Source organism: Cupressus sempervirens, chromosome 11, assembly GCF_028749045.1.
Source record: "Cupressus sempervirens isolate cs-2001-9-10 chromosome 11, ASM2874904v1, whole genome shotgun sequence".
NCBI classification, from domain to species: Eukaryota; Viridiplantae; Streptophyta; class Pinopsida; order Cupressales; family Cupressaceae; genus Cupressus; species Cupressus sempervirens.
The window spans coordinates 15,104,029-15,392,386 of NC_143128.1; positions in this window are offsets into that span (position 1 = coordinate 15,104,029).

Here is a 288,358-nt window from a genome sequence, read left to right on the forward strand (position 1 = left end):
TGGATGGATTTTCTGGGTATAATCAAATCAAGATTGCAGTAGAGGATTAGTATAAGACAACATTCACTACCCCTTGGGGAACCTTTTGCTACAACGTGATGCCTTTTGGCCTAAAGAATGCTGGGGCTACCTATCAAAGAGCTATGACAACCATTTTTCATGATCTCATCCATAGCATTTTGGAGGATTATGTGGATGATACCTTGGTCAAGTCTCATACCTTCATGGATCATCTTGCTGACCTAGAGAAAGTCTTTGATAGGTTAGCCAAATATCATCTCATGCTAAATCCCAAGAAATGTGTCTTTGGGGTCACATCTGGCAAGCTTCTAGGCTTTATAGTTTCTAAATGAGGTATAGAGATCGACCCCAAGAAGGTCAAGGCTATCTTAGACATGCCTCCTCCCTAGACACTATGACAACTTTGTTCTCTTCAGGGAAAGATTCAATCTATTTGATACTTCACCTCCCAGCTTGCAGATAAGTGTACACCATTTTCTCATTTATTGAAGAAGGATGAGAACTTCAAGTGGGATCCTTTATGTTAGTGCAGCTTCGACCATCTCAAGTAGTATCTCATCAATCCCCCTATTTTGGTTCCACCAGTTCCTGGTCATCCCCTAATTTTGTACATATCAGCAACACCTACTGCTCTAGGGGCACTTCTAGCATAGCTCGATGACTACAACACTACTACATCAGTAGAACCCTAGTTGGTTATGAACTCAATTAAACTCCTATGGAAAAAGCTATTTTGGTAGTTGTTTTCTCAACTCAAAAGCTTCGCCATTACATGCTAAGTCATACCATCCAACTAGTCTCTAAGATTGACCCTCTCAAGTATATGCTCTCCAGAACAACACTTACAGGCCGTTTGGCCAAATGGGTTATGCTCCTTAGCAAATTTGACATCCAGTATGTGGACAGAAAGGCAATCAAAGGGCAAGCTATAGCAGATCACCTAGCTGATGCACCTCTAATAGATGCTTATCCGTTGATCATAGAATTTCTAGATGAGCATATCTGTCTAATTGAAGAACAACCCCCATGGAAACTTTATTTTGATGGCTCATACACATCTCATGGATCAGGGGTAGGAATATTGTTGGTCACACCTCAAGGAGATTACATTCCAAAAGCCTTCAAGCTACAATTCCCTAGCACCAACAATATAGCTGAATATGAGGCCCTCATAGTAGGATTAAAGATAGCTATAGAATGGAACATTTCTGATCTACAAATCTTTGGCGATTCTTAGCTCATCATCAAGAAAGCCCTAAATGAATATCAAACCAAAGATGAAAAACTATTACCCTACAAACAGCTAGTTGATCAGCTAACCCAACATTTTACAAGGCTTCAGTTTACACAAGTGCCTCAAATACAAAACAAAGCACCAGATACTATGGCTACTATAGGCTCGCTCTTGGAAATTCCCCAAGTAGCTACACAGTATGAGTTTTTAGTGGAGCATCTCCTCACACCCGCCTATGTGAATGAGGATTCAAACCGTGTTTGTATCTTGGTTGGTCCCCAATCCTCTTGGTACCATGAGATTCATGCTTACCTTAATGATGGTATCATATCCCCTCACCTCAGACATACCCAACGCCAGAACCTCATCCAAAAATCATCTCGCTATGTTATCATAGCCAATACCCTATATCATTGAGGTTATCATGATACTCTCTCTTGATGTTTAGACCAAAATGAGGCCACGATGGTGTTAAAGGAAGTACACTCTGGACTTTGCGGTGCCCACATGAGTGGTATTGTCCTAGTGCAATAAATCCTTAGAGCGGGCTACTATTGGCCTACCATTGAAGAAGACTCCTGTGACTTTGTCAGAAAGTGTCTCCCATGTCAGCTGCATGCAAATCTTGTGCACGCTCCAGCAGAGGATCTACAGCCTATTGCACCACCTTGGCCTTTCGCTTGTTGGGGCCTTGATCTAGTTGGAACTATCACACCCCTCTCATCTGATGGACATAAATGGATAATAACAGCTACAGAATATTTCACTAAATGGGTGGAAGCAGTTCCCCTAGTCTCAGCTACAGGAGTTCAGGTCTACAAGTTCATCTTGTACCACATTGTTTTTCGCTTTGGCATCCCATCCACCATCTTCACCGACCACGGAGGTAACTTTGAAAATCTCAAAATGATAGAATTATGCACTTCCCTCCGCATCCATCACCACTTTTCTAGCCCATATTTTCCACAAGGTAACGGCCAGGCAGAGGCAACTAACAAAACCCTCCTTCAATATCCTAAAGAAAGTTGGCAATGATTCTGGCTGTGATTGGCACCTACAAATAAATCCAGCCCTATGGGCCTATCGAACTTCCTTTCGTACATCCACAGGCACAACTCCATACTCCCTAGTATATGGTGCCAAAGCGGTACTACCTATAGAGGTTGAACTTCCCTCCTTGCGCATATCTTTGCAAGGACAAATATCAGATGAAGAATACAGAGTAGCTTGGCTCACCCAACTAGATCTCTTAGACAAGAAGCGACAACAAGCCTATGATCATCTCATAGTCTATCAAGCTCATCTCAAAAGGAATTTCAACAAGAAGATGCTTCCATGACACTTTCAGCCAGGTGACATAGTCCTTAAAGAAAACATGAAAGTCCAAGCAGATCGAGAAAAGAAAGGCAAGTTTGAACCTACATGGCTTGGTCCTTATGTTGTCACTGCTTCCTTTGGCTCTGGAGCCTATTAGCTATCTACACCAAAAGGAGAACTCTTGAATGATCCTACTAACATTATTCATCTCAAGAAGTTCTATGCTTGAAGATCCTTGGTATACCCAACTTTTGAAAAATACAAAAAAAAAATAGTAAAGATAAATAAGCATCCCATGGTGAAAACTTGGCAATTCAAGCGCCTTGGATAGGTACCTTGGTGAAAACCTTGTAATTTAGGCACCTTGTGTACTAAGAATAATCCATTATCTATCGCTATCCTATCCCTCATCCATTCACCCACCATCCCATAAAACACCTGCTTGTTCCCTTGGTGTTCCAACCAAATATCCAAAATCTAATGGAGCTTGTAAATACCTCCTGTACAGATTGTTAAATCTTGTACCTCAGCTTGTAAAATCTTGTACCGAAGCTTGTATTATACCTTGTAAATATTGTACCATACCTTGTATATCTGAATCTTGTCCAAAGTTTGTACCATATTCTAGCTTGTAAATAATCTTGTATCCTAGCTTGTATACTATCACGTGCACACACAAAACCCCATTTTCACTTAATCTTTTTGCAAACCATCTACCTATCCACCTATCACCTATTATAGACATCCCATCCTTCTCAAACATTTCCATCTCACAAAAACCAAAACATGAACAAACTTGTACATTTGTAACATATCTTGGTCCATCAGCTTGTACATCCTCTTTAGCTTAGTACCATTGTATCTATCCAACATTCGTGTCATTTTGTCCTTGATCAGCATCTTGAACCCATCGCACGTATTGGTTAGCTATTCCAATGCATCCTTTAGCTAGATTTCCTATCACCAAAGTGTTATTTTTCTTAGTTCAGCTTGCCAGACGCATCACTCATCAAAATCCACCAGCTTAGGTGCTCTCCGATAGGTCCTTGCAGGATATAGCTTTCCTCATGTCTGATCTTGGTCCATTAGTACCTCGTCCTACCCATCTCATTGGCAAACGGTTCTCTTTTGGATTTTTGCTTTCTTTTGATTTGGACTCTTCCCTGTTGGGTATTGAAATATCTTTTCCAAGCAATCTCCTTGTTCCCTCCTCAAAGTTGCCACGATCTTCCATATCATGGTATATTGCGAATGGGGCAATTAGAGTGTAAGGTCTTGATCATGTCTTTTTCTTGTTTTCTTTTTTGCTTGTGGGTTACCCAATGTCATTTTCACACTACTTCCTCTGGGATTCATGTGTGATACTGGGGCAATCCTTGCGTGTTTGTTTTGAGTCAATTTGTTAGTCCTCTTGATAGTTGGTGAAAAGGCCTTGATGTTCTTGGTAACCTTGGCAATTAACCAACAGTCCTATAGCAAATTTAGTGCTCAACTACATGGTGGTACTTCTCTTTGAAGTATCCCCCTACTCAAAAAGCTTCAATGGTTTTCCTTCATCTCCATTATCCCCCATCCATATCCAATATCTGTCTCTCCTACCCCAGCTTATGCATCAGTATCTCTTTGAATCACTCCTCACCTTTAGCTTTAGGGACCCATAATCCTAGTCTTAGGGATCCACCAATCCAAATCAATCCACCAAGCCTCATCTTTCGAGATCCGCAATCCTAGTCCTAGGGATCTCCGAAACCCATCTTCTGCCAATCCGACTCTTTGAAATCCTATTGCATCAGCTTTATAATCCCCTCATCCATCTCCCTATCTTGGATTCCTTTTTATAGCGCTCCGCTCCTTCATCCTCCACCTTCCCTAAAGTCTTAAGCTTGCTTCCTCTTGTGCATCTGATTCTGCTTTATCATTCTCCCATAGTGAGAGTTTGAGCTAATTCAGCCCCTTCTCTTTTCCAATCTGAGTTTCCTTGCTCATCCGAGATTCTTGTACTTTTCAAGAAGCCATCGAGCCTCGTTTTCTCTCCCTGCCGCCTTCTTGAGGGGTCATCTCACAGTCCATTCTCTCCTCTTCTGCTCTAGCCTTGGGCATCTTATTTTCTTATCTTTGATGCCATGCCACTTGTGGCATCACATCAAAGAGGGGCAAAATGTAGACACCTAAAAACCTTTAGAAAATAAACTATTTTTATTTTTTTGAAAAATTTCTGATGACATCATCATTAATTAATTAATTAATTTATTTATTTTTATGCAATTAAATCCCTTTATCTTAATTAAAAATATTTAATTAAGGAATCCCTCCCAAAAATGTTTAAATCTTATTTAAACATTATTTCTCATTTATTAATTATTTAATTAATAAATTGACCAAAAAACCCAAAATAAATAAATAAATTATTTTTTGCCCAAAACTTGGCCAATTTCCTTAAGACCACTAACCTCTTCCAAAATCTTCTAATCCTTATTTAATTTTGATTAAAGGCTAATCCCATCATTTCCTACCCCTAATCCCAACTCAAAATATTTAATTATGATTAAATATTAATCCTCATGTTTATTAAAAAAGTTTTAATAAATATCTCCTCAACCCAAACCCTTGAAATAAATAAAACTTTATTTATTTCTTAAAAATCTAATTTATCCTCATCCTAAGAAGTTCTAGACTCTTCTAGAAAGTCTTCATCCTCATCCTAGGAAATTCTAGACTATTCTAGAAAGTCTTTATCCTCATCCAAAGTCTAGACTCTTCTAGAAGATGTCTTTAAACCTAATCCTAATCCCCTCCTAACCTTGTCACATTCTCTAAACATGGGTTAAGACTTACTAACCCAAGCCAAAGTTAACAAATATCTCCTCCTTCACCCACCCTCATTAAATGCCATCCACTTGCCTATCCCTAAGCTAATCATAAACCATCCTAATTCATCCTCTAATCATTTGCACAAGCCTAAGCAAGCTTAAAACCTTCCTAATCAAGCCCAAGTCAAAATTCCTCTCATCTCCCTCAAAATATCCCAACCATAAAACTTTATGAAGCCCACTAGGCCATAAATGACTCTTCCAAGCCCTTTTATTGCTCTTACAAGCCATTATGAGGGTCTTTATGAAGATTTTATCCCTTGAGCCTCCTTTGTTGACTCATCCTTCCTATTTCTTCCATCCTCTCACCCTGTGACATGTGTCACTTCCTGATTGGCTGTAAGGAAACACAATCCATGTGCTCTCCTCTCATGCAATCCGAGCCCTCCATGAGCTTTTCCCCATCCTTTCATCTTAGCCCTCAATCCCTCAAGCCTCTTGCCTATAAATTGGATCCTTCCCCTTTGCAAAACAACACAATCCATGAAGTAAAGTCATAATGCCATTTTAAGAATCCATTTTACATCAAACCCATACACTCACACCCAAATTCCAACTCCATTTGAAGCCATTTTTGAAGCATAAGCTTGAGCATACATCCTATCTATTTAGACAAAGCCACTCAACGAGAGAGCTTCTTATTGAGAGAGTCCATTAATGGCTCATATTCTCAATTGAGAGCTTATCTTAGTCTATGTTGAAGTTTATGAATTTTGTTTAGTTTGTAGAAGCTTTATTTAAATTTGGTTTCTATTAGCATACTAACATTGCTCATATACAGATATAAGTGGCAAAGATATTTTATGATTGAGGTATCTTTCACTAGTTGTTTTGAAGTTTTGTTTTAGTACTAACCTGTATTGATGTTGATGCCTTTTCTTTTATTTCCTTGGTTATAGATGCAGAGTTGAGATCCTTATTTTGGGGACTAATGTCCTTAGACTTGGTGATATCTTATCTCTTCATAATTTACTAAAATCATCTCTCCCTCCCTCACTCTATCTCTCTCTTCTACTTTTCTATAAGTATGTGTTAGGGTTAAACCACATACATAAATAACAATTACATGCAAATATAACCAATATTAGAAAATAATAGATCATATAGAAAAGAACACAAGACACCAAGATTTAACATAGTTCACCCAATCTTTGGGCTATGTCCACCAGACAACAAGTCCGATATTATTACGATCCAATGATTACAACCTAATTACAATCTGTAATCCCTTATAGCTCAATACTACCGCAAGAACCAATTTTTACATCACAACTATGAAAAAATCCCTAACCTAAGCCCTTTTTGTACAAGTATTAAACCACTTTAGGGTTATAATTAATACTTACATGTCGGCCCAAAACTTTGATAAAATAGAGCCCAATTTTTTTTTGGGTTGATGCCCTGAGCCCCAAAGAAGTTATGGCGTATGTATGGTACTTTCCTAATCAGTCACCACAAACTAAAAATCTCCCACTTGTAAGGAAACTTGACAACAAAGAATATAACCATTTTCACATAACCCATAATAGATCTAAAATAAATACAAAATTAAAATCCACATGCAAGAGAATAGACAACATACCCACAAAATTGTGACACAAGATATACCCTGTGAAACCCTCATTGAGGGAAAAATCCAACCTCCAAAAGCATCCATCACCATCTATTATTCAACAAAAAATACCATTGCAATACAACCATGGAAGCCTTCAAAGCCATAGCCACTACCAAGAAATCCATGTGAATAAGCATGAATTCACACATCCCATGCCATGCTTCCAACTTTCACAAATGCTCGCTTGGCTAACTTGTCAAGCCTTGTCCTTCTTAGCTCTTGCCTTTCTCACCTCTAGAACAACTAACCTTGTGGCTGCTTATATAGTAGTAAGTCCCACAAAACCACCAAGTGGTATTACATAAGCCATGTGCTAAAACCATGTGCTACCTAACCCATTGAACCCACATTTAATATTGGACATTTAATTCTTTTCCCCAATATTAAATAATTACATGAAATATTATCACAATGTCAAAATATAACTCATCAAGTATATCCCATGTGAATCTTTACATGTTGCACATCCATCTAGGTGCAACATTACATAATAAAATAAAATAATACAATATAACAATATTATGCAATGTGTGCAACAACTATTATCTCAACAGTATGAACTTGTCTCATATTATATCTAAAGTGGGGTCTAAATGTACCATCCTAAAAAGTAAGCACTTAATTTTATACACTCTTTTGGATTATTTTAAATCTCCTTATTGTGTTTCTTTCATTAGGACCCCATATTGCATTTAATTGTAAATATAATTCAAATAAAGGTCCCCCTTTTCCCTCCAATATTGCATAAAAATCTAAGTTAGTCCTAATTTCTATGCATGATTTCTCATTTATCCCCCAATCACAAAATCCATATGCTTATGAGAGTTAAATGTATTTATGACTGAATTTCCTGCTTATTTCACTTTATTTTCCCAAACCCCTCAATGCCTTTTGGGATCTAAGAGTTGTGCCTTGATTTATGTACCTCTAGTACAAGTAAACTTGTGCCTATACCTAGTGTATGCAATAAAATAGTGTGCAAAGGAATGTAAGAATAAATTAAAACAATCACAAACTAACATATTGCAAAACTAATGATTAGACAAAGAAGAACTAAAAAAACCAACAAGCCTAAGAATGTGCAAACATTCCTTAACCTTTAAGTCCACCTTGATTTGTGAATTTATCCAATAGGTTAGATTTGTTCTTGGATGGATTCCTGCTTCAAGCTCAACAATTGAGAGAAATTTTGATATTATGAGGGTATGGATGATAGTTTTGACTCTCCAAATGATATTATAACTTTGCATAAAAGGTGGATGAAAATGAAGAAGGAATGAGCTCAATTTATAGGCAAATGAACAATCAAGATGAAAACTTGAGGAAGGGATATGATGTAATGGAGGGAGAGCACATGGATTGTGCTTTGTTAAAATCATAGCCTTGAGTATCACAAAGAGAGATCTCGTAAGAATAGGTCAAGTCTCTTGAGGAATGTGACTATTTTGGGAATAGGAATTGGGGACAAATGTGGAAGAAGGATATGGAGTGTGTAGGAGACACATAACTACATTTGAGGTTGACATGAGAGATGATGGTTGGGATTAAAGTTAGTAGCCATGTGCTCTAATTGATTAAATGAGAGTTATTTAATTAAAATGAGAATTTGAAAATTAGTTTAAATAGATATGTGCATTTATCCAAATTAATAGAGAAATAGAGATTTGATTAATCATCTAATTATGAGTTTTTATTTAGATGATTGAATAGACAATGGTTAATGAATTAAATTCATTAACTAGTGGGATGATATGAATTAATTAAATATTCAATATTTAATCAATAATACCCTAAAAGAGAACTAAATTATAATACAAAATTATGCAATTAGATTTAGATGTCTACATTTTCCCTTTCTTTGATAGAGTTTTAGAAAAATATTATTTCAAATACATTTGAAAATACCAATGGCACAAAGAATTAAAAGGCAACATAGCTTTCCCAAAATATAGGAGAAAAAGATTAATAAACTGGGTGATGCTCCCTTGAGAAGGCAATGAGGAGAGAAAAAGGGACTTGATGACATCTTGAACAGATACATTTATGTAGTAGGAAAGAGGGATATATATATAGAAAATACAAAAATTGAAACTAGGGTACAAAATAACAAGTTAGGGCAAAAAGGACTCACCTGGGGTCAAGACGAAAGGAAATGGAGTTTAGAGGGGTCCCTTCCAATGGCTAGGAGGAAAGAAATGGGATAATTTTTCACACATTGAGCCTAGAGAGAACATAAGAAATAGAAAAAGAGATATTAGAGAGATGGCACAAGGAGGAAGATTGAGGCACCAGGTGAACATTATAAGGAGTGTGGGGTAGAATGAAGTACTAGATAGACAAATAGGGTAAAAAAACCCACTTTGTAATTTTTTAATTTTACTTTAATATCCCATGTTAACTTTAAATACAATGATCTTAGGGGTTTTTAGACTAGCAAGAATGAGCTCACCCAATGGAATCACGATCCCACTGATCTAGGTAAAATGAGTTAGCTTCGGTAGTGGATTAACAATTTCTAATGGAATAAGAATTTTTGGTAAGGGTTTGAATTTATCATGAGATTGTGATCCTCCAATAATTTTTTTGCAAGATTGTGATACCAAAGAGAAGGGGTAGGGGGAGGGGAGAATTATGAGGTCTTGTGACTGATGGTGGGGGTTAGGTCAAGGATGCTACATCAATCCATTATCTTAGCCAAAGTAAGTCAAAATATTATGATCCTGCACAGCTAAGTTTGAGGGGACTTAGGGGCTATAGAATTGGAAGAAGTGGATGGTGGGATTACAAACACTAAGGATAAACCTAGGTTTAGAGGGACCAAGGTTACTGGGATACAAAGAAAGGATGACTAATGCATGACCATCCTAGGGAAGTCAACAATCCTATATACAGGGGCTTCAGGCTTAGATTTTAGAGTTATGGTTCATGTGGTTGGGGTTGTGTTTGGGACATTTTGGGCAACCTTTTCCTAAGTGTGCATGATGATTGGAGTAATCATCTTGGAGTTAGAGCCATTTTGGTGACTATTGGTCATGTGTTCCTAATTTACTAGTAGACTTTGGAGATTGTTTTTACAAGATTTGATCCAAGGGAGTTGGCATGTGCACTCTTTAATTTGGATAGTTGGATGGCACATGGACCTATGTGTAAGTGTGTGAACTCTCATGTGTTATTTTGAATTAGGTATGCATTGTAACCTTGAGGCCTATCTGATGTAACACTAGGATAAATTACTTCCAATTCATTTCCTTTTTAAGGCTTCACTTAGGCTTAACATTAGTATATTAGGGTTTATTTTATGCTTTTATCCATAGAGGACCTTCATCCTATCCTCTAATCACTCTCCAACCTAGCTACACCACTAGTTAGGATCCCTTCCTTCCATAAATAACTCTTCACAACACATTGTTAACCTTGTTCCTAAGACTTTATGACCAAATCCTTCATCAATGAAGAGTGATGACTGACATCAATATTCTTGGACTCTCATTGAAATTTTATACACCAATCTTACAAGTTAAAACCAAGTTCTTAGTTCCTAGGCCAAAACTGCTTAAGATAGTTACTTCTCCTTCTATTCTATGATTTGCTTAACCAAGTATAGTAGACTTGCCTAGGGCATTAACTTAAAATTATTTGCCATTCTTCCTAGGGCCCCAAATATAGTATGCATTATGTATATAAGCTCTAATAAAGTGGACCTTGAAACCATGAAGAGCTCACAACAAAAATTCATGGGAGAACCATTATTGCTTAAAAACCCAAAACTAAAACACTACACTATCTAATTTGAAAAGAAATTCAAAACCCATGGAGATGAAAAATTATAAAAAAATAACTTAAAGATAAAATCACTATAAAAACATAAGAAATAAATATTGACCACCATATTGGGTAGTTCAATCCATTTTTCCATATAAGTGAGTCAAATTCCACAAATTGTCTTAGTTTTAACTAGAAAAATATGCATCTAATTGCTCAAATTTTCTTGTTCCAAATACCAACCCTTGGGGATGTGTTTGAATGAAGATTAGATAAGTTTGCAAGGAGGTTTTAGGTGGTTGACATAACTACCAATTTCATTGTTTCACTTTATGACTTTTTGCTAAAAAGTTGCCAAGTAACTTTTGAAAACGTTGCACACACTTGACAACTTTTGGTTTCTATGAGAAACTCTTCTCTCCTTCATTTGGTAACCTCTTGAATTGTCTAGATTTAGCCAAAAATGATGTCTAAACATGATTTTCTCCCTAAAACATCAATACTCATGTTTTAAGGCCATTTTTCCTATTTGACTACTTTTGGCAATTGCTGCCCAACTTGAAATCTTTTTCAATCTTTTCACTTCGCAATTCCAAATGACATGCTAGGATTCCTTAGCCATAAAAGAGAGTGAAAACACACCACATATGAAAATGTGTTTTAAAGGCACACCATTTCCAAACTTTTCAAGGTCCTAGACCTATGCCCCTTGACACAAATCAAAACCCAAAAACACACAAAAAGCATCTACCTAGCAACTCCTAACTTACTCACATCCTTGACTTGGCTAGAGTTAGTACAAGCTCAAAATTAAAGAAAAATGAAAACTTGGACTTAACTTGGACTAGGTTCTCCTACACCATACTCCCCAAAACAAAAAGAAGCTAATCTAGGCTTGGAGTGATGAGGTTTGGATCAATGCCCAACCTATTGAAATCTAACTCTCTAACCCAAGTGGCATCAACATCACCTTTTCCCAACCATTGGATAAGATGTTCTAGGTAAGACTTCATCCTAGTCTAATTGTAGATCTTGGAATCCAATATTCTTTCTATTTGGAGAAAGGGAGAAGGACCAAGCTAAAGGCCTACTCCATCATGTAGTACCTCCTATATACTCTAATCAACATTTGGGTCGAGTCCTTTGTAAGAAACAAAATCTATAATATCAAAAATTAGTGACAATCCTAGGTCTGTAGGTAGCTCAATCTTATATGTATTTTCTCCATATTTGGCAAGTATCTTGCAGGGTCCTAGCCTTCTCATTTGGAGCTTTTTTGGTGTCCCTTTTTGCAATCTTTATTTGTGCAGATGGACCATCACAAGATCCCCAATCCTTTCTTGAGGCATCCACCCGTTGTTTCAATCTATTAACATTTTCAATCAATGTCTTCTTTACAATATCATGGAATTCCCTCATTGATTGGGAAAAATCTTTAGCATAGATGACAATTAGACTACCATCTTTCAAGGTTCTCAACTCAAATATTCCTCTAGGATGCAAACTATAAAATATTTCAAAAGGATTCTTACTTGTGGACCTATTCATTGTATCATAATAAGCATATTTAGCTTGTCCAATTAGGTGATTCCAAATCTTCTCATACTCTTTTGTAAGACACCTCAGTAGGTTGCCAAGGCTCCTATTTGTAACCTATGTTTGACCATCAATCTATGAATGGTAGGAAGATCCAAAAGACAAGTTAGTTTCTAGTCTCCATAGATTTTTCCAAAAGTGGTTCATGAATTTGGTGTCCCTATTTGACATAATACTCATAGCTAGATCATTAACCCTAACTACCTCTTAGAAAGACAAATTAGCAATTTGACAAGCATCATGGATAGTCTTGCAGGGTAAAAAGTGAGCCATCTTACTAAACCTATCCAAAATCACATAGATGCTATCATATCCCTACTTTGTTTTGGGTAGACCAGCTACAAAGTCCATACTTATAAATTCCCATTGTCTTCTAGGAATTGGAAGGGGTTGGTAAAGACCAACATTTGAGAATATCCCCTTGGATTTTTGGCATACTATGCAACTCTCAACATACTGCTTGATGTCCCTAGTCATCCTAGGCCAAAAATAGAAGCTAGTATTAACTCTTGAATCTTGTTGACTCCAAAATGACCACTAAGTACCCATTATGCTTCTCTTGGATCAAATTATCCCTCATTGATCCTCTAGGAACACAAATTTTACTACCTTTAAACAATAGACCATTTTGCAATGTATAATAAAAAAAATCACCATTAAAATTGTTTTTGAACTCCTTGCATACCTTGTAAATGTGAGAAAAGTCTTCATTATTGAGATCTTTGAAACTATCTATACCTATGATTTGAAGTTGAATTTATTGTACTATGAGTAGTTTTCTACTTAAATCATCAACTACTTTGTTATATACTTATTTCTTGTGCTTGATAGTAAATGTGTAGGCCTACAAATATTCCACCCACTTCATATGCTTGCTGCTTTGTTTTTCTTGAGAATTTAGGAAGCTGAGGGATTGGTTACCTAAATACACAACATATTATTTTGGAAGCAAATAGTCCCTCCATTTCCTTAGATCTTGGACTAGAGAATACAACTCTAAGTCAGAGGAGGAGTACTTCCTCTCTAGCATCATTGAGTTTCTCACTATGAAAGGCCACTGGCCTCCCCTCTTGACTTAGGACAACTCCAATGGCTACATTACTAGCATCACATTCCACTTGGAAAAGATTATCAAAACTGGGAAGTACTAGTGTAGTAACCTCTTCTATTTTCCTCTTGAGAGTTTCAAATCCTTGATCTACTTGAGGTGTCCAAATGAACTTTGTCTTGATTCCTCCCTTGATTTTGTCCAACATAGGAGCACATACGCCATTGAAATGTTTGATAAAATTCCTATAATACTAATCTAATCCATTTAAACTCCTCAAATATGATGTAGTCTTAGGATTAGGCCAACTTAGGATGACATATACCTTCTCTTGATCTATTTTTAGGTTACCCCATGATAGAACAAAGCCAAGATATACTAACTCCTTATTCATGAAGTCACACTTCTCCAAATTTATCATTTGTTTTTCATCATGTGATTTCTTAAAAGTAATCTGCAGATGCCTGAGATGTTACTCTTTAGTTTTTCTAAAAATTAAGATGTCATCTAAATAGACAAAAAAAAACTTACCAATGTAATTTTCCAACACCTCATTCATCAACCTCATAAATGTGGATTGAGCATTTAATAAACCAAATGAGAACACAAGCCATTCATACAACCCCTCATTAGTCTTGTAAGTTGTCTTTCATTCATCCTCTTCATTTATCCTAATTTGATGATAGCCACTTTTCAAGTATATCTTGGTGAAATACTTGGCTTCCCCTAAAGAATCCATTAGGTCTTCAATTCTAGGTATTGAGAGCTTATACCTAATGGTAATCCTATTTATGGCTCTATAATCTTTACAAACCTTCCAAGTTCCCCACTTTTTGGGTGCTAAAATAGTAGGGACTAAACATGGGCTGATTTTATTTCTAATTAGGCCTTGGTTTAGGAGCTCTTGGATTTGTTTGGAAATTTCCTCATTTTGTTGAGGAGTTATCTCATAGGAAGCTTTATTTAGTTGGGTAGCTCCTAGGATAAAGTCTATTTAGTGGCTAAAAAGTCCTTTTGGAGACAAGGTGGTAGGTTTTCCATCACTAAAAATGGTCTTATGATCCTCAAGTAATTCTTGCACTTCATGTGGTATCTCTGTCTTCTTGGCAACATCTCCTTCTTTAGGTTTTAAAACTAGTGCAAAACCAACTCTGTCTCTTTCCTCTAGAGTTTGCAAGAAATCCTCATTGGCCATGAGTACACCTAGTCATCTTCAACTCTCCCTCCTCTAGCAAGGATTGGATCTTGAAATTTAATCCATCCTTCTTGAATGAATAAGAATTTTTAGTCCCATCTTGCATAGCCTGATTGTCAAATTGACATGGCCTTCCAAGTAGAAGGTGGCATGCATCCATGGGAAGAATGTCACATAGTACTCTGTCCTTGCACCTTTCAATAGTGAACTTCAGCCATAATTGTTCTCCAAATAGTATATGTTGATCTTTATTGAGCCATGTGACCTTGTATGGATTTGAGTGAGTGATTCTTTTTAAATTCAACTTGCTAACTGCCTCCTCACTAATTATGTTATCAGTTGAACTTGAATTAGTGATAACTCTACATAACTTTCCTATGATCTTACATATGATCCTAAAAAGTTTTGTCCTATAACTTGGTTATTCTTTGATTGGTTCCTTGATCAATATCCTCCTTATCATCATATTATCCCCTTCCTCTGATTCTAGGGGTACCTCAAAGTGCTTGTTATTGCTACTAGATTCTTCTTGTAGATAATTGACTCTTTTTGTGGCTCCTTGGGAAGTTGAGCCTTTTTTAGGGTACCTATAGGTAGGATGTCCTAGCTAATGGCATTGATAACACTTCTTGGTGGCAAAGTAAGAGCCTCTTCCTTGGTTGGTGCTCCTTCCTCTCCAACTTGTGTTAGAGCCTCTTCCCCTACTGAATCCTCCTCTTCCTAAACTTCCTTCTTGCTACTCTATAGTCTTATTATCTCCTTGTGACTTGTATTTTTATCCTCTTCCACCATTGATCCTAAATCTTCCATCACTACCCTTACCTCTACATTTGAAGTTTGAGTTTGCTTTCTTTTTCTTCTTCTCTTGCACTTTCAAAGAAAGTTGGAAGCATTTATGGATTGTTATAGGAGTCCACAAATTATTCTCTTCCTAAATACTCATCTTCAAACCTCCTAGATACCTAGTTACCTTGATGGCCTCATCTTCTTGCACTATTGATTTTAAGAACAACTTTTGGAACTCTTCAATATAGGTTTCTATATCCATGTCTTTTTGCTTCAAGATTTGTCTCTTCTTATGAAGTTGAACCTCACAATCTTCTTGAAGGTACTTCTCTTTCATTTCAGTTACCATAGAATTCTAATTTTCAATGGGCTTCTTTCCCACCTTTTCCCTCTCTTCTTGGATGTACTTCCACCATGTCAAGTCTGATCCCCTTAGCCTAGAATTGGCTACTTTAACATTTTGTGCTTTACTCACACCTTCACATTCAAAGTGATTCTTTATTCCTTCCATCCATTCTATCACTAACTTAGGGTCTATTTTCCCATTGAATAGAGGGAATCATTCTAGGGTTTTTACATTGAGGGCTTTGATGGATTTTAGGAATGACTCTTCATTTATAGGAGGTTCAGGTTTAGGGATAAGATCTTCTTCATCAACCATTTCCTTACCCTTGATATTGCTTTCACCCTCTTCCTCCTTCTTCTTAGCTGCCTTAGCAAATTCTTCCAACTTGGTCTTCATTTCTTCTAGAGCTTCCTCGAGGATCACGGTCCTTTCTTTTTTCTCATCCATCTCCTTGGCCAATTCTACATTGGTTACCATATTGGACTCACCAATTGATTCTATAGGTTGAAACATCTACCCACAAACCCCAATCTTATTCTTTGATACCATTCTGATGTAAGACTAAGATGAATTTCTTCCAAATCCTTTCCTTTTGAAGGATTCACTCAAGCTTGATATTATATTATTAGGGTTATGTTTATTCCCTAATCCCCAAAGGACCCTCATCCTATCCTCTAATCACTCTCCAACCTAGTTACACCACTAGTTAGGGTTCCTTCCTTCCACAAGTACCTCTTCAAAACTAATTCCTGATCTTGTTCCTAAGGCTTTTTGACAAAATCATTTATCCATGTAAAGTGATGACTAAAATAAATAGTCTTGGACTTCCCTTAAACCAAGTTCTTGGCTCCTAGGCCAAAACGGCTCAAGACAATGCTATTAGGATTAACCCTCCAACTTGGGTTTTCTAGCTTTAGTGCTAAATTTATCCAAAGGAGGTGGAAAAAAAACTTCACATTTGAATACCCTTTTAGAAAATTTTGAGAATTTTGTGGGTTTCAGATCTCTGAGGTGTCTATACATAAGAAAACAACTTTTTAGCCTATTTTAAAGGGTTTCATATCAATGCTGACTAGTTTATTTAGGGTATGTTCTTTCCCCCTCCAAAACTTGTCATGAATTTTTTTCCTTAGAATAAGTTGAACTTAATCAACCTCCCTCATTCTAAACCACTTGGTTTGAAGTATCAAACACTTTCAAACTCCAAACTTCTCCTTCTACTCTATGCTTTGCCTAACCATGTACAACAAACTTGCCTAGGGCATCACCTTAAATTTGTTTTCCATTCTTTCCAGGGCCCCAAATATAGTATACATTATGTACATAGGCTCCACTACCATTTCCATTGAAACCATGAAGAACTCATGACAAGAATTCATGGGAGAGCCATTATTGCTCAAAAATCCAAAACTAAAACAACACACTATCTACTTTTAAAAGAAATTCAAAACCTGAGTAGATGGAAACTTAAAACCACAAAAATTGAAGAGAAAATCAATGTACAAAAATAAGAAATACAAATCCACCACAATATTGGATAGTTCAATCCATTTTCCCATATAGGTGAATCAAATACCACAAACAGTCTTAGTTTTAACTAGAAAAATGTGCATCTAATTGCTCAAATTTGCTTGTTCCAAATCCCAACCCTTGGGATGTGTTTCAATGATAATTATATAGGTTTCAAAGGATGTTTCAGGTGGTTGGAATAACCACCAATTTTATTCTTGTGCTTTGCAAATTTTTACCAAAAGGTTGTCAAGCAACTTTTCAAAAAGTTGCAAAAACTTAACAACTTTTGGTTTCTATGAGAAAATTTTCTCTCCTTCATTTGGGAGCCTCCTAACTTATCTAGATTAAGAAAAAAGTTATTTCTAACCATGATTTTGTCCCTAAGACATCAATATGCATGTTTTTAGGCCATTTTTCTTTTATGACAACTTTTGGTAATTGTTGCCCAACTTGACATCTTTATACATCTTTTCACTTCCCACTTTGAAATGACATGCTAGGAGTCCTTAGCCATTCAAGAGAGTGAAAAAAAACCATAGATAAAAATGTGGCTTAAAGGCACACATTCTCCACACTTGCCAAGGTCCTAGACCTATGCCCCTGGGTACAAATCAAAGCTCAGAAACACACCAAAAGCATCTACTAAGAAACTCCTAACTTTCTCACATCCCTAACTTGGCTAGAGTTAGTACAAGACCAAAACTAAATTAAAAATGAAAAATTGGACTAAAATTAGACTAGGCACCACTTCACTACTATCCTAAGTATTTAATGATTTAATGCATTTAATGTTTGTTACCAAGTCAACTTGTGGCTTGAGGGTTTATTTAATGTGAGTGTTTATTTAATGTCTATTATGCTTGGAAAAACTTATGGCTTGGTTTAGTGTAAGTAGAGGGTCTTATGGACTCTAGGATCATTATTGAGCATGGACAAGATGGAGTAGTTGAGAGGAGTGAAGTTTGAGTAGAGTTAGTAGCTAAGTGTGGGCTTGGGAAACAAGAAGGTTGTTTGGTGGCTTAAAAATACAAGTTTAGATTCTTCCTCTTCTAGATTATGGATCTAAGACAACTAAAATTTAGATCTTGCAAGGTCTAGAAGAATTACTATTGTAATTGCTTATATTTGGCTGTAATCTAGAAGGCCTTACAACCAAGCATGTTGAAAGAAAATCTTATGAATCTATTTTTCAATTGGCATTACTTTGGATCTGAATATTTGGTTTATTATTTATATTCTGCTGCATAGTTAATTGCTAGGGGTTATGACATCTCCTTTGGGGATTTTCCTACCTTGCACTATGTCAAGTGGTATCAAAGAAAAGGTTTGAGCTGGTTGATCTTGTGGATTTTTTTCTTTGGGTTTATGAAGATCTTGGAAGATGATTTCAAGAATATTGGACCTGACTTAGGATGATTGATGATCTATGTGATGCTATGGAGACCAAGAGTTCAAAGAAGGTTAGATTAGATTTTAGATCTAAGCTAGAGATGATGAAGAATGAGATCATGCAATCTATTTTTGGTATACCCAGGAACATGGCTATTGATGGTGGTTATGAGGAATCTTATGAAGACTTTGAAATTACTAGAGTTGGTGGTGAAGACGTAATTGATTGAATGTAGAGACCTATGGAAGATAGGTTTGGTTAATTGGATAAATCTGGATCTCACTTGAAGCTAAAGCATAATATGGATGTTTCTAATTTCTCACTTACTTTGAATATTAAAGAATCAATTGATTTGATTGGTGAATTGGAAGACTACTTTGAGTTAGAGGATATTGGTGATCCACTCAGAGTGAGGTTAGCATGAAGGGACATGCTACTTTATGGTGGAAATACTTACAAAGAGATAGAAAAGAGGAAGGTAAAGTGAAGATCATTAGATAGAGGTTGATGGTTACAAAATCAAAGGCTAAGTTCATTTTTGCTAATTATGAACTTGAGTTTTTTAAGAGATTGCAAAATCTAAACCAAAAGGATTTGTCCATGATGGATTATATTGAGTAGTTTTACAAGTTAACTATTTAGTCTAGACATAGAGAATTGTCTAAGGAAAAGGTGGCTAGATATATTAATAACCCGAGATTCAATATTCAGAATGAGATTGGTATGTTGAATATTGCTTTAGTTGAGGATGCTTATCAATATTATCTAAGGGAAGAAGAGAAGTTGAAGAGAATACATCAACATAATTTTCATGGGACAAAGAAGATGAAATATTCATAGAAGAATAAATAGATTGCTGAAGATGAACCAAAACTTGTTGAATAGAGGAAGAGAAAAGAGGGAGGTGTATTTAAAGGTACTTTCTATAGATGTGGTGAAGGACATAGAGCTTTTGAATATCCCAATATTGATAGGAAAGTCAATGATAAAATAAACATTGCAATGAAAGAGCCTGACCATTTGATGAATGAACCCAAGCAGGATGAGGATAACTTGCTGATTTGAAGAGTGTTGCTTGGAAAGAAGGTGTTGAAACCTTGTCAAAGGAGGAATTTTTTTAGGACTTGTTGTAAGTCTGGAGGTAAATTATGGAATGTTATTGTTGATGGTGGTAGTACTGATAACCTTCTGGATGAGGAGATGGTTCAGAAACTTGATTTGAAGAAAATGAGACATCCTTGTCCTTATAGGATCAATTGGCTACAATATGATCATGGTTTGGAAGTGAAGGAGAAATGCCTTGTTAATTTTTAGATTGGGCAATATGTTAATAATGTGTTATGTGATATTTTGGACATGAGTAGCTTTCAAAAATTCATTAGTAGATGTTGGCAGTATGATGGAAGGGCTATGTGTGATTGTGTCAAGAATATGTCTAATATATGTCTAATATTGAGAAGAGTGGCAGGAAGCATTCCTGGATTCCTTTTCATAATGCTAGAACTTAGTAGGAGGAATATGACTTATGGTTGTCAAGTTGAGTTAAGGGATTTTGAAAGGATGAGAGATCAACATGGGAAGAAAATGTGTTGCACATCAAGAATAGATGTAAATAAGTAGAGAAAATAATGGTCTATTGTTGGAAAGGATTTATAGAAGTGGAACAAAGGCATGAGTGTGCAAGTTGATACTATGGAGGTCATGCATGTGAAGACCCTACTTAGGGTTTATGTATGGAATCCTAAAAGATGTTCTTCTAGCTGTTAATAACGTCTTTTCATTGCACCAAGTTATCTAATGTAGAAGCATCCTAGGGAAGTCAACAATCCTATGTGCAAGGGGTTTGGCCCTAAGTTTGTGGAGTTATGGTTCATGTAGTTGGGGTTGTGTTTGGGACATATTGGGATACCTTATCCTAAGTGTGCATGATGATTGAAGTAATCCTCTTGGAGTTAGAGCCATTTTGGTGACTTTTGGTAGAATTTTCCTAATTTACTGGTAGACTTTGGAGATTATTTCCATGAGCTTCAATTAAGGGGAGATGGAATGTGCACTCTTGAATTTGGATAGGTAGATGGCAGGTGGACCTATGTCTAAGTGCACAAACTCTTATGTTGTATTTTGAGTTAGTTATGCATTGTAAACTAGGGGCCTATCCTAAGTATTTAATTATTTCATGTATTTAATATTTGTTACCAAGATGACTTGTGCCTTGAGGGTGCATTTAATGTGAGTGTTTATTTAATGTTTATTATGCTTGGCTGAATTATGGATTGGTTTAGTATAAATAGTGGGTCTTGTGGAGTCTAGGACCTGTTGGTCAAATAAATAGTATTGACAAATGAGTGTCAACACACTTAACCATTTTCACCATACATGTCGAGTACACAATAGATGTCGAGCTAGAATTTCAATAGGTGCTGAGTCATAGTTAGTGTCGAGTAGATTACAGTATAACATATACCAAGCAAGATAGGTATGTTCATGTGCCGAGTAACAAAATCATTCAGATGCTGAGTGACTCAGAACAACATATGCCGAGTGATATAGGATACAACAGGTGCTGAGAAAACTAGGAAACATAGTAGATGTTGAGCAATCCAAAAATAGTATGTGCGAAGCATTAGTAATACTTCATGTGTTGAGCAACATAGGATCAACATAAAAGTTTGTACTTGCACAAACTAAGATGTAAACTATTTTTGGAGCCGACTTAGAGAAATTTCAAAGGAGAACGAGGATAAGGATTAATCATTTGTATTCCCTATAAAATCTGCATGCAACCAATTAGAAAAATGGTTAAGGCATGCAACCAATGAGAAAAATGCAAAATATGAGCAAAAATTTTAGATTCAATTTGGATCATAGATCCATACCTAACCCTGAGTCTTCACATTCTTTATAAGGAGGATGAATGCACCATTGTATGTATGAAAAGTTGCATAAGGGGGGATTATAGTGAAATTTTAGAGAAAAAGACTTAGTGAAAGGGATATCATTTTATATCTAGTTAGCCATAGTAGAATAGGAGACATATTCAGAGATTAGATCAAGCAAGGATCAAAAGAGAAAGAGCAGATCAAGTGCCTGAACCCAGAAATTCAAGATTGCATTCAATCAAGTCAAAAGTTCTAATACTCTCACAATTGTATTAGAAGTTGAAATCCTATGGTGATAGGTTATCTTAACAGCTAGTTAGGAGAGTCTTTGGAGAAGGACAAGAAAATCCTATGTATTAGGTAGGTTTAACAACCTTCATGTAAATCCTTTAACAGGATGACACTTCATGTAAAGTGTTTGTAGATCCTTTCAACAGGTCACTATTGACGTAGTGTAAAGCCTTTAATAGGGCATGCCTTTAATAGGGAAAACCATCAGAAGTGGTTGAATTCATTGCTGCAGTAATTTTGTGGGTGTCATCCCCACCCCAGTTTTAACTTCTTATTCTTGAAGGGTTTCTGGGTCACCAAAATATCTCATCTTATGTGTTGATGTATGCTCTCATTTTATGTTTGTTTACTTGCATGCATGTTAATTTCAGTTATATGTTATTATGAGTTTGAAAGGTTAACAATTGGTAGTTCTGATTCATCCCCCCCTCTTAGAAGTACTCTTCCCATTTGAAAATTCTAACAATTGGTATCAGAGCTTTGGTTCTCATAAGGAGAAGCCTAAAAAATTAGAGGAAAAGGTCAGAAGATGGAAGTCTTCAAACTTGGGAAGATCATTGACAATTAGATAATTGATGTGCAACTAGCTCTACACAAAGTAGAGGAAGCCAGGGAGGAACTAAGAAAATATTTGAAAGGAAGAAAGGAGATAGCCATAGCTGAAAATGACGTACACTACAAGGAGATTAATAACACACATGTATTTGCCAATGGAGATTCCAAGGAATTTGATGCAGCAATAGAAAAATTAATGGAGAAAAATAGAGCACAAGCTGAAGAAATCAAATTACTCAAGCTTGAACAAGAATCACAAGCCACAATGCTTTGTGAAGTAACTAAACAAAAGAAAAGAGCTATTGAAGACAAGGTCATGGTAGAAGATGACAAAAGAAATCTCATCAATAGACTAGAAAAGAAGACAATTGAATTTGAAAAGATTTCAAACATGCAACTAGATACCTTGAGCCAGATGCTGAATGCTCATCATGAGCTGAACATGAAGGACATTGAGATCTCCACCTTAAAGATGTAGAATGAACAATTACAGAATGAATTGAAGAGAGAAAAGGAAATAGTAGAAAGCTACAAAAAACCCAATGAGGCCATCAAGTATTTTGTGCAATTGCTGAAATCACCAAGGGCTAGTAATGATACTTCAAGACTTGGCTACATCAACACTGAACAAGGAGAATCATCTAAGATTGTAGAAGAAAGAATAAACAAAGGTAAGAACACTAAACCCACTTGTCATTTCTATGGTAAAAATGAACATACCTCTAATATGTGTAGAAGCAAGAATAGTCATCTGCATGTTAAGCCCACAAATGCAAGTTTTTGTCACAAGTGCAGAAAGAAAGGACATCAAGCACATGAATGTAGAACCAAGATTGTAAGGACACTAAGATTTGAAGGTCACTGCTAAAATTGAAAAAAATATGGACATAGAGCTTTTGAGTGCAGATCAAAGTCTATGTGGACACCTAATCAACTTGCAAGAAGAACCAATCATAAACATCACTACAATTGGGATTACAACACCAGGTATAGTTGTCACTATTGCCAAGAGTATGGACACATTTCTAAAAATTGTATAAGAACACATTTTAAGGGAAATTATAGAAGATGGTTAAATCAAACTACTTGTTTTAGATTCTTAAAGACTGGTCATATTAGTAGGAACTATCCAACAAAAGTCAAAGCACCCAAGATTGAAGTTAATAAGGGCAAAGAAAAAGTTAACAAGGAACACATTAGGGAAGATATGAAGAAGACATGGTAGAAGAAAGGTGAATGCATGACATCAAATGGAGAGATCACTTCACCCAAGAGGTCAAGTGATCACACCTCATCAAATTAAGCACTAGAAATTCACAAAGGGCTGATGCATATAAAGATGTGTCATACATCAACCCAAAAAGAACATAGGAACACTGCAAAGAAGAAATTTGCATAAGTTAAGATGCTAGGATAAAAGTTGGAAGATGATGCCGAGTAAAACTCCAATATAGGCTAAGTTAAATAATCTAGTGGATACCAAGTAAAGAGATAATAGTAGCTGCTGAGTGAGTGAAATGCAGTTGATGTTGAGTTGGAAAATCCTTTGGAAGTCGAGTGTACAACTGTAAAGCATGAATGCAATAAATGCTAGGTTTCAAGCCTAATAAAAGTAAAAATTGTTCATTTTCACAGCATTCAAATGAAGAGAAAAAATTAGAGGAGCTAAGAGGTGATCAAGCATCTACCTTGCAGTCACTCACATCAAGTACAATAGAGATTCAACACAAACTCATTGATCTAAAGGTATTTTTATCAAGTGTCGAGCTACGTAGAGTTTCAATTTTTAATACATTTTAAAGCCCTAGTTTAGTAATATGGCTTCTAGCTCAAGAAACCCTAAGGTTAAGGGAGATCATGAGATTCAACTAGTTAGCAATGAAGTTAAACAACCCGAATTTAGACCAATCCCCCAAGTAGCCTATAAAAACAACCCAACTGGTGCACTATCTATCATTCCACCCAAAGTCATCATGGTTCAAGATGTAAGGAAATGCTACAGTTGTAAAATTAGTGCCATAGGTGACCCAGAAATCTTCAATTCTTATGATAAGTTATGTGAGAATAAGATATTGAAGGATGAGTTTTCAATCATTAAGAAGAAAGGTTTAACTAAAACCCTAGTTTTTCCCATAGTGTTTAAAACATAGTGGATTCACATTGTTCTAAGCCAAATTCATGATGGACGTCTGTGGCTAGAGTTAGGACTAGTCAAGATTACCAAGAAGATTTTGCATAGGGTTACTGGTCTTCCAACCCTAGATCAACCAAAAACATTAAGAAGTGATAGAAAGGAGGTAATTGAGAAAAACAAAAGTACAAAATGGAACAATAGGGGAATGACTGTTGATACTATGAATAACCCCCTACTTAACTTTGCTATGAGGATAATTTCACATAAATTTTATCAATCCAGTAGACTAAACAACGTTCCCTACACAGTTGTTGATGTGGCATACAAGTTGGTAAAGAAAGATCACACCTATGATCTAGCTGAACTCATGTTGCAACAAATCAATGAGAACTTGGGAGCCATAAGGAGATCAAAAGGTGCACAGTGTAAATTTGGCTTAGTTCTCATGTGCATATTCTTTTATGTGATGGAAGAATTCACTTCATTCAAGAAGGTAAATTGGAATTCTAACAAAACAACAGTCACTCAAATTAATGAGTTCATTGATCAAATGAGAGACAATTTTGAAGCCCAGATGACTAGCTATTTTGAAGACTTTAAGAAGTCTATGAAGGAAAGGATGAGGATACCAATCTCACTAGTTGAGAAACATGTCAATGACATAAGTTTCTTGGTTGATATTGAATTCACATACATTCAAGCTGCACTACCAAGGGTAAGATGGCTAAGGCCATTAGGATATGAACTGGATATTGATGAAGCCTCTGCAATAATCACAACATTGTTAGCAGAAGAGATTGATAAAGTAGCTCCTCACTTTGGAACTGATGATGTTGTTAAGTCCAAAATTGAGACAAAACTAAAAACTATTTCAATTATTAAGAAGAAGGATAAAATGGTGAGGAAAATGAAAAAGAAATTTGGACCAAATATTGAAGGTAAAGTAGAAGAAGCAAAAGTGGAAGGAGACAATGAAGAAGAAGAAGAAGAGCAAGGGTAAGAAGAAGACAAAGAGGAAGGTGCTGGGGAAGAAGAAGCTAAGAAAGCACCTACACCTTCCAAGTAGAAGAAGAGAAAGGAAAAAACACAGCCTGCAACTCAGACAAAGCCTAAGAAGGTAACAAAATCAGTCCCAACCAAGCTACCTAAAACTAAGCTAATAGAAACAAGGGTCAGAACAAGAGCATCAACTCAAAAGGCCAAAGAAGCAGTAAAGGAAAAGAAGAAAGCTACTGCACAGCCAGTAGAAGAGCCCAAGAAAAGAAGAAGATATGTGGCTCAACTAGACACAGAAGATGAAAGGATAGAATCTGAAGATATAAGTCAATTTAAAGTGGTAAGTCATCCACCAAAGTCTTCTATTGATAAATTATGTGCTAAGATTAAGAATGGAGACTTAAATGATTTGAAGAATGTAAACTTTAATAAGCTCACAAAAGATGAGCAAAATAAAATAGAGATATCTATCTATAATATGATGGTAGAATATAAACATACACCTCTTGAACTAGATAGTTCATTGCCAAAGGAATTATACAAGATTGTAGAAGAAAAAAGGCATTTTTATCTGCAAACTGAGAAAGAAATAAGGGAGTCTACCTTAGCAAGGATGTTGCTTGATTTGACTAAAATTCAAATAACAAATGCAGTCAAAAGGCACAATAGTATATTTACTCCAAAATATAGGGCATTCAGTATTCTAAAAAATAAAATTGAAGAGGTTGTGAGAAAAACCACAAAAGTGTGGAAAATTATCTACAAGAAAATTGATGATGTATTTGATGAAGAATACTAGGCAAAAGAAAGTGCCAAAACAAAGCAAATAAAAGAAGCAAGAAGAAAGAAGGTAGAAGAGAAGAAAATAGAAGAGAAGAAAATGGAGGAAGAAAAGAAGGGTGAAGAAAAGAAGGATGAAGAAGAAAAGGAGGAGAAAATAAGTAAAGAAGAAAAGGGGATAGGTGAGCAACAAGAACAGAGTGTCCAAGACACACAACTGCCACCTCCCATCCCTCCTCACTCAACTACTACACCTGTAGAGATAGTCATCATAAAGGATGTTACTAAAAAAATAGTTCAAAACATCAACCCACTCACTACAGAGGATCTCTCAAAGATCCTTCACCAATCTACTCTACAGGCACAATTATGCATAAATCCTGTATTGGTGAGTGTAGATGAAATATGAAGAGCAACAACAACACCACAAAGAAAAAAGGTGAAGCCAAAGGTATAACCTTTTACATACACTAAAGCTAAAGTTTTGATGCTACCACCACCATGTCCACCAAGTGTAAATACATATAATGTTCAGCTGTCAAGTACAGAGGAGAGGAAATCATATGAGAAGGATGATGGAGCAAAAGAAAAGGAGCAGGCCACCATTTAGACATTGGTAGAATTACCAAAGGCTGACACTCCTACTAAGACTATTTAGGAACTGAGTGCTCAAGCTATCCCATTGCAATTTTCCATGCCAGACTTGAGTTCAACAAGAGTGGCTAGGGTACTTCACTATGGAGACCCTGAATTAGATGAAGAAATTGAGATACCCTCCTATGATTCCAAAACTATCACAATGGTACAAATGACTAAAATGCAAAATGCATTAGATAGAAGGATGAGGCAGGAAGTTCTGAGGAAAGAGTTTTAAAAAAAGCAAGCACTTCATGATATCAAGGACATCTTCATGGATGCCTTCAACTTGCAATCACCAGTTGAAGGAAAACCAATAATTGAGAAACTATCAGACATAGTTGATCAAGTGACAAATGAGGACCAGGACACCAATGTTAAACTAATGGAATGGTTAGAAAGAAAGTTTCAAGGTAAGGTTAATGAGAATATATCAAGTGGCATTGCACTTGAACAGGTAGAGTTGTCCAAGAAAATTGATAAGGCCAAAATTGTTCTTGAAAATATTTTTTCATTATATAAGAAGTTGTGTGATTTTTCAAATTTCACACAAGAAAATAATCAACAAATAATGAGCTTGGAAAGGAATTTGAAAATCTCTAGTATGCAATTACCTAGATATCTAGCTCAAAGTGAGAAGCATTTTGCACAGACACTTCACACACAAAAGGAGTTAGCTTTGCTAATAGTAGAGGAGGCTAATATAAAGGGTAAATTGATGCAAATCCAATCCTCTATAACCCCTCATTTAGAAGTCCTCCATAAGGAAATTTTTTATGTTGAGATAGTATTAAAGAAAGATCCCAATATTTCTACTCTTGATGGACTTATACACCTTTTTGCAGAGACTGCCATCCAACACAAATAATTGGACATCACTTTGGAGAATTGGGATGTAGCTCTGAAAAAAATAATGGAGGTAAATAATTTTTTTTTGGCTAAATATGGTATTACTCCATAGAACCCTTTGGCATTAGTGTCAAAAAAGGAGGAGAATGAACAAAGGGGGAGACATATATTATAGGGGGAGTAATAAGAAAAAGAGGAGATATGTAATTACCAGGGTAATTACCAAATTTTGACAAATTTTGATCATTCTTTCATTTTGAAAATAAAGTGGAATGATTGTATATAGCCAAAAAGGGGAAACAAGGATTAAAGGAGTGAAGAGGAGATGTAAACTTTTGGTAATCACATGGAATACAGGCACATCACATAGATCAAATACAACATACAGGGTCAGAATGTAGAAATAGATCAAAGAAAAAAGAGGATTAGGCATATTGGTACAGAATTTCAAAATTCAAAGGCATAATCAACTTAGGGTGAGCTATAAGGTATATTGCCACTCACAATTTTTGAACGAAAGTTGAGTGAGTAAAGGATGTACTCAATGAAGTTAGGATCATCAATGCTTAGTTAAGTTTTTTGACACTCATGTAAGTTTTTGAGATTAATTCCATGAGCTTCAATTCAAGGGAGTTGGAATGTGCACTCTTGAATTTGGATAGGTGGATGGCAGGTGGACCTATGTCTAAGTGCACAAACTCTTATGTGGTATTTTGAGTTAGTTATGCATTGTAAATTGGGGGCCTATCCTAAGTATTTAATTATTTCATGTATTTAATGTTTGTTAACAAGATGACTTGTGCCTTGAGGGTGCATTTAATGTCAGTGTGTATTTAATGTTTATTATGCTTGGCTGAATTATGGATTGGTTTAGTATAAATAGTGGGTCTTGTGGAGTCTAGGACCTGTTGGTCAAATAAATAGTATTGACAAATGAGTGTCAACACACTTAACCATTTTCATCATACATGCTGAGTACACAATAGATGTCGAGCCCAAATTTCAATAGGTGCTAAGTAGATTACAATATAACATATGCTAAGAAAGATAGGTATGTACATGTGTTGAGTAACATAATCATTCATATGCCAGCAACTCAAAACAACATATGTTGAGTGATATAGGATACAATAGGTGTCGAGAAAACTAGGAAACGTAGTAGATCCTGAGAAATCTAGAAATAGTATGTGTTGAGCATCAGTAATACTTCATGTGCCGAGCAACACAGGATCAACATAAAAGTTTGTACTTGCACAAAATAAGACGTAAACTATTTTTGGAGCTGACTTAGAGAAATTTTGAAGGAGAAAGAGGATAAGGATGAGTCATTTGTATTCCCTATGAAATATGCATGCAACTAATCAGAAAAATGGTGAAGGCATGCAACCAATAAGTAAAATGAAAAATATGAGCGAGAATTTGAGATTCAATTTGGATCATAGATCCATACCTAACCCTAAGTCTTCACATTCTTTATAAGGAGGATGAATGCACCATTGTATGTATGAAAAGTTGCATAAGGGGAGATTATAGTGAAATTTCAAAGAAAAAGACTTAGTGAAAGGGGTAGCATTTTATATCTAGTTGATCATAGCAGAACAAGAGACATATTTAGAGATCAGATCAAGCAAGGATCAAAAGAGAAAGAGTAGATCAAGTGCCTAAACCCAACAATTTGAGATTGCATTTAATTAGGTCAAAAGTTCTAATACTGTCTCACAATTGTATTAGAAGTTAAAATCCTATGGTGATAGGTTAGCTTAATAGCTACTTAGGAGAGTCTTTCGAGAAGGACAAGAAAATCCTATGTATTAGGTAAGTTTAAAAACCTTCATATAAATCCTTTAATAGGGTGACACTTCATGTAAAGTGTTTGTAAATCCTTTCAACAGGTCACGATTGATAGAGTGTAAAGCCTTTAACAGGGAAAACAATCAGAAGTGGTTGAATTCATTGCTGCAATAATTTTGTGGGTGTCATCCCCACCCTAGTTTTACCTTCTTATTCTTGAAGGGTTTTTGGGTCACCAAAATCTCTTGTGTTATGTGTTGATGTATGCTCTCATTTTATGTTTATTTACTTATATGCATGTTAATTTTAGTTATATGTTATTATGAGTTTGAAAAATTAACAATTGGTACTTCTAAGTCAAACCCCCCCCCTCGCTTAGAAGTACTCTTCCCATTTGAATATTCCAACAGGACCATTATTGAGCATGGAGCAGATGTAGTGAGAGGAGTGAAGTTTGAGTAAAGATAGTAGGTGAGTGTGGGCTTGGGAAATAAGAAGGTTGCTTGGTGGCTTGTGAGCACAAGTTTAGATTCTTCTTGGGATTCTCTACTAGATTATGGATCTAGGATAGCTAGGGTTTGGATCTCGTGAGGTCTTGTAGAATTACTATTGTAATTGCTTATATATTTGGCCATAATCTAGAGGGCCTTACAACCGAGCATGTTGAAAGAAAATTTGATGAATCTACTTTGAAATTTGTATTATTTTAGATGTAAGTTTATGTTTATTATATATTTTCTACTTTGTGGTTAATTTTTTAGGGTTAGGACATCTCCTTTTGGAGTTCTCTTTCCTTGCACTATGTTAGATTACAAGTACCAAGGATAAACCTAGGTTTATAGGGACTGGGGTTAAGGGGATGCAAAGAGGGGCTCAAAATGGGCTAACTCAACATGGTTTAGTGTGGATGTAGTGGCCCATGGACTACTTGGTATCATAGGAGAGTTATGCAATGATATTATGAATAGTGGATCAGTTAACATCTATTGATTGGGCATAGGTGGATGTAGTTGGTTTGGGATACTTGGCTTGGATTCCACATCAATGAGTGTGCATGGTGATGGTGAATTTTTTTTTCAAGCAATGGTTGTCAAAGATAACTACTTTCTATCTCTCAATGAGTTATATGACAATGACATTAGAGGACATATATCAAATATTTTGATTATCTATCTAGATTAAAGATGTTATCATTGGGGATATAAATTAGGAGCAAGTATTATAGACACTATTTGGACACTATCAATAGAGATGATAGACATATTGACCATCCAATGATATACAACTAGGCTAAGCACTAACCTACCATGATGTGGAGGATGACTACTAGAGGGATATCATTAATGATATTTGAGATGGTATTACATGGAGACCATACACGATAGTGGGTCCTTGGAAAAAATATGATAGGGAGCTTCCCTTTGCAATGATGTTGACATACTTATTTGGGAGATGAGACTATATGTTTGATTAGTATCAACTAGATAGGGAAGATAAATAGTTTGGTTACACATAGGGGATTTCAAATGTCAAACATTGGTATCAAAAAGTGACTCAGGAGAAGCATTTTAAGTTTGGTCTACTACTAGATAAGAGAGGGTCATAGGCATTTTGGAGAGACATGTTTTTATTCCACTGGGATTATAAAGGGGGTCTATTGATGTTGGATTTATGCAAGAGTACAAGGGTTAGTTTTGGGTGCAACAAGATGTGAGTCAAGTAGGACTTCTTCCTGTGATAGAGATGCTAAGGGAAGAAAAACTAAGGAGTAGAGGACAAGGGAGGGCTTTACATGTGCTTGATAAGGTTATGATAGCATAAGGGGAAATGAATAGTATAGATGAAATAGAGGGTTTCTATATCTACTAGAGGAGGTGGAGACAATGATGGAGGGGGAGGAGGAGGGGATAAAGGAGTAGAGGAGGCCATGGGAGATGAGGATGATATAGATGTAGATACATGGGGAATGTTGGAGAGAAGGGAATAAGGATGACATTAGCAGTGTCTAATAATGGGGGAAGGTCATTTGGAGGTGGTGGGGATCTCTTGGAAGCATAATCAAAATCTTTTTAGGTGAAACACAATTCTACTAATCAATTATTAAAGGCCAGCTAGAGCAAGATGGATGAGATCCATTAAGACCAAGATAAGACTAGGTAAGAGAGAGACCAAATATCTTGAGAGAATGATTGAGAATTGATGGATAGGGATACCCTATAGGGAGATCTTGCATAGACATTCTTGGAGGGTTTAGTGGTGGTAGATGATCAACATTAGTGTAAGAGAGTGAAAACCTCTAGGTGGAGATGGATAAACTATAGTAAGAGAGAGATAGAATGAGATAGCTAACACCTACAAGAGTTAAACTAGTAGCTGAGGATAGGGAGGTGCCAATGAAGATAGGGCCATGATCAATTAGTAGGGAGAGGAGATTCAATAACTCATGAAGGAGGTTGTGGATCTATAAGAATAGGTGATCTAGTACAAGGAGAATACCTTTCAACAATTTCTAGGGATAGGTTTGAGTCCTATAGGTGGACATGAGATCAAGGGACACAACCATAAGACCCAAACATAGGACATGAGGGACTATACTTAGGGAAATATCTTCCCATAAAATACATGGTTAGAATAATATCCATTAACCAAGATCCACACTGAGACATAGAAAGTTGGTTTGGAATTTGGTACAAATGGAGGAGGTAGATAGGTTAGGGATAGGTTCCTTAGGAATCAAACATTAGAGAGACATGGCATGACCTAGGATTGGGACAACACATACTACATGCATAGGGGTTTACATGGTCACAAAGAAGATTCAGATAGGTGTAAGGATGTGATATATAATAGAGATCCCAAGATAAGATCCCTCATAGGTTGCCCCGGTTCAAGACTCCATATAGGAGTAAACTCCCCTAGCTACCCAAGATCCAAATAGCCATCCCCAATAAGGAGGTAGATGGGCAATGATGTTTTACTATATAATTTGATGTATTTATTATTTTTGGGGCACATGACCTAGAACTTCTTATCATAGAGATATAGATAAAATTATTCTTTGGATGGACTATGGGACTTTAATCTTTTATGGGTATTTTTGTTCTTTGATGCAAAATATTTATTTATATATATGGAGCTTGGGTAGGATTCATGAGTCATGTACTTTAATTTTTTACTTTTTCAGGGATACATATGTATGGATTATGATTTACTAACACATGTGTTCTGCAATATGTGATTATGCATGGTTATGATGTGATACTAAAATACTTGTGATGTAGGATGGGGTGTAGTTTATGATGTCTATGTGATGATGCATATTTGTATGTTTGTGCATTAGTGTGTGATGTGATATTTAAATTCTTATGGAGATTATTGTGGTCCAAGCTATATGATATTTTTAATTGATATTGATATGTTCATGTACTATATGAAGAGTCTATATGATTTATATAATGTAACTATCTAATTATGATTATGTTATGTAAAATGTGATGATATTACCATGCAAAACTAAATTTATTTACTATATAACATAATCAATGATGCAAAATGGATTAATATTTAACTATAAAATAATCTCTAATAAGAATGCATTTAAATAAGAAATGAACCCAAATGAATGCACAAGTAAATGGACCTAAAAAAAATCATTTAATGAAATGAATCTAGTTTTAGACACTTAGATGAATAATTCACACTAATTAATTGCATAATGAAAATGATTGCATATTAACTATGAAACTAAAATGAGTACATACTGATGCACACAAGATGATATAAAGGATGCACTTAGTGCAACCTAACATGAAATGATTTAATTAAATGCAACTAACCCATGCATAATTATGAATTGAAAAATGCCATTAATCTAACCTTAGAAATATGATGTTATGTATTTAAATGCAATCTAAGATAAATGCAACCTAATGCAATTTAAGAATGAATGCAACTAAATATGATCTATATGCATGAGAGTGTGTGCAAAGGGTGAAGCACAAATGCAATATGAGTTGTAATGAAAATGCATGTAGGATGAGATGCAAAAAATGAAACATATCATTGATTGACTAGAGCCTTGCCATGAGGGGTTGACTAGGAGGTGGGAGTGGGAAATATTTGTACAATATTATCCATGATGATTAGAAACTCGAGTTTTGGGGAAAATATTGATAGGTTGAGGGTTTGATGGATTTGGGGATTTTCCATTTTTAGATGGGTTTTCTTCTTTTTAGATTTTTTTGAAGGTTTTTGGGATTTGAGTTTGATGTGTTCCTTGCTAGGGTTCGATATTCTAATTGATTGACTCATAGGATTTTTGATATTATTTATTTTCAGGAATTATGGGGATAGGGTTTTTTTGAAGCTTGAGCATGAGGTACTTAGAAATAAAACACCATCATATATTTGTGCACTTATTTTAATATAGAAAAATCAAAGAGCTACCAAGGTTAATAAGAACATCAAGGCCTTATTACCAATGTTGCATGTGATTGACACAATAGGCATATAAGGATCTCCCCAACATCACACATGAGTCTAGAAGGATTCAAGGTGAGAATAATGCCAGGTAACCCACAAACAAGCGATATTTACCAAGTGGACCATGCAACAAAAAATGATATCATGTTTGAATATACATGGTTAACATCTTACTAACTCAAAGGATGAAAAATAAGAAAAGATCAAGACCTTTCTCCAAGATTGTCCCATTCACAACACACCATGATACAAAGGATCACGGGGACCTTGAGGAGTAATAAAACCAAATAGCTCAAAATATATAAACAAGAACCAAAATTGAAATTTCAAGAGTTTGGTAGGATTACATACTGACTAGATTAGGTTGGACATAAGGAAGGATTGATGCAGGAGCATCTGGAGGTATAAGGGCAATCCTGTGTCACCCAAAAAAATTGTACTTAGACTTAGTTTCTGTTTCATGTGTTTTCATTTTTGGATACCCATTTGGGTCAAATAAAGGTTCCAACTCTCATAGTTCCACTATCAGTGTGTTTGAAAATCTTGAAAAAATAGGAGCATGTAATTGGGCCATCATTTTGGTAAACTAGAAGGTGTGAATTGGCTAGATGAATGTAATCATGATTTAGAGCATTCCAAAAAAAGAATCAGGTCAATAGGCCCCACGGTTTGAAAGTTATTGTAGTTTTTCGAGTTTTGGAGACCTCCTAAGAATGCTTCAAAGAAAGGTTAGGGGAATTAAATGACCTTGAAAAGGGCCAAAAAATGGAGGATGAGTGCATATTTTTCATAGGGCTATAGAGCACTTCGAGAACTTTTCAAAAATGTAAACGGTTCGTCAATCGAAGCTACGATTCAAAAGTTATGCCTCCCGAAAGTTCGGTTACTGTTTCTGGATTCTTCTAGATTTGCACTGACTTCTAATGCAGCTTTTGGAACCTTCTATTTGGTTGGTGGATGCCTACTATCACTTTCTAGAATTTACTCCTAGTCCTTAACCCTTCGGGGTCTATTTAAGGAGATTTCTGGCATTGTAAAAGGCAGTTCAGAGTGGAGTTTGAGAGGAGGTACTGAAAGGAGAAATTATCTCCAGATTTATGCTATTGTAAGCCCTTAGGGCATGTCTTGAAGTTTATTTTCTCTGTATTATTTGTACTAGCTTATTTTCTCAGTTAATACAATTTCCTTTTTCTGTTGTGTCCATTCTATTCTTGGGTTGTGTCCCCATCAAGTGGTATTAGAGCGGGTTTTCCTGAGTGTGTATACAGAGCGCCGACTGTGAGGCAGTTTACACCAGGACTATGTGGTTGTGTGTTTGAGTTAAGAAGATGCCTCCACAAAGAGATCATGGTGGAAGGTCTAGAGCTATTAATCTTGAGGAGGTTGGAGCCCTCCAAAGGTAGGTGCAGACATTGCAAGAGGAGCTTCGTAGAGGAGCAAATGTTGCCGCAGGTGACAACATCGAGGATGACAATGAAGAAGAAGTAATGGGACCAAAAGAATTTGAAGGGGAAGTTCTGAATCATGCAGAGGAAAGGATTTTTAGGGCCATTACTAAGTTTGGGAAAAGACCTACAATTGAAGTGGCTGTATTTTTAAGAAATTTGAAACCAGATGAGTTGATCGATTGGATCAATGAACTTGAGGAATACTTTGAGTATGAGGATATCAGGGACCCAGATAGGGTTAAGTTTGCAAAGGCCAAACTGAAAGGCCATGCATAAATCTGGTGGCAAGAGGTTCAATTGGAAAGAAATAGAAGACGAAAGGAGAAGATCACAAGATGGGATCGCATGGTGGACAAATTAAAGAAGCAGTTCATTCCTGTGGATTACGAGCTTGATTTGTTTAAGAAGATGCATGGGTTAAAGCAAGTAGGAAGATCAATCCAAGAATATACAGAGGAATTTTATTGATTCTTGATTAGAGCAGGGCATGCAAAAGAAAATAAGGAGAAGGTTGCTCGTTATATCAGTGGGTTGCGACCTAGCATCCAGGAGGAATTAAGTCTAGTAAGAATGACCAGCATTGAAGAAGCATACCAGTTTGCCCTACGAGTTGAAGAGAAGCTAAATAAAAGGTTTGAAGGAAGACAAAGAGGGTGCGATCAAAGAGGAAGGGGAAGTGGTAGATCATCTAGAGGCCACAATGAAACTCAAAAGAAAAATAAAGATGAGGGTACTAGCAGGAACCAGAGGAATGAGGGTTTCAACCACTCCCATGACCAAGAATTTGGAAATCAGAGAGGAAGAGGTAGAGGATGTGGACAAGGAAGAGGAGGCTTCCGTGGTACCTATTTCAATTGCAATGAAGAAGGTCATCATGCCTTTGAATGCCCTCAACAATAAGGAAGGACAGATAGGAGAGATGAGGGCCAAGCTAGGGTTGCTCATGTGGATGAGGATGCACAATCATCACATTCAGAGGATGTAGAAAGAGGAGAGACCTTGGTAAATGAAAGAGTCCTACTAAGTGGTGAGATTGAACTAGGAAAATGGAGGAGTTTGTTCCATACCAGATGCAAGTGTGAGGATAAATGTTGTGATGTGATCATTGATGGTGGTAGCACTGATAACTTGGTATCAGAAGAGATGGTCTCTAAGATGAAGCTCAAGAGGGAGAAACATTCCCAGCCCTATTGAATTGCTTGGGTAAAAGATGATCATAAGGTCCTAGTAAGTGAAAAATGTTTAGTGAAATTCAAAATTGGGAGTTACCATGATGAAGTTCTCTGTGATGTTATTTCGATGGATGTTTGCCATCTATTGTTGGGTAGACCATGGCAGTTTGATAGACATGCAATGCATGATGGACATGCAAACACATACTCTCTGATAAAGGATGGAGTTTGCCACAAATTGAAGCCCATGAAAAAGGAAGGTGAAAAGGTATGTAGCAATGCTAGGATTTTTCTTGTTGATGGAAGGAAGTTTTTAGATGGCATGAAACATCAGCATATGTGCTATGCTTTGATTCCGAGGAAAGATAAAGAAGGTAGTAGTGAAATACCAATTGAAGTTTAAGATTTACTAGGGGAGTTTGGAGATATTATCTCTAACAATGTTCCAGAATGATTGCCACCAGTAAGGCAAATTAGTCATCAGATAAATCTAATTCTAGGAGCTAGTTTTCCTAACAAGGCTGCTCACAGGATGACTCCTACTAAAACAGAGGAGCTAAATAGACAGGTTCAGGAGCTGTTGAGGAAGGGCTTGATTCGAGAGAGCCTGAGTCCATGTGTAGTACCTGCAGTACTTGCACCAAAGAAGGATGGAGAGTGGAGGATGTGTACAGATTCTCGAGCTATAAATGGGATAACCATCAAGTACCGGTTTCCTCTGCCAAGGATGGATGACCTTATGGACTACTTGAGTGGAGCTCAGTACTTCACAAAGATAGATCTGAAGAGTGGTTATCATTAGATATGGATTCGAGAAGGAGATAAGTGGAAAACAACCTTCAAGACCAAGGAGGGTCTTTATGAGTGGTTAGTCATGCCCTTTGGATTAACGAATGCCCCAAGCACCTTCATGCGGCTCATGAATGAGGTACTTAAGAAGTTCTTGGGAAAATTTGTTATTGTCTATTTGGATGATATTTTAATTTTTAGCAAGATTTTGGAAGAACATTTACTGCATATTAGTAGTGTCCTTGAAAGGCTAAGGGAAGAGAAACTATTAATTAATCTGAAGAAATGTATCTTTGCAAAAAGGGAGTTAGTCTATTTGGGGTTTTTTATATCACCTGAAGGTCTCAAAATGGATCCAGAGAAGGTAAAAGCCATCTTGGAATGGCCTACTCCAAGGTCTTCTACTGAGGTAAGATCATTTCATGGTCTAGTTAGTTTTTACAGGAAGTTTATTAAGAATTTTAGTGGCATATGTGCACCCCTAACTGATACAATAAGAGGGGATAGAAAAAAGTTCAAATGGACTGTAGCAGCTATGAGAAGTTTTGAATTGCTAAAGAAGAAGGTAACAGAACAACCTGTGTTGGCACTTCCAGATTTTATAAAGGTTTTTCAGGTAGATTGTGATGCTAGTAGCAGTGCTATTGGGACTGTATTAAGCCAAGAAGGTAAGCCTATTGCATATTTTAGTGAAAAATTGAATGATGCAAAGAAGAAGTATTTTGTTTATGATCAAGAGTTCTATGCAATAGTTCAGGCCTTAAAGAAATGGAGGCATTATTTATTGCCAAAGGAATTTGTTTTGTATACTGATCATCAGGCATTACAGTACCTAAATAGCCAAGGTAAATTGAATCAGAGGCATATGAAGTGGGTAGAGTTCTTGCAGAGTTATACATTTGTGTTGAAGCATAGAAGTGGAAAATCTAATAGGGTTGCAAATGCACTAAGTGGGAGATAGTTGTTGCTTACAGTAATGCAGGTTGAAGTAGTTGGGTTTGATGAACTCAAGAATTTGTACCCCGAGGATCCTAATTTTGCTGAAGCATGGAAAGCTTGCAAAGAACCTATTGCTGTAGATAGAACCAAGTGGTTATACTATTTGATTCAGGATGGCATGTTGTTCAAGGGTAGTCAATTGTGCATTCCAAGAAGTTCCACGAGGGAAAATCTGATTAAGGAGAAACATAGTGGAGGGATGGAAAGACATTTTGGTCGAGATAAGACCATTTCCATTCTTAGAGAACATTATTTTTGGCCTCAAATTTCATAGGATGTGAAGAAGTTTGTATAGAGTTGCCAAGTTTGTCAAGTTGCCAAGGGGTTTAGTCACAATACTGGCCTATATCAGCCATTGCCTGTTCCATCAAGGCCATGGGAGGACATAAGTATGGATTTTGTTCTTGGATTACCAAGGACACAAAGGGGTAATGACTCAGTATTCATGGTGGTTGATAGGTTCTCCAAAATGGCACATTTCATTCCATGCCACAAAACTCATGATGCTGTCCATATTGTAGACTTATTTTTCGAAGAGGTGGTAAGACTACATGGTCTTCCAAGGAGTATAGTTTCTGACAGAGATACTAAATTTGTGGGGTATTTTTGGAGGACATTATGGAAAAATTTGAGAACAGACTTGAAATTCAGTTCCACGCATCACCCGCAAACTGAAGGCCAAATAAAAGTGGTAAATAGAAGTCTAGACAATTTGTTGAGATGTTTAGTTGGAGATAAGCCCAAGGGATGGGATTTGATTCTACCATAGGAAAAGTTTGCTTATAATAACTCTATAAATAGGAGTACTGGAAAATCACCATTCCAAATTGTATATGGAAGTAGCCCAAGGACTGCACCAAAGCTAAGGAAGATAGAACAAGGGGAGAGGACAAGTGCTGAAGCTGAGGAATTTGCTTAACATATCAAGCGTCTACATGAGGAGGTTCAAGCACACATTACCAAGATGAATCAAGAGTATAAAGCTAGGGCTGATCAAAGGAGAAGACATAAGGAATTCCAAGTAGGAGATTTAGTCATGGTGCACTTACGAAAAGAAAGATTTCCAGCCGGTACTTACAACAAGCTAAAAATGAAGAAATTTGGCCCCTGCAAAATTTTGAAGAAACATGACTCAGGAAATGCATATGAGGTGGAGTTGCCAGATGGTATTCACATTTCTCCCATTTTCAACATTGTAGATTTAACAGAGTATCATGGTGATGGTGCATATGAGGTGTTAGAGCCATGTCCAATTCCTGCTTCTAAGAAGGAGGAGATAGAAGACATTCTAGATCATCGTGTGGGTAGGAGTACCAGAAATAGGCAGTATGAAGAGTATTTGGTCAAATGGAAAGGATGATCGATTGAGGACTCAACTTGGATTTCAGTAGCTGAGGTTTCCCATTTGGGATTTCCTCTACCATTCATAAAGTGACAGGGTCACTTTTCAATCTACCTTGGGTGTCTGATGCAGGAGCATCCAGAGGTATAAGGGCAATCCTATGTCACCCAAAAAAAAAGTACTTAGATTTAGTTTCTGTTTCATGTGTTTTCATTTTTGGATACCCATTTGGGTCAAATAAAGGTTCCAACTCTCACAGTTCCACTATCAGCGTGTTTGAAAATCTTGAAAAAATAGGAGCATGTAATTGGGCCATCATTTTGGTCAACTAGAAGGTGTGAATTGGCCAGATGAATGTAATCGTGATTTAGAGCATTCAAGAAAAAGAATAAGGTCAATAGGCCCCACGGTTTGAAAGTTATTGTAGTTTTTTGGGTTTTGGAGACCTCCTAAGAATGCTTCAAAGTTAGGTTAGGGGCATTAAATGACCTCAAAAAGGGCCAAAAAATGGGGGATGAGCGAAGCTATCCATAGGGCTATAGAGAACTTTGAGAGCTTTCCAAAATGTAAACGGTTCGTCAATCAGAGCTACGGTTCAAAAGTTATGCCTCTCGAAAGTTCTCGTACCATTTCTGGATTCTTCTAGATTTGCACCGACTTCTAATGCAGCTTCTGGAACCTTCTATTTGGTCTATGGATGCCTACCAGTACTTTCTAGAATGTACTCCTAGTCCTTAACCCTCCGAGGTCTATTTAAGGAGATTTCTGGCATTGTAAAAGGCAGTTTGGAGTGGAGTTTGAGAGGAGGTACTGAAAGGAGAAATTATCTCTAGATTTATGCTATTGTAAGCCCTTAGGGCATGTCTTGAAGTTTATTTTCTCTGTACTATTTGTACTAGCTTATTTTCTCAATTAATACAATTTCCTTTTTCTGTTGTGTCCATTTTGTTCTTGGGTTGTGTCCCCATCAAGGATGCATCCTACAAGGTCCTACTAAGAAGATTTTGAAATAACATAGCTTGGAAAAAAGAGGATGTAAGGAAATCACGATGACAAAAAATTATATTTAAGGATGTGATTTCTAAAGTGCATAGATGGAAGGATAGATAACCTTGATCAAACATAAAAAATGACTCAAAATTGGGGTATGCACAATAAGGCCAAAATGGAAATTGAAATGCAAGTGAATTTACAACCAACATACAAGATATATACAAGGCCTCTATACAAGATCTCAAAATGTGGGACAGACTAAATGATATACAACCAAAAATATCATGAATTAGGATGGCTATATTACAATGTAGATGTTGTCTAAGCTCAATAATTATGATAATAATACTTATTTCTATCACACATGTGCGATAATGGAACACCCAAAGAATATGGGTGTGTAGATGGGTTGATTTTGTGGGAATATAAAACAAGATTCTAACAAATAATGATAAGGTCCAAGTATACATGGCTCTTATTTCCAAGTTTTTCCATACCAAATATCAAGGCATTTGAAATTTCCAGTTTTCACCATTGGACACTTATTTCTCATTACTTTTTTCTTTTCTTTTTTTGGTACCATATATAGGCACTCAAAAATGGTTTGTGCCTACTCTTTTATCACTAACACATGCCAACCATTCCATTTTTTCTCATTTCACTAACATTGATCTATTGGCCAAACCAATCATCATCCAAAGCTATTTCTCAACGTCGCATAACATCTTTTAAAGATTCTTCTAATCATGTTGCCCTTACAAAACCAAATGAAGAGTGTTGTAAAACTCTATGCATGATGCCATAATCTTTTCTCACCAACCTTTAGGTATTTTCTACTAGTCTTAGACATTGATGAGTCCCTCGATATCTTATCAATGTAGCATCATCAATTGGCCAATTAGAATTGTCAAGTCCCTTAATGCCTTATCAATATGTCATTACCAACCTATCTTAGTCCTCATTTTGATCATTGAAATTGTCGAGTCCCTTAGTGTCTGATCATTTCAAATTGATCTAATTGCATTGACATATCCATTTGTGCTATCCCGACCAACCTTGTCAAATCACCATCAATGTCATGGCATTGATAGAGTCCATTAATGTCATAAATGACCTAGACATCACCAACTTGGCATCATTCTGGATCTTTGTCAATCATAATAAGGTCAATTGAAATTAAGGGAAATCTTCATCTAATTTATCACCTTGCCAACAATCTTGTTAAAGGGATGAATAACCCATAGTTATTACTATGTCTTATTGGATAAATCGATAAACATTGTTTATTCCCTTTCCTTTTCTAAGTCTCACAATTAATTAATCTTTAATTAATTAATTGGCTAATTTTAATTTCATGAATTATGAAGTTTTCTCGAATTCCTACATTCTTAAATACCATGGTGGAAGGAATTATGAATATTAAAATCCTACATGTCCTCCACTAACATATGTAAATTAATTTCCTCTTACAACCTTCCAATAATTAATGTTTTAATCCATTTCCTCTTACACATTCTTACTTACATGACTCCACTAATATTCTTAATTCATTTTCTTCTTACATGCTTCCACTTGCATTTCCTACTCAAATTTCTAAATCTACTTCTTACTTACATTTTTCCACTAAACCTTCCCACAAATAATTCTAATTCATTTCTATCTTACATGTCCTTCACTTTCTTGGGTTATTCTGTCCACTTGTCATCATAACTCTCCTACCACTGCAAGTTCTTCTCCACTTGTCATCTACTAGTCACTCCATGATGGATCTCAATTTCTATAAATGGAGGCTTCTCAGTCTAAGATAGGTTAACCACACTTTAAAGAGAGCTACTATTTGAATCATCACTCCTATTATTTTATCAATGTCAATCTTGCTTTCAATTACATAGTGCAACTTGTCAAGGTCTAGAGCAACACCACTAGCATATCTATGGAGAAGAAAAGAAGAAAATGAGAGCTACACTTGAGAGAGAGTTTTAATTTGAAATAATTTACATTTCAAGTGGCTTTCATGATAATATTAGATGGTTTTTCATATTTTTGTGAGATTTGTGGTTGTCTCTAGTGTGCTATGAACCCATTTTCTGGTCCTCCAATTGGTGAACTTGATGTGAAACATGCTTATTTAACTTATTCTTGTTTTATAATGTGCTTTTATAGGTCTTAGGATTTGGTGCACACTTGGGACTATAACTAACCACTTGGTCAGGTATAAGCAACATTCAAACCTCAAATGTTTACCTTTTGCATCTCATGAGTTGTTTTCGTACCAAGGATAACCAATTGCACAACTTCCTGTCCAACTACACAATTATTTGAGAAACTACTTAGTTGCCTTACCAAATGCTTAAATAGTGAGAACTTGGTCATCTAAGTGTACACTTGGTCAAATAGGCATGCACTTGGTCAACCAGACATGCATTTGGTCATGTTATTGACTTCTAGGCCAGTTTTAGGAGTCCTAATCTTCTTAGCTTTCTATCTTTAGTTTTTATACTTTTTGAGATATTTTATGTTTCAAGGCCACTAAATGTTACCAAATGCTCAACTATATGGCCAAATTATCATCTGGCGCTCACTTGGTAATCTAGGTGTGTAATTGGTTTTCAAGGTGCATACTTGGTATTAGCCACTCAATTTCAGCTCTATTTTGGATCTCTAGTTTAGTTGCTATGTCCTTTAGGTCTTCAATTATATAGCTGGTCATCTAGCTATGCACTTGGAAAGTAGAGATAGCACAAGTATAACTCTATTTCAATATTTGTTCATCCTTTATTTTAATTTTTGACACCGATATGCGCAATTGGTACTTTACCTACATAGTTGGTAGGTAGAGAGTTGATTTCTATTGGTAATCCATATGTATGAATATAATTTGGTGTTTTAACACCTAGGATAATAATTTCTTTGTAATTGATGGTGTGTTTTTAGCTTGTGGAAACCATGGGATGAAGAAAAATTTCTTGAAACTACTAATATATTTGATGGATGACATTTTTTGGAGACCTTGTGTGCTTATTTTAAAACCATTGTGTCTTTCATTTGATAGAGTACGAAAAACTTGGGTTGGTGCTTAAAATGAACTTTTTCTATTCTACCTTGCATGTTTTTAGTGTTCAAAAACCCAAAGGGCTATACAATCTTATCCTCTCCCCTTGCCTTTCTAAATCTTGAGTGTAAGAATCCATATGGTTAGTTTAGAGAAGCTTTTCTTGGACCAAGTTATCTAATGTTGGGTATGCCAAGGGATGACTTTAAATTGACAACAAGCTAAAGATAGATCTTTACTCTAATCACTATATATAGCCTTGGTTTTGATTAATGTCCAATCAACAATATGGATGAGTGATATCTCTCCTCTAGTACCCTTAGTGGTGTGTCAAACCTTGATTCTCAAGGCTGGGAGGCCTCCTCTAAGAGTTTATCACAAACCCTTTGAATAGAGTTTCCCAAATTAAAAAATGTGTTTTAGTGGAAAAAAACCTTCAATCCATTGGATCAAGGGGTCACCCATTCTCATGAAGACATCCCACACTTTTGTGGTCCTTGGCACAAACAACAATCTCTTGGGAAGTGATGCTCCTTGGGAATCAAATCTTGGTATGCCTGAGAAGTGAGTGTACTATAAGGAGGAGCTTGTGCTACCAAGGTACTAGGTTCTTCACTCTAGATAAGTGTGAATTTTTTTGGTTCAAGTGGGAATTCAGTGGATATAGTCCTTTTAGCCTAGGTTGAGGTGTATTTTTTCATTTTAACAAAAACCATTCTGTCTATTGTGTCTTGAGTGAGTTCTCAACATTAACCAAGATAATTAAAATATTTGCAAAATTTTATATGGACATTGGAAACCTTCCACATTCATAGAAATAAATGGATAATTTTGTAAGCATACATTGGAAACATGAAGACTTTAGCTTGTTGTCTTAGAATCTTGTAGCATGACATCTGGGATTTATTTGCATTTCTAAATTAGTATAGCTCCTCTTATCTATTTACACATTTATCATTGCCACATCTAGGACATATATCACTTGCCATTTATTAGCCCCCATTTTGCATAATCCTCATCTTTATCATATTATAGCCTTCATTTTGGACCTAGAACCTTGGAGTTTGACAGGAAACCCAAAATTTTTAATGAATTTTAGAGCATCTCCTTGTGTTGATGAATGGAGGATCTTGGCCTTGACCTTTTTATCTTTTTTCCTTTTGTCATTTTTGGGACGTTATATTTCATCTATGTGTTGGTGAATTTGACTTAGCCATTTATGAATTTGGTCCTTTTTATCTTTCTTTTCTTGGTCAAGATATGATGGTCATCTCCAAAAGGTTAGACTCTTAGACTCATGTTTTTCAAATGTTTTCTCCCAAATTCAAAGTGTACATATCCTAGAATTTATTTGACTCTATCTTGCATTGACTTTATCTTGCATATCATTAGGACCTTGAACATTAACATAAACCAACTTTATCATTCATATAGTATGACCACTATGAGCCTCCAAAAGTTCAAGGAGCACCCCAAACATAACTTTTTCCAAGGTTTGAAGAATTGCCATAATTTACTTTTTTCATAATTAAATGTTGTCTTGAAAAACTTGGAAAAAAAAAGAAAAAAGAACCATCATTGCATTCTCAAACCAAGCATTTTCATACCTATCATAGGATCACTTGCATCTTTATACTCCTAGCATGAATCTTCATCTTTAGAATTCAAAAAGTCAAAAAAAATGAGAAATCAAAAAGATGTGCTTAGGTATCATGCCAACATCCACACAATCTCTTCAACCCAGCTCTGCATGAGGGATTATTGCTTCTAATCCATGAGTACTTCAAAGCTTAGATTTGGCAAAGAGGATATGGATTAAAATGAGGATGAGGATGACATAGAATCTGAGGATGAAGACAAGGAGATGGAAGAGGAGATTAAAGAGGACCATGCTGGGAAAAATTGAATATTTTGATTCTCCCCCTTTCCCTTGTTCATCCCCACCCTCAATCTCATTCCAAGGAGAAGGAAAAGGATAATGCTAATGCTAAAGGTGGGGAAGTACTTGTCAAAAGGAGGAGAAAATATTGGAGGAATTTCAATGTTAGGACTTTGACATTGGGAATTTATAGAGAAGCTACGAACCCTCGAATTCTGGTGGAGAATCAGGAAGAGCCCAGGCTTGAAGATTTCATTGATCCAACTATTCTGGCCATCGTTGATAATGAAAGGGAGATAGGAATGAACCTTCTAAACAATGCTCATAATAACATGATTGATAATTTTAGATCAATCAAGTGGCTATACCATGAGCTAGAAGAGGTCGGAGAGAAGGTGTGCGAGTTGGAGGGCAACACCAAGAAGACTAAAATTGAGAACTAGGAGGATTAGAGTGATAGAGCTAGTCTGGTTGAGAAGAGAATAAAGAATCTTGAAAACTACAATCATAATCTAACTAGTCAAATGATCTCTTTCCTCAATTTGATTAATGACAATATGCTCTCTTTAACCGATGTGATCAAAGACAGAGTCCTACTAGTACGTGAGGAAGGAAAGGACAGAGACAGAGCCAGGTCTAAGGATGATATGGCTACTGACATCACCTTTACCAACTTGGACAAGGAAATAGAGAAAGTCCAGGAGTAAAAGGCTAAGGAACACCAGAAGATTTATGAGGCTGCCCAGACCATGCAGGATTTCGAGAAGAAGAATGAACAGTCTTTTGTGTTTTTGTTATTCTACTAGCTTTTCATTTTGGCCTTTGCTTAGTTTCACTAAAGACTGTCTTTTCTAGCCTTTTTGTTGGCCTTTTTTGTTTGCTGGGCCTCATGCTTATTATTAGCCTTTAGACTCATTTTGTCTAGCGGGGCTTTATTGCTTATTTTCAGCCTTGGTTTGTAGCTACTTTTGGGTTTCGGGGTTCCTATAAAACCTATTTATCTTATCAAAAACATCCACACAATCTCAAGCATAAAAAAGGAAACAAGTTCAATGTCAAAACAAGACTCAACAACCTCAAAAGCATAGATTAAAATTACTTCAACACATTGATCCCATAAGTATGCATCCTCCAAAAGACAATCCATTACAGAAAAACTAGACAACTATTAGAATTCCACCTAATATTTTATCTGCAAGCCCTATGAGTCAATAGATCTTGTCACAAAATTGTGAGCCTTTTTTTGTACCTACACAATAAATAATAGAAAAGAAGATCATAAGAAAAATTAATGAAGTGACCTTTACCCAATTGACAAATTGAATCCTTTATATGCTTCAGCTTCACAAGTGGAACCCACAAATTCTCCACAAAGTACAATGATTGTAAGTGATGATTCTTCTAATTTAGATTTTGGAATCTGTAGTGAAGAAGTATATAAAGCACTTGAGGATCAATTTTTTTAAAAAACTTAAAAATTTTGTATGGCCTAGGAAATGTTAAAATTAAATCAATCTTTGATGATAAAAGAGTCTAGATTACAAAAACAATATAGTTTGGAAGAAGCTCAATCTATGATTAACCTAGACATGGACAAAGGGAAATAGCTTGTAGAACAACTAGATATGTCAGAAATACCTCATCATGATGTAAGTGTCAATGATATCCCATTATTTAATACTACTTCCATACATCAAGGTGTAGATAGGGTACCCCAATGAACCTTAAGGATTTATCTCAAATGAAAACAAAAAGAAATGAGTAAGGATGCTTATATAATAAGGATGCTAAACACACCTTCTTTGGGAGGAACTCACCAAAGTGTCCCATTTCTTTTACTATTAACAATGACTATGAATTCAATAGGGACACTTAGAGATGCATCCCATGTCACAAAAACACTTGTTAGTAGCATATCCATAGAACCCATACAAATTAGTCTTATTGACATCATGCCTACTTCACCAAGCAATACACAATCTTTACAACCAAGGTCACAAGAAAAACATCAAGTATAATGTCCCAAAGAAACATATTGGAATCTCAAAAGCCTAAGACACAAAATATTGAGTAATTGTTTACACCTCTAGGACATGTCCAACCTTTGAAAAAATATCAATACCCCATAGGTATAGAGTCTAACTTTTTTCATTGCACAAAAAAATAGAACCCATTAGATGAACACATAGGCTATCACCACTAGTTACATCAACCAAAAATATGTCAACAACTGCAACAATTACAACAAGCACATCAAAAATAGTTCCATATGTTATAGTTGGATCCAATGCCACAACAATAGATACCAAACCAATATTTCATGCCACCAAAAAAGTCTTATTTCATAACCCCTAACATACAAAAAAATAGAGGTACATGTTGGTTTCTGAGTGAACAACTTTTGAATAACCCAGCGATAAGAAAAAATACACCTAGGGGTAGCTAATTCCCATGATCATGCACCTATTCAGGCACCAAGGCCAACTATAAGGCTATTTAATCTCCTTTCTCTCTTCAGGCTCTGCAAGACCTAGGTGGGTGGACCTTTGATTCTTTATATGATACCAGTATTCAAGGCATATAATTGAATCTATATAACAGATAAAAACCTTAATCTTCTAATGCTTATGTAGATGACATAGGTATGGAATAACTAATAAAATAACCTATGAAATCTCCTTTCTCTCTTCAGGCTCTGCAAGACCTAGGTGGGTGGACCTTTGATTCTTTATATGATACCAGTATTCAAGGCATATAATTGAATCTATATAACAGATAAAAACCTTAATCTTCTAATGCTTATGTAGATGACATAGGTATGGAATAACTAATAAAATAACCTTTGAACTAGATAAGAAAAGTGAGGGTAACTCTTTTAGCTCTTTCGACATGAAAGGGAAAATATTTGATTAATGATGTTGAAATATTAGTAGGACTAAGGTATGAACAACAAAGACATGCATTCCCCAAGCTGATCAATCCCTTATCCATTGGGCATTAACTAGGTTATAACATGCACATGGATACAGAAAATATACTCATATACTCAAATTTTTGATCTATCCATCTACCTTACAAATAGACATTAGTGTTGATAAGACTTCATACTCATGAAATATCCTTCTTTAAAAACGAACAACCCTGTCAAGTATATCAAGCATTTACTTGGCTCTTTATTCCAATAGCAAAACATAGAAGACATATAAACTTAAGTGGATGAAAAAGGGTTTAAGTTCTTTGTCCCTAAACCATAAAACATGGAAAATTATAGAGAGAGGAGATGAGATTCAGAATGAAACTAAAAATCTGATTGTTCCTTGTATTCATTTCATTAAAACTTATACATCAAGTGTATACAAAACTTAGATAAGACATAACCGATGTCTATATTAGCTGGTTGCTTCAAAGAAAATACAACTACTATTCATAAGAAAGAAAAACTAAAAAATATGGTATCACAACAATGGAGAAACTCTTCAAACTGGAACCTTTCTTGCGGTATCACAATAATGAAAGTTTTTTTGCCAAAAATATGGAACCCTAGAACGAAAATTGGAACCCTTTCCTCCTCATCTTGGAAATCCTTATAAAGGATTGAAATAAGCTATATATGAGAGGATGCATGTCAAAAATTTGACTAGAAAAGACATGCAAAGATGTCAAATGATATCACATTTAAAAAATTCTTTGTATCAAGATGAAACCAAGACAACAACTGCTAAATTGGCATGGCAATATCTGCTATAGGAGCCCTCAACATTATTTGGTTTTTTCCTCTTCTGCCTTTAATCATGGAATTCATCAACTGCCTCTGTAACTATCTTAAAAATATTTACTTCTCTTAGGTGGCCATTCCATGAAACAAATTTTATTTGATTTTCCACCATATCCTTACTCCACTAGAAAACCTGATCTTCATCAAAATTGTTCTACTCAAGCCACCAACCCATCAATTTATTATGTGCTAACCTACGCCATGCAATATGTCTACACTTTGATATCAATATTTCATTTTCCACCCTAGGGTCAAAACCTCACTTGACTACCAAATTAGATCCATGTATGCAACACTTTGATATTTTATTGAACATTTTTCTATTTTTGATCTCACGATTCTATGATGTCATGATACATTGGAGAGAAGCCCTCTCTTATTATCTCTGGAGGAAAGAAATATTAGCTTTATGATCTTACAATCATCAAGAATCAAAACCCTCTATTGTAGCATCACAAGCCCAAGAAATGGCCTCTATGATCATACAATACTCAAGCTATCATGACATCAAAACATATCCTTTAGCCTTCTTATGATCTTACAATTATCCTTTAATATCCCTCTCGCATAACATCTTATCACATCTTTACTTGCCCTACAATCTTATGATCGTGGCTATCTAGACCATTTTGTGACTTTGGTAGTTAATGCTTTAGACCTTATGATGTCAAAACAAAGATTTTCATAACATCATGGTCTCATATTTTACTCTTTATGACCACATGATGTCATGTATCTTTCTATTTCATAGCATGGGGGCACTCAATTCTTTCTTTACGATCTTACAACACACATCATTTCATAAGATTAGAACCTAGACCTTTCATCCTTGAGATATCATGAAAAATTAATTGTCATGTCATCTTATCATCATAACATCAAAGCTCACAATCATCCTACGATCTTATCATCATCCTGCTCTTGTGGCCTTGTAACCCTCTTGCTTTTCTCCTGAGATCTTATGACAAAATATTCATCGTAAGATTGGGACTCTAAACCAACACACACACATTTTCTTCCTTATGGTCCCAATCCCACCTTGCTACATCAACCTTTCTCTATAATCTTATTATCATACCTTGTCGTAGCTTCAAACATCATCAATTTTTCTCTTATGATCCTATGATCACCAACACTTCATCACATCAGACATGTTGAAAACCCATAGTATGTCATGATACCCCATTTTTCATAGGATCAAGACCTATCATATTGCCTTTTGCACTATAAAATTAGGATCTTATGATCACCCATTCTATTGTATGGTTGCAATCCCTCACTTCTTCCTTCACAAATTGACAACAAATTGACTGTCGTAGCATTGTGACCTGACTTTACCTTGGCACTTTACACTTCTACAATCTTATGATCACATGACCACATGACCACATGAACACATGACCTCACAACAAAACATAGCATTGGGCCTCATCATTTAATTAGTTACAATATTATGATCACAACATGCATCATCTTTTCATAGCCCTTTATGCTTTCCTTTATGATCTTACACCCAAGGTCCATCCTCCCAATCTTACGATAACATTGTAACATCGTAGCTACAAACTTTGACTTCTCTAATCTTATGGCTGATCATAACATCTTAGGACCACTTCCTTTTCCTTAAATATCATTAATCACTCATAATATCATAACCCCTTGTCTCAGTTGAAAGATATCAAAGGAAGGAAAACTTCCTCATACAATGAAGACTCTGAAATGTTGAACTTTAACTCCATGCAATCCTTGTGATCTTGCGATGCTATGACCAGACCCATAAGTTGTGATGATGAGCCAACACCCTTCAACTACCCTTTTGAACGAATGATGTATTAGATTAATTTATGTGTACTTTATCGATCATATCATAATTCATTTGAAACTTGAACTTTTCCTTTTCCTATTGACTTTTCAATCCTTCCTAGACATGTGCCACCTGCTAGATGCTGATTTGTCTGTCTCTTTCTTTGGCTTTAGATCCAAGCCTACTAGGAAAAGTGTCCTCATTTCATTATCTTGATTTGGCTATCTTTCACGCATCTTCAAAATGTGGGAAAACAATAATCATCAATCCACATCTAATCAATGACCTAGGTAAAAATTACAACAAGTAACCCTCATCTAAACTCATAACCAATTAGGAGCTTCTTGTACACCACATAATTCTGACACTAAACTTCCATATCATCATTCTCATCCACATGGAGACCTATTACATTTCTACAACCTAAACTCATGGTTTCCTTTTAATTCTAGTGAACATGTGATCTAATTCATTTCACATCATTGTTGTTTTAACACATGATCAACATTACTTCAGCGCGATCCTGCAACTAAAGACATATTAACCTTGATCATGTTTTTATGACTTAAAAAATTTAAATCCATGTAAACCCTGTGACCATGTGAACCAAGTTATCCCCATATCGCAACATAAATGTTTGGTAACCCTTTAACTTTAATGATTATGTGAATACTCTACATTTAGACCATCATATTAACTTGTTCGCCTAGTCACAACATAAGATGTAACTGCGTCATTTTCCCTATGAAGGCATGACAACCATATCACCTTTGATCTCTCAGTCTCACCATAAACTATGTAATGAGCCTTGATTTCTGTGAAGCTACACACACCTAAAGATAATAGTTATCACATATTCATGCCTCCAAACAATGTTAGCAGTTAAAAGGAAATGAAGCTATGCTTGGGCCATTTTTTGCAAGATCACAACTTAGGGGCAAGACAATATGAAAGAGATGATAGGCCATAAACTTAGGGATATGAAACTATAAGCATGATTTTTTATGTATCCCTCTATCAAAGGTTAAAACCCTAAACCCCAATGATATTAAAACAAGGAAAAAACCCCAGGGTTTGAACATGAATAATAGTTTTACTTGAAACCATAGGAAATCTAGGCACATAACTTCTTGATTTTCACAAATAATTTACAAATTTTTGGGTGAGTAGAAAATTAGGCCAATAGTACCCCAACAAAATTTATCACAAAACCAATGACTTGTTCATATTTAGGGTCTAAGTGCACCACCACCACCTAGTGATGAGTCCCTAGAGTTATTAGATTCAAACACATCATAACATAGTCGGTACAAATCTCATCATAGAGAAGATCAACTTATATACAAAGGAGATACAAACCAATCAACAACCCATTACATAATTATGAGATGATTCAACAAGTTAAGTAGTTAATAAAATAAGTTGAGGCAATAGAATCCTAATAAAAGATAATTATATACATAGAAAGGGATTTATTGTTGACGCTATGATCAAATAATTTGTTAGTGCCTAAACACTTAATTAGTTTGATTGATTACATTGCTACTAAGCTTCATAGTGTAAACCAAGCTATTTCAGTGTAAGCTAAGCTTCACAGAGTCTACCAAGCTTTACGAGTCTACTGATCTCAACAGTATAAACCATGTAGGAAGTAGTGTTAACTGAGCTTTATAGTGTTAACCAAGAATATCTGTATCTACTATGGGCTCCTAAATTAGACATCTTTCTCACCACTTTTTATCCTCTTTCTAAGACATTTGATTGTAGATAGACATAGATTTATGATTTTAAGCATATGAACTTATGGTTTCTATGAATATGATTATATATGTGTGTGAACATAATATGGAATGTGGATATCTCTAAAGACATAATATCTACTTAATTTCATGGACAAGAATGGTGAATATAATAGTTATACATGTTAATGGATGCTTTCTCTCCTAAGCTATGCTTTGGGTAGTTACCTCATGTAGCCATAGGTTTGCAAGAGTGATAATTAAGACTATATTGATAATGTGGATATATATATATATATATATATATATGGTTGGATGTGTGTGCATTAATTATCTTGCAAGAGTTGAACATGGATATTCAAGGACCAACATACTAGTGCGGGAGTCATCAAAGCCAACCATGATTGCAGAATCTTTGCAAATAAAGTCAATGCTTCCTGTTGCATTCAATACACAGATTTAACGTACACTATATTCTGGGATTGTTCATGGTCAATAATGTTTCTATTATGAAACTTTATGAGTTGTAACTGATCCTCATTATGAATTGATCATAGGTTTAGGAAGTTAGTAGTAGTTTCCTTTTAAATAATTAACTATTGTGACTCTTTTGGAGTTGCTCAAGCTCCCTTTCCTTTTCCTATACCTCAACAACAAGGCAACTAGAATTTGAAAAATATACCTACTATTGCACTTCCCAAATTTTATGGCCTCCTAAAAGAAGACCTAATACTTTTCTCTTTGAATTTGATATTCTTTGCCAAAATTATGACTATACCATTGATGCCCACAAGCTGAAGTTGTTCCCATCAACTCTAAAAGAAGCTACTTTGAGATGGTTGATGGGATTAGGTGCTAATGCTATAGCAAATTGGGATGCCATGCGTATAATGTTTCTTAAAAAGTAAAAAGAGTACTATAGAGGTCAAGATTTGAAAGGCAATGAAATTTTTAAAATGTCTCAGAAGGAGGACGAAACATTGGAGGATTATGTATCTAGATTTATTTTTAACCTGTAGTGTGATCCTCAACACCAGCTAAATGAGGCATTTCAAAAGTGCCTTTTCTTAAAAGGTGTAAATGATGGAAGTATTGAGGCTTTAGACCTGATGGTAGGAGGTGATATCACATGAAAATTATGGGTTGAAATAAAGAATATATGTGAAAATTAATCAAGGGCCACTTTGAAGAACAATATAGGGGACTTAAAAACCTACAACATAAGTCCAATGATGGTTCTGGAGTATCTAAAATGGAGCTACCTAATCTACTATCTAATTTCAAGTAGGACATCATTAATGATATTTCCACTTAGTTGGACAATATGCAAGCAAGGAGGCAGAAGGAAGAGTTAGATGCTATGCTTGTTGAATTCTGTTCTCATTGTAGAGAGAGGAATAGAAACTATAAATGTAAGATGGTTGCATCTGTGGATGTTAACTCAATGCTCACTGAGTTGAAAGCTATAGACAAGGAGAATGGAGACATTTTCTACTTTTCTCAAAGGCGTCCATGGGCTTAGAGACAAGGTATGCCTTCAAACCCATTGAATAATTTTTGTTATAATAATAGTAACTATTGGCCAAACCAAAACCCCCAAAATTCTTCTCCTCAAGGTTAGATTTGGAATCATAATTGGTCAGATCAACAACCATACTATAACCACCATATAACCCATGTAGACACCTAAAAATCCTTTAAAAAATAAAGTATTTTTATTTTTTGAAAAAATCCCTGATGACATCATCATTAATTAATTAATTAATTTTTATGCCATTAAATCCCTTTATCTTAATTAAAAATATTTAATTAAGGAATCCCTCCCAAAAATGTTTAAATCTTATTTAAACATTATTTCCTTATTTATTAATTATTTAATTAATAAATTGACCAAAAATCCTAAAATAAATAAAAAATTTATTTTTTGCCCAAAACTTGGCCAATTTCCTTATGACCAATAACCTCTTCCAAAATCTTCTAATCCTTCTTTAATTTTGATTAAAGGCTAATCCCATCATTTCCTACCCCTAATCCCAACTCAAAATATTTAATTAAGATTAAATATTAATCCTCATGTTTATTAAATTTTTTTTTAATAAATATCTCCTCAACCCAAACCCTTGAAATAAATAAAACTTTATTTATTTCCTAAAAATCTAATTTATCCTCATCCTAAGAAGTTCTAGACTCTTCTAGAAAGTCTTCATCCTCATCCTAGGAAATTCTAGACTATTCTAGAAAGTCTTTATCCTCATCCAAAATCTAGACTCTTCTAGAAGATGTCTTTAAACCTAATCCTAATCCCCTCCTAACCTTGTCACATTCTCTAAACATGGGTTAAAACTTACTAACCCAAGCCAAAGTTAACAAATATCTCCTCCTTCACCCACCCTCATTAAATGCCATCCACTTGCCTATCCTTAAGCTAATCCTAAACCATCCTAATCCATCCTCTAATCATTTGCACAAGCCTAAACAAGCTTAAGACCTTCCTAATCAAGTCCAAGTCGAAATTGCTCTCATCACCCTCAAAATATCTCAACCATAAAACTTTATGAAGTCCACTAGGTCATAAATGACTCTTACAAGCCCTTTTATTGCTCTTACAAGTCATTATGAGGGTCTTTATGAAGATTTTATCCCTTGAGCCTCCTTTGTTGACTCATCCTTCCCCTTTCCTCCATCCTCTCACCATGTGACATGTGTCACTCCTTGATTGGCTGTAAGGAAGCACAATCCATGTGCTCTCTTCTCATGCAATCTGAGCCCTCCATGAGCTTTTTCCCATCCTTTCATATTAGCCCTCAATCCCTCAAGCCTCTTGCCTATAAATTGGATCCTTCCCCTTTGCAAAATAACACAATCCATGAAGTAAAGTTATAATGCTATTTTGAGAGCCAAATTCATACTAAAGCCATCTATCCACACCAAAAATCCACAATCATCCATTGAAGCCTTTGGAAGCATATTGAGCATACATCCTATCCATTTAGATAAAGCCACTCAACAAGAGAGCTTCTCATTGAGAGAGCCCATTAATGGCTCATATTTTCAATTGAGAGCTCATCTTAGTCTATCTTGAAGTTTATGAATTTTGTTTAGTTTGTAGAAGCTTTATTTAAATTTGGTTTCTATTAGCATACTAACATTGTTCATATACATTTTGGCACGCCTGGTGGGACCCCGCATGGGTCATTTTCATTAGCTTTTTTAGTCAAGTTTTGTATGTCATTTGTTGATTTTGGCTAATTTTTCTTGTTTTTGTGATTGGTAGGATTGTATAAATTGGTTTTGTAGGTCCACATGAGCATGAAGAAGACAAAAGAACTCATAATCTATCTCATAGTGTTTGTAGATTTTTCAAGCTTATAGGTGGACAAAGAACTTGAAATTCTTCTTCCTCTTCTTGTCTATATTCCTCTTATTCCATCTACTTCTTCTTCTTCTTCTTGTGGGAGATCTTGGCCATTTTTTTTTAAGGAAGCAAAATCATACACACTTCTTTTTTAGTGCTTAAAATGAACCCCCAAATCATACTTAAATCCATTGAAAAATTAAAAATTTGCAAAAAAGAAAAAATCTTTTAACAAGTGAAACTAAACCAATCTAATCATTTGCATCCTTGCAACATCAAGGTTTTAGATGCATTCATGCAAAATTAGGAACACTTCATTTTTGGGAATTTAAAAAGAACTTCAAGTTTCCATTTCAAAAGGTTCAAAATCAACACTAAGTGCACACTAAAGTTCTTTTAAAAAATCTCATGAAAACTAAGAGTCCTAAATGGTTGCCAAAAATTGTCCTAAAAGCTTTGTTATTTGTTCCAAAAAAATGTCTTGTTGCAAAATCTTGAATGTTTCTTAGGTTTTTCATGCATCAAAACAATCTAGGAATATCATTTTTGGGCTTAAAATATGCAAACTAGAACACAAAATCTTGAATGAAAACCAAAGTCCAAAGAGTCATTTTCACTTTTGAGTCCAAAACAATCTTTAATGATCTAAGGTTAAAACAAAGCACTTCAAAGTTCTTAAAACAACACACAAAATCTCAATCTTGAATGCTCAAAGGAAAAAACTTGAATGTTTAATCACTTGTCTTTGAATGCATGTTGCTAAACAAACTCTTGAATGCCATGGATTAAAATCAAATTTTTCTTGAATGCATGATTAAAACAACAAATCCAATCTTGAATGCCAAGGATCAATTAACCATTGCAATATCAAACACTTCATTTGGAGCTTCTAAAATTGAACAAAACAAATCTCTTTTCCACATGCAATCTAGGTAAAGTTTGATTTTTGGACATTTAAGAAACTTTGTTAAGTTAAATACAAATTTTCAAAAATCAACTTGAGTAGTTCCTTGGACTCACGTCTTTTCTAATCACCCATAAAATATCAACCATTGGTTGCAATCTCGATGCCATTTATGGGGATGGGTCTACTTGAAAAAGGTGTTAAATATTCCACAATCTAACTCACTCACTTGGTCTTTGAATGTTTGCTTTAACTTTATCAAAATTCTTAAATGATCAAAACTCTAGACTAAATCGATCACACTTCAAGTTTGGGCACTAAAATTGAACAACAACTGACGTGGAGAGCCTCTGGGCAGGTGCTTGAAATTGAATCTCACACACTTTTGTTTTGGGCTTAAAACAAACTCACACTCAATCTTGAATGCCTTAAAGAAAATTAATCGATACTTGACGTGGAGGGCCTCTGGGTGCGCGAGTTTGCTTTTGTTGACCCTAACTCTTCCTATTGTTTGCATTCTTCGATCGATTTACTTTTGTTGATGCTTCAAGTTGGAATTGAACATTGTCTCTTAAACATGAGTGCTTGCAAAGTCTAGATTAGCACACATAAGAGTTAGTTGGTAAAAGAACAAGCATGTTTTTTAGCCCAAGGTCATCCAAGTCTTCTCTCCCCTTGTCGTCTTTTGAGGCCATCTTGGGTGCATAATATTAGGATCCAAAACTTTGTTTCTTTTTAGGAGGCCTGCTTGGGGATTTCATCACCCCTTGGATGACCTCAACTCCAGCGTTCTGGCAAAGTATAAGAATCGAGAGGTGAATCGAAAGACACCTCTCTTGGGATCAAGATTTTGTCACTCAGGCTAAGCCTCAAGGAATTTTATACCCTTGAGAAGTGAAAGAGGAGAAGTGGGCTACCACTCCTCTCGGCTGTGTGACATCTTTTTGGTCTCATCTACAGATTTGGGCCTCACGTACCTTGGGTATATCGAGGACTCCTTAGCTGAACCAACTGTCAGCCTTGTAGACAACCATCTAGGATGTTAATGTGTTTGAGGTGACTGATCGAAACATTTGTAGAACATACACACTCCTTGGCGCAAGTATCACTTTCTGAGAATCAAAAACTTCTATCTGGTTGTTTCTATCTATTGCTTGATCTTTTATTTGTTGAATGAATGTTTGCCAAACTTGGTCAATCCTAGCTTAGGGCATACTTAGCGTAGTCATTGCCTATTCCAGAAGTTGAACGAGTTGAAGCAAAAAACCAAGATCTCTCAAAGCCAAGCAGATTCAGGAATTGATGTCAGAGCAACCCAAACCCAAATAGAAGTTCCACAAAGTTAAACTCAAACCATCTCTAGCATACCAAGAACTTTCAGCCAAGAGAAAAGAAATAACACCAAGCCCACGAATTGCCAAACTCGACAAAGCAGAGGAAAAAGCTACCGAAAAAGCACTTCAAGAGGCTTGGTTAGAGTGCAACATAAAATTTAGCCAACATCTAGGAGTTAATCCTGCTTATGCCTTACCAACTAGGCATGATTTCTATGATTAGACACCCTTGTTTCTCCACATCTTCTTGGATAAGCTTCACTTTAGAGTCATCTTTGTAGAAAATCCAGCCATCTTAGGTTATCCCTTAAGCATTATTAGCTCATCCATCTCATTTAGAATCAAACCATCTAGCCAGCAATCAAAACCTCACATCCAAGCCTTCAAAATTGTTGTCACTTTTGCCAAAAGTTTGCCACTCTTAAAATCTTCCAAATCCATCAATCTCACCAAGGTTATCCCTTTGACAGAGCTTTGTCTAGGGTAATCCAGCTTTGTCACTTGTTATCCCTCATCACCTTGAGCTAAAGGTTGGGATCCACAAGTGGTCAATCTCATGTTCTTCCTAAAGAATCATCAGTCTATCCTTAAGTTGACACAATCACCACCAAGCTTGCACATAGGAAAGCAGACCTTTCGTGCTTTGGCAACATATCTTTGAAGTTAGAATCTCCAACCCAATCCTCCTTAGGTTTTGTCATATAGCTTTTCCTTAACCTAGGAAATCATTTTCATAGAGAAGCCTTCCCCCTTTTGCATCCATTAGCATTATTGCATCTCATCCCTAGGAGCATTTTTCATGCCACCCGTCACTCGCTTAGCCAAGAAGAAAGAAACAATGGAGCCCTATCATTTGGATCGAACAGCCTCACCCCCCTTGAGCACTTAGCCATCCTTCAGCCCAGAGAAAGCTATGCCATCATGTACTGACATTGAAGCTTTCATGAACCAACCAAGAAATGCAGTATTGGTAAATGCCATTATAGACAAGAACAAAGAGACAATCATGGCTAATTTTCGAAGGGAAAATGTAGGAACCTTTGACTTTGGAAGACCCCCTCCATTATCAAATCCATCTCACCCATTGTTTGGGCAGCTACCACCACCCATAGGCTCTTATGATCCAAATTATCCTCAATATATGCCAAAAGAAGAGCCTCTAGCCAATCCATATGATCCAACAGACCCAAACATACCATCATCCACCCAAGTTGAAATCTCCATGCCGCAAGCCAACCCAACCACCACCACTCCATCCTTGGTTCATACCTCTCCGCTCCAAACCCCCTTTACCCAAAATAGCTCACCGTTCACCCCCTTCACTATTGCTGCTGCTACTCCCCAACCTAGCCTTCCAAATCCACCCATCTCCCAAATCAGTGCTAGCATCTTTGGCCAACCTCAACAATATACAATAGGGATGCCACCCATGGGGCCAAGTAATCAACCTTTCATCACCCCCAGCTTGTTCACTGTAGCCCAAAGCACAATCCCATCATTTACATTAGGTCTTGGGAGCCCAATACCATTAGCCACAAATCTACAAGCTACTACCCTCACTCCACAAAGCTATCAAATCCCACAAGCTACTACCAATTTTCTACCAAGCTCCCAAGTGACCCCAACCCCTGCCACCACTCTACCAAGCTTCCAAATCCAACCACAAAGCTATCAAACCCCATCAGTTCCATTCCCAAGCTTTCAATTCCCACCACCTCCACCACCAACTAATCCATTACCTCCAATTACCAACTACTTTTCAATGCCACTTCTAGGAGGTAATCCACCACCCCAGCCAACCACCAATTATTTGTAGATACCATCCCAAATGGGGGCACAACCCACATATATTGGTCATACCAAACAAGCCCCCCAATCCTTTCCCCAAGCCTCTCAACCATCTTATACCTTACCTCCACAAAGCAATCCATTTATCCCACAGCCAGCTTATGTTCCTCAATCCCAACCTCAAATCCCATATCAACAACAAGCCTCACAACACATGCAGCAATATGCGCCACCTCCCCCTCAGCAACCTGTCATCCACCATGCAGCTGCCCAAAGAATGTACAATCCCTATCAGCAAATCCCTCGTAGCCATCCATATTTAGTGGCCCCATCTAGCATATCCCTACCTCAAGGAACTCCTACATTGGGGGCACCCCAACCATCACCTATCAATTCAGAATGGGAGCAAATGAAGATAGCTCTGAAAGCCATCCAAGAAGGGAATGATCCGAAGACATTCAAGTTTGAGAATGTGTGTCCTTACCCATTTGACAGAGCCATTACCATGACACCATATCCCAAACACTTTGAGGTACCCAAATTTGACAAATTCAGAGGAAAAGGAGACCCTGTCACACATATCAAAGAATTTTACATGCACTGCCAGGATGTAGCATACAATGATGTCTTCCTCTTGCACCTTTTTCCCAAAAGCTTGGCTAGACCAGCTCTTGAATGGTTTTATAGAATCTCCTATGGCACAATTAAAAACTTTGCTGAATTATCTGAGGCATTTTTAGCCCAATATGCTTATCTTGTTGAAACAGAGCTATCCATAGTTGATCTTGTCCACACCAAGAAAAGAGGTGGAGAAAGCCTTGCCGAATACCTACAAAGATGGCAAACCCTTACCACCCGCATATCTTGCACCTTGCCAGAACGCCATGTGGTGAAAATGTTTATTGATAATGGCCATCCTAGCTTGGCTCACCACATGACCATGAACTGTTTGCAGACCTACAAAGATATCAAAGAGAAAGGAATGATCCTTGAGCAAGGACTCATTAAAGATGGTGTGGTCAAGATTTACAAGAAAGCCAACCAAAATTAATCACATTCCAATGAAAAGTCTAGGTATTGGAACAAAAACAAGCACGTTGCAACAGATGCCGTCACTGATACCAGACATGTGAATATTGTTGGTCCTTCTCACAACCAATCCAACCCACCATATCAACCAAACAATCAACAAGCTATCAACTACCAACAATAGAATAACCAAAGCTATCAAAACCACAATCCAAGACCCAAATTCCAAGGGTTTAGCAATCAAGCTAATGCCATCAATGTAGCTGCAGGACAAAAGCCTAGATTCCAACCTACACCTAGAAACTATACACCCCTTGGTGAGCCATTGGATGTAATTTTTGAGAAATTAGTCAAGGAAAACCTCATCAAATTTCCTCCTACCCAGCAAATTGACCCAAGCCAATCCAAAGCTGCATGGTACAAAGATAATGAATACTGCAAATTTCATAGGGTAAAAGGTCACACTACCCTCAGATGCATGAAACTGAAAGACTATGTGTAGGACCTCATTGATCGGAAGGAAATCGCTGTTGGTGCCCAAACCTCTCCCAATGTAGGCTTATAGATCTATCAAAATGCTTTTCCTCCACACCACAACCAAAATCCTAGAAAAGTACCTATCCAAACCAACAACAACAACACCAACAACCGTTAGCCAAACCAACAGCATGGGAAGAACAATGACCACACTTCATCCTATATAGACTATGGTAGCCTTATAGGTTGTATATCTGAGAAAGAGCCTTCCGTCAATGTTATCAATATCCAAGGACCAAACAATGAGTGTGCAGTCACCACTCGAAGAGCATGAATTAACATCACAGGCCCACCTGTTACACCAACACCATCAGCTCCATCAAAAAGCCAGAACAATACCTTGGAACACCTTGGTAACATGCCAGCCCAAATCTCCATTTTAGACCTTCTTTGCACTAGTCCTGTGTACAAGAACATCCTTGACAGTGCTCTCATAGAATCCCATGTCCCTTCTGATATGAATGCTACTAATTTTTGTAATCTTGTTGGACACCTCTCATCCTCATGTGCCCTATCATTCAAACCCACCGACATAACCGTGGTCGAGCCAGATCACACCCTTCCACTTCGCATAGCCATCATGGTATCCAACTTTTCTGTGAAAAGAGTAATGATAGATAATGGATCAGTCTTGAATATTTAAACCCTAAAATTCATAAAACAAGCTGGGTATACTGAGGCAAATATCATCAGTGAGGTTATCACCATCAAAGCTTATGACAACTTGGAAAGAACCACAAAAGGAACTATTTTGCTGCCAATCAAGGTTGGGCCAGTCATCTAAGAGACACTCTGCCATGTTATTGATCTAAACCTACCATTTAACATCCTCCTCGGTCGCCCATGGATTAGTGCCATGAAAGCCGTTCCATCCACTTACCATCAATGCATCAAATTTCCGCATCAAGGCACTGAGGTAACCATCCATGCCGATCCAGAACCCTTTTCTTACTGCAATGCAGTTGAAGCTTCATATACAAACCATTGCCCTGGAATTGATATCGGCACATCCATCACCAGCTCATCCCACACTTATAATGACCGAGAAACCATCCTCGCCTCTACCCTGTCTACCATGAAGATCAATAACAAAGGTTCTGGAGAGTATAGTCTGTCAGATGCATTTGCTGTCGGGGCACTCTCACTTGATCCACATGCCCATGGATGACCGGCATATCACAAAGCTAAGGAGATTCCACCTCCTCGATACAAATAGTTTGGCCCAACAACCTTTGTATCCTCGAAAATCTCTCTTCATGAGGAGCTCACTCTAGATATCAACAAATGGTTACATAAGGATGCACCTCAAAGAAATCAAGCACGCCTTGATCACTTCAGCCAAAAGTATCCCCAAGAACATAAGCTCATCACTGATAAATGGAACTATCAACGTGGTGGTCTAGGACTAGAAGAAAGAGGCATGCAGTGGCCCATCGACGCACACAAGTGGGAATCGAAGTCAGGTCTTAGCTTTGGTATACCCACAACTGGGGGCACCAATGAGAACGGTCACGCTTTTTCGAACATTCACTGCAACCTTGTTGAAATTGAAGACATTCCTGAGGAAGTTGAAAAGAGAGCCTACGACGATATCCTAGACCAAATCCCCCTAGGAGACTCTGTTCTCCAAGAACTATCCATCCACCTCATTGACCTACCACTCGCCCATCCACAACTCATAGATTGGGACCAACCAAGTATCATACACATCAATGAGTTCACATTAGAGGAGGCACTTCTAAGATTCATGGGAGCTGAAACTCCTCACAAGAAAACAAAGCCAGATTCTACCTATATCTACAAGCTAGATCCCAAGGGGTATTTTGGAGAAAATGCCCAACCTAGTTCTAATACACCCAAAATTGGAACTAATGTGAATCTGAGACTAGCTAAGGCAACGAAGAGAACCCCTCAGCAAGAAAATCCAGAGCCACAAGAAGAACATGAGGATTTAGCATTGCCTCCTCAAGATAATCGACTAGAGGTGTCTTCTATTCTAATTGAGGATACTCGAGAAGTTAACATTGGTTCTTCAGAGATCCCCAGACTTGTTCACATTGCTGCATCCCTATCACAAGACCAAGCTGACCTCCTCTTTGAGGTCTTAAGAGAGAACATTGGCCGATTTGCATGGTCATATCAGGACATGCCAAGACTTGATCCAAAGCTTGTAGTTCATCATCTTGCAGTTGATCCAAAGATCAAGCCCGTCAGACAAAAGCTTAGAAAAATGCACCCGAAGGTGGCATTATTGGTCAAAGATGAATTAGAAATAATGTTAGCTGCTAAGGTTATCCGACCTATCAACTACTCAGAGTGGATCTCCAACATGGTCCCTGTCACTAAACCTTTCGGTGACATTAGAATTTGCACTGATTTTAGAGATCTTAACAAAGCTTGTCCAAAAGATGATTTTCCCTTGCCCAACATAGATATGATTGTAGACCTTTCAGCTGGACATGAAATTTTGTCCCTCATGGATGGATTTTCTGGGTATAATCAAATCCAGATTGCAGAAGAGGATCAGCATAAGACATCATTCACTACCCCTTGGGGAACCTTTTGCTACAACATGATGCCTTTTGGCCTAAAGAATGCTAGGGCTACCTATCAAATAGCTATGAAAACCATTTTTCATGATCTCATCCATAGCATTTTAGAGGATTATGTGGATGATATCTTTGTCAAGTCTCATACCTTCATGGATCATCTTGCTGACCTGGAGAAAGTCTTTCATAGGTTAGCCAAATATCATCTCATGCTGAATCCCAAGAAATGTGTCTTTGGGGTCATATCTGGCAAGCTTCTAGCCTTCATAGTTTCTAAACGAGGTATAGAGATCGACCCCAAGAAGGTCAAGGCTATCGTAGAAATGCCTCCTCCCCAGACACTGCGACAGCTTCACTCTCTTCAAGGAAAGCTCCAATCTGTTCGACGCTTCATCTCCCAGCTTGCAGATAAGTGTACACCATTTTCACATTTACTGAAGAAGGATGAGAACTTCAAGTGGGATCCTTTATGTCAGCGCAGCTTTGACCATCTCAAGCAGTATCTCATCAATCCCCCTATCTCGGTTCTACCAGTTCTTGGTCTTCCCCTGATTTTGTACATATCAGCAACACCTACTGCTCTAGGGGCACTTCTAGCATAGCTTGATGACTACAACAGAGAAAGAGCCATCTACTACATCACTAGAAACCTAGTTGGTTATGAAATCAATTACACTCCTATGGAAAAAGCTTGTTTGGCAGTTGTTTTCTCAACTCAAAAGCTTCGCCATTACATGCTAAGTCATACCATCCAACTAGTCTCCAAGATTGACCCTCTCAAGTATATGCTCTCTAGAACAACACTTATAGGCCGTTTGGCCAAATGGGTTATGCTCCTTAGTGAATTTGACATCCAGTATGTGGATAGAAAGGCAATCAAAGGGCAAGCTATAGCAGATCACCTAGCTAATGCACCTCTAATAGATGCTTATCCATTGATCACAGAATTTTCAGATGAGCATATCTGTCTAATTGAAGAACAACCCCCATGGAAACTTTATTTTGATGGCTCATACACATCTCATGGATCAGGGGCAGGAATATTGTTGGTCACACCTCAAGGAGATTACATTCCAAAAGCCTTCAAGCTACAATTCCCTAGCACCAACAATATAGCTGAATATGAGCTAGTTGATTAGCTATTACCCTACAAAGAGCTAGTTGATTAGCTAACCCAACATTTTACAAAGCTTCAGTTTACACAAGTGCCTCGAATACAGAACAAAGCAAAAGATGCTATGGCTACTATAGGCTCGCTCTTGGAAATTCCCCAAGTAGCTACACAGTATGAGTTTTTAGTGGAGCAACTCCTCACACCTGCCTATGCGAATGAGGATTCAAACCGTGTTTGTATCTTGGTTGGTTCCCAATCCCCTTGGTACCATGAGATTCACGCTTACCTTAACGATGGTATCATATCCCCTCACCTCACACGTACCCAACGCCAGAACCTCATCTGAAAATCATCCCACTATGTTATCATAGACAATACCCTATATCGTCGGGGTTATCACGATACTCTATCTCGATGTTTAGACCAAAATGAGGCCGCGATGGTGTTAAAGGAAGCACACTCTGGACTTTGCGGTGCCCACACAAGTGGTATTGTCCTAGCGCAAAAAATCCTTAGAGCAAGCTACTATTGGCCTACCATTGAAGAAGACTCCTATGACTTTGTTAGAAAGTGTCTCCCATGTCAGCAACATGCAAATCTTGTGTACACTCCAACACAGGATCTACAGCGTATTGCAGCACCTTGGCCTTTCGCTTGTTGGGGCCCTGATCTAGTTGGAACTATCACACCCCTCTCATCTGATGGACATAAATGGATAATAACAGCTACAGACTATTTCACTAAATGGGTGGAAGCAGTCCCCCTAGTCTCAGCTACAGGAGTTCAGGTCTCCAAGTTCATCTTGTACCACATTGTTTGCTGCTTCGGCATCCCATCCACCATCTTCACTGACCACAGAGGTAACTTTGAAAATCTCAACATGGAAGAATTATACACTTCCCTCTGCATCCATCACTACTTTTCTAGCCCATATTTCCCACAAGGTAACGGCCAAGCAGAGGCAACTAACAAAACCCTCCTAAAAATTCTAAAGAAAGTTTTCAATGATTCCGGCCGTGATTGGCACCTACAAATAAATCCAGCCCTATGGGCCTATCGAACTTCCTTCTATACATCCACAGGCACAACTCCATACTCCCTAGTCTATGGTGCCGAAGCGGTACTACCTATAGAGGTTGAACTTCCCTCCTTGCACATATCTTTGCAAGGGAAAATATCAGATGAAGAATATAGAGTAGCTCAGCTCACCTATCTAGATCTCTTAGATGAGAAGCGACAACAAGCCTATGATCATCTCACAGTCTATCAAACTCATCTCAAAAGGAATTTCAACAAGAATGTGCTTCCACGACACTTTCAGCCAAGTGACATGGTCCTTAAAGAAAACATGAAAGTCCAAGCAGATCGAGAAAAGAAAGGCAAGTTTGAACCTACATGGCTTGGTCCTTATGTTGTCACCGCTTCCTTTGGCTCCAGAGCTTATCAGCTATCTACACCAGAAGGAGAACTCTTGAATGATCCTACTAACATCATTCATCTCAAGAAGTTCTATGCTTGAAGATCCTTGGTATACCCAGCTTTTGAAAAATACAAAAGAAAAAAATAGTAAAGAGAAATAAGCGTCCAATGGTGAAAACTTGGCAATTCAAGCACCTTGGATAGGTACCTTGGTGAAAACCTGGTAATTCAGGCGCCTTGTGTACTAAAGACTAATCCATTATCTATCACTATCCTATCCCTCATCCATTCACCCACCATCCCATAAGACACACTTGCTTGTTCCCTTGGTGTTCCAACCAAATATCCAAAATCTGATGAAGCTTGTAAATACCTCCTGTACAGCTTGTAAATCTTGTACCAAAGCTTGTATTATACCTTGTAAATCTTGTACCATACCTTGTCTATCCGAATCTTGTCCAAGGTTTGTACCATATTCCAGCCTATAAATAATCTTGTATCCTAGCTTGTATACTATCACATGCACACACAAAACCCCATTTTCACTTAAGCTTTTCGCAAACCATCTACCTATCCACCTATCACCTATTATAGACATCCCATCCTTCACAAACATTTCCATCTCACAAAAACCAAAACATGAACAAACTTGTACATTTGTAACATATCTTGGTCCATCAGCTTGTACATCCTCTTTAGCTTAGTACCATTGTATCTATCCAACGTTCATGTCAGTTCGTCCTTGGTCAACATCTTGCACCCATCACACATCTTGGTTAGCTATTTCAACGCATCCTTTAACTAGATTTCCTGTCACCAAAGTGTTATCTTTCTTAGTTCAGCTTGCTAGACACATCACTCATCCAAATCCACCAGCTTTGGTGCTCTTCGATAGGTCCTTGCAAGATATAGCTTTCCTCATGTCTGATCTTGGTCCGTTAGTACCTTGTCCTACCCATCTTGTTGGCAAACGGCTCTCTTTTGGATTTTCACTTTCTTTTGATTTGGGATCTTCCCTTTTGGGTCTTGAAATATCTTTTCCAAGCAATCTCCTTGTTCCCTCCTCAAGGTTGCCATGATCTTCTATATCATGGTATACTATGAATGGGGCAATTAGAGCGTAAGGTCTTGATCATGTATTTTGTTTATTTTTCTTTTTTGCTTGTGGGTTACCTAGTGTCGGTTCCACTCTGATTCTTTCAAGATTCATGTGTGATGCTAGGGCAATCCTTGCGTGTTTGTTTTGAGTCAGTTCGTCAGTCCTCTGGACAGTTGGTGAAAAGGCCTTGATGTTCTTGGTAAACTTGGCAATTAACCAACAGTCCTATAGCAAATCTAGTGCTCAACTACATGGTGTTACTTCTCTTTGAAGTATCCCCCTGCTAAAAAAGCTTCAATGGTTTTCCTTCATCTCCATTGTCCCCCATCAATATCCAGCATCTGTCTCTCCTACCCCAGCTTATGCATCAATATCTCTTTGAATCACTCATCACTCTTAGCTTTAGCGATCCACAATCCTAGTCTTAGGGATCCACCAATCCAAATCAATCCACCAAGCCTCATCTTTCGAGATCCACAATCCTAGTCCTAGGGATCTCTGAAACCCATCTTCCACCAATCTGACTCTTTGAAATCCTGTTTCATCAACTTTATAATCCCCTCATCCATCTCCCTATCCTAGATTCCTTTTTATAGAACTCTGCTCCTTCATCCTCCACCTTCCCTAAAGTCTTAAGCTTACTTCCTCTTCTGCCTCTGATTCTCCCTTTATCATTCTCCCATAGTAAGAGTTTGAGCTAACTAAACTTCTTCTCTTAATCCAATCCGAGTCTCCTTGCTCATCCCAGATTCTTGTATTTTTCAAGAAGCCACTGAGCCTCGCTTTCTCTCCCCGCTACCTTCTTGAGGGGGCATCTCACAGCCCATTCTCTTCTTCTCTAGCCTTGGGCATCTTATTTTCTTATCTTTGATGCCATGCCACTTGCGGCATCACATCAAAGAGGGGCAAAATGTAGACACCTAAAAATCCTTTAAAAAATAAAGTATTTTTATTTTTTGAAAAAATCCTTGATGACATCATCATTTATTAATTAATTAATTAATTAATTTTTATGCCATTAAATCCCTTTATCTTAATTAAAAATATTTAATTAAGGAATCCCTCCCAAAAATGTTTAAATCTTATTTAAACATTATTTCCTTATTTATTAATTATTTAATTAATAAATTGACCAAAAATCCTAAAATAAATAAAATATTTATTTTTTGCCCAAAACTTGGCCAATTTCCTTATGACCAATAACCTCTTCCAAAATCTTCTAATCCTTCTTTAATTTTGATTAAAGGCTAATCCCATCATTTTCTACCCCTAATCCCAACTCAAAATATTTAATTAAGATTAAATATTAATCCTCATGTTTATTAAAAAAAGTTTTAATAAATATCTCCTCAACCCAAACCCTTGAAATAAATAAAACTTTATTTATTTCCTAAAAATCTAATTTATCCTCATCCTAAGAAGTTCTAGACTCTTCTAGAAAGTCTTCATCCTCATCCTAGGAAATTCTAGACTATTCTAGAAAGTCTTTATCCTCATCCAAAGTCTAGACTCTTCTAGAAGATGTCTTTAAACCTAATCCTAATCCCCTCCTAACCTTGTCACATTCTCTAAACATGGGTTAAAACTTACTAACCCAAGCCAAAGTTAACAAATATCTCCTCCTTCACCCACCCTCATTAAATGCCATCCACTTGCCTATCCCTAAGCTAATCCTAAACCATCCTAATCCATCCTCTAATCATTTGCACAAGCCTAAACAAGCTTAAAACCTTCCTAATCAAGTCCAAGTCGAAATTTCTCTCATCACCCTCAAAATATCTCAACCATAAAACTTTATGAAGTCCACTAGGTCATAAATGACTCTTACAAGCCTTTTTATTGCTCTTACAAGTCATTATGAGGGTCTTTATGAAGATTTTATCCCTTGAGCCTCCTTTGTTGACTCATCCTTCCCCTTTCCTCCATCCTCTCACCATGTGACATGTGTCACTCTTTGATTGGCTGTAAGGAAGCACAATCCATGTGCTCTCTTCTCATGCAATCTGAGCCCTCCATGAGCTTTTTTCCATCCTTTCATCTTAGCCCTCAATCCCTCAAGCCTCTTGCCTATAAATTGGATCCTTCCCCTTTGCAAAATAACACAATCCATGAAGTAAAGTTATAATGCTATTTTGAGAGCCAAATCCATACTAAAGCCATCTATCCACACCAAAAATCCACAATCATCCATTGAAGCCTTTGGAAGCATATTGAGCATACATCCTATCCATTTAGATAAAGCCACTCAACAAGAGAGCTTCTCATTGAGAGAGCCCATTAATGGCTCATATTTTCAATTGAGAGCTCATCTTAGTCTATCTTGAAGTTTATGAATTTTGTTTAGTTTGTAGAAGCTTTATTTAAATTTGGTTTCTATTAGCATACTAACATTGCTCATATACAACCCATACCAACAATAGTATAACTCCTATTAGCAGCTGCAATAGAATAGCCAATGGACACCTTAGAGTAACTGGCAACCAAAACCTCAATGGGGACCCAATCAACCTAATCAGTAACAAACGCTAATGCCTCCAACTAAACAAAAAGCTATTATACCACTACCTCTTGTAGAAAATAACACTCCTCAAAAGCCAACTCAACTTCTAGCTTAGCCAACTCCAAATCCTAATAATAAGTGGTAGTCCTCTTCCTTGCATATAAATGACATCCATCTTAGATCAAGAACTACACTGCCTACCCCCAAAGAGCCGATACTAGCCAAAGTTGCCAATATTGAGGATATACTTGTGAGCTAGCCTATTAATGTTCCACTGGTTGCTCAAACTATACCAGTGCTTAAGAATCCTCCTTATCCATAGAGATTATCTCCGGTTGTTCCTCCAAAAGAAAATCCTATCACCACTAATTTGATTGATCAACTCAAACAAATGACAATACATATTCTCTTTTTGGATGCACTTCAAAAAATTCTAGTCTATACCAAAGCAATCAAAGAAGCTTGTATCAAGAAACTTGGAAGGAAAAAGAAATACCCTAATACCATCCATGTCTTAGGTCAACTCTCTGATCTCATGCTAAATAAAGTTGTCATTCCTAAGTATTCATACCCAGGAAGTCCAGTTGTAACCATCTTCATTAATGGTACCCAAATTTAGAATGCTTTAATTGACTTCAGAACATCAATTAGTGTTATGACTAGAGAAGTTTGGTTGAAGCTTAGTATCATTGATTTGTGGGGCACACTAATAATATTGCAGTTAGCTGATAATTCCACACTCAAGCCTGATGGTATGGTTGAGGATATTTCTATTACTTTGGATTCTTTAGAGTACCCTTCATATTTTATAGTCTTGTCACCCAAAGCCACTCTTGGAGGTTACCCATTAATCCTAGGAAGGCCTTGGTTAACCACGACCGATGCTTGCATTGCATTCCAATAAGGAAAGATGACTATTTTAGATGGAATAAATACCAAGAAGTTAACTTTGTATTCTCCAGCAAAGCCCCAAAGTGAACCTAATGGAGTTGTCTGGCCTAACTTAGGAGATGCTACTCTTGAAGTAAGCTTTGTGCAAAAACTCATGGTTATTGAGAGAAATCTATTCATGGTATCCTAAGAAGAGGATGAAATTCTTGCAACAACCCTTACCAACTAGTATGGTTCTAAGGAGTCATCTTATGATGATCCAAATTATTTCCTTCAAATAATACTACCCAAGTAAACCACATCTCAGTTTCCTACAACACCTGATTACCTTCACAACTTGCTACCTCATGAGATAAAGTCTCCATCCATAGTAGAAGTGTTGATGTTAGAAAAGGTTGAGAGAGTTGAAATTGCTTCAGGAAAGGAGCTAAATGTTAATAAAAACCTCATTGAGTCTTAGATGTCCATTCTTCTCAAGATTTTCCAAGATACTCAACAAACCTTTGCATGGGATTACACTAATATGATAGGCCTAGATCCTAAACTGTATACTCACAGAATATATATAAGCCCAGAATACAAGCCAGTAAGGCAAGCTCAAAGATGAATAAACCCTACTTTGAGAGACATAGTCAAGACTGAGTTGTAAATGATTCTTAGTGCAAGTTTTATTTACCCTATCTTTGACAGTCAGTGGGTTTCTTCTCTTGTCATTGTTCCAAAGAAAGGAGGAAAGTGGAGACTCTGTGTTGACTATAGAGAATTTAACAAAGCCACTAAGAAGGATCACTTTCCACTACCTTTCATTGACCAAGTGCTTGATAATCTGGTGGGTAAAAAGTACTTCTCATTTCTAGATAGTTTCAATGGGTATAATTAGATACAAATATCACTAGAAGATTGAGACAAAACAATGTTTACCTATCCTTGGGGACCCTTTTCTTATTTAGTCTTGCCATTTGGATTATGTAATGTCCTTTCTACTTTATAGAGAGTAGTGTTGGGTATTTTCTCTACATTGCTGCTAATTGTGTTGAAATCTATATGGATGACTTTACAACTCATGGAGAAACATTTGAAGAAGCACAAGCTAACTTGGAAAAGGTTCTTAAGAGATGTCAAGATTATAATCTCTCTCTTAATAGTGAAAAGTGATACATGATGATGGAGGAAGGAGTAGTTCTGAGAAATTATCTTTCATCTTTTGGAATTCAAGTTGATCTTGTAAAAATTGTAGTTATAAACACACTTCCCACATTGGCTAAGCAAAAGGATGTCAGAAGTTTCCTCGGCCATGCTGGTTACTATAGAAGGTTCATAAAATATTTTAGCCAACTTGTAGCACCATTGTATAATTTGTTAAAGAAAGAAGTTGAATTTGCATGGATAGAAGAATGTGAAGCATCATTCTAGAAGTTGAAGGATGCTCTAACAACAACACCTATTTTCAAAGGACTTGATTGGAAGCTTCCATTCCATATCCACACAGATGCATCTAATTATGCTATTGGAGTAGTTATGGGACAAAAGGAAGGTATTATTGAACACACAATTTACTATATTACTAAAAATTTGCAAGGAGCAATATTGAATTATACTATTACTGAAAAATAGTTGTTAGTAGTTGTTTATGCACCAAACAGATTTAGGTACCTCATTACAAGCTATGAAGCATTTGTCTATACTGATCATTCAGCTATCAAATACTTAATGAATAAACCTGCCATTAGTGGTAGACTAGCATGCAACTTACTCCTCATGCAGGAGTTTGATGTAAAGATCATAGAAAAACCAAGCAAGGCTAATGTAGTGGCCAATTTCTTATTATGAATACAAGTGCCAGATGATCTTACAATAATTGATGACAGTTTTTCTGATGAACACTTATTTTGTATTGATTCCCATGGTATGCAGACTTGGAAAACTACCTTACTATAGGGAGAAAACCACCTCACTTTTCTCCTAAACAACGTTGTCTGTTAGTTGAGAAGAGTTATAACCTCTCTTGGATCTTAGGCTTTATGTTTTATATAGGACCAAATGAGGTCACAAGGAGATGTATTTGAGAACATGAAACTTATGACATCCTTTAGGCATGCCATGATAATCCATGTGAAGGACACTTTCTCATAAAGAGGACATCCTATAAAATCTTGACAATTGGTTACTACTAGCCTATTTTTCATAAGGATGCAACAAAGCATACTCGACACTACAATAGGTGTCAACATATGGTACATCCCACAAAGACTGATGAAATGCCTCTACAACCATAGATATTTGTCACACCCTTTGACAAGTGGGGTATTGACTTCATTGGACCTATTGAACACTCTTCGCATAGAAAGTCTTACATCTTAGTATGTATAGATTATGCAACAAAATGGGTTGAAGCCAAAGCTATGAGACATTCTAGAGATCACAAAGTTACTGAGTTTCTTTATGAATGCATATTCACTAAATTTGGAGTACCAAGGGATATTTTCATAGATCAAGGGGCACATTTCACATCTAACCTCATCACTAAATTAATGTAGGAGTACATGGTGTGTCATAGAAAGTCTTCACTCTATCACCCTCAAGCCAATGGCTAGGCTGAAATTACAAACTGGGAGATAGAATCTATTCTCACTAAAATAGTAGTTGTGCATAAAAAATATTGGACTACTCACCTTTCTAAAGCCATATGGGCTTATCGTACCACATGGAAAACCACCACAAGGTTTACTCCTTTGAGTCGGTATATAGAAAATCTACCTCTATGCCTATTGAGTTCTAGCATAAAAAGCTTCACACTACTTTAGATTTGGATATAGATATCACCAAAGCATAGCAAGATCGATTATTGTAATTAAATGGATTGGATAAATATAGGAAGTCTACTCTACACAATATAGAGTTGATACGGTAGCAATGGAAAAAGTGGTATGATAATTTCATCCATGATAAGAAATTTTTCGTTGAAGATTGGACACTATTATATGATTCATGATACCAACGTACACCAAAGAAATTTCATACTAGATGGCTTGGGCCTTATGAGATTATATCAATATTTGACTGTGATTATCTCTTTTTAACCCCTTGACCTAAAATCCAATTTAAAGAATCATTCAATATTTAGCAACATCTAACCATCATTATTATTAAGTTGGGGAGTGGATGAGTGATTATCTAGTGAACATAATCTTTTGGAAGATTTCTTCATATAGGGCATAGTAATCTTTTCTCTCTCCTTATTATGATCATCATAAGATGGAAGATTTATAGTGCCAAAGGGTGCGTGAAACAAACTACAAGCGGTTCCCTGGAGGATATCTATCATGTGCTTGAAATTAATCTGCCTCTCCCTCCACAAACTCCCTATCTTAAGATATCATAATATAGACAAGGAATAAACCCTTATGTACTATAATTAGAATATGTTCCTAATGAGGATCCTTATGAATGTATCTTTATATATATAATTATCCATGTATCCTTAATTCAGTATTTATCTAAATTCATTTTACTTATTCATATCTCTACTTGTATATATATATATATATATAGATATATTTGTATATATATATATATAGATATATTTGTATATATATATACATATATTTCTATATATATATATGTATATATATACATAAATATATATATATATGTATATATATATATATACATATATATATATATATTAAAACAAACTTGTATCAATATGTATATATATTAAAACAAATTTGTATCATAATTTTACCATTGATGGAATTTTCAACATAATTCAATTAGTCGATATGCCCTTACATATTGATTAGTAGTTGGTACTCTGCTGATTGATAGTGTTTGGTGTACTATGTACCCAGCCTGAATGTTTACATGACTTGGCACGTGATTGGTATTTTCATTAAATGTATATTTGTGGCGTCCTTGATGTACTATTGATGTTTAGTCCCTTTTGCACTGAGTTTATGGGTACTCGGCTACACTTTTGGCATAGAGGTCGTGGGTATCTATTTGTATTTTGGGCATAGACCTTCACGCAATCTGTGGCAATATTGATAACTTTTTTTCTTGTCTTTTTTCCAGAACTTCTATTCTTGGGCAATGTCTATACAGCCATGAAAATGCACTTCCATACGAAGGAGAGGACTTAGTTGATTTTTTAAAAAGTTAGAAAAAGAAATGTAAAGGAAGTGCATTTTCATGGCTATTTAGCCACAGGCCTATTCTTGCCTCCTTTTTTGGTGGGTACCCATCGGTACTTATAAGTACCAAAAGGATATGCAACAGGGTATGCCTATTCAAATGCTATAATTCAAACACTGAATACACTCGTTTAATGCATATTAATATAATATTAATTTGACTTTTGTTATTAGTTTAATATTATATATCGATAGCATAGTATATGATTTCATTATATCCATGACATATATTTATTAAGCATGAAGAGGTGATTGATAATAGTGTGATATTATTAACAATATTATTATTAAATGTTATAATTAATGATATTAATATAATTAATATTATTATAGTAATACATATTGTTTATTTAAACCAATAAAATATATTGTTTAGATTCATTTGTTATATTATATAAATATATTAAATGAATAAAGTAACAATAATGTTATCACAATAATGTCGTAAAGATATTAACTCAAATAATAAAACAAATATAAGCACATGTCTTTTATACAGAAATAATACATTAGTCATGGCTCATGACATTGACAATGGAGTTGTACAACTTTCAAAAATAGAACCTATTCAATTCAAGTTAATTGTAAATGTGCATCATCTAAAACTTTACCACAAACTTATAAGCTGTGATGAGTTCCTCAAGTAGTTCTAGAACATAGTTGAAGCAACAATTCTTGTAGCTAAATAATCTGGGTCTTCCACCCATTATTCTGTTGATTCCAGATTCCATTTAGGACCACCATAATAAATATTTCACATTTTTTGGAATAATTTCTTCATAATAATTTTTCATCTCACCTTCTCTCTTTTCCACCCATCCACCTCATCCCATCACTTCACATATGTAGGTGTAGTTTTTTTGGACAACTCTTCCAATAGTACCTACAGGTTAGTGCCACATATACTTGTACATATATGATTTCTATTCATTCATTTTTTTTTTTTATCATTTTAATTTTTCATTCTTGCTTAACTTGGCTTGGTGGGACCCATGCCATTAATTAGTTGGGGGGGGGGGGGGGGGGGGGGGGGGGGACTATTCTATTTTCAAAAATTGTCTACAACATGATGTGATGATCTGTCCTTTTGTGACCACATCATCACAATCAAAATGAATTAAAGATATTAAAAGATGATCTCAATTTTTAATGATGTACTACGACGTGTTCAGGGTGGCAGCCTTGGCATGCATGTGCTTTTATGAGATGTGATGTAAAACTCATATCATTAGATTTCGTGCAAACAAATATTTAATTTTATAAATCAAGCTGTAGCTTTTACACCATTTTCTTTTGCAACATTTTGTTCTATAATGCATTGAGGTCTATGACTTTCCATCGTTGAAGTCTATGAGAATTGTGTTCTACAAGTAAGAAATTTGTTTGAGATAAGCAATGGGAGGTGACCTCCAAAGGCATGAATCGGTAGACCACACAATTTTGTTAAATGATGTGCCCACCTGTGAAATGTTTTTGATAAGATAAACATGTTTTAAGGGATCCTGGAACCCATAAGTTTTACAAAAAACAAGGCTGATAATAAGCAAAAGAAGCCCAGCCAAAATAGAGGTCCAATAGCTGAAAAAAGCTCGAAGGCCCAGCCCAAAACAAAGGCCCACAGAAAGGCCAGAAAAAAAAAAACTAAAATAGACTACAGAAAGCCTGTCCAAAAGCCAAAAGCCAGAAAGACAAAAATACAAAAGACAAGAAAACTAGTCTTCAGTAATCTTCTCCATTTCCTGCATAGTCTAAGCTACCTCAACTATCTTTTGTTGCTCCTTTGCCATTTGATCCTAGACCTTCTCCATGCCCTGATCCATACTAGTGAACGTACTGATTGTGGCCTTGTTATCATCCGGCCTGGCCTTCTCCCTGTTCTATCCTCCCTCCTCCACCAGGAAGCCCCTATCCTTAAGTTTACCAGCTAGGGATTGGATGTTTTCATTCATCAAACTTAGGAGAGAAATTATCTAACTTTCCAGGTTGTGGCTGTAGTTTTCAAGATTTCTAATTCTCCTTTCATTTAATCTTTCTCTGTTATCCTAGTCCTCCTGGCTATCAATACCAGTCTTTTTCTTAGTACTTTCCATCTGGGATACCTTTTCTCTAACTTCCTCCAGCTCATAGAAGAGCCATTTGATTGATCTAAAGTTGTCAATCATACTACTGCAGGCATTATTCAGAAGGTTCATTCCAGTCTCCCTTGCATTGTCTGAAATGGCCAGGATAGCTGGGTCTATGAGCTCATTGAGCCTAGGCTCCTCCAGGTTGTCCACTAGGATCTGAGGGTTCATAACATCCCTAAAAATCCCCATAGTAGTAGTCCTCACATTGAAATTTTTCCAGGCCTTTCTTCTATTATTGACTTGCACTTCCCCCTCGTTCTCACCAGTGATGACATTCACTTTTTCCTCCGAAGGAGGCTAAGACTAGACAGGGGAGAGGGGAAGAGGAATAACATCCATCCTCTGATTTCTAGTCTCCTCAACTCTCACTACCTCCCTCTTTCATTTTTTCCCAGGTTTCTCCTCTTCCAACTCCTCCTTCGACTCATTGTCAGAATCTTCTGTATCCATTTCCTCCTCCTCCTCAGCATAACTCTCTTTTTCTTGAGCTTGGCTGTGATCCCTAGGGCTTTTCCTGCTGGGAGTTGTAGTTATGGATTGTTTCATGCCTTGACCTTTATTCTTCTTTGCTAAGGTAACATTCTCCTCCTCCGAGCTAATGCTCTCAAAGTCATCAGAGTTTGAAGAAGAGCTAGAGTTTCCTTTGTCAACATCCTCAAATTGAGGAGGGTTATTGCATATAGATTGAGCTTTGAAATGCTCATGGATGAGGAGCAATAGACCCTCATGAAAAGAAGAGTTAACAGTGGCTTTCTTCTTGAAACTAGAGATAGCATTGTTCATAGAAGTGAGAAGGTAAAAGGGAATGGAAATTCTACTCTTATGGTGAAAATGATTTAAAATCACAAAATGGTGAGTTCTGACCTGATCAAACCTAGGGTCCAGGGTAACATAATCAATGAGGGCATATAATACATACCTCCAAAACTTCTTTATAGTCTTCGTCACATAGAAAGACTCTTTCTTTTCTAGCTTGTTCATCTCTGCAAAATTTTTCACGAACTCCTTGACTGCATTGGATGAAAGTTTCTTGTCCTTGTAGAATTTGAAACCCTCCATAGGGATACTAGTGACCTTTCCAACCACCTCCTCTATGATTCGGAAAGAAACCCCGTTCGCCTTGACCTTGCCATTGTTCCACGAGTTCACCATGCTATTGGTGACCTCAGGGTCAAAACCATAGAGTTTCTCAAAAAAATTCACAACCCCGCCCTTTTCCAATTTTTTCTAGACTTTGCCCATATTCTTCCACTTCTCCACTTCACCCACTGGCTCCTTTCTACTCCGTTCTCAGTCATGACATCCATTTTTTCTTCAACTATTCTCATGAGCCCCAATCTTTGCAAATTTTTTCCAACCAAGATTTTGGCTCTGTTTCTATTATTGTGTTTGTGATCATTTGCCTCTCTAATACAATAGCAAGTGAAAATGATAATGATCCTCCAAACGTGTCGAAATGATGGAAAAAATCCCTTGAGATTATGAACACCAAGAAACTTATTATGGCTCGTACCAACATCCAATCTTTCTTTATTAAACATGATAATAGTTAGATTGACCCATACTTCTGTGGATTTTCTGTAGCTCAATTAGTGACTTAGCCTCCATTGGAAAATCTTTTCTGGTATGCCAGGTCATCTCTTTGTCTGCTCCCACCCCTTTGTTAGCGAACCGGTTAGCAACTGGGTTTGCCTCTCAAAATGCATGAGTGACGTGGACCTTCTCAAATTTTGTGAGGGCGGCATGTGTCTCATCAATTATATTTGCAATCGACCACAAGGGGGGGAGATTCCATTAATGTTGTTAATTATGTTTTTGGAGTCCCCTTCAAGCCAAAGTTTGGAAATGCCAGCTTCAAAAGCTAGCTTTACCACACTGCACGCAGCTCTAGCTTCGGCCAAATAGTTGGTCTGGGTACCAAGTAGGAGGGCAAAGGCTACAATCCCCTCCCCAAAATTGTTTCTTATAATTCCACCGCTTCCAGAGGGGCCTGGGTTGCCCTTAGAAGCATCATCAAAGTTGGCTTTTGACCACTCTTCTGGGGGTAGAATCCATCTGGCATCCTATCTTTTGGGATTCCTGTCTTTTTCTTTAATTGTCTTCCTATCCCCTATATCAACTTCCCCCTCCTTCATCACTTGAAGGTTTTCTTTTATGTTTTTCAAAATCTTCCTTCCCAAAATTATTACTAGCTCCTCTCTGTCCCTAAAAATTTTGTTGTTCCTTTCCTTCCAGATGGTCCAGCAAAAGTGAGGCAAAAACCAGGCATAATTATCCTGCCGGCTAGTAATTTTACAAAGGATTTTCCAATGATTGAAAAAGTCAATAAGGTTATCCGGCCAGCACCAGAGAATCTCCATATCCTGATTAAGAGAACTCCACACCTCCCTAGCAAAGTCACATTGAATGAAGATATGATTTCTTGACTCGGACTGGTTTTTACAGAGCAGGCATCCTCTGGGCATAACATGGCCTCTCTTCATGAGATTATCTTGCGTTAGGATTTTATTCTGAAGGGCCAGCCAATAAAATATGTTGATCTTTGGAGTGCGGCCTGTGAGCCAGGCATCCGCCCAAGGGGGTTTCTAGTTTAAACCCCAGAGAGAGTTGTAGCCAGAAGCAACAGAATAACTTCCATTAGGATTATCCCTCCAAACCAGCTCATCCTTATTATTACTAGGGATCGAAGAGTTAAGCATAGTCATTATTGGTTTCAAATCCTTAAAAATGAGGGAAAGGTCTCTCCATTCCTGACCAACCCTGTAATTGCTTACTTTAAACCCATATAGCTTCGTGCATTCTTGCACCTATCTCTCAAATACTAGGATGTTAGAAAGAGGGCCTTGACATAACCACCTGTCAGACCAAAATTGAATATCCTCTCCATTGCCTAGTTTCCAAGAGACCCTCGCCTTAGCCAAGTCCCTGGCCTTTAGGATACCATTCCAAATAGTTGACCCTTTAGGGATGTCCTCATTGAATAAAGTAAAATGAAGAGATGGTCTTCTGAGGTATTTATTCTCCAGAATGTCTCTCCATTCACCAGTGTTATTGAAGATTCACCAGATTTGTTTTGCAAGAAGCACCTTATTGAGATGGGTAAGCTTTTTGATGCCTAGACCACCATACCTCTTGGGGAGGTAGACCTTCTCCCAGGCAACAAGAGGGTACCTTTTCTTTCCTTTAAGTCCAGTCCATAGAAATTCTCTTTGATTTTTCTTCATTTTCTCTGCAAATTTCACAAGAATTCCAAAGAGGCTCAGAGTATAAATGGGAAGGTTCTAAAGAGCAGATTTGACCAGTAAACATTTCCCAGCCTAGCTGAGAGAGGCACCTTTCCATCCAACCATCTTCTTGTTGAATCTGTCCAGAATGCCATTCCAAAAAGAGTCAGGGGGAGAGGAGCCCAGGGGGAGCCCTAGATAGGATGAAGGGAGAGAGCCCACCCCACAACCAAGGATTTTGGCAATTTTCCTTTGTCTGACTATAGGGGTGTTAACAAAGAAGGTCAAGCTTTTGTTCTAGTTAATCAGCTATCCAGTCTCTCTGGAGTAAGTATCAAGAACCTCTTTCAAAGTCTTAGCTTCTTTCACAGAAGCTTCCCCCCCCATTATAGTGTCATCCACAAATTGCTGATGAGTGAAGGGGGCATTTCTTGAAGAAGGCTTAATCCCTTTAAGACTTCCTTCAGACTTTTTATGTTCAATAAGCCTCCCAATGCATTCAGGTAAAATAATGAAGAGGATAGGAGAGAGGGGGTCTCCCTGCCTGAGACCTCTATAAGGTTTAAAGAAATCAGAGGGGGCTCCATTAATCAGAACAACAAGAGAGGAGGTGGACACCAATTGAGAAATGAGTTTACACACTTTATTGTCAAAACCAAAGGCCTGAAGAACCTTCCCAAGAAAGGACCAGTCCACCCGATCATAGGCTTTTGAAAGATCCAGTTTGAGGAACATACCTTCCCGCTTGGAAGCTTCTAAAAATGAATAACCTCATGAACCATCAGCACTGAGTCCAAGATTTGTCTCCTAGGAACAAAGCTAGATTGTTGCTATGATATGATCAGATGCAGGATTTTAAGGATTCTGGAAGTGAGAACTTTAGAGATGATCTTGTAGAAAGAGTTGCACAAACTGATAGGCCTTAACTTGTCGAAAGATTCAGTCCCTGGGGATTTAGGGGTGAGAACCAAGAAGGTAGAGTTTATCTCCTTAAGAATACTTCTAGCTTCGAAGAACTTCTAAACTACCTTAACCACATCCCCCATGACCACCAGCTAGTACATTTGGAAGAAAAAGGTGGGAAACCTATCCGGACCAGGAGATTTGTCACCAAGTAGGGAGAAAAGGGCCTCTCTAACTTCCAAAGCATTAGGAATAACATAGAGAAGTTTATTATGGTGAGGTTGAATAATCTAAGGAATACAAGAGATGATATCCTCTTGGTCCTCCTTGGAAAGCAGCGGGTCCTCAGAGAGAAGAGAAGAGAAGAAGGAGATCGCTTCAACCGAGATATCTGGATCTTCAGACAACAACACCTGCCCCTTCTTGATTCTAGAGATCCTATTGTTAGCCCTATGTTTTAGGGTGGAGAGATGAAAGAACTTTGTGTTTCGATCTCCATCCTTAAGCCATGTGATTCGAGATTTTTGCCTCCAAAACATTTCCTCCCTTTTGATTATATTATGAAGATCTGACAGGATCAACAGCTCAGCCTCCCTATTACTCTCATTATATCCTTCCTTTTGTATACTATCTTGGATAATAGATAGATTGTCTAACAACTCCTCTTTTTCATGGAAAATATGGCCAAAACTAGACTTGTTCCAAATTTTTACCATCCTGTTCACATTGCTGAGCTTTCTGGTGACTCTAAACATGGCTAAGCCATCAACACCAATCCCCCACTATCTGTTGACATTATCCAATAAGTCGAGGTGAGTAGTCCACATTTTCTCAAACCTAAAAGGGCAATTTCTCCTAGGATCAAGAGGGGACACCGCAAGAGAAATGGGGGAGTGGTCAGAACCAACTCTAAGAAGCAGAGATAATCTACAGCTAAAAGAGTGCAACCAATCTGAGGAGATTAAAGCTCTGTCCAATTTGACCTGAATGTAGTCTTGACCAGCTCTCTTGTTAGACCAGGTAAAGGTACCCCCTGAGAGCTCCAAATCCATTAGGGCCAGGTCATTAATGAAATTGGAAAGATCTTGCTTACTTTCCCAATTTGGGGGCAATCCTCCCATCTGCTCCTTGTCCTCCTGTGGAGAGTTGAAGTCTCCCAGGATTATGCCTTTCTTAATGTCACTGGTATGCACCAACTTTCCAACTTTGACCCAGTAATTTTTTCTATCTCTCTTGTTGTTGGGAGCATAAATGTTCACTAAAAACTAGCAATCATTAGTTTGCAAATGTTGAACTCTACAGAAGAGGATGTTATCCTCATCAAACTTGGGCACAATATTGAACTATCTGTTATTGAATAATAGCAATAGCCCTCTAGATGCTCCTTCTAAGTTTGAGGCAATTCCATTCATGTTGCTGTTGAATCTAATATTTTCCAGATTTTCTTTCTTCATTTTTTTTTCCTGAATAAGAAATATATCAGGCCTTTGATCCCTTATCATATTCCTTACAACTTCTTTCTTGTGGATTCCATTGAGTCCACTTCCATGAGAGGATTTTCATGCTTTAATTGATGAGCAGGCTTCTTGGATGGTGTGCTGCATTCCATCCATGATGTTTCTTCTTGCTTCCTCCTTCCTAATTTCATTCTTATTTTTCCTTCCCACCGGGTTGGTTTTATGACCAAGATCTGCCTTGGCCTTGCTTCTAGTTGAAGTAGGAGAGGTAGGAGAGGGGTCTCAGCTATTCTTCTTCTTTCTCCTTTTGACTTCTATCCAAGGTGGCTCTTCTTCTTCTTTACATAAATCAAAAAAAACATCTAGCCTGGCCAGTTGTTTTGATGTTGAAGCAGACAGCCATTCTAAGATTCTATTCACTATCACAGGGGGTTCCCTAATAACTGGGTTTGTGGAGTTTTGAGACATTGGTTCCCCTTCCTTTTGTTCCTCCATAGAGTTCGAGACAGAGGAAAGGTTCAGATCAACCTCCTTAGAACTGTTAGGGATTTGAGACTCCTTAATACTTGCCTCTTTGAGATTATCCTTGGTTTCCTTCACATGGGAAGGGTTGGTTTTGACCTCAGTTGTCTCAATCCCTTCTCCTTCCAGTGCATCCACTACAACCTGGAGGTCCCAGGGTTTAGCTTGGTGATTAGGAACAGAATCATTAGCTTTTCCTTTAGCCTCTCCATTTTTCTTGACTTGTATTTTTTTCTTCTTCCAAATCTTTTTAGGAACATGAGTAGCTTTCTTCCCACCTTGAGGGTGGGCCTTTCCCCCCATTCCCTTCCCTTTGAATAGTGGGAAAAATCCAGCCTTGTGGTCTGCCTTCTTACAATGGAAGCATGGAAAAGGCACACTTTCATAGTCAATCTTTTGGATTTTGCTTCCCAATCGAGATTGAAATTCTATAACTTGAGGCATATCCTGTCCTTCAATCACTCCTACACATATCCTTGCATAGGTAAGTCTCTTCTTAGCTACCGTTACAAGATCAATGGAAAGAAGCTCTCCAAAAGACCTAGCAATGCCATCAAAGACGTCCTCATGCTAGTATTCCATGGGTGATTTCAAGAGTTGAATCCAAACTGGAGCCTGGGAAAGCAAATCATTATTCAAGTCCAGATTGGAAGACCATTTTTGCAAGATTAAAGTAGATCTCCCTAGAGACTAGTTCCCTGCGCACAGGATTCTGGAAAAGTCTTTCGAGCAAGAAAACTCAAAAGTCATGAAACCTTTAGCCATTGCTGTCACCTCTACATGCCCCTTTAAATCCCATTTGTTTTTGGAAAAAACCCTCACAACATCAATGTTGGGCCTTGGCCCTATAAATTTTCCCACCAGAGTATTCGCCATACTGAGGATATTGTGGTCTATAATTTCTCGAGGAACTTCCATAGAAAAGATACCCTTCTCCTTGTCTGATTTATTAATGACTTTGGGGAATGTCAACTTACCTAATGGTTTGACTCCGAAAAGGTTTGACCAGCGCCCCTAGGCCCCAGGAAGCCCACCACCCGAGTGAAGGGGAATCTTCTGACCTAGGTGAGGTAGCAACTCCTGTGGGTCCCCATCCTTTAAGGCGTCTGCATCATTCACCTCTGATTCCTACCCTGTAGCTGCAGATTGCCCCCCAACGCCCGTGTTCTCCTAAATCTCACCTAGCTGCTGATTCAAAATCCCATTCCCACCTTGCCGCTGATTCAAAAACCCATACCTGCTTGCTCTGCACGCTCCACTCCCCATTCCTTACTGTAAATTGATTAGAAGGAGAGGTTGGTTGGATTATTATTTAGAACGAGAGGTTGGTTGGATTATTATTTAAGCTTTAAGGGGTTTAATGAGGAAATTTATTTGTAATTTATGTCCACCTTGAAAGATAGGGTTGCAAAAGTTAAAGGTTTGAAAATTGAGTTCACAGAAGATGTAGTTACTAAGGTGACAAGGTTCTCTTAGGAAGGTGAACCATGGGTGAGAGATTTTGACCTACAATCAGCAAGAGCACAATTCACTTTACATGGTGATCCTTAGTTGGAGATTGACAAGAAGCAAGGAACTGAGGAATTATCTTTGCCCTTGGAGTTCATTTAGCTGACCACATTTATTATTCAGTACTTCAACTATGAGGGATGCGATAAATACCTACATGTTTTGCACTTCAAAATTCTAAGTCATCTCTGCCATGATGACTGATTGGTAAATCTTACCAGCTTCTTATTTAATATTATGAAAAAGTAGTCTTTGTTAGTTTAGTTAGGAAGTAACCAGTCCATTTCATACCATTGCTTGGTAAACTTAATGGTGGGAATGGAATCAAATAGACAAAAGGTTGGGACATGGGAAGAACTTTTGTAGATGAATGAGGTTGAACATAGAATAGTTAGCCTCAGAGGTCATGGTGTTGGTAAGAGAGAAAAAACAACTTATGGGATTCATAAAATTGTTCAAAGAATTGAAAATGATCAAGAATCCTCTCCTTCTATTTCTAGGTCATTGAGAAAAATAATGTTCAATTTTGGAGCCTCTACTTCTTAAAGGAAGAAAAACAAAAATGTAGAAGTTCCTAATATTCCAGAATCTTCACCATCTGTAAGGACAAGGTTTGCATCTAGGAGGGGTAAGGGCAAAATAACAAAACCATAATAGGAAATATTAGAACCTTAGCTTGGTGACAATGCTAATAATATGGAAGAAACCCTACATTCCCCTAGGGAAGAGAATCTTGAATTTCCTCCCAAAGAAAATTCTAAAAACCCTAGGGAAGAACATTCTAAAAACCCTCCTAAAGAACATTCCAAGAATCCTCCTAAAGGGAATTTTGGGAACTCTAGGGAAGAGAATATTGAAAAACCTCTTGAAGCAATGGCAGAGGAGATGGTCATTAAGAAGAAAAAGAAATGGAAGAGTCCTTCGAGCTCATCTACACCCCCTATAAGGAAAAGTAAAAGAATTTTTGAGAAATATGCTAAAGAATCTATTCCTATTGTTAACATTGATTCTTCTAAATCTATAGTGAATAAACCTTTGAATAATTCTTCTTCTGAGGAATTGAATAATCAACCTACAACCAGTGACACAATAATGAGAGAGCAGAGTCCAGAAATAGAGGTTAGCCCTAGGGTTAACTACATACTGATAGATTGTGATCAAGACTTTGAGGACTCTAAAGACATAGAGGAATATGTAAATAATTCCACCCAACTAGATGTTAGTATGAACTTAGAGGAAATTACTAACTTTGGGACTAAAATCATTAAAGAAGTACCCCAATAGTTAGTTAGGAAGAATTAGAAACATTGGCTAAGGTGGCAGTTGATGTTAGTGAAGAAACCAATTCAATCAGGACAATTTTTGTGTGGAAGGATAAGTCCTCTACACCTAAAGAAATAGTTAAAATTCCTCACTTTCCTTCTAGATGGGTAGACATACTCAATTAGGAACCTTTACCCCCACTAGATTTGTCTACACCTCTTGCAGCAGGAATAAGTTTGTAACAACAATTGTTATGGGAAAAGACACAATGGAATTTAGAAAAAGAAGAATTCAAATGAGTCATTAATGAGTAGAATTCTCAATTGGAGCATAAATAAGATGAGATTGAGGTATTGAAATGAAGAATTGATCAGATTACTGGGTTAATTCCATAGCTGATGGAATGTAGATCACCCTCACCAGTGTATACAATATTACTTCAAGAGAAACTTGTTAGTTTCAAATTAACAAGGATTGCAGAAGGCCTTAATCCATCCATATCAACTCCCCATGAATTTTACAATGCCTTTTAGGATGTCCCAATGACTCTAAAGAATCTATTGTGTGAATTATACTTGCACAACCTGGCAATTTTTGATGACATAGAGTGGAATTCACTCCTCTATGTAGAAGATGTATAGCTCAAAGCAGTAATGTCATGGATGCAAAATGAGATAAGTCATGAACACTAGGCTATTCTATATAGGGAGAAAGAAATGTTAGTTCCTTTAATGATGAGGCCTGAGGTACAACAATCTAGAAGACCATATTTCAACTGGATCTTTGTCACAAAAAAAACTAGTGGAACTAATAAGATCTATCTAGTGAGAGAAAATGCCTTTGTCGATTAGGACCAACATTCCTCTTGGGATGTTGCTATAGAAATTAATGCCTTTAGTAAAAGGTGGATAAATATGTCATAGGATCTAAAGAGAATGGAACCTCACTTACCTCAAAATCTAACCCTTTCTACAAGGAGAGTTCCATGGTATACTATGTTGGGCAGGACACTCCTCAACCATTGGGTTCCATTAAGGTTTTATCCTTCACTCTTCCTTTAACCATTGTTGGCAATGAAAAATAGTACAATATATTATGACATGGCCTCTGAAGTCTAGTGTTGGGAAAGACTCAAAGAGACTCATGGATACTTTGATTATATTCATGATCAGCCAGGGTAGAAAATAACTAGTGATTTTAGGGTTCGTGCCAAGGTTAACAACTCTATGATTGCTGGGGGCCAACAATAGTTTAGTTGGGGGGAATGATACACTCCTAAATTAGCCATCTTTCTCATCAATTTTTATCCTCTTTATAAGACATTTGATTTCACATAGACATGCATTTATGGTTTTAAGCATATGAACTTATGGTTTCTATGTATATGATTATATATGTGTGAACATAAGATGGAATGTGGATATCTCTAAAGACATAATATATGTTTAATTTTATGGAAAAGAATAGTGAATATAATAGTTATACATGTTAATGGGTGATTTCTCTCCTAAGCTATGTTTTGGGTAGTGTCCTCATGTAGTCGTAGGTTTGCAAGAGTGATAATTAAGACTAACATCATTTCCTAATGTTGATGATGTGGATATATGTATATGGTTGGATGTGTGTGCATTAATTATCTTGTAGGAGTTGAACATGGATATTCAAGGATTGACATACTAGTGCGAGAGTCATCAAAGCCAACCATGATTGTAGAATCTTCACAAAGCAAGTTAATGCTTGTCGTTGTATACAACACATAGATTTATCATGTGCTATATTCTAGGATTGTTCATGGTCAATAATATTTCTATTATGAAACTTTATGAGTTGTAACTGATCTTCATTATGAAGTGATCAAAGGTTTATGAAGTTAGTAGTAGTATCCTTTTAAATAATCAACCCTTGTGACTCTCTTGGAGTTAGTCGAACAAATTGGTTTTTAATATAGAACTCTTGCATACTATTTCAATCAAGTGTAATTATTTTTATGAATGAATAGAATGTTTAGTTCGAGCTTGCAAATTTCATCTTCATTGTAATTTCCATTCACTTATTCAAGGGGACCCACTTGATGAGTGAATTTCTTTGTTAGTTTATAGTTTATTTCCTATTCATTTATATATTTTAGAACTCTGCTATTCCTAAAACCACTGATACTAGAATTAGTAGCATGTTCTTGCAACATAGTCAGTTGGAGTAGTTCCTAATTGTAATTTCCTACTTTGATTAGAATACATTTTCTTATCAATTTTAGTTTACTTTTCCTAAAGCATAGGCTTTTGAATTCCTTAAATAGGCTTAAAAGAGGTGGTTTGAAGCATATACTTTGTAGATGCCATTCCAAGTTTACATCCCTGGTTGATAATTAAATGAAAACTAAATAGTGCATTAGGAACCATTTGGGGTGTTCAATCTTGAATTAAGAAATCCATTGCTTTGGGTTTTTGATACCATTGTTTGGCCAAGAATCTATTGAGCTAATCATGTTAACCAAGCTAAAGGATGGTAGTTTTGACTGAGATGTAGTGTCAATTGAGCCCTTTAGTGTCTACCAAGTTCCTTAGTGTTCACTGAGTCACTAAGTGCTAACCAAGTTCGTGCCTACTCCTGGGTGATCAATGTGGGACAAGAACCAGTTTCAAATGAGTGCCAAAGCTTTCTCAGTTGATAGTATTTACAAGTGTCACAATATCATCTGAATGGTCTTCATAACCCAAGTATCAATAGTAAGATGACTTAGTGAAGATTGTTAGAATTTGGTGTTGTAGCCAACTCCAGAAGGTAATTAATTGGATTGGTATATATGTAGCATATCTTGTGTGATCCAAGAGATATTGAGTAACAATTATAATAAGTATGAGTGCAAATTAGAAGACAAAGGCTACACATAGTATAAAGAGAAAAAGAGTCTTATCTATCATAGCAAGGTGATCAGTTTACATCAAAGGAATCTCATTCAACAAAATGAGTTGCAGATAAGAGATCTACTACTGGTTCATCCTAATAGGTGCATCAATAAAATCCTCTAACAAGGTGAATTTAACAGTCTTATGCAAAATCTCCTAATTGAGTACATACTTCATTGTATTGTATAAATCCTTTCACAAGTGATAGGGAGAAGTAGGGATGAACCAATCACTAATTCATGCTTCTTGTTTTCCTTTGAGAATTAGGGTATCTTGCAATATCACCACATATATTTATAGGACCTTTTCCAAGCTAAGATGCCCCAATCTAAAACCCTACTCCACTATCTTGATAAGTTTTTACTTCTTTCTGTCTGCCAAGCTACCATTCTAGAATGAGGAGCATTCAAAGTCTTCAACAAAACTAGGTCTTTTTGACCATTCTTCTCAACCACTTGAAAGATCATGGAAGGAGTCTCAAAACCTTTCAATCTACTCCTTTGGCATCTTAAAACATATTTCTATGGTTAAGTTTCTACTCAATTTGACCCTTTTTCTCCAAAATAGGGCTACAAAGAAGAGCCCCAATTAGCCCTATTCCAGCTACAAAATAGGGATTTTCTCCTTTGTCTTCAACTAACCTGTATAAATGTCCTTAATGGACCTCTATTAAATTTGTGAGAGTTTTAAGAATTTCTAGGTTTTAGACCATAGAATGGTCGTACAACACCCTTGTTGATTTAGAGGGTTTTTGAGGGTTTGTATGGAAAAAATTGCTGTTTGGTCTTGTTTGATGGCTAAATGAATTGGTGGAAGCTTTTAATTCCACCAAAAGAACCTTCTCTCACTCCTCTTTCAACCTCCAAAAACATTTTGCAAAAATCTCCACAATCCTGCAAGAAACAAGCTCTACAACAACACTATTCCCTAGCTGGGCATGCTTTACCTCGCCTAGGGCAAGAGCTTAAAAATGCTTACTAGTGTTTTGAAGGGCCCTAGTTTTTCCAAAATATAGTACATTTAATATACTCACTGTCCCCAAGAGGTTGTACAATTCCAATGGTGGGATAGTGAGTTACACCATTATTTCTAGTAGTTTCTAAAAACAGGACAACAAACTATCTAAAACAGAAAGATTTTTTATAACTATGAAAAAAAATTTTCAAAGAAAACTTCCTAAATAAAAAACATTCTAATTAACCTTGTCTATGATTCTATTAGGTACAACAACCAAGAACAATGCCAAAAACATCTTAAAACTCAGAAAATCAGAAATTTTGCCTTCAAAATGTCATGCTATAGCACTTGTCTGAACAAATGACAATTCCTCATGCCTATTTTAGGGTTAGGAAGGTATTCATATGTCTTCTTAGGTGTTTTACTTCCATATTAGGGCTTGTGTTGACCTTCTTCAAGTTTTAAAAGGAAAAATCTACCATTTCTTGCAAAATCAAGATTTTTGGAAAAATTGCAAAAATTGCAATATAGCAACTTTTGCAATTTTTTCTTGCTTGCTCTTTCTAACACTTCCAACTTTTTAAATGGGCTATCCATTATAAATTCCATTCTAGGGACCTTTCCATAATCTAGTGACTTATCCCTTAAGTTTCTCATTTACCTATGGTAAGGTATGCCTTGACTTTTAGGCCAATTAGTGACTCTTCCAAAGACATTGTGACTTCCTACACCCTAGCTATCGCTCTTATATCTAATGACCCTTATTACTAATTTAAAAAGCTCTCTAGGAGCACAACACAAAAAAATTGAAAAGGGGAGGGCCCTATATTTCAAGGTGCCCCTACACCATACTCTCTACCAAAGAAGTTAAGTCCCCTCTAGAGACAAAAGGTGGAGATCTATGCCTTTTAGCTTGAACTAATTCTTAGGAATCCATGTAGCCTCTAAGTCTGGTTTACCATGCCATTTGATAAGGTGTTCTTTGTATGTGCCATGGCTAGTCTTTGCATGAATCTGAGAATCCAAAATCTTTTTTGCTTGAAGCTTTGGCTTAGGAGGTAAAGCTACCTTTGAGCATCCTTCTAAATTTTCTCCACATGCTGAGCCACCTTAGCAAGAAAGCCATTATACTTGACCAGGTCTGCTACATTAAAAATGGGAGAAATAGCTAGATCCTTTGATAATCTAATCTTTTAAGCATTCTGCACATACTTGGCTAGTATTGGACATGGGCCAATTATTCTTATTTGCAGCTTTGTAGAGGTTCCCTTATCCATGCTTTCCTTGTTAAGGTGAACCATGACTAAGTCCCCTACACTAAACTAGACTTCTTTCTTCTTAAGGTCAACATTATCCTTTATCTTTTTGGTTTTATCAATGAGGGACCATTTTACTTGTTCATGCACTTCCTTCATAGATTGACTTGAAATATTTAGCATAACCATTGTTAGGTACTTGTCCATCTAGGTTTCTCAACTCACATGCCCCTAGGATGTATCCCATACACAGTCTCTAAGGGACTCTTGCTCGTAGTTCCATTAATGATATCATTATAAGAAAACTCTGTTTGATGAAGGACCAAATCCTATGTTAAGCTATACTCCTTAGGTAAACATCTTAGCAAGTTGCTAAGTATCCTATTGACCACTTTAGTCTGACCATTAGTTTGAGGATGGTGGGCTGATCTAAAAGGGAGATTGATACCTAGCCTTTGCCATAAGGATCTCCAAAAATTTCCCATAAATTTGCTATCTCTATCAGATACAATGCTAGTTAGCAAACCATGAATTCTCACAACTTCCTTAATAAACAAGTAGGCACTATGACTTGCATCATTAGTAACCTTGCATGGAATAAAATGACTCACTTTCTAAATCTATCCACTATGACATAGATGCTATCAAAACCACTCTTTGTTCTATGTAAACCAACCACCAATTCCATACTTACACATTCCCATGGTCTGCTTGGTATTGGGAGAGGATGATAAAGTCCTGCATTTGTAGAAGTCCCCTTTGCTCTTTGACATATGATGCATTGCTCAACATAAGTTCTGATATCTCACTACATTTTAGGCCAATAGTAGTACCTTTGAACCAACTCCAAAGTCTTATTCAAGCCAAAATGGCCACTCAAACTTCCATTGTGTTTTTCCTATATAAGGTTCTCCCTAATGAAACCTTTTGGCACACATAGCTACCCACCTTTGAAGAGTAATTCATTCTACAATGTAAAGTCTACAAACTCACCATGTAAGTAATTCTGGTGTTCTTGACACACCTTGTATGCTGCTATAAAATATTCATCAGTTTGGTAGAGTTCTTTAAAATTATCCAACCCTATGCTCCTTACTTGGATTTCTTGAACTATAAGCAGCCTCCTACTCAAAGCATCTGCTACCTAATTGAGCTGCCCCTTCTTATGCTTTATGGTGAAGGTATAAGACAATAGATACTCCACTCACTTGACATGTCTATGGCTTAGCTTATCTTGAGAGTTAAGAAAACTCAAAGCTTGGTTATCTATGAACAATACAAAATCCTTGGGCAAGAGATAATGTGTCCACTTCCTAAGGGATTGAACAAGTGCATAGAGTTCCAAATCATAGGAAGAGTACTTTTGTTTTGCTGCATTTAGCTTTTCACTAAAGAAAGCCACTGGTCTATTGTTTTGGCTTAAGACTCCTCCCACTTCTATATTACTTGCATCACATTCTACAAAAAATGGTTCATTAAAAGTAGGTAACTTAAGAATCAGCTTAGTAATTACCTCTTTCTTTAATGTTTCAAATCCCTTGTTTGCTACTAGTGTCCACATAAACTCAATCTTTATTCCACCTTTGATAGTATCCATCATGGAAGCACATATCCCATTGAAGTTCCTGATGAACTTTCTATAGTACTGAGCTAGGCCATGGGAACTCCTCACTTCATTGGCATTTTTAGGAGTTGGCCAACTCAATATTGCTGCAACTTTGTCTTCATCATTTTTATATCTCATTGTGAAAGAACAAAGCCTAAATAGACTAGTTCCTGCTTCATGAAATCATACTTGTCTAGATTGATGGTTAAGTGTTCCTCTTTCAATTTAGACAATAAAATTCTAATATTCTCTAAATGTTCCTCTTTACTCATGCTAAAAATCAGTAAATCATCTAAATAGACTACCACAAACTTACCTATGAAGTCTTTAAACACCTCATTCATGAGCCTCATGAATGTACTTAGAGCATTTGAGAGGCCAAATGGCATAACTAGCCATTCATAGAGTCCTTTAGTGGTTTTAAAGGTTTTCTTACATTCATATCCTTCTTTGATTCTAATTTGGTGATAACCACTCTTAAGGTCTATCTTGGTGTAGTATTAAGCCCCTCCTAAGAAATCCATTAAGTCTTCAATCCTAGGTATGGGAAACCTATAACTAGATTGTGATCTTGTTTATGGCTTTGGAATCTATGCATAATCTCCATGTTCCTCCCTTCTTAGGTTCCAAAATAGTAGGCACAACACCTGGGCTAATGCTTTTCTTTGTCAACCCTTGATCCATCAACTCTTGTACTTGCTTTGAAACTTCTCTATTTTTCTCAAGAGTTAGCTAAGGTTCTTTTTTTGGAATAGATGCTCTTATAACCAAGTATATTTGATGGCTAATTGCTCTTTTAGGTGGTAGTACTATTGGTGTACCATCTAATATAATTTCCTTAAAATCATCAAGAATCTGCTACACCTCATGAGGTATTGCCTTCTTCTTAGCTTCTCTTTCTTCCTTGGGTTTCACCACAATGGCATAACCCACTCCTTCTTCTTTGTTAAGAGTCTTCATGAACTCTTTCCCGTTCAATAGCAACACATTAGGTCCACTTCCTTGGTTATCAGATTCAAGAAATGACTGAATTTTATAACTTACCCCATCCTTCTTGAAGGTGTAGGAGTTGAGCTCACCATTATTTATGGCCTTCCTATCAAACTAACATTCTCTACCTAATAAAAAGTGACATTCATCCATGGGAAAAACATCACATAGAATCTTGTTTTTGTAGCCTCCTATGGTGAACTCAATCCATGCTTGCTCATTCACTAAAACATGCTACTCCTTGTTTAGCCAGGTGACCTTGTAGGGAGTGCTATGAGGTATTTTTGGAATCTTGAGTTTAGCTATGACTTCCTCTAAAATGATGTTATCAGTAGACCCAAAGTATATGATAACTTTGCATACCTTTCCCATAATCTTGCATCTCAAACCAAAGAGTCCTCTTCTTTGCTTTAGCTCTCCTTTGACTAGTTCTTTAATTAGGATCCTCTTTATCATCAAGTTCTCCCCACTTTTAGGATCCAACTGGATATCAAGTGACTTCACACTTGAAGCATCTTCATGGATGTATGCTATCTTCTTTTCTCCTTGTAACATTTCATTGTAGAAAACTAGGATGGTCCTCTTCCTCCTAGTGATCTATCTCAACCTCTACCTCTGCTTGAACCACCTCTTTGACTAGTTTCTCCACTTTGTTCAATCAGCTTGGAATCACCTTGGGATCTACCTTTATTGCTGCTACCTACATATATTCCTCTTTTTCCTCTACCATCTCTACCTCTTCCTCTATTCTTTGAGGTATGGTCTTGCTTTCTTTTTCCTTTCTCTTCCACCTGTAAAGCCATCTAATAGCATTGATGGACTATTTTAGGAGTGAAAAGGCTCATGTCTTCTTGGATAGACCACTTGAGTCCATTCAAATATCTTGCGAATTTGATGTTTTCATCTTCTACCACCTTGGACCTTAAGCATAGCTTTTGGAACTCTTTAGTGCAAGAGTACACATCCATGTCTTTTTGCGGTAAATTTTCTCTCCTCCTATACAATTGTATTTCATAATCTTCAAGAATGTAAGCTTTCTTGATTTTAGCCACCATTCCTTTCCAAGTGACAATGGGACTTTTCCCTTCTTTTTCCCTCTTTGTTTGAACAAACTTCCACCATGTTAGAGCAGTACCTGTTAACCTTGATTTTGCCACCTTGACTTTTTGAGCATTAGAGATTCCATCACATTCAAAATGGTTCTCCATTCCTTCAATTCATTCCATGATAAGTTCTAGATCCATCTTGCCACTGAATAGAGGAATTCCTTCCAAGTCTTTACTATTTATTGCCTTTATTGCCTTCAAGAAAGGCTCTTCTGGTAGAACAAGGTCTGGTTTTGGAGTTTCTTCTTCCAACCCAATCTCTTTCTCTTTGGCTTCTTTCTCTTCTTTCTTCTCTATCTTGTCCTTTACTTTATCAGCTGTGTCTTAGACCTCACTCAACAACTATTCAAGTTGTGCCAATCCTTCTCTCAAAGACTTGTTGTCTTCCTCTTTCTCTTCTACTTTCTTCTCTTTTTCTTCTACCTTCTTTTCCAATTCAACATTAATTAGCATTGTGTTGGAACCATTGGATTCACTAGGTGATAGCATTCACCTTTCTCTGCACTTTCTTTTCCCACACCTTTTGTAGGCTCTGATACCACTTGCTAGAGAGAAGTAGGGATGGACCAATCATTGATTCATGCTTCTTGTCTACCTCTAAGACTTAAGGTTTCTTGCAAGATCACTACATAGATTTATAGGACCTTTTCCAAGCTAAGATCCCCCAATCTAAAACTCTACTCCACTATCTTGATAAGTTTTCATTTCTTTCTGTCTGCCAGATTACCATTCAAGAATGAGGAGCATTCAAAGTCTTCAAAAAAATAGGTCTTTTTGACCATTCTTCTCAACCACTTATAGGATGATGTAAGGAGTCTTAACACATTGCAATGTACTCCTTTGGCATCTTAAAACATCTTTCTATGGTTAAGTTTCTACCTCATTTCACCATTTTTCTCAAAAATAGGGCTATAAGGAAGAGCCACAATTAGCCCTATTTCAGCTACAAAATAGGGGTTTTATCCTTTTTCTTCCACTAACTAGTCCAAATGGCCTTCATGGACCTCTATTCAATTTGTGAGAGCTTTTAGAATTTCTAGGTTTTAGACCCTAGAATGGCCGTACAATAGCCTTGCTGATTTAGAGGGTTTATATGGAAAAAATTGTTGTTTGGTCTTGTTTGATGGCTAAATGAATTAGTGGAAGATTTTACTTCCACCAAAGGAACCTCCTCTCACTCCTCTTTCAATCTCCAAAAGCATTCTACAAAAATCTTCACAATCCTACAAGAAACAAGCTCTTCATGCTTTATCTCACCTAGGGCAAGAGTTTAAAAATGCTTGCCAACATTTTTAAGGGCCTTTCTTTTTCCAAAATATAGTACATTGAATGTACTCACTATCCCCAAGAGTTTATACAATTCCAAAGGTGGGATAGTGAGTTACACCATTATTTCTACAAGTTGCTGAAAACAGGATATCAAACTGTCTGAAATAGAAAGATTTTTATAACTATGAAACAAACAACTTTCAAAGCAAACTTCCTAAAGAAAAAAAATTCTAATTAACCCTATCATTTATTCCATAGGTACAAAAACAAAGAAAAATGCCAAAAACATTTTAAAACTCATAAAATTAGAAATTTTGCCTTCAAAATGTCATGCTATAGCACTTGTCAGTACAAATGACAATTCCTTATGCCTATTTTAGGGTTAGGAAGGTATTTATATGTCTTATTAGGTGTTTCCCTTCCATATTAGGGCTTGTGTTGACCTTCTTCAAGTTTTAAAAGGAAAAATCCACTATTTGTTGCAAAATCCACCATTTCTTGCAAAATCAACATTTTTGCAAAAATTACAAAAATTGCAATATGGCAACTTCTGCAATTTTTTCTTGCTTTCTCTTTCTAACACTTCCAACTTGTCAAATGGGCTATCCCTTAGGAATTCCATGCTAGGGATCCTTCCCTAAGCTAGTGACTTATCCCTTAAGTTTCTCATTTTCCTATGGTAAGGTATGCCTTGACTTTTAGGCCAATTAGTGAATCTTCCAAAGACATTGTGACTTCCTACACCCTATCTATCACACTTAGGTCTAATGACCCTTATTACTACTTACAAAATCTCTCTAGGAGCACAACACAAAAAAATTGAAAAGATGAGGGCCCTACGTTTCAAGGTGTCCTTGCACCAGCAAGGTGGACGTAACAATCCTTATTGCTCCTAGAAGGGAAGATCACCATAAGTGATCAATTGTAAGCCTTAACAAGCCAAATTTATATTACAGTCATAAAGATTATGGGTATCATCCCCACCCTAGTTTTACTTTATATTTGGAAGGTTTCTAGGTTAGCAAATATCATGTCTAGTGTTATGAATGTTTGATTGCTTTTAGTATTTCATGCATGCAATTATATCAGAATAGCTTATGAAGGATTAATTGGTGAATAAATTTAAAAGTTTTATTGGTTCTTGATTCACTCTATTCTTAGTCACCTAACCTATTCTACATTTCCAACAACTTGTATCAGAGCATTTGGTTCTCACTTCAAAAGTTTAGCAGCTTGAGAAAAGATCAAAGGAAATCAAAGTGTATAGATTGGAGAAAGCTATTGAAAATGAAAATTTGGGTCTCTAATTGGCCATGAATTAATTCACGAAAATGAAGGAGAAACTCTAAAAATATTTGCAAAGAGGAAAATAACTAGTAGTACAAGTGAATGAAAATTTCTACATAGAAGAAAGAGTTGAAGAAATAGACAAAAGTTTAGATAAAGCTAATGCATCAATCAAAGACCTACTTGAGAAAAATATCACTCTACACAAAGAAGTTATAAAACTAAAAAGAGGGTGAGAAATTCAATTAGTCAGAATGTGTGAAAACATGGAGCAAAAGGACACAACAAAAGAGGAGAAAAGATAGCTAACTAAAAGGATAGAAGAAAAGGATAATGAAATTCAACACCTATCTCTTCAACAAACATATTTGATAAGTCCACTCAATTGTGCAAATCAAGAACTTATCAACTTAAGGACATATAATGAAATATTGCTGAATGATCTTATCATGGAAAGGAAAACCAATGAAAGGACGATGGAATCTCAAGAAAGCATTAATTAATTGAATGAGAAAACCCAATTCAAACACAAAGTCAAAGCATGATTGGGCTATATAGATAAGGGTGAATCATCTCAGCAAGGAGCTCAAAAGAACAAAAAGGTCTACATGTAATCATTGCGGAAAAATAGGGCATACATAAAATAAATGTTGGAGTAATGGTATACAAAGATTTAGTGGAAAGTGTTATAGTTGTAACAAACATGGACATAGAGCTAGTGAATGCAAAGAGAAAGCTAAGTTTTAAGGAAAGTGCTTCAATTGCAATGAACAAGGGAAAAAATATTTAGAATGCAAGACCAAGAAATGTAACCCAACAAAACAAATTGGCAAAACTATCTTTGGTTGGGATTATAACACATGGTGCAGATGTCACTATTGTGGTGAGTATGGGCACATTGGAGAAAATTTTATAAGAAACCACATGGAGAAGAGAGACCCTACAAAGAGTTTCTTTGTATGCATAGAACTTGGACATCTAGCTACAAACTATAATCAAGGTAGAGTTGAAGATGAAAATAAAGAAAAGGATGATAATATCAGAAGTTAAATGAGCTAGCAATGTATAAATAGATCTCTAGAGAATGCAAGTCAAAGTCTTAAAAATGTTGTGACCCAAGTCAATGAGTTGGGTCACACAACCATTTCAAACTAGTTATCCATAAAGATCATTGGAACTATGATTCAAATCATTTCTAGTCAACAAGTAAGAAGATCCAAATCATAATTTTAGATGCACCAAGATCACCTAGTTAAGATGAAAATTAAAGAAATGTCTTAGACCTTAACAAGCTAGGTCAAGTTTCAAGACCTTACCGAGCTAGGTTGGGTTGCAATACCTAACTGAGCAAGGTTGGGTTGCAAGACCCAAATGAGCTTGGATGTAGTTGGTAAGTTTGGAGTTCCAACTAAGTTTTGATAGCATGTACTAGGTTCAGAGATCTAACTAAGTGTATGGTTACCAAGTTGAAGATAAAATGTATCTATCGAGTTGAATAGGCTATCACTAAGCTAGCTAAAGTATGACACATTAATGGCAACTTAAAGACAAAATTTGGTTAAAAAGAAAAAAGTGAAGATTTAATTTTTGCCACAAATTTAAGAGAAAATAGAGTAGAGCATTCTTGAGTCCCCAAGTGATTAGGAGTAGATTTGTTGAAGTTTTACCCTTACATCACCGAGTAAAATGACATATTCATCCAACAAAAAAGTGAAGAAAGGTTTTAAAATGTTGGTTAGAGGTGTTGAATGTAAAAATTTGATGTTCAAACTTTGTCCAACAATTACAAAGGAACTTGACCCAATCAAAGCACAATCACAAATTCCTCTAAAGGTACTCTTAATTCATGACATTAGGTCATTCTATAATTGTTCAATTCAAGAATTGGGTACTTTTGAGTTAAATCAAGAGCATATGAGGCATTGTGCATGGATGGTAACTTAAAACCTAAGCACAAGCATTTGGAAGAAAAGGGTTTAACCACATTTTGCACATGCCAAGGGTATTTCAAGGAAAGTGAATTAGTTTTATCTTGAGTTGAGTCCATGACATGTAATTTGGGCTTGATCAACCTATTTAGATAACTAAGAAGATGATTTGTAGGATTATTGGGTTACCTATGACTAGCACGAAAAAGGCAACAAAAAACCTAGGTTGGGTTGAACTAGCAAAGAAGACTCTTGCTGAGTGGGATGGAAGAGGAATGAAGTTATAGACATGGAAATTAAGTTTAGAATTCATGTGATTGCTCACAAAATCTACAACTCTAGCTGACTTAATGGTGTTCCATGTGAGGTTGTTAACCTATCATTCAAGATGGTAAAAAACAACCCATCTTTCAATCTTTTTGACTTGTAGCTAAACCAACTAAGAAAGAATATGGAGAGCATCCAAGTGTCAAAGACTAATCCTTGTAAGTTTTGCTCACTCTTGACATTTCTATTCTTTTATGTTCAAAAATTCCTCCCTTCCAAAGGCACTGTAGTATGGAAGAAGGATATGCTAATTGTATATCAGATAAATGAATTCATAGCTGATATGGGAGAAATTTTGAGGGCATCATGGATGCATATTTTGAAACATTCAAGGAGAGAATGTAGAGTAGGCTAAAAATTCCTAAATAACTAGTTGGGGACTATGAACAAGATGTATGTTTTCTTGTGGATTGTGACAATGTACACATTCAGGAAGTTAGGCATAGAGTGGCATGGGTAAAACTTCTTGGTTATAAGGTAAACATTGATGAAACTAGAGATATCATTAAGGATCTTATCAATGAGCCCATGGATCCTAAGGCACCATATTTGCTACATATGAGGAAGAAAAGACAATGATTTCTTTGGAAAAGATTCCTCAATCCCTGAAGAAAGGAAGGAAGAAAGTTGAAAAGATACAAAAAGAAAAAATAAATTTGGTTCCCCTCTTCTCCTCACAGAAGGCAAGGGAGATGACATAGAAGAAGAAGAAGAACATGCAGAGGAGCAGGTAGAAGAAGAAGAGGAACCTCCCAAGAAGAAAGGAAAAGTAATTATAACAAAGAAAGCTACATTTATATCCTAACCCTTTTGAGAAAAAATTATACATGCCATCATTCCAAAGGAACTTTGAGGTCCCCAAATTTGACAAATATGAAGGAAGCGACAACCTCATTGATCATATTATGGAATTTTATACTTTGTGTATGGAGGTAAGCTAGAAAATAACATATCTAATAACATTATTTCCTCATAGCCTTGGTGGACATGTAATGGAATGGTACTCTAAATTTTGAAACATAAAACCTTGGAATGAATTGGTAGACAAATTTGTGTCTCATTTTGCTTTCAATATTATAAATGAGGTGACCTCAATTGATCTATGCACAACAAAACAAAAGCTAGGGGAACCCTTTATGAGATTTTTATTGTGTGGGAGGAACCTTGCTAGTCAATGCTCGATCGATATCCATGAGGAGAAAAAAAAAACTTGTTCATTAAGAATTTGGTACTTGAAATGATGTATGAATTGAAAATTAAGAGTCCCAATACTATTTCTAAACTGATGAAAAAGGGGGTTAACATCGAGGATGACTTTATGTGCAAAAGGATACTTAATGTAAACAATGAAAACAATCACACTAAGACATGTCATGAAAAACCTAAATTATTTTTAAAGAAAAAATAATGTTACTAATGATGGAATAATCAATGCTCAAACAACTGACATTGCACAACCTAAGCTTACTATTAGAGTATCTATTAAGGTGTTATAATGATTAGTTTAGAATAATTTCCTACAGTTACTGCTGATTAAGGATAAACCTATAGATAAACTAGATTTTTGCGATACCAATAAATTTTGTGACTACCATAAAAAAAGGACATACAAAAACTTCTTGTATTCAATTAATGCATGAAGTAAATAAACTAATAGACCAAGGACTAATTGAGGTCAATCCTCCCAAAGAAATGTCCAATACTAATCACAATATTTTGAAAAATTTATTGGCAGAGCATGAAATAGAAAATGCTTCCACTTCTAATTATGATTAAAAGTCTAAGGTCAATTATACATGTTTTGATTATGACTATGCCATCAATTTTATTGATGATTTTGATACAAGTATATCAGTTTTTACCATAAAAAATGAGGCCCCTTGATGTATAGTCATCACTCATTGCAATAAACTCATCTTACCAAGAGCACCTTCTAGACCCATTATTTCATTTGACTATATCCTTGTGAACCAACTTAATAAAACTCTAGTATAGATATTCATCTTGGAATTGTTGAGTTCATCTCCCCAATACTAATTTCATTGGATCAATCCTTGAAGGATTCTACAATGCCAAACAACATAGATGTCACCCAGTTTCATGCTATGGTAGGGTATTTTTCCACATCACAAAATTTATCCTTCTCACTTAGTGATGTTCCACATGATAGGCCTTATCATAATGATTCTCTTCACCTAGAAGTTTTTGTCCATAATGCTAAGATCAAATAGGTCTTAATAGATGGAGGAGAAAGGCTCAATATTTTTACCTTGAAGGCTGTAAAAAGGATTGATTCTTTTGAAGATGGAATTGATTCATTCCATAGGATCACAATAGAATCTTATGATGATGGTGAACTTTGTTCTACCTATTAGAGTTGGTCCTATAACTGAATATGTGTTGTTTCAAGTTTTAGACCTCAAGTTGAATTGGAACATGATATTGGGATGACCTTGGATTCACACCATGAAATTAGTTCCTTCCACTTACCATCAATGTCTAAACTTCTTGAACAATGACATGGAAATAGCTATCCCAGGTGACCCAGACCCATTTCAATTTTTTGCTAACTTTGTTGGAAATGCAATAGAAAAAGTGAACTCTAAGCTTGGGGGTGTTGATTTAACTATAAAATCATTCACCACACATCCATCTCTAACATGTAAGCTAAAATACCAAATTAAACGTATACATCCATATCATGTAAATACATAAAAATTCACACATATGACACAAGATATGATTACCTAAACACCCTCCAATGAGAAGGTAAATCTAGGGTGGGGATGACACCCACAAATCTTCACTACTATAGTTGTAAAGTGTATCCAATGAAGATTACAATTGTTTGACCATAAAATATGATCTACCATGTGAAAGGTCTACCCTGTTAAAGGCTTACAATATTGTTAGATCTTACCCTGTTAAAGGATTTCAACACCCTATTAGAAGTGTGCCTAATTAAAGGACTTCAACTCACAATTAAGTAAGCACCCTATTAAAGGATTTACAACAGCCTGTTAAGGCTACTCTGTTAAGATATTTAATTGATTCACCTATTAGAATGTCTTAGCAATGATCTTGTGGTTAGCACCATGCTGCTACATAACATATCACCTCTTTGCATGTATCCTTGATCCTTTCTAATCATATATATCTCTTTCATCCTCTAATTCCTTTCCTTTGTTCTCCTCTAACCGATTTTTCAATACATACACTATAATCACCATTCCTTAGTCACCCCTAAATGCTCTATTTACACATGCAAAATTTTCTCTTCACTCTTACAATGTTTTAGGGTTTAACTTCCTTAAGAAAATCTAGGTGACTAGGGTTTGGTATGAATCAATGATTGTAAATCATCCATCTAGTCGATCAATTCATCCCTTTAACTAATTGGATGCATGTATTGCATAGGGATTCTCAATTAAGATTCATTCTTATCATCTAGGATCACAAAAGAATCCTCAAGTTAGCTCCAAAATAGTATACATAGATATTTGTGACATTACAAACAACTATGTCAATACTATATAACTCAGCATGTGAAGTCCCTGATGCTCGACATCAACTACAACTTCAATGATGTCACTCAAAATTTGAATGACTTGGCATGTATTGCTCACTCAACATTTGAATCACTTGGCACATATTGACTCCTCAACACTTGAGTGTTTACTTGATACTTACTAAGTATCTCACTGGACATGCACTATTTGACATGTTATTCTCAACATGCATTACTTGTTCGACATGAACTAAGTACTTAAATTATAAATTAATTAAGTGTATAGACACTCATATGTCAAAACCAATCTAAGATCAACAATATCTCCCTTGAGATGAGTGGCCAAAAGACTTGGTCATGCATGAATAATCTTAACTAATGAGCATAACTTAGATATTCACTATGTTTGTTTGGCATATGTACAAAATTTTGTAAAACTTGACTTAACAGTCATACCTCAAAATCTTATGACTCAAAAGTTTATTGTGCTCTTTTGAATCTGTACTAAATATGCATATGTTGAACTGTGCTAACTCTTTTTCTATCATTGACTCCCCCTTTGTTTGGTATACCCCAAAACTATATTCGTTCTTCTTATTTCTCCCCAAAACTTATTTCTTCCCCTTTCTTATCTCTCCCCCTTTTTGACACTTATGTCAAAGGGTTATACACATATAGTGTCTTTATCCAAGAGAGTTTTGTAGGCCTCAATTATTATTTTTAGGGCTACATCCCAGTTATCACATGCTACGTCCAATGATTTGGTTTGGATAGTTAACTCAGTAGAAAGGTGTACTAGTCCTTCGTGAGTAGAAAGATGGGGATCTTTCTTCATTAATATATTTTCAAAGGCTAGTTCTTTATGTAATATCTCTATGTGTGGGGTCAACATGGACTAGATGCTGATCAATGTAGCTTGAATGTTTTCATCTTGATCATGCAAGGCTACCAACTAACCTTGGGAGTTTAGCAAATTCTTGAAGTGCTTTTTACTCAAAGATAGAGATATGGGTAGAGTAGTTCCTATTTTCTACATATCTCCCTCTAGATTATTAATATGATACTACATTTCTTGTGTGAATAGAGTTGTATCACACAACTTGGTGTTAAGAGAGAAAATATTCTCTAGGACTTTCTTTACACTTTCAATCTTGGTTGCTAACTCAACTTGACTAAGTGAAATGGCACTTGATATCTTTTCATTGAATTTTCTTTGAAATTTCCTTTCAGACCATTCAATTAATTATCATTTGAATCTAGGTCTATATCATTAATCTTTTTTACTATGTTTGCCAACTACTCCATGATAGGCTTGTCTTCTTTAGGTCTAGGCAGGTTGAATGCATAAAGAAAAAATGTCCTTGATGTCTTCCAATGCTTTCTTCTACCTATGTAATGAAATAACTTGCACAATAGAATAAATAATATGAAATATTATATAAATACTTGATAATAACTAAGAGTAATAGGTCACTTTGAGGGGGAAACCTCCAAATATCTCCAATGAGAACACACTCCACAATATGATGTTGAAATAAGACTCACAACCTAATGGGGACACAACCCAAGCACAAAATGGACACAACAGGAAAGGGAAAATTGTATTAACTATGTAACTATGCTATTACATTCAGTACAGAGAAAATAGACTTCAAAACATGCCCTAAGGGCTTACAACAGTATAAGTCTAGAGATAATTTATGCTTTTAGTACCTCCTCTCAAACTCCACTCCGAACTGTCTTTTACAATGCCAAAAATGTTCTTAAATAGACCCCGAAGGGTTAAGGATTAGGAATACATTCTAGAAAGTGCTAGTTGGCATCCACCGACCAAATAGAAGGCTCTAGAAGTCACATTAGAAGTCGACACAAAATTAGAAGAATCTTGAAACGATAATCGAACTTTCGAGAGGCATAACTTTTGAACCGTAGCTCTAATTGATGAACCATTTACATTTTTGGAAAGCTCTCGAAGTGCTCTATAGCCCTATGGACTAGCTGTGCTCGTCCCCCATTTTTCAGCCCTATTTGAGGTCATTTAATGCCCCTAACCTAACTTTGAAGCATTCTTAAGAGGTCTCCAAAAATTGAAAAACTGCAATAACTTTCAAACTATGGGGCCTTTTGACCTGATTCTTTTTTTGGAATGCTCTAAATTACAATTACAATCTTCTGACCAATTTACACCTTCTAGTTCCACAAAATGATGGATCAATTACATACTCCTCTTTTTTTGGCATTTACACGTATCTCAAGGTGTTCAAATACTCTATCCTAGAACATTGATAGTGGAACTGTGAGAGTTGGAACCTTTATTTGGCCCAAACAGGTATCCAAAAATGAAAACACATGAAATAGAAACTAAGTCTAAGTACATTTTTTTGGTTGACACAGGATTGCCCTTATACCTCTGGATGCTCCTACATCACAACCTCCTATATATAACTACTTATCCTTAGGTTGAATAGATACAACCCTACATAACACCTAGGTCAATCTACCTACCTAAATAGTAATATAATAATGATAACATGAATTAATTAAGGATTAAGATAGCCACAAGTTGATTATTTATAACCCTATATACACCAATATTAAGGGTGTAGCATGCCCCCTCTCTTGAAAGAAGCATTACCCTCAATGCTAACCAAGTGTGGATTCTTTTGAATAATCTCCTCATCCTCCCATGTGGCCTCTTCAACTAGTAAGTTCTTCCATTAGATGAGATACTGAGTCATGGTTCTATTCTTGATCTTCTTTGTGCATGTTTGAAGAATGCACTCTGGTTCCAAAATTATTCTTCCTTCTTCATAAAGTTCTGGTAGTATTATTTGAGTAGGAATATTCTACCCAATTACCTTGTTCAAACAAGAAATATGAAAAATTGGATGTATCTTTGTTGTTGGTGGAAACTCAAGCTTTTAGGCAACACTACCAATATTTTGAATGATTTTGTATGGTCCATTATATCTTGGAGACAAATTACTGTTCTTTTTTGGTTTCTTCATTGTGATTTGTTTATAAGGCTACAATCTCAAGAAGACCCAGTCCCCAACTTCAAAATTTATGTTAGTATGATGTTGGTCTTCTTGTTGTTTCATTTGATTTTGTGCCATAGCAAAATTCTCCTTAAGTCTTGAAAGTACCCATTGTTGATGAAACAAGTGGTCCTCTACTACCTCAACTCTTGGTGACACCTTTAATGATGATGTAATGGAAGGAGGATGATATCCATAAAGTACCAAAAATGAAGATATTTTTGATGAGCTATAAAAAGAAGTATTCTACCACCATTCTACAAGAGGTAACCAATCTATCCATTGAGATTATTTTTCTAAAGTGAAACAATGTATATATCTTTCCAAAATTTATTAACAACCTTAGTTTGCCCATTTGATTGAGGATGGTCCGAAGAACTATGAGCCAATTGAGTACCCAAACATGAGAATAAATCTTTCCAAAAGTGACTAGTAAAGATAGGATCATGATTACTAACAATAACCTTCGGTGTACCATGTAGCTTTTGGATATTCTCCAAGAAAACTTTTGCCACTATACTTGCTGTAAAAGGATGTGATAATGCAATGAAATGTGGATATTTAGTAAGGTGATCAAATACTACCATGATGACATTATGACCTTTAGATTTGGGAAGTCCTGTGATGAAGTCCATGGATACCTCTTCGCAACATTGGCTAGGAATAGATAAAGGCTGCAAAAGACCTAGTGTCTTAATTGTTTCTCCCCTTATTTCTTTAACAAACCAAACATTCAACCACAAATTTTTGAACATCACCTTTTAGCCCTTCCCAAAAAAACTCTTGCTTTACCCAATGATATGTCTTCAAAAATCCTAAATGAACACCAATTGGGGACTCATGTAGTTCTTTAAGAATCTTGTGTTTAAGAGTGGAATTATTGCAGAGATACAAGCACTCTTTGTATCAAATAATATCCCCCTTTAAACAAAACTTATCTAAACTACTAGGGTCAATTTTTATTTTTTAGATGAGATTACTTATTGCAGCATCATTTTTCCACTCTTCTTTGACTTCTACCACCCAATTTTTTTGTAATATTGAAAGGGAACACAATAAGGCTTCATCATTTTATCCTTCTTCAAAAGTGCATCGGCAACAATATTTTCCTTTCGCTTCTTGTATAAAATTTAAAATTCATATCCCAACATCTTAGTGACCCATTTTTGTTGCTCTTTTGATGATAATCTTTGTTCCAAAAAATATTTTAGTCTATCATGATCTGTCTTAACCATGAAGTGTTGACTCTACTGGTGCTCAAAAGTGTGGCTTCAATTTTGAGCAACATTGAAGAATTCAAACCCTATAGACGCTTTTAAGTGCACATGTGCCTAGCTGTACCTTTGAGCCCCATGAGGTGTTTAATGTTTCAAGAACTTTTCATTCAACCTATCCACTTGTTCCATGAAGTTAAATTGACATCCCAAAGCACTTGGTGAAGTCCCATTTTGAACACTTGTCAAATCTGCATTTTCACCTAGGTGTCAAACAATGACAGGAGGTTATGTTTACAACTGAATATCTCCCACCCAGAAGTGTTTTGTGACTTGCTGCTTTGGGAATTTTTAGAGTCCATACGGAGAGGCTATGTTTCAGATTTTGAGTTGTTTTGAGTCTGTTTGACTAGGTTTTGAATTCCTCACAGTTGGTTGTTTATCAATGTCATGTTGATGTACTTCGTTCTAAATTCTGGGAAGCCCTGTTTGACCTGAAATAACTTTGACCCCGTTGACAAAAATGTTGAAATTCCATTTGTGTTTCATTGTAGAGGTCAAATAATTGTTATGTTTCGAGCTTCAGCTTATGATGAATCCATTTGATCAGTTTTTGAATGTGATTCCAAATGCAATTTCTTAACTTTTACTGGTGTCAACAAGTGCAGATTGATTAGTACCATTATTCATGATGTTATAACTTGAAATCCATGATTGGTGAGAAAAAATGGATTGTACCATTGTGTTTTACTCCAAGAATTCTTCAAGTGTGCTAGTTTGCAAGATTTGACAAATCCATCTACAAACTTTCCTAGGTCAATTCCATTTGCAAAAAATGTTTTTCTGTCATTGTTCCCAATCTGCAAATTCTGAGTAGCTTGCTTTGATCACTCACCATTTATGCCATGTTATTTTTCATGAGCCCAAATCACAAATATATACTCTCCTCATGATAGTGAACTAATGCCCCAATTTTTGTTCCCCCAAGTATCTCTCTACCTAGTTTTCAAAGCCAAATCCGAACCCAATTTATTATTTTCTGACTTTTTTACTTGCAGGTAATTCTGAGGAGGCAACTTTGACGGTCAATATCTTTTGAACTTGAATTTTTCATGAGACAAGATTTGAAACAATGTAAGAATGTGAAACAGAGATTTAGTGTGCCAGTTTTTAGAGCCTAATTAGGTGTTCTTGTCAGTTTTTAAGGCCAGTTAAGGGACCTCCTAACATCAAATTCATAATTGTAGAAAGAGTTGAAATAAGTTTTAAAATGTTGAAAAATGATGTAAATTGATTGATTTTTCATCAAATCAGTATTAGGTGATGAATGGATCAGTTACAATTGTCAATTTTTCGAAAACAAATTTTTTTTTTAGCCAGACCCACTTTGGGGCCTAACTACTTCTGTCAGATTGATAAGATGAAGAGTAAATTGCTCAATAATGAATCTAATGATAAAAGTTTGATTATTAAAAGTTTGATCCATAATGACTTCATTTCTATGATTGAGGAACTTCCTAATCAAGTTTACCTTTTCCAAGGTGTGGTACTTCGAAGAGATGCAAAAGGAACTGGAATAAAGACCATAGAATTGGCCTTTTTAAATTTGTGATATACTTGATAATTTTGCTTTAGGTTATTCATTAATTAGAAGAGCCATATGCATTTTTATGATATAAGAGTCATAAGTATAGAGGGAAGAACCTGACCGGGATTTAATGGATCTCACTTTTTAACATCCTGTAACTGACTTTGGTTAATCAGGAATATTCATATTTCATGCATATAAATGATCACCTTTTGGTTAAATAGTTAATCAGTTAATCCATGTGTATTGAAATAAAAGGTGGCATGGATAGCCAATCCAAAGTTAAATAGTTGGTGTTGCTTATGCAACAACATTTGAATAAATCCCCATAACTCATAAAAAAGATTATAGGTGTCCTGGCTGCCACAGAAGAAGGTAAGTGTTTGAATCATTTTGTTCATATGGGTGGATTGAGTTCTTTGAATTAATGGCTTCAAGGTGCATGTAAAGGAAAAGTGGTTGAAAGTGATAATTTCAAAGAGGAGTTTATCATTGAGTTGCTAAAATGCACTTGAAATCTTACCCATTAACAATGAAGCTCTTGAGGCTTGCAATATTAGGAAGCTGTTAAAAGGAAATAAATCAGTAGAAAGGATGTGTGAAGGGGAAAAAGGGAGGAATATGCTTTCCTTTAGAATAGACCCACACAAATTCTAAGCCAAAAACATTTGAATTAAAGGCAGTCAAAGTCGTAAGCCCATAGCACAAGATGATCATGCATGAAGAAGACTAAGCCTCATGCCATATCCAAAGGAAAGTTATTGCATGCAGTATGGAGGATTAAATTAGATCAAGATGTCATGAAGCTATTTTAGGTAGAGCAAGGAAAGTTAGCATATGAAAAGCAGAATAGGGAGCTCAGAACACAACCCCTACATTAGGACAAGCCACATGAATACAAGATTACCCACATAATAGAAAGGGGAAATCCATGTAAATAACCCCATGTAGCCAGAGAAAGCCATGTGAGTAGCAAGTTTAGAGCACATCAAAGAAGGAAAGCACGGCAAGAAGCCGATGATTGAAAATGAGCCCACACACATATTAAAGGAATGAAGTAACCAATTTTTATCCTTTCAAACCCTTATTAACACATATCTAAAAAATTATTTCCATGCATGTAAACATATAAACAAACATGAAATGAAAACATGCACCAACACATAACACAAAGATTTGGTAACCCATAAACCCTCTAGGAATAAGAAGGTAAAATTGGGGTGGGGATGACACCCACAAAAATCACTATAGCAATCAATGTTCAACCACTTCTGATGGTCTGCCCTGTGAAAGTCCTACCCTGTTAAAGGCTTTACACTATGTCAATAGTGACCTAATTAGAGGATTTTCAAACACTTACATGAAGTGTCATCTTGTTAAAGGATTTACAATAGGTTGTTAAACCCACCTAATACATAGGATTTTCAATCACCTTCTCCAAAGGTTCTCCTACATAGTTGTTAAGCTAACCTATCAACATAGGATTTCAACCTCTAATACAATTGTATGAGAGTATTAGAACATTGGCCTAATTGAATGCAATCTCAAATTACTAGATTCAGGTACTAGATCTGCTCTTCTTGTTCTGATACTTTCTTGATCTGATCTCTATATGTGTTCCTTGTCCCTTGTGCTGTTCTGATCAACTTGATATGAAACTGCTACTCTGTTCCTCTAAGTCTTTTCTCTTGACACTAAAATTTCACTATAATCCCCCCTTATACTGTTTTCTTCCACACATGCAATGGTGCATTCATTCTCCTTATAAAGAATGTGAAGACTTAGGGTTAGGTATGGATCTATGATCCATATTGAATCTCAAATTCCTACTCATACATTGTATTTTTCTTATTGGTTGCATGCCTTCACCATCTTTATGATTGGTTGCATGCAGATTGCATAGAGAATGTAAATGATTCATCCTTATCCTTTTTCTCCTTCACAATTTCTCTAAGTCGGCTCCAAAAATGGTTCACATATTATTTTGTGCAAATAAAAAATCTTATGCTAATCCTAAATTACTCAAAACTCATTAAATTACTGATGCTTGGCATGAACTAATTCTTGGATTGCTCAACATCTGTTAAACATTATATTGCTCAGCATCTATATATTCTATATTGCTCAGCATCTGAACATTTCTAGATTACTTGGCACATGAACATTTCTTGGATCACTTAGAACATACTACATTCTGACTTTCTCAACACCAACTGTGACTTGACACCTATTGGAATTCTGTCTCGACATCTATTGTGTACTCAACATGTATGATGAAAATGATTAAGTGTGTTGACACTCAATTGTCAAGACTATTCTTTTGACCAACAATCTCCCCCTTTGACATGAGTGTCAAAAACACTTAACTAAGAATTTATGAACTTAACCTTATTGAGTACATCCTTTATTTGCTTGGCATTCATGCAAAATTTCAAAAAATATTGTAAGTAACAATATACCTTATGACTCCCCCTAGATTGATTATGCCTCAAGACTGAAATTCTATGCTAATGTGCCTGATCCTCTCTTGTCCTTTTCCTTGTTTCAGTATTCTGACCCTGTGTGCTATATCTGATCTATATGAAGTTCAAAATTTTTGCATCTCCCCCTTTCTTCTTTATTACATGACTTCCTCTTTTTGGCTATTTACAAACTTTCCACTATTATTCTCAAAAATGAATGAAAGAATGTAAATAAAAAATGGTTCAAAAGGTATCTCCCATACTATCTACATATATCTCCCCCTTACTTTATTATCTCCCCCTTTTTGACACTGATGTCAAAGGGTTCTATGGAATAATACCATGCTTTGCCAAAAATGTGTTGTTTACCTCCAGAAGTCTCTTCAGAGCTACATCCCAATTTGCTAGTGCAATGTCCAATGAATTATGCTGGATGGAAACTTTTACTGCTAGATGTACAAGTCCATTAGAGGTAGAAAGATTTGAATCTTTCTTGAGCACTGTCTTTGCATACATTTGCTCCTTATGGAGTACCTCCAAGTGAGGGGTTATAGAGGACTAGATTTGCATCAAATTTGCTTTTGTATTTGCCTCCTCTGATGTTAATATAACTAATTCTCTTTGTATGTGAAGCATTTGAGTAAAATTCTTCTCACTCTAAGTTGGATTGGTTGGGAGTTGCATACTAGAAATCTTTAGATTTTTCTCCAAGCTCATTATTCTCTAGCTAGTCTCTTGAGTGAAGTTGGAAAAATGATGGTGACACGACCCAAGCATAGAATGGACACAACAGGAAAGGGAAAATTGTATTAACTATGTAAATATGCTATTACATTAAGTATAGAGAAAATAGACTTCAAAACATGCCCTAAGGGCTTACAATAGTATAAGTCTGGAGATAATTTCTCCTTTTAGTTCCTCCTCTCAAACTCCACTCTGAACTGCCTTTTACAATGCTAGAAATGTTCTTAAATAGACCCTCGAGGTTTAAGGATTAGGAGTACATTCTAGAAAGTGCTAGTTGGCATCCACCACCAAATAGAAGATTCATGAAGCTGTGTTAGAAGTTGACGCAAATCTAGAAGAATCTAGAAATGGTAATCAAACTTTTGGGAGGCATAACTTTTGAACTGTAGCTCCGATTGACGAACCGTTTATATTTTCGGAAAGCTCTCAAAGTGCTCTATAGCCCCATGGACTAGATTTTCTTGTACCCCATTTTTGGCCCATTTAGAGGTCATTTAATACCCCTAACCTAACTTTGAAGCATTCTTAGGAGGTCTCCAAAAACTGAAAAACTGCAATAATTTTCAAACTGTGGGGCCTTTTGACTTGATTCTTTTTATGGAATGCTCTAAATTACAATTACATTCACCTAGAAAATTTACACCTTCTACTTCACAAAAATGATGGCTCAATTACATACTCCTATTTTTCTAGCATTTACACATATCCCAAGGTGATTAAAAACTCCAACACAAAACACTGATAGTGGAACTGTGAGAGTTAGAACCTTTATTTGACCCAAATGGGTATCTAGAAATGAAAACACATGAAATAGAAACTAATTATAAGTACATTTTTTGGTTGATACAGGCTTGCCCTTATACCTCTGGATGCTCCTGCATCAGACACCCAGGGTAGATTGAAAAGTGACCTTGTCACTTTATGAATGGTAGAGGAAATCCCAAATGGGAAACCTTAGCTACTAAAATCCAAGTTGAGTCCTCTATCAACCATCCTTTCCACTTGACAAAATACTCTTCATACTACCTATGTCTGGTGCTCCTACCCACACGATGATCTAAAGTGTCTTCTATCTCCTCCTTTTTAGAAGCAGGAATTGGACATGGCTCTAACATTGGCTCCTTATCTGCACCATCATCATGATACTCTGTTAAGTCTGTAATGTTGAAAATAGGAGAAATGTGAATACCATCTGACAACTCCACCTCATATGCATTTCTTGAGTCATGTTTCTTCAGAATTTTGCAGGGGCCAAATTTCTCCATTTTTAACTTGTTGTAAGTATCAGATGGAAATCTTTCTTTTGTAAGTATACCATGACTAGATCCCCTACTTGGAATTCCTTATGTCTTCTCCTTTGATCAGCCCTAGCTCTATACTCCTGATTCATCTTGGTAATGTGTACCTAAACCTCCTCATATAGACGCTTGATATGTTTAGCAAATTCTTTAGCTTCAGTACTTGTCCTCTCCCCTTGCTCTATCTTCCTCAACTCTGGTGCAGTCCTTGGGCTACTTCCATATACAATTTGGAATGGTGATCTACCAGTACTCTTATTTATAGAGTTACTGTAAGCAAACTCTGCTTGTGGTAGAATCAAATCCTATCCCTTGGGCTTATCCCCAACTAAACATCTCAGCAAATTGGCTAGACTTCTATTTACCACTTTTGTTTGGCCATCAGTCTACGGGTGATGTGTGGAACTAAATTTAAAGTCCATTCTCAACTTCTTCCAAAATGTTCTCCAGAAATACCCCACAAATTTGGTATCTCTGTCAGAAACTATACTCCTTGGGAGACCATGCAGTCTTACCACCTCTCTGAAAAACAAGTCTGCAATATGGATAGCATCATGAGTTTTGTGGCATGGAATGAAATGTGCCATTTTGGAGAACCTATCAACCACCAAAAATACTGAGTCATTACCCCTTTGTGTCCTCAGCAATCCAAGAACAAAATCCATACTAATGGCCTCCCATGGCTTTGATGGAATAGGAAATGGCTGATATGGTCCTGTATTGTGACTAAATCCCTTGGCAACTTGACAAATCTAACAACTCTGTACAAACTTCTTCACATCCTGTGAAATTTGAGGCCAAAAATAATGTTCTTTGAGAATGGAAATGGTCTTATCTCGACCAAAATGTCCTTCCATCCCTCCACTGTGTTTCTCCTTAATCAGATTTTTCCTCATGGAACTCCTTGGAATTCATAATTGACTGCCCTTGAACAACATGCCATCCTAAATCAAATAGTCTAGCCACTTGGTTCTATCTACAACAACAGGCTCTTTACAAGCTTTCCATGCTTTAGCAAAATTAGGATCCTCAGGGTACAAATTCTTGAGTTCATCAAACCCAACTACTTCAACCTGCATTGCTGTAAGCAAAAACTGTCTCCTACTTAGTGCATCTGCAACCCTATTAGATTTTCCACTTCTATGCTTCAAGGAAAATGTATAGCTCTGCAAGAACTCTACCCATTTCATATGCCTTTGATTCAATTTACCTTGGCTATTTAGGTACTATAATGCCTGATGATCAGTATACAAAAAAATTCCTTTGGCAATAAATAATGCCTCCATTTCTTTAAGGCCTAAACTATTGCATAGAACTCTTGATCATAAACATAATACTTCTTTTTTGTATCATTCAATTTTTCATTAAAATATGTACTAGGCTTAACTTCTTGGCTTAATATAGCCCCAATAGTGCTGCCACTAGCATCACAATCCACCTAGAACACCTTTCTAAAATCTAGAAGTGCCAACACAGGTTGTTTTGTCACCTTCTTCTTCAACACTTCAAAACTTCTCGCAGTTGCTGCAGTCCATTGGGTGCACATATGCCATTGAAATTCTTAATGAACTTCCTGTAAAAACTAACTAGACCATGGAACGATCTTACCTCAGTAGTAGACCTTGGAGTAGGCCATTCCAAGATGGCTTTTACCTTCTCTGGATGCATTTTAAGACCTTCAGGTGATATAGCAAACCCTAAGTAGACTAACTCCCTTTTTGCAAAGATACACTTCTTCAGATTAATTAACAGTTTCTCTTCCCTTAACCTTTCAAGGACACTACGAATATGCAATAAATGTTCTTCCAAAGTCTTGCTGAAAATTAAAATATCATCCAAATAGACAATAACAAATTTTCCCAAGAACTTCTTAAATACCTCATTCATAAGCCGCATGAAGGTGCTTGGGGCGTTTGTCAATCCAAAGGGCATGACTAACCACTCATAAAGACCCTCCTTGGTCTTGAAGGCTATTTTCCACTCATCTCCTTCTTGAATCCATATCTGGTGATAACCACTCTTGAGATCTATCTTTGTGAAGTACTGAGCTCCACTCAAGTAGTCCATAAGATCATCCATTCTTGGCAAAGGAAATCGATACTTGATGGTTATCCTATTTATAGCTCGAGAGTCTGTACAAATCCTCCACTCTCCATCATTCTTTGGTGCTAGTACTGTAGGTATTGCACATGGACTTAGGCTCTCCTGAATCAAGCCCTTCCTCAATAGCTCTTTCACCTATCTATTCAGCTCCTCAGTTTCAGTAGGAGTCATCTTGTGAGTAGCCTTGTTAGGCAAACTAGCTCTTGGAATTAAATCTATATGATGATTAATTTGCCTTATTGGTGGTAATCCTTCTAGAACATTATCAGAGATAATATCTACAAACTCACCTAGTAAATCTGAAACTTCAAGTGGTATTTCACTACTACCTTCTTTATCTTTCCTAGGAATCAAAGCATAAAACATATGCTGATGTTTCATTCCATCTAAAAACTTCCTTCCATCAACAAGATAAATCCTAGCACTGCTACATACCTTTTCGCCTTCCTTTTTCATGGGCTTCAGTTTGTGGCGAACTCCATCCTTTGTTAGAGAGTATTTGTTTGCATGACCATCATGTACTACATGCCTATCAAACTGCCACGGTCTTCCCAACAATAGATGGCAAACATCCATTGGAATAACATCACAGATAACTTCATTATTGTAACTCCCAAATTTGAATTTCACTAAATATTGTTCACTTACCAGGACCTTATGATCATCTTTCACCTAAGAAATCCGATAGGGCTAGGGGTGTTTCTCCCTCTTGAGATTCAGCTTAGAGACCATCTCCTCTGATACCAAGTTATCAGTGCTACCACCATCAATGATCACATCACAAAATTTATCCTCACATTTGCATCTAGTATGGAATAAAATTGTCCTTTGTCCTGATTCAATCTCACCACTTAGTAGGACCCTTTCATTTACTAAAGTCTCTCCTCTGCATCCTCTGAATATGATGATTGTGCATCCTCATCCACATGAACAACCCTAGCTTGACCCTCAACTCTCCTATCTGTCCTTCCTTGTTGTTGAGGGCATTCAAAGGCACGATGACCTTCTTCATTGCAATAGAAATGAGTACCATAGAATCCTCCTCTTCTTTTTCCATGTCCTCTACCTCTTCTTCTCTGATTTCCAAAGTCTTGATCATGGGAGTGGTTGAAACCCTCGTTCCTCTGGTTCCTTCTAGTACCCACATCTTCATTTTTCTTTTGGGTTTCATTTTGGCCCCCAAAGGACCTACCACTACCCCTTCCTCCTTGACCACACCCTCTTTGTCTCCCTTCACACCTTTTATTTAGCTTCTCTTCAACTCGTAGGGAAAACTAGTATGCCTCTTCAACGCTAGTCATTCTTCCCAGACTTAATTCCACCTAGATGCTAGGTTGCAACCCACTGATATAATGAGCAACCTTCTCCTTATTTTCTTATGCATACCTTGCTCTAATTTGAAGTTGATAAAACTCCTCTGTATATTCTTGGACTAATTTTCTTGCTTGCTTTAATCCATGCATCTTCTTAAACAAATCAAGCTCATAATCAACAGGAATGAATTGCTTCTTCAATTTGTCCACCATACAATCCCACCTTGTGATCTTCTCCTTTCCTCTTCTGTTTCTTTCCAATTGAACCTCTTGCCACTAGATTTTGGCATGGCCTTTTAGTTTGGCCTTTGCAAACTTAACCCTATCTAGATATCTCATATCCTCATACTCAAAGTACTCTTCCAGTTCATTGATCCAGTTGATCAACTCATCTGGTTTTAGGTTTCCTGAAAATACACCCACATCAATTGTGGGTCTTTTTACAAACTTAGTAATGGCCCTAAAAAGCCTTTCCTCTGCCTGATTTAGAACTTCTCTATCAAATTCCCCTTCTGGTCCAATTTCTTCTTCTTCATTGTCATGCTCACTTTCGTCACCTGCAGCAACATTTGTTCCTCTACGGAGCTTCTCCTGCAACACTTGAACCTGCCTTTGAAGGGCTCTAACCTCCTTAGGATTAATAGCTCTGGCCCTTCCACCACACTCTTTTCATGGAGGCATCTTTTTAACTCAAACCCACAACCACACAGTCCTGGTGCAAACTGCCTCATAGTCAACGCTCTGTCTACACACTTAGGAAAACTAGCTCTGATACCACTTGATGGGGACACGACCCAAGCACAGAATGGAAAAAACATGAAAGGGAAAATTGTATTAACTGTGTAAATATGCTATTACATTTAGTATAGAGAAAATAGACTTAAAAACATGCCCTAAGGGCTTACAACAATATAAGTCTGGAGATAATTTCTCCTTTTAGTTCCTCCTCTCAAACTCCACTCTGAACTGCCTTTTACAATGCCAGAAATGTTCTTAAATAGACCTCGGAGGTTTCAGGATTAGGAGTACATTCTAGAAAGTGCTAGTTTGCATCCACCACCAAATAGAAGACTCTAGAAGCTACGTTAGAAGTTGATGCAAATCTAGAAGAATCCAAAAATGGTAACCGAACTTATGGGAGGCATAACTTTTGAACCGTAGCTCTGATTGATGAACCGTTTATATTTTCGAAAAGCTCTCGAAGCGGTCTATAGCCCTATGGACTAGATTCACTTGTCCCCCATTTTTTGGCCCCTTTCAAGGTCATTTAATACCCGTAATTGACTTTGAAGCATTCTTAGGAGGTCTCCAAAAATTAAAAAATTGCAATAACTTTCAAACCGTGGGGCCTTTTGACCTGATTATTTTTTTGGAATGCTCTAGATTACAATTACATTCATCTGGCCAATTTACACCTTCTAGTTCACCAAAATGATGGCTCAATTAAATACTCCTATTTTTATGCATTTACACGTATCCCAAGGTGATTAAAAAATCTAACCCAGAACAGTGATAGTGGAACTGTGAGAGTTGGAACCTTTATTTGACCCAAATGGGTATCCAAAAATGAAAAAACATGAAATAGAAACTAAGTACAAGTACATTTTTTGGTTGACACAGGATTGCTCTTATACCTCTGGATGCTCCTACATCAAAAAATCATACAACTTGTTGTACAGGGAGAATAAATTTCCAAGTACAATTTTGACTTTATCTATTTTCTTAGCTAGTTCAACTTTTGATAGTGCTATATCACCAGATATTTTCTCATTTACCTTTCCTTGGAATTTCTTTTTTGACCACTCCATTAATTTTGCATTTGCAGCATGGTTCTCATTTGTCACCTAATCAACTATGTCAGATAGTTGTTCTACTATTGGCCTTCACTCATCAGGTGTTTGCAAGCTGAAGGCATCCATAAAGATGTCCTTGATCTCATTCAATGCTTTCCTACATTTGTAATCTTTTCTCAATACCTCTTATCTTCTTCTTCTATCTAGTGCATTCTAAATTTCATTCATCTTCTCCTTAGTGAGAGTGCTAGATTCATAATAAGGTATTGTGATCTCCTCATCAAGCTCAAGAATTCCATAATGAATTTTCCTGGCTACTTTTGTTGAGCTTGAGCCTAGTGTCCTAATTTGTAATGCTAACATTTCAGTGCTCGACTTCTAAAAAGTTTGAGTGGGAGTACCTATTTTCGGTAGTTCAACCAAAGTTTGTATTGCAGATTTCTCCTCATCTCTTGTCTCTTCCTACTCTTCAGCTTTTTTCTCCTTTTCACTATCACAGGCTAGGGGTGCGCTTGTTGGATGTTTAGTTCTCTGTTTGTCTTCCCCTATTGTTGCACTCGACACTTGAAGTGTAGCTGTAACTTATTTTGGTGGAGATGGTGGAGGAAGGAATAGGGTTCTAGTAGTTTGTATGATTGAAGGTGGTTCTTGTGTTTACACCTTGAATTCCTTTGATTTCACTACTACTTTTTGCAACTCATCAACACTTACCAGTATTGGACTTGAACATAGTCTAGCTACTTGTGTTGATTGGTCAAGGATCTTTGCTAGATCCTCTGAAGTTAATGGATTAATGTTTTGACTAGAAGTGTCAATAACATCTTTGATCTTGATAATCTTTGTAGGTATGATGGTGGCATGAGGAGGGCTAGGAGGTGATAGTTGTGTGTCTTGCACACACTGTTATCATCTATTTTAGTCTTTTCTTCATCAGATTCAAGCTGAGCCACATATTTTCTTCTCTTTCTCAGCTCTTCATCAGTCTTCTTGGTGGCTTTCTTCTTCTTATCTGCCTCTTCTCCTGCCTTTTCTGTTGTGGCCCTGGTGGTAGCTCTAGTAGTGGGCTTCTTTGGTGCAAGTTTTGCCACTTTCTTAGCTTTGGGTTGAGGAGTAGGTGGAGCTTTTACCTTCCTCTTAGTGACTTTAGTTCTAATAGGTGCTTCCTCAACTTCTTCTTCCTTGGCACCTTCGTCTTTATCCTCACCTAAGCCTTGTGTCAATTGTAGAGGCTCTTGTTTAGGCTTATCTCCTTCATTTTCATTGTCTTCTTCTTCATTTGCTTCCTCTTCCTCTACTGTGCCTACCTTTTCAACACCAAATTTCTTTTTGATCTTCTTGACCAATTTATCCTTCTTCTTCACTGTTATGGCTATTTTGAGGTCTATTACCACCCTTGATTTAACAATGTCATACAGTCCAAAATGTTTTGCAGTTTTATCAATTTCCTTTGCAAGTAGAGCTGTTATTGCAGCTAAGGCTTGATCAATATCAAGGTCATAACCTAGTGGCCTAAGCCATCTTACTCTAGGTATGACTACCTGTATGTAAGTGTAATCAATGTCCACAAGAAGAAAAATTTCCTTTTCATGCTTCTCGACCAGTGAGACTGATATCCTCATTCTTTGTTTCATGGACTTCTTGAAGTCCTCAAAATAGCTAGTCATTTGGGCATCAAAATTCTCATCCATTTGATCAATGAATCCATTTATTTGGCCAACGATGGTCTTATTTGGATCCCATCTCACCTTTCTTACTGAAGGGAATTCTTTCATAATGTAGAAAAACATGCAAACCAAAACTGAGCCAAATTTGCATTGAGCTCCCTGAAACTTCCTTATAGCTCATAAATTTTCATTGATATGCTATAACATGAGCTCTATAAGATCATATGTATTATCTTTCTTTACCAATTTATAAGCAACATCCACTACTATACATGGTACACTATTCAGTCTACTTGACTTGTAGAATTTGTGTGATCACTCTCATAGCAAAATCGAGTAGGGGTTCCATGATGGTGTCTATTGTCATTCCCCTATTATTCCATTTTTCCCCTATATTCTTCTTTATGAATTCCTTTTTGTCACTTCTTAGGGTCTTTGGCCAATCTAGGGTTGGAATACTAGTAACCCTATGTATAGTTTTCTTTGTAAATTTTATTGGCTCTATTTCTAACCAAAAAGCTCCATCATGGATTCTGCTCAACACAATGCGTATCCATTCCATTTTGAAGACAATAGGGAAAACTAGGTCTTTGGTCAGACCCTTCTTCTCAACTATGGAGAATTCATCTTTAAGTTTCCCATTTTCACAAAGTTTATCAAATGCATTAAAAATCTCCAAATCTCCTATGGCTCCAAATTTACAATTATAGCATTTTCAAATATTAGGACCACAACAAATTTATTAGGAATTAAGGATAGGGCACCATCAAGATCTTTTTTATAAGCAACTTCAGGGATGGGTCTAAACTTTGGCTATTTGACTTCATTACTGACTAGTTGCAATTCATGAATTCCTTCCCCTTTGGTAGGTTTTGACCTAGATGCCATCTTTTCCAAACTAGGGTTTAAAATTAAATAGACTTTTAAATTCTACATAGCTTGGCACTTGGATGAAATACCTGTGAATCAATGGACTAGAGTTGAATCATGGTTGAAATCGCTGCAAATTGCTATTTGATCACTATAGAATCAGCTCTTCATTCTTCTTGACTTTGCTTCATATTTGAATGATTCAAAAATGAATAATTTTTTAACCTTTATTAGGCTCAAAAACCTAGCATTTATTGCACTTGTGATTACAGTGGTACACTCGACTTCCAAATATTTAATCAACTTGGCTTCCACTAAAGTTCATTTACTTGGCATCCACTATCTTATTTCACTCATCATCAACTGAACCCTTTTTTAATCACTCAGTAGCCACTAACATCTCTTTACTCAGAATCCACTATGCTATCCAACTTGGCATATACTAGAGTTTTACTTGGAAACCAAAGGTAGCTCCACATCATCTTCTAACTTTTAACTAGGCATCCTTTCTCATGCATATTTCTTCTTTTCTATACTTCTATGTTTTCTGTGTTGTGCTAAATTAGATGAGGTGTGATCAATTGACATTTTGGGTGAAGTGATCTCTCCATTTGATGTACTGCATTCACCTTTCTTCTTCCAAATCTTGTTCATTTCTCCTCTTATTTGTTCAACATCAATCTTCTCTTGTCCTTTGTTGGCTTTTGTCTTTGATGCTTTTGACTTTCTAGGATAGTTTCCATTGATATGACCAATATTTAAACAACTAAAACATGTAGTTTGGTTTAGCTACCTATTGTAACTTCCCTTGAAATGTGTCCTTATGCAATTTTTAGCAATGTGTCCATACTCTTGACAATAGTGACAGCTATACTTGGTATTATAGTCCCAATTGTAGTGATGTGCATGAATGATTCCTCTTGTAGGATGATTAGGTGTCCACATAGGCTTTGATCTACATTCATGTGCTTTATGTCCATATTTTTTATAGTTATAGTAGTGACCCTCAAATCTTGGTGTCCTCATGGTCTTGGTTTTGCAGTCTTGTGTTAAATGCCCTTATTTTTTGCACTTGTGATATTAATTTGCATTTGTAGGCTTATCATGCTTCAATGACTATTCCTTCTTCTACACAAATTAAAGGTATGTCCCTTTTTACCATAGAAATGACAAGTAGGTTTAGTGTTCTTACCTTTGTTGCTTCTTTCTTTTGCAGCCTTGGATGATTCTCCTTGTTTAGTGCTGATGTAGCCAAGTCCTTTAGTGTCATTACTAGCCCTTGGTGATTTCAGCAATTGCTCAAAGTACTTGATGGCCTCATTGGGTTTGTTATAACTTTCTTCTATTTCCTTTTCTCTCTTCAATTCATTCTGCAATTGTTCATTCTGTATCTTCAAGATGGAGATCTCAATATCCTTCATCTTTAGCTCATGATGAGCATTCATCATCTGGCTTATGGTGTCTAACTGCATGTTTGAAATTCAATTATCTTCTCTTCCAACCTATTGATGAGATTTCTCTTGTCATCTTCTACCATGGCCTTGTCTTCAATAACTCTTTTCTTTTGTTTAGTCACTTCACAAAGCATTATGGCTTGTGATTCTTGTTCAAGCTTGAGTAATTTGATTTCTTCAGCTTGTGCTCTATTTTCCTCCATTAATTTTTCTATTGTTGCATCAAATTATTTGGAATCTCTATTGGAAAACACTTGTGAGGTGTCAATCTCCTTGTAGTGTATGTCATTTTCAGCTATGGCTATCTCGTTTCTTTTTTTCAAAGATTTTCTCATTTCCTCCCTAGCTTCCTCTACTTTGTGTAGGGCTAGTTGCACATCAATCACCTAATTGTCAATGACCTTTCCAAGTTTGAAGATTTCCATCATTTGACCTTTTTCTCCAAGCTGTTAGGCTTCCCCTTGTGAGAACTAGGCTCTGATACCTATATTTGGAATGTTCAAATGGGAAGAGTACTTTTGAGAGGGGCGGGGTGAATTAGAAGTAACCAATTTTTATCCTTTTAAACCCTTACTAATACATATCTAAAAAAATTTTGCATGCATGTAAACATATAAACAAACATGAAATGAAAGCATGCATCAACACATAACACAAAGATTTGGTAACCCAGAAACCCTCCAGGAATAAGAAGGTAAAATGAGGGTGGGGATGACACCCACAAAAATCACTATAGCAATCAATGTTCAACCACTTATGATGGTTTTCCTTGTGAAAAGCCTACCCTGTTAAAGGCTTTACACTGTGTCAACAGTGACCTAATTAGAGGATTTTCAAACACTTACATGAAGTGTCACCCTATTAAAGGATTTACAATAGGTTGTTAAACCCACCTAACACATAGGATTTTCAATCACCTTCTCCAAAGGTTCTCATACCTAGCTATTAAGATAACCTATCAACATAGGATTTTAACCTCTAATACAATTGTGAGAGAGTATTAGAACATTTGAATTGATTGAATGCAATCTCAAATTGCTAGATTTAAGTACTAGATCTGCTCTTCTTATTCTTATCCTTGCTTGATCTGATCTCTGTATGTGTTCCTTGTCCCTTGTGCTATTCTGATCAACTTGATGTGAAATTGCTGCTCTATTCCTCTAAGTCTTTTCTCTTCACACTAAAATTTCAATATAATCTCCCCTTATATTATTTTCTTCCACACATGCAATGGTGCATTTGTTCTCTTTATAAAGAATGTGAAGACTTAGGGTTAGGTATGGATCTATGATCCATATTCAATCTCAAATTCCCACTCATACTTTGCATTTTTCTTATTGGTTACATGAAGATTGCATAGGGAATGTAAATGATTCATCCTTATCCTTTTTCTCCTTCAAAATTTCTCTAAGTCAGCTCCAAAAATGGTTCACATCTTAGTTTGTACAAATACAAACTCTTATGCTAATCCTGAGTTACTCGACGCTCATTACATTACTGATGCCTAGAATGAACTGATTCTTGGATTGCTCAGCATCTGTTAAACATTATATTGCTTGGCACCTATATATTTTGTATTGCTTGACATCTAAACATTTCTGGATTACTTACCACATGAACATTTCCTGGATCACTTGGCACATACTACATTATGACTTGCTCAACATCAACTATGACTCGACACCTATTAGAATTCTGGCTCAACATCTATTGTGTACTTGACATGTATGATGAAAATGATTAAGTGCATTGAAACTTAATTGTCAAGACTATTCTTTTGACCAACAATCTCCCCCTTTGACATGAGTTGAGCAGATCAATCTACTAGTGACATGTGGTAGTTGGTCAAAGTTGCTCTGACCCTAAAATTTAAGGTGATGAAAAATAAAGATTTTTAAATAAAATGATTAAAAATAATTTTATCAATGCACATGCAAGGATTTTGAATTCAAAGGGGCATTTCTCTAAAGTTTGAACTTTAGGTAATTTTAATTTTTAAAAAAATTTAAAATTTAAAAGAGTTGCAGACTTGAGCTTTATACAAGGAGGGTATTTTTCAAACTAAGATTTAAGGAGTTTCTGAGAGGCTAACATAGCAATATTATATATCATCAAAATTGTGATAAGATCTAGTTAAAAGCTTGGTAAAACATGGTAAAAAGATAACTAGGGTTGAATTTGGTCACTTGCATACCAGTTTAACCTCAATTCCTTCAAAATTTTTAGTAGGCTTTCAGATTTTGGTGACTCAAAAGGTTTTCATCATTCAGTAGAAGATATTTTCAGATCAATAATAGAAAAATGATGAAACCAAATCAGATCAATGTGTGGAAAGAGGAAGGAGGTTTTGCAACTGGAAAATATTGAATTCCGAGTGGACACATGTCATTCTAAGATCAGATCCAAGAATTCATCTATCTTCTATATCTTTATGTCTTTTATCCATTAGAGGGGTTCTAGTCTGTTGGAGAAAAAATGTTAATGGTTGTGATACCAAGATTTGGTTCCAGTCTTGATGTATTCCAAATACTAAGACACCAGTCTTTCAACATAATTCTCTTGTATTAATAGCATTAGGAAGGATAATACAAATAGTTTAGATCTATTAGGTTTTTATGTGTTTTCATTTCATCCATATGAATGTATTATTTTAAGGAAATTAATACGAAGAAATATAGGCTGAGTTTCATCTTGGATCTTGTCTCCTTTATTAGTGATCTTCAATGTTTTATAATCTTTGAACAAAGAGCTTAGGTTGTAATTGCAGTCCCTTAAGGCTATATGTTATTTCATTTTTGCTTATAACTCAAGGGGTTATGTAAATGCTTCAGGGAAATCAATAGGGTTGCAAGTTTATTGATGGGGATATCATGTAAGAATGGGATTTAAATTGAACATGGATTTCTATTCATAAGGTGAATGGATATATTAGATATCTGAATATATAAATAAGTATTAGATATCCATATGTATGTATTTGATTCATAGAATTGCCCAATGGATTAGGCACTGATCAGTTACAGGATCAATTGTTCATGTTGCTGCATATTAGGGGTTTTGTTGAGTTCAACATTATTAATCATACATTTTTCCCTTCATGTTGAAGAGCTAGAACAGTCTAACCATCACTCAGCTTGTGCATTTCATAAAGTTGTAATTTGCTATTGCACTTTTTTACTGCATAGGTCATTAGGAGAAATAAGGGGTTTTATCTACTTTGTGATATTTAGGAATATGTTTTGCACTGGTACCATATTAAGTTGAATCTGAGGTCCACCCACCTAGGTTTTGTAGAGCCTAAAGTGAAGAAGGGTCTAGCCTTATAGTTGGCTCAGTGTTTGAAATAGTATGTTGAAGATGGGAGTTAGCTGCCTCTAGATGTACCATGTTCTCATCGGGGTAATTGGAAATTGGTAACATTTTCAAACACCAACAAACTCATTAAATAAGGCCTCCATTTTTTAACTACATGAAGTATTGCTAGCATTTCCTTCTCATAAATTGGCTTAAGTGATTTTTTATCTTTTAATTGATGAATCTCAAAAGCAATTGGTTGACCTTCTTGCATGATAACTACTCCTATCCCATTTCCAGAAGCATCACATTCCATAATGAATTCCTTGGTGAAGTTTGAAGTGGTAAGAACTAAAGTTGTACACATAGCCTTCTTTAATTGCTCAAATGATACATTAGTAGATTCATTCCAATGAAAATAATCCTTCTTCAATAGAGTGGTAAGGGGTGTTGCTATGCAACCATAATTCTTCACAAATCTTCTATAGTATCATGTCAATCCCAAGAAACCCCTCATCTTCTTAATAGTTTTTGGAATAGGCCAGTCCCTAATAGCCTTAATTTTGTTAGGGTCCACCTTTACTCCTTCATGTGAAACTATGTGTCCTTAAGACCAAAAGCACACTTGGATGGCTTAGAATAGAGTTGATGATCTTCAAGTAATTGTAATGATTGATCTTAATGTTGTAAATGTTCTTCCCAAGTCTTGCTATAAATTAATATATCATCAAAAAATACAAGTTCTTAAAAATGGAATTCATCAAACTTTGGAGTGTAGATGGTACATTGGTAAGATCGAATGACATCACAAGAAATTCATAATGACCATCATGAGTTCAAAATGTTGTCTTATAAATATCTTCCTCCTTAATCTGAATTTGGTGATAACTTGATCTAAGATCTAACTTGGTAAAATACATAGCTCCATTTAATTCATCTAGAAGATCATCGACAAATAAAATAGGAAACTTATCTTTAATGGTGTACTTGTTGAGAACTCTATAATCTAGACACATGCACCAAGTTTCATCCTTCTTATGCACCATCACAACAGGTGAAGAGTAAGGACTTTGGCTATGCCTAATAATTCTTGCTTCTAGCATTTCCCCAAAATTTTTTTTCTATCTCACTTTTTTGTATGTGTGGGTACCTATAAGGAATAATGTTTGGTGGCTAGCTTGCTGGAATTAGTTGTATGACATGATCATGATCCCTGTTATAAGGAAGTCCTTTAGGCATATATCCAAGAATCATTGAGTGATGACCAATTATTTCTTGTAAATCTGGATGACTAAGAGCATGAGATTGAGAGACTTCTAATGAACATACTTGGGCCACAAATCCATCAACACCTTTCTTTAGAAACTTTTAAATTTGATGAGGGCTTACCATATATAGATTTTTCTTTCAATCTCCTTAGCTCCACTACCTTTCCTTTTGATTGAAATTTCATGAATAGTTCTTGGAAGTTCATCTCAATTGTTCCCAATGTAGTAAGCCATTTTACTCCCAAAATAATATCCACTACACCCATGGATATCACATACATTGGGGTATCAAGTTGATAATCTCCCATGGATAATTTGATGCTATGACACTTCCTTGAACAACTAACTATGCTTCCATTTTCAATCAAAACGTAAAACTTTAGGGCTAGATATATAAAACAATTCAAAAGAGTTTCCAACTTTTTATTGATGAAATTATGAGTACTACCTGAGTCCATCAACATTGTTACTTTCTGCTTCTTTAAGAAACCCACTACCTTGAGAGTTTGTGGTGCATTAAAACCTAAAAGTACATAACAAGAAATGATTAGTTGAGAATCATGTGATTCCTCACCTGAATCCCTATCCTCCTCTGATAAAGGCTCATCCTCTTCTTCCTCACTTGGACCTTCAATATAGAATAATTTCCTTTTATTACATTTATGTCCTTGACTATATTTGCTATCACAATTAAAACACAACCCTTTTTCTCTTTTCTCCTTAATTTTTTGTGGAGTCAACCTAGTGGGTTAGGGAAGAGAAGGTGTTGAATATCCTTTTTCTCTTATCACATTAGCCCCTTGCTTTCTAAGAATAAAGAACTTCTCCTCTACTTAGTGTGCCAATATAAAAGACTCATTTACTGAGTTGGGACAAAACATGCATACCTCATGTTGAATGTGATCCTTGAGACCACCCAAGAATAAGTCATTCATATTGTCCTTTTTAATTGTATCCACTCTTAAGGATAGATTTAGGGATTTTTGAATATAATCCTTAACCAATCCTGTTTGTTGAAGCTCAACAAGTTGGCTAACGAAGTTTTTTGTCACACTATTGCTATATTGTTCTTGGAGTTCTCCTGTAAAAATTCACCATAATACAATGAGACCCTGTTTCCTCCTATGAGTATAAAGCCAATGATACCAAATGAATTGATCTGGCTCTAGATATAAGGAAGCCATTGTGACCTTTTGTCCATATGGGATTTTATGTACTTCAAAAAAAATTATCCATTTGATTTATCCATGTTATGGGATCCTTTCCATCAAATTTGTGCATATCCACCTTTGGAAAAAATTACTATATCCCATAGGATTAATAAAATTTGTGTCATTATTAGTCAACTTGAAGGTTTCACCTTGATTTCTTGAGAGCTCTTTCCTTGTTTTATTCATATGGGTGCTTAACATGCTTTGTATATCTAATATATCTCCTCGTAGGTCACACATATCCCTCTTAACCTCTTCCTTGAACTTACTAAATTCCTCAGTAGGATTATTATGCTCTATTGCTTCCCAATTTGTTGCCCCATTTTTCATCCTCTAATCAATTAGCAAAAGTGAATGCCCATGTTATAGTGAGAGATGTAAGTTCTTAGTTGTGGTTGAGTCTAGGTCTAATCCCTTTTAGGTTAAGTGAATCTTCATTAGATTTCTCCTTTTCCCCTTCTCATTTCATAGCCAAGTGGTTCTTCATTTTGTTGAAGTGATCTTATAGGTAGATTAGGGCCTATTCAATGGAGATTCATGTTACTCATGTAGTGATCAATTAAAAGTTACATTCTCTTTCAGTCTATTACTTTTTTAATAGAAATAGACACTAGCAAAAATTTAGAAATCAACTTCTCCTCGACAGGTTTATAACCCATGAAGCTGGTTTTCTGCAAAAGGCACCAAATGACACACATGGATCAAAGATACAAAAATAGTAAGATATTCCATGGTGAATCGACACTCACTTTGCAATTATGACTTGAAAAAATGTTTAAGTTTCCTCATGGCTCTCCTAATCATCTCTAATGGAAAACTTAGAATGAACTTCTCTTCGATGGGTCTTCAACCTATGAAGTTGGTTTTCCAAAAAGGTAGTTTAGAGTGAAAAGAAATGATAAGTGGGCCCATTCAAAAATTTTGCACCTCACTTAGATATTTTTGAACAAAAAAAGGATAATGGTCTAAAGTTCAATTAAAAAGGAAGCATTGGTAGAAAAACACAAATTATCTTCTCTGTGATAGGTTTTTAACCCATGAAAACAATTTCTTGAATTTTAAAGAAAATCAAGCTGGTAATCAAATTGTACTTGCAATTTGTGCATAAAAAATTGTAGAATGATAATAAAAAGAATATAATCATTATAGGAAAGAATTAATGAGAATAATTCAACCCAAAAAATATTTTCCCATGAAGTACTCTATTGGTAACTTCCCAAAACTTAAAGGAAAATGGGAAAGTAAGTAATGGGGAGATAGAAAGTTACCGTTCAGCCAACAAAACAATGAAAAGATCCCTAGATATCTGTTAAACCTCTATATTTACTATTTTAATGGATCCCTTCTTCAATTCATTTGTGCGGCATGAATTCTGAAGATCAATGGATGAACTGAGGTTCTTATATATATGAAAACATGAATAGTTGAACAAACTACCACTCTTTCTTTTAACTGCTATTCTGTTAATGTTCATAATTTTTTCAAAAAGATAGTATCTATTGGATTAGTTATTCCTTTTACTCTCTTAATTCAAATCTCATTATCAACACAATGGCAACTCAATCTGTGGGTTTCAATGTGTTGAATGGAATAAAATCCCAATTGTAAAATTTCATAGATATCTCTCTTCATTTCTACGACATAGAACATTTTCAAAAGAGAGTGAGGTTTGAGTGGATTCATCCCATCACTGAGAAGCTCTGAGGATGTGGGTTGACCAAGGTAGCTAGTTTTCTAGTTGTAGTTCAGACCCTAGAGTTGATCTACGAATGTATACACCATTACAACCCAGAGACAAGGCAGATTGTACTACCAAATAGCACAATGTTGATTTCCATTGACAAGCAAACTGTGGTGAATTTTCTATGTGTACTAGAATGAGAAGAATTCTCAAATTTGACCTTTAGAGGAGCCATTTTCAAGTTCTCCACAAAGAAGATGATCTAGAGGAAAGAAATCACATAGACATGGTTCCAAAAACCACAGAGTGCCAACAGTAAGGTTCCTAAGAACTTGCTTGGGACTAATCTCAAACCAAATATCCTTGATATCTTGGTTCTTCTACATAGATTGAAAGGTGAGGTATAAGCTTTGAATTTTGTTGAGAAATATTTCTTTTTAGTGCAAGTTATCTACTTTGAGACCTAATATATTGATTAGGCTCATGAGGTATGCAAAATTTTGTCCAATGCTCTCTGTGTCACAAAGTTTTACAATACATTCTATATATCCTCTTTCCTCATATATATGTTGGCCTCATTACAACTATGGCTAGGCCTCCCAAGAGTTGAAAATTTTCTTGATGATGTGAAATCTTATGAGTTTTATCCATGCTTATAGTTGCAAAATAGCTATGCAGAATATGTGAAAATTAATGATGCATTCACTATGAGAATTTGCAAGGAGCTATAGGGATGTCTAGAAAGGAGATTCAGTCCTAAAGACATGTCAACTATCAGCCAATTTGGGAGTTATTTCATCCAATTCACATCCTTTTCTTATTTACATCTTGCAGCTTTCAATTGTTTCTCCTTAAAGCTGCCGAGATATCCTAGTGATATGATCGTGTTGATTGAGATTGTGTGGTAAGCTATTCAACTAAATGTGTTGGGTGGGAGTCTAAAGAAGAAATGGTATGAGTTTCCCATGAAGGTGGGAGCCTTTAGATGTGACAACTATTCAGATGCCAAGAACATGTTGAAGGTGTTTGAAATGAAGTATAAATTAGAGATGTATGAAGTCTTGAGGCCCATGTTCAATTTGAATGGGTACACAAGGGATATTTTGAAAATTGGAAGTGTTATCAAGAACATCACCATCATTGAAGACTATTGGGCCAATTGCAAAAATGAGTTCGAGAGCCATGATCATGCCTTCTCTAGACTAACAGTTGATTAGGTGAAAATTTACAAAGTCAATATTGATGTAAAAGGAGTAGAGGATAATGGTTAGAACATGTATAACAATACTTCCTGATTAAGCTAAGAGGAACTCCAATAATTTAGAGCCTTCTAAATATTCTAAGGAAGAGCTAATATAATGATGGCTCGAATCTACAAAAGGACTGGGAAGTGGGTCGAATGGACCACAACTAGGAGTTGGAGCAAAAGCACAACCACTCAAGCTTCCCCAATAGTTATAGTAGCTTCCTCCTCCCAAGGTGGCACATCAAGTGCAACATTACCCATTACCCAAAGGCCAAATCAACCATTAGATGGAGGTGATCAACCTCCTGATAAAAGTATTCCCTTAGCTAGGACTCAACAGGATGGCTCCCCTCTCATGATCAAAACTCCATTAGAAGCTTAGAAGAAGAAGGTGGAGGAACTAAAAGATGGTTCAATCACTCTTGCCCTCTTTCCTCATAGTAGCCCAATCCCATCTGTAAGCACTACACTTCTCCTACCAAATAGTCCCAAAGTACAAGTAGTGGATCTAGGAGATGATGGAAGCAGTGAGAGTGAGTCGACCAAATTTGATGAGGCAACAAAGAATACTTCAAAGGAAGATAAGGGCCCAGATTCTTCAAATCTCATTTTGCAGGCCCCAAAGAATACTTTTTCTTTGGCCATGAAGAAAATCACTCTAGCCAAGAGAAAGATGTTTAGCATAGATGCTCTTGGGACTACTTCCAAGGTGATCGACATAGATTCATAGCTGGAGGACACCTTAGATAGAAAAAGAAAGAGGAGAGATGAAGGAGCTCCTAGAAAAGAGACTTTATCTCTAGCTATCCACTTTTGATTAGCACTAAGAAAATTAAAAAATTAGAAGACCTTGTTCATTCTCAGACAAGATCTTGAAACAAGGCATCTAAAAATGGAAATTGCAAAGCCCACTAAAGAAGGAAGAATCTAAGATATGTTTGCAAATGATTTTTCCCTACATTTTATGGATCTCAAGGAGGTCAGACATGACACCAAGGTTGGCTTATGGAAGTCAAAAAATAAGGTGATAGAAGGACAACTTGAATGCCTTAAACTATCAAAATTTAGAATGAAGGTGGAAATCCATGAACTCAACAGCTTCATCAGGTAGTTGGTTACCTCATTAGCAAGTATCTCTAGAATATTGGTCACTAGTGACCCTATTGCTACTAATGTCCAAGCACTCATATCTCAACCCCAAGAAGATAAAAACTTTATGTAAATAGGTAGAGAGTGGATTGGGAAACACAAGTTAGAAGGTCTCACCATCATAGAGCAAATCAGCAATGTGATATTGAGGTTTGAAACAAAGAAAGATAACATTTTGACAAATAGAGCTACCTTGGCCATAGAGAAAGCTAAGAGTAAAGATTGTATTTGTTTACTAAAGAGAATTATCCATATGAAGGCTAAGAGGCTGTTCTTACCTAAAGGAGATGAGTCTTTATTTTAATGGCTCTAGAGAATGCAATTCGAGTATGAGATGATCATGATGACAGAGGAAAGACTTAAAGAAACAAAAGCAAAAGTGAAAAAGGATCAAGATAGAGATTATGAGCTCCTAAGAGGTCTACATAAAGACTCACAACCTAGTGGGAAAGGGAAGGGAATCATTGGAGTAACCGTCATGCAAAAAAACTTCTCCAACTTCATAGATAGTTTGACACAGATATCTTTGGTTCACCAGAATAGAGTTTCTAAGCTCCAAAAAATTGGTGGGTGTGTGCACGTGGCCATGGAAAAAATAAAAGATCGGTTAAATACTATCAATGATTTAGCCAAAGAGAATTCTAAATGGATCTTAAGATACACTAATGCACATGTTCATAGGCATTAGGAATTGATTCCAATCATTGTAGCTGTCAAAGCCTATAGGGAAAAATCAGAAAATGGAAAGAAGGGGAAGTGATTCATATTTCACCCCTTTTCTATTTTGATGTAATAATTGTAATAGACAAATTGGATCCTTTTATTTTTCATTTCTAAAGAGATGAACTGATTTAAATTCCTTTGTAATGGTCATCTTGGAATCCTATATGTACTAGATTGAAAGATTAATAGAAGGTTGAATAATTTTTGATGTGAAATACTTGATGTTATAGAGACAATTGAATGGTATTTTGTGTTAATTATTGTCTATTCCATTCTATTTTGTGTTAATTTTACATTTTCCCTTTTGTTTGAATTAAATCAAGGAATAAAAAAAACTCCACTTCCCTATTTTGAGGCAGTGAACTAAAGATGATAGTATTGTTATCATAGGTTCATGAGAAATCTCTTTTGTGTTTTCTTTCAAGCTAGTCTTTCTATTTCTATGGTTAGTTTCCTACTAGTACCAATTTAGTTTTAGTTAGCATGTATTATCGAATCATTATGCATTGAGGGTTTATAAGATTTGCGAATTCATAGACTTAGTTAATCTTAAAATATCAATTCTTGCCTAAGTTAGTTCTTGTTTAGGCCTAGCTTGGTTTTCCTTTTCTATTCTCGGGTCAAGAACACACCTCAATTTAGATTTAGAAACAAACATAATTCATCAAAAATTACTATGCAATAGAGAGTTGTACTTAAGAATTCAAAGGAAAGTTAGTCTTTTCAAAATAAATTTCCAACTATTGTAACCAAATGTTGTTCACAAATTTGGGTGTTTAAGAGTTAAATCAAAAGAGCAATCTGTTTGGCAACGCAAACTCGATTAGAGGATTTCCTCGATGTGGTAGCATTGTATTTGCCTCTTGTTAAAGGCCTCGTCATGATGGAAACCTATATTTTTGAAATAAATCACACAAATGAAATGTAAATTCTCTGATTTATTTATTTATTTTCACTGTAACTTAATAGGGTGAAGATACCTTACACGAAAAAGATGCCAAAAAAATTCACAAATTTGTTGCCTTGAGAGAGAATTTAACTAATTTTGCAATATCATGTGCTTTTTTTTTTTCAATTTCTCCAAGCTTTGAAATTTAGGCTCCTCTACTATGTATCTGAAAACCCAATACAAGTTATACTCCAATTCGACAAGATGTGAGAGATATGAAGATCTCAATAAATTGTGTAGAAATAGTAATTCTACAGTAATTTTCTTCAATTCCTCCAAATTTTGGACTATACCTTCTTTAATATGGTCTTAAAAAACCCTTTAAAAATCTTTGAAAAATTCACTAAAATCTAAAAGTTATGATCTTCCTAAAATCATCCCAATATTGAGAAAAAATCTTGCCTCTATGGTGCTAATATCATGCTCTGATACCACTTGTAATGAAATATCTTGCACAATAGAATAAATAATATGAAATATTATATAAATACTTGAGAGTAATAGGCCACTTTGAGGGGGAAACCTCCAAATATCTCCAATGAGAACACACTTCACAATATGATGTTGAAATGAGACTCACAACCTCCTATATATACCTAATTATGCCTAGGTTGAATAGACACAACCCTATATAACACCTAGGCCAACCTACCTACCTAAATAATAATATAATAATGATAACATGACTTAATTAAGGATTAAGATAGCCACAAGTTGACTATTGATAACCCTATGTACAATATTAAGGGCATAGCAGCCTATGCTCCCTTCTGAGCAGTTCTTGGTGCTTTTTCCCTGCAAGATCATCCTGAAGTATGCTCATCTATTCAATAGTGATTGTTGCAAGATCAAACTTTGGTAGTACAATCACTTCATCCAAGTTAACATCACCAAATGATGTAACTTCATATACCTTAGATGTGTTAGGACTAGGCCTTGATGATTGTAATGGTGTAGCTTCTACACTTGGCCTATGAAGAGCTTGACTTGGAGGAGTTCTCTAGCAAAATAACTAGTGCTTGTATTGGTAATTTCTCCTTAGGCTTGGTAGTCAGTCATAACTCTTTAGTCCTATCCCATTCTTTCTTTTCATTCTTAGTTACACCTTGAGTTTGTGCCATGGGTGCAAGAGTATCTTCCCGACCTGTTTAAACTTGTGTCTCTTCATTCTCTTATTTTTATTTTCCTTTTCTTTTTCTGTGACTATTGGTACTAGAGAACTTTGTACCATTGTACTAATAGTAGATGTTGTTTTCTCCTTCCTTTGATACACTACAATAAGTATTGTAGATTGTACCATTATAGATTAAGGAGAGGCTATAGATGTTTCTTGTGTTTGTGTTTTCTCCCTTGCAAACACCATGTCTCATCCACACTCACTAATATAGGGTGATTGCATAGTTGTGCCTTGGTGGTGGATTTTACCAATATCTTTTTCATGTCCTCCTCTTTTAGGAGATTGATGTTCTGAGTGATAGTATCAAAAATATCCTTAATCTTTACCATATCTATGTTTACATCTAACCCATGTTGTGGACTGGCACTCGACACTAGTGTATCTGTTATACTCTATTTTGTTTGTTGCTCAACTTTAGCTATTGCCTATGTATTTTTATTTGTTTTAGTGCCTTCCACATTTGTATCTTTTTTAGGGTCAATCTTTAGTAACTTTAGTTACTTCTTGTTCACCTTTGTCTTCACCTACCTCAACAGGTGTCAGCTCAATTGCCTTAGGTGTTGTTAAACCATATATTGTTTTCCATAGCTAGGTGGTCTTCTAGACAACATCCTTAATGTCATTTTGCAAAATACTAAGTTCTTTGTATTTAGGAGAAAATATCCTTGTGTACTTCTTAATGATGTTTGTCAATGTAGCCTTATCCAATTCTGGCATCACTTGAGAAAGTGTAGTCTCTCTAATTTGTCTTTCTATATTAAGACTATACTACCATTTTTGCTCAACTCTATCATATAGATCTTTTGGTAAAGAGCTAGAAATATCAATTAGAGTCTACTTGAATGTTGCCATCATGGCATATATAGACTCTTCTACTTGGTTCATCTCAATCTTTCCAAGTTTGTCAAACTCAATATGTGTGAATCTAGATAAGTCAAAATTATTCATTATATTCTAATACAAATTGTTGAAATCAGAAGAAGGATTATGACTTACAACTTTGAATTGGCTACTGTCATCAGATTCTATCCTCTCTAAATTTGATTCAGCTAGAGCAATGTACTTTCTCTTTTGTTTCTTCTCAGAATCTCCTTCTTTGCTATTCGACATAGCTCATTTTCCCTTTGGATTTTTTGCTTCTTGAGTCTTCTTTACAGTAGCTCTTCTATTGGCCCTAGTAGTAGGAATTGCAAGCTTAGGTTGTGTAGTGTTTACAACCTTCTTTGGTTTTCTTACTACTGGAGCTTTAGCTTACCTCTTCTTCTTCTTAGTGGCTATAGGTGCTTCATTGGCTTCTTCTACCTCAACACCTTCTTCAATTTCTATTTCCTCTTTGATTTGGTCTTTTCCTTGACCTTGAGTTATGGCTAGTGGTGCTTGGGTAGGTAAATCTTCACCTTCATAATCATCATCATTTTCTTCTTCTTCATCTTAGTCAGCCTCTTCACTAAATTTCTCTTTTAGTTTCTTTATAATTTTGTTCTTCTTCCTCATTATAGAGGCTATCTTCAAATCCATAGTAATTTTTTATTTTTCCATATCTTAATTAGCAAAGACTGTAGCCTTCTTATCTACTTCTTCTACCAACAAAATAGTAATTTTCATGGATGCCTCATCCATATTTATCTCATAACCTAGAGATCTTAGCCATCTCACCCTTGGAACAATATCCTGAACATATGTGAAGTCAATATCAACTAGAAAGAAAACATCACTGAGATGTTTCTCAACTAGTGAGACTGGTATCTTAGTCTCTTCTTCATTGAATACTTAAAATCTTCAAAGTAGCTAGTCATTATAGTCTCAAAATTCTCCCCAAGTTTCTCAATAAGTTCATCTATCTACACTACAATAGGTTTTTTTTTTTTTTTTTTTTTCATGCAACATTTCCAAAAGAAAGAACTATATTTTGTACATAGAAAAATATACATACATGTATTGAACTAAATTTACATTGTGCACTTTTGGTTTTCCTTATGGCTTCCAAGTAATCTAATAATTGTTGTAATTATAACTTGGCAAGGACATAAGAATGATCCTTCTTAACTATCTTATAGCCTAGATCAACAATAATACAAGGTACACTATTCAATCTATTGGAGTGAAAGAATTTATGTGCAGTTATCCCTACTATGAAAGAAACTAGGGGATCCATGATGGTGTCAATTGTCATTCCTCTCTTATTCCACATCACCCCTATGTTTTCCTCAATAACCTCTTTTGATTCACTTCTCATGGTCTTAGATCTATCTAGGGTTGGATACCCTATTACCCTCTATACAATCTTCTTAGTAATCTTGATAGGTCCATCCTCTAACCACATAGAGTTGTCATGAATCCTACTCAGAACAATCTTTGTCCACTTTGTCTTGAAAATATTGGGGAAATGTAGGGTGTGAGTTAACCCTTTTCTTTCTACAATCTTATATTCCTCCTTCAATATTTTGTTTTCACATAATTTTCCATATAGGTCTCTGATCTCCAGTCACCTATGCAACCCACCTTACATGTGTAATGACATCTTACATCCTAAACCATTAAAACTTGTGTTGGTATTATCAATAGTGCACCAGACAGGTTTTGCTCATGTGCAATGTCAAGAATTGCTCTAAAGTTTGGTGGTTTGATATAATTACTAATTAATTGAACATTTAAAACTTCCTTTCCCTCTTTATCCTTAGTAGTAGAAGAACTAGATGACATGTAAATTATCTAGGGTTTGCAAAAATTTAAATAGTGTAGCTTGACACACGATAAATACCTTTTCAAATCTACTAAATAGTGTTCAACAGTGGTTGAATCTAGTCTAAAAATTCTTGGAATAATCTCTTTAATTCTTGTTAAGCTCTTCATGCTCTCTCCAAATTTGAATGATTTTAAATGAGTCAAAATCAATCATATAGCCCTTAAAACTTCACAATTAATGCTTAGTTCTTACATAGCTATAAGCTTGGCTTCAATAGAAATTCCAACTCACTCGAATTCCATGTAATTTTCCTCATGCTTGAAAAACACTACAAGCTCGACCAATACTATCTCCTATGATAGCTCAACATTAACTAGATTTCACTTGACAACTTTAGTGAAACTTTTCATGCTCGACAGCAACATGAAATCTGAAAAATCTTAAAGATTTCTTCTAGGTTCTAATCAACACTTTGCATCTTTATTCATGCATACATAATATTTTTAGAACTATATCCTTGGAACTAATGTGTAGTATATCATTTAAAATATCAGTCCCACACATATGTCTTGATTGTTTAACTGGGGGTGGTGTGATCACTTGACCCATTGGGTGAAGTGATACCATCTGATGTACTACAATCTTCCTTCTTCCATGTTTCTTTCATCTACACTTAGGATTCTTCAAAATTAACCTTTCCTTTGCCTTTATTTAACTCACTACTTGGTGTCTTTGACCTTTTTGGACAATGTCTACTTATGTGACTAGTTTTCAAACATCTAAAACATGTGGTTTGACTTAACCATCTACTGTAATCACTTCTAAAATGTGTTTTTATGCAATTCTTAGGAACATGCCCATACTCTTGACAATAGTGACAACTATACCTAGTATTATAATCCAAACTGTAAGAGTTTCCATTGTGATTTACCTTTATCTACTTGTTTGATGACCATTTGGGCTTGGATCTACACTTGAATGCTCTATGTCCACACTTCTAATAGTTATAGTAGTATCCTTCAAATATTTGTGTGCTCATGGTCTTGGTTTTGCATTCATGTGCCTAATGTCCTTGCTTGTTACAATTGTGGCAGCTGCCCATGAACTTCTACTTATGATCCTAATTTGTAGTCTTTCTTTTGCAAACATTTGTTGTATGCCCTAGCTTTCCACAATTATGACAAGTAGGTTTTGGAGTTCTTACCTTTGTTACTTTGTTCACCACTTTTAGATGATTCTCCTTCTTCGGTGCTAGTGTAACCTAATCCAGTAGTAACTTCATTAGATCTAGGGGATCTCATCAATTTTTCAAAGTACTTGATGGATTCACTTGGTTTGTTGAAACTTTCATAAAATTCTCTTTCCCTCCTTAGATCATTACTTAGTTTTTCATTCTATAATTTTAGGGTTCTTGTAACAATGTCTTTACCACTTAATTCATGAATGGAAATCATGACTTGATTCATTGTCTCCAATTGCATGCTAGAAATCCTTTGCGCTTCTAATGTCTTTTCTTCCAATTTGTTGGTAAGTGTCCTTTTGTCATCTTCAACTTTCTTTTTCTTCTCAGTCACTTCATATAACAATTCTGATTGGACTTCTTGCTCTATCTTTAGTATTCTGACCTCTTCAGTTAGGGTTCCATTCTTTTCCATTAGATCTACAACTGCTATGTCAAATTCACTTGAGTTTCCTTCTATAAATAGTCTAGTAGTGTCAATCTCTCTATAGTGTGTGTCATTCTCTTCAGTAGTGTTGGTAAACAGATTGTTCTTTTGAATAAACTCCCAAGATGCCTAAATTTGAAAGAACAATTAGATGCCAATAGTTGGATAATCTATCATGGGGTTGATAGATTTCCTTTGAATTGAAAGGTACAAATCCCTTATAGAATGATATTCAATGAATTTGTTTATTTCGTAAACTAACTGCGTGCATTCTTAACCTGAGAACGGAAGAGGAGAAACCAAGTTAATCCTAGGTAGGACTAACTCAAGCAGATTTTAGATGTTAAGCCTAGCCAACTTCAAGAACTCACACATCTTATGACTCCTCAAGATTGGTAATGCAAGAATGTTTTTAGTTATGAAAATGCAGTGACATTAAATTAAAATGAAGATTAAACATCTGAATCCTTGCAATAGGAACAAATGATAGTACTCCGATCTACTACCCATTCACCACTTGACTAAGAATGCAAGAAAGTGCTCAAAACTAGCCATAACAATACTCCTATTGAAAATAATTAGGAAAAGTGATGCCCAAATGCTCTGATTCATAATAAAAAATTCCTTGTTTTAATCACAACAAATGTAATACTCTGATTACATTTTCTTGCAATCTATAACCAAATCTATTACAAAGAACAAGATATCAATCTTAGATGCATGAATGAAAATGCAGAAACTAAATGCTCTCCCCTCCACTCCAGCTCTATGACTGTATGCAGAAAAAGAAAAACCCCTTTTCCCTCAAAAAGATCTACAATAAATAATTTCTCAAGTGATCAATTGATTCTTCCATGACCATTCAATTCCTCTGCCTCTTTGGTTTGGTAACCATTCAGTTTGTAACTGATTCTTGGTCTATCCACATGACTTGTCAACATTTCATCTTATTCGATCTTCCCATTACATGTTATCTTCATCTTTTATTATACATTTTTGATTCATGTTATAAAAGAAGTATTATTGTTTTTTTTAAAACTCTTTTAATAAAACCATCAAACTTCTCTGTAGGTGCATATACTCGGTTCAATTTAGATAACTAAATCCAAATGTTGAGAAATGCTATTTTTAATGCAGATGACACCTGTTCAATTCCCTTTTCAATCTTTTGGCTTTGCCTCACAATAATTTACCCCATTATTGTATAGCCAATGATTTTGGGTGTATATAAATCTATTCTACCTGATTTTTGAATTATGATCTTCATTGTGCAGTTGGACACCATGAACTGAATATATATATATTTATTTGGCTTCATCATCAACTCAAGTGTCAGTTCATAAATCAGGCTTCTTCAATATGGGTAAAAGAAACACTATAAGGGGATTCACTATCTAACTATCAAAATGAACAAGTGGACACTCGATTCTTCATATCCTATGTTTTATATGTGTCTTCGCAATATAGTCCCTTCTTCGCAAAAGCAATCTTCCAAAACTTCACTATGAGTAGATGTAATAACAAACCAAAGCAACTATCATTTGGTCCAACATTTCGACCATGACCTATCTGTCACAACGTCCATGCTTTGTCTTCCATTCTCCAAACAAAAATTAGTGTCGATTCATGTATGAACGATGATTAAAACTATTCTTTTGAGTCTTTGACATCAACATTTTATATGTTGAAATCTTCACAACCATCCTTGCTCAAGTTTAGTGTTTGAGACCCCATCCCATCACCAGCAGGAGTCATTGATCACTCTTCATGGTTTGATAGATTTGCAATGGCACAAATTCACCAGTAATTAGATAATTATTTTTGGTGAAGAATTTTGAGTATTTTTCTGAAACCTAAATCGAACCAAAAGTCAAGCTGCATCAATGGCTGAGAATCCATCTAGCCTTCTTTTATTAGCTCCCCATCTTAGTTGTGCCTAGATGATCACTTAGCCTCATAAGATGCATCAACACTCAATATTATCCCATGATGACTATGATCTTAGTGGCTTCCTCATTAACTTCCTTACAACCTACAACTGCTTCAAATTAAATGACAAGTGGCTTCTTTTTATTAGATCCAAGAGTTTTGACTGCATTGTGACTAGATCTCATGACCACCATTTATCTCTATGAGTCAATGTTCAGGATTTAATCTAGAGTTCACCTTTATGTTGAATGGGATCCATGACTCTCATGATCCTGCAAGCTTCAACTGTTGATCAACTTATATCTTTGGGATAATGGGCACTGTTGGATGAATTCAAAGCTCAATTCCTTTGCAAGGTGCTTAGTGGGGCCTTAGACATGCAAATCACTTTTATTTTGGTGCCTTTTCCATACATCCTCAAGAAAAGATCTAAGGGGCGATCATGATTTAACAACTCACTATTGCAGAAAATCCCAAATCTGGCCCTCTATTGCGAAAAATCCCAAATGGGGGGCGAAAGGCACCTCTTTCTTCATTTTCTGCAAGAGGTGATAACATCTTTTAATTAACATTTTTCAACTTATTTTCCACTATCAATAGTTTTTAATGTACCATTTGGTTTGACGCCATCGAGATTCCTACTTTGGAGTGCCCATCGCATTTGGCAAAAATCTCCACATTGAGGGAAAAGAGCATGCCAAAATTTTGATTTTTCGCTTATACTTTCTTTGTCAGTTTTTGACTTGAACTTTATTTGGTAGGAAGAGTAGACATTTCTTTTGATACTTTCATCATCTACGACCACTTTGCTTTCATTGGTCCATTTGGAAAAAAATAGTAATTTGGTTTCTCTAGTAGAAAATATCAAAATGACTTCTCCTCTTCTTTGCAAAAAATCCCAAATGAGCTTCTCCTATGGCAGGAAAATTAGAAATCTAGTTCTACATTCCATTTCCAATTCTTCTTCTTTTTGTATATCCAATCAAACAATTTTGAAGATAAATCAATTGTTTGAAGTTGAAGAAGCATAATAAATCATATCAAACTAAATCTGTAATTTTGAACCAAGGCAATGAACTCTGAATTGTGGCATAGGAACCTTCACATCTGCATCAGTCTTTTATAGAAATATTGTTAAGAAAATTGGAAACAATTTTGGGAAATTCTTTATGGGAGGTGACCTTAAAAGCTTTTAAAATGGTGTACTAAAAGTGCACCTACAAGTAGCTAGATCTTTGTTTCTCTTTAGTGAACACTTTAGGTAATCTCTTTCTCCATTTAGATGATGTAGAGAAAGTTGTATTCTAATCACTTGATTCTTAATAGTCTTTCCTAACTTGTAGACTTCCATTTCCAAGATCTTTCCTCAAAGCTGCAAAGCTTTTACTTTGCGGAGAATAAAGCTTTGATACCAATTGTTGGAAATATAGTAGGAAAAGTAAACTCTAAGAGGGAGGGGGTGGGGGTAAATCAACACTTCAAAACTTCAACTATAAAATCATTCACCACACATCCATCTCTAACATGTAAACTAAAATACCAAATTAAGCATATACATCCATGGCATGTAAACACATAAACATTCACACATATGACACACAACATGATTACCCAGAAACCCTCCAATGAGAAGGTAAAAATGGGGTGGGGATGATACCCAAAAATCTTCACTACTGTAGTTCTAAAGTGTATCTAATGAAGGTTACAATTGTTTAACCATAAAATATGATCTACCCTATCAAAGGTATGCTGTGTTAAAGGCTTGCAAGATTGCTAGATCTTACTTTGTTAAATGATTTCAAAACCCTATTAGAAGTATGTTTTAGTAAAGGACTTTAATTCACAATTAAGTGAGCAACCTATTAAAGGATTTACAAAAGCCTGTTAAGACTACTTTGTTAATAGATTTAACTAATTCATCTATTAGAATGTCTCAACAATGATCCTATAGTTAACACTTTGCTGCTAGATAAGAGATCACCTCTTTGCATGTATCCTTGATCCTTTCAATCAAATTTATCTCTTTTTTCCTCTAAATCCTTTCCAATGTTCTCCTATAACTGATTCTACAATCCATACACTATGATCACTATTCCTTAGTCACCACTGAATGCTCTATTTGCACATGCAAACTTTTCTCTTCACTCTTACAATGTTTTAGGGTTCACCTTCCTTAAAAAGATCTAGGTGACTAATATTAGGTATGAATCAACGATTGTAAATCATCCATCTATGCACTCAATTCATCCCTTTAACTAATTGGATGCATGTATTGCATAGGGATTCTCAATTAAGATTTGTTCTTATTATCTAGGATTTCAAAATAATCCTCAAGTTGGCTCCAAAATGGTTTACATAGATATTTGTGCCATTAAAAAAAAAACTGTGTCAAAAATTTATAACTCGGCATCTTAAGTTGCTGATGCTCAACATCAACTACAACTTTAATGTTGTCACTCAACATCTGAATGAATCGGCATGAATTTCTCACTTGACACTTAAATCACTCAGCACATACTGACTTCTCAGCACTTGAGCGACTCAGTATTAACTATTTACTTGACATTTACTAAGTATCTCACTCAACATGCACTATTTGTCATGTTATGCTTGGCATGGATTACTTGTTTGGCAGGAACTAAGTACTTAACTTATAAATGACTTAAGTATACAGACACTCATATGCCAAAACCAATATGATATCAACAATTAAGAGGGGTTCTAGTACACCACGTACCAGTAAATAATGAAACTAAAATCATTGATTTGTCTAGATATGTCGACCCTAATAAAATCAATTATATGGGAAACATTATGTTCAAGATTATGTATAAAGGTTATAGAGAATACACTATGTCCTATGCATTTCATATTGGGAAATTACCACCTTCTCCAAAATCCTACAACAAACCACAAATATTACAAATCAAGCAACCTACACCTCTAAAGTCCAATGACTCTTTCCCCAAATTCACTAGTTGTGTTGGCATACAAGAGGAACGTGGCCAAAAAAATACATCAACTTGGGTTGACAAAACTAAAGAAAGGGAAGCGTGTACTCAGATATCTCCTAACAAATATGGACCTGGGTTCACAATCATGCATAAAAAAGGTTATGATGGGCATAGTAGTCTTGGACCCTATAAGCAAGTTATAGTTGAGCCCATTGTCACACAAGGGTGATGTTTGAGTGGGTGTCATTTAAGTGTAGGAGGTGGATTTAAACCTTTTCAAATTGATCTTCCTCATACTAAGATACCTTCATATTAGGCTATAAAAAAGGCTTTAAATGATGACAATTCATTTGAGGATACCCAACTAGAAACCAATGAACCAAGTACCCCTTATGCACTTGATTATATCTTCCTTGACCTATATGACCTACCTATAGAATAAAAACAATTTACTACATCCCCTCTTGCAAACTCGCCTCCTTTTGACCCCATAGTTGATTCTTTGTTGGACTTCAAACCATCTACTTCTGACTATAGAAATGATGATGCACATGACCTTGAAACTTTGATCTTTACCTTTAACCAAAATATACTCAAAATAGATGATATACTCCCTTTAGTTTACCCTAAACTAATAGATTGGGACCAATGAGGACCACCAATCTTTGATCATTTTTAAAATGATAAAGCTATAAAAAGATTCTTTGAGCTCCATGAGGGCATACCATTAGGTGATTATAAATACTTCTTTTCTAAGAAATTAAATACACTAATATATTTTGGGGAGTCAACTTCATCTTTCTCTCACAAATGTAAAGGTGAAATGCAAAATGAAACAAAAAGATGTTCTGGTGAAAACTGCAAGGCATCATTAGACCATGAGAAGGTAAAAGTCAAGGACATATTTGAGGATGAAATCCCCTTAGAGGCACCTAAGGAAGGAATATTTGGCATACTCCCACTAAAGAAAATGAAAATTTTCTCATTTAAATGATAGAAGAGATAAATTTGGAGATTCCATACAATCCTAAGATCATACACTTCGCTACCTCCCTTTTAAAGGAAGAAATAGATAAAATTACCAAATTATTTTTAACAAGAGAAATAAACTTTTCCTGGTCTTATAAAGATATGAAAGGACTAGATCCTAAGCTAGTATTTCATCATTTTACACTAAAACTAGGAGCTAAACCTATCAAACAAAGTTGATAAAAATGCATCCTCAAGTGGCTATCCTAATCAAAAATGAACTTAAGAGACTATTATATGTAGGATTTATAAGACCCATTGCTTACACATAATGGATTTATAACTTGGTACTTATAAGAAAATAATTTGGGGGCATTTGTGTATGTTTTGATTTTTGAGATCTCAATAAGGCATACCCTACATATAATTTTCCTTTACCCAATATCAACATTATAGTGGACATGACAACTAGTTACAAGATGATTTCAATAATGGATATATTCTTAGGATATAACCAAATTAGAACAGTCCCTAAGGATCGACATAAGAAAACTTTTACATGTCCTTGGGGAATATACTACTAGAATGTCATGCCCTTTGGACTTAAAAATGTTGGAGTGACATATCAACATGTCATGACTATAATATTCCTTGATTATATGCATATAGTAATAGAAGACTATGTAGATTATTTTATATGAAAATATCCTACAAGAAATTACCATTTGAGCATCCTAAATTAAATATTCACAAGGATGGAAAGTTATAAACTCTAGTTGAACCAAAAAAAGTGTGCTTTTGGGGTCATTTTAGGAAAACTCCTAGGAAACATTGTTTCCCAACGAGGCATTTAAGTTGATCCTAAGAAGGTGAAAGCAATATTAGAAATGTCTACTTTGACCAACTTGAGAATCCTAAGAATCCTACAAGGAAAGTTGTAGTCCATCTGAAAGTTCATTGCCTAGTTACCAGATAAATGCCATTCCTTTAAGCATTTGTTAGACAAATGAGTTACTTTCCAATGGAATTAATAGTTTCAAGAATATTTTCAATTGTTAAAGAAATATAAATTAAATCCACCTATTCTAATGAATCGTATTCCATGGAAGCCCTTCATTCTATACATCTCAACAACATAGACAACACTAGGGACTCTTTTAGCACAAACTAATGAACAATTTAAGGAGCAAGCCATATACTACATCAATAGAGAACTTGTTGGGTATGAGTAGGATTACTCACTTATTGAGAGAGCATGCCTTACTATTGCCTTTACAACCCAAAAACTTAGACATTACATGCTTCATCAGAAAACCATGCTTGTGTCATGCATTGACCCACTAAAGTATCTTCTCAATAAAGCTTCCCTCATATGGTGCTTAGCCAAATGGGTGATGATCCTTAGTGACTTTGACATTGAGTATGTAGATAAGAAGTCCATCAAAGGAATAATAATACCATATTAATTAGTAGAGGCACTAACACCCACTGATCATCTCTTGTTAGCGGATTTTCCTAATGAATCCATCATTCACATGGAACTAGAAAATGCATTGATACTATATTTTGATGGATCAAATACAATAAATGGTTTAGGAGCTAGAATTGTCTTTTTCACATAGAAAAGAGATGTTATTACAAAATCATATAGGATAGATTATGAATGTAGAAACAATGTTGCAGAGTATGAAGCTTTGATCATAGGGTTGAAGTTATTTATTCAATGGAACATTTGATATCCACAAGTGTATGGCAACTCCCAACTAGTCATCTAAAATGTTATTGATGATTATGAAATCAAGGATGAAAATCTACTACCATATAATGAGATGGAAAAATTTAAAGTTTAGAAATTCTTAAAATTGAGCTCTCTTAATTGGAGTTCATGTGTGAAATTGTTGGTCCCGATTCCCCATTGTATCAATCCATTTATGATTACCTTCATGCCCATATCATTCTCCAAGATTTATCCAAAAATGGGCATTGAGCCTTTACACGCTAGGCCTCTAGATATGTAATCAACATTGACACCCTTTACAAACACTCCTTTGACCAAACTCTCCTCAGATGCCTTGATTTGTGAGAGGTTAACATTTCTTTACAAAATATAAGTGATGATATTGTTAAAAATAGGGGTTACTAGGGGGTGAATCAGTAACCTACAAACTTTAGTCGCCAATTGGATATTATTACTTTAAACCATGCATAACAAAGAAATAAAGTAAAGCTAAATATTAAAAATAAAAATGCACAAAGATAACTCATAACACCATATTTTTTTAAATAGGGAAACCTTGGCCAAGGCAAAACCCTAGTGGGGATGACACCCACTAGATAATATAGTGATATATAAGTTCCTTGTTAGAGGGTCAATGAGAAAATTGAGTATAAATAGTCCCTATTAGGAGACTTTGAATCCCTGTTATGAGATTCCAACCCTATTAGGAGTTGTGGTATAATGTATGCAAGAAGAGACCACTGCCCAAACATGTAATTTCAACTATAAGAAGAGCTCACTACTCAAACAAGTAGTTTACTATTATCTTATTCCTTGACTGATCTCTAATCTTCAGCTTGATCTCAGATCACAAAATATCTCATATAAAACTTCACATGTATCACTTTCACAAAATTTCACTCATCATAATTTGCAATTCACATTTATACAATCTTATAAAATAGCATGCTTTTTATTACAAAATGTCCTTTGCATAAATACCATGCCTTTACATGATTTACTACTAGGTCGACTAAGACCATAGACCACTTTTCCAAGTTAAAGTAAACATTTAGGATGTCGACCCTAATTGGACAAGTAATTGTTTTCTAAACAAAAAAATTGTTTCCTTCAATTTTGCTATCTTGCTTCATCAAAACATAATTAAATCTATTTCATATAGTCCATACTAACTTCCAAGATTATATGCATCATCACCAACATGTATACAATCTCCATGTAACTTTGCTAGTCATAATATGACATCAACAACAAGTTATAAACAAAACAATACACTGTTGTAAACCAAATTCTATACTTAGACAATTTTTTGATTACCAAACACTAAGTATCTTTATTTTTGAGGTTTCTTGTGAATGTGTACATCATGTGTTTCTATAAATGACAATAATTCCATATCACTATTAGCCAATTGTCAACAATCTCCCCCTTTGGCATTGATGGCAACAAAATAGGAAAAATTGGCTAAGTGACAAAAACTTAACATAAATAACATATAAACATTACATCTATTACAACTTGTTCAACTTTACATATGCCACCTCTACAATATACTTTACACTATTCTCTTCTTTGACAATTCAATTTTTTGCAATTTCTCCCCCTTTCACATCAATGAAAAAGGTCAAAATGTCAAGATTCTATCCAAAAACTATAAAAAATGTTGTCTTTCCTTATGCTGATATGATCTTCATATAGTCATCAAAATTATCCTTCAGATTGTCCATAACTTTGGTCCATGTTTCTTTGATAGACTCAACTGAGGTGAGAATTGCACATAAGGCATATGATGCAATCTAAACTGTATTAATATCTGAATACAAAAAGTTGGAATATGTGTCCTTGGCCTTGAGATATTCCTCTAACTCTTTCTCAACAAAAGATAATTTTAGAGCAATGGATTCTCTGAAATTAGACGTTCTCTTAAAAACTTGTTCTTTCTAAAATTCTAATTTCCTAATGTCACCATGAATACTAGCAACTTGATCTTCAAAATCATCTACTTTACAAGATGGATGCTGGATCTAGTTGGAAAGAGCCTCTAGCTCACTCATCTTTATCTCTATCTGACTATCAATGTCTTTAGTCAGCTTGTATGATAGGGTACGCTTAATATACAAAATTTTCCCTTCTTGTTGGCATTTCTAAAGTACTTTTATACAATTATCAAGATTAACTAAGTCATTCTTGATATTTTGATAGATGGTGCTAAACAATTACCATCATGGGAAATTTGTGCCTTTTCTTCTGTAATGTTCAACAAATTTGTAAACTCTTCATCAATTAATGATTTTAGCACTGCTTGTGCTCTCTATTAAGAATCTAGTTCAATGTGCTAAATTTCCAATGTACTATGTAGCCTATCTATCACTTCTATTAATGTTCTTTGTAAACTCTTTACTTTCCCATTCTTCTTAATTAACTTGGTCAGGGATAAGATCAAATTTGTTTGATCATCATCATCAGTAGATAAACTAGAAAGAGAGAGTAGAGTGGATGAACTAGAGGGTTTAATATCATCTTCCCTCTATTTCTTTGCTACTTCTTTTGTTCTTCTCTCTTATTCTTCTTTCTTTTCCTTTTCCTCTCTTTTTCTCTTCTCTTTTTCTCTTTTCTTTTCATCTTCCTCAGTTTTCTTTTTCTTCTCTTCTTCTACAATCCTTCTTTTTTCTTCATCTTCCTTTCTTTTCTTATCTTCATCGAGTAATTTCTGCTTCGATTCCTCTATTTTCTTCTTTTCTTCTTCTAGTATCCTTTTTTGTTCCTCAATCTATCTCAATTTATCTTCAATATCTTTGGTGTGTGGTTCTTTTGGTTAAAAACTACCAAATGGATTGGTATCATCAATGTTAATGGTAACATTGGTTTGATCAATTTGCATGGTGTCACTACTTACTCATACTTTCAAGGTTCTAGGAGTTGGATGAGATGCTGCATTTGACTCTATCAACATTTGATTGATTGCTGCTATAGTCTCACTTCTTAACTTATCCTATTCACCAACCATGAATGAAAATGGCATCAATTTATTCCTTAAGTATGGTCCGAGGTAATTCAATAGTCTTTTAATTTCATTTTCATCATCAATCTTGCAAATGGTTCTAAGCATTGACTTTTAAAGTTCAAGGTCTTCGTCCCTTGCAGGAGCTTTCTGCTCAATTAGTTTCTCATAGACTTTCTCCTTAATAATGCTCTCAAGATCCTTTAGTTTAGATTATTTGATGCAATATATCTCATAGTAGATATATCTATCTGATCCTTCTCAAATTTTTTGTATAAATCATAAACCTTGTTCATCTGAACAAAGTTAACTTCATTTGCAATCACTATGTTGATCTTTTCTATCTTCGGCTTCCAAGGTTGTGAAGCTTTTCCTATTGCTTACTTTGTTGGAGTTACCTTTTTTGCTTTTTTGGTTTCTTGTTCCTCATCTTCTTCATCACTAGAATCAATTATCAACAATTTTTTCTATCTTTTACCTAGTTTGGTGGCCTACTGTTTGACTCTCTTTATCTTAGTAGACACTGCTTCCACCAATCTCTTAGATTTTCTTTTGAGCTGACTATGTTGAAAATTAGACACTGTTGGATATAGAATGCTTTATTCCAAAGATGTCTCAGCAACTGATACTGACAAAGGTTGAATTTTTGATATACTTGCTTCATTGTATATCTTACAACCTCAGATTCACTCTTTATCATTTGGGCCTCTGATAGCGCCTTCTTCATTATAGATTCAAATTTTTGATGTGATGCCTTCTTTAAGGTTGCTTGTGAGCTATCTAAGTGATCTCATCATATGTGCCAAATCTATAATCTACTTTATCTCCATCTAAATTCAGCAAAAAATCAACATAACCAACTGCTACATCCTCATTCAATTCATAGCACAAGGGATCTAGAAATGTCTCCCAAGTTTCCACTGCTTGAATATATGTGTGATCTATATCAAATTAAATACAAATATCTTCCTTAAATCTATCCATAATTGTAGGTGTAATTCTAAATCTCTATTTATCTCATTCTAAATTGTCCTCATTATTAGGTTGCCATTGTCCAATATCTTGTCTGTAGGGTGCCTTCTACATACCTCTGAAATCTTCTGCATTGTGCATCTGTCACTACTCATTATATCTGTGACTTATAGGTAAGTAAATATTTTAAGTACATGAAAGAATATGTGATTGATCAATGACTTGAATCTAAACACACCATTGTTTGTTCTCTTGACCTTTTCTAGGTTTTCTATGAGTTGCATTCTTAGTATTTCACTAAGATTCACTTGTTCTCTCTCTCTCTCTCTATACATATCTTATATGCTGCATGAATGAATCTTAGTGAAAGTTCATCAATCTTAGAACTTTTAGAAACAAAATAAGAAATAATTCTACATAAAAATCTCATATCATCTTGCTCAATGGTGCTGATCACCATATCCTATCCATTATACACTACTTTGGTATAGCTTTCAACTTTCTTCTTGACCAACTTCTCACCTATAGGTACACTACCTTGTTTACTAAGATCAGTTACCTCATGAATAAGGTCAACAAAAATGTCAACTATATTATCTTGCATCCACAACTTACCATCATGTATCCTACTCAATATAATCTGTGTCCATTCATCTATGTCTAACTCATGGTAGAAATGATACTTAAAAAAATCTAATTCCCTTAGATGTTCAAATCCAAGCTTCACAGTCATGTCGTGGTTGAAAACCAATTCCATATCTTTGTTCATGAATTCAATACCAATCGACTCAAACTTGTAATTCAAATAATTTTCTACATCTTCAAGATAAAATACATTGTTTAGAGTGATAGACAATGTTGTGTTAGGGTTTCCTTCAGTAGGTTTTATAGAAACAATCTTTAACTTAGGTCTATCTTCATTCTTGACACTATGTACTATTGACAAATCCATGATTCTACATATTATGAACTTTTACTGAACAAATTTGTGGACAATGATAAAATACCTCTTTTTGAAAATAGGGTTTGCTTAAAAATCACTCTAAAAAGTCACTTTTGAATGCTCTTCACTTTGGATGTGTTTTCCATGAAGTGAAAATCAATTTTGTACTCTATTTATTCATCAACTTGAACTTGCATTAATTGCGTACTTTGCAAATATGAAAAAATTGTCAACTACGTTCTGTAATCAAATAACCACTCAAGATCATCTATCTGATCTTCAAATGTCACTCAAGGTTTACTATAGCCTCCTTTCATCATGAAAAACATCCTAAAGACTTCGCATTACAAAATTCTCTGCAAAAACATACTTTTTGTATTCTATTATAGAATCAACCTTTGCTATAATACTAGTAACTCTGAATTCCTTCATAACTTGTTTAAATGAGCTCCAAATTACAAGTGAGCTTAGGTTCCATCTAATCATAACTGGATACACATTTCTCAACTTCACTACCTCTAATTTAATCTCTGATTAAAGTTCTCAAATTTTGATGTTATGAGCAAGCTTAATTAAACATAATTAAATCAAACTCAACTATTGACTTCAATCTTCCTATCTCATCATCATCTAACTTTCTTTTGAGATATCTACTCCTTTCACAAATGATTCATTAAGTTCTTCTAGAAGTTCACTCACAATTTTTCTTGGTTATTTATTGTCTTTATTAGTTCTGGAGTTCCTTTCCAGGTTCCTTCTATCATTTCTTCCATTCTCAAAGTTTCTTCCATTATTCCTTTTATTTCTAAAGTTTTTGCCCATTCTGCAGTACTTTACTGTGTGTCCAAAGTTGTTGCATAACTGACATATAGGTGCTCTACTTCTATGATTCTACTGATCATCAGGTGCATGACAATTTCAAGCAATGTGTCCTAAGTTCTTACACTTATAACACATGATCTATCTTCTATCTTCATAAGATCTTCCTTCTCTCAATGTCCTTTCATTAGATTTTCTTCTATCTGTAGGGATAGTATTTCTAGACATTCTACTATTTCTTATATCGTTATCATACTTAGGTTTCCTACAATCAATTGCATAATGACCCATACCATGACAGTTATGACAATAAAGTCCTTAAGATGATTAAATGACTTATTAGTATAGTATCTTTTTATGTCCTATTTAATTACATAAAAAGAACTTACCTCTAAATTCATACCTGGTTGTCTTAGGAGTCTCGACTTGCTTTGGTTCATCCAAGATTTCAACTTCCTTATTTTTCTCAACTTCTTTATGTTTCTTAGAAGATTGACAAGATTCAATCTTATCATTAGATTTATCTTTTTCTTTCAGATCTGGTCTAATCTTAGGTTTCTTTGCAAACATGTTAATTAGATAACCAAGATTGGTCTTATCATAAGTAGGCCTATGTATTGAAATAGAATCATCAAGATTTTCTTTGCTAGAATAAAGCTTCTCAAGATGTTGTTTGCACTGTGTCAATTCACCTTTCATAATAGTATTGTACTTATGGAGTTCTTCATGATCTTCTTTTAAATTTTCAAACTCAGTTATTCTCTTTTCCATACTTGCTCTCAGATCTACATTTTTAGTCTTCAAATTAGATTCGACTTTGCTAGGATCATTTCTCAAAGTTAACTTTAGATTTTTAATCTTCAACTCATGCTTCAAGATCTTGTACTCTGTCTTCAACTTTGAATAGTCATCATCACTAGTTCTAGATTCAATAGATTTAGGATTGGATTTGAGATGTTCAATCTTTTCCTTCAATGTGTACTTTAGAGTCTTCATATCTATCCTTTAGCTTATTTCTTTCTTTAGTAAGGATATCAATTTGTTCAAGAGCTTCTTCAAGGTTCTTCATCAATTGTTCCATATCTATAGGGATCTTACTTAAGCTATTAAGCCTCTTCAAAGTAATTATTCTTTGATACCAATTGTTAGAAATAGGGATTATTAAGAGGTGGTGGGCGGGGGGGGGGGGGGTTCTGGTGAACCAATAATCTACAAACTTTAGTTGTCAACTAGATATTATTAATTACTTTAAACCATGAATAACAAAGCAATAAAGTAATGCTAAATAGTAAGAATACCAATGCATAAAGATAACTCATAACACCATATTTTGTTAACTAGGGAAAATCTTAGTGGGAATGAAACCCACTAGATAATATACTAATATATAAGTTCCTTGTTAGAGGATGGACCTTGTTAGGAGTCAATTAGAAAAATTAGCATAAGAAGTCCTTATTAGGAGACTTTGAATCCCTATAAGGAGATTCTAACTCTTTTAGGAGTTGTGGTATAATGTATGCAAGAAGAGACCACTACCCAAACATGCAATTTCAACTACAAAAAGAGCTCACTACTCAAACAAGTAATTTACTATTATCTTCTTTCTTGACCGATCTTTGATCTTTAGCTTGATCTTGGATCACCAAATAGCTCATATAAAACTTTGCATATATCGCTTTCACAAAAGTTCACTCATCACAATTCACAATTCTCATTTACACAATCTTACAAAATAGCTCACTTCTTATCGCAAAATTTCCTTTTCATAAATACCATGCCTTTACATAAATTACTGCTAGGTTGGCTAAGACCACAACCACTTTTTCAAGTTAGAGTAAACATCTAGGATGTTGGCCTTAATTGGACAAGTAATTGTTTTGTAAACAAAACAATTCTTTCATTCAATTCTACTATCCTATTTCATCAAAACATGATTATCTCTATACTGAGAATAGATTGAAGAAGTTAATTAAGGAGGGAGATTTTTGAAAGAAAGAGATTTTTGAGAACATACAAGTATGATCAATATATTTCAATCATTGTTTTATCACTAATGTCAAACCTACTATTTTTTGGTAAGACAATTGATTATATGATTTAAGTACTATCACTTATTTGATTGATGAAGAGGATTTGATCAAAAGATATGACAATAGCACCTAGAAGAAAGGTTGGGTTATGTTTATGTAAATAAGTATACGAATTATTTCAGACAGTGATAACATGATGTATTGATAATCTACTTAAGGTTACAAAGGGTAGTAAAACTAAGAAAGTTTAGAAGAACAAGTTACACAAAGTTTGTTTGCACAGCTTGATTGAGTGGATAGTAGGTGCCAAGCAAAGTCAATGCAAGCTAAGCAGAAAATCAATTGGAGCCAAGTGAAAGTTAATTCTAGTCTATGCCAAGCAGAACAGTGGATGCTGAGTAAAGTTTAGTTAATGCCGAGCACTAGTAATCTTTAGTTCATCTTGAGTAATTTTAGAGAGGATGCCAAGCAATGCAGTATGTGCCAAGTATTAGAAGCCATATAATTTTGAGTGGCTATATTATTTGAAAGATTGTGAATTCAATGGATTTGATTTGACAAGTTTATTTTCTTGGATTGTGTGAACCAGGTGGAAGATAAGATTAATGAGCTTGTGACACAGAATTCAAGGTATATCATTTTTAGACAAATTCAGAGAGGATTGAATGAGAAGTTTCTAGAAGAGATATTGAATATGGGATAGATTAATTGTATCCTACCTGATCTATCCTAACTCTAAATTGAATGATGGAGAATGAGCAACAAAAGATCTTAGTTTCCTATTTATAAGAATTATTGTCAGAAGTAATATTTTTCATGTGTGAGAACCTAAGGGAGACAAGGAGTCAATGATTTTTCTTCATCAAGTGACCTAAGAGAAGAGATTTCATTGGCATGTTAAGCAAGAAGGATTAAGAATATGAATTCTTGAAGGGTGAAAAAGCTATCAAAGTTGCAATAAAGAAAGGCCAAGTGAAATGAAGGATTGAAGTTGAGATCTATAATCCACAAATGAAGTTGTATGTTGTTATCAGATCAAGCCTTACAATTACTCTCTAACAATTGTATCAATTTAGGGTAAATACTTTGGATTAAGGTTAAACTAACAGTCATTTGTAAATCCTTTAACTAGGTGACATTCCACTCCTAACAGGGTGATTGAAATCCTTTAACAAGGTCACATTTAGTAGTGTGTATTGTAACCTTTAACAGGGTTGGCCTTTCATATGGTATCACTTCAGAAGAGTGAAAAAGAGTAGCATGTTACTTGTGTCTTTTTCAAAATTGTGTTTCCACATAAATTATTGTGTCAAATGTGTTGACAAATCTGTTATGTTTCATGTTTACATTTTTGCAAGTTGATTTGACAGTAACCTAAAAGTTTTAAGCGGTTGCATAATCTAATGGATGCATGCATGATGAAAAATGTTTTATTGGTTTACTAAGCTATGAAAAGTTTTATTTATACATTTGGACCTTGGATAATTGATTCACCCCCCTCTTAGTTATTCTAAAGTATTCCAACACTTGGTATTAGAGCCATCTACTTAAGTGGACTAGTTTGAAGGTACTAGAAGCACAAAGATCAAGATGTCAAAAAGAAAAGTACACAAGCTCAATAGAAATAACTTTCTTACATGGAAATTTTGATGAAGCTACACCTTAGAGGACTTGGAGATCATGAAAAATCTACCATTACCACATATGTTAATACTTTTGGAGCCCTAACTACTGAGAACATGAAAAAGAAGAAATAACACAACTAGAAAATGCTAGAGATTGCCTCTGCCCTAAGTTATGGTGAATTTGATGATATCAATGGTCTTGACAATGCAAAGAAAATGTCGGATTCCTTAGCCACCATCTATGGAGGTGAAACCAATGTTCTAAGAGCCAAAGCTGAAAGTCTTAGAGGTAGGTTTGATTATATGAGAATGGAAGAAGGTGAAAATATTGCTCAATATGTTGCAAGGATAAAAGAGGTTGTTAATGCAATAAGAGGAGCTAATAGTAAATTAGATGATGATATTGTACTAAGAAAATTTTTAAGGACATTTTTTCCTATATATTCTATTAGAGTTTCTATAATTCAAGAATTGAGATGTATACCAGCGAATGATATATCACTTGAAGGTCTAGTAGGTAGACTCACTACTTTTGAGATATCTAATTTTGATAACTATAAACCTAAGAATATTGAATCTACTTTCAAAGCTAAAGAGTCATTGAAGGAACTTGATGAGTGTATGCATGAAAATGTGGCCTATGCTAACACACACACTTCAACACGGTCCTTATTTGCAGATTCATCGCGAAATGAACATTGAATTGTTCATCCAAAATTTTCCCTGCAAAGCGACCTATTGCCTTCTATCTAAAGGGATTTTTCCTATTAATATCCTCAGAATCGAGGTGTAGGCAACCAGACCCTCTAAGAATGAAGGATTTGACAATGGAATTAAGCTAAGAATCAGTATACAGATTAATTTAAGAAAATGAAAGATGCAATGTAATCTAAGAACAAATGAAGCAAACTAGATTAAGCATATGAATGATTAAACTAAAATGAGATTAAACTAAAAATGAGAATGTATGCAAGAAATGTAAGTAAATATGAGCATGAATTTCAACAGCAATTCGATAGCAAATCAATTCATCCTCCGCCAAACGAAGAGATGAGGGTCTCTTAAATAGAGTTTCCTGGAATCCATCAACGGTTGAGATCGATTCAGATCAACGGTCAGGATTGAAGACGAGTTTCAGTCATAAAGAGAGATTCCCAAGTTAAAGGGAGTTAACAGACTTAATTTGAGATAAATAAGGAGTTAACTGTTTTAATTTGAGTAGAAAAAGGAGTTAACTGTGTTAACTCATTTTTGATCAATAGTGAACTGGAAATTCCCCTTTTTTGAACTGAAGAGAGATTTTGTTGAGATATTTAATTTAATAAAATGAAATATGCTCTCATAATTACTTTTTCTATTTAATTAAATAATCTTTAATTAATTAGAGACAATTTTGTTTAATTAAATAACTTTATTTAATTAATTAGGAATGTCTTCCCATTTAATTAAATAACTTTGTTTAATTATATAGAAGTAAGTACTCTATTTAATTAAATAATTTCTTTTAATTAATTAGAAATACCTTTCCCATTTAATTAAATAATTACATTTAATTAATTAAGATAGGCGTATTTATTAAATTAAATAAATTTAATTCCATAGTATATTAGCCTTAGGATATAATTTAATTTAATTAAAGTATAAATACTTAATAATTAAATTAAATATTAATCAAGTAGGTTTAATGCAACTAATATGAGTACGTACTATAGGAATTAAATAAGAAATATGATGAATGCAGATTAGGGTTTTTCTGCATCTAACAATTAAGTCAAGTAGCGAATAGCAGAATGAGAATTGCCTATTAGAATAGGACTTTGGAATTATCAGAAATAGACTAGAATTGGTATAATGGCAATGAGCCAATTTTGGGGTATTACAATGAGAAGAAGAAGAAGAAGAAGAAAAAGATAAAGTATGTGTGTAGTGATAGTGATATAGATGAGGAGGATGTTGAAAAAATTGAAGCACTACTGGCAAGAAGATTCCACAAAGGTAAAGGCAAGTTCAAAGGTAAATTACCTATCATTTGTTTCAATTGCAATGAAGTTGGTCATATTGCTACTAGATTTCCAGAAAAGAAGAACTATCGAGGTGATGATAGATACAAAAAGTACGAGAGATGAAGACATCAAAGACTACAAAGACAAAGTGATGGGGACACAACCCAAGCACAGAATGGACACAATAGGAAAGGGAAAATTTTATTAACTGAAAAAAAAGTATGCTAGTACACTTAGTGCAGAGAAACAGACTCCAAAACATGCCCTATGGGCTTTCAATAGCATAAATCTAGAGATAAAGTCTTCTCCCAGTACCTTCTCTCAAACTCCACTCTGAACTGCTTTTTTTACAATGCCAGAAATGTTCTTAAATAGACCCTAGAGGGTTAAGGATTAGGAATACATTCTAGAAAGTGCTAGTTGGCATCCACCGACCAAATAGAAGGCTCTAAAAGTTGTATTCGAAGTCAACACAAAATTAGAAGAATCCAAAAATGGTAACTGAACTTTTGGAAGACATAACTTTTGAACCATAGCTCTGATTGATGAACCATTTATATTTCCAGAAAGCTCTTGAAGCGCTCTATAGCCCTATGGACCAGATTTGCTCATCCCCCATTTTTTGGCCCTCTTTGAGGTCATTTAATGCCCCTAACCGAACTTTGAAGCATTCTTAGGAGGTCTCCAAAAATTGAAAAATTGCGATAACTTTCAAACCATGGGGCCTTTTGACCTGATTCTTTTTCTGGAATGCTCTAAATTACAATTACAATCATCCAACCAATTTACACCTTCTAGTTCACCAAAATGATGGCTCAGTTACATACTCCTATTTTTTTTGACATTTACACGTATCCCAAGGTTATTAAAAACTCTAACCCAGAAAACTAATAGTGGAATTGTGAGAGCTCCAAAAACTAAAAAACTACGATAACTTTCAAACCATGGGGCCTTTTGACCTGATTTTTTTTTGGAATGCTCTAAATTACAATTACAATCATTTGACCAATTTACACCTTCTAGTTCACCAAAATGATGGCACAATTACATACTCCTATTTTTTTGGCATTTACACGTATCCCAATGTGATTAAAAATTCTAACCCAGAACACTAATAATGGAACTGTGAGAGTTGGAACCTTTATTTGACCCAAATGGGTATCTAGAAATGAGAACACATGAAACAAAAACTAAGCCTAAGTACATTTTTTTTGATGACACAAGATTGCCCTTATACCTCTGGATGCTCCTGCATCAAACACCCAGGGTAGATTGAAAAGTGACCCTGTCACTTTATGGATGGTAGAGGAAATCCCAAATGGGAAATCCCAGCTGTTGAAATCCAAGTTGAGTCCTCTATCGACCGTCCTTTCCACTTGACCAAATACTCTTCATACTGCATATTTCTGGTACTCCTACCCACACAATGATCTAGAATGTCTTCTATCTCCTCCTTCTTAGAAGCAGGAATTGAACATGGCTCTAACATCGGCTCCTCATCTGCACCATCATCATGATACTCTGTTAAGTCTGCAATGTTGAAAATAGGAGAAATGTGAATACCATCTGACAACTCCACCTCATATGCATTTCTTGAGTCATGTTTCTTCAAAATTTTGTACGGGCCAAATTTCTTCATCTTCAGCTTGTTGTAAGTACCGGTGGAAATCTTTCTTTTCTTAAGTGTACCATGACTAGATCCCCTACTTGGAATTCCTTATGTCTTCTCCTTTGATCAGCCCTAGCTTTATACTATTGATTCATCTTGGTAATGTGTGCCTGAACCTCCTCATGTAGACGCTTGATATGTTCAACAAATTCTTCATCTTTAGCACTTGTCCTCTCCCCTTGCTCTATCTTCCTCAATTCTAGTGTAGTCCTTAGGCTACTTCCATATACAATTTGGGAATGGTGATTTACCAATACTCCTATTTATAGAGTTATTGTACGCAAACTCTGCTTGTGGTAGAATCAAATCCCACCCCTTGGGCTTATCCCCAACTAAACACCTAAGCAAATTGCCCAGACTTCTATTTACCACTTTTGTTTGTCCATAAGTTTGCGGGTGATGCATGGAACTGAATTTCAAGTCTGTTCTCAACCTCTTCCACAATGTTCTCCAGAAATACCCCACAAATTTAGTATCTCTATCAGAAACTATACTCCTTGGGAGACCATGTTGTCTTACCACCTCTCTGAAAAACAAGTCTGCAATATGGACAACATCATGAGTTTTGTGGCATGAAATGAAATGTGCCATTTCGGAGAACCTATCAACTACCACAAATACTGAGTCATTATACCTTTGTGTCCTTGACAATCCAAGAACAAAATCTATACTTATGTCCTCCCATGGCTTTGATGGAATAGGAAATGGCTGATACAGTCTAGTATTGTGACTAAATCCCTTGGCCACTTGACAAACCTGGCAATTCTGTACAAACTTCTTCACATCCTATGACATTTGAGGCCAAAAATAATGTTCTTTGAGAATGGCAATGGTCTTATCTTGACCAAAATGTCCTGCCATCCCTCCACTATGTTTCTCCTTAATCAGATTTTCCCTCATAGAACTCCTTGGAATGCATAATTGACTGCCCTTGAATGACATACCATCCTAAATCAGATAGTCTAACCACTTAATTTTGTCTATAGCAACAGACTCTTTACAAGCTTTCTACGCTTCAGAAAAATTAGGATCCTTAGGGTACAGATTCTTGAGTTCATCAAACCCAACTACTTTGACCTGCATTACTGTAAGCAACAACTGTCTCCTACTTAGTGCATCTGTAACCCTATTAGATTTTCCACTTCTATGCTTCAACAAAAATTTATAGCTCTACAAGAACTCTACCCACTTCATATGCCTCTGATTCAATTTACCTTGGCTATTTAAGTATTGTAATGCCAGGTGATCAATATACAAAACAAATTCCTATGGTAATAAATAATGCCTCCATTTCTTTAAGGCCTGAACTATTGCATAGAACTCTTGATCATAAACATAATACTTCCTTTTCACATCATTCAAACTTTCACTAAAATATGCAATAGGCTTACCTTCTTGGCTTAATACATCCCCAATAGAATTGCCACTAGCATCACAATCCACCTAGAACACCTTTCTAAAATTTGGAAGTGCCAGCATAGGTTTTTCTATCACCTTTTTCTTCAACAATTCAAAACTTTTTGCAGCTGCCGCAATCCATTTGAACTCTTTTCTATCCCCTCTTATTGTGTCAATCAGGGGTGCACATATGCCACTGAAATTCTTAAAGAACTTCCTGTAGAAACTAACCAGACCATGAAATGATCTTACCTTAGTAGTAGACCTTGGAGTAGGCCATTCCAAGATGGCTTTTACCTTCTTTAGATCCATTTTAAGACCTTTAGGTGATATAAGAAACCCCAAGTAGACTAACTCCCTTTTTGCAAAGATACACTTCTTCAGATTAATTAACAATTTCTCTTCCCTTAACCTTTCAAGGACACTATGAATATGCAATAAATGTTCTTCCAAAGTCTTGCTGAAAATTAAAATATCATCTAAATAGACAATAACAAATTTTCCCAAGAACTTCTTAAATACCTCATTCATAAGCCGCATGAAGGTGCTTGGGGAATTTGTCAATCCAAAGGGCATGACTAACCACTCATAAAGACCCTCCTTGGTCTTGAAGGCTATTTTCCACTCATCTCCTTCTCTAATCCATATTTGGTGATAACCACTCTTGAGATCTATCTTTGTGAAGTACTGAGCTCCACTCAAGCAGTCCATAAGATCATCCATTCCTGGCAAAGGAAACCAATACTTGATGGTTATCCTATTTATAGCTCGAGAGTCTGTAGACATACTCCACTCCCCATCCTTCTTTGGTGCCAGTACCTTTTATTTAGCTTCTCTTCAACTCGTAGGAAAAACTGGTATGCCTCCTCAACGTTGGTCATCCTTACCAGACTTAATTCCTCCTAGATGCTAGGTCACAAACCACTGATATAACAAGCAACGTTGTCCTTATTTTCTTTTGCATGCCTTGATCTAATCAGAAGTCGGTAAAAATCCTCTATATATTCTTGGACTAATTTTCCTGCTTTCTTTAACCCATGCATCTTCTTAAACAAATCAAGCTCATAATCAACAGGAATGAATTGCTTCTTCAATTTGTCCACCATACGATCTCACCTTGTGATCTTCTCCTTTCCTCTTCTATTTCTTTTCAATTGAACCTCTTGCCACCAAATTTTGGCATGGCCTTTTAGTTTGGCCTTTGCAAACTTAACCCTATCTGGATCCCTAATATCCTCATACTCAAAGTACTCTTCCAGTTCATTGATCCAATCGATCAACTTATCTGGTTTCAAATTTCCTCAAAATACACCCACATCAATTGTAGGTCTTTTTCCAAACTTAGTAATGAACCTAAAAAGCATTTCCTCTACCTGATTCAGAACTTCCCCATCAAATTCCCCTTCTGGTCCAATTTCTTCTTCTTCATTTTCATCCTCACTTTCGTTGCCTGTGGCAACATTTGTTCCGCTATGGAGCTCCTCCTACAATACTTTTACCTACCTTTGGAGGGCTCTAACCTCCTCAGGATTAATAGCTCCAACCCTTCCACCACAATCTCTTCATGGAGGCATCTTCTTAACTCAAACTCACAACCACACAGTCCTGGTACAAATTGCCTCACAGTCGGCGCTCTGTCTACACACTCAGGAAAACCAGCTCTGAAACCACTTGATGGGGACACAACCCAAGCACATAATGGAAACAACAGGAAAGGGAAAATTTTATTAACTAAAAAAAAAAATTCTAGTACACTTAGTGTAGAGAAATAGACTCCAAAACATGCCCTATGGGCTTACAATAGCATAAATCTTGAGATAAAGTCTTCTCTCAGTAACTTCTCTCAAACTCCACTCCGAACTGTTTTTTTTACAATGCTAGAAATGTTCTTAAATAGACGCCGAAGGATTAAGGATTAGGAATACATTCTAAAAAGTACTAGTTGGCATCCACCGACCAAATAAAAGGCTCTAGAAGTTGCATTAGAATTTGGCACAAAATTAGAAGAATCCAAAAACGGTAACTGAACTTTCGGAAGGCATAACTTTTGAACCGTAGCTCTGATTAACGAACCGTTTACATTTTCAAAAATCTCTCAAAGCACTCTATAGCCTTATGGACCAGATTTTCTCATCCCCCATTTTTTGGCCCTGTTCAAGGTCATTTAATGCCCTTAACTTGACTTTGAAGCATTCTTAGGAGGTCTCCAAAAATTGAAAAACTACGATAACTTTCAAACCGTGGGGCCTTTTGACCCGATTCTTTTTCTGGAATGCTCTAAATTACAATTAAAATCATTCAACCAATTTATACCTTCTAGTTCACAAAAATGATGGCTCAATTATATAATCCTATTTTTTTGGCATTTACACATATCCCAAGGTGATTAAAAACTCTAACTCAGATCACTAATAGTGGAACTGTGAGAGTTGGAACCTTTATTTCACCCAAATGGGTATCTAGAAATGAAAAAACATGAAACATAAACTAAGTCTAAGTACATTTTTTTGGATGACACAGGATTGCCCTTATACCTTTGGATGCTCCTGCATCACAAAGGCAAGAAGGTTTGCTATATTTCTAAAGAGGAAACAAAAGATGAATCTGATGAACATGATGAAGAAGTGGTGTATGTTGCAATGAAGGATGAATCTGATGAAGATGAGACAACTACACTTGTGACTTGTGTGAACAAGAATGATAGATAGATCATTGATAGTGGGTGTTCACATCACATGACTAGAGACAAAAGGAAGTTCATTACCTTAAATTATTATGATGGAAATAGTATTAGATTTGGTAATAATGCACCATATTTGATAAAGGGAAAAGGTTCTATCAAACTCACAGATAAGATTTTATGTTACAACGCTTACTATGTTGAGGAACTTAACTATAATTTGTTGAGTGTGTCACAACTGAATAATGTGAGATGCAAGGTTTAGTTTGAAAACAAGATTGCTAAGATATATGACGTTGATGGGAAACTAATTGGAAAGGGTGATCAAACTAGGAGTAATCTATTCTATCTTTACATAGAGGATGCTACTTGTCTAGCTATAAAATTTGATGATGTATGGTTGTGGTACAAGAGGTTATGTCATGTTAATTTGGATAACTTGGCTAATATCAATTACATGAGAAAGGTTAGAGGTTTGCCTAAGTTGAAGAAGCATGATAATGTAATGTGCAAACAATGTCACTTAGGAAAAATGACAAAGTCAAGTTTTAAGAGTAAAATTCATACCTCTAAAGGAAAACTAGAGATTATTTATACTAACTTGTGTGGACCAACTGATGTGTCAAGCTACAAAGGAGATAAGTATATTATTCTACTTGTTGATGACTATTCTAGAATGATGATAGTTATGTTTCTAAAATAGAAATATGATGCTTTCTAAATGTTTAAGTGGTACTTAGCAAGAGTTGAGAAGGAAATAGGTAAAAGTCTAAAGTGTTTGAGATCTGATAGAGGAGGAGAATTCACATCAAAGGAGTTTGAGATGTTCTATAATGATAGAGGACTCAAAAGACAAACATCTGCCCCTATAACCCCTCCAAAAAATGAAATAGCTCAAAGGAGGAGCATATCTATAATGGACTATGCTAGAACACCCATGATGGAGAAGGATGTTGCTTTGAAATATTGTAGAGAAGTTGTAAGTACAACTATCTATACCTTGAACCATGTACAAGTCAAGAAAGGTACTCATTCAACACCTTTTGAACTATGGTATGGATATTCACCTAATGTGAAATATTTTAAGGTATTTGGAAGCAAGTGTTACATGCTTAAAGACTTTAGGAATAGTAAACTTGATGAAAAAATTGAAGAAGATATATTCCTAGGATATTCCACAAGAAGTAAAGCTTATAAGTGTTTGAATACTATCACTAACAAAGTTGTGGAAAGTGCAAATGTGAATTTTGATGAATATACAGAAGCATATGAGGCTAAACCTATGAAAGAACCAGCAGAATACAAATCATTTGTATACTTTTATGAAGGTATGCCTACCAAAGAAGATGTTGTAAATCAAGCTACAAACCAACAAAAAATTTTAGTGACTATTGAGCCACATACTATAAATATCGATTTGCATTCAAGAATCGAGCTACACTCAGATGCTGAGGTACAAAAAGGAGTTGATGCACATTTTGATTCTAAGATTAGTGTACATGAAAGAGATGCTAAGTTACCTAACAGTGATGTACACAATGATTATGAAGATGAGAGACAAATTTAAGAAACTAGAGTTGAACCAAGATTATCCAAATATGTCAAAAGACATCATCTTGCTACATAAATTATTGGACATAAAGATGCTAGACAAATAACAAGAAATAGATTGAGAAATGACACATGTTTTTTGAGCATGAGGGAACCCAAATTAGTGAGAGATGCACTAGAAGATGTAGACTAGAGTAAAGCCATTAAAGAAGAGATTGAACATGTTTTCTTCTAGTTCCTAGACTAGAAGAAAGAAAGGTGATTGGCACCAAGTGGATATTTAGAAACAAGATAGATGAAAATGGTGAAGTCATAAGGAATAAGGTAAGATTAGTTTGTAAAGGATATGCACAAGAAGAAGGCATTGACTATGGAGAGACATTTTCTCTTGTTGCTAGGTTGGAAGGAGTAAGAACTTTACTTTCTTATTCTGCATACAAAGGTTTCAAAGTTTATCAAATAGATGTTAAATATGCATTTCTAAATGGCATGTTAGAGGAAGAAGTTTACATAGAACAACTAGAAGTTTTTTTTTATGTTAACAATATGAACATGGTATGTAGACTAAACAAGGCTCTATATGGTTTGAAACAAGCATCAAGAGCATGGTATCAGAGACTTCATAATTATCTTGTGAAGATTGGATTTGAAAGGATTGATGATAACAATAATTTATACATAAAGACAGAAAAAGGCAAAGCTATTTTTTTATTTGAGATTTTTGTTGATGATGTCATATTATGAGGTCAAGATAATTTATGTAAGGATTTAGCAAATCAAATGAGGCAAGAATTTGAAATTTCTAAGTTTGGAGAGATCAAGTTCTTTGTGGGCTTGCAAGTATATCAGATGAAATATAGTATATGCATCACTCATTTAGAGTATGCCAAGAAAATATTGAGAACTTTTGGATTGGAGGATTCCAAACTAGTAAGTACAATTATGGTGATAGGACACCATTTGTCAAAGAATAATGATTCACCTGAGGTGAATCAAACATTGTATAGGTCCATGATTGGAAAATTACAATATTTACTACATATCAGACTTGATATTGTATTATCTGTAGGGATAGTTGCAAGATTCTTTGCTAATCCCAAGAAGAATCATTTGATGGTTGTAAAGAGAATAATGAGATATCTAAAAGGAACAGAGCAGTTTGGTCTATACTAAGAGAAAAATGAGAAATTTGAATTTAGAGCCTATAGTGATGCTGATTGGGTTGGAAACATTGATGATAGAAAGAGAACTAGTGGAGGAGCATTTTTCTTAGGCAAGAGGTTGGTTACATGGACTAGCAAGAAACAAAAATACACCTCACAATCTAATACTGAAGCTAAATATGTTGCTACTATTATAAATTGTACAAAAATTGTATGGATCAAACAACTTCAAAAAGGTATGAAGGAAGAGATCATAGAACTAGTAACACTTTATTGTTATAATACAAGTGCTATCAATATACCAAATAATCTTGATATTTAGGCTCATCAAAAGTTCATTTAAGTGGAGTGATTCTTCTAATTTAGTGTCAATGTTAGCAAATGGATTTTCAAAGAGTTTGTCTTTGTCGTTCTCTCCTTTGGGCTCATCTATCTTAGGTTGAGGATCATTGAATGGCTCTTCTTGATTATCACAAGGAAGGAATATCCATAAGTGGTCTCTACTTTTATGCATAGCATTCTTCTTTACTACTAAACTCTATTATATAAGGAATAGAAATACAACTAAAAAGACTAGTTTAAATTAACACCATCCTGGCAATGGTGCCAAAAATGCTTGGCCAAAGAAAGGGATCAAAATCCTACAAAAATTGACTAACTAACCCAAGATTGGACATCTCAAGTGGTTCTTACCAAACTCATTTGGACTCATTTAATTTATCAACTAGGGATGTCAACTTGAAATGGTGTTTGCAAAATATATGCTTCAAACTTATCTCAACTTAAGAACTATTCTAAAGAAATTCAAATGCTTAAGCTACAAGCAATCTAAGCTAAAGCTAATAATCAAATCTATTTTAACAAAGCATGAAAATATAGTTGTAAATTACTTCAATTACCTACGCTATAGGAATAGTCCACTAATTCTATTATTAATGGCTGTAGGAACAATAGAGTCTACCTTAGTTCTATTAACTGAATGTAAATCCTATGCTAACTAATTAATTCACTTTGTGTGTGGGCCCCGATAGAGAAGTGAAGTAGAATAACTCAAAGGTGAAAATTTACAATGTTCCTTTTATTCATAACAATGATAAAACTTAACCCTCTGGAACACAGACTTCTAGTTATTTAAAAACACAAACTAGGAATAGAATTCCTAGATTTTAGACTCATGGACTATCAAAGAAAATAATGGTATTGATTATTACAACCAATTCATTAATTTTGGTGCTAGAAAGAACAACAATCTAGGAGCTCATGACCCTTGAATTTTCTCTACTTGGTGTTGGTCCAATAATGCAAGCAATTGCTTTGACTCCTGCTTGGTCAAGTTGACCTGAATTTTATATCTAGAAAATACTAGTGCCTCCAAGACAATAACATACATCAAGACTTATGCAAAACATGTTATCTAAATTAGTTTACCCTATGTCACATTGCTAGAGGAGAACTACCCAACCTAGCTATAGAAGAGAAAGCATCATTCTCACACTATTTTTTAATTAAATGACATTTCTTTTCATAGCATATTCATTTTGACCCTAAAAGGTAATTACACACACATTTTTCTAAAATCATCATAAAAATCATGTTCTTGAGCATCAAAGTCTTTAGAAAGTTGACAAATTAAACTAAAAATGAAATGACAAAATAGACCATATTCTAGTCTCATCAACAAGCACCAGTAAACTTTAGTTTGTGCTAAGTAATTTCATAGAGGATGCCAAGCAACATAGTATGTGTCGAGCATTAGAAGCTAGATAATGCCGAGTGGCTACATTATTTGAAAGATCATGAATTTGAAAGATTTGAGCCAACAAGTTTATTTTCTTGGATTGTGTGAACTAGGTGGAAGATAAGATTGATGAGCTGGTGGGATAGAATTTGAGGTAAACCATTTTTAGATGAATTCAAAGAGGATTGAAGGAGAAGTTTCTAGAAGAGATATGGAATATGGGGTAGATGCATTGTATCCTACCTAATCTGTCCTAACCATAAATTGGATGATGGAGAATGAGCAACAAAATATCTTAATTTCCTATTTATAGGAATGACTGGTCAGAAGCAAAGGTTGTCATCTGCGAGAACCTAAGGGAGACAAGGAATCAAGGGTTTTTCTTCATCAAGTGGCCGAAGAGAAGATACTTCATTGGCATGTTAATCAAGAAGGCTTAAGGATATGAATGCTTGAAGGGTGAACAAGCTATTAGAGTTGTAATGAATAAAGGCCAAGAAGAATGGAGGATTGAAAAAAAGATCTATAATTGACAAATGGAGTTGTAAGTTGTTATCAGATCAAGCCTTATTGTTATACTCTAATAATTGTATCAGTCTAGGGCAAATCCTTTGGATTAAGGTTGACCTAAAAGTCATTTGTATATCCTTTAACTAAGTGAAATTCCAAGTGAATGGTCTAAAGTCCTATAACAAGGCTCACTCCTAATAGGGTGATTGAAATCCTTTAACAAGGTCACATTAAAAGTGTGTATTGTAACCTTTAATAGGGTTGGCCTTTCATAGGGCATCACTTCAAAAGAGTGAAAAAGAGTAGAATGTTACTAGTGGTTTTTCCCAAATTGGGTTTTCACATAAATCATTGTGTCAAATGTGTTGATGAATCTATTATGTTTCATGTTTACATTTCTGCAAGCTGATTTGATAGTAACCTACAAGTTTTAAGTGATTGCATAATCTAATGGATGCATGCATGATAAATAATGTTTTATGGGTTTACTAAGCTATTAAATTTTTTATTTATACATGTGGATCTTTGATAATTGATTCACCCCCCAATTATTCTAAAGTATTCCAACACTCTATTCCATATAGTTCATACTGACTTTTGAGGTTATATACATCATCACCATCATGTATAAAATCTCCATTTTACTTTGCTAGTCATAATATGATGTCAACAAGAAGTTATAAACAAAAAAATACACTGTTGTAAACCAGATTCTATACTTAGACAATTTTCTAATTACCAAACACTAAGTATCTTTTCTTTCTAAGGTTTCTTGGGAACATGTACATCATGTGTTTCCATAAATGACAAAAATTACATATCACTATTAGCCAATTGTCAACAGGTATATGTGGAGGCCATTTCAATGGTTTAAGTTTATCCAAGAAACTACTCAGAGCTAGATACTATTAGCCCACAATGGAACAAGACACCTACAATTTTTCTAAAACCTGTCACAAGTGCTAGATGCACAAGAACTCTATCCAACCATCTCTCCATGGCCCTTTTCTTAGTTTTGGAATTTAACATAATAGGTGAGCTTACTCCATATTTATTTGATGGACACAAGCATATGCTCACTTCCATAGAGCATTTTATCAAATGGGTTAAGGCCACCCCTATGACATACATCACATGCAAGTAAATTTCCAAGTATAACTACATCATATATCATTATGGGGCCCCTCTAGCTATCATTACTGATCATAGTTCCCCTTTCTAGAAAAAATAAAGTAGATAAAACTTATAACAAGTACAAGATATATCATGGATTATCCAATATCTACTATCCATAAGGTAATGGTAAGGTCAAGGTGTCAAATAAAACTATAGTCAAGATACTCTAAAAAATTGTTAATGACTTAGGGAGAGATTGTCACCTTCAACTAAATCCATCTCTTTGGGCCCATCAAACTAGTGTTTGCACTCCCACTAGCACTATACCATACTCAATAGTCTTAGCAAGATATTTTTGATAATGATAATTATTGAGTTTCCAGACAACATGAGCTTGATGGTTGGTTAGCTTAATACCTTAGTAACAAAGGATTGGATATCCTTTTATAGTGAATCCATGATTAGACAAAATCATGTGTTTTCCTAAAATAACATACTGACTTCATTTTATTTTGTCAACTTGGGAGCGTAATCTTGAGAGGGTGGCTATAAAGTATATGCTTTAATTCTCCTTTAAGTCATTACAACTAAACAAAGGAAATGTTGAAGGAGACTTAAGCTAGAAACTGAAATATCTTAACTTAAAGGTTAAAGTAATGTTGCAAACAATAAACCTATCTATGCACTTATGCTACAAGAATAGTTCATTGATTTTGTTATTAATGGCTATAGGAACAACATAATTTTACCTTGTAAAGAAACAAACAAGGAAATGAAATCTATTCTGACAGAGCTATTCACTCATCGAGGGGCCCCCCTTGGATGAGTGAATAGAAAAGATAATCAAGATAGAAGATGTGAACTTGAACTTTTTATTCTATTCACTCATGGTAATAGATTACATTTGATTAAAAACAATATCACATGTTTCTATTATATAAATCAATATATTCTATCTTTCCCTAAAACTTCTTCTCAAAGCTACGAATGGTGTTATTTAAGGGGAAACTACAACAACATCCTAATTTTATGATCACTCCATCAATGAGGATCAATTATAGATTCATAAAGTTTGCAAAAAAAAAATCATTAATCATGATTAAATCCTCCAAGAATGAGGGAGTTATATTCATGCATTTCCATAACAAAAATCATACAATAACTTGATCCTTTGCAATGGTTCAATAATTTGATCGACTTTGACTTAGCACTTAGGTGCTAACTTTGAATACACGTGGCAAGTACTTGCAAAACATTGAATGTATACAACTTCCACATACATATATTGATTTCTTCATCAATGTTAGAAAAGGTATAATGTTCAAACTATCACTCTTTGCAAATCCTATGGCTATAGGATGAAATCTATCCAAAACATAGCATGGATGAGGAAACATTTATCAGCATGTAACATTTCTTCATTATACTATAGAAATCCATAGATTCCAGTAAATATAGCATATTTGAGCTATCCATACTAGTACTTCATGTTTTGACATATAGATAACATATTCATGAAAAGATAAGTTCATTTTCTCAAAACCAAAGAGTCATGAATTTTTTTGTAAGATAACTGTCCAAAAACAAGATAAAAAGATCTCAAAATAATGATCTTTTAGAGGCCCATCATTCCCCCTAACTAAGCTATTGTTGGTCCCCAAAAACCATGAAGTTCCTAATCTAGGCCCAAACTTTCCAATCACCTGGTGTCCTTTCTCCTAGCTCATTCTTCACATAGTTGAAGTACCCATAATTTTTATTGAGCCTTCTCCAGTGTTGCACTTTAGCTTTCATATTATGATTTTCTACATTGTCATTTACTATTAGTATTGGTTGTAGGAGAATAGGAGGTTGATAAATTAATGGAAGTAAATATTTGCACTGATTTCTCCCCAACTCAATATACCATGGAATCCCAATAGTAGAAAGATTCAAATTTTGAGTAGAGTGGGGTTCTCTTATCCTTAGGTCATGCAACATCCTTATCCATCGTTGCCTTGAAGCAAAAATTATTGTCTCAACATCTTCAGATGAGTGTTGTTCCTAGTCTATAAAGGCTCATTCTCTGATTGAACACACTTTACTAGATCCTGAAGGGTTGCCCAGAATGGAAATCCAATCTAGAAATGTGCATCTAGAATGTTGAACCTCTAGTCACATGAGCAACAATGCTATCACTTAACTCTCCCTATAAGGTGTATCTTGATGTTCCCTACTTATCTCATTCTGTATCCATGACATCGCCACTCTCAATTGCACATCCACTACATACACGAGTGAGTTCCACTCTATGTCATTAGGTATTGCTAGATTATGGAGACACAATTCACACAATAATCTTTTAAAAGGCATGGGAAAAGATTGGAAAGTGTTGTAAAAATCATGTGGAGTAGAAATAGAGGGATCAAGACCTTCCATAATTCTAGTCAATTTGAAAATTTCAAATTATTCTTTGAGAAACAAGGAATACACTAGTGATGGTTACCCACATTCCATTAATTTAGGAATTAATCTTGTGGTTTGTTTAGTTCTTCTTTTCAAAACTTTATTTTGGTAAGAGATTTGTTCCAATTGATAGCTCTGTTTAGTAATAACATGTTTTTCTTTTTTTTCTAGCTTCCATTGAGATCTTTCCCATAACAACTATTGAAACAAATTGATTCCTCCAGATAAAGGTGTGGAAAAATTGGGTGGTGGCAATGGTTCCTAGTTAAAAATGTCTACCCATCTAGATGCCAAATTAGGAGTTTTGTTGAAACTCTGTGGTGTGGAGCATTCTCCTTCTCTTTTGAAAATTGTTGTCACCACATTCTCTTCCTTAATAGATTTAGTAGCTACTATAGTTAATGTATCTAGCCCATCTTGATCAAGTTTTTCTATTACTTCCTCAATAATTTTTTGTCTAAATTTTGGGTAGTCCTGCGAAGGGAACTTTGTAGAATTTTCATCAATGTCCTATATATTAGGGCTTTCCTCAAAATCCTCAAATACCTTAGGCTCACTAGATTCCCTATGACTATCAAGAAGCACATAGTTAACACTACACTCAACTTTAGGTTGTGGATTTTGGAATTTATATTCATTCTCACTAGCTACGTTTTGCTGTAAAATTTCCTCTAGAGAGGATGTTGGAAATGATTGAAAAGATCATGAATGAAGAATAATGGAACTGGTAAAGAATGTTTTCAATCATTTTTTTGTCATTGATGTCAAACTTGCTATTTGTAGGGATGAAAATTGCTTAAGTGATCCAAATACTATCAATTGGTTGATTGACAAGGAGGAGGCAATCAATAAGATGTAACTAGAGCACCTAGAGAAAGGTTGAAGTTATGATGTTGTAATGAAGTATAAGGATCAGCCAAGACATTGATGAAATAGTGTATTGATGACATACTCTAAGAGGATGGACACACTGAGACACATCAAATATGTAAGGTTTAACTAAGTCATTTGTAAAGCCTAACTAAGTTCATTAGAGAGAGCCAAGCAAGCTAGTTAGAGCCGAGAAAATTCATAGTTGAAGCCAAGCAAGTTCAACTTCAGTGTGTGCTAAGAAAATTGTTTAGGTGCTGAGTAATTATTTAGGAGCTGAGTAATTGTTCAAGTGTTGAGTAACTCAGGAAAAGACTTTAGGTGTCGAGCATTAGTAAACCAATGATGCCGAGTTGTTGCATTATTTGTTAAGACAAAAGATTCGCCAGATTAGTAACAATAAGTTTTTTAGATTGAATTTTGTAAATTAGTTGGATGATAAGGATGATGAGTAGATGTCACAGAATTCTATGTAAACCATGCAAACCAATTCAAGGTGAATGCTGATGGATCTATCGTGAAGTTTCTGGAAGAAAGAATTTGGAGGAAAAAACAATATCATTTTCTCCAGATTAAATCAAATTGATAAGCAGGAAGACTAGAGTGGGAAATGAAGAACACAAATTATTTATAAGGAGTTACATGTTAGAGATCAGGAGCAAGTGTGAGAGGGAGTTGGTCATAAGTGTGGTCATGCGAAGAAGCCAAGAGAAGGCTAGTGTGAAGTGTCAAGAAGAGGACACAGTGAGGAGTAAGCACAGAGCATCAAGACTCTAAGTTGATCAAGTGACCATAGAGTGCATTGGCATAATGAGTAGAAGAACTCAAAAAGATAGATCTTGAAGGGTGGAAAAGCTATCAACACTATAAGGAAGAAAAGCCAAGCAAAGAAAAGAACTGAAAAGTGATCTAAAAATTGCAAGGTTAGAGTTGCAATCTTTATAAGGTCTAAACCCTTCTAATACTTTCTTATCATTGTATTAGACATTGAAATCCTACATTGCTAGGTTAGCTTAATAGCTAGGTGGATAAGCCTCAAGAAAAGGATAGGAGATCCCCAAGAGAAGGATAAGAGATCCTTAGGAGAAGGATAAGAGATCCTTAGGAGAAGGATAGGAGATCCTTAGAGAGGGATAAAATATTCTTTTGAGAAGGTGACTGTAAATCCCATGGACTTGGGTGGGCCTAATAGCTCTATGTAAATCCTTTAACAGGGTGACATTCTAAGTTGAATGTTATTAAGTCCTCTAAAAAGGCACACTCCTAATAGGGTGTAGAAATCCTTTAACAGGGTCACATTTTATAGTGTGTAAAGCCTTTAACAGGGCAAACCATCAGAAGTGGTTGAAATCAATTGCCTAGTTATTTTGTGGGTGTCATCCCCACCCTACTTTTACCTTCTTATTTTTGGAGGGTTTCTAGGTCACCAAAATCCTTTGTGTTATGTGGTGATGCATGTTTACTTTTCATGATTGTTTAATGTTTAAAAGCATGCATGATAAGAAAGTAAAAAGGATAGTACTTCTGATTCACCTATGTTTTATTAGAAAGTTTGGATTGGACATTATTGGACCTTGAATAACTGATTCAGTCCCCCTCTCAATTATTCTAAAAGAATTCTAATAGAGGACTCCTTTTCACATTCATATAACTTAGGGGTAACTATTGGAAAAGAGGTTTCAAGAACCCTATTTCCCTTAGAGAGCCTCACACTTTGCCTCGTGGGTGGTGTAGACAAGCATGGAGGATTCTTTCATTTCCTCTTGCTTATAGGTATTTCCACCATAGGTGCTTCAGGAGGTTTTTCTAAATCTTCCTGCTCTTGCTAGTGTAGGGTTTTGTTAATGTTACTCTCATCATCTAGTCATTGTTTTGACTTTTCTTTTTCAGGTTCCACAACTTTATCGTTACCTTCCCTAATGGTAGATCTAGTTTTAATAGATGATGGAGTCTTAGGGACACTAGAAGCTTCTCTATTTTTGCTTCTCTTTTTGATAGCAATGGAGGCTTCAACTTTGTAAATCCTCTTCTTAGTTGGTCTAGAACTAGAGGGTGAGGCTTTAGGAACATTTTTAGTTCTAGGATTAGCCTTACATAAACTAGTAGATGTCCTTTCCCTTCATCCAACACCTTGGCCTCTAGGGCTGACCAACCTAGGCTTTACTTGATCTAACTACAAAAACTCTTTAGATGTCCCTACTTATTTATTATTCAAATCTCTTTCTATGATTAATTTTATTAAGAAATGGTGAGAGATAGACCGATTCTTTCTTGATGGTACTAAAGAATCTTTCTTTTTAATAATGTTAAATAGGAAATTTGGAAGGTTTACTTGTCTACAATCATGTCATAGGTGAACCAAAATCTTGAAATGTAGGGCATGAATGTATGTGTAATGACCTTCATAGGTGAAGTACTAGATGATAAACATTTCTAGCTGGATAAACTCCATTGGCAAGGATAGTTTAGAGGTACCCTGCTTCTTGTCAATTTTTAATGGAGGGTCCTAGTATACACTAAATTGTGCCCTAACTGTCCATAGGTCAAAATATTTTTCCCAATTTTCTCCTTCCTATGGTAACCAATGACCTCAACTACCACCTCTTTTGTGAACTCAATTCTCAAGCCCTTAACTATTACAATGCCATAATTTAAGCTGATCATGAATTGAAGAGTGACCTCTTCATCAAATCCTTTTAGAATAAGATAGTAATCCGACCATCCACTTCTTCTAAACATCTTGCAACTAGCTGCATCACCTAGAAGAAGTTGGTGATCAATTGGCTCATAACATGGAGACATCCATCCATTATTAGCTTCAACAGAATTTTGGAAAAATTATGATGTTTCAGAGCTTGGTGAATATGAGTTTTCAATATTAGAACACTGGATATCTAAAAATGAAAACATGGCATGTAATTGAAGAGTTAAATACACAATATCTCATAATATCCTTCTTGCATCAAGTTTCATAATTTCTACTCATGTACAAGTCCATCACCTAAACATGTCACAAATTATCATTAAAAGATAAGTAAATGCTTTTAATGTCCTTTTTTTCATAATGAAACAATCACAGAAGGACAAGTCATCAACATGTGACATTAGTCATTTCAATTACCAGTCATCTCAATTAGCTTTTAAAGTTTACATGTGATTGCAATTTGAAAACAAATATTTAAATATTTCCCTCCCACCAAATATGAAAAGGAATGGGTCCCACCAGGCTAGGATATGCAAGAGTGAATAATTGTAAACAATACCAATTCCTAACAAAGCATGAATAAAATAAAATGTATACAAAGTTATGTGGTATGTACATGGCAACTGCTGTAGGAAAGATGTTTTGGAAAAGATCATCAGAATTGATAGAGTGATGAGATGGAATGGTAAGATGGGAAAGAGAGAAGGTGAAGACAGTAATTTCAAGAAGAAAATGTTTATTATGAATGCCTTGAACAAAATCAAGAAGTATCAGGAGTTAGGGTAGGAGACTAAGAATCTTTGGCTATAGGAATGAGGATATCCTCACTATGCTAGAATTGTTGTAGGAACTCCTCGCGACTAATTGGTTTATTGTAAAGCTTGAGGCAATGCCCATTGACAAGTAACTTGAAATGGACATGATCAATGGTAGACAATTGAACTACACCATTTGGAAATACAACAACAATCTCATACGGTCCTAACCAGCATGTTGAAACTTCCCTAGATTATGCTAGTATTTGGAGTCATAAAGGAGTGTCTGATCTCCTAAAAAAAACATTTTCTTTATGATATACCTATCATGCCACTGTTTCCTCTGGTACTGAATGAGTTCAATGTTATTCAATGTTGATTTCCTCCATTCATCAAGCCTATTTAAACTTAGGATTATATCCTATTGTGTAATAGAAAGTTCCATACCAAGCTCCAAGGTAGTCCTCAATGTTTTATATTCAAACTCCATAGGCATTACAATTGACCTACCATAGACGAGCTCAAAAGTAGTAAAATTAGTTGTGGATTTCTAGGTGGTTCTATAAGCCTGGAGAACTTCAGGAAGGCATGTGGCCCAATCCTTCCTATGGAGTGCTACTATCTTGGTGAAGATGGCTTACAACTCCCTATTAGTGACTTCTACTTGACCATTAGCCTATGGGTGATAAGATGATGATTTACCATGCCAAATAGTATACTCCTTCATAAGAGTAATTATCAAATTTGATGTAAACTAAGCCCCTTGATCTGATTTCAACCCCCTAGGGAATCCAAACCATGTAAAGATGGATTCATACAAGAACTTGGCCATGTTGGTATCCCTTGGGTGTTTCATGGGTTTAGCCTCTACCCATTTGGTTACATAGTCAGTGCAAACTATAATATAGGATATTCCTTGTGAAGAAGGTTCAATAGGTCCTATAAAGTCAATACCCCATTTGTAAAATGTGTAACAACTACTTGAAGCTACAGGGGCATTTCATCTATTTAATGGGTCTTTCCATATGTTGACACTTGTCACATTTCTTTGTATATCTAGTTGCATCCTTATGCAAGATTGGCCAATAATACCCAGTTGTCAAGTTTTTTAAAGTTATTCATTTAGATGTAAAGTGACCTCCACATGGCTCATCATGATACATAAGAAATTTTTTATTTCATTCTCTCTTATACACTGACACATTACTTGATTAGGCCCAGTATAGAACATAAATCTAATAATACATGAATAGTTAGAGCTCTTCTCTACTAGTAACTTTCTTGCTTTTGCAGAGAAGTGAATTGACATGTTACCTATGGTAAGATAGAAAATATCTACATACCATGGATTTTGTGCTGACAATAGAAAAATGTGAACATCTAGAAAAATGCCATCAAGGGTTATAGGATCTTTAGGGACATGCAAATAAGAGAGAAAGTTAGCTACCACATTAGCCTTGCCAGGTTTATCAACTATGGTGATATCAAATTCTTACATGAGTAACAACCAGTGAGCCAATCGTCTTGATATTGCAAGGTTGTTCACCAAATATTTTATAGTAGAATGGTTAGTATGGACAAAATTTCATATCTAGTAATATAGTGCTTGAATTTATTAAGGGCATAGATGACTGCAAGTAACTCCTTTTCAATGACTATGTAGTTAAACTTAGCACCTTGCAAATTTTTACTAATGAAATAATGACATGTTCAATTGAGTCTAGCTTTTGTCCTAGTACGACACCTATAGCATAGTCTGAGGCATCTGTATGAATGTGAAAAGGTAGTCCCCAATTGGGTTCTCTCAAAATAGGTGTTGTGGTAAGAACTTTCTTAAGCTATAGGAAAAATGTAGCATAATTAGAGTCCCAAGAAAATTTAGAATCCTTTTTTTAGTAGGTTGTAGAGGGGTGCTGCAAGTTGGCTGAAGTTTTTAATGAATCCTCTATAATATCCAGCATGTCCCAAAAAACTTCATATATCCTTGTGCTTCTTTGGCATAGCCAAGGTACTAATGACTTTAATCTTTGATGGATCTACTTGGATGCCCTTAGATGAAAGGAAATGGCCTAGCACTACAGCTTCCTCTATTATCATAATTTTTTTTCACTATTTAAGGAAAGATTATAGTCTTGACATCTTTTGAGTACCATTTCTAGATTGGCTTTTTCTTCCTCAAAAGTAGCCTCATAAACAGTGAAATCATCCATGTAGATCTCCATACAATCAGAAGACATATCAAAAAAGATACTAATGATAGCTCATTGAAATGTGGTTGGTACATTGCACAAGCCAAAAGGTAAAACTAAGTAGGCAAACATTCCCCATGGGTAGGAAAATGTTGTTTTTCTTGATCCTCTAGAGCTATTTGGATTTAGTTGTAACCACTGAAACCATTCAGAAAAGAAAAATACTTTTTTCTAGCTATTTTCCTCCTTGTTTAGGTACTATAACTAGGGGTGAGACCCATTATCTATCAAAGATAGGGTATATAAAACCAACACTTAGTAGTTTCTACAATTCATTCTTAACTATATCTTTTAAAATAGGGTTAACTCTCCTCTGAGGCCATCAAATAGATTTAAAGTCAAGACTGATGTAAATTTTGTGAGTATAGAGAATAAGATCTAGTCCTTTTATGTCCATGTAGTCCTAGTCGAATGTTTTTTGATTCTCCTATAGTAATTACAACATAATCTTTTGTTGGGCAAGTGATAAGGTATTTTTGACATTCGAATTCTCTACCTAGACCAACTTTCATATTAATAACCTTATCTACCTTGAATAATTGGGTAACAAGAGAAGAATCCATCTCATGAGGTAATAATGAGTGGAGAAATTATGAATCTTTTGAATGATGTGGTGAATCCAAGGATGGTAATATGGTCTCTAAGATACATGCAACTTGAGGAAACACTTGAGACTCTATTCCATATTCATTCAAAATAATAGATGAAATTATTTCATCTTCTTCTCAAGAAGCTATAAATGATTCTCTACCTATCATCATCAGCTAATGGATGGAATTGACCTTTGGATCATCATCACCCAAATCTGGCCAGATTACTTGGTCATCTAGTAGTAGTGGTTGGGTAGGGGAGTATAAAGTCAAGTTCTTGGTATGAATACCATTAGATACTGCCATCTTTCTAGATCAACAAGCTATATAAGAATTTGTGGTAGCTAACCATGGTCATTCTAAAGTTAAAGGATATCCTCCCACATTGGCCTTTGGGGAGAGGATAACAAAATTAACTAGATACCCCCAAGAGTTTAAGGTGATATGACATCTTCTATCATCCCATCTGGCTTAAAAATAGAGTTATCATCAAGTTGGAGTATGGTGGGTGTCTCTCTAAGGCCAGTAATATGCAATCAAGACAATACCTCCTTTGTAATAACATTTTTAGATTATCCTAAGTCAACTAAAGCATTTTGAACTTAGATCCCATGGATAGTGACTGTAACTACATGACTCCCAGGGTCAGAATATTTAGGTATAGTCAATTTCTCCAACATTAAATTAGACAAGTATCCTAGGACATGAATGGTTTTTGGAACTTTCTTCTTCCTTCCTTGTTGTTTAATACATGCTTCCTTAATAGCTTTAGTATAGGCATAGACATCCTTGATAGCATCTAGTAATGGTATTATTACTGCCATTTGCTTCAACTAATTATGAAAATCAATGACTATATGGTTCTTTGTAGGCTGGCTTTGTTCCATCAACCTATAAGGGAATGGATATTCTTTGGCTATAGGATAGGTTTTCTAATTTAACTCATTTGTCTATTTAGTTGGAGAATCTTCAAGTTCAATTATTATAGGCTTTTGGTGTGAAGAAAGAGTGGTGCCCAATCTTAGGTGAATATCATTTAAGGAGATAGCATAGCTTTGTTGTTGAGCCTACTATTTAGTATTGTTCAGATTAGGATTATGTTGAAATGGCAGCTAGGTCTTCTTGGTGAGGAGTATTAGTGGCTATAGGAGGCATTGAAGCTTGCTGTTGAGGTAGTGGCAATAAGGTTTGCTGACTCGGTTGTGTATTCCATTTTTGAAGTTGTTGCCAACCCTATTAAGGTTGTTGCCAACCTTGCTGAGGTAGCTAATAACCATAATGGAGTTGTTTCCAACCTTATGGGGTTGATGCCAAAACTGTTGGGGTTGTTGCTAGTTATTATTTCTACTAAAATTAGTATTTTAAAATTTTTTCCATTGATTGTTATGATTATAAATTTGAAGAGGATCTTGTGGCATATCTTGTCTTTGAGCCCATGGCAATTTTTGAGCAACAATAAACACCTCTCCATTTCATCGATGACTTTAAACTTAGTAGGCATTGGTTGTGTCTCCAATATTTCAATAGACTTACATCTACAATGCCTTTTCTTTTCCCTACAATGTGGATAATATTTAGTTAACATGGCATCAACTTCATCTTTCTTCCTTTTTTCCTGCATGGTGTCTAATTGAGTGGCAAGATTATTAATGATGTCTTGCTTGAAATATGATAGTAAATTGGATAATTCCATCTTTGATACTCCTTAACTGCTATTGAACTTATGTGGTAGATCTCTAAGTCCCCTACCTTTCTTTATAGTAGCTCTAGAATAATTTAGACATATATTCTGTATATCAGTCCAATTTTTTGAGTGATATCTCCTCCTACCATAAGATTTAGAGCTTTAATGCTTCCATCATTAACACTTCTTAGAAAAAGATATTTCTTTGATTCCTCATTCAATTGATACTATGTATTATGTTGTAGGTTAAACATGAACTGAGAAACATAATCTTCTATGGTTTCATCATCCTTTTGGGACATTTTGAAAATGTCACCCCCTTTTAAATCTCGACCCCTATAGTATTCTTTATACTTTGTGAGGAAAAAGTTTCTAATTGTAGGATAATATACTACAATGTTGGCACCCAACCCCATGGACTATCTCATACCAACTTCCTTTAAGGTAGAAGGAAACAACTTTAGTTTATGGGTATAAACTTTATAGTCATAATTTCTAAAAAGTATGTTGAACTCAAAGAGAAAGGTTTCAAAGTCTTTAGTGATTAGGCCATAATACTTGGGAAATATAGAAGCAAGTATGTTCTTCAAGTTTTGGTTACTCTATTGAGGAGGGATATGAATAGGAAATGTAGGTTGAGGCTGAGCCTAAGCCATTCCTAGAGGAGGTATTGGTGGTGGTAGTTGATAGATAACAAGGGAAAGTGAGTTATCTTGGTATTTAGCTTTAGTAAAAAGATCATTCAAATGCAAGGATTCTTTAGAGGATGAGGGTATTCATTCTTGAGCAGCAATGAATGGATTTTAAAAAGATTCTTCTTCTTCATTCTTGCTATGAGGTTCTTCAAGTTTAGGATTAAAAATGTCTTTCAGAATATTATAGGGAATAAATCTCCCTAGGAGGTCTCTTCTTCTATGCATGCAAAACAATACAAAACCTAAACTAACATAAAAACTTCAAGGTTGAATTATATTGATACATTCCTTAGAAAAGATGCCAAAAATGGCTGGTCAGCTTAATACCTTAGTAACAAAGGATTGGACATCCTTTCACAATGACTCCATGATTAGATAGAATCATGTGTTTTCCTAAAATAACATAATAATTTCATTTTATTTTTCCAACCCAAGAGCATAATCTTGAGAGGGTAGCTACAAAGTATATGCTCTAATTCTCCTTTAAGTCATTACAACTAAACAAAGGAAATTTTGAAGGAGAATTAAGCTAGAAACTAAAACATCTTAACGCTTAAAGTAATGTTGCAAACAATAAACCTATCTATGCACCTATGTTGTATAAAAATTTCATTGATTATGTTATCAATGGTTGTAGGAACAACATAATTCTACCTTGTGAAGAAATAAACAAGGAAATGAAATCTATTCTAATAGAGTAGTTCATTCACCAAGTGGCCCCCCTCGGATGAGTAAATATAAAAGATAATCAAGATAGAAGATGTAAACTTGAAATTTGTATTATATTCATTCATGGTAAGAGATTACATCTGATTAAAAACAAGATCACACACTATTTTTATGTACATCAATCTATTCTATCTTTCTCCCTAAAAAATATTCTCAAAGCTATAATAGATGTTATTTAAAGGGAAACTACAACTTCCTAACTCTATGATCACTCCATCAATGGGGATCAATTATAGATTCATAAAGTTTGCAATAGAAATACCATTAACTATGATTAAATCCTCCAAGAATATAGTAGGTTGAGGAAGCTATATTCATGCGTTGCCATAATAGAAATCATACAATAACTTTCTTGTTTGCAATGGTTCAACAATTTGATTAGCTTTGATTCAGTGCTGAGGTGTTGACTTTAAATACACATGGAAAGTACTTGCAAAACATTAAATGCATACAACTTCCACATACATATATTTGTTTCGTCATCAAAATTAGAAAAGGTATAATGTTCAAACTATCACTCTTTGCAAATCCTATGGCTATAGAAAAGAATCTACCCAAAATATAGCATGGATGAGGAAACATTTATCAGCATGTAACATTCCTTCATTATACCATAGAAATCCATAGATTCAAGCAAATATAGTAGATTTGCACTATCCATACTACTACTTCATGTTTTAACATATAGATAACATATTCATGAAAACATAAGTTCATTTTTTTGAAACCATAGAGTCATGATTAATTCTACATGATAACTATCTAAAAACAAGATAAAAGGATCTCAAAATAATGGTCTTTTAGAGGCCCATCACTTGATATGTTAGATGAAAAAAGATGAGCCACCTTAGTGCATCTACAAGCCTATCAAAATGAACTTATAATAAGTTTGAGGTAATATTTTGAAGTTGGTGACCTTGTTCTAAAGATAACCTACAAAACCCACAAGAATCAAACAAAGCTGAGAAGATTTGAACCTAACTAGGAAGGACCCTAAATAGTCACAACAACATTTTTGTCTGGGGTTTACCAACTTGCAACACCAAAGGATGATCCATTACCAACATCAAAAAATAGTATGCACCTTCAAAATTAGTACACATGATTCCCTAAAAGTCCTGAAAATAGTATATATTGTTTTTGAAAAACTTGCAAAAAAATAAAAATAAAATAAAATATCAAGAGACAAATAACGTCAACAAGTGAAAACCTAGAAAGAAGGTATTGTCAAAAAGTACCAAGGAAAAAATCTAGTAGGCAGATGTCACATGTAATTTGTGTTGTTCCTTCATCTATTGGGATCCAATTAAATGTATTTTGCATTAGAGTAAATAATTAATTATTTATTCTATCTACTTAAGCATACTTAGGTTAATGCATTTATTTAATATTTAGTATTTAATGCATGTAGTGATGAGTTGTTCACAACATGGGAGTTTGTTCCCTTCTAGCATATTCCACCTTTTTGTGGAAGTGTGCTTAGTTGACAACCTTATCTTCTACCACCTTCTAGCTTGTTGTACAAGCTTCCATGAGGCCTTTATAGTCGGGCTCTCTTTTTGTATTTTCACATCACATTCTCATTGTAAATACAATTTCATTATTTTGCAATATTTTCTCTCTCATGTCCATTTAGGGTTTTTCCAAGCTCCACCTCTTCCTTCTTGGTGTCCCTTCAATAGGTTATTTTGCATATAGGTGATCTTGGCAACTGCGAAGTTGGATTTTATCAACTCCTACATGGTATCAAAACCTCCCTACTACTGCTTCATTCAAAGTTTCTTGAAACCATGATTCAGAGACACAAACCCTAGTTTCTTTGTGCATTTTTCTTCAAATCGGGGGAAGAGCATTTTTTTAGTGCACTTTGGGCCCAAATAGATGCTACCATTGGATTTAGAAGGTTCTTTTCAACTAGGATCCATATAAAAATTTTTGATTTTGGAGATAGGCTCGGGGAGGAAATTTTTTTTTATCAGTAGGGCTTTTCGTAAAAATTGTATGGATCTTTGAGCAAAAAAAAACAATTCTATTAAAAAAATGCCGAGCCGCCAGTGCACCGCTAGGCGACCACTCATGCTCCACTTGCTGACCACCATAGCTAGCTGAGCAGCCACTAGGCAACCCTGGCCTGATCACTGTCAGTGGGCCACCCCAGCTCCATTCACAATAGGTGGCACCCCCTCTGCAACTAGATCCTTTGCTGCTCCTCGGTCATTCCTTTGCTTCTGTCCTAGTCATTCACCTATTGACACACGTTCTCTTTCATGGTACAGTCAACCCCTATGTCAACATATGCATTGACATCTTTCTGACAGCACAACAGTATAGTCACCAGCCCGTGAATCTTGAGCTAACCAATGTGTGACATGCGACAGGGCTACCACATGGCACTTTGCCATGTGGTCGTCACCACGTCAGCCATCTGCCACATTGCATCTACATGGCACTACCACGTGGAATTCTTTTTGTGGTGATGGTTGTTTAGTAGTCAAATTTTATATTGTGTTCTGTTGACATTAGCATGACATCATCCCTGCATTAGCCCTTGCACCTCTCCAAGGTCATTTTGACCTACCTTCAATTTTTTGGCCATATCTTGAGCATACGTAAGTATTTTTATAATCTAAAAGAAGGGCCAAAAAGCTAGTTCCAAGATGGAGACATCAGTATAGGTATTTTCAAGTTTTGATGTAGTTTTATACTTTTTTTGCAATCAAAGTCCAAAGTCCTATTTTTGACTCTGGCAAGCTTTTCTTTTGCGTCCCATTTCCATTTTTTGAAAACTTTATATTTTTGGAAAGTTGGTTTTGTCACCTTTTTAGAAATGTAGTCTTTTTCCTTAGATTCTAGACCATGCTCTTTCTATCATATTTTTGGCATTTTTTCTATATGGTGGATATCTTGTGTGTTTGAGGTCTGAGGATCATTTTCTTGGCATGGTTTCTTTTGTTTTGGGCTGTCCTATTTTTTGTGCCAGCTTTTTCTTTGTTTTGATCATTGTAGACATCATTATTAAGCTCTTTTGTATACACACTGAGATAAAGTGCCACGTTTGCATTTTAGGTTCATGAACGTTATTTTTGAGTCAGTTCTGCTTGCACTATTTTTATAAAGCACCATGGGGGGGATAGTTGTTTTCTATTTTAACACTTCTCCCTTTTTCAAGTGAGTGTCTCTTCCATGACATTAGCCCCATGCAACATCGTTGTGATTGTGTCTTTATAGGTGTTTGTATCTCTTCCTCTCTCATTGTTCTTGGTTCATTTGTAAGAGATTTTTGGCCCACCTTCTTAGTTGCATGTCATCTCACCTCATCTGCATTAAGGGGGGGTTATGATGTTGTTCTAATGCATTCGTGGTTCAATGGTTCAATAGTGTGAACTATGTATTCAGTGGTTGATCCTATATATGAGGCAATTGTAGTGGCTAGCTACCTATTCATTCAGTGAGATGGATCATCTACCAATATAGACATGCTCAGTTCATGCCTTCTTCTTCCATGGAGGTTATTTAGATCAGCAATTACTTTTTGATGGTAGACTTTGCAGCTTCTTCTTGCTTTAGTGATGCTCTTCATGATCACTTGTTGTTCCTATTTTAGGGGACATTTTCCTAGTTGGAGGCTTCTTCAATTCTTCACTAGGTTACTTTTTTGTGAGCCATAAGGGTTTTTCCCACATGGTTTTCTCTCTTTCCCAATTTAAAGAGGTTGCATTTTTTTTTACATTGTACATGGGTACCTAACATGGCCTTGTTGTTGGGACCCATTTTGCATTTCATCTTAGTTTTGTGAGCTTAAGGCATTCCCCTAAGTTACACTTAAGGGGGGTGTTAGAGTAAATAATTAATTAATTATTAATTATTTATTCTATTTACTTAAGCTTAATTAGGTTAATGTATTTATTTAATATTTAGTATTTAATGCATGTAGTGATGAGTTGTTGACAACATGGGAGTTTGTTCCCTTCTAGCATATTCCACCTTTTTATGGAAGAGTGCTTAGTTATCAACCTTATCTTCTACCACCTTCCAGATTGTATTTTCACATCACATTCTTATTGTAAATACAATTTCATTTTTTTGAAATATTTTCTCTCTCATGTCCATTTAGAGTTTTTCCAAGCTCCACCTCTTCCTTCTTGATTTCCCTTCAACAGGTTACTTTGCATGTAGGTGATCTTGGCAACTGCGGAGTTGGATTTCATCAATATTTATTTTATTTACTTAAGCTTAGGTTAATGCATTTATTTAATATTTAGTATTTAATGCATGTAGTGATGAGTTGTTGACAACACGAGAATTTGTTCCCTTCTAGCATATTCCACCTTTTTGTGGAAAAGTGCTTAGTTGTCAACCTTATCTTCTACCACCTTCCAGCTTGTTCTACAAGCTTCTATGAGGCCTTTATATTCAGGCTCTCTCTTTGTATTTTCACATCACATTCTCATTTTAAATACAATTTCATTATTTTGCAATATTTTCTCTCTCATGTCCATTTAGGGTTTTTCCAAGCTCCACCTCTTCCTTCTTGGTTTCCCTTCAACAAGTTATTTTGCATGTAGGTGATCTTGGTGACTGCGGAGTTCGATTTAATCAACTCCTACATTTTGTTGCTTTATTCCTAGGATGAACCCCTTACATTATGCAACATGCTTAGTCCCATTTCATGGCCTCTGAACTAGTTGATGTTTTTTGTTATGTCCTTGTCCTTGTCCTAGCCTCTATACATATTTTATGTTTTATTTAGGGACATTTAATTGAGTATGGTATGACCTTGGATCAGAACTAGATGTAAGCCCTTCAACAAATTTTTCTCATCAGATTTATTATCTTATAGGATTGTAATTAACACTTTGTATATACTTTTAAGACCTAAAAAAATCCATAAAATTATCCACATAATCTACAAAACCTTTTTTTTTTTGCATAACTCAAAAATCCCAAAACAACACATTTTAATTTATTTTCATAGAGAAACACAACAACATACAATTAAAACTTAATCCTCATTGAGGACCTCTAGGAAGAGGCTATTCATTTAGGTATGGCGTTAGGGGAATACTTCCTTATGCATTTCCTAATGTTGATGCTCCTAGCATCAGTATGCCTTGCCCCTAATTTGCATGCATCAATATTGTGAAACCCCCACATTTCAACAAATTGTTCATCTACTGCAAAAATTGCCTATCTAAAAAATGATCCTACCTTTGGTTTTTAGGGACAACCTAATGACATAATCCCATATAATATGCCACCTCCTGAAAAACCTTGGCTAGGTCCTTCAAAATGTCCATCATGTTTGATAGAAAATTTTCCACCCTTGGTAGAGTCTATGCCTAGAGAGCAATATCACACTCATTCTTGAGGGTTTCCTATAGCACTTTCAACTTCTCTTTGTCATGCATGGCTGGCTATAATTGGTTCTTTAGCAAATTGGTTTTCTCAAATTTTGCTAGATGTTCTTATGCCTTAGTAGCCATGTTTTTGGTTTTTTCCAACATCTCACTAAATGCCTCCTCTTGGCTATGCAATAAGATGAGCTCGTTTAGTAGACTACCCTCCTACACATGTTCTACTACTAACATTGCCTCTAGTTGAGTTTCTTCTATTTGCAACCCATTTTCTCGTGCTCTCATTCTCTACATTATTTTATCATTGTCCCTTTGTCACTAGAGATATCTGTAGGTTTCTTTCCATCATGACCACAATATCATGAGCTTGTTGAAGCCCAAAATTTGGTAGAGTTTCTTGGTATGGACAAAAAGAGGATGATTTTGGGACACTTGTTTTCTCTTGTGCCGATAGAGAAAGGATCGCTGGATGTTTCACTCCCCATACAAGCATACACATAAGTTCCTCACTAGTGCACTCCATGAAATTCTTCCCAGGATTTTGGGGATTAACCCCTACTACTATTACATTCCCTTGTTCTATAGTCATGGTAGTCTTCCCCTTTGACATTTAATCACTTTCTAATACATGTGTACTCTTCAATACCACTATACATTGTCACTTCTCATCTTGGGGTGACTACACCTAGGTTCTCTTGACTTGTGGTTTGATTCACACTTTTTGACAATAATCATAGATAATCTAGTACTGAATCTCCTTGATTACTAATTTCTCTTCTAGTTTGTAGTTGATTGGATTTAGTTGAGTTCACATCATGATAATCTCTCTTACATTTCTATAGGTCCTAGTGTGACATGATTTGGTCTATTGTCTTTCGCTCACTCTTAACCCTTGCATTTTATTTAATCCACTTCACAAGAATTTACACATCACCATAACCATTCTCTTCTCCTCTCTTCTCTACCACCTTTGATACTTGTTGGGCCGAGTTGTACAAGCCTAACATGACTATTCTTTTGAGAAAGCCTAATGCTTTTTAATGTATACACCGATCATGACTCTTTTCATCACCTATTTATACACCTATTGGTAGAATAATACCATTCATGTTTCTCACCTCACATCCTCTCATTAATACTATTAACTTTATTCATCCAACCCAAAAGTGAGTAGGTAAAAAGAATGATTCCACTTGGTTCAGAAATCAATGTGTGAACCCATCAACTAACACACATTTTCACAAGAGGGCACATACTTCTTATTTTTATGACTCCACCAGCATCAATGGAAGTACTCATAACACAATTTTTGTCCTTGAATGATCCCAAAGCCAACACCAAATCATACTACAAACTTATTCAACCACTTTTACCTCTTGCACATATTATAAATATTCATCCACATCGTGAACATGCCCTGAAAAAATCACTAAAAACCATAAATACCCCAAAAAATCACTAAAGAACTTTAAATGCCTTGAAAAAATCATAAAATGCCCTGAAAACATAGAAAAGCTATAAAACCCACTCAAGATATGCAATAAACATTATACATAGTCATTATAATTACTCATTCCCCCTTTTCTCGATCACTTGCATGTGTAGACCTTACTCACAAAAAGTGCTCTAATGCAGCTACATTTTACATGTTATCCATGAAATCACTTGACCAACAATCACTATGATGTAAAATTTCAATAAATTGGTCACACAAATTCCCACACAAGCAATATACTAAAAAACCAATAAATATCTAAGGATCAAAATGGTTGTTGGCTCATATTATTTAGTGAGTATTTAATTTTTCATTTGCTTTTGTTTTCTTTGATTATGTGTCTATGTTTCTCAATTATATAAGTTGACTTATGAGAGTGGTCGGGATGGCTCATGGTCATTTTTTTGTGTTTTTATTTTGAATGTCCTCTTAATATTCTAAGGTATGTATTTATGTCTTAGGATAGATAGGGGTATTCTTTGTCTTCATCGTGTTTGTCTCACACAAAAGGTTTATATTCTTGCTTTGACATTCTATGTCATGATACATGGCATTCCATTTATAATATTAATATAATGCTCTTATGACATAAACTGCACTTATGAAAGCAAGTCACTCATTCTGAATCACTTTGTCATTGTCACATTTTTTCTGTCCACTACGATTTCCTCTATTGATTTCCACCATAATTGTGTGCTCTAATATGCCAAAATTATCCTATGCATCTCACATCTCTACATGACAAATCCTACACACATATATAATTACTACATCTATAGTATCTTGACATCATTTACATTCATTCAGATAATTTCCATAAGAATACAAAGTACATCATATATCAAACCATGTCACCATCATATATATAGAATAATTATAATCAAATAGAAAAGTTCACTGCATACAAAAGACACATGCATCTCATTCATTTTATAAACTCATCATCATAGAGTTTCATATCATATATATGTGTGTGTGTGTGTATATGTATGTATGTATATATGTATGTATGTATGTATCAAAGTCCAAAAATGATTGTTGTCATCAAATACTAAATACCAATAGGTGTGAACCATATCATACCTAGTGCAATACGTCCCTTTGCATGTGATATTGGCCATGTCATCTAGAGCCATCTCTTCCCTCCCTATCTCTACCTATCCTTGAGGATGAAGCCTCACTTGTCTACTTTCATTGTGGTGGTCTCCTTGGTCCTACCACTCCTCCACTACTCTATGTCCCATGTGTCATCTAAGATTATGACCTCAAAGCATGGAAAATTAGTGCCCTGATCTCTGATGATAGCTCAACATAGTATAAGCCTTGTCATTCTATACCTCCTCTTGGAAAATCCCAAATAATATCTCTACCTCATGGAAACTTGCATATTTGATGACACTAATAAAATATTGCACCTCATCCATTGCTTTTTGTGCTCTCAAAATTACTATATCTAGAGAGGCTATGGTTGTATCCCTCTCTATTGTCAAATTGTCCTTCTCAACTCTTAGTCAATCCACCTAAGCCATGAGACTTCTTGCTCTTTGTCTTATGCCTCTTGACACTCCTTTAACTCACTCTTGAGACCACTAAGAATCTACATCACCTAACTATCTAACATAGTCTTCCTCATCACTATATCTCCTCTAAGGGATCTGCATTGCTACCTCTTGACTACATAGGCACTACATCCACATCCCTAGTCCCATAACCACTAGAATCACTCTTGTCCCCATCCTCCCTTTCATCATCATCATCTTTTCCATCCTCTACATTAGGCCCCCCCCCCCCCCCCCCCCCCCCGCCCTTTCCTTTGTGCTCTTCTCTAGTTGCACTCTCACTTTCACTATTGGTATTAATGGATTTTCCAAAGGAATAGGCCTATGTTGCATGAACATTCTATCATATTCTCTAGTAGTCCCTACATCTATCACCTCTACTGGCACACCCCACTATCTCTTCTCTAGTTCCACTAGCTATGAAAATTCCACCTATGGTCACAAAAATGCTCCCCATGTCCTGATCTCTTCCTTAGACCATAGAAATAGTACTAACCTAGTCAAGACATCCTGTATCTCCCTAAATTTTTTCCACACTCTCTCTAGTAGATGAATCTCAATGACCAAATGCCCAATCATTGTCTATTTGATCAAATAACACTCCTACCTATAATATGGTAGCTTCTCAAAATCATCATTCCATCTTAGAAAATCTTTGTAAGGTCTCCATATGAACCCTGTCAATGTATCCAACACATGTCTAAAATATAATATGTATCCCATTAGTCCCAATGCTAGTGCTTCTGCATAGTAGTATACATAAGGAATATCCTCTACCATGATCCTCTTGGATATCGGTCTCAATAGTTCTATATACTCATATACCCATATCTACAATAGGGTGACCCTTGTACTAATTGAAGACTCACTCTTGTATGGTATTTGATTCAAATGATAGTATAACATGGCTAACGTACATGGTCCCAATGCCAACAATGCCCCCCTACCCATAACCATCTACTCCAATACTTGACCCAATCCAACTTGGAATCCATGACATCTACTATCTGCTATGAGTCATCCACCAATGACTCAATATTGTACTATAATAAACTTCTCATGCTATGCTACAAGAGTCTCCCATTGTATCTTATAATCATGTATCGCTAGCTCCTCATCTCTGTAACTAAACATCGTATGTAGCCCTACCCATCCTCTCATCAAATCATACTCAACCAAGTCCCCATGAATATGAATACAAAAAATGTTGGAATTCTTTAGAATAACTAAGAGGGAGGGGGTGAATTATTTATCCAAGGTCCAAATGTACAAATAAAATCTTTCATTGTTTAGCAGATTCATATCCATAAAACCATATCTTGCATGCATCCAATAATTCCATAACTTAGTAGGTCAATATCCTAGGCCAAAATGAATTTGTAGAAATGTAAGCATCAAACACCACAAAATCATTCACACAATTTGACACAAGGATTTTATGTGGAAACCCAATTTGGGAAAAACCACTAGTAACATGCTACCAATTTTCACTCTTTTGAAGTGATGCCCTATTAAAAACTAACAATGTTAAATGTAATTTGGTTAAAGGATTTTGATCACCCTATTAGGAGTGAGCCTTGTTATAGGAATTTAGAACATTCCATTAGAATGTCACCCCATTAAAGGATTTACAAATGACTGTTAGGTCAACCTTAATCCAAAGGATTTATCCAGATTGATATAGTTCTTAGAAAGTAACATCAAGGATTGATTTGATAATAAAGCACAACTCACTTGTAGATTAAAAATATCTGTTTTGTCCTCCATTCTTCTTGGCATTCATACTAATCATCTCTAGCAACTTGTTCACCCTTAAAGCATTCATCCTCTTAAGCCTTCTTGCTTTATATGCCAATTATAGACTCTTCTACTTGGCCACCAAATAATGTAACACCCTAGACTTCTTGTCTTAGGTTTTCACACATGACAATAGTTACTTTATGCCTTTTATCCCCTTATAAAGAGAATTATGATCTTTTTTGGCTCAATCAAAATCATCCATTCTAGGGTTAGGTATGTAGGAGTTTAGAATCTGACTCTGAAAATTCACCAAGATCACCTGCAATGCAAATAGCTTGTTGAAGAGAAACCTAGGGAGCAAAGAGCTTGAAGCAAATACCACACAAGAGAATGTTTCACAATAGAAAATTAGAATTGCTATGTGAATGGAATGAATTTACAATGAGTGAGAGACCAAATAAAAAGGCCTCATGGAAGCTTGTAGAACAAGCTAGAATGAGGTAGGAGATAAGGTTGACAACTAAGCACACATCCACAAGAAGTGGAAAAGATAAGTATGCTAAAGGGAACAAACTCCTGTGTTATCGACAACTAACATCAACTACATGCATTAACCTAAGTAAGCTTAAATACATAGAATAAATAATTAACAATTAATTAATTATTTACTCTAACACCCCCCCTTAAGTGCAACTTAGGGGAATTCCTTAAGCTCACAAAAAAAAAAGGAAAAAATGCAAAACGGGTCCTAGCAATGAGGCCATTTTAGGTACCCAAGTACAATGCAACTAAATGCAACTTTCGTAAAATGGGGAAAGAGAGAAAACCACATGGGAAAAACTCTCTCCCAAAAAGAGGTAAAACAACATGCTGTAAAAAAACATGAAGTGAAGGAAGGAAGGCCTCAACCAATCCCCTCAAGGACAACTTTCGTAACCCCAAGCATTGACTGCAGCTGAAGAAAGCAGGGTGATGCAAAAGGTTTAGAAGATGTCTGCAACCTGACCAGTGGTAGAAATGTACTCTAATGCAATAACACCATCTTAGATCAACTGATAGATGAAATGCATGTGCAACTCAATGTGCTTGGTACATTTATTTTCCATTGGGTTGCAAGAAATGTGGATGGCACTCTGATTATCACACCACAAAACAGTGGGACGATCAGGAGGAAAGCCAAACTCAGTCATCAACTGATGAAGCCATAAAGCCTCCTAAATAGCAAGAACTATTGCCCTATACTCATCCTCTGTAGATGAAAGTGCTCAAGAATGTTGCTTCTTGCATGACCATGTGATGGGACCATAGCCAAGGCAAAAGACAAAGCCAGAAGTAGACTTCTGATCATCAACATCATCGACCCAATCTGAGTCAGTGTAGCCAACAATGTGTGGAGTCCTTGTAGTACAATGAATTCCATACATGAGTTTGCCCTAAATGTAGCACAAAATATGCCTAGCAGCTTGCCAATGACTCTCATGAGGGTCTTGAGAAAATTGAGAGACTAGGCCAATCGCAAAAGAAAGATCAGGGCAAGTGTGTGTGAGGTACAATAGGCTACCAACCAACTACCAATACAAAGTAGCATCTACTGTAGATGATGAGCAGGAGGTAGACAAAGTAAAACCTGACTAAAATGGTGTAGGAGAAGCCTTAGAATCAAGCATGTGAAAGTGACAAAGCATGTCAAGAGTATACTTCTGCTGATAGAAAAAAATGCTAGTAGGAGACTGATCAATCTGAAGACCAAGAAAGTAGTGCAGCAAACCAAGATCAGTCATCTCGAATTGGTCCATTAGTGCACACTTAACATCTTGGAGCATGGATGATGAACTACCTGTAAGAATAAGATCATCAACATACAAAACAAGAATCAAAATCTCATCACCAAGACGCTGAATGTACACTGTGGGATCAGAATGGCAGTGAGTAAAGCCTGTAGATAGCAGAAATGAGTCCATCTTCTCATACCAAGCCCTAGGGGCTTCCTTGAGACCATCTAATGAATATCAAAGCTTACAAACCAAGGTGGGATCCTGCACAAAACTTGGAGGCTGCTCCATATAAATCTTCTCAGTGATATCACTGTGTAGGAAGGCACTTTTCACATCCCTCTGATAAACTGACCATCCCTGTGAAGCTATGAGGGATAAGACAAGGTGAATAGAATTCATCTTGGTGATAGGGGAAAATGTCTTGGAGTAATCAACACCCTCAACTTTCCAAAAACCCTTCGCAACAAGATGAGCCTTATACTTATCAATGGAACCATCAGCAACATACTTAGTGCGGTAAATCCACTTACAACGCACTAGTTTTCTCCCCTTGGGAAGAGAACAAAGATCCCATGTGTGATTCTTCATCAAAGAAGAATATTCCTCATCCATTGCACTATCCCATTCTGAATGTCTTGTCACCTCCACAAATGTCTAAGGATCAGTACTAATAGCATGACTGAGTAGACTAGAACCTACAATGTGAGAACGGGTGCGATGGGATGTGGATGGGTCACCAACTAGAGATCTTGTAGCCTTAATAGTAGCTCAAGCCCATTTAGGCATCTAGGGAGGATCCTATGGTGGAGGTATATTAGGATCACCATGATCATCATCCTCATCATCCATGAAACAAAGTGGTGATGAAGAGGGAGTAGTGGGAGCTAGAGGAGGCGTTGGAGGCAAGGAATGAACTACAGGAGGGCTCTCATCAAACTAGACATCTCGTCAAAATAGGACCTCTTTGGAATCAGTATCAAATAACCTATAAGCCTTTACATCCTCGTAGTATCCAAAAAAAATCAATGGTCGGATCTTTAGTTCCATTGCTTTCCTCTGAGCATCAGGCACAAATGCATATGCCATACTCCCAAAAACTTTGAATGATGACACATCAGGCTTGACATGGGACCAAGCCTCCTCAGGAGTCATATGTCCAAGTGCCTTGTGAGGCATTCAATTTTGAATGTAGTTGGCACAATTGATTACCTCTACCCAAAAACATGAATCCATGGACCTAGACTGAATCATGCAATTTGCCATCTCTTGAAGGGTTCTGTTCTTTCTCTTAGCCACACTATTCTGCTGAGGAGTGTAGGGCATTGAAAGTTGATGCTGAAGACCATGCTTAGAATAGAAATATCTGAAAGCCTTGTTCACATACTCCCCCCCATTATCTGTGCATATCCATTGAATAGAAAGCCTAGAGTGCTTCTCTACAAATGCCTTAAAAACACAAAATGAGTCGAAGGCATCAGACTTGTACTTAAGAAAGTACACCCATGTGCATCTAGAGAAGTCATCAATGAATGTAAGCACATATCTAGAAACCAAAAAAGGAGTAGGAAATGACATGAGGGCACTATGAATCAACTCCAAAGGTGCTAAAGAACGAGTGGCTCATCCATGTGGAAAAGAATCCCTATGTTGCTTGCCAGGTGCACATCCTTGACAAACACCATTTGGATAGGAAATATGGGAAAGCCCAAGAACAAGTGTTTGTGTGCTCATCTGTTGAAGATATTTGTAATTGACATGCCCAAAGTGTTCATCCAAAATTCTACTTATTGAATCTGCATGTGCAACTAAGCATGAACCTATGTCATCAGAAGACTCAAATCCATCAAATCTGTAGAGGCAAGATGCAGAGTCAACACTCCTAGTGGCCACAATCATCTCTAGATCATGCAAGTCCTAAATAACCACATCATGTGGTGAGAACTCAACTATCTTCCCACAGCCAGAGTGGCCAATTTGATAGATAGATAGAAGGTTAATCGAAATATTAGGAACACAAAGTACATCTTGTAGAGAGCCCCTGGACAAAGCAACAGTGCCAGAACCCAAAATTGAAAGTTGTGAAGAGTTCCCAACTACAATCTATGTGGTGGCACAAGGAGCAAGTGAAGTAAGGAACTTAGGAGTGTTTTTTATGTAGTGAGAAGCCTTAGAATCAAGAATCCATGTAGGTGCTAAAGTTGTCGATCGTGTAGAAAGAGCATGACCTTTCCCTGTAGGTGGAGATGAAGACTGAGGAGCTAAAATGTGATGCTCCTTCATGGCTTCCTCTAAAGCCTCTAATCATTTTCAACACCTAGAAATTGAATGTCCATCTTTCCCACAAAAAACTGTAGTTCTCACTCAATTTCTTCTTGGCCTTGGAGGTAGACTCACCCAAATTTAAAGAATCTTTACCCTTGGGAGGGTTTGCTGGAAGATTAGCTGGAGGCTTAGGATTAGATTTTGATGTGTCTTTCTTCAATTTTCCTTTCTTCTTTGATTTCCCCTTAGAATTTTGAGCAACAAATGCTTGGCTGGAAGAGCCAGAGCCATCCACCTGTTGGATCTTTGCCTATTCCCTAGTCAACTTGTCATAAAATGTCTCAAATGTAGGCATCCTATGTTTATCTCCAAGGGCATCCATGGTAGAGTAGAAAGTAGAAGAAAAAACTTGATACTGCCCCTTCAACTTTGAGAGTATCAAAAATATGCACTCATCATCAGTTTTGTTCTTTCCACATCCTTATAAAACTGCACGTAGGGATTTGAACTTCATTAGAAAGTCCTCGATGGTGGGAAAGTTGCTTGGTGAAAAAGAAGTCAATTCTACATCCAACTAAAGTGCTCAAAACTCATTCACCTGTCTAAACAAAGTTTGAAATTTTTGCCAATAAGCCCATGGAGTAGTCAAACCATCCAAGTGAAATAGCAGACTGTCTAAAATGTTGAGTGCAATCAGTCCCATGGCTTCATACATTTTGTTCCTTTACTATAGAGCCTCAAAAGGTCATGTAAGATTAGGCTAATTCTCATTTAGACAACACCATAGACCTCTTGACATGAGAAGCCTAGTTATTTGTGCCTTCCAGGTGCGGTAGTTGTGTGGTGTGAGACAGGTTATAGATGGATTTTCCATTGAGAGAAAGAATAAGATGGAAGTAGAAGGCTCTTAATTGAAGTAAATTACAGAAAAGAAAGACACCCCCCCCAACAAATGTATAAAAATATCTCTCAAATACGACAAAAAGCAACTATGAAAAGATAAAAAATGGAAAAGAACCTGGATTTGTTGTTGTAGAATAGGAGGAAACACAAGCCTCTACTTTGACACCAAAAATGGGAGCCCAAAAAAACTCAAAATCTTATGAAACCAGCACCAATGTCTTTCTCTGAGTTAGCTTTTCAACACTTATTTTAGACCGAAAAAAGACCTCCGTATGCTCAAGTTATGGCCAAAAAATTGGCTGTTGCTGCAAAAATGCACCTTGCTACAAAATTATAGACACTATGTTAAATTTGATGCCCATATAGCCGTTAGAAGGCTATCACCAAAAAGATGACATCAGTAGTTGAAAAGATGATGTTAGTAGACTGAAAGATGACATCAGTAAGGTCACCGACAAGAATGATGTTAGCTATCAAGAAATGACATCAGCATCGAGAAATGACATTAACATGCCTAAAAATGACATCACATAGTCAAAAAGTGATGTCAACAGGGCGAAGCAGCCATAGGGTGGCAGAATAGAGAGAACCGCCGGTGGCGGTGGCACCTGATAGGAAACCCTAGTGATGCCACTGGTGGTTCGTGGCACGCTAGTGGTGGTGCTGCGGTTGGGAGTCATCGGCTGAGCGAGGAGCAGGTGGATGCATGGTGGTGTATCGACGCTACTATGGCAGTGCCCAAAAATTATTATTTAAAAAATTTTTTTTTAGCTTTGCATTCATATGGCAGCAACTTGGTAGGCTTAAAAATTTTCAAAAAAAATGCTTGTAGCCAAAAACAAAATTTTTTATATGAAACCTAACTGCAAATGACCTTTCGGATCTAATGGCAGTGTCTGTTTGACCCCAAAGTGCTCTGAAAAATTGCTCTACCCACAATTTGAAGAAAAATGGACAAACAAACTAGGGTTTGTGACTCCAAATTACGGTTTCAAAAATCCTTCGAACAAGAAGTAGCAGGGAGGCTCTAATACCATGTAAGAATTGAAAATATGACTCTAAAAATGCACCAAGAACACCTATAATGCAAATAGCTTGCTGAAGAGAAACCTAGGGAGAAAAGAGCTTGAAGCAAATACTGCACAAGAGAATATTTCACAATAGGAAATTAGAATTGCTATGTGAATGGAATGAATTTACAATGAGTGAGAGACCAAATAAAAAAGCCTCATGGAAGCTTGTAGAATGAGCTAGAATGAGGTAGGAGATAAGGTGGACAACTAAGCACACATCCACAAGAAGTGGAAAAGATAAGTATGCTAAAGGGAACAAACTCCCATGTTGTCAACAACTAACCTCAACTACATGCATTAACCTAAGTAAGCATAAGTACATAGAATAAATAATTAACAATTAATTAATTATTTACTCTAACAAGGTAAAGATTCAATGAATCTACCCACTTTTCCATTTGATTCCCTTCTAAAAACTTCTTCTACAATCCTCTTCAAATTCACTTCAAAATTATTTATCTTGAATTTTGTGCAACCAACTCATCATACTTATCTTTCACACACTTTACATAATTTTAGAAATCAAATTAGTTAGTGTAGGTTCATCAAATCCTTGATTTAACACTTTTTTCTATCACTAGACATCTACATTGATCACTTGGCAATAACAATCTTCTGATGCTTGGCCAATACTAGGTTGCTCGACATCTACTAAGTCTTCCTCACTTGGTCACCACTATTATTTCCTTGACACTTGACATTTACTATATTTTATTGATTCTTGACACTTATTACATTTTCTAACACTCAGAACCTACTAAATTTTTCTCAACTTGAACTAAGTTTGCCCGACTTGAACTAAGTTTTCTTGGCTTAAACTATTTTCTTGGTGAAGCTCGTCAGACACTTCTTTTTTTAAAAACATGTCTTCTTGGCTTAGCTTAAGTAACCATTTACTTTAGCTTTAAGTAGATCAACAATATATCATATCATCCATTGTCTTACTTGGTATTACTACTCCTTTTATACACCAAAAAACTCAACCATTCTCTAGATACTCTTGTTATTATATCTTTTCAAATCCTCTTCATCAATCAAACAAATGATAGCATTTTGACCAAAAAATAATTGTCTTACTAACAAGTAGCATGTTTGACATCATTGACAAAATAATGATTTTTCCATATTAGTTCCACACTTCAAACAATCTCCTTTCAACAATCTCCCTCTTTGGCATTGATGGCAAACTAATACCAACAACGATACCAAAAAGAAACTTAATATCTTTGAAACTATCCCTCTATCAGTGTGTGTCCTTCCTCTATATAGGGTAATTTAAGCTTTTTCAATCTCCTTCAATGTATCTCTCCATTAACTTCTATTAGTATATTTGTCCCTCATTAGGTTATTTCTTCCTCATTCTATGTATCTCTCCCTCTTTGACAATAATGCCAAAGACTTGTCATCTCAACATGCACATATTATCAATTTAGGTTCTCCCTCTTTCACCTTGCTTGTGACTATGTTTTAGCTTCTTCATTACTTGATGAAGCTCCTAAAGTAAGATCCACTACATCAAATTTTAAAATATGAGATTCAACTCAATTGATGTAGGGCAGTACTCTTGTTTCTCAAGTAGCTTTGGATAGGGGTATCACACCTAGTTTACCTCTTATATACTCATGTGTATCCTTAGGTAAAGTCTTTGTGGATATATTGGGTACCTATTATTTTGTATTCACATAGTCCATTTTCACTTCTTTGTCTTGAACCAACTCTCTCAAGTAACGATAGTTGATTGCATTGTGCTTTATTTTTGTATGTATCACAAGGTTCTTAGATATATTTATAGCACTTGTATTGTCATAGTAGAGTTTCAAAAATTTAGCAATTTCCTCCTTCAATCGTTTGAGTAACTATTTGATCCATACCACATTTGTACAATCCACTGCAACAACCACATATTCAACTTCAATAATAGATTGTGATATACAATTATGTTTCTTATTGGTCCATGAGACTAACCTTTTTCCTATGAAAAATGATCCACCACTTGTACTTTTTCTATCATTAATATTTCTATCTCAATTAGCATCTGTAAATGCTCTTAATTCAAAATTATCATTCTTCTTGTAGTATAGATCATAGCCTTTTTTTCCTTTTAGATATCTCATTATCCTTTGACAACCATTAAGTGATTCTCCATAGGTTTTACAAAGAATCTTTCAACAATCCCAACAACTAATGCAATGCCAGGTCTATTATGAACTACATATTACAACTTTCCAATCATAGACTTGTACAATGTTTGATTTACTTCAGCAGAATAATCTGTCTTGGATAGTTTGTGTCCTATCACCATAGGAGTACTAATAGGTTTTGAATCCTCCATACCAATTTTTTTAAATATTTCCTTCACATATACGGACTGAGTGATGGAAATACAACGTGTCATCTGATATAATTGCAATCCAACAAAGAAATTTATCTCTCTAAACATAGACATTTCAAACTTTTTCTTCATTCCATTTGCAAATATCTTACACAATGCAGTTTTCCCCTCCAAATATGATATCATCAATGGATATTTCAGCTAGCAAAATCCATTTACCTCCTTCTGCCTTTAAGTATAGATTGCTATGATCACTAGTCTTCTCAAAACCAATCTTCACAAGATAGTTGTGAAGCCTCTCATACCATGCTCTTGGAGCTTGCTTCAAACCATATAAATCTTTTTGTAATCTAAATACCATGTTCTTGTTGTTTGGATCAAAAAATCCTTCTAGTATACCATTTAGAAATGTTGATTTTACATCCATTTGGATAAACTTTGAGTCCTTTATATGTAGAGTAAGAAAGTAGGGTTCTTACTAATTCCAATCTTGCAATTGGGGCAAATTTCTCCCCATAGTCAATTCCTTCTTCTTATGCATATCCCTTGCAAATTAACCTTGCCTTATTCCTTGTGACTTCACCATTCTTATCCGGTTTATTTATGTACACACACTTGGTTCCAATCACATTCTTATTCTTTGGTCTAGGTATTAGAGTCCATATTTTGTTCTTCTAAATATGATCAATCTCTTCTTTCATGGCTTTACTCCACTCTTCATTCTCTAATGCATCATTCACTGACTTAGGCTCATGCATTCTTAACAAACATTTATCACTTCTCAACCTATTCCTTTTCATTGGTCTATCTTCTTTGTCTCCAATAATTTGTCCGATAGGGTGATGGGTGATGTCTTCTAACATACTTTGAAAATGTTGGTTTTTCTATTCTTTCTGTAATTGGTCTATCAACTTCAGAGTCACTATGCACTTCTCTATCAGGTAACTCAACATTCCTTTCATGCACATTGATCTTAGTATCAGAATGTACCTTAGCTTTTGACTGCAACTCGGCTCCTAAATGCAACCCGACATTCATTGTATGTGACTTGATAGTCACTGATACTTGTTGTTGTTGATTCAAAACTTAGTTCTCAGCTTCATCACTCATGTTTTCATAGTAGTACACAAAGGTTTTGTACTCTTTAGATTCCTTCTTAGGTTTAGCTTCATGTACCTCTGTATATTCATCAAACTTTACATTTGCACTAATTTTCACAACTTTATTAGTGTTAGTATTTAAACACTTATAAGCTTTACTTCTTGTGGAATAGCCTAGGAATATACCCTCTTCACTTTTAGCATCAAGTTGACCATTTTTGTTGTCCTTAAGAATGTAACACTTGCTTCCAAATACCTTAAAATATTTTACATTGGGTGAGTATCTATACCATAGTTCAAAAGGTTTAGAATTTGTACCTTTCTTGACTTCTACTCAGTTCAAGGTATAGACATCTGTACTGACAACTTCTCTCTAGTATTTCAAAGTGATTTTCTTCTCCATCATTAGTGATCTAGAAAAACCTATTATAGATATATTCCTCCTTTTAGCAATCTAATTTTGTGGAGGGGTCCTAAATGCAAAATTATATCTCTTGGTTCCTCTATCATTACAAAATATCTCAAACTCATTTGATGTAAATTCTCCACCTCTATTAGATCTTAGACATTTCAAGCTCTTGCCAATTTCATTTTCAACTCTTACTAGATACCACTTGAACATTTGAAAAGTATCAGATTTATGTTTCAAAAACATAACTTTCATCATCCTAGAATAATCATTAACAAATAAGATAATGTACTTGTCACCTTTGTAGCTTTTCCCATCAATTGGTCCACATAAATAAGTATAAACTAATTCTAAAATTTCTTTTGAGGAGAAAGTCTTACTTTTAAAACTAGATTTTATCATTTCACTTAATTGACATTGTTTGAAAATTATATTATCAACTTTCTTTAGTTTTGATAAACCTCTGACTCTTTTCATGTTACTAATACTAACCAAGTTATCAAAGTTAGCATAACATAACCTCTTGTTCCATAGCCACACATAATCAATTTCTACAACAAGACAAGTAGCATCATTTGTATCAAGATAAAATAAATTACCTCTAGTTTGATCTCCATTTCCTATTAATTTTCCATTAGTGTCATAGATCTTTTTGTTTTTTTTATCAAATTAAACTTTACAACCTAAAATATTCAATTGTGACACACTCAAAAAATTATAGTTAAGTCCTTCTATATAGTAAGCATTGTCACACATGATCTTGTCCATTATTCTTATTAATCATTTTCCTTTGATTAGACAAGGTGCATCATTACCAAATCTAACACTATTTCTATTGTAATACTCAAGAGTAATAAAATTACTTTTTTATCCAATCATGTGATGGGAACATCCATTGTTAATGATCCATCTATCACTTTTGTTCACACAAGATATCAATTCAATTAGCTCATCATCATCAGAATCATCCTTCATTGCAACATAGACAACTTCATCATCATGGTCATCAGATCTATCATTTTATTCCTCTTCTATAATATAATAGGATTTCTTTCCTTTTTCTTTATAGTCTTTGTTGTTCTCATCTCTTTTACCTCTGTATTTGTGTCCACTTCTATTGTTCTTCTTCTCTAGACACCTTGCAATAATATAACCAACCTCATTACAATTGAAATACATGATATGTAACTTACCTTTGTATTTCCCTTTTCCTCTATGAAATCTCCTAGTCAACAATGTTTCAAGTTCTTCTATATCATCTTCATCTGTGCCACTATCACTAGAAACATGTTTGACCTTTTTATTCTTCTTATTTTTTTAGATTCTTTTAGTGTTAGTTTTACTTTGAAAGCATATTCAACATTTTCAGTTTTAAAATTATCAAATTTTGAAAGTTCAAAAGTAGTGAGTCTACCCATCAATCCTTTAAGGGTTCAATCACTACCAGGAACACACCTTAGTTATTGTATAGTAGAGATTCTAATAGCATAGATAGGTAACAAGCTTCTCAATACTTTGTTGATCACAGTCTCATCTTTAATGATACCAATTGCTCCTCTGATAGCATTCACAACATCTTTGATTCTTGTACAATACTAGACTATAGTCTCACCTTCTTGCATTCTCATGTCATCAAACTTTCCTCTTAGACTTTCAAATTTGGCTTTAGAAGATTCTTGTCTCCTCCATAGATCTTTTCTATAGCATCCCACATCTTCTTACCAGTATCATATCCTTTAATGTCATTGAACTCTTAGTAGCTTAGGGAAGATGCAAGTTCTAACATTTCCTAATTGCATTTTTTTCTTTTAGATCATTAGTAGTAGGGGCTCCAACAAGATCAACATACTTAGTGGTAATGGTAGATTGTGAATAATCTCCATGTCCTCCTAGATTTAGCTTCATCAAACTTTTCCATGCAGGAAAGTTTCCTTTTTTAGTTTGGGCACCTCCTTTTTGTACATCTTGATCTTTGGCTTTTAGTACCTTCAAACTATTTCCTTACAAGCACCAATTTCTATGATATCAATTTTTGGAATTCTTTAAATAAGTGAGGAGGGTGGGGGTGTAAACCAGTTGTCCAAGGTCCAAATATACAAATAAGACTTTTTAGTACTTCATAGATTCATATCCATAAAACCATATCTTGCATGCATCCAATAATTCCATAACTTAGTAGGCCACTGTCCTAGGTCAAAATAACTTTGCAAAAATGTAATCATCAAACAACACAAAATCATTCACAAAATTTAACACAAGAATTTTACGTGGAAACCCAATTTGGAAAAAACCACTAGTAACATGCTACCAATTTTCACTCTTCTGAAGTGATGTCTTGTTAAAGGTTATAATACACATTTTTAAATGTGACTTCATTAAATGATTTCAATCACCCTATTAGGAGTGAGCCTTGTTAGAAGACTTTAAAACATTTTATTAGAATGTCATCTGGTTAAAGTATTTACAAATGACTATTAGGTCAACCTTAATCCAAAGAATTTATCCAGATTAATATAGTTGTTAGAAAGTAACAACATGACTTCATCTGATAATAAAACACAACTCGCTTGTAGATTATAGATCTCTAGTTAATTCCTCCATTCTTCTTGGCATTCATACTCTTCATCTCTGACAGCTTGTTCACCCTTCAATAATTCATCCTCTTAAGCCTTCTTGCTTTGTATGCCAATTGTAGACTCTTCTACTTGGTCACCATATGAAGAAACACCCAGACTTTTTGTCTTCCTTAGGTTTTTGCACATGACAATAGTTGCTTCATGCCTTGTATCCTCTTATAAAGGGAATTATGATATTTAGTGGCTCAATCACAATCATCCATTCTATGGTTAGTTAAGATTCAATGAATCTAACCACTTTTCCATTTTAGTCCCTTCTAGAAACTTCTACAACCCTCTTTAAATTCACCTTAAAATGGTTTATCTTGAATTTTTTACACCAGATCATCATAATTATCTTTCACATAATTCAAGAAATTAAATTAGTTAGCTTAGATTCATCAAATCTTTGATTTAACACTTTTTGCTATCACTCAACATCTACACTATTCACTTGACAATAATAGTCTTCTAATGCTCAGCCAATATTGGGTTGCTCAACATCTACTAAGTCTTCCTTATTTGGTTAGCACTATTATTTCCCTAAGACTCAACAATTACTAGATTTTATTGATGCTCGAAACATATTAGATTTTTTGACACTCAACACCTATTGAATTTGGCTCAGCCTGAATAGCACACACTTTTTATGAAAACACATCTTCTTGGCTTAGCTTAAGTAACCATTTACTTTAGCCTTAAGTATATTAGCAATAAATCATATCATCCATATCTTACTTGGTCTTAGTTTTCCTTTTATACACCAAATAACCCAACCTTTCTCTAGGTACTCTTGTTATCATATCTTTTCAAATTCTCTTTATCAACCAAACAAATGATAACATTCAGACTAAAATGAAATTTTCTCACTAGCAAGTAGTAGGTTTGACATCATTGAAAAAATAATGATAGTTCTACACTATTGAAATTTGATTGAAAAGATCATTATTGAAGAGAGATATTGAAAGAGGGAGATTGTTGAAGAAGATTGTGTTTCAATCATTATTTTGTCACTAATATCCAACCTGCTATTTGTTGGTAAGACAACTACTTATAAGATTCAAGTACTATCACTTAGTTGTTTGATGAAGAGGATTTGATCAATAAGATGTAACAAAAGCACCTAGAGGAAATGTTGAGTTATGATTATGTAATGAAGTACAAGGATCCGTTAAGATAGTGATAACATGATGTATTGATAATCTACTTAAGATTACAAATGTTGGCTAAACTAAAAAAATTTAGAAGATCAAGTTACACAAAGTTTGCCTACCAAGTTTGACTGAGTGGATAGTAGGTGCTGAGTAAAGACAGTGCAAGCTAAGCAAAAAGATGGTAAGAGCCAAGTGAAAGAAAATTCTAGTGGATGTCAAGCAAGAGAGTTGATGCTGAGCAAAGTTTAGTTGATGTCGAGCATCAGTAAAATTTAGTTGATGCCGAGTGAGTTCATAATAGATACTGAGAAACATAGTATCTGTTGAGCATTAGAAGGTTGATAATGTCGAGTTGCTACATTATTTTAAAGATCAAAGATTTGGTGAATCTAAGCTAACAAGTTTGTTTTCTTGAATTTTCATAACCAGGTGGAAGATAAGGATGATGAGCTAGTGGAATAGAATCACAGGTAAATAGTTTTTGAGGCAAATTCAAATGGATTCTAGGAGAAGATTCTAAAAGAGATAAAAGATATGGGTAGATACATTGTATCCTACCTAATCCATCCAAACCCTAATTTGGATGATAAAAATGAGCATAAAGTATCCTAATTTCCTATTTATAGGAATGTCTAGTTATGAAGAAAAAATTTGTGATGCATGAGAACCTAAGGAAGAGAAGGAGTTAGGAGTTTTGCTTCATTAAGTGACCCAAAGAAGAGTTTGCAATGGCATGTTAAGCAAGAAGTCTTAAGAAGATGAATGCTTGAAGGGTGAACAAGCTATCAGAGCTACAAAGTATGAAGGCCAAGTACAATGGAGGACTAAATAGAGATTTTTAATCTACAAGAGAAGTTTTAAGTTGTATCAGATCAAAGCTCAAGTATTACTCTTTAACAATTGTATATGTCTAGGTTAAATCCTTTGGAGTAAGGTTGACCTAACAGTCATTTTTAAATCCTTTAACTAGGTAGAATTCCAAGTGAATGGCCTAAAGTCCTCTAACAAGGTTCACTTCTAATAGGGTGATTGAAATCCCTTAACTAGGTCACATTTAATAGTGTGTATTGTAACCTTTAATAGGGTTGGATTTTCACAGGGCATCACTTTAGAAGAGTCAAAAGGAGTAGCATGTTACTAGTGGTTTTTATCAAATTGGGTTTCCACGTAAATCATTGTGTCAAATGTGATGATGAATCTATTATGTTTCATACTTTACATTTCTACAAGTTGATTTGATAGTGACCTACAAGTTTTAGGTGATTGCATAAGCTTATGGATGCATGCATGGATATGAATGTTTTATGAGTTCACTAAGCTATGAAAAGTTTTATTTATACATCTGGACCTTGAATAACTGATTCACCCCCCCCTTCTTAGTTATTATAAAGTATTCCAACAATTGGTATTAGAACCATCTACTTAAGAGGACTAGTTTTAAGGTACTAGAAGCACAAAGATAGATATGTCTTAAAGATAAGTACCCAAGCTCAATATAGATAACTTTTCTGCATGGAAAAGTTTGATGAAGCTACACCTTGGAGGACTTGGAGATCATGCACAATCTACCATTTTTGTAGAACATGTTGATCTAGTTGGAGTCTTAACTACTAAAGATATGAAGAAGAATAAAGAACACAATCAGGCAATGTTGGAGATTGCCTCTGCCCTAAGCTATGTCAAATTTGATGATATCAAAGGTCTTAAAAGTGCAAAGAAAATGTGGAATACCCTATCCACTATCTATGGAGGAGATAAAAATGTTCAAAGAGCCAAATTTGAGATTCTTAGAGGTAAGTTTGATAATATGAGAATCGAAGAAGGTGAGAATATTGCTCAATGTGTTGCTAGCATAAAAGAAGTTTTTAGTACAATAAAATGAGCTAATTGTCATATAGATGATGATACTATGCTGAGAAAAGTCTTGAGAACATTCCTACCTATTTATGCTATTAGAGTTTCTATAATTCAAGAACTAAGATGTATTCTAGAAAATTATCTAACTCTTGAGGATTTAGTAGGTAGATTCACTGCTTTTGAGCTATCTAACTTTGATAATTACAAACCTGAGAGTCTTAAATTTTCTTTCAAAGCTACATTGTTATTGAAATACTCTGATTAGGTGAAGTAGAAGAATAAGAAAAAGAGAAAGATAAAATATGTGTCTAGTGACAGTGATATAGATGAGAAAGATGTTGAACAATTGGAAGTACTACTAGCAAAAAGATTCCATAGAGGTAAAGGCAAGTTCAAAGGTAAGTTACCCATCATTTGTTTCAATTGAAACAAGGTTGGTCATATTGTTCCAAAATGTACAAAGAAGAAGAACTATAGAGGAGGTGATAAGTACAAGATCAGAAGAGAAGTTGACAACAAAGATTACAAAGATAAAGGCAAAAAGTCATGCTACATTGCTAAAGAGGAAACAAGGGTGATTTTAATGAACATGAAGATGAAGTGGTGTATGTTGCAATGAAGGATGAATTTGATGAAGATGAGGCAACTGTACTTGTGACTTGTGTGAACAAAAATTATAGATGGATCATTGACAGTGGATGCTCACATCATATGACTAGAGACAAAAGTAAGTTCATTACCTTAAATTGTTATGATGGAAATAGTGTATGATTTGGTAATGATGCACCATGTTTGATAAAAGGAAAAGGTTCTTTCCAAATTACATATAAGATTTCATGTGACAATGCTTACTATATTGATGGACTAAATTATAATTTGTTAAGTTTATCACAATTGAAAAATTTGGGATGCAAGGTTGAATTTGGAAACAAAACTGCTAAGATATATGACACAAATGGGAAAGTGATTGGAAAAGGTAATCAAATAAGAAGTAATCTATTCTATCTTGATATAGAGGATGCTACTTTTCTTCTTGTAAAATTTGATGATGTATGGCTTTCACACAAGAGGTTATGTGATGTTAATCTTGATAACTTGATTAGTATTAGTAACATGAAGAAAGTTAGAGGTTTGCCTAAGTTGAAGAAGCTTGATAATGTAGTGTGCAAACAATGTTAGCTAGGCAAAATGACAAAGTCAAGCTTTAAGAGTAAAGCTTATACCTCTAAAGAAATACTAGATATTGTTCATACTAACTTGTGTGGACCAATTGAAGTGAAAAGCTACAAGGGAGATAAGTATATAATGCTATTTGTTAAAGATTTCTCTAGGATGATGATAGTTATATTTTTGAAATAGAAATCTGATGCTTTTCAAATGTTTAAGTAATACTTGGCAAGAGTTGAGAAAGAAATAGGTAAAAGTCTGAAATTTTTGAGATTAGATAGAGGAGGAGAATTTACATCAAATGAATTTGAGATGCTCTATAATGAAAAAGGAATCAAAAGATAGACATATGCTCCTAGAACCCCTCCACAAAATGGAATAGCTGAAAGGAGAAATAGGTCTATAATGGATTGTGCTAGAATACTCATGATGGAGAAGAATGTTACTTTGAAATACTTGAGAGAAGCTGTAAGTACTACTATCTATACCTTGAACCATATGCAAATCAAGAAAGGTACTCATTCAACACCTTTTGAACTATGGTATGGATACCCACTCAATGTAAAATACTTTAAGGTATTTAGAAGTAAACGTTACATTATTGAAGATGTTAGGAATTGAAAACTTGATGCAAAAATTGAAGAATTTATATTCTTAGGATATTTCGCAAAAAGAAAAGCTTATAAGTGTTTGAATACTAACACTAACAAAATTGTGAAAAGTGCAAATGTGAATTTTAATGAATATATAGAAGTACATGAGGTTGAACCAATGAAAAAGATAGAAGAATAAAAATTATTTATATACTTTTATGAAGGAATACTTATTGAAAAAGATGTTGCAAATCAAGTTACAAACCAACAATAAGTTTTAGTGACTACTGATTCACATCCTGTGAATGTCGAGTTGCATTCAAGAACTGAGATGCATTTAGATGTTGAGTTACGGAATGAGATAGATGCACATTCTGATTCTAAGATTAGTAAACATGAAAGAGATGTTGTGATACTTGGAAAAAATGTACATAGTGATTCTAAAGATGAAAGACAAAATGAAGAAACAAGAGCTAAACCAAGATTGTCCAAATATGTCAAGAGACATCATCTTGCTGATCAAATCATTGGAGATAAAGATGCAAGAATAATGACAAGAAATAGATTGAGCAGTGAATCATGTTTGTTGAGCATGAAGGAAACCAAAATAGTGAAAGATGCATTAGAAGATGTGTACTAGTACAAATCCATGGAAGAAGAGATTGATTAACTAGAGAAGAACAAAACATGGAGTTTGGTTCCTAAACTAGAAGACAAAAATGTGATTGGCACCAAGTGGGTATTTAGAAACAAGCTAGATGAAAATGGTGAAGTCACAAGAAAAAAAGCAAGATTAGTTTACAAGAGATATGCACAAGAAGAAGGAATTGATTATGGGGAGACATTTGCCCCTGTTGCTAGAATGGAAGGACTAAGAACTCTACTTTCTTATACTGCATACAAAAGTTTCAAAGTTTATTAGATGGATGTTAAATTTGCATTTCTGAATGACATATTAGAAGAAGAAGTTTACATAGAATAGATAGAAGGTTTTGTTGATATTAATAATAAAAATATGGTATGTAGACTGCACAAAGCTCTATATGGTCTGAAACAAGCACCTCGAGGATCATATGAGAGACTTCATAATTATCTTGTGAAGATTAGACAAGATGCTTTACGTAAGGATTTTGCAAATTATATGAAGGAAGTATTTGAAATGTCTATGTTTGGAGAAATCAATTTTTTTGTGGGTTTTCAAGTATATCAGATGAAATATGGTATATACATCACTCAGTCAAGGTATGTGAAGGAAATATTAAAAACTTTTGGATTAGAGGATTTCAAACTATTAAGTACACCTATGGTGGCATGACAAAAGTTGTCAAAGAATGATGATTCAATTGAGGTGAATCAAACATTATTCAAGTTTATGATTAGGAAATTGCAATATGTAGTACATAGCAGACCTGATATTGCATTATTTGTAGGGATAGTTGCAAGATTCTCTACTAATCCCGAGGAGAATCACTTAATGGCCATAAAGAGAATAATGAGATATCTAAAAGGAATAGAAGAGTTTGGTCTATACTACAAGAAAAATGAAAAGTTTGAACTGAGAGCCTACATTGATGCTAATTGGGCTATAAATATTGATGACAGAAGGAGCATTAGTGGAGGAGCATTTTTCTTAGGCAAGAGACTAGTTACATGGACTAGAAAGAAATAGAGTTGTACTTCACAATCTATTGCTGAAGCTGAATATGTTATTGCTGCTATAAATTGTACAAACATTGTATGAATCAAATAGTTACTCAAAGGAATAAAGGAAGAAATCACAAAATTAGTGATACTTTATTGTGATAACACAAGTGCTATCAATATATAAAAGAATCTAGTGATGCACACAAATACAAAGCACATTGCAATCAAGTATCATTACTTGAGAGAGTTATTTCAACACAAAGGAGAAAATTGCTGATATCTTCAAAAAACTATTACCTAAGGATGATAATGAGTATCTAAAAGATAAATTAGGGGTGAGACCCCTATCAAAGGCTATCTAAGTAATAGAAGAAGTGTCATGCATCAAAAAAGCTGATGTTCATATGTTACACATTAATGTAGAGAATCTCACTTTAAGAGCTACCTAAAGTAATCACAGAACTGAAACATCAAATTAGTCACAAGAAAGGTGATAGAGGGAGAAGTTGAAGAATTTGCAAAGCCTATATCTACATGTTTTAGGATGACAACTTGTTGGTTTGTGTCTTTGGCATTATTGTCAAAGAGGGAGAAAGAACATTAAACTAATCATTATCAAAGAAATTACATCAAGGAAAATATCAAGAGATTGTTGTCAAAGAGGGAGATATTCCACTGATCAAGAGTTAGAATAGACAGGGAGATAAATCAAAGCCAGAATGTATAATCATAGAGGGAGATACTCTACTGATCAATCTAGTATAAAAGAAAGAGGGTGAAATCCTAATCTACCTAGTAAGAGGGAGCCACAAGAAAGAACTTAGAGGGAGTTATAAGAAAGAGTTTTGTAACCAAATCAAGAGATGGAAGTTGCTAATAGAGGGAGAAATTTTGATACAATTTTTATTTTTGGTATTGTCTTATTTTTTTAATCTAGTCAATTTGGTTGATCAATTTGGGTTTACCATCAATGCCAAAGAGGGAGATTGTTGATATCATTATTGAAGAGAGATTATTGAAAGAGGGAGATTGCTGAAGAAGACTATGTGTTTCAATCATTGTTTTCTCACTGATGTCAAACTTCCTATTTGTTGGTAAGATAACTACTTATAAGATTTAAGTACTATCTCTTAGTTGATTGATGAAGAGGATTTGATCAATAAGATGTAACAAAAGCACCTAGAGGAAAGATTGAGTAATTATTATGTAATGAAGTACAAGGTTTAGTTAAGATAGTGATGACATGATGTATTGATAATCTACTTAAGGTTACAAATTTTGGCTACATTAAGAAAGTTTAGAAGATCAAGTTACACAAAGTTTGTCTACCAAGCTTGACCGAGAGGATAGTAGCTGCTGAGAAAAGACTAATAGAGTAAATAATTAATTAATTGTTAATTATTTATTCTATGTACTTAAGCTTACTTAGGTTAATGCATGTAGTTGAGGTAAGTTGTTGACAACACAGGAGTTTGTTCCCTTTAGCATACTTATCTTTTCCACTTCTTGTGGATGTGTGCTTAGTTGTCAACCTTATCTCTTACCTCATTCTAGCTTGTTCTACAAGCTTCCACGAGGCCTTTTTATTTGGTCTCTCATGCATTGTAAATTCATTCCATTCACATAGCAATTCTAATTTCCTATTGTGAAATATTCTCCTGTGTGGTATTTTCTTTAAGTTCTTTTCTCCCTAGGTTTCTCTTCGGCAAGCTATTTGCATTGCAGGTGATCTTGGTGAATTTTCAAAGTTGAATTATCAACTCCTATATGGTATCAGAGCCTCCCTACTACTACTTAATTGAAGGATTTTTGAAGCCATGATTTGAAGTCACAAACCCTAGTTTGTTTGTGCATTTTTCTTCAAATTAGGGGAACAATGAATTTTTGGAGCACATTGGACCCAAATAGACACTGCCATTGGATCCAGAAGGTCATTTGCAGTCAAGATTCATATAAATCTTTTCATTTTTGGAGATAGGGCTCTAGGAGGAAAAAACAATTTAGTCGCAGGCCCTTCCGTATGGTCGTACGAATGATTTTGGCATAAAAAATTAGAAAAATATAATTTTGGGTGCACCACCACTGGACCATCACCACACCAACAGAGCTCAACTTGTAGGCTGCTACAACCAACTGCATAACTGCCAAACCACTGTGGCAGCACTATGGCTAGCACGCCATTCCCACTGGTGATGCCTCTGCTTTCTACCACTCAGCTAGGTGTTTTCCACTCTTGCGCTCCACCAGTGAGCTCCTTCACCTCCTGAGCTCTGCCTAGCTCAGCGCTTGCATGGACTCTCTTCATCCAATTAGTGCTTAACAACACAACACTCTGTGAGCATACAGTGTCAGCACTAGTAGCTAGTGCAGGGGTGACATGTGGCCTAGGTGCCACATGGCACCTTGCCATGTGGACTTGCCATGTCACTACCCTACCACATCATCATTGTCACATGGTTGCCATGTGGACCTACCATGTGGCATGCCACATAGCTTCTTTTTTGTATTGACGAGCCATTTGCCATCAATTTTAAACCAGTGAAATGTTGACGTCAGCATACCTTGGTTGCACATCTCCAAGGTCAGTTTTGGACCTAGTTGCATTTTTTTGGCCATAACTTGAGCACATGGAGGTATTTTTTCAATCTGAAAGAAGCCCCAAAAAGCTGGTTTTGAGATGGAGACATTAGTGTAGGTATTTTCAAGTTTTGATGTAGTTTTTTTTTTCCTTTCTTTAGTTGAAGTTTGAAGTTGTGTTTTTGACTCTAGCTTGCATATCTTTTAAGTCCCATGTCAATTTTTTGAAAATTTTATATTTTTGGAAAGCTTTTTTTGTCACCTTTTTAGAAATATAGTCATTTTCCTTAGATTTTGGCCCATTCTCTATCATATTTTTGACTTTTTTTTCTATATGGTGGATATCTTGAGTGTTTTAGGTTCGAGGATCATTTTCTTGGCATGATTTCCTTTGTTTTGGGCTGTACTTTGTTTTGTTGTAGCTTGTTTTTAGTTTTGATCATTGTAGCTATCATTTTGAAGCACTTTTATGTATCACACTAAGATAAAGTGCCACTCTTGCATTCTGGGTCATGACATTCATTTTTGAGTTAGTTGTACTTGCACTATTTTTATAAAGCACCATGGAGGGGATAGTTATTTGCTATTCTAGGCATTCTCCCTTTGTCAAGTGAGTGTCCCTTCCATGAAATTAGCCACATGCATCATCACTGTGACCATGTCTTTATAGGTGTTTGTACCTCTTCCTCTCTCGTCAATCTTGGTTCATTTGTAGGAGACTTTGGCCCACCTTCTAAGTTGTCTGTCATCTCACCCCGTCTGCATTAAGGGGGGGGGGGTTATGTTGTTGTTCTAATGCATCCATAGTTTGATGGTTCAATAGTGTGAACTATGTATTTAGTGGTTGATCCTATATACAAGGTGATTGCAGTGGCTAGCTACCTATGCATTTCAGTGAGATGGATCATCTACCATATAGACATGCTTAGTTCGTGCCTTCTTCTTCCATGGAGGTTCTTTAGATTAGTAGTTTTCTTTCTGATGGAAGATTTGTGGCTTCTTCATGCTTCAATGATGCTCTTCATGATCACTCTTTGTTCTTGTTTTAGGGGACATTCCCCTAGTTGGAGGCTTCTTCAGTTCTTCACTAGGTTACCTCTTTTTGGGGGAGGGTTTTTCCCACGTGGTTTTCTCTCTTTCCCCTTTTTCAGAGGTTGCATCTTTTACATTTGTTTAGGGGTACCTAAGATGGCCTCATTTTTGGGACCCATTCTACATTTCTTAGTTTTGTGAGCTTATGGAATTTCTGTAAGTTGCACTTAAGGGGAGGTGTTAGAGTAAATAATTAATAATTAATTATTTATTCTATTTACTTAAGCTTACTTACGTAAATGCATTTCATTTATTAGTTGTAGTCTTGGAGTTAGTTATAAGTTGTTGACAATACATGAGTTTGTTCTCTCCTAAGTCATACTTATCCTCTCACCTTGTTCGAGGACTTTCCACCTCATGTGGATGTATGCTTAGTTGTCACACTTATCTCCTAGCATCTTCTAGCTTGTTCTAGGAGATTCCTAGAGCTCTTTATATTCGAGCTGCCTCATTGTATTTTCAACATCACAACATCACTTCTTGCATATTGTAAATACATATTTTCTTGTGGTGTAATATCTTGTGGTCTCTCATGTCCATTTAAGGTTTTTTCCTAGCTCCACACTCTTCTCTCCTTGGCTTCCCTTTGACAAGTTTTTGCATGCAAGTGATCTTGGGCGTCTTCGGAGTTGGATTTCATCAACTCCAACAAAGATAGTGCAAGCCAAGTAGAAAGTCAATTGGAGCCAAGTGAACTCAAATTCTAGTGGATTCTGAGCATGTCGAGCAACATAGTATGTGCCAAGCATCACAAGGTTGATAATGTTGAGCTGCTACGTTATTTTAAAGATTGAAGATTCACTGAATCTAAGCTGACAAGTTTGTTTTCTTAAATTTTGTGAACCAAGTGGAAGATAAGGATGATGAACTAGTGGAATAGAATTTGAGGTAAACCATTTTTGAGGTGAATTCAAATGGATTCTAGGAGAAGTTTCTAGAAGAGATACAAGATGTGGGTAGATACATTGTATCCTACCTAATCCATCCAAACCCTAATTTGGATAGTGAAAATGAGTAGAAAGTATCCTAATTTCCTATTTTTAGGAATGTCTAGTCATGAAGGAAAAATTTGTCATGGATGAGAACCCAAGGAAGAGAAGAAGTTAGGAATTTTGCTTCATCAAGTGACCCAAAGAAGAGTTTGCAATGACATGTTAAGCAAGAAGGCTTAAGGAGATGAATTCTTGAAGGGTGAACAAGCTATCAGAGCTGCAAAGAATGAAGGCCAAGAAGAATGGAGGACTAAACATAAATCTATAATCTGCAAGAGAAGTTGTAAGTTGTATCATATCAAACCTCTACTATTACTCTCTAACAATTGTATCAGTCTAGGGTAAATCCTTTGGAGTAAGGTTGACCTAACAGTTATTTGTAAATCCTTTAACTAGGTGGTATTCCAAGTGAATGGCCTAAAGTCCTCTAACAAGGCTCACTTTTAATAGGGTGATTTAAATTTCTTAACTAGGTCACATTTAACAGTGTGTATTGTAACATTTAATAGGGTTGGCCTTTCATAGGGCATCACTTTAGAAGAGTGAAAAAGAGTAGCATGTTACTGGTGTTTTTTCTCAAATTGGGTTTCCACGTAAATCATTGTATCAAGTGTGATGATGAATCTATTATATTTCATGCCTTACATTTCTACAAGTTGATTTGATAGTAACCTACACATTTTAAGTGATTGCATAATATTATGGATGCATGCATGGATATGAATGTTTTATGGGTTCACTAAGCTATGAAGAGTTTTATTTATACATCTAGACCTTGAATAACAGATTCACACTCCCCCCCCCCTCTCAGTTATTCTAAAGTATTCCAACATGCACTTCAAACAATCTCTTTTCAACACAAAATGTGCCAGACGTCCGATAGTTCTGCACTTCAAACAATCTCTTTTCAACACAAAATATGCCAAACATCCTCTTATGTCACTGTTGCCTCTCTAGTATATAGATGAAAAGAACTAGTCTCTAAATGATATGTCTTTGTTAGCATGATAATCAAGCCCCTGTCCACCTTGATCTCAACCATGAACATGACATAGTAGAGTCCCAAACTCACCAATACCTCCCACTCTTATGTGGCATCCCATGGTGTACCAAAAGGCTGGGTGGCCTATGCTCTCTAGTTTGTACTAGTGGTAGACCCTCCTACATTTTCCATACATCATATGTGAGCTTACTATAGTTTTCTATCACTTTTGTTTGATGTTTGACCTATGTTTTACTAATTTTTCCCTTAATTTACCTAGGTTGCCTGAGTTTTAGGCTTATCCATGGGTTTTGGGTATAGGGAAAACTTTTGGGATACTTTGAGCCCCTTTCATATAATTTTTTGGCACTATCAACTTCTAAGTGTGTATTTGGGGCTTCTATGTGCATACCTTGCATAGTTGGGTGTACAATGTGCACACTTGGGCCTCCCAACTATGCATCTTGTGCAGTTAAGGTGTTGGAGCCCCAAAATCACCCTACCCTAGTTGGTCCCTATGTAACCTACCCAGCAACCTAAAAAACATGAAATGCATTAAAAGAACAAAGGGGCATTGAAGTTCTAACATATGGTCCCATGTCCACCTACCATCAGTAGCTACACACTCATTCCCTGTCATACTTCTCCCTTGGTAGCTTCTCCATATTTCTTTCTCTAGACCCTTTTTCCACCAAATAAGGGTAAAAATGAGCTCCAAAATCCTCTTTAACCCCTTTAAAAGCCCTATTCTTGCCTAGATAGACATGTCAGTGGGATTTTGTGTGATGGTTGATATACATTTTGTACTCTACAAGACACAACTTTTGCATTTGACTTTTGATTTGCAATCTGTAAGTTACTATTGATTTTTCTTTCCATTATTGATGAATTGACCTCTTTCTTATATTTTTTGGTCAATTTCTCAAGGGGACACCCATATATACCATTCCCACTAGGGAATATTTTTTATATTTACTTGTGACACAATTCTCAAAATCACAACATATCAAAGAGGGAAAAAATATTGAAACTCAAAAATACCTTTTCATCACTAACATGAGCTAACCATTTGCATTTCTTTGATTTCACTAACATTAATATATTGGATACATCTACCATTATCCAAAGCTATTTCACAAAACCTTAGAGCATCTTTTGAAGATTCTTCTAATCAATTTTCCCTTGCTAAACCAAACGCAGATTATTGCAAAATCATATGAATGATGTCATAATTATTTTTCTCCAACTAGGGATAACTTTAGTGGCAAATATTCACCAAATGGTGAATTTCACTCATTAGGGACCCTAAATTTGGTGAAAAAATTAGCCCATGCTTAGACCAATTGCCAATAATGATACACAATTATTTTTATCTTGGTGAGGACTTTTCCAATGGAATTTAATCTTTCCACATGGTAAATCAAATATTATTGCCTACAATTTAAGAGGCTTGTCTTATTTGATGGACCATTTACCAATGTGTGGTAAATATTTAAGTTAAGCTATATGTTAAGTACATATACTTGACACGTTTTTCTATTTTGGAGGCATTCCAAGTAAACTTTTATCCTTTTAATAGTTGGCCCAAAATAGGTTTGATTATGCACAAGTGTCATTATTCCAAAAAAATTCTTTAAAACTTGTTCTCCTTTAACATTTTGGCCCAAAATAGGATTTACATCATTGATTTAGGATCACACGATGGTTATTAGATAGGATTACTATGTTTAGATGACATAAAATTATAGTTTCTAGGTATTTCCACTTCTGGCAACATGTTTCTTCAATAATTAAAAATTTGCCAAAGTTTTATAGAAATTTCATGCAACGGAAATAAAATTGCCAATAAAATTTATTTTTTTCTTAGTTTGAAAAAAAATTGCTAATAGAAATTAAATTCCTGCCCGTAAAATAATGTTGGATTTTCCATGATTTTATACTTTTTTCCAAGGGGGCATTTCTTAAAGTTATCCTTGTTGCCAACCTTCGGGTACTTTCTACTAGTCTTAGACATTGATGAGTCCCTTGATTTCTTCTCAATGTAGCATCATCAATTGGTCAATTGGCATTATTGAGTCCCTCGATGCCTCATTAGTATGTCACTATTAACTCATCTTAGTCCTCATTTTGACCATTGACATTGTTAAGTCCTTTAGTATCTAATCATGTATAATTGATTTAATCACATTGAGATAATCCATTAGTGTTATCTCAATCAACCTTTTCAACCAATCACAATAAATCTTATGGCATTAACAAAATCCATTAATGTCATAAACCTAGAAATCACACACTCAGCATCATTCTCGATCTTTTCCAATCATATATAGCCTAATTCAAATTAATGAAAATATACATCCAATTTATCATTTCGTCAAAGATTTTCTTAATTCACTTAAAGGTATGAATAACCCATAGTTATCCCTATGTCTTATTGGATAAATGAATAGACTTTGTTTATTCCCCTTACTTTTCTATGTCTCTCACAATTAATGAATCTAGAATTAAGTAATTGGCTAATTCCAATTTCATGAATTATAGGATTTTCTCAAATTCCTAAATTCTTAATTTCCATAGTGGAAGAACTGATGAATATTAAAATACTATGTTTCCTGCACTAAGATTTCTAAATTCATTTCTTCTTACAACCTTCCAAAAATTAAATTTTTTAATCCATTTCCTTTACACATTCCCACTTACATGACTCCACTAACATTCTTGATTAATTTTCTTCTTACATGCTTCCACTAGCATTTCCCACTAACATTTCTAAATCTATTTCTTGCTTACATGTTTCCAATAATCCTCCTCGCTAATAATTTCTTACACATCCTCCACTTTCTTGGACTATTCTATTCACTTTTCATCACCAGTCTCCCTCCTTTGCAAGTGCTTCTCCACTTGTCATCCTCTAGTCACTCCATGATGACTCACTCTCAATTTCTATAGATGAAGCCTTCTCACTCTAAGATGGACTAACCATACTTTTAAGAGAACTACTCTTTGAATGATGACTCCTAGTATTCTCTCAATGTTAATCTTTCTTTCAATTACATAGTGCAACTTGTTAAGATCTAGAGAAAAACCATTAGCATACCTTTGGAGAAGAAAGGAGAACATGAGAGCTACACTTGAGAGGGAGTTTTACTTTGAATTCCTTTGCATATCAAGTGGTTCTCATGATAGGATTAGATAGTTTTGCATTTTTTTGTGAGATCTGTTGTTGTCTCTAGCGTGCTATGACCATAATTTCTAGTCCTATAGTATCAAAGAACCCACTTGTCAAAATTTTACCTTGATGATGATTTTTTAAGGACTTTTTCAATTTTCTTTTAATAGATAGGTGAGGTACATTGTATGACTCAAGAACATAACTTCTTCAAATGAGTTATTTTTGTGGGATCACTCAGTGGTTCACCTTTTGGTGTTGATAACTAATATAATCCTAAGATAAAATATGTCATGATAATGTAGGGACCCTACCAAGAAGGCTCAAGGTTGCTATTATTTCCTCTACCATCTTTCACTTTCATTTTTTTTCCTTTAGAACCAAGTTCCCCACTTGAAACTGATGTGGATGGATCTTCTTTTTGTAGCTCCTCCTTATCTTTCTCTAGTATACCACTAGGTGATCATATGCTTGTTTCGTTTTCTCATGTAATAGTTCTAGTTGGGTGAGTCATTCTACATGGTGATCCTCTACAATAATCATGTTTCTTAGTGATACATGAAACCATGGTAGTTTAACCTTGATTGGTAAGACTAATTAAATATCCTAGACTAGGGAGTATGGGGTGATGCTTGTAGGACTGTAGTAAGAAGTGAAATGTTTCAAAGGAGATGGATTGATCTAGAGATGCAAGTGACAACCATAATTATTAAAAACTTTCTTAAGGATTTTTAGGATGGTCTTATTAGTTTCCGTAGCTTTCCTATTTCCTTGAGAAAATCATGGACTAGAGAAGTGGTGATGAATGTAGAAGAGATTGCACAAATATTTTATGTGTTAGTATTCAAAGGGTGATCCATGATCTATGAATATGGTGGAGTGATGATGAAGTGACATATGATTTGGTATGAGGAATTTTGAAATCTAGACTCCATTGGTGAGGGAGAGAAAAATTTCCTCAACCCACTTAGTGAAGTACTCTATTATAATGATTGAGTACTTTTTTTATCTGAGGATCAAGAGGTAATCTTACCAAAAAGGTCAAAACCCTAGCATGAGAAAGGACATGGTGTTGCCATGAGTTCTAGATCTTGTGTAGTAGAAAAAATCAAATTTGATGTTGTTGACATAGCTATTTTCCTTTGTGAAGATTCATTTAATCATCATACCCAAGGACATTTAACTGAAATGGGATTGCACTATATATGCACTAAGAACCAACTTTGGCCATGCTACAGAAAATTTTTTCTTGTAAACGAAATCTATTTAATGGCTGAAATAAATGAATGATTGAATGAAATAACTCAACTCAAGTACATAAAATGAATGAAAAGGTAAAAGTGGAAGCTAATATTATTCTAAATGGTATTATTTTTGAAATCAAACAAGAACTATTTAATACTATTTGGCTATAGGAACATGCAACTACTACAAATGAAAGTGATTATGACTATAGGAAAGGAAACTACTCTAGTGTAGATGTTGAAGTAAACTAATAGGGGTTAATCACTAAGTGGCTCCCCTTGAGTGAGCAAAAAATCAATCACATAGGGTATATTTTGAAAATATTTATTTACTCATTTGAAACAAGTTGATACATAACTATAAACTATAAAACATGAAAAAATAAAAAATATAGTTTATTGTTCTTAATCTCTATTACTGTCCTTATCATGCAGAAGGTGAGTGTCTAATTTAAAGAGAAGAACTAACTTCTTAAATAACCTCACCATGATTATTATGAAGGAACATCTTGGGTGTTAAAAAAATCTTGCATCAACCAAAAATATTTATGGTCTTGTCTTTTCAACCAGGACTATTTCAGTACAGAGTTTCTATTAGTGGAATCTTACTATTTTTAGAAAGATGGTTATATGAGCTCCTAATGTTCAAATTTCATAGGCAGAGGTTCATCTTAGATATATCAACTTGCTAGATGAGTTTCATTTCCACATCATATGTATTGGTGAAGTTATTGCAGATTTTTGGTATAAAAACTTTAGGCTCAATTTCAAGGGCTTAAATGGCTCCAAAACAAGGTCAAACTAGCTAAAAAGTGCTTACAAAGGGGTTATAATATTCAATCAGGTCAAAGGGTTGTAACTTATGGTCTCTAGAAGCTGGGCTACCAAAAGATAATTTGTAAATTGTTTTGAGCTGATTCTATGTAATAAAGTGTAATAAAATAATATAATTTTAGGTTGGTCAAACTCAAGAATTAAGGATAAGTGTCTAGAACCTTCTCATCTGATGGAAAATACCTATATAAGGAAGGCTCATAGGTTGTCTAGGGCAGTTTTGGATGGCAGTTCATAGCTCTATCTTGTTGAATATTGTAAGAAAGGCATCCATGTGGCTTTTCATATTATATTTCCAATATCTATAGTTCCATACTTTTGGACATAATAAGAAGTCTATTTTCAACTCTTGCAAAATTATGTTGTTTCTCCTTTTTCTTATTGCATGTTTGTGGTATTTAGGGAAGAACCCTTCATTAGATAATATAAAAATATAATTATTACATCATAGGAAGTAAGAACATAATTATTATAAAAAAAGAGATTTTTTTAATGACATACATTCATTAATCCAGCTTTCACTACTTCCTAGATTTTCTAAAATTCCTTTAAATTCACACTCTTCTTGTTATCACCATCATCTAACTATAAGCCAATTCTTAAGACATCTCCTTTTTCTGAAGGACAGAAGCTTCTCTCAACCAACCTAGGTGCATTAGAACATTAGTTCAAGTTGTCTTGCATCATAAATGCTAATCTAAAAACAAGAAGAAATATATCATAAATGATATGCATCATATATTCATTTACTAGATGATTAAATATCAATCAAAATATAGAGTATTTCATATAAATATACTACATAACATTAAGATAAATATTCAACCATAGCTTCAAACCATCTCAAGCCCATAATAAAAAATATTATGAAGCAAAAGTCTTAGTGGATGCTTTCCACTGATAAAAGGATGATAATATAAGTCTTCTTAAAAATATAGAACATTAAATAATGATTGAGGACATGTCACCCACCTACATATAGAAACTTCTTATGAAAATATAGGAAATACTTTTTCCTCACGAGTAGTCATAGTAGGGACCTTATCTTGTTATACTTCCTCTTCTTGAACTTAGTTTTGGGCTTGTATATAAAGGCCTCTCAGGGAGCACATAGAATGTCTCTAGAAAGAGCTAGGAGATAAGATAAGGTTGAAAACTAAGCACACATCTTATCCATCATGCCAGATGAGAGGATAAGAATGACAAGGTGTATCTCAAGTGGAAATGTTGTAGACACCATGTGTATGAAAGAGGTGCAAACTTCTCTGTTGTCAACATGACAACTCACAAGAGTGCACATACTCCTAGGTGACTAATAAATAAATATTAAAATAATGTGTTAACCTAAGTAAACTTAAGTAAGTGTAAATAATGAATAATTATTTACACCAACACCCCCCCTTAAGTGCAACTTAGGGGAATGCTCTTAAGGTTAGGAAAACTAGGATGAAATGCATGATGGGTCCTAGCTACTAGGCCATGTCAGGTACCCATGTACATAATGAAAATGAAATCACCCATAAAGTGGAGAAAGAGGATAAACCTCATGGGAAAAAACCTCCCCCAAAAAGAGATGAAAATAGGATGCATGGATGGATGGAGGAATCAAGACCCCCCCATTATGACATACATCAAGTATATACAAAATAGAAATGGGAGAAGGAAAAAACCCCCTAAGAGGAAAAAGTCCCCCCATAAAGAAGAAGAAGAAGGAGACAAGGTAGTCCCCCCACCTAAAAGTAAGGTGCCAACTTGTGACAAATGCTCCAATATAGAAGCCGATCCATGACCATTGAATGATGTTCCTCCCCTTTGGAAGAAACAATGGCAAGGGTACCTATGAGATGCTTCCCCTATGTGTAGAAAGAATCTTAATGATATAAGGTGTCTTTGAAAGTTGTTCAAGTGTCCCTATGTCAATATTGATGATGACTCTTTCCAAAATGGCTAAGAAGATGTGCAGATCAAGAAAGGAGTGATGTAGAACCTATTTCAAGAAACCAATAGTCTCCTCAAATGATAGAGAGACCTCCTATAATTGTTGTACATAAGGATCCACAATCACATCAGCCTATAAAGATTGATCATGTAGAGAATGGACGTGAGGGTCAGAGTGAGCCCTCACAACAACTGTAGAAGGATTGTCCTCATCAAAGAGAAGTAGTGTATCAGCAAAGAAGTCTCCCAAGTTTTCTATGTGTGACTCTATGAAAAAACCTGAAATGTCAGTCAAGAAGTCATCACCTAAGGTTGGAACTGGAAGACAAAGTGTTCCATGTTGTGTTGAAGTACATGAATCTATCACTGTGGCAATAGATGAAGAATTCACCACAAAGAGATGATGAATATCATCTAGGATGTCTCCCACATCTTCAATGTTAGACTCCACAAATAGATGAGCAATGCCTGGAAGGAAGTCATCCCATAAAGGTAAAGTAGGAAGACATGAAGTGTCCTGCTACATTGAATCCAAAGCATTTGTGGCTGGAATATGATTAGTAGGAGCAACAGGAGCATCTAGAGGTGTGATCATATTTGGAGTTGAAGAAACCAAAGCTGGAGTGACTAGATGTAGAATGTCTTCTAGAGATGGAGGAACACATGGATCTCCATATGCTTCCCAAATAGACATCCAAATATCACAAGGAAAACTTGAAATTTTAAGAGGAGAAAAATATTCCTTACTCATACTATTATATATAAAGTGATGAATTTGCACAAGATGTGTCCAATTAAAATGAATAGAGATAAGGAAGCAATTCTTGATGGTCTCTTAGAGGATCAAGTATCAAAGAATTCTATTTGTGATAGTTCATTGTTGTCAACTATGGTTTAATACCAGACTAACATATCTAACAAGATTCCATGAGATCAATCAATGAACCTCCCAAAATTTAAAAGAAATCAAAGACCCCCCCCAAATGTATGATTTAGGCACTTGGTAGCCACTTGCCAATTTAGGGCCTATTTTTGAAAGTAGTATTTCTATCCATAGAACCTATAGTATGATTATAGATTTGGAAAGTAGTCAAAAGAAATGCACTTTGAAAAAAATGGAACTTGATTTGGAGTCTAGATGAGCTCGTACTAAGCAGTTTAAGTGGCAAAAATTAGGATTTTTCGAGTTGTAGAAAAATTCAAAAAGGAGATCTCAAACCACCTGCACTAATGTCTAGATCACAAAATTCTACCCCAAAAAAAAAATTTCTCGCAAAAAGGAGTTTGTATGAGGGAGATATTGTTGTTTGAAAATCACTGGTGCTGTTATTTTTTCTGAATTGCCATCGTCGTGCCTCTAAAAATCAAATAGCTCTAGATTTTGCCTAAGATGTTTGATTTGGATGAAACAAAATCTGATTTGGGGGTTTTTTGACTTCAGAATGTGATGCAAGTATCTAATTTGCACTAGCAAGCACCAATCTTCACCTACAAAAAATCTCTCCTATGGCCTGATGGCCAAAAAATTTCAAGAAAATAATGCAAATCTAAAAAAAATAGTAGAGATGTAGATAAAAAGTAAAGATCTAAAAATTAAATGTACAGATATGAAATGATCATACCAATTCTACAAATCGGTCCTTTAGGTGCTGGTTTGCAAAAAAAATTTCCCCACAATTGACTTTGGCCTAGGGTAGGCAACTTTATAGTCAAATTTTACCATATCGACATTTTTGATGCAATGGCAAGGTTAGATCTGGCACTAGACAATCCCAATGACTATGATACTCTGGATTTAGGTTAAGGTATTGAAGCAAGGAGATGGTCTCAAATGGCTATGTCAAGAGAGATTCTCTAAGAGCTCTAATACCATATAAGAATTTGTCTTAGGGCAAGATTCACCCAAGATTATAGAACTTGAACACAAGCACAACTGTAGGCCAAAAAGGAGTATGATCAATATATCAGAGTATGTCCTCATACATTGCTCTATATTGTATGTGATGAATGTACACACTAGGAGTGCTTGTATATAAAGGCCTCTCAGGAAGCACCTAGATTGTCTCTAGAAAGAACTAGGAGATAAGATAATAATGACAACTAAGCACACATCTTATCCATCATTCTAGATGGGAGGATAAGAATGACAAGGTGCATCTCAAGTGGAGATGTTGTAGACACCATGTGCTTAATTAGTGTGTTAACTCCTCTATTGTAGACACCATGTATATAAAAGAGGTACAAACTCTTTTGTTGTTAACATGACAACTCACAAGAGTGCACATACTCCTAGGTGACTAATAAATAAATATTAAAATAATTCATTAACCTAAGTAAACTTAAGTAAGTGTAAATAGTGAATAATTATTTACACCAACAATATTCAATGTGAAAAAAATATAGAACAAGGTGATGAGGATCACAAGGATGAGATTAGCTACCTTAGACTTTAGCAAAAGGGTGAAGTCATGACTGGTTTTTTTTTCTTAATATGTAGTTATGAAAAACTAAAAAAATGATGACACCAAGTGGGGATGATTGGATTTTTGTGACCTTTTGGATAAGGGAATTTATTGGTTTTGGAAAAGGTTTGACTAATGCATAGGCTATCTAAGGATGATGATCTAAATTCCTAATGATGTTTTCTAAGTATGAGCCTACAGATAAAATCTAAGATGCAATGATGATAGTACAAGGTTGTGAAAAAGAGGGGTTAAATCTAGTCACACGTCTCAAAGTGGATAAAGTCAAAATTTATACCTGGTCTTCCCCTATATCGGTTAGTTTTTATAGCCTAATTTTTCCAAGTTTCTCATCCGATAGGATTTCCTCTCTAAATGATTTTGAAAGGCAATTGTTTTCTTTGGCTTTGCAGTTTGATATTTTATTTTCCTTGTATTCTAGCGGGAGTTGGAATTTAACCTTTTTGTGCTTGGTAGAATGTGTCATGTTTTTTGGGTAATAGTAATAGTATTTTGGTTCAATTGGTAAACTTCTCTAATTATATAGTGACTACACTAATTTTTCCCTAGTTTTAGTTCAAATAAATGTTTTGCATGATGTGGAAAAGTGAAAAAGAAGCCTCTCAATGGATAAAGAAACCATGAGGAAGTAAGATAATTTAGATATTTTTGTATAATACTTGTAACTAAGAAAATTATGAATGTTTAATAGATATTTTCACTTGGTCAAATCAAAATGAGCACACTTCACACACTATTCATAGATCTACAAGGAGAATCCTAGTCTAGGTGTATCTTATCCTCATTAAATTTGTCCTTCTCAATATAAGAGGCAAGATGATGTGGATATAAACAACAACAATTACATGTGATAGAATCTTTAAGGTTGTGATAAATATGGGATCTCTCCTTGAGGGTGTGACCTACTTTCGATGACAAAACCCAAATATCCTTATATCTACAACCAAGGATAAAATAAATGGTGAGTAAATTCAGAGGATGACAATCCTCTTTCACTATGAACAATATACTAAGATTAAAAGGGTGGCTACTAGATTAGCTCTTATTAAGATCCATGATGTCCTCCCAATTAGTTTGTATAAGTGTTCCTAACTTTAAGACTAGTTGGCCATACTAGATACTTAGAGATAATTAATTGATCCAATCTATCATCAACATGCATCACCCAATCTTGAGAGGATAAGGTGAGAGTTTAACAAACACCACTTTTATATATACTCAAGGGGTTGCTAGTTTGAGGTTGTCCTTTAGTGGAGAAACACGCCCTCTATAAAAAAATTAATCAACTCAACCTTTCTTATCACCCAAGATCCACAAAGCGGGGGAGAGGATACAAACATGATATACTCACTTTGTTTCTATTAGATTAACAAATTTATAATGAAATAACTTAGCAACAAGAGATAATACAATGGAAGCAATAACTAATGTACATACAATCAATAAGCATATTACATATCTTAAGGGTTCTGTGATGTTGAATCACATTCAAAAGTTTTATTAATACTAAATCCAGTACACAAAAATTCCACATTAAAGAATAGCTATAAGTATAAATTCAATTAAATAATATACAATTACATAAGATGTCACTTGGAAAAATCAAAATGAATAATCATCCACCATACAAGTTACATGGTATGAAAAGACCAAAGAATATACATCATGAATAAAATACATCATCTCATAAGATCTATGATAATTAAATACAATATGACAAATCATAACCATCCATTAGAACACATGATAAAAAAGAAAGGAATAATTGCACAAGTACATCCAATAATGACATCTAGCTGTCAGATCTCAATGGAATAAGAAACACTACCACTCGACATCATGGAACCTAAATGACCCATTCCCATCATCCTAAGGAGATAGTCTCAAGTCCCAAACAAAAAATCAATCCCAAAATTCATAACTAACATCTAGGTCAAGAAAAACCTGATAGAAATCAATCTCAAAGTTATCAAAAGACAAATGACTTCTAAACCCAGAGGCAATAAAGAAACATAGGAAATCAACTATGTAAGTGGGCAGGTTTCATTGCATGAGTCAACTCTAAGGTTACCCTCGTAACCTCTCTAGACTCCACCCCCTAGTGAGTCTATGTAGCATCAATATCCTTTCATACAAACAAGGCATACTAATGAGGCAAGGTCATAACCAAGCATCCTCTCTACTCCCATCCTAGTCTATACTAGCACTCAAAGCATGGGAGAGGAAAAACTACTAACTCTTTTTAATTCATTTTAAACCCATTTGATGAAATGCTATCACTTATTAAAACAACTTATAATGGGTTACCTAGATAACCTCTTTAGGGCTTCGACCTCCATTGTAAGCCACTTCCCAAAAAACATAAAGACAACCTACCCTAAGCTCAAAATAGGAAAAAGTCTCATAAGATCACAATAACACATATTAGTTCTTATACAAGCAACTAGAAAGCACCATAAAATAACTGATTGAAGCTCATCGATATCATCCATAAAATCACCTTATAAATACTGATCCAAAACTCAAAGATCACATCTCAAAACATGAAATCACATCACATCATGAAACAATAATTCTTAGGCCTCTAGTAAGCATCCAAACCCAACATAAAGTAAAATGTACATCACAACAAGTGTAGTTTCCTAGTTCATCTAGTTTTGAAAATATAAATGTTCAATTTTCACAATTGGGTTTCAAGTTTTCATTCTTCATTTAAAAATATACCCCTAAAAGTTCATTTATGGATATTTAGAAGTTTTCCCCTTTATAGATAAATGATTGTTTATTAAGTCAATAATAGATTTAAAATTAAATAAATCAATTATACCTTATTGGATTAAAACTAGAATCAATTTCCAAAATTTCTAATTAACTAAGTATGTTTAATAAATATTATTAATATTAAATAATAAATTATTAAATTTTTATAATAATAATTATTAAATCTTTAATAAAATAATATTAATATTATTTATCAATAACAATAATTATGCATTTAATAATATAATAAAAATTATATAATATTTAATAATATCTAATTATATTAATTAACATATATTAAAAAAAATTAAAAATAATAATAATCATAAATAAATTAAATTTGTTTATAGCCCCTAGGGCTTTTATGTTACACGTGGTCAGTGTAGAGCAACACTCATTGTTGCTACAACAACGTGATCTGCTGGTTACAATGCTCACTACTGCTACAACAACATGAGCCACTGTTTGTAGCACTCATGATTGTTGTACATAGTGTGAGTTGTTGTGACAACATGGTAAGGAAGGAGGGGGGGTGGGGATGGTGGCCCACCTCCCAATAATTTTTAAATTAATTCTTTTAAAAATAAAACAAACTAATACAAATTCCCCTATAAATAATTGCATAATAATAAGATATATGTGTGTGTGTGTGTGTGTGTGTGTGTGTGTGTGTTTATATATATATGTGTTTATATATATATATATATATATATATATATATATATATATATATATATATATATATTGATAATTTTCCAATATAGATCCAACATAGCAACCTAGATTAAACAGATAAAAATGATAAACAAATCTAGTTTTCTTTTCTAAACTCCCATCCCAATTTTAATCAATTCAGAAATTTGGTGGTTCGTAATTGAATTGATGAAAATCGGGATGGGGGTTTAGAAAAGAAAACCATATTTGTTTATTATTTTTGTCTGTTTAATCTAGGTTGCTATATTAGATATGTATTATAAAATTATCATATATATATATATACCACAATAATTGGTAATTACTGTGATAATTATAAATAATTATAAATTTTATGAAATTATTTATACAGGGGAGGGTGGGGGGGGCATTTCTATTAGTTTGTTTTATTTGAAAAAAAAAGTAAATTTAAAAATTACTGGGAGGTGAACCACTACCCCCAACTCCCCTACAAATATTTTAAATTTGTTTATGATTATTATTATTTTTAATGTTTTTATATATATGTTAATTAATATAATTAAATATTATTATTAATTATTATATAAATTTTATTATATTATTAAATGAATAACTATTGTTATTAATAAATAATATTAATATTATTTTATTAATGATTTAATAATAATAATTTAATAATTTTTTGATTGGTAAGAAGCTGAAAGTGAAGATTCATTATTATTATGTGATTTATTATTAATTATCAAGCTTGTGTAGAGTCAAACCCAAGACCTCTCCAATAAATGGCTCACAATTTACCATTGTGCTCTAGGCTCTTGCCTATAATTTAATAATTTATTATTTGATATTAATAATATTTATTAAACATAGTTAGTTAATTAGAAAATTTGGAAATTGATTATAGTTTTAATCCAATAAGGTATGATTGATTTATTTAATTTTAAATCTATTATTGACTTAATAAATGATCATTTATCTATAAAGGGGAAAACTTTTAGATATCCATAAATGGACTTTTACGCGTATATTTTTAAATGAAGAATGAAAATTGAAATGCAATTGTGAAAATTAAACCTTTTTATTTTCAAAACCAAATGAAATAGGAAACTACACTTGCTATGATGTACATTTTACTTTGTGTTGGGTTTTGGGTTGACTTAGTGTGTTCAGCAATTTTGGATGTTTACCAGAAGCCTGAGATTTATTATTTTATGATGTCATGGATTTGAGATGTGATCTTTGAGTTTTGGATTAGTATTTAGAAGGTGATTTTATGGGTGATATCTATGAGTTTCAATTAGTTATCTTATGGTGCTTGCTAGTTGCTTATATAAAAACTGTTGTGTGTTATTGTGATCTTATGAGACTTTCTACTATTTTGAGCTTAGGGTAGGTCATCTTTATGTTTGTTGGGAAGTGGTTTACAATAGAGGTTAGAGCCCTAAAGATGCTGCCTAGGTAACCCATTGTAGGTTGTTTTAATAAGTGAAAACATTTCATTAAATGAGTTTAATTTGAATTAAAAAGAGCTAGTGTTTTTTCCTCTCCCATGCTTCAAGTGCTAGTACAAACTGAGATGAGAGTAGAGAGGATGCTTGGTTGTGACCTTGCCTTGTTAGTATGCCTTGTTTGTATGAAAGGATACTAATGTTGCATAGACTTACTAGGGGGTCAGAGTCTATAGAGGCTACCAAGGTAATCTTAGAGTTGACTTATACAATGACACTTGCCCACTTACATAGTAGATTTCCTAGGTATCTTTATTGCCTCTAGGTTTAGATGTCATTTGTGTCTTGGTACCCATTCAGATAGATTTCTATTAGGTTTCCCTTGACCTAGATGTTGGTTATGACTTTTGGGATTGATTTTCTATTTGGGACTTGAGACTATCTCCTCAGCATAGTAGGAGTGGACCTTTAGGTTCCATGAGGTCAAGTGGTAGTGTTTCTTATACCATTGAGATTCGACAATTGGATTCCATTGTTGGATGTACTTGTGTAGTTCTTCCTTTCTTTTTGATCATGTGTTCTAATGGATGATTATGATTTTTTGTACTATACTAGATTATTAGAGATCTTATGAGATCTTATTGGATGTACTTGTGCAATTCTTCCTTTATTTTTTATCGTGTGTTATGATGGATGATTACGATTTGTTGTACTATATTTTTTGTATAGTTGCAAAGCATAAGGCTACTATAAGTAGACATAATAGAATAGAGGAGAACCCTCAACTAATATTTATAATTGTGTTTTATAGAGTTTAGGCATAAATCTGATGTTACATGAATTCAAACCCTAACCAGATGGAGTTGAGTCACAAAAGAGAGAAATAAATGAGAGTCAAAAGAGAAATGATCAAATGCACATTCCCATACAGAAGATTTGATCTTTGCATGTAAATATGACCCTGAATAGACAAAAATGATAGATATAACTGCTCTAGATAGGTGAATAGATAACCAAGGCAGTATAATGAAGAAAACTATGTTTACCAGGCATGGAGAACACCAAAAAGTAGTTGTAGATGATTCAAAGGATCTAATTTTCCATGATCAAATATTTGTTATTTTGTGTTCATAACCATGCTAGATCAATTATGTCATTAGGTCAACTAGATTCAACCATCTAAATTTTCAATGTGGCCCTATGTCCTTGAAGTATTTCACCACTTCACCCAAATTTCTATCTATTTGTTAACCTCTACCCACACTAGTTCAAAGCTTCACAACTAATTTCCTCTTCTAACTACTTGAACTTGCAAAACCATGAACTCTTCATGTTTCATTCTTATCATTGCTTCACAACCTTTTTTCACTTTATCCCCTTAATTGTTGTGACCATGTGATGCCTTCTAATTTGACCACTTCACACCCTTTCCATGGTTATGGGTTTAACATTTATTATCCCTATGATGACATAAAGACATTCATTTTTCCCTTGTCACCTCTTCACAACTACCAGACATCAAGAAGGTTTTCACCTTGTGATATTGCAAACATTGTTAGGCTGATCACCTCTTCACCATTTTGCAACTTCGTGACTTATGCTCTTAACCCTAGTCTTAACCTTGAAAAAATGCGAACAAGCATTTCACTTCATTGCAATGATCATCACAACTTAATATTAACTCCCAGTGTATTTGTAACAACATAGACCTTAACAGTAGATGAAACTCTTTGCAATATCATGACCCAAAACTTGACTACAATCCAGACAATTGCAACTATGTGAAAACCATATCTTTGACCATTTGATGCTCCATCACAACCATCTGACATAACTATAGATTATACCCTACAAAGCTACAAGAATAACCCTCTAACCATGATTGCATCATCAAAATTGCCAATTGATCCTTTGTACTAACCACCGCAAATGAGTGAAGCCATTACCCCAACTGACAATACATTATCACAACTCAAATCATTAACCCAAAGGTTAATCCTACAATGGTGTGCACTACTAGAATTTACAAATGGGAAGATTTACTTCGAAGAGGGGAGGTGAATCAAAAGTAACAAACTTTAACCTCCAAAACTTTTAATTGAGATCATTCACATGCATCTAACACATCTACTTAATATGAAAATAAAGACATGCATGAAAATAGATAACACAAGATTTGGTCACCTAGGAACCCTCCAAAATGAGAAGGTAAAACTAGGGTGGGGATGACACCCACAAATTATCATTGTAGCAATATGTAACTGATTAAGGTTACAAAGTTTGGCCACTTCCAATAGTCTACCCTATGAAAGGCCTACCTTGTTAAAGGCTTTACACCCTGTTAAAAGTGACATTGTTAAAGGATTTACAAACACTCACTTAGAATGTTACCTTATTAAAGGACTTAGCACCTTGTTAAAGGTTTACAACATGGTTGTTAAACCAACCTATCTCTGTAGGATTTTCATTCCTAATATAATGGCTACAAAGTATTAGAATGTGTTGAACTAATGACTTACAATCTTTAATTGCTGATTCTAATTCCTTATTCTAATCAATCTAATATGATCCTTCCTAATCTGATATGTCTCTACTTGTATTGCTAATACTCTATTCTAAACAACTTGATTCTGCAGTGTTGCTCTTCCTCTAAATCTTTACACCCTTCTAAACATAGCTAATATTCTATCATGCATTCCATATACCTCTCTCACACGCATGAATTATGGGGTATTGACCTCCTTATAAAGGCTTTGAAGACTTAGGATTAGGTATGAATCTACAATCAATATTCATCCTTCTTTTCCCACTCAAATCTTTACACTTTTCCTATTGGTTGTATGCTTTCTCCATTTTTTGATTGGCTGCATGCTGATTTCATAGGGAATGTAAAAGATTTGATCTTATCTTTTAGATCCTTCGAGATTCATCTTGAGTTGGCTCAAAAATGGTTTACATCTAAGTTTTTGAAGGCACAAACTTATATGTTGATCCTATGTTACTCGACACTTACTGATTACTGATGCTCGACACATATAGGAATTATGTCTTGCTTGGCTCTTATAGTAACTCTATCTCACTCAACATCTATACTTTTCTTGGCGCCTATAGTGACTCGACATCTATAGTGACTAGGTACTTGAAGTTTACTCAACACCTGAAGAATCTCTGGCTTGACACATACTGTAGCTCAGAATCTATATGATACTTGGCATCATCTTAGAAATTGGTTAAGTGCATTGACACTCAATTGTCAAAACCAATATAAGACCAACAATCTCCTCCTTTGACATGAGTGTCAAAAAAACTTAACTAAACATTATGAATATGATCTCTTATGAGTATAATACACATCTTGTTCAACATATGTACAAAAATTCAAAAACTTGTTCAAAATTTTGTAGAAGACAATATACCTCAAAAACTTGTAACTCCCCCTGAGCTGATGTGCCATTTCTGTATCCAAAATTCCTTATGCTAAATTTTGTCTCATGTTTATGTTTTTTATACTCTTTATCTTTGCCTTGTCTGCATTATTTCTACTATGTTTGCACTCCCCCTTTCACACATTTCTCTTGTCATTTTTGTATTCTTTTGGCTTTATTTCCTTATCACTCCTCAAAACTCAAAATTTGATTAATTATCTTTCCCTTTGGGTTTATCTCCTCCTTTGGGTCTCATTTATTATCTCATCATTTATTATATCTCCCCCATTTCTTATTATCTCCATCTCAAAAATGCATTTCTCCCCCTTTTTGACTCTTATGTTAAAGGGTCCTATGAATGAATGGAATACTTAGCCAAAAAGTTTTTATTTACCTCCATTATAATCTTTAGAGCAGCATCCCAATAATGTAATGTAATTTCTAGTGATTTAAGCTAGATAGCTATCTCTGTTGCAAGGTGTACTAGACATTCTAATGTTGAAATATTTGGATCTTTCTTCAAAACATTTTTTGCATAGGCCATCTCTTTATGCAATACTTCCATGTGCGGGGTTATTCTAGACTGTATCTGTATTAATTTGGCCTTGATGTTAGCCTCTTCTAATATGAGTACAGCTAATTCCTTATGGGTGTGAAGCATTGTGGCAAAATGCTTCTCACTTTGAGCTAGATCCTTTGGTAGTTGTGTGCTTGATGCCTTAAGGTTCCTCTCTAAGCTCATTATCCTTTGGCTAGTCTCTTGTGTGAAGTATGAGGAATCACTCAATTTGGAGTATAATGAGAATATATTCTCAAGTACTACTTTCACTTTCTCTACCTTTTATAGCTAGTTCAACCTATGAAAGTGCTATCTCACTAGATATTTTCTCATTGACCTTCATCTAGAATCTCTTTTTAGACTATTCAAGTAATTTAACATTAGTATCTAGGTCTTTATTTTGTACCTAGTACACTATGTTGGATAGTTGCTCCATGATGGGCTTTGTTTCATCAGCTACTAGCAAGCTAAATGCATCAAGAAAGATGTCTTTGATTTCTATCAATGCTTGCCTTTGCTTATACTCATTCCTAAGTATTTATTACTTCTTCTTCTTCCCTAGTGCCTCTTGCACTTCATTGATCTATGCTATATTCATTGTTTTTTAGTCATAACTTGGTATGACTATCTCTTCATCAAGTGCAGGGTCTCCCTAATGAAGTACCCTTGCTACCTTGGTAGAGCTTGAGCCTAGTGCTAATATTTTCAATGGTACTACATTAGTGCTCAGCTGCTTAGTAGGAGTCCCTATAGTAGGAAAATTTACCAATGTTTGTATTGCCTCTTGTTCTCTCTCCTTAGGGGTTTTCTCCTCTTCCTTGTCTTCTTCAGTTCTGCCTTGATCAATTATAGTGATCAGAGGAGGTGCACCTTGACTCTATGCTATAGGATCAGAGGTAGCATTCTATCATGTCTTCTCCTTAGCTTGCTCCTTGGCAGTTGAAGTTACTATCACTATGGAATCAACCTTAGCAAATGAATCTTGTCTTGGTTGCTCTTTTGATTGACCACTTGTAGCTATTCGAGTTTGTGAAGGTGATTCTTGTGTATTCACCTTCTCCTTAGTTATTTTAGCTACAACCTTTTCTAGCTCCTCTACACTCATCAGTATTGGATTGGTTTAGAATTGTTCTTGCAAAGTAGTCTGGTGAAGGATATTTTTAAGATCCTCTATAGTCAATGGATTAATGTTCTGACCAGAGGTGTGAAGAACATCCTTCACAATTATAGTTTCTATAGATGTAGGTGCTGCATGTGGAGGACTAGGTGGTGGCAATTGTGTGTCTTCGACTCCTGTTGCTACTTCTCAGCTGTTGCCATGTCACCTTTCTGTGTCTCCTCCTCCACTGTTACCTCTTCCTTTTCTTTCTCTCCTTCCTTCTTTTCATTTTCCTCTTTCTCTTCATCATTATTTCTTCCCTCAAAGGGATCTTCTTGTCCTTTCTTTACTGTTTGAAGGCCATAAATTACTTTCTACATGAGAGTGGACTTCTTCACAACATCCTCAATCTTATTTTGCAGAATGCTAAAGGCTTTGTATTTGGGTGCAATTTTTTTCCCATGTTTCTTACTAGCCTTGCTTATTTGACCTTTAGTGAGGTCAGGCATTACACAAGCCTATGTTGACTCTCTTATTTCTTTCTAAATGTTTAGGCAATAGTGCCATTTATTTTCAACAATGGAGTATAGATCCCTAGGCATAGTATTGTCCAATTCAAATGGAGTAGTCTTGAACTTGACCATCATAGTGTAGATTGATTCTTCCACTATGTTTTTCTCCTCTCTTGTCAGCTTATTAAAATCAATATCTTTTAGTCCTGACAAATCTGCATTATCCCTTATATTATCACAAATATTTTCTAAGTTAGATTTAGTGGTGTGTCTTAGCACTCTAAATTGCTCATTGTCAGATTTTGTCTTCTCCTCGTCTGATTCTAGGGGTGCCACATATTTTTTTCTCTTTTTTGTGTTGGCCCTTCCTGCTCTATGGCATTCTTCTTTTCCCATTCTTTTTCCACCTTAGTTTTTTCCCTTTTATCTACCCTAGTGGTAGGTTTGGCTAGGCTTGGCTTAGCCATTTTCTTCTTCTCTTTGGGTTGTGTAGCAGGCTATTTCTGTGCCTTCCTCTTCTTGGGATCTTCTTTAGGTGCTTCATGCTCAACACCTTCTTCTTCTTCAACATCCTCACCCATGCCTTGGGTTAATGCTAATGGTCCTTCCCCTTGTTCATCTTCATCATCATCTGCCTCTTTATCTTCTTCTACCTCCTCTACCTATGTTGTGCCTTCTCCAAATTTGGCTTTGAGATTCTTTACTAGTTTGTCCTTTTTCTCTAATGTAGAAGCTATCTTTAACTCCATATCTACCTTTGATCTCACCACATCATAAGTGCCAAAATGTGGTGCACTCTTATCCACTTCCTCTACTAGCAATGTTGTTATGGTTGTAGATGCTTCATCAATGTTAATTTCATAACCAAGAGGTCTAAGCCATCTAACCCTTGGTATGTCTACTTGTATGTAAGTATAACCAATATCTACAAGAAAAAAAACATCATTTACATGCTACTCAACTAATGAAATAGGTATCCTTAGTCTTTGTTTCATAGATTTCTTGAAATCTTCAAAATAACTTGTCATAAGTGTCTCAGAATTTGCCCCCATTTTTTTAATGTACTCATTCACCTAGGCTACAATGGACCTATTGGTTTTCCAACTAACTTTTCCAAAGGATGGAAATTCATTGTATACATAGAAAAATATACAAATCAAAATTGTACCAAATTTATGTTGTACTCCCTTAGTTCTTCTTATAGCTCCTAAGTATTTCAGCATTACTCGACATCCATTGTCTTTCCATCACTTGACATACACTAGAGTTTCCCTTACTTGGCTTCAACTAGAGTTTCTCTTCACTTGGCTTCCACTACCAACTCGACTAAAACTAACCACTCAGCTCCTATTGATTTTGGCAAACAACTTAGCATGTACTAGATCTTTTACTTGTCATCTGAAGGCAACTCAAAAACACTTGTGAGAACTTGAAATTTTTAACTTTGCATCTCTATTCATGTTGATCTCTGATTTTCAGTACTTACTTGTCATGGAACTAATGTATGATAAAACTTTGTATATTAGTCCCACATACCTTCTTTTTCTTAGTCTGATGAAGTGTGATTGCTTGACCTTTTGGGTGAAGTGATCCCTTCATTGGATGTGCTACTTCCATCTTTCTTCTTCCATGTCTTATTCATTTCTCCTCTGATGTGTTCAACATCTACTTTTCCTTTTCCTTTGTTGAACTTTAAGTTGGGTTCCTTTGACCTTGTTAGGCAATTTTTGCTGATATGACTATTCTTCAAACAACTAAAGCATGTAGTTTGGCTCAACCATCTACTGTAGTTTTCAAGAATGTGTCCATGCTCTTGATAGCAGTGACAGTTATGCCTAGTGTTGTAGTCCCAATTATAGTGATGTCCATGATTATTTTCCCTTGTTGATTGATTAGGTGTCCACATAGACTTTGATTTGCATCCAAAAGCTCTATGTCCATACTTCTTACAATTGTAGCAGTGACCTTCAAATCTTGGTGTTATGATAGTCCTAGTCTTGCAATCATGTGCTTGATGTCCTTGCTTGTTGTACTTGTAACAATGACCCATATTTTTAGATTTTTCTTGCTGATGGGTGTTCTTACTCCTACATACATTAGAGGTATGTCCTTTTTTACCACAAAAATGATAAGTAGGTTTAGTGTTCTTACCTTTGTCACTTCTTTCTTTTGCAATCTTGGATGATTCTCCTTTTTTAGTGCTACTATATCCTAGTCCCGAAGTATCATTGTTGGCTCTTGGTGATTTCAATAGCTACTCAAAGTATTTGATGGCCTCTTTAGATTTTTTAAAGCTCTCTGCAATCTCCTTCCCTCTCTTCAAGTCATTTTACAGTTGTTCATTTTTCATTTTTAATGTGGAGATCTCAATATCCTTGACATTTAGCTCATGATGTGCATTCATTATCTGGCTTAGGGTGTCTAGCTACATGTTGGAAATTATTTCAAGCTCAATTGACTTTTCTTCCAACTTGTTAGCAATGTTTCTTTTGTCCTCTTCTAGCATAGCCTTATCTTCAATGGCTCTTTTCTTCTGTTCAGTCACTTCACAAAGCATCATGGCTTGTGATTCTAGTTCAAGCTTAAGAGTTTTGATTTCTTCTACTTGAGCTCTATTCTTCTCCATCAGATCTATTATTGCTACATCAAAATCTTTGGAATCTCCATTTGCAAACACTTTTGAGGTGTCAATCTCCTTGTATTGTGCATCATTCTCAACTATGGCAATCTCTCTTCTTCTCTTTAAAGATTTTCTCAGTTCTTCCCTGGCTTCTTCCAAAGTATGTAGACCAATTTGAATATCAATCACCTAGTTTTCTATGACCTTCCCAAGTTTTTAGTCTTCCATTTCCAAATCTTTTCTCCAAGTCGTAAGCCTTCTCCTTGTGAGAACTCAACTCTGATACCAATTTTTAGAATTTACGAATGGGAAGATTTACTTTCAAGAGGGGGGTTGAATCAGAAGTAACAAACTTTAACCTCTAAAACTTTTAACTGAGATCATTCACATGCATCTAACACATCTACTTAATATGAAAATAAAGACATGCATGAAAATAGATAACACAAGATTTGGTCACCCAAAAACCCTCCAAAATGAGAAGGTAAAAATGGGGTGGGGATGACACCCACAAATTATCACTATAGCAATATGTAACTGATTAAGGTTACAAAGTTTGACCACTTCCAATGGTCTACCCTATGAAAGGCCTACCCTGTTAAAGGCTTTACACTTTGTTAAAAGTGACCTAGTTAAAGGATTTACAAACACTCACTTGGAATGTTACCCTATTAAAGGATTTAGCACCTTGTTAAAGGTTTATGACATGGTTGTTAAACCAACATATCTCCATAGGATTTTCATTCCTAATACAATGCCTAGAAAGTATTAGAATGTGTTGACCCGATGACTTACAATCTTTAATTTTTGATTCCATATCCTTATTCTGATCAATCTGATATAATCCTTCCTAATCTAATATGTCTCTACTCATATTGCTAATACTCTATTCTGAACAAGTTGATTCTGTAGTGCTGCTCTTCCTCTAAATCTTTACACCCTTCTGAACTTCGCTAATATTATATCATGCATTCCATATACCTCTCTTACACACACAAATTATGGGGTATTCACCTCCTTATAAAGGCTTCAAAGACTTAGGGTTAGGTATGAATCTACGATCAATATTCATCCTTCTTTTCCCACTCAAATCTTTACACTTTTCCTATTGGTTGCATGTTTTCTCCATTTTTCTGATTGGCTGCATGTTGATTACATAGGGAATGTAAAAGTTTTGATCTTATCTTTTACATCCTTCAAGATTCATCCTAAGTCGGCTCAAAAATGGTTTACATCTGAGTTTGTGAAGGTACAAACTCATATATTGATCTTGTGTTACTCGACACTTACTAATTGTTGATGCTCAACACATATAGGAATTCTATCTTGCTCGGCTCCTATAATAACTTTATCTCACTCAACATCTATACTTTTCTTAGCACCTATAGTGACTCGGCACTTGAAGTTTACTCGGCACCTAAAGAATCTTTGGCTTGGCACATACTATAGCTTAGAATCTATATCATACTTAGCATCATCTTAGAAATTGGGTAAATGTGTTGACACTCAATTGTCAAAACCAATCTAAGACCAACAATGCACAAGTATTTTGTTGCTTCATAGCCTTTACCATGATTTTCCCTTGTCCTCTTGTGATAGTGCAAACAAGACCATTTCACAACTTTGCAACTCTAACCTTAGGTTATCCTTGACCCTCTATGATGATGTGAAAGTACATAGATGGATCACTATGGTTAGCTTTTGTGTGGTTGCAACTGAATTTATTTAAAGTTGAAACTATATGTGATCATGTTGTTGGTGTTTGAAATGTCAAGGTTTCAAATTACCTCGATGAGAATGAAATACATCTAGGGGAAGCTACTTCCCATCTTTAATGTATCTTTTTAGACACTAGGCCAACTATAAGGCTAGACTCTTCTTCTACTTCAGACTCTACAAAACCTAGGAAGGTGGACCTTAGATTCATTTATATGGTACCAATATTAAAACATACACTTGAATCTACAAAGAAGATGAAACCCTTAATCTTCTAACACTTATGCAAAGATTGCAGACATGAAATGGCTAATAACATGACCTAAGAACTTGATAAGCCAAGTGAGGGCAACACTTTCCAATTGCTTCAACATGAAAGGGAAAAGATATTTGATTAATGATGTTGATTTTTAGAAAAACCATGATATGAACAACATAAGACTTTGATCTTGTAGCTAATTAGTGCCTTATCTATTGGAAAATCCCACAAAACTCTAATACACATCCCTAAAAGTTATTGACATATCCCATGCATCATGACTTTCTTGATCTATCCATTCATCTTATGAATCAAACATTTGCATCTTTCTGAATCTCATACTCAACAGATTCCTTCATGAGATCTATAATCCTATAATGATAAACTAAGAATTTACATGACTCCTTGAATCGCAAGCAAAGAATATCAATGTATATGTTCTATAAAAAATTGCAACTAGATAATATGCATCTTGTACATATATCACAAAAGATCACAAACAACATGAACATGAGACAAAATTTAGATGGAAGATTAACTTTCTACTACACTTTTATTTATTTCCTTGAAACAAATATAATAAGATGTATGAAATTGAAACATAGAAATGCCTAACATATTACAACTATTTGTATTCTTATTACTTATTTTTCATTATGAGAGAAATGTTGAAGAATGTGGTGGAATCATAGCTCTGGATCCAACAATGTGTTCTCACAGACAAATTGGAACCAACCTGATCTCACAATGAAAATTGCGAACCCTTACAATGGATGAGAAAGAGAAAGATATAGGAAAGGAATGTAATTCTAAATTTGATCTGGAAGTGACATGTGTCCACTTAAATATTTATTCCCTACTATTTCCATACATCTCTCATATTTCTACAATCAAAATCTGATATGATTTTCATCATTTTTTAATTTTTTTAGGCAAAAGTGGCAAGCCACTATATTATTTTATTATTTTATAAATTTCGATTCAACAAGGTCAACTGGGAAAGAATCAGAGAAGAAAACCCAGCATCGTCCCTAATATATACAAAAGTATAGATAGTTTAAACAAATAAATACAAGAGTTATTTCAACTACCACCTCATCACAAAACAGAAATTGTCATGGCATTTTGGCAATCTCCAAGCACTATCTTCATGACAATGACCAAGAAAAAAACAAAAATCTTACAAATCTATCCAATCAGATCCAAAACCACCTTCAAGTGACCCTAGCTCACCAGGAAGAGGGCCCAAGCTAGTACAAAACTTTGAGGAAGTTTGACTCCAGTCCAAATCCAAGTAAACCTGATCAATTAATTCCCAAAAATTCTGTTCAATCGGTAGCACTGAAGCTGAATTCATACCCTTGGAAATTGAAGTAGTAGAAACCCTCTGTAAATCAAACAAAGCCTGAACTACTAACTTAATACGCTCCACCAAGTGAACATCCATTAAATTTGGTGTAGGGGCAAAGCATATTTCAAATAATTAAAGCTGTCAGTGTCTACAGCTTTCTTAATTGCTTCAAAAATATCAAAAAACTCATGTTTATGCAGAAGTTGATAATGTGAGAACAAACCACCAACTAAGGCTGCTCCATTCCATAAGTCGTACTTTTGCATAGCCAAAATTAGTTTATTATCAACCAGATAATGAGGATGGATTACTAATAATATGCTTGATAGCTCTTTGAACTGTGGTTGAGTAAATTAAAAACATTTGATCCAACACTTCATCTGTAATAATGTTCAGTAATACCTTTTCCTCCATAGATGAAGATAAGCAAATACAAAAATTCTTTGGCATGATGGCATGGTGCTATTTGTGACACATATCACAAGCCTGAGTGATATCTCACCCATAATTCATCTTGTAACCAGATGAAAAAATTGAATTCTTGCAAAAAATAACTGAAGGCTAAGGTAAATAAAGATTGCAATCCTCATGTAATAAATTATACAGTGCAACATGCTAAAAGCCATCTATGTTCACAAAAGAGAACATCCTTGCAAGAGCTGAAAAAAGTATTGGCACTAGTGTATTTTAATGACTTGGATTTAGCCACATGAGAAAATCAAATCCCATTATAAAAAAATTCAATGTCATCAGGGAATAATCAGAATTGAAGCACTTAAAATATACTCTGCAAGTCATGTCCACATAAATGTTTCTGAGTAAATCATGTGAAATTTATTAACGTGTACTCTATTACTAGGGAAACTCAACACTTATATGGCAACTGAAAGCCTTAAACTTAGCATGAAACTCGGCACATACAAAATTTCACTTTGTAAAAATTATACAGCTCTGCATCACTTGGCACCTGATACAATTCTGAACAACTTGGCACTTGATACCAATTTGGACAACTCGGCACCGAATACAAATAATGTCAAACAAGAACTTCACCAAGTAACTGACATACAACTCTGCATCACTTGGCACCTCTAACTAACCAGCTCAGCACCTGATACATTTATGAACAACTCAAACAAGCACTACACCAACTAACTAACTAGTTCAGCACCTAAAGCAAATTTGAACAAATCGGCTCCTGATAAAATCTTGGACAACTCGGCACTTGATACTACACTGGACAACTCGACACCTAATGCAAATTTTGATGACTCAGCATCCTGATACAAATTTGGATAGTTTTGTAATTCATAAAAATCCAAATAACTCGACACTTAATGCAACTCTGAATTACTTGGCACCTAAGCAACATACTTGGCATGTGATAAAGCTTGGTCTACTCGGCACTAAGGGACATCTAATTATAGTTCACCAAACTCGGCAACCATGGCATCTACTCAGCAATTGAAATATGAACTTTAGGTGCCGAGTGGGTATATGTAGATGCATCCAAGTCTTCTTGAAAAAGATTTTTGAAATGTCCCTTTTCTGATTTTTGTATGATATTTCCAATCTTTAATCAGATCTTTAAGATCAAACAACTAATATCCCAAAGATCCACCAAATTCCTCAAGAAACCCCAAATTGGGTATGCTGAAAAATAGTGCTAAAAGCTTCACAACTTCACAAATTATTAATAAATCTGAAAATGGAAATTTTTACAGAAATTTCAGCAATATAACAGCCTACAAATTGACATTTCTAGATCCGTATAGCCTTTATACAATAGCTCAAAAATGTAGGACAGAAACTATGCTCATCAGGCTCCCAAAATAGCACAAAATATGCCCGAAAACACCACAAAAACACTAATAATCTATCTCAAAAGTTTAATCATGTCCCAATACATATATTCAGCTCTATTTTAACATTTAAAAGTCTGATATATAGCAGCAACCCAAACTGATATGAAATACTCAACTGGAAACACCAAACTCATACCAAAAACACACCCGAAAACCCACAAATCTGCACTGTTCAGCACAAAGGCAAACTCTGTATGAGCATGCACATGGAATGGCTTCAAACTCCCATCCTTATCCTTCCTGGAAACTTGCAAACTCCTGTTCTTGGGTCTCCTTCTCCACAGGTTTGGCAGCCTATGAAGAATAACAAAGAAATCAACAAAATCAAGTTCTAGAATCTGCCCAAAATGCCTCCAAACCCCTTAAAAGAGGGCATAACTGTAACTCACGTCCAAGAGAGGTTAATGAAACTTATTTTAATAATAATTTTCATTTATTAGTCCAACGGTTTCCAAAGATTAACCCCCTTTTTCCGAAACTTCACTTTCTTGGGCCTGCCTGCCTTAGCAAAAATTTTCTTTTTTAATTATTTGAAAAGGGGACATGACAAGTCCTCCCCTCCCAATCATTGCTTGTCCTCAAGAAATGGCTGAAAAATAAACCAATCAATCCACCTAGATCCCAAATGTAGTCATGAACTATACTACTACCAATTAACACAGGCTCCTGCAATATCCTCTGCAATATTACCAAGAGGAATCCATAATCAAATTGACAATTATAGCTCAACCAAACTCTGAAATCACCACTACCACAATCAAAACCCAAGTAAAGTGGACAAATCAAACTACCAACATAGTAAATACCATCAACGCATCCCACTGGCCTATATGGAATGTACAATCCAACTCTGCAACAATGGTGAACCCTCTCGAATGAAACTGTACCAAGTATGGAGAATCCACACACTGTACAACTCTTGTAGTCAACACAACTCTGCAAATCATCGGCCACTATCTCATAACCATAACTCCCATTCACCCCTGATGGTGAAAAGCCATCACAAGATAAATAGCAAGAATTGGAACCCAAACCAAATCTTCCTACCATCAACTCCTCAACACAAGGATCAAATGCTAACTGATGTACATACCTTGCAATATAATGTTGATAAAAAAAACCAACCTTAGTCAACAACTCACCATGAACAAGTGATACAACCCACTATGACTGATCACCAGCTAAGTCAAGAGATGTCATAGCCAAAGGAGTAGAATCAATAACAACACCCGTTGAAGCATCACTCTGAAACTCCTGCTCTAAGTCATGTATTATCAAGCTGTCAACTGTAGAACCTATCGCCATGTCATGCCCATCACAACTCTCATCTTGATGCATCAAATTGTCCCATAATTGATGATAAGAACTAGGAACCAAAGTACATCTCTGTATCATTATCTCATCAACATGGTCATCAAAGGTAAATTGATGAGCATACCTCACAGTGTAATGCCGATAGAATGCACCAATCTCAGTCAGTGGCTCAGACTGCAATCCAGATGTAACTAACTACAATCGATCATTAACCAAGTTGGAATTGACTACTACCTCTGAAGACATTGCGAAGGGATTAGTATTACTAGTAGGAACCATGCCAACTATCAGCTCACCAACATCACACATGGTCTTTGATACAACATCTCTAGTCTTCGTGCCATTAGTACTAGAGGTCACCACCATGTCAGGCACACCACAAAAATCTGCTACAGCACCCAACTCAATTGAACCTGACTTTAGTGGGAATGAACCTGGTATGCCAATGTTAGTATCAAGGATGGATGCATCCCCATCTCCACTGTCTCTAACAATCTCGGCCATGGACATCCTCGGATCACCAAACACCACAGCTTGTGACTGTATAGAATCAGGTAAAGACTGTAGTTGCTCTAAATCCATGGTCACCTTAGCCAAATGAAACTGTGACTCCTTGAGAGCCAACTGTGTACTCTCAAGAATCTCAGAAGTCACCTCAAGCTGCTCAGTAAGCTCACTCACCTTATCTTCCTTGGCCAACAACGCATCATATGCTGTACTGCCCCACTCCATAAGATAATCTCTGTCGACTACCAACTGCATATAATTCTGTCTCAAAATCCGAATAGCCTCCCATAAAGAGTGGATCTTTGTCAAGGATAGATAACTTCCTCCCTGCTCATCACTAGTAGGAGAACCCCATCCATAAACTGCTAACAACTGACGAGAAGCATCAAAATGTTGGCAAGTGATAGCAATGTCTTGGTCACTAACTCTCAACTGATTAGACACATGATGGCACTGGCTTGACTATCTCCTACAAACCTCCTCTGATGCACTGTCTGAAGGAGTGTCCTCAAAGTTACTAGTCTCTAGAGTATTACCATCCATATCCTGTGAATCAAATCTAAAGCTCATATCAACATACGGAGTATCAAAAACATTAGCATTGCTGTCCAACTCCTCTATACCAAAGGAAACTAAGTCTTCAAAACTGCCCATTGCATCCTTCTGGATGTCATAAATGCCAATATGATCCTGGGACTCATCTATACACACTGCCAAATATGAAATATCATCAACACATTCCAGCAAGTATGGCCGACTGGATATATGAACAAAGCCCAACATTGGTGTATAAAAACTAATACCAACATCAGACAAGATACTGGCACAAGAAAAGACAACACCATGTAATCTGCTAATCAAATCCATGATAGCACCCAAACAAACACTGCTACCAAAAAGTGTTAAAGATCTCCAGTCAACTGAATCCCAAATGCCAATATAACAATCTCGAGTCCATATCCATAAACTAGAATCAACTGGTAACTCAAGAAAACTCCTCACTTGAGTAATATGACCAATACCAACTAACTCCACATACCTGTCATGATGAGATAATGAAGTCACACTACTATCTTTGTTCACCTTCAGCTGGCTGGACAAATCATGTGAAGTACTACCAGCCTCAACCTCATGTGATGAAGCGTCTAACTGTGTCTGGTACTCTTTCTCAGCAAAGTCATGAATGCTCAATGTCTGCTCATCTCTACCAGGTATCTCACCATCCTGCACAACAACATCCTCATAATCATCATCTGAACCCACTACACTGTAGTCACTGCCTGTTGTAACTATACCATCCTGAATACCTGTGGCATCACCCTTTGATGACCTGTAAACAATTGTCTCAATTTGAGTATCAAGTTGACCGTTACTATCAATCTATGTAATATCCCTTCCCACCACCTCCTGTGGCAGAGTAGAATCTGAGACCTCTACCTGGCTATCGGCTAGTTTCTCAAACTCCTCATGCAAGTTCTTGGGAATTGTGTCATTTGTCCTGTGAGAAAATTTGCGAAATAGAAATCCAGTCAACTTATCCACCTTAGCTGGGTCAGATAACATGTCATTCATTATACAGTGGTGCTCAACCAACTGTTTAGACATGTCATGGCTTATTTTCATAAGTTTATCTTGAATGTCTAAATAACCATCCTTTCTACTGTTTTGACTCTGGCTATCAATTGTCCAAGATCGTTTCCTCTGAGACTCTATACTATACCTGTCCATTCTGGATAAAGTAGAGTGTAACCCCAATAGGATATAACTTCTTCAAACACCAAGAACTAACATGCAAATGATTAGAAGTAGCATGCAACCATATATTTGGACATGCAACTGATTAGAAGCAACATGCAACCACCAAATTATGACATGCAAGATCTGGGTAGTTGTCAGAACTGACATGCAAGATCTGGGTAGTTGTCAAAACTGACATGCAAACTTCTACAACCACCAAATTCATCAAGAACTAACATGCAAATGATTAGAAGTAGCATGAAACCATATATTTTGACATGAAACTAATTAGAAGCAACATGCAACCACCAAATTATGACATGCAAGATCTGGGTAGTTGTCAAAACTGACATGCAAGATTTGGGTACTTGTCAAAACTGAAATGAAAACTTCTACAACCACCAAATTCACCAAGAACTAACATGAAAATGATTTGAAGTAGCATGAAACCATAAATTTTTACATGCATCTGATTAGAAGCAACATGCAACCATAAATTATGGCATGCAAGATTTGGGTAGTTCTAAAAACTGAAATGCAAGATCTGGGTAGTTGTCAAAACTGACCTGCAACTTCTACAAACCCTCAGGCTGGCAAGATCATGGCTCTGATAACACTGAAATGTCCCTTTTCTGATTTTTATATGATATTTCCAACCTTTAATCAGATCTTTAAGATCAAACAACCAATATCCCAAAGATCCACCAAATTCCTCAATAAACCCCAAATCGGGTATGCTGAAAATAGTGCTAAAAGCTTCACAACTTCAAAAATTATTAATAAATCTGAAAATGGAAATTTTTACAGAAATTTCAGCAATATAACAGCCTACAAATTGAAATTTCCAGATCCGTATAGCCTTTACACAACAGCTCAAAAATGTAGGACAGAAACTATGCTCATCAAGCTCTCGAAATAGCACAAAATATGCCCGAAAACACCACAAGAACACTAATAATCTATCTCAGAAGTTTAATAATGTCCCAATACATATATTCAGCTCTATTTTAACATTTAAAAGTCTGATATACAGCAGCAACCCAAACTGATATGAAATACTCAACTGGAAACACCAAACTCATACCAAAAACACACCCGAAAACCCACAAATCTGCACTGTTCAGCACAAAGGCAAACTCTGTATGAGCATGCACATGGAATGGCTTCAAACTCTCATCCTTAGCCTTCCTGAAAACTTGCAAACTCTCGTTCTTGGGTCTCCCTGGAAACCTGCAAACTTCCGTTCTTGGGTCTCCTTCTCCACAGGTTTGGCAGCCTCTGAAGAATAACAAAGAAATCAGCAAAATCAAGTTCTGGAATCTGCCCAAAATGCCTCCAAACCCCTTAAAAGAGGGCATAACTGTAACTCACATCCCAGAGAGGTTAATGAAACTTATTTTAATAATAATTTTCATTTATTAGTCCAACGGTTTCCAAAGATTAACCCCCTTTTTCCGAAACTTCACTTTCTTGGGCCTGCCTGCCTTAGCAAAAATTTTCTTTTTTAATTATTTGAAAAGGGGACATGACAATTTTGAAGAACCTTGTATTTCTCAATAAAAGTTACTCAGCACCTGATAAAGCTTTTTTCGCTCGACACTAAGGGACATAGTTCACAAAACTCAACAGCCATGGCATCTACTTGGCACCTAAAATATGAACTTCAGGTGTCAAGTGGGTAGATGTAGATGCATCCAAGTCTTCTTGAATAAGATTTTGAAGGACCTTGTATTTCTCAATAAAAGGAAAAGGGTGAAGAGTAGAAGTAGTAATCCTCACACAACCCAAATTTGATAAAAAAAATCTGCAACTTTATTCCCTTCTCGATAAATATGCCAAATGCTAATATCGAGACATTCATTGAAAAGTCTCAAAATCTGATTAAGAACAAATTTTACTTTCCAAGAAATGATGTGCCTATGGATACAAGCATCAATAATAACTGACGAATCCCCTTCTATATGTAGCCTATGGAAACAACCTTGTTTAGCTAGAATAAGTCCAGCCAACAGTGCATGAGCCTCTACAATATTATTAGTGTCAATAGGCAAAGGAGAAACTATAATAGCCACAACCTAGCCAAAAGGATTTCTAATACATGCTCCAAAACCTGATGGGCCAAGATTTCCTTTTGAAGCTCCATCAAAGTTCAACTTCCAAAAATCATGAGCTAGAGGTCTCCAAAAATTCTTTCTAGGCAAGAGAGAAGATTGGGAATAGTTAATTTTCCAATCATATGGTATGAACAAATGTTTCCATTTTTGGACAATTTGACAATCCCATTGGGTCACAATCGGATTGATTTGAACCATTTTAAGACTAGAATTAGTCACTTCTGAGATTGATTTTTCAATACCATTCAAAACAATGTCTAGAGTCTCAAAATATGCTTGTTACGTTCACACAAAATAGCCCAAATAACCAATGCTGGTATGCATTTCCAGAGATTTGCAAACAAAGATTTTTGATAAAGAACTGGCCAGGCTTGAAAGAGATCCCAGAGATTTTTTGGCAAATGAGTATAATATTTGAGTTTACTCAAAATAAAGCACCAACATTGAGAAGCAAAGGAACATGTAACAAATAGGTGATCCATGGGTTCTTCATGCTCCTCACAAAGAACACATTTAAAAGGAGGAGCAATATTTAATCTGGTCAATCTGTCACTAGTTAAAATCCTTTTTTTAAGAGCTAACCATGTGAAACAACCTACTTTAGGAAGAACAACCAAATTCCAATAGAATAAGAAAGCTCTTGAAATAGGATTTTGCAGACCATTCTGTTGTAGAATTTTGTACCCTTCTTTCACTGAATAATTACCATCCTTAGCTAGAGCCCAAAAAATCCAATCTTGGGTTTCAGAGAAAAAAACTTGTCTAGAAGACAAAATATGTTGAAATTGACTAATTTCCTGAGGTGATAGAGGTAACTTCATGGGATCCTTCCAAACTATTTTCTTAGAAAATTCATAGACATGATCTACATAATGAAAAAATTGAGACCCCCAGAAGCTCAGCAACTTGGATAACATTCACTGAGATTCCACTCTTAGAGAGTGGAATTTAACCATTCCAAGAATCATTTCAAAAATTAATACTAAGCCCATTATTTACTTCTGAAGAGATGAAGTCAACTATGATTTCGCGCAAAGCTATCATAAAGTCCCAGCCTTTTGGAGGATTTGAGATAGTGAGGATTCTAGAGCCCGATCATTATTATCAAGATATTTTTGCTACATAATTTTACACCACTTGGAATGAGATTTACAATACATGTGCCAAATCAATTTCCCACCAAAAGCTTCATTTCTAAAGGATAGATCATGAATACCTGCCCCTCCAAATATGTAAGAAATTTGGAAATATCTCTTCTAAATGATGAGAAACCCTTCTTTTGCCAAAATAATTGAAATGCTGATAATATCTTTACTAAACTAACTTGGAGGTGAGAAAATTGTTCCAAACTACATTTTATGAGCTCTAGCATTCACCCAATTCACCATTTCATCATATATCAAATTTGAGCTGCTATACTTGAATGAAACTAAAAAATGGATATCTGAGACAAAACCTTAAATAACTCAAATAGATGGCTTCCTATGTAAAAATAGACTCCAAAAATGGAAATTTTTTCTCTCTCGGTTCCAACGATATATAATAGTCCTATGTTTTCTTACTAGAAGTGCCCGGAGGTTCAAATTGGAAACTAGGTTCATGTGATGACCTTCAAGACTACATTTTCTTTTAAAAATTTTATGTGAAAATTTGATAAATCTTAAAGTCAAAACTTTAGATTATATCATCAAGTTTATTTAAAACCCTCTGCATGTGATTTCATAAGGAGAAAATAATAAAATATTAAATTTTGCACTTTTGAATTTTTCCACCACTTTCCATCTAGGTCAAACTAGGTTTGACCATGCTATGACACATGTCACATTTTTATTCGTATGTTCCTACTCAGTCACTACCTCCACCACCAGGTGCCACATGTCATGTGCATCACCATTTCACGATCTACATTAGCATGGTCACCTTGTCATCGTGACATAGTGACATCATGACACATGGCACCTCTGTCCACATCACCATCTAGTGATTTTCCTCATAATATATGCCACATCACTAGCCCTGCCACATGGTAGCTTGTCACTTTTTCACTATGGGATCTCAAGTTTGCCACATCACTAGTGAAATAGTGATGTTACTCCATGTGTCAATCCATGCCATGTGGTAACCTTGTTTTGTGTACCAAATATGGGGTCATTTGCAACATGATGCATTGTGGTTGGCTATAATGCCACATTATCATTTGGTCACTATGCCACATCTTCCTTCTCAATCTATGTGTCCTATCAAAATTTCATACTTGTGTAGTCCAACTAGCCATGGGCCCCTCTTATGAGCTACTTATGGCTTACAAAACCAACACGTCTATAAGACACTTAATGAAGTCTATATTAGAGTATTTAAAATGAAAAAGAAACTCCCACCACATGAATGTGGGATTAATCTTTTGCATTCTTTCTCCATCACTATGAGCACTCTCAAAAATAGGGGAGTCACATGACTTGGGATCAAGCATTGATCTATTTATGCATTTAGGCACCTCAACATGGTAGCCAAGAGAGGCACTCTACAAGATTTTCCCTCTATATACTATCAATTGCTTGTTGTGATCCAAGTTTCCTCAACATTGGGAAAATCTAGGCTCACATGACTTTTTTTTTGTTTTGGAGAGGGACCTCCAAGCATCTTCAACATCATATACCTTAGAAAAATGCCTTATAAAGGAAAAAGATGCATCAACTTGCATAAGAGAGCAAGAGGGCTCGTATGATTTGGCTTTAAATCTAACTTGGGATCCCCCTACCATCAATCTTCTATCCCTATATATTAGGCTCAAGGGACTCATCTATAACAATGGAGCAAAATGCATCAATTCATTTCTTGATTTACAACCTTCAGAGGAGAATATAATGAGCTTTTATCTATGCTCGATGCTCTATATTCAAAATATATACTCCATGTTTAAGTTGCACCCCAGAGTCTTCTATCAATAGAGTCTCACTGTGAGGATAAGGTATGTACTATTGCTATTAATTTTGGGCATCACCATACAATCCAAAGTGTCATGAAGTGTTAAAAATGATAGTCTGGCATCCACTTCAAGCCACATCTCCATCGTTGGAAAAAGAGATGTCTTCTTTGGGTAGGCTATGATTTGATTGCAGACCTTACTTTGACCATCTATAAACATGTCCACCCATTAAAACATTGATCCTCAACATCTGGGAATAACTCACTCCCCTCAAAAGCCACTTAGTTAAGCATACACTTGTCTTGGTTGGTCTACATGATAGGTCCATGCTATGTGCATGCATTCTTCCATTAGATACACCATTATTCCATCTATGCTTTCTTTAATTGGTCACCAAGAATCAATTTCAACCTACTCAGTAGACTCATCAGTTTATTTTCTTTGATTACTCATTTTTTAAAAAAAACTTTCAAATATAACACGCAGATGTAATGAATGAAACAAATAAAAAAACTCCTCATTGGTTTAGCCTTGGGCATTGCAGGATGGCTGAAAAACCACTTCTCTCTCTCTCTCTCTCTATGCAACACGTCCCCTTATGAGAGCAACAACCTAGGGATATAATTCAATAGTGAGCATATAAAAATATCCCCCAAATATTGTCAAAGAAATGACCTTTAAAACTTTGTTTAATATTTTTCAATTGTAATAATCAAGTTGTCATGTCAACATGCCTCCAAGGAGTATCCCATATTATATATCTTCAAGGAAATTAGGAAATAGAAAAATTGGAATGAGTGCCTTCTAAGATTATTTTTGATGGCATTGGTAAATAACTCATTATATTTCATTTTATGCAAAAAATTAAATTATAGTTCCCTTAGAAGTAAAAACTTTCAGACCCTTTTAGTATATTTACCATGTGCATAAAACCAAACACTTATTAGTGTATCGCATAGCAGATGCTTTTGATGATCATGGCCATTATGTCTTATCAAGACATTTTTACTTTTTGAGTATGACTTTGCAATCTGATGAAATCAGTCAAGCCCCAAAGTGGGTTCAGCTATTTTTTTTAATTTTCAAACAACTGATACTCCAAACTGATCCATTAATCATTTGACACTAATTGAAATAAAACTTGACCATTGAATAAAATTTTGAAACGCATTTCACCTCTTTTTGCAACTTTCTAATTTAGTGGCAAGAGGTTCTCTGACTGGCCTTGAAAACTAACCAAAACACCTAATAGAGCCTTAAGATCTGACATGTTGGTTCCTTGTTATGTAATCTCTTACCCTATCAAATCTTGTACCATGATAACTTTAGGGAAAAAAAATTGACCGTCAAAGTTTATTACCTAAAACTGCTTGTAAAAAAACATGTCAAAAAACCATAGTGTGTTTGGTTTTGGCTTCAGAAATAGGTCAAACTGACACTTGAGGGCATGAAAATTGGGGTGCTAGTTCACTATCATGAGAAGAATATAATTCTATTATTTTGGCTCATGATGAATAACTAGAAAAAAATGACTAGTAGTCAAAGTGGGCTACTTGGATTTGCAGAACTGGAAATAGTGGTAGAAGAGTGATTTTTTGTCAAATGGAATGGACTTGGGAAAGTGTGCAGATAGATTTTTCAAGACGTGCAAACTAGCACACTTAGAATTTTTAAATTAGAACTCAATGGTACAATCCATTTGATCTCACCCATCTTTTATTCAAAGTTATGACATCTTGAATAGGGGTACTGATCAATCTACACTTTATGACAGCAAAACTTTATAATTTGCATATGGAATCACATTCAAAAACTAATTCAATAGATTTTTCATAAGCTCAAATCCAAAACATAACAAGTCTCTCACCTCTATAATGCAATGCAAAAGGAATTTTCTTATTTTGGTCAATTGGGTCAAAGTTATAACTAGTCAAACAGGGCCTCCCAAAATTTTGAATAATTAACATCAACATGAGAACATTAAACAATAGACTTTGATGGATTCAAAACCTAGTCAAAATATATCCAAATGATTTGAAATTTGAAACATAGGTTCTTTGATTTGCATAATAAACATTCCCAAAGTGGTGAGTCATGAAACATTACTAGGCGCAAGATATTCAATTTCAAACTAGGCCTCCTATCATTGTTTGACACGCAAAAATGCAAATTTGAACATTGCTCAAAATGAAAATTTATATAATGACTTAGAATGGAAATTTATCTTCATGGGAAAAGTGAATATGCTAAATGAAAGTTGTTAGAAACATTAAACACTTCTTAGGCCTCGAAAGGATAGCTGGGAACACATGCATTAAATGCACTTTAAAGGGCTCAAAAGATGGGAATGGTACTCAAATTTTTAAGGTGATTTTGAGTCCCAAAATGTGTGACTCATGGTTAATTGCTCCATCACATCGTGGAGCTGGATGCTAGACTTCTAAGCTCCAAAGCCACGTTAACTATTGAGATGACCGTGTCACACTATCATGACCCTTTTGACAGTTAAGTAATGAATTAGAGCCATCAAGTGAAAAGGAATTTCACATCATCATGATTGAAATGCCTCCTTCAAAGTGAATATTTATAAGGCTTAGGGATTTAAAAGAAAATTTAAATTTATCCCTATTTTCTTGCATGAGAATTGATTAATGATATAATGAATGTGGGCATGGCTGTCACCTTGGATAATTAAAAATTTAGGAAGGGGGACAAAAATGATTAATACTACCCTAGGATGCTCTTACATTAGACACCCCAAGTGCAAAGAAAATATGTTATTAACAACTGAAATAACATCTTTTAGGGTTCAACATATAAACTCCAAATGAGTTCTTCATATACATGTCCACCTCATCAACTTGTACAATCTTACCTTCGTTCTACTTCTGCAACTCCTTTCCAACATCTGTCATCTCCACATATGTTTTTGGTGCACCATGTATCTACCTTCCATACTGATTTTTAACCCTTTGAGAATCCTTCAACTCAACTTTGTTTCCAAAACTGAGGTTCCTTCTATCAAGCTTTGTATCCTACAAAAGAATCAAGGAATTCTTCCTACCACCCTTCACAATCATAAACACAATCATGCACTACCTTACAATCATACTACCAAGGTCTACCAAGTCATATGTGACAACTACTCATGTATACAATATCACACAATACTTGATCAACATACTATCAAATCTGAAAATTAACAAGACACTACTCCCTCACCTCTAAAGCATGTTCATCTTGCAACCAACTGATCCTATAAGGACAAGGATGTCTCACTCTCTTCAAACCAAGTTTATAAACCATCTCTTTAGCAACTAGGTTATTAGTACTGCCACCGTCCACAATCACATTCCAAAATTTACCTCCAAACTTATAATGACTCCTAAATAAATTCCTCCTTTGACAAAGTTCCAACACCTTCTTACTAAACAATACTTTTCAAATCATAAAATTATCCCCCTCCACCTTAGGCTATTCACTGAATCCACATTCTCATTCACCAAAGAAACTTGTTTATCACCAACCCTCTGGGAACATTCAAAAGAACTATACATTTCTTCTCCACATTTGAAACAAGTACTCTGAAATGAACCTCTACTTATCCTCTTCCTCTATTCAATAGGTTTTGGTTCATCTTCATCAATCTATTTATCCTTCACTTACTTATCCTTCCCTCAGGAATTACCTTGATGTCTTCACTTCAACTTGTCTTTTTCCCTCAGAGCATACTGATAAGGATCCTCAAATGAATATATCTTTAACATACCAATCTCATCGTGAATATTGAATCTCAAATTATTAATATATCTAGCCACCTTTTACTTTAGAAAATTCTCTATGTCAAGACCAATTGGTAAATTTGTAGAACTCCTCGGTGTAATCCTTCATAGTAATATTCTTCTACTTTAGATTTTGCAATCTCTTAAATAATTCAAGTTCATAATTAAAATGAATGAACTTAGCCTTCCATTTAGTTATGATCAATCTCCATCTAGTGATCTTCATTTCAATTTCCTCTTCTTTATCTCTTTGCAACTCTTTCCACCATAAATAAACATATCTTTTCAATTTAGTCCATGCCAACCTCACTTTGAGTAGATCCCCACTATCCTCTAATTCAAATTAGTATTCAAGCTCACTAATCCAATCAATTAGGTCTTCAAGATTCAAAGTACTTGATAAATTAGAAACATCCATCTTGTGCTTCAATTTCAATTGAGCCCCAGATCTATCCAATTGACTAGAGTTATCTTCCATAGGTCTCTCTATCCAATCAATTTTCTTCACCACTAGATCCAAAAACCTTAAAGTCTTCAACAAATTCCTCATAGCCATCCTTGATATCCACATTCCTAGGTATACCAACTATAGCTCTCATGATCTCTACTACCATATCATTCTTCATCATCTCCATTTGAAATCTAAAATCTAATCTCATCTTCTCTGTAATCCTCGGCTCCATAGCATCATAGAAATGGGTAATCACCATAGGGTCTCTTGGAGGCATATTCCAAGATCCTTGCAAACCCAAAAGAAAAATCCACAAGAACAACCAACTCCATAAGATCAACCAAGGTCTGATACCACTTGATGGAGTACAAGGCAAGATAATCCACAGAGAAGGTGTCCTAGCCCACGAAAATTAACCACACAATAGAATTATAACAATAACTTGGAGAGTTAGATCAAAATAATAGATTTTTTCCTAATAATATAATCAGATTTACATCCAACCTGTCTGACTATAAAGCCTTTTGGATTATGGACAAATACAAAGAAATTACAATAACAATTTTGCAAGCCCTTACAAGATCTAATACCTAGCTAGCCTAGATCCATAATTATGTAGAAAACCCCTAGAAGAATATAAACTTGAGCTCACAAGCCACCAATCAATCTTCTTATTTCCCAAGCCCCAGACTTAGCTACTAGCTCTTCTAAACTTTGCTTTCTCAGCTACTCCTTGCTTCCTTTATGATAAATAATTGAATCTAGACAAAAAAAATCCTCTACTTATACCAAACCAAGCTATAAGTTGACCTATATAGTTACATTAAATAAACCCTCAAGTCACAAGTCAGCATGGCAAAAAATATTAAATACATGAATAGCTAAATATTTAGGACATGCCCCAAGTTTATAATGGATAACTAACTCATATGAAAAAATAAGACTATTCACCCTTGGGCATAGGTCCAAGTGCCATCCAAAAATCCAAATCTAAGAGTGCATATGCTAACTCCCTCAAATTAAAGCTCACAAATATAATCTCCAAAGTTTGTTTAGGACATAGGAACATGTTACCAACAACCACAAAAATGACTCTAACTCCAAGATATTCACCCCAATCATTACGCACACTTAGGACAAGGTTAGCCAATATCTCTCAAACATAACCCTAACCATGTGAATCATGATTCCACAAAATTGAGCTCAAAGCTTCTGTATACAACATTGCTAACTACCCTAGGATGGTCCTACCTCAATATTAACAAGTTAAAAACACACAAACTAAGATATTAAAAAAAAAATTTATTAGACAAAGAAAAACTAAAAAATCCAACAAACATAATAATGTGCAAACTATCCTAAACCTTGAAGTCCTCTTTGATTTGTGGATTTTTCCAATAGTTTGAATGTGTGCTCATGTGGATTGTTTCTTCAAGATTAAATAGTTGGGGAGATATTTTACAATTACATGAGGGTATGGATATTGGTTTTGGTTCTCAAAATGACATCAAAGCTTTACAATAAATATGGATAAGAATTGTTGCCCAAGTTTTAGTTCATATCTTTTTTTTGCTTTAGGGTTTTGAATCAAATCAAGTTTCAATGTCTTGAGTCTGAATCTAGATTGCCTATAGGATGACTTTTTGTCTCATCATTCCTTTGAGCTTAACTAATGCAAGAATTCATATTTGCAATGAACCGGTCCAATGGCTAGGTGATTAGGTTTTGAAGGGTTTATTATGCATTTCCTAGATGAAAAGAAGGTCTGGATATCTTAATGATCCATCTTTCTTTATTCTTAATCCTATTAGAGACAAAGATTTATGCTATGTTGTAGTTCTCAGAAAGATATTGCAGATGATCAAGATAGAATTCGAGAGAAGAAAATAAATCATCATAAATGGTGAAAGAACCTAGTCAAAGGCCTATATATAAAGGAAGGATATATTTAAAAGAGATCATAAGCATATTTAGAGAAAATAGTTGATGCAGGAGCATCTAGAGGTATAAGGGAAATCCTATGTCAACCAAAAAATGTACTTAGAATTAGTTTTTGTTTCATGTGTTTTCATTTCTGGATACCCATTTGGGTCAAATAAAGGTTCCAACTCTCACAGTTCCACTATCAGTGTTCTAAGATAGAGTATTTGAACACCTTGGGATATGTGTAAATGCCAAAAAAAATAGGAGTATGTAATTGATCCATAATTTTGGTGAAAAAGAAGGTGTAAATTGGCCATATGAATGTAATTGTAATTTAGAGCATTCTAGAAAAAGAATCAGGTCAAAAGGCCCCACGGTTTGAAAGTTATCACAGTTTTTCAATTTCTAGAGACATCCTAAGAATGCTTCAAAGTCAGGTTAGGGGCATTAAATAACCTCAAAAAGGGCCAAAAAATGGGGAATGAGTAAAGCTAGTCCATAGGTCTATAGAGCACTTTGAGAAATTTTTGAAAATGTAAACAGTTCGTCAATCGGAGCTACGTTTCAAAAGTTATGCCTCCCAAAAGTTCGGTTACCATTTCTAGATTCTTCTAATTTTGCACCGAATTCTAATGCAACTTCTAGAGCCTTCTATTTGGTTGGTGGGTGCCTACTAGCACTTTCTAGAATGTATTCCTAATCCTTAACCCTTCAGGGTCTATTTAAGAACATTTTTGGCATTGTAAAAGGCAGTTCGAAGTGGAGTTTTAGAGAAGGTACTGGGAGAAGAATTTATCCCCAGATTTATGATATTGTAAGCCCTTAGGGCATGTTTTGAAGTCTATATTCTCTGTACTGAATGTATTAGCATATTCACATAGTGAATAAAATTTTCCCTTTCTTGTTGTGTCCATTCTGTGCTTGGGTTGTGTCCCCATCAAGTGGTATCAGAGCTAGTTTTTCTGAGTGTGTAGATAGAGCGTCGACTGTGAGGCAGTTTGCACCAAGACTGTGTGGTTGTGGGTTTGAGTTAAGAAGATGCATCCATGAAGAGAGTGTGGTGGAAGGGCTAGAGCTATTAATCTTGAGGAGGTTAGAACCCTCCAAAGGTAGGTACAAGAATTGCAAGAGGAGCTTCGTAGAGGAACAAATGTTGCTGCAGGTGACGAAAGTGAGGATGACAATGACGAAGAAGAAATTGGACTAGATGAAGAATTTGATGGGGAAGTTTTGAATTAGGTAGAGGAAGGGTTTTTTAGGGCCATTACTAAGTTTGGGAAAAGACCTACAATTGATATGGGTGTATTTTTAGAAAATTTGAAACCAGATGAGTTGATCGATTGGATCAATGAACTGCAAGAATACTTTGAGTATGAGGATATCAGGAACCCAGATAGGGTTAAGTTTGCAAAGGCCAAACTGAAATGACATGCCAAAATCTAGTGGCAAGAGGTTCAATTGGAATGAAATAGAAGAGGAAAGGATAAGATCACAAGGTAGGATCGTATGGTGGACAAATTGACAAAGCAATTCATTCCTATTGATTATGAGCTTGATTTGTTTAAGAAGATGCATGGGTTAAAGCAAGCGGGAAAATTAGTCCAAGAATATACATAGGAGTTTTACCAACTTTTGATTAGAGTAGGGCATGTAGAAGCAAATAAGGAGAAGGTTTCTTGTTATATCAGTGGGTTGCGACCTAGCATCCAGGAGGAATTAAGTCTAGTAAGAATGACTAGCATTGAAGAGGCATGCCAGTTTGCCCTACGAGTTCAAGAGAAGCTACATAAGAGGTTTGAAGGGAGACAAAGAGGGCATGGTCAAGGAGGAAGGGGTAGTGGTAGGTCATCTGGAGGTCGAAATGAAACCCAAAAGAAAAATGAAGATGTGGGTCCTAGCCAGAGGAATGAGGGTTTCACCTGCTCCTGTGATCAAGACTTTGGAAATCAGAGAGGAAGAGGTAGAGGATGTGGACAAGGAAGAGGAGGCTTCCATGATGCCTATTTCCATTGCAATGAAGAAGGTCATCGAGCCTTTGAATGTCCTCAATGACAAGGAAGGATAGATAGGAGAGCTAAGGGTCAAGCTAGGGTTGCTCATGTGGATGAGGATGCACAATCATCACATTTAGAGGATGTAGAAAGAGGAGAGACTTTAGTAAATGAAAGGGTCCTACTAAGTGGTGAGATTGAACTAGGACAAAGGAGGAGTTTATTCCATACAAGGTGCAAGTGTGAGGATAAATGTTGTGATGTGATCATTGATGGTGGTAGCACTGATAACTTGGTATTAGAGGAGATGGTCTCTAAGCTGAAGCTCAAGAGGGAGAAACACCCCCAGCCCTATCGGATTGCTTGGGTGAAGGATGATCATAAGGTCCTGGTAAGTGAAAAATGTTTAGTGAAATTCAAAATTGGGAGTTAACATGATGAAGTTCTCTGTGATGTTATTCCAATGGATGTTTGCCATCTATTGTTGGGTAGACTATGGCAGTTTGATAGGCATGCAGTACATGATGGTCATGCAAACACATACTCTCTAACAAAGGATGGAGTTTGCCACAAACTGAAGCCCATGAAAAAGGAAGGTGAAAAGGTATGTAGCAGTGCTAGGATTTGTCTTGTTGATGGAAGGAAGGTTTTAGATGGCATGAAACATCAATGTATGTGCTATGCTTTGATTCCTAGGAAAGATAAAGAAGGTAGTAGTGAAATGCCACTTGAAGTTTTAGATTTACTAGGTGAGTTTGGAGATATTATCTTTGATAATTTTCTAGAAGGATTGCCACCAGTAAGGCAAATCAGTCATCAGATAGATTTAATCCCAAGAGCTAGTTTGCCTAACAAGGCTGCTCACAAGATGACTCCTACTGAAAATAAGGAGCTAAATAGACAGGTTCAAGAGCTATTGAAGAAGGGCTTGATTCAGGAGAGCCCGAGTCCATGTGTAGTACCTATAGTACTGGCACCAAAGAAGGATGGAGAGTGGAGGATGTGTACAGACTCTCGAGCTATAAATAGGATAACCATCAAGTATCAATTTCCTTTGCCAAGAATGGATGATCTTATGGATTGTTTGAGTGGAGCTTATTACTTCACAAAGATAGATCTCAAGAGTGGCTATCATCATATATGGATTCAAGAAGGAGATTAGTGGAAACTTGGCTTCAAGACCAAGGAGGGTCTTTATGAGTGGTTAGCCATGCCCTTTGGGTTGACGAACGCCCCAAGCACCTTCATGCGGCTTATGAATGAGGTACTTAAGAAGTTTTTGGGAAAATTTGTTATTGTCTATTTGGATGATATTTTAATTTTCAGCAAGACTTTGGAAGAACATTTATTTCATATTCATAGTGTCCTTGAAAGGTTAAGGGAAGAGAAACTATTAATTAATCTAAAGAAGTGTATCTTTGCAAAAAGGGAATTAGTCTACTTGGGGTTTGATATATCACCTAAAGGTCTCAAAATGGATCCAAAGAAGGTAAAAGCCATCTTGGAATGGCCTACTCCAAGGTTTGCTATTGAGGTAAGATCATTTCATGGTCTGGTTAGTTTCTATAGGAAGTTCATTAAGAATTTCAGTGGCATATGTGCACCCCTAACTGACACAATAAGAGGTGATAGAAAAGAGTTCAGATGGACTGTAGTAGCTGCGAGAAGTTTTAAAGTGCTGAAGAAGAAGGTGATAGAACAACCTGTGTTAGCACTTCCAAATTTTAGAAAGGTGTTCTAGGTGGATTGTGATGCTAGTGGCAGTGCTATTGGGGCTATATTAAGCCAAGAAGGAAAGCCTGTTGCATATTTTAGTGAAAAATTGAATGATGCAAAAAAGAAGTATTCTTTTTATGGTCAAGAGTTCTATGCAATAGTTCAGGCCTTAAAGAAATGGAGGCATTATTTATTGCCAAAGGAATTTGTTTTGTATACTGATCATCAGGCATTATAGTACCTAAATAGCCAAGGTAAATTGAATTAGAGGCATATGAAGTGGGTAGAGTTCTTGAAGAGCTATACATTTGTGTTGAAGCATAGAAGTGGAAAATCTAACAGGGTTGCAGATGCACTAAGTAGGAGACAGTTGTTGCTTACAGTAATGTAGGTTGAAGTAGTTGGGTTTGATTAACTCAAGAATTTGTACCCTGAGGATCCTAATTTTTCTAAAGTGTGGAAAGCTTGTAAAGAACCTGTTGATGTAGACAGAACTAAGTGGTAAGACTATATGATCTAGGATCGTATGTTGTTCAAGGGAAGTCAATTATGCATTCCAAGGAGTTCCTTGAGGGAAAATTTGATTAAGGAGAAACACAGTGGAGGGATGGTATGACATTTTGGTTGAGATAAGACCATTGCCATTCTCAAAGAACATTATTTTTGGCCTCAAATGTCATAGGATGTGAAGAAGTTTGTACAAAGTTGTTAGATTTGTCAAGTTGCCAAGGGATTTAGTCACAATACTGGACTATATCAGCCATTTCCTATTCCATAAAAGTCATGGGAAGACATAAATATGGATTTTGTTCTTGGATTGCCAAGGACACAAAGGGGTAATGAATCAGTATTTGTGGTGGTTGATATGTTCTCCAAAATGGCACATTTCATTCCATGCCACAAAACTCATGATGTTGTCCATATTGCAGACTTGTTTTTCAGAGAGGTGGTAAGACTACATGGTCTCCCAAGGAGTATAGTTTCTGACAGAGATAGCAAATTTGTGGGGTATTTCAGGAGAACATTGTGGAAAAAGTTGAGAATAGATTTGAAATTCAGTTCCACACATCACTCGTAGATTTACGGCCAAACAAAAGTGGTAAACAAACATCTGGGCAATTTGCTGAGATGTTTAGTTGGGGATAAGCCCAAGGGATGGGATTTGATTCTACCACAAGCAGAGTTTGCTTACAATAACTCTGTAAATAGGAATACAAGTAAATCACCATTCCAAATTGTATATGGAAGTAGCCCAAGGACTGCACCAGAATTGAGGAAGATAGAGCAAGGGGAGAGGACAAGTGATGAAGCTAAAGAATTTGCTAAACATATCAAGCGTTTGCATGAGGAGGTTCAAGCACACATTACCAAGATGAATCAAGAGTATAGAGCTAGGGCTGATCAAAGGAGAAGACATAAGGAATTCCAAGTAGGGGATCTAGTCATGGTACACTTACGAAAAGAAAGATTTCCAGCCGCTACTTACAACAAGCTAAAAATGAAGAAATTTGGCCCCTGCAAAATTTTGAAGAAACATGACTCAGGAAATGCATATGAGGTGGAGTCTCCAGATGGTATTCAAATTTCTCCTATTTTCAACATTCCAGACTTAATAGAGTATCATGATGATGTTGCAGATGAGGAGCCAATGTTAGAGCCATGTCCAATTCCTGCTTCTAAAAAGGAGGAGATAGAAGACATTTTAGATCATCGTGTGGGTAGGAGTACCAGACATAGGTAGTATGAAGAGTATTTGGTCAAGTGGAAAGGACGGCTAATCGAGGACTCAACTTGGATATCAACAGCTGAGGTTTCCCATTTGGGATTTCCTCTACCATTCATAAAGTGATAGGGTCACTTTTCAATCTACCCTAGGTGTCTGATGCAAGAGCATCCAGAGGTATAAGGGCAATCCTATGTCAACTAAAAAATGTAATTAGACTTAGTTTATATTTCATGTGTTTTCATTTCTAGATACCCATTCGGGTCAAATAAAGGTTCCAACTCTCGCAGTTCCACTATCAGTGTTCTAGGATAGAGTATTTGAACACCTTGGGATACGTGTAAATGTCAAAAAAATAAGAGTATGTAATTGAGCCATCATTTTGGTGAACAAGAAGGTGTAAATTGGCTAGATGAATGTAATTGTAATTTAGAGCATTCCAGAAAAAGAATCAGGTCAAAAGGCTCGATGGTTTGAAAGCTATCACAATTTTTCAGTTTTTGGAGACATCCTAAGAATGCTTCAAAGTTAGGTTAGGGGCATTAAATGACCTCAAAAAGGGCCAAAAAATGGGGGATGAGAAAAGCTAGTCCATAGGGCTATAGAGCACTTTGAGAGCTTTTTGAAAATGTAAATGGTTCATCAATCGGTGCTACGGTTCAAAAGTTATGCCTCCCAAAAGTTCAGTTACCATTTTTGGATTCTTCTAATTTTGTGCCGAATTCTAATGCAACTTCTAGAGCCTTCTATTTGGTTGGTGGATGCCTAATAGCACTTTCTAGAATGTATTCCTAATCCTTAACCCTCCAAGGTCTATTTAAGAACATTTCTAGCATTGTAAAAGGCAGTTCGGAGTGGAGTTTGATAGAAGGTACTAGGAGAAGAATTTATCCCTAGATTTATGATATTGTAAGCCCTTAGGGCATGTTTTGAAGTCTATTTTCTCTGTACTGAATGTATTAGCATATTTACATAGTGAATAAAATTTTCCCTTTCTTGTTTTGTCCATTCTATGCTTGGGTTGTGTCCCCATCAATAGTAGTGGAGAACATCAAAGATCGAAGCTAAAAGATGATATGCAAATTTTTAGAATAGTCAAAAATAATATCAATTGAATTCAATGAAGAAATGGTGAGGAATATGGTCAAAGGTGGTAGAAACTAAGTTAAAAATTGAATAGACAGTCCAAGACACTTTTGAATGTCCATGTCATTGAGTTGAATAGTCAAATCACCTTTGACATAAGACCTTTTCTACAACCATCAGATCTTAAAGGATCTATGCTTGTAGCTATATCACTATAAAAAGTTGTATAAAGAATAACTCAAGTGACATAATGATGATGCGATATGTGGAATAGATGGAGCCACCCTATAGAACAAAAAGGATAGTTAAGGAATTTCTAAATCTTAACTGTTTGATCCTAGATTTCTACGATTATCGCATGGTCATTGATAATTAACATAAAACCTCAGGTTAAGGTCATGACAAAGAAAAAGGAAACAATCACACAATCATGGTCAAGTTAAGGTAATTCATGATCAAAGTTGTGATAGAGAGAAAACACGAAAATCACATGGTCGTGGGTTAAGAAAAGGCAGTTAAGTTTAATGTTGCAAAATCACAATCATGGGTAATGAAAAGTTATTATCAAGTCACCATGGTTAATGAAATAAAGGCATTCTAAGTTATGACCCAATGAAAAGGTTAATGTTAGATTCTCCAAGAAATGAAATTATGTCACCTATCTGCCATGACATGCATAGTTGGAAAATGGATCCACATTGCAAAGTAAAAGGGTTAACATCATATTATCACCACTGTCAGATTAGAAAAAGATCCATGTTCATCTCTATGTCACTATGAAGAGTTGCTCGACTGCTATTCATAGTGACATAATGATAGTTCAACATATGTATATGAAGGGACCCATGAAGGAATTTATATAGGAAGGGTTATAATGTTTCAATCATGATCGTTGGTTTTAGATCAATGACCCAAACTGAAAACTATAGTGACCATTGGAATATGAATTATATAGACTTGGTGAGAAACAACAAAATATGAAGAAAAAAATGATTTTCTATAGGATTCTTGAGATTGCATGAAGTTGAATAGTCATTGGGTGTTTCTATAAGTACTATTGATTCATAATCATTGATGGAAATGATTCCATGTGTTCATATCATTAGATAATTTCATATTTTATTCTCTTTTCTATTTTATTACTATTGCCCTATTGAATTGATGGATAAAAGTACAACTATAAATGTAACCTTATTTGAGAAAGAAAAGTTTAGAAAACTTGATGGTGAATTGGTCTATAATTCCATTTATCTTATTTTCTTGTCATGGTTTTTTGCCTATGCATATATTAGTTCTATATTAAGAGTTGAAAGACAATCATATGTGGTTATATGATAATCATATGGATTCTATTTCATCTTAATAATTATAGTGAACGTGATTCCATTTACTTTCTTCATACATGGTTTTGTTTCTTCTCTTGTCATTTCATATCATGTTAGATAGTTTAATTGGGAAATGATAGCTAAATGTGTGTGAATCTATTAGTTATTGGTTGGATTCCATTTCATTCAAGGTTGATAGTTAAAGAAATTCCATTTTCCCTCATGTGCATATCTCTTTATTCCTCTTCTGCATTTAGATGGTTAATTTACATTTAGAATAGAATTAAGGGTTGAAATTTCAAGATGATCGACTATAGTCATACAATTGGATGTGATAGGTTATTCAAATTTATCTTGCTTGAATTGTTTGTGTCTACAAACAATTTGGTTATCCTTTACTCCTCTTAGGTTAAGAGCTTATAATTTTAAAACTTCTAATCTCATAAAAACATATTCATTGCATATCATTGAAAATCATAGGGAGATGTACCAAATAATTTAGAGGGTAGTGATATAATACATACACTAACCCATTTGTTGGTAAACATCCTTTTGTCTTTCCAAAACATTGGGTATCAAAGAGTCAGGTCATTAAAGCTAAGAGGAGGACAAATTGTAAACCAACAGTTTTTGGTGACTCTATTGGGGACATTTAGATGAAAGCTCTAAAGAATTTTCCTTCATATTAATTTTCAATCTAATTCCATATATTTGAGTTGCAAGAAAATACTTGCGGTAGTCAGGTGTTTTCTATAAGAACTTGATACTAGTTTTATAACCTCAACTTGTAGAAGAAAAGAAGCAATACAATAGGGAAAGAAAACTTTGAGGGGGGGGAGTGAATCAACACTTAAAACTTCAACCTTAAAATCATTCACCACACATCCATCTCACAATCTATATTTGTAAACTAAAATACCAAATTAAGCATACACATCCATAGCATGAAAGTAAATAAACATTCAACACATGTATGACACAAGATACTTGGTTATCCAGAAACCCTCCAAGGAGAAGGTAAAATTGGGGTGGGGATGACACCCACAAATCTTTAGTACTATAGTAGTAAAGTGTATCCAATGATGGTTATAATGTTTTATCATGAAACATGATCTATCCTATGAAAGGTCTACCTTGTTAAAGGCTTACAATATTATTATATATTACCCTATTAGAAGTGTGCCTGGTAAAAGGACTTTAACTTACAATGAAGTAAGCACCATGTTAAAGGAATTATAGTAGCTTGTTAAGACTACTCTATTAAGAGATTTAACTAATTCACCTATTAGAATGTCTCAATAATGATCCTTTAGTTAGCACTCTATTGCTAGATAACATATTACCTCTTTCTTGATGTGTGCTTGATCCTCACTAATCATATGTCTCTTTGTTATCTTGTAATTCCTTTCCTCTATTCTCTTTTAACTAATTCTACAATGTCTCTCAATTCATGATTCCTTAGCAACTATGAATTCTTTATTTGCACATGCAAAATTCACTCTTTTTCTCCTTCCACACACATAAAAAGTTTAGGTTTTTTCCTCCTTAAGAAGACCTAGGTGACTAAGGGTTAGGTCTAAATCAATGATTTTGATTCACCCATATTGCCACCTAATCCTTCCCTTTTTCTGATTGGCTCTATGAACTACATAGGGATTCATAATAAAGATTCATCCTTTTCATCTAAGATCTAAAAAGAATCCTTATGTAAGCTCCAAAATAGTTTGCATAGTAGTTTGTGCTATTATAAAACAACTATGTCAAAATTGTATTACTTGGCACTTGAAGTCCCTGATGCTCAACATCAATTGTAACTTCAATGGTGTAACTTTGACCTCTAAATGATTTGGCATCCATTGATCACTTGAAATCTAAATGATTTGACACCTACTATCTGCTCAACGCTTGAGTGATTTAGTGCTTACTAGTTACTCAACACATACTAAATATCTCTCGCTCAACATATACTATCTGACAACTTATTCTTGACATGTATTACTTGTTCACTATGAACTGAGTAAATGACTTAAGTATATTGTCACTCATATGTCAAAACCAATATGAGATTAACAATCTCCCCCTTTTACATGAGTGGCAAAATACTTGGTCATGCGTGAATAACTTTAGCCTTTCAAGCATAACTTAGAAAATATCCATTTACATACAAAAATTTTAAAATTTTAAAATTTTGCAAAACTTATGACTCATCAGTCATACTTCAAAATTCAATAATTCCCCCTGAGTTGATTTTCCCATTATAAACTAAAAACTAAATACTCATTTTGAGTAGATTCTACATATGTTCGCTCACTAACTCAATCTCTTCTTGAGCTTCAAAACTTATCTCTGATTATCATGCATTTTCCCCCTTTATTTATTCTCCCCCTTTTGATACTTATGTCATGGGCTGCACACTTATATTTTGTTTGTCCAAGAAAGTTTTATGGACCTCAAGTATTATCTTCAGAGCTACATCCCAGCTATCACAAGCTACCTCCAATGATTTTATTTGGATGGCTAACTTGGTAACAAGATGAACTAAGCCTTCAAGTGTAGAAAGATGGGGATTTTTTTGCATTAATGTCTTTGCAAAAGTTAGCTCCTTGTGAAGTATCTCCATTTAAGGGGTCAACATGGATTGGCTATTGACCAATGTAGCTTGAATATTTACATCTTGACCATGCAGAACTACCAACTAACCTTGGTAATTCATCAAATTCGCTTCTGACTTTGAGCTAGGGAATGAGGTAGAGTTGTATCAGTTAGCTTCATATCTCCCTCCAAATTGTCAATATGGTGCTACACTTCTTGTGTGAATAGAGTTGTATCACACAGCTTGGTGTAAAGTGAGAAAATATTCTCTAAGACTTTCTTTTTATTGTCAATCTTGGTTGATAACTCAACCTAACTAAGTGCAATCAAACTTGATATCTTTTCATTGACCTTTACTTGAAATTTTCTCTCAGACCATTCAAGTAATTTTACACTGGAATCCAGGTTAGCATCACTGATCTATTCTACAATGTGTACCAACTAGTCCATGATTGACTTATCTTCTTGAGGTATTGGTAGGCTAAATGCATCGATAAATATATCCTTGATGTCTTGCAATGCTTGCTTCTACCTAAGCTTCCTTTTGAGAAATTCTTGATGCTTTTACTTTGCAAGTGCATCCTATACTATACTCATTTTTTTCAATATAAAATAATCACTTCATCCAAGTTGACATCACCAAATGATGTAACCTCATCTACCTTGGATGTACTAGGACTAGGCCTTGATGACTATAGTGGTGTAGATTCTATACTTAGCCTGTGAAGTGCTTGACTTGGAGGAGTAGCAGTTGTTGGAAAAATAACCAGTGTTTGTATTGCTAGTTGCTCCTTAGGCTGTGTAGTCAAATCTAACATGTCAATCCTATTCTCTTCTTGCCTTTCAATGGAACCTTGAACTTGTGTTCCAATCTATGCACCGATGGTAACTTCTAGTACTGACATAGTGTGCACCAATTTTCTTATGTTTTTCATGGATGTCTCTTTTGATTGACATACTACAAGGGGTAATGTAGGTTGTATCATAGTTAATTGAGGGGATTTTGATATTTCTTGTGTTTCCACCTCTATAGATGCCTTCTCTTCCTTTGTAAGTTCATTTGCACTCACTAATATTGGATGACTACATAATTGTGCTTTGGTGGTGGTGTCTTGCAATAATTTTTGCATGTCCTCCTCTATTAGGGGGCTCATGTTCTAAGTCACATTGTCAGAAACATCCTTGATCTTTATAGTTTCAATGTCTTCTTTTTGTCACATGTTGTGGACTAGAACTCAACATAGGTATATCTAGTATACTCTATCCTAGTTTCTGCTCATCTTCAAATGTTTCTTGTGTATCTGTATTTGTCTTAGTGTTTTCCACATGTGCATCTTTCTTAATATTAACTGTAGTAACCTCAGTTACTTCTTGTTCACCTTTTTCATCACCTACCTCAATAGGTGTTTGCTCAATTTCCTTAGGTGTTGTCAGCCCATATATTACCTTCCATATTTGGGTACTCTATTGAACAACATCTTCAATTTTATTCTGCAAGATATGAAATGCTTAGTACTTTGGAGAAAATCTTCCTACATACTTCTTGATGGCCTTAGTCATCTTAGATTTATCTAAATCTGGCATCACTCTTGCAATTGTAGTTTCTGTTATATTTCCATCTCAACTCTATCATATAAATTATTTGGTAGAGAATTGGAAATCTTAATTGGACTCATGTTCAATATTTCCATAATGGCATATACTGACTCTTCTACCTTATCCATATCTAACTTTCCAAGCTTATCAAATTCAATATGTGAAAATCCACTCAAATCTACATTATTCTTTATATTTTCACATAGATTATCCAAATTAGAAGAAGAACTCTGACATACCACTTTGAATTGGCCATTATCATCAATTTTTTTCCTCTCCTCATCTAATTCAGCTAGAACAATGTACTTTATCCTTAGTCTCTTCTCAGAATCATAATCTTGTAGAGCTTTTCTAGCCTTCATTCTTTTGGCTTTGTCACTTCTTGAGCTTTCTTAGTAGTAGCTCTTATGCTAGCTCTGGTAGCTGGAACTAAAGCTTAGGTCTTAAAACCTTCTTTGTTTTGATGATTGCTGGAGCTTTAGGTTCCTCTTCTTCTTCTCTATGGCTATAGGTGCTTCACTGGCTTCTTCTTCCTTGGCACCTTCTTCAAGCTTGGCTTCCTCTTCACCTTGATCTTCTCATTGACCTTGATTTAGGACTAGAGGTGCTTGAGTAGGAACATCTTCTTCTTCATCATCTTCATTGTCTTCCTCTTGTTCCTCTTCCTTTTCTCCTTTACCAAAATTTTCTTGGAGCTTCTTAACAATTTTGTTCTCCTTTCTTGTTACTAATGCTATCTTCAAGTCCATAGTTATCTTTAATTTTGCAACATCATAATTTCCAAAGATAGTAGCCTTATTATCTACTTCTTCTACAAGAAAAGCTATAATTTTTGTAGATGCCCCATCCACATTAATCTCATATCCTAGAGGTCTTAACCATCTTACCCTTGGAATTGTAGCCTGCACATATGTGAAATCAATATCAAGTAGAAAGAAAATATCATTAAAATGTTTTTCAACTAGTGACACTAGGATCCTATGTCTTCGTTTCATAGACTTCTTAGAGTCCTCAAAGTAACTAGTCATATTAGACTCAAAATTCTCTTTCATTTTCTCAATGTATTGACCTATTTTACCTACAATAGACCTATTTGTCTTCCATGCAATTTTACCAAAGGAAGGAAATGTGTTCTACATATAGAAAAATATATATACAAGTATTGATCCAAACTTGCATTATGCACTCTTGGTTTTCCTTATGGCTCCCAAGTTTTATGGTAATTGTTGCAACTATAGATCAATAAGGTCATAAGTATGATCCTTCTTTACTATCTTGTATCATATGTCAACAAAAATACAAGGGGCACTATTCAACCTGCTTGATTGAAAGAATTTATGTGAAGTAATCCTTACTATGTACAAAATCAATTACGGGATCTATGATGGGATCAATTTTCATTCCTCTCTATTTCCATACTACCCCTATGTTTTTCTCAATCACCTCTTTTGCATTACTTCTCATGGTTTTGGGCCTATCTAGGGTTGGATACCTTGTTACCCTCTGCAAAATTCTCTTAGCAATCTTGATAGGTCCACCTTCTAACAATACAGAATTGTCATGAATTCTTCTCAAAACAATCTTAATCCATTCTATCTTGAAAATATTTAGAAATTCTAGGGCATGGGTTAACCTTTTTATTTTTACAATTTTTGTATTCCTCCTTCAGTTCTCCATTCTCACACAGTTTTCCATATATGTCTTTGATTTCCATATCACCTATGTTACCCATCTTACATGAGTAACAACATCTCACATATTGAATCATTAAAACTTGTGGTTGTATCAGTCTTATTTTTAAGAAATGTCAAGAATTGTCTTGAAATTAAATTGTCTAATCTCATTGCTCATTAATTGAACATTTAAAAATTTGTCTCCCTATTTGACCTTATAGAAGAATAACTAGACACCATATTTAATACCTAGGGTTTTGTTGGTTAATAGTTTGTCCATCTTGCTAACTTGGCTTTACCTTGACTCTAGATGCCCAAAATGTGAGGAAACAAAATGATGTTACCAAAAGATGGGTTAGTGTATGTGTTATATCATTGTCCTCTGACTTGTAAGGTACAACTCCCTTATATGCAATATGTAATGAATTATGGTTTTTAATAGATCATTAGAATATGGGGTATGCTCTTAATTTGAGAGCAGAAAAGGATAAACTAGGATGCTCATAACTACAAATACCCTAGGAAAAAATAAATTTGGGCAACTTATAACACCAGTGGAATGGATATCACAAGCTACTTTGAAGTTCTTCTAACATCTACTCCTACTTCTAAGTGCAGATTTATCATCTAAATGCAAAAGAGGAATGAAGAGATATGCACATGAGGGAAAATGGAATTGCTTTCACTATCAGCCTTCAATGAAATGGAATCCAACCAATAACTAATAGATTCATATACATTTATCTTTCATTTCCCTATAAAATTATCTAAAATGATATGAAATGAACAAGAGAGGAAGCATAATCATATATGAGGAAAGTAAACAGAATCACTTCTAATGCAAATATCAAAATGAAATAGAATCAACCTGATTATCATAGGATCACATATAATTAACCTTCAAATCTTAATACAAAACAAATCTATGCATGGAGAACAAAACATGACAAGAAAATAGGGTAAATGGAATTACAGACCAATTCACCATCAAGTTTTTTGACCCCTTTCATGTTAAATGAAGTCACATTTATAGTTCTCTATCGTTTCTTAATTGTAGCAGAGCAAAAGTCATAAAATAAAAATAGAATCAAATATGAAATTGTCAAGTCATAAGAATGTGTGGCATCTTCTCCACTATTGATTTTGAATCCATTATGTGTCTAAAACACATGATGACCTTTTAGCTTCCTGCAATCTTTAAAAAATCTTATTGAAAATCATGGTTTCTTTTATTTTCTATTGTTTCATGCTAATCTATTTATTTCATATTACAATGGTCACTAAATTTTAAAATTCTAGCCATTGATCTCAAATTAATGATCATGATTTAAACGTTATGACTTCCTTTATAACTTCCTTTGTGGGTCCCTTTATGTAAACGTGTTGAACTATCGCTTTGTCACATAGAATAATGGTCAATAAAATTTACATATTGAGAAAGTGAGATATGTAGATCTTTTCCTATCTGACAATGATAATAACACAAGGTTAAGTGTCTTTGTTTCACAATGTGGTTCCCTTTTTTCAACTAGGCACATCATGGCAAACAGTTGGCACCATTCCATTGCTTGAATCTAATGTTGACTTTATTTCTTTTGTGGCACCTCATGACTAGATTCTAACTATGCTTCATGAAATGTGATGGCCCACCAGAAACATGTCTTCATGTTTCTTTTTCACATAAATTAACAAACAAGCATCTTTATATAGCGAAATTATGATCTCCATAGATCTTCTTTGATCTAAGGGCTGAAGGCATCTAGATTTCATTTAATATTTAAATTGGACCCAATATGATAGGTAAGCATCCAACTTTTCAACTAGCCAATTACATGCATTCTTTTATTCAATTGACTTTTCAACTTTGTCACGTATATGTGTGGATCAAATATTAACCATCAATTTTATTTTTAAAAGAATTTGTATCACCTTTGACTAGTTTCTTTCACCATTTCCACATTTTTAAGCATTCATTTTGTATTGAATTCAACTAAACTTGATTCTAAACTATTCTCATATTCTATATATCAAACTTCGGTCTTCAATGTTCTCTTCTACATTTTCTCTATATATATCTGTGAAAATGTATCCTTCTCTAGATATAGATCTTTGACCATGGAGTTAGAAACTTTTAGAGATGAAGAAATGATTTCATAAAAAACTGCTTCTCAACATGAATCTTGTATTTGACACGATTAGGAACAAAGAATATGAATCATTAAAGATATTAAGACCTTCTTCTCATTGGGAAAATGCATAAAAAAAACCTCCCAAACCTAATCACATAGCCAAGAATCAATGTATTTCTCATATGATTTCTTGCATTAGGTTATCTCAAAGGGAAGATGAGAAGAAAGGCCATCCTATGGGAAATCTATACTCAAACTCAATATATGGACACTTGAATTAACTTTAAACCCTAAAGCAAAAACATATGGAATGAAACTTAGGCAACAAGTTTGCACAAATTCAAACAACTTAGCTTGGCACATGATAAATACCTTCACAAATCAAATGAATGGTGTCAAATAGTGGTTGAATTCTCTCTACAAACACCTAGAATGATCTCTTCAATTCACCTTTAGCTCTTCATGCTCTCTCTAGTTTCAAATGATGTCAAATGAGATGAAAATTGATCATATAGACCTTAAAAATTCATAATTAATGTTCAATGCTTACACAACTATAAGCTCATCTTGAATAGAAATTTCAATTCACTCAGCTTCCATGTAGTTTCCTTTACACTTGGCAAGTACTACAAGCTCGGTCAACATTATCACTTACAATAGCTTGGTGTTCACTAGATTTCACTCAACAACCTCAGTGAAACTTTTCATGCTTGGTAGTAACATGAAAACTAACAAAACTTAAAGATTTCTTCTAGATTCTAAACAACACATTGCATCTTTCTTCATGCAAATATAATATTTTTAAAACTAAATCCGTAGAACTAATGTATAGTATATGTTTTAAATACCAATCCCATACATAGCTCTTGATTGCTTAATTGGAGGTGGTGTGATCACCTAACCCATTGGGTAAAGTGATCCCATCTGAACTTGATATGTTGTAATCTTCTTTTCTCTTCCATGTCTTATTCATCTCATCTATCTCAAATTATTAACATAAACATAAGAGAGAAAGAACACAAAAATAAATATTAGAACTCCAAATTCTTCTTTATTATTCTTCCAAATCCTCCTCCTCCTATAATGAGATAAATTGAAATTTTAAATACAAATCCAAAATTACCATTTTTGGCATTTTTTATAAAACTATTTTTTCCATTTTTGGTAATTTTTAAAACAACTTAGAAAAATCTGATTTTTATGTAAAGCTTCCTAAACTGAGCTAAGATGAACTGCCAACTAACATTCAAAATTTGAAGTAACATTTCAAGGTTATTAATAAAAACTAAGAAAAACATTAAAAGCTTTTAAAAACTACTAAACGCTCCTGCTTAGGAAGCCACTAAAAGCTCTTGCATCATTCTTCTTTGGTTGAAAGAACATAGCTCCTGCAAGTTATTTTTTGAATGTGTATAGTTTCTTTTCTAGAACTTTTCCTTCATTGTATCAAACATTGATTTTATTGACTTAGAGGAATGCAAGTTTATCCCTTCTTCATAGTCTTCCATTTTTTTGACATTTTATCATTCATCTTTGCATCTATCATTGGATCCCTCTTCCTCTTATTTTTCTTAATCCATATTCTACTCAATGTCTTCTCATCCTTTAAAATCCAAAATTCTATTTCTTGTGTATAAACCTTTGTACCATAATCATTTATGTCTCCAACAAATAATATATCAACATATTCACCATGACCACAAATAACATAATACCTTTGGGAACATTCATATACCTTATTAAAAAATATGAAACATCTTCATTAGAAATCTCATTATAAACAACCATTTCTATTTGCTCATTCCGACCATAAGGCTGAAAATGATGAAAAGACTCTTCCACAACTATTTTTATCTTGGCTTCTTCAATTTTTGATGTCAAAATGGTCATTGGTGTACTCACCATTTCATTTTTGGATCTTCCTTTATTTTTTGTGTCTCTTCTTTCCATTTCTTCTTCTAAATAGTCTTCTTAATAGGCCATGTGATCTTCTTCTTGACTGGTAGGTATCATTTTTGCATTTCTAATTCTATTAGCTTTCTTAATTGTTGCCAAATTTTTTGTAATTTTCTTAACATTTCTTTCAAATCTAATCTCCTCATCTCTTCCTCCTTTCTCTTCCTCTCTTTCTCTTTTATTTTATTTTCTTCTCTCCTCTTATGCAAATACATCATCAATAAATCTAGTTCTTCAAACAAGTCCATTAGCCTTGCTTCTACTTTGCCTTTGCCTCAACCTAGTTATTTGATCTTCTCTACCTAGTCTTCAGGAAACTAGTTCCTCTTCTGAACCTACATAAACATAAACTCAAAACCACACAACCACAAAAGTCTCCTTTTCCCAGAACTACTATGTTCTAATACCAAATGATGTAGTGAATATTCCTCAAATAATTAACAAAAACATAAGAGAGAAAGAATAGAAAAATAAATATTAGAACTCCAAATTCTTCTTTATTATTCTTCCAAATCCTATTCCTACAATGAGATAAATTAAAATTTTAAATACAAATCCAAAATTTCCATTTTTGACAATTTTTTCATAAAACTATTTTTTGCAATTTTTGGTAATTTTTAAAACAACTCGAAAAAAGTTGATTTTTTTTGTGAAGCTTCCTAAAAATGAGATAAGATGAATTGCCAGCTAACATTCAAAATTGGAAGTAATATTTTGAAGTTATTAATAAAAACCAACTTTCTAAAAACTAAGAAAAATATTAAAATCTTTTAAAAACTACTAAAAGCTCCTGCTTAAAAAGCCACTAAAAGCTCTTGCATCATTTGCCTTTGTCGAATTCACTACTGGGTGCCTTTGAGCTTGTTGGACAATTCCTGCTTATGTAAGCAGTCATTAAGCAACTAAAACATGTAGTTTGAGTTAACCATCTTTTGTAGTCACTTCTAAAATGTGTTCTTATGCAATTTTCAGCAACATGTCCATACTCTTGACAATAATGACAACTATACCTAGTATTATAATCCCAATTATAAGAGTTTCCATTGTGATTTACCTTTTTCTACTTGTTTGATGACAATTTGGGCTTGGATATGTATTCATATACTATATTTCCATACTTTTGACAGTTATAATAGTAACCATCAAATCTTTCTGTGCTTATGGTCTTAGTTCTACATTCATGTGCCTGATGTCCTTGTTTGTTGCATTTGTGGCAGTGACCCATGAACTTTTTCTTAGGATTCTAATCTACACTCTTGCTCCTAAAAACATTGGTAGTATGACCTATCTTCCCACAATTATGACAAGTAGGTTTGGATTTCTTACCTATTTTACTTCTCTCTTAACCACTTTTAGATGATTCTCCTTCTTCAGTACTAGTGTAACCTAATCCAATAGTATCACTATTAGATCTAGGAGATCTCATCAATTGCTCAAAATACTTGATGGCTTCACTAGGTTTGTTGAAGCTTTCAACAAATTCTTTATCTCTTTTCAAATCATTTCTTATTTGTTCATTCTGTAACCTCAATGTTGTGATCTCAATAACTTTCCCATTCAATTCATAATTTGCAATCATCATTTGGTTCAATGTTTCCAATTGCATGTGATCTATCATATTCATCTCTAATGTTTTCTCTTCTTTTCTGTTGGTCAGTATCCTTTTGTCATCTTCAATCATGACTTTTTCCTCTTCACCTTTCTTTTTTTGCTCGATCACCTCACAAATCAATATTGATTGGACTTCTTGTTCTATCTTGAGATTTCTGACCTCTTCAATTAGGGCTCCATTCTTTTTCATTAGATCTACAATAGTTGCACCAAATTCACTTGTATTTCCATCTGCAAATAAATTAGTAGTGTCAATCTCTTGATAATGTGTGTCATTCTCTTCAATAGCTATCTCTTTCCTTCTTTTCAATGATCTCTTTAATTCATTTCTTGCTTTATTTAGTTGATGTAGGGAAAATTGTGTTTCAATCTTCTAGTTCTCAATAGTCTTTCCCAACTTGTAGACTTCCATCCCCAAGATCTTTTTGTAAAGCTACAAAGCTTTACTTTTGAGGGAACTAAGCTTTGATACCAATTGTTGGAAATACAATAGGGAAAGTGAACTCTGGGGGGGAGGGGGTGGTGAATCAATACTTCAACTTCAACTTTAAAACCATTCACCACACATCCATCTCATAATCTATATTTGTAAACTGAAATACCAAATTAAGCATAAACATCCATAGCATGAAAGTAAATAAAAATTCAACACATGTATGACACAAGATATTTGGTTACCCATAAACCCTCCAAGGAGAAGGTAAAATTGGGGTGAGGATGGCACCCACAAATCTTTACTATTGCAGTAATAAAGTGTATCCAATGAAGGTTACAATATTTAATCATGAAACATGATCTACCCCGTGAAAGGTCTACCTTGTTAAAGGCTTACAAGATTGTTAGATCTTACCCTATTAAATTATTTCAAAACCCTATTAGAAGTGTGTCTAGTAAAAGGAATTTAACTTACAATGAAGTAAGCACCTTGTTAAAGAATTTACAATAGCCTGTTAAGACTACTCTGTTAAGAGATTTAACTAATTCACCTATTAAAATGTCTTGGTAATGATCCTTTGGTTAGCACTCTACTACTAGATAATAGATCACCTCTTTCTTGATGTTTACTTGATCCTCACTGATCAGATGTCTCTCAGTTGTCTTCTAATTCCTTTCCTTTGTTCTCCTCTAACTAATTTTGCAATGTATCTCAATTCATGATTCCTTAGCCACCATGAATTCTTTGTTTGCATATGCAAACTTCACACCTTTTCTCCTTCCACACACATAAAAAGTTTAGGGTGTCTCCTCCTTAAGAAGACCTAGGTGACTTAGGGTTAGGTATGAATTAATGATTGTGATTCACCCATATTGCCACTTAATCCTTCCCTTTTTCCGATTGGCTGCATGAATTGCATAGGGATTCATAATAAAGATTCATCCTTATCATATAAGATCTCAAAAATTTCCTTAAGTCAGCTCAAAAATGGCTTACATAGTAGTTTGTACCATTACAAACAACTATGTCAAAACTATATTACTTGGTACTTGAAGTCCTTGATGCTCAACATCAACTACAACTTCAATGCTATAACTTGGCCTCTGAATGACTTGACATCCATTGATCATTTGGCATCTGAATGACTTGACACCTACTATTTTCTCAACACTTGAGTGACTCGGCACTTACTAGTTACTTGACACATACTGAATATCTCTTGTTCAGCATATACTATCTAAAAATGTATGCTCGACATGTATTACTTTTTCAATATAAACTAAGTAAATAACTTAAGTATATTATCACTCATATGTCAAAACTAATCTAAGATTAACAAGTTCAAAACACTATTTTATTTGATACACCCTAGCTTCCCAATATACTAGGAGTGCCAAGGAGAAAGGAAAGATTGACCCAATATATGAAGAGCTCGAGAAGGCCAATTTTCCTATCCTAGAAGACCTTTGCAAAAGAGGAAGAACATATGCAAGGGAATCTATTACCAAGCAACTCCAAGATACTCTCTTGTCCATAGTTGTTCCTCCTGATAGAACAAAGAGGAGTCAATATTCTTCTCCTCTTATTGTTAAGACCTCTATTCCTCCTACTTTTGATGATTTTTTATTGATTGGTGTAACACTTCCACTTTCTGTTACTTTTTAGACAAGCCAAATCACTATACCAACAACTGTGGGACAACCATGGGGAAATGATATTGGTCCTCTTTCCCTTGTAACTAATAATGATTTTCCAATAGCATCAAGGAAGAACTTCCCAATATTTAATGGTGATGGTACCACTTTTTCAAAACAACACTTAAGTGCTTTCTAGAAGGTCTATGGTGTAGTAAATTCTCAACATGAGGATGTGGCTATCAAGATGTTTGTAGATACACTTGTAGATAATGCTGATGATGGGTTTCAAGACCTACTTGTAGGATGCATAAAAAATTGGGACACTATGAAACAAAGGTTTGAAGAAAGTTGAAATTGGCACAGACAAAGAAAGAACCATCAGTCTCTATAAGACATTTTAATGCAAGATTCAATAAACTCATCAAAAGAATACCTGATGCAAGTGCACCTACAAATGATAATATTAAAACTTTCAAACTTACAAGCTACCCAGACACTAGTTGTGGAGAAGGAGGGTGATATGATAGCTTCTAGTTAGTGGGAAAGAGAATTCCAATCTAGAACCATGAGTAATATAGCTAACTTACTTCTAGTAATATAGAAGCCATGCTTCAAAAATTGTCTAGTGAGCTCATTTCTTTGAAGAAACAAATTAATAGGCCTGCTCATTCTTTTCATCAACCTCATCAAGAAGGTTATAGAAAACCAAATGGAAGTAAAACATTGTAAATATCACCTATTCAACAAATATTAGCAATTGAAGATGCCCCAAAAAGACAAAATATGTGTTCCTTTCATCTAAGGGTAGATTATGATGGAGATACTTGTACTGATATGATCAGATATAGGTAAATGGTGGATAACAAAGAACAAAAAATTGAATATCCTAAAAGTGAGGATGATCATGCTCCTTGCGGTGACTCTAAAAATTATTTATTGGAGTATGAATTAGATTCAGTAGCAAGAGGTGACTATTTTGTAACTATAGAAGGACCTCAGTTAATAGTAATGACCAAAGGTTAGAAGAATAGAAATTGGATTAACAATTTAGTTCCTATGAAAAATAATGCACTATCAAACAAAACTGATAAATATAGTGGCATAGTAATCTCATCTTCACAAAGGAGCACAAAGGTAACTCAACTAATTCCTTTGACATCATACAATACTGTGAAGAGGTAAGAATCTAGATATCTCCATTGGATTATTTGAAGTATAATCCTGATCAATTGCAAAGATTATTTGAGCACTATAATAATAAGGATGGGGGTTATGTTAATATTAACTTACTAATGTTGATCACCATAATGAAGCTAGCACTAGTGGAACTTCTTTAACTGATGAAGCTTTTGAACTCCCTATGTTGTTTAAATAAGAAGAACCTCTTGTCTTGGCCACATGCCTAAATGAGAAACCAGATCCCTTCTACATTTCCTTGTTTATCAATAGAAATAGATTGAGTAACTGCATCATATATTTAGGAGCTTCTAGTAATGTAATGCCTACTTCTGTAGCAAAAGGTTTAGGACTTCCATTGAACAAAACTTTTGGTAGATGTTGTTCAATGGATGAAAAACAAGTGCCTTTTCTTAGATAGATAAAAGATGCTTAGGTTTCTCTTACTGCCTATCCTTCCAAAAGGCTAAAACTTACTATCCTAGTGGCATATATCCTTGCAAGTTATGGTATGCTCCTAAGTAGAATTTTTTGCAAAGACATGGGGGGAGAGATAAAACTAGACTAGTCTTGTGCCACTATTCAAGTTGGAGATAAAAAAGTGAACCTAGAACTAGAAGAAAAAAAAAAAATTCATTGTCTTGAAATCAAATGATCCTAGGTCTTAAATCATGTATCATGAAATGTAGTTTGGTAATTATATATTATTCTTTGACACCCCTAATATTTCAAAAGAATTAGAACAAAAGAAAGGTGATTAGTTGGGGATGCTAGAATTTAATGGTAGTTCTATTGATGCTAGTTCAAGTGTAGGGGTAGTGTTGACATCACCTAGTGCGGAAATGGCTTGCTTGGCTTATAAGTTAGATTTTAAAAATACTAATAATACTACAGAATATGAAGCTCTTCACCTTGGAATAATGGCAGCAAAATGAAAAGGAGTCAAGATACTTAAAGCTCAAGGAGATACAGAGTTGGTGGTAAGGAAAGTCAAAAATCAATATGTAGTAAAGAACTCAAGATTGAGAAGTTATCATAATAAGGTGTGGGATAAAATTGAGAGTTTGGATGCCTTCTCAATTACATCAGTACTTAGAGAATTAAATTCAAGAGCTAATTCTTCGGTAGTCTCATCATCATTGCCCTTACCACATCGTGACTTTAAAGATCAAACCTATAAAGTAGAAGTTCTATTTAGGCCTAATGTCCCTAATAATGAAGATTCAAGGTAGGTTTTTGAAGATGATAAACACATTCTAAAATTCATTGAAGGGGAAGACCCTTTTGAATGCTTGTATGTTGAAGGAAACATTAGTTCTAGTGATGATTTAGTGATAGGTGATAAAAGGAAAATAGAGTCTAATAGGATTCAATTTAAAGGTAATAATATTCCATCCCATCTAATCTCTTTTGAAAAACATTTTGATAGGAATGATACATACATAAAGAGGGAAAGAGACAAGAAAGGAAAAGCATGTGGTGAATATGATGGAATCAATATAAGGACACAAGTCAACCCAAAGATGATAAACATAGGAAAGTATTGCACACCAAAGGAGAGGTTAGAGATCAGGAAATTACTTATTGTATTTTAAGGTGTATTTTCTTAGAGTTATGAAGACCTAAAAACTTTCATGGGTGGAATGTTCAAACATGAAATCTCTCTTAAACTAGAAGCGACATTGTTGTCCTACATTTTGTCATCACAAAATGTTGGTAACAACACGAAACTTTTTCAAGCTAGTTTCACATTTCTCTAAGCTTGAATTTAATATTCAATTATTTAATATTGATTGATTGATCCATTTCAATTTGTATATCAAATTATTTTACTAAAGGCCTTCATCAAGTTCTTTTCATTTTTCTTTTTGTCGAGCCTTTGCTTGATTTTTGAAGCCTTCACAATCCATTCTTTACTTTTGAGTTTCTGTTTACTTGTTTTTAGTCCCTTGGTTTTGTTCATGTCATGCCTTTCAATTTTCCCTTTGATTCGGTCTAACCTAGAGGTCAATTGGAGTTTCCAATCAAGAGTTATGCTCGTTTTAGTGCCTCAAAAGCAGACATTTTAGGTGCAACAGCATGAATTAAAAATATGATGTTATATTTTCAATTTGACTTTCACTTTTTGAAAATATAACATTATACTCACTTTTTGTTATGTTTTAAAGTTACTTTTATTTTAAATTTATAACTTAAAGTGACTATAGTGCACTTTATGTTATAATTTTAAGTTGAATTACTTTTTAATTTTTCACTTAAAGTAACTATATAGCTATATAGTTTCATTTTAAATTTTTGGTTTTAAAAATCAAATATTTATTTAAATGCCAATTAAAAATGATGTTTATATATTATATTTAATAATATGATAAATGAATATTATTTTTGATCCATTTGGTAACATTTTTATAAATTTTAAGTGAATTAGATGACTTAAAGGCTTCAAAAGTGGACTTTTATGTGCAATTGCATGTAAAAAACTATGAAAAGTGGACTCTTTTCATGCCTTTCCTTATAAAATTCACTTTTGGAAGATATTTTTCATGTCATTGCATCATGTGTTCACCATAAGTGGACCTTTTTGATGCTATGACATGAAAAGTCAAGTTTTGATGCCTAAGCATAAAAAAGGTGAGACACACTTTAAAATGTGTAAGTGACCTAAAAAGGTTTGATTGTACCCATGAGCACATTTTAAAACATGTTATGCACTTTAAACAGTGCAATTTCACTTGAAGACATATTTTAAAACATGCATGTAACTCCAAAAAGTCTGATTTTGGAGGAGAGCATATTTTAAAATATGTAATGTCCATCAAGAAGTCCAATTTTGAGAAGGAAATGTACACTTGCTCCCCAAGAATCTGATTTTGGCCATAACTCAAGATTTTTTTCATGGATTTGCATGAAAGATTTTACATTCAAGGTGTTTTGGCTTGGTGACGAGTTTAATGTGCTGAAAAATATTTTTGAAAGCCCAAATCTAGGGTACGTTTTTGTAAAAACTCAAAAAATCTCCATTTTCTATCAACATTTTTGCATGGAGATGAATTGATTTTTTCTTTTTGAGTGATTACATTGAATATTGATTCACATTTTGGTGTTTAAACACCAAAACATTTTACTTGGGATTCTTGGTGAAACGCATTTTTTCCAAAAATGTGTTGCAGGCTTTCATCTTTAAAAATGTTGGGAGAAGTTTTAGGGCACATTTTGGCATATTGCAACAATTTCTCCTTCTTGTAATTTAATTCATGCTTATATTTTCTAATTTTATGCATGGAATTATTAGATGGTTGCCATTTGTTAAGATCTTTGCCATGGAAAGTGCATTTTCCCTGTAAATATGAAGTTTTTATTCAATTTCATTATTTTTGGTTCTTTCCCAAGTTCCAATTTTGAATTTCAGCTTTGAAGTGCATTGCATCTTGGCATGTTTGAGTTATTTTCCAAAGGTACATTGTTTCTTTTTCATTTTGTGTTTTGTGCTTGCTCACCTATTTTTCTCCACTTGGAGAAGTTACAAGTTTTTTTCCCAAAAATTTTCTTTTGTTTTATTTCATGCGAAATCATCGTCATCTTTCATATTCCATTTCCATGTCATGACACTTCATCTCTCACTCAACAAAATGAAATTACATGTTTTCCATCTCATTCACCATCCGCACATGCATGTAATCCCATTTTCTACTTTCATTTTCACCCATCTCACTTTTCACTTCCATTCGCATGATACGATTACACAAAATTCCTTACATGTAGTTGCACTTAAAAGGTCTGTTTTGATTCAAAGTCACATTTTGGAAAGTCAAAAATTGTCATTTTCACTTCCCATATACTTTGACTTCTCCTTTTTCCAAAAAGTGACTATAAAACTTATTATCTCACCTCTATTTTTCATTTCCACCTCTTCATATGCATTTTCACTTGTATGAGTAAATACATGTTTCTACCTCATTCCATGCTTTACATCTTGACCTTCATTTGCACTTACATGTAAAGTTTATCCTTCACTTGCGTTTGCATCTCATTTCATCCTCCACCTCCCATTACATATTGCATTTACATGTACTCATTATTCATACAATAAAGCCTTGAAAATGCTAAGTCACTTTTGAAATCAAAAACTTTCACTTTGCATGCATTTCACCTTCACACATTTTCATTCCATTTCATTTCATTTCACCTTCACATATTTCTATACCATTTAATTCCACATTCTATTTGTTTCATCTCACTTTTCATTCCATTGCATATGCATATGCTTT